We start from the raw sequence: 288,358 nt of genomic DNA, 5'->3' as shown, positions 1-288,358 counted from the left end.
GTAATGTCACTGTGTTATTATATGTTTTGTGGGCTTCTTTTTTGAACACCACCCAGTAGTTATAAACATTTCCATTTTTGGATCACCTATTCACGTATCTGTCTATTTTATGAGTTTTTTTAAATGCAGAATTTTAGTTAGTCTGAGATTATCTTGACAGCAAAAGGTGCAAGTAAAGAACCAACCCTGATTTGGGTCATCCATCTGTGACAGAAAAGATTTACACACCAGCTCACGTTTGCATATATTGTTACAATTTTAGTGTGGGCAACTAACAAGCATGAATGGGATACAGAATGAAACATGAGTGGAGGATTGGCAGACTCCAAGCTGATGGAGACCAGACATCATTATTAGCCACTGTGCTACCAGGACTACCTGTAGTGACCGTGCTTTGTGAATCAAAATATGAATCAAAAAGTGTAATGCAGTAGAAAATAACATTAGATTTCCACTGTCACACAAAATGTAGAGGAGCTTTTTTAATAATGAAAGGCCTTTACTCAGAACTACTGATCTGATCTCATTGTTAAGCCTTCTAACATTTGGTAATAACACTGCAAGCTTGACTCCGTAATCCTACTGTTAATTTACTGTATGACTGCATTATGTGAATATTACCAATGATCTCTTTAAATACTTGGGATCAACAGTACAGAGTAACAGGTATTGTCGAAGAGAGGTGAAGAAGAGAATACAGGAAGGAAGGAATGGGTGGAGAAGAGTGTCAGGAGTGATTTGTGACAGGCGGGTATCACCAAGAGTGAAAGGGAAGGTCTACAGGACAGTAGTGAGACCAGCTATGTTATATGGATTGGAGATGGTGGCACTGACCAGAAAGAAGGAGACAGAGCTGGAGGTGGCACAGTTAAAGATGCTAAGATTTGCATTGGGTGTGACGAGGATGGATAGGATTAGAAAGGAGTACATTAGAGGGTCAGTTCAAGTTGGACAGTTGGGAGACAAAGTCAGAGAGGCGAGATTGCATTGGTTTGGATATGTGCAGAGGAGAGATGCTGAGTATATTGGTAGAAGGATGCTAAAGATAGAGCTGCCAGACATGAGAAAAAGAGGAAGGCCTAAGAGAAGGTTTATGCATGTGATGAGAGAGGACATACAGGTGATGGGTGTAACAGAACAAGATACAGAGGACAGAAAGATATGGAAGAAGATGATCCACTGTGGCAACCCTTAATGGGAGTAGCCAAAAGAAGAAGAAGAAGGTATGGATGGTGGCAGAGCATGGGGTCATCCAACAGGAGACAGACTGTACAGTTGTAGAAGTGACCAGAGAGAAGAGTACATGAGAGGAAAGGCCAAAAAAGAGCAACATGTTGTGAAATTGTATTCTTTTTGAATTTGGGGGAAAATCTTACTTTATTACAATCTTAATAAGAAAAATGAAAAGCTACTGTGTTTGTCAAATGTGCGTGTATCATGCAAGAACTGAACCCTGGCCACTGAATTAACATCGGTGCTCCCTTTCCACTATGTTATTTAAACTGATTTGTTTGTGAACATGGAGTTGTGAAAGTAATCACTGAATAAATCAAAATCATGCAGTGGAGGATGGAAGAAGGTTATAAGAATACTATTTCTTGATCAACTACTGAAATAGTGTCTTCTAATATATGACAATTAAATAAACCTGTAATGTTTACCAAGTTGTACTGCAATACAACATGGATTCCAGCAGCTTGACACTTAACGTCACAGGTGTTTCATCTGAACATATTGTACTTTGCTGTGCTTTTTCAACTATGAGAGATGTTGGTGATGATTTGTTCTTGTGGCTTCTCAATGTGAATATCAGGAGTGTACACATACATGTGGATTGGTGAAGCCTTGAATGAGGTAATGAAGAACATATTTTGTGTGTGGAATTGACTAAGCCTCGACTGGAAAACAAAGCATAATCAAATGAGACACAGAAAACATAAAAAGGAGTGTCATGGAGGAATGATAAATATAGATGGGTTTTTTTATTTTGTTTAATTCAAGGTAAAAAACGTTTTTGGTCATCTGTGGGCACTGAAATCAGAATTGTTGGTTCATAGATGGTTTTCCTATCCACTATGCTACCTCTTTCTCAGGTGATACTGTACATTATATTGTATTATTAGAACAAAGAGCATTAGATTGAGATGGAAGGAAATAATGTAATGTTACCTTATATATATATATAATAAATTGTAAAAGTCACTTTAATTATTTTTTGGGGGCAGGTGGAGGGCACCATGTGATTGTCAAGAAATAGTACAGTTTTATCTGTGCCAAAAATTCACTACCAATTTGTGGTGTAGTGATTGGAATATCAGCCCTTAAATGAAACACTATGTGCTCAAATCTTGCCCACGAAAGATTTTTATTTTAAAATCTGTCATTGGTTGTTTTGTATGTGGGTGGGGTCACAGTTTCTCAGGCATTACCTCTTGTTACTTGGGAAGCAGGTACAAGGAAGCAGTTTGAAAAAATATCTTTTTGCACTCATGAACTATGAGAGATGTAAGCTGACAAGCAGTGGCAAGCAATAATGACAGGTATATGGAAATAATTGTTGATCATTAAAGGAAAAAGTATAGGTGATAAATGGGAACTGAACTGTAATGTATTGGCTGAGATGCATGCTTGCTAACCTCTACACCACCAGTAAGACTGGTCCACAGTACTTTCTCAGCTGATACTGTATATCAGACTGTATTATCTGAACAAAGAGCAACAGATAGAGGTGAAAGGAAATAATGGAACTGTGCCTCATATGTGGATTGAGTTCTAAAACTCACTTCTACTCTGTTTTGAAGGTAGAAGGAGGACATTGTTTGACTTAGAATAATTAGAAAGGTGTGAACTGCTTCCAAAGAAACTGTGGTGTAGTAGTTAGCATAATTGCCCTGAAAGAAAATGTTTTGGGTTCAAATCCTGGCCTTGATGTATTCATTTTTATCATTATGAAATATTTCATAATGCATAATTGCATAATTATATTTTCTCAGGTATTGCCCATTGTTATTTGGGGAGCAGCTACAAGGTGTCAGCATGAAAACATTTAAATATTCTGGGCCTTAAAAATTGGAAATTTTGAAACTGGAATGTGTCTATTGCTCTATGGTGTGTTTCTGTGAAAATAACCCTATGGGTTACTGAGTCATGGCGGAGTAGTAAATTGAGGTAACCACACATATCAAATGCTTCTTCATGAAAGTCCAAAAAGGATCATTTTATGCATTGCTCTGACATCACTAGACCCAGGTATGCTATGCAATCAAACTCAACAGCATGGAAAAAATAAAAATCTTTTTTTTTCTGCATAGGTAAAATGTGCCACCTTGTTATGAAATCTGCAATTGTATGCAGGAAGAAGTGAAATTTCCACATGCTTTAGTGTTGTGCCTGTTTGGTAACAGCAGCAGTGAATGAGCAAGTCTATAGGGGAAAACCAAACAAACTGAATGTTTGAGTTTGAGAGAGGTGAGTACCAGCTAACAAATCTGTCGAGGGTATAACTTAGTGAATTAATTCTTCCTGCCCTCATGAACTGTTCCTCTTCTGAAATGAAATTCTATCAATTTTAGGGGTGCCTGGTGGCGCAGTAGTAGTTTACACTGCAGCCTCACAACTCAGGTCACATTTTTGGACACAATTTTTGGTCCAGAATAATTTGCAAACACTTTCATAGATGTCAGAATCTCTTAAAAGACTATTGCACCTTCATAATCCACTCAAGTTCAATTTCTTCTTGCCCACTGAATTCAAAGCATTTGGCAGAATTCTGCAAAGTTCCCGAACATTTCCCCAACTTCACCGAACTTAGGAAAAAAACAATTCAGCCAGGTTTGCTAATCACTAGTGAGCACAAACAACACATTGCCGATGCCGATGCCAAACAAACAGAATGAATACAAACATATTGTACTAAAAATGCAATATGAGATGTATATAAGAAGGATTTGGTTCCAAAAACAGATTAGTAAAGAAACATTAGTCTGAGTGAATCTGCCATTCTGAGGAGATTTTCAGGAGCTACTAATTTTCTTGAGACTCCTTTTGAGGAACAATGGGCACAATGACATCACACTTTTCATACCCACTCTATCTGGATGGCATGTCCAGTCATGGTCATTGGAGCCTGCAAGATAATAGGAGATCACCAGACAGACAGGAAAATGTGAAAAACAATGGTAATAAATGATCAAATGTGTAAAAATTGATCTCAATTGTTTTTAGAACCAGATTATTTTTAAAGCAGAGAAAACTAGGACTCAATTTTGTGCCAGAAGTAAGTTTGATTTCTTAATTTAGCACGGATGAGGAGGTCCCACGTGGAGTGTGGAGCATTGTGATATTCTTACATTATATTGGGGTGGCGGTTTCTCCCCCTTAAAGTTTTTAGCACAAACATATTTGTAGTTTTTTATGTATGGTGTTGTATATTGTATCGGGTTTGACTCTGTGTTTGGGTTTGTGTGTATCTGCCCTGTGATGGACAGGCTCCTTATCCTGCTTTGTGCCATTTGCTTTCTGCAACAGGCTGCAGCTGCCCCATGACCCTGCCCTGGAAAAGCTTAGGAAGCTTAGGTTTGGAAGAGGAATGGATGGGTAAATGGAGGGATGGATGTTATGGTAATACGAGGTCCCACTCACATAGTAAATGTGATCTCTTAACCTATGAACAGAGTAGACAAAAACTTCAGTTAACAGAAGTGAACAGGATTCATGGAGAAAATAAACCTATTGGGATTCCATGATTGGTTATATTAGGGGAAATGCTCTGTAAATAAAGAATAGTCATGAGCCGCTGTTAAAAATGAATCCAAAGATGAATGTTCTTGTGTTACTTCAAAAAGTGGTGCCACTTTGTGGTCTTGTTTAGTGCAGCATGGCAGACTCACTTTCTCAACAGAGCAGCCTCTTTTACAAGTTGGATTCATTTACATTGCACAGCTATAAAGCATTTTCATTACAGTAATCAAAGAACAGATAAATGGTATGGTCTTCAAACAGACCTGTCTCTTGAGTATTATCTCAAAGTTACAAACAGTTACATAGAATAAAACTCTAGTAAATATCTGGTTCATAGAATAAGATTTCTTATTTGTAAACTAGCTCTATTTTGTAGCTTTGCCTGGGATGTTTGATAAGAGAGTGTGGGTGTTAGTTGTAGTGCTGTTAATCTGATGCATCAGAAGTGCTGTGTAAGTAAGAAATTTTCTTTATACAATGTTTATAGATTTTGTTTTTTATTTTTACCATTAGGCAAGTATTATTGTTTCTGCATCTACTTTTCTCTTCCTCCCTTTTTTGCTTTTAGTTCTACACTCACAACCACAGCACCTGGCACCATCACTGGAGCTTTACAGTGAGTACTAAACATTTCACACCTCACTGTACATGCCAATCATGATCCTGTCTCTTTATTCCTGTCCAGAGAACCGCCCCCTTCTTAGTTTTCATTCCAAACAATTGGTTAGTGGTGCTATTTATGTGGCCTATCTATCCTTTCATTTGCATGGATAGACCTTTTCTGAGCTCTGCACAAAGCATGTACATTAAGACCATAATAATAAATATTAAAATAAAAATGACATTTGAATTTAAGAGGTGGAATCTGCATGGTCACCCTTAGTGTTCATTGGTGAAATTTAGCAAAGCATTTTTCAAATGAATATGCAGCATTTTCCGGAAACCTTGTTCATCTATACTAATAAAAGGCAAAGCCCTCACTGACTGACTGACTGACTGACTGACTGACTGACTGACTGACTGACTCACTCACTCACTCACTCACTCACTCATCACTAATTCTCCAACTTCCCTCACATAGAAAATGTAATTTCTATACCACAGCCGTCGTGTAGCACCTTTCAAAAGGGATCTACTACCGAGAGATCATCCATATACATTTTGGCTGCTGTTAGTACTACTTACCTGTTGTGTTATACCGTAATTAAAATGTAGTTTACCCGAAACCACTCCAGTAGTGCTCAATGTATCTTTACTTCTTAAAATGTTAATGTTTTACCATTTAATAACTTATAGACTACATTTTAAAATATATATATTTGTGTGTGTGTATGTATGTATGTATGTGTGTGTATATATAATGTAGATATGTATAGCCTATATATATAATGTAGATAGGTGTATATATATATGTATATAGATATATGTATATATGTAGATATGTATATAGATATATGTATATATATGAAGATATGTATGTGTGTATATATATATATATATATATATATATATATATATATATATATATATATACTATATCGCTCGACTTTCACGGCTTCACTCTATTGTGGATTTTAAATGTAAGCATATCTAAATATATATCAGGGATTTTTCACTGTTTCACGGATTTCTGCGGACAATGGGTCTTTTAATTTATGGTACATGCTTCCTCAGTTTGTTTGCCCAGTTGATTTCATACAAAGGACGCTATTGGCGGATGGCTTAGAAGCTACCCAATCAAAACATGTATTACATATTAAGTAAAACTCCTCAATGATTTAAGATATGCTTCCAGCGCGGTGCTTGATTGTTTGCTTTTCTCTCTCTCTCACCCTCTCTGACATTCTCTGCGCCTGACGGAGGGTGTGAGCAGAGGGGCTGTTTGCACAGAGGCTGTTTGCTTAGAAGATATGGACACTCCTCTACAAAATGCCGCTTTGTCGCGGTGCTTCGGCATACTTAAAAGCACATATTGATTTTTTGATTGTTTGCTTTTATCTCGCTCTCTCTCTCTGACATTCTCTGCTCCTGACGGCACTCCTTTGAAGAGGAAGATGTGTTTGCATTCTTTTAATTGTGAGAAAGAACTGGCATCTCTGTCTTGTCATGGAGCACAGTTTAAACTTTTGACTAAAGGGTGTTATTTCATGTCTAGAGGGCTCTAATAATGTTAACAGTGTGGGAGAGTTTATAAGGGCTTAAAATATATAAAAATAACCATACAAACATATGGTTTCTACTTTGCGGATTTTCATCTATTGCGGGGGGTTCTGGAATGCAACCCCCGCAATCGAGGAGGGATTACTGTATTGACTTTTTTTTTAATTGCAATAGTAGCTTTAAAAAACAAAACTGTAACAAACAAGAAGTCTTTACCAAGGTTACTTGGGAAATGAAATATTGAAATAAGTAAATGGAGGAACATGGAGAAAATGCCAATGTAAAGTAGGATGTGTTAGCTGCATAAAATTTTTGGAACATTTTCAATATTCAATAGAATTGGCAATGAGGCTGGGAATGTTTGTATGCTGATTGTTAATTATTAGTTAGTCATTACAGTATCTAGGAGCCTCCTGACCGTGTTAAAAAAAGGAGCAATAGATTTCCAATTTGTTGTTAGCTCACAGCGCACATGTCTTCTGAGCATGACTGACAACCCTTGCAGGAACCATTTTTGCACAAAATAATAATATAGACCACATAAAGTGTATGTCTATATGTTTTTTAGGAATTATTTATAAAATAAGGTGGTCAATCAACAGTAAATGGTGCTTCACAAAATAAAATAATAGTACTTCAGTTCAGACTTAGATGTCAGAACACTTTCATAAGTGTGAATAAATTGATGTATTTGAACGCAACCCCCGCGATCGAGGAGGGATTACTGTATTTGTATATGTATATATATATATATATATATATACATGTTGTGGAACTGGACCCGGACACAGAGAGACGGACATCGTTTGTTCACCCAACACACTCGTTTTATTTACAAATATATTTACAATTGTTTTAGTGCACGTCCCAGTGCCTCCAGCACCGATCCCCCAAAGTCCAGGCCTCACAGTCTTTAGTGCCTTTTCTGGCCGTCTCCACTCCTCTCTCCGAGCTCCATCCACTTCCACCCGACTCTTGCTGCTGATGGAAGGGAGGCGGCCCCTTAAATAGCAACCCGGATGGGCTCCAGCTGCTTTCCCGGCAATCACCCACGGACACACCCCCTTGTGGTGGAAATGCCGGCTGCGCACCCGGAAGCCCTCCGGGTTTCCCCAGTCTTCTTCGTCCCAGCACTTCCTGGTGTGGCAGAAGTACTGAGGTCCAGGGTTCTTCAGGCACAGGGGCGCCGCCTGGCAGTGGCCACGGGCCCCTACAGGGTTGGGCTTCCATGCCCTCTGCCCATGGCCCCCAACACAACCAGGGCGGTCACCCTCTCGTGGTCTGGAGGAGGCACAAGCCCTCCTCCGGTCCTCCTAGGCATCCCGGCTGGGCTCCACCCCCAAGCGCATTCAACAATGTGTAGACTCAAACCGATTATGACAGCAGCAATCCAAGCTGTAGGAAAACACTAAAAAGGAGGCGTTTCAGACGTCGTGGTACATTTTCTGATGCAGCTAGACGATAACAACTTTGTGACGCTGCCGCCAAATACTCGCAGAAAAATCCACAAGTTAATAGACACGCTGTCGCTAAAAACACGCAGGCAAATTAACAACTTGATCAAGATGCTGCCGCTAAATACTCGCATAGCGATTTGGGTAGTGAACACTTCGATGAATGAAACCTGTTATCTTTACAACAATTGACAAACACGGAATGTAACTTGAACACAACACGTCCTCCAAATACGAACCTTATTGAAAGAAATAATGATAATCAAATCCTTCATGACAGCAACACTCATAAAACTGACAAAACAATTACTTTGACAATCATGTTACGTTATTTTTAAAATGTTTCCTTTTCTTTTTCATAACTTCTTTAACACATGACTTCTTCGCTGCGAAGTGTGGATATTTTGCTAGTTGAATATATTCCTGGAAATGCATCATGTGGCCGGTTTAGGCAAACATTTTTTTCTAAGTGGTCTTGGTGTAGTTGATGGCAGTTGTTTTATGAGGATGCCTTGATGATGGGCCATTAGTGAGAACAGATGCCATTTGCTGTTGGTTTGGCAGTTATTGTACTGGAGAATTGTGTGGTGGTTCTAGTGGTAAAGAGGGACAACTGCACACTTCAATAATGAAATGCGTTCAAGTTCATTATTATTTTGTAATAGTACATATAGCTATGTTTTGTCACTAAATATGATCTATTTTGTAATTGAGGATTTGCCTGTAAAACTGAAGATCTTATTCCAAAATAGGGAAGTGTGGTCTGGTACTGGCAGAGGTGACTTTCATACAGATGGCTCTGGTTAGTTAAAATGCATAGCAAATCACATTGATGTTGAGAGCCTTGTAGGATTGTGCATGGTCTACCCATTTCTTGAAAATCCTTGAGGAACCTTAGACTGTCCTTCAGAAGTATTGTTACAGTCATGGAAAATCCTAGAAGAAGTGGCATGGAGTAATGACAGGTATATGTAAGGTAATTTTCTATTTACGAAAAATTTGTCAGTTGTGGATGGGAATTGAACTTACACTGCCTGGTTGAAAGACATGTAACCTACTCCCTACACTACCATATCTGGTCTGGGTTACTGTCTTAGTTGATACTGTGGTATTTGAATAAAGATCAAGAAGAGATTGAGGTGAATGTTAATTGTTGAACTTTACCTCATATTTGTGTTAAGTGCTTACTCAACTCTCTTTCAGTCTGTTTGTGGGCAGACGGAGGCTTTTCTATGTTTGATAGAAAACAGAAATGTGTGAAATGTTCCAACCCAACCCAGCATTGAAATATGGTGTAGTGGGTAGAATACCTGCCCTTAAAGTAGTGGTAATGGGGTCAATTCCCAGCCATGATGTTAAAATGTATATTTGTTTAAGAAGTTTTCATGACTGTCTATATTATAAGTGAGTAAGGCCATATTCTATCAGGAATTGCATATTGTTATTTGTGGAGCAGGTATAACATTTCTTCATATCATTGTAGTCTTTTGGACACTAGGTAACTAAAGACTAAATTTGTATCACTTGGATTTTCAATAGAATCTCCTGGACTATTATCAAAATGTGACATGAAAACTGTGACATGTACTGTGTGCTTTCATGTGTGGTGTGCTTCTCTTCAAATGACATTAAATATTAAATAGTGAAAAATCATGGTGTCCAGGTCAGGTGGTGTACAGGGAAGTGGTCGTTGATTCTCAGTGATTCATGCAATCTCATCCCACAGGTTCAAGTCCAGGAGGAGTCATTCCTTGAGGCCTGGAAGAGCAGAGGAGGATAAGCAGAGACAAAAGACTCATTCCACAGTTGTGTTTGACAATGAAAGTTTTTTTTAATAGGTTGTACCATCAGAGTACGCATATATATATGCAGATCATTTCTCCACACTTCTCTACCAGTAATATCCAATGTGAAAATGGTATCATATTTACAGTTAGAGCCATGAGACTGAATTAAAGAAAAAAATATGTTAAAGTGATGAGAGGCGGGACTGAGCCCATAACCTCCAGGCTTACAATATATACAGTATATCCAAATATTGAAAGTGATGTGACTGCTAAGCTACCACTAGTGCACTACACACTATAGATTCTACTGTCAGAGTATGCATACATATATATGGGGGATGGATGAATTAGACAAGCCTTTCAATGTAATTTTTCATGGGGTGGCAGACGTTGAGGTTTGGTTTCTGGAACACCCAACCTTCTCTGTTGTAGATGTTCCACCATATTCTCCTTTTCTGAATCTCATTGAGGAGTTCTTTTCCTGATATCAATCAAATACAGTAAGAGGCATTAGACCAAGTGGTTCTCAAACTGTGGGGCGAGCCCCCCTAGGGGGGCACGAAGTAACAAAAAGGGGGGCGCAAAGATGTGAAAACAAGAAAACAAGAATCAAAAATATGAAAAATACATCTACTGAAACCAAAACAAATGAACTTAAATTACATTATGATACTAGAAAAATAAAAATAGGGTTAGATAAATGTCAATAAAAGTTAAGTAGGTATAATAAAATATGCATCTATGATATATCATTAATTAAAAAAGAACAAATTGGTATTAGTGGGCTCCTTTCAAAAAAACGTTAGGGCGTGAGATTTTGTTATGAAAACTCGGGTCGCAAATACTAAAAGGTTGAGGAGACGCTGCATTAGACTGAAGTAAAAAAAAAAGAATTGACCATAAGGTGTCAGAATAGGGGACAGAACCCATGACTTCCAGGGTCATAATGTACATGGCCAATTATTTACAGTTACTTGACCACTAGGCTACAGCAACTGCTGCTACATGCCCACTATTGCAACAGATTGTACCTATGGAGTGTAAATATACAGTATAAGGGGAAAAGGCATATGATAGATGAATTAGACACGTTTGTCAATTCAACTTTTTATGGGGCGGCAGATGTTGAGGTGTGCATCCTGGAACACCCAACCTTCTCCCTTCTTTGTTGGTGACATTCCACCATATTCTCCCTTTCTGAACCTCATTGAGGAGTTCTTTTCATGATATCAGTCAAATACAGTAAGAGGCATTCGACTGAAATAAAAAAGAACTATCAAGTGTCAGAATAGGGGACTGAACCCATGACTTCCAGGGTCACAATGTACATGACCAACCATTTTTACAGTATTTTGACAACAAAGCTTCAGGAACTGCTGCAACAACCCCCTATCTCTACAGAGTGTATCTTTGGAGTGTACATATACAGTATAAGGGGAAAAGGCACACAATGGATGAATGAGACAAGCTTGTCAGATAGGGTCCAACAAATAAGTTTCCACATTGTTACTCTACTTGAGCAGTCAACTGAATATAAAGAAAACTGAAGAGGCTTTTTTATATTTAGTTTGCTACACAATGGAGCACCATTGAGGCAACCGAAGGTGTTGGAAGAGGAAGGGGAGAGGAGAGAGGCAGAGAGGAAAAGGAAAGGCAATTTTGTTAACATAGGGATTTTTGAAATCCATTCAGTGGTGAGATTCTAATACTGGTTGTGTCCTTTGTGGAGTTTGCATGTTTTCCCTGTGTCGGTTATCTCCAGATTCTCTGGTTTCTTCTCACAGTCCATACACATGCAGGTTCGTTGAACTGTTGATGCTAAATTGTACTTTGATGTGTGTGTCCTCATTGGGAATGGCTGGTGCCTTTTTCAGTAATTGTTCCTTGTTCCCATTACTTGTGTGGATACACTCCACCTTCTCTGAATCCTTGTTTCTGGATAAGTAGGGTTAGAAGAAGGATTTCTAATTTATGACAATTAAACTGTAAACCCTTTCAAGTTCTACTGTAGTACATCAGTGATCCCATCAGCTTCATACTTAACATCTCAAGTACTCCATCTGCATGTATTGTGGTCTACTCTGCTTTTTGAACTATAAGAGATATTCTTGATGATTGGTTCTGGTGGCTGCTTACTGTGAATATCATGATTGTGCTGATAAATGTTGATGGTCTACTTTTGCTTTGAGCTAACGATATTCACATTGCGATTATGGAAGTCATTGAGCCGTAAGTGTAGAATAAGGCTTATTCAAGTAATATTTACACAGCTAAGTGTGTATCATGGGAAAAAGTACCAGACTTGGTGTGGACTAATGGAAGGTACATTTATGGACATTTGTTATTAAAGAGAAATTTGTCTGTCTTACATTGAGATTTATCTCCTGGTTTATAACCATTTATGCTAACCACTACACTATCATAACTGGCCTGGGTTTCTGTCCGAGTTGATACAGTACATCAGAATATCATAATTGAATAAAGAACAAGAGATTGAAGTGGCACCTAATTGTTTAACTTTACCTCATATTTGTGTTGAGTTCTTTCCTCACTTTTAGTCTATTTGGGTGCAGATGGAGGCCATTTTATGATTGACAAAATTTTGAAAGTTGTAAAGTTGGTGTAGTGAGTAGGGTACCTGCCCTTAAAGCAGTGGTAATGGGTTCAGTTCCTGGCCATGTAAAACTTGTTTCTGTTTATATTTATTATTGTCTATATTTTCAGTGGATGGAGACTAATCTATCAGCAGGTATGAGGTGTCAGTGTGAAAGTATCATTGTAATCCTTTGGACACCAAGTTACAGGTAGATTTGTATCACTTGGATTTTAAATAGATTGGCTGTGATCCTGGACTGTTCCCAAACTGTAAAAGGGAATGTGTGCTCTCATGTGTGGTGTGCTTACTGTATATAGAAATGACATTAAATATATTTAATGCAGAAATAGTGAAAAACCATACATTGCCAAGTATTTGTATACTTTTTTACCACTAGGGTACAGGAACTGCTGCTACAACCCTGCTATCACAACAGATTGTATCTTTGAAGTGTACATGTATGGTATAAGGGGAAAAGGCACACAATGGATGAATTAGACACGCTGCTCAGATAGGGTTCAACCAGTTAGTTTCCACATTGTTACTATACGTGAGTAGTCAGCTTAATATAAAGGAATTGAAGAGGCTTCAGTGACTACCTGCTACCCTGTGTAGCCACCATAGAGGCAAGTGGGGTGGGTTCATAGAAAGAGCAAGATAAAAGGGCTCTTTGAAGAAGAAACAGTGTAAAATGAGATACAGGCAACGCTAGTTGGCCATGTCATCAACCATGACCTGAACATGACTGAAGCAGGTGAACATGTGTGGCCCCATGTGTCACATTTCACAGTGGCTGGTATAATCTAATGTTTTGAAAATTAAAATGGGTACAGTAACGGTAGAGCAAAACCTAAAGTAAATGTAGATGAAGATATGGCACATTTCACAAGAGATACAATAAGATGAGTACATTTGTGTATTTTAAGAATTCCAAAAAGACCCTGATAGAGGGAGAGGCAGCCTGTACTTGCTCATGACCAACAGATTGCAATAGTATGTATGGTACTGGCCAACAATGCCACTGCACACTGAAATAGAAATATGGATTGCAGTGTTTATCATTTATCCTATCAATGTGTAGTTGATCTTTAGGATGAGCTATTCCTGTAATGGTTTGCATGTACAGTCGTAATGCAAAAATAACCTTTTTTTAAGAAGAGATGGTTTTGAATGCAGTGTACTTTGTTGTCAGGTGTGTGACATGTTATGGTTTGTGTGAGTGTTTGTGGCTATTGTGTATAGTTTGTATAAGATAAGCTGTAGTTTCAGAAAATACAGTGATCCCTCCTTTATCGTGGGGGTTGCATTCCAGATCCCCCCGCGAAAGGTGAAGTAAGAAGTAAAAAACATATGTTCATATGGTTATTTTTATATATTTTAAGCCCTTATAAACTCTCCCACACTCTTATAAACATTTCCGGCACAGTTATACAGCATAAGCCTTTTGTATTCTCTTAGATATTAGGTAAGATTCGTTGAAATTATGTATGTAAACAGACTGTTTATATACAGTAACACCTAAATATTATTTTAAAGATATCAAGCGTCTCCAGTATCACATATGTTACAGCCATTACGATAGACAGATCGTTTTGGAGCCATAACGAAGGGCTTGACTATGCACAAAGATAAACACAAAAGAGCACAAAAGTTAACTCTTTACACAGTGAAACATGTTGATGCTGAATGAGCGAAACGAGACTTCCTGGTTAACACAGCGCAATCAAATTCGGCGCTCCGTCGCTGAGCCAATCAGCACACAGGAACTTAACTGTGTGCTTTGATTGGGTAGCTTCTCAGCCATCTGCCAATAGTCTCCCTTGTATAAAATCAACTGGGCAAACCAACTGAGGAAGCATGTACCAGAAGTAAAAAGACCTATTGTCCACAGAAACCCGCGAAGCAGAGAAAAATCTGTGTTATATATTTAGATATGCTTACATATAAAATCTGCGATAGATTGAAGCCGCGAAAGATGATGCGCGACATAGCGAGGTATTACTGTATATGTAAAAAATGAGAAAGAACTGTAAACAAATGTGAATGGAGCCACACTGCAGAATAATACATAGAGCCACTGTACTGTATGTATTATCACACACATGCATTTCATCCTGGAAACTGTAACAATGCAAGTGCAAGTATGAGCTTTTAAAATACTGTGAAAACATAATGACATGAATTTAACAGACCCTGTTTGGTGACTACTGTCTTCCTTCTTCTATCGGCTCAAGAGGTTTCTAGTTTATAGAATTCTTAGTGAGAGATGTTATAGAGAATGCGTTTCTTTAGCCTACGTTGAATATTTAAGTCTTTAGTGAAATAATTAGAATCACTTTGTTGTTGACTCAAGTAAAGCATATGTAGCAAAGTGTGCATCATTGAAAACCTGACGAGCAGCAGCGTACAATATTGACAAATATATAACTTTATTTTTCTTAGAGGAAACATTTAAGATCATAAATTGGAATTGAACCTAGGCTTCTTGGTTGATGGGCATGTATTCTATTCACTATAATACCTCCAAGCCTGGTCAGGAGGTCTTTCTCAGTTGATACTGTACATCATAGTGTATAATTTGAACAAGATCAAGGGATTGAGGTGGAAGATAAATGTAGACGTGGACCTCATAGGTGGAACAACTTTACAAACTATGGTATATTTTTTTTGCCCAGTGTGTAACTCTGAAGAAATGGAAAGGTGTAATATTTTTCCAAAAAATATAACAAGTGGTGGTCTAGTGGTTAGCATATCTGCCCTTAAAGGAGAAGTTGTGGGTTCAGTTCCTGGGCATGACGTATGTATATTCTATTTTGTTTAAGAAGTATCAAGCAATTTCTATAGTAAATTTGTATTGTTCTTTGTTATCAGGCATTGCCTATTATTCTAGCATGAGCATCTAAAAGGTGTTTGTTTGGAAAAAATAGGAATGCTAAGAGACAAAGTAAAATATTTAGGTATATATTAACAGCTGGAATGCAATCAGGTTTGGGTGTGATGCTGGGTTATAAAAAAAATGTAAATGTGTGAAATGGAATGTGTCCATTGATGTACAGTGTACTTGTACTGAAATTTACAGTACAGTACACTGAGTGATCTATAGAAAACCTGAAAAATGATTTGGGTTTGCAACACCAGCTCCAATGGTGTAGAGGTAAGTACAAGATGTGTCTTAATAAATCATGTCATCTCATTGTAAAGGTTCAAATTCAGGAGGAGGAAGTCCCTGAAACATGGAAGAGAGGAGGAGGTGACCAGAGGAGGAAGAAGGTAAAGTACAACAAAAGGTAGATAAGAGAATGGGTAATGAGTGCACCTGCATGAGCGATTGGGCAAGGCTGTAGACATTTTGTGAGAGTGACAGTCAAGGTGGCCCATGGAAGATAATGACATAAGGAAAGGAGCAGATGGTGACCTTAGAGTGGAACTTGTTAAAAAAGGAAAGCAGAAAACATTTCAAAGACTTTCAAAAGGCTGCTTTTCAACACTTATGGGGTTTTTTTGCTCAGAAGATTTCAGAGATAAGAGGCAGGTAACATTTTTTGAACTGCATGAAGACAACTCTAGCTATTCATTTATATTGATTTTTTGTCAAGAATCCATTTGGTATTGAGACAGTTATGATTTTACCTGTAGTGACACTTTTTGAAAGCAAAGAGCATGAATGTGATCTGTGAAGAATAAATTGTGAAGCAATCATCACCCTTTGTACATTTTGTGCAAAACAGAAACAGAAGCCAGAGTGCAAGGCCAGGGTTTTCCAGCCAGTCTTCTGAACTCTCTCTCCATCTCTGCTCGCAGCTTCACATCAAGTTCATCTTACTTATGGACAGTGCATGCCCTCTGCCTCAGTTCTGTACCGTCTTACAGGGATTAAACTCCAGAGATGTGATTTCATTATTTAGTTACCATACACCACTTGATAAAGAGTCTTAAATGTAAAAAAAAACAAACACATGAGCTAATTGTGTCGATGAAATTGGGAAGTGATATTAGGTTTTCTATCTCTTGTGATGAAAAAGAAAAAAGATCATCTATGTATGACTATAATTACACCTCCTGGGTTCAACTCCAAGCCCAGTAACAATATATGTAGAAATTACACATTTCCTTTTGTATCTACTTTCATTTTCCCCTGGTATTCCAGTTTTCTCCCATAATCCAAAGACATGTGTGTATTGAAGAAAAGTCAGCCATAATACTAATTTACCCTAAACAATTCTAACCTGCAAGGGTTCAGCTATAAATGTAAGCAGTATGAATACAATTATGAAATATACACATACTTTGATAGGAATTGATACACCTCATCCATGTGACTGTCCAGCATGTCTAAGAATACTGAGTCCACATATCCAGTTTTACAGTTATTTTAGACAATAGCTATTGTTTTAGTTTTTTTCAGTATAGAACAAAAGACAGAAAAGAATCTTCTGTTTTTCTCACTTCTTGCAAATTAAGTTACGAGGGAGAGTCAGGCTAAAGTTAGAAAATGAGATTTATCAGAAAATGGAATGAACCTTAACAAAACTGATCATCCATCCATCCATTATCCAACCCGCTATATCCTAACTACAGGGTCACGGGGGTCTACTGGAGCCAATACCAGCCAACACAGGGCGCAAGCCAGGAAACAAACCCCAGGCAGGGCGCACACACACACACAAATAAATAATATTTTACATAATAAACTTTGATGGATTAAATATTTAATATACAGTAAAAAAGAATATTGTAGCAAATATAGTAAAAATAATATTGTAGCAATACTTGCATAATTAACTATGTTGTAGTGATGAACTGAATGAAACTGAAAGATTAACATTAAAATTATCAGACCCTATGAGAAAACTTATAAATCCAGCCCACCTTAAATCTGTTTGCACCTCTCTGTCAGCGTCTTTTGTCCTGTAAATGTGCCGATTCAGACAAGTAGCAAGCAGCTGGCTATTCCATCCCTGTCACAGAAAGTTCACAAAATTCTCCCAGCTCATGCCTTGTTTGATTATCTGGGAGTGAGTGAACTGCTGGAGTTTTAGAGTGGAAATAATAGATCGTTATTTGGAACGGATTTAAGGTGGGCCGGATTTACAAGTTTTCTTGTAGGCTCTGGTAATTCTAGTGTTAAAGCACTCAGCCTGGGCTCCCTGTTTAGGTTTAGGTTGTGGTAAATACAAAGTCATTGCCATTAGCGATTAAGGCACAATCAATATTGACAATAAGTTGTATTGTTTGCCACTCTGTCTCTGTCTTTATCTCTGACATTCTAGATCTTTAGACTTCCTTTATGGGTTTGAAGGATTCTTATTTGGAGTCAGACTGTATATCCCGGTTCTTTTTCTGACTCGTATATAATGGGCTTGAATTCAGTGTTTTAAAGAAAAGACAAAATTCCTGGAAAATTCTGCTACAGGTTATTGTTAATAGCTTATCTACAGGACATAAATATTTACCTGTGTTGCAAAAGAGTTACCTGCTTTGAGTAGTCAGACTGCTTTGATTAGCATGTCATCCACACACAATGTGGTGATACAGAACTGCCTGCATCCTTCCAAAATTAACAAGTTCTGGGAACATTGCTTTCTATTCAGGTACTTTTTGATAGCTGACCACAATACTATTGCTGAACCAAAGTAAATGTGTTTACACTGTTGTTCTGCAGAGGAAAATGGGATGTGCCATTGTTTAACCATGTTGATCTATGCAGAGATTGAAACATTCATATTTTTCTGGGTAAACAAGAATAAAGTAGAACCGAGAAGTATGGTCTGAGATTTGTGACTGCTGCCTGCTTCTTTTAAGCTTTTCACCATATCGATGTGGCCACACCCTGCAGCAACAGTGGCTTGTACCTGGTTCAGGTTCCCCTAGGCCTGAGTTTAACACATATGTATGTAATCTGTATCCAGCTCTTGCTATACATCAGTCAGTTATTCATTTTCAAATCCATTTAATCCAAGGTTGGGTCACAGGGGCTTACCCCAGTAACACTGGCCTCAATGCAAGAAACAGCCCTGGACAAGGTGCCAGTTGCAGTTTTAATGTCATTCAAAAACTGGGTTCAGTCTGTTCTGCCAAATTACTATTAAACAGATGGCTACTTGTCATAGTCAGGGGTTAAAATGTGAAAAAAGAACTGGTAGTATTTCTAATTTCAGATAACAGTCGGTGTTGTCCCTCATGGAGGTCAGATGCTGTCATAAACAGAAACTGGTGCGGTGGGGGGAGTGCAAAAGCTTAGTGAACTTATAGATTCTTTTTCTAAATAAATGTTACTTGTGGGACTAAGTGGTGCGCATACATTAACTTGTGATACTCATAAAGGCAACACCTATGGAGTACTGGTGTGTATTTTAAGCACTGATCATAATAAGTAAGACACTCACATCTTATTTTTTTTTTTAAAACTTGTGTACTGACACTTCTTGCTCCATGGTATCCATCAGATCTGAATATTCATAATCATTTCTGTATGGTACTGGGTTCTGAGGTCCACGATGTGTCTTTGTAGCATCAGGCACAAGGCTGTAAACCAGTTTATTACACAAGTACACACACACACACACACACACACAACACTGAGTGCCTTTGGAGGAAAATTAGAACACAAGTCTAAGGGACATGAGATGAAAATAAGAACACTTGACAGACAGCTGCTTTTATTTAAATGTATTCTTAACCAAAGCAAATTTCCTAAAAATTCAACTCTTTACAATTTTCATATTCAATTAAAGGATATAAAACTGGGGATACTGTATCTATTTTAGGCCTCTCCAAATGATGCTCACAATGGGCTCTGCAAAATACACACAATTGCAGATGCACTTAAATAAAGAGCACATTATTATTAAGGTCTGCTTTGTTTTTCATTGAATAATCAAATCACTATAGTTTGTCTGTTTGGTTGCAACTCATCTCTTATGCACTAACTAAGTCAAGCATGTCGATTCATTAGTAGCTTAATACAAATCATTAAACTTAAAAATCTGTTAGCTGCATGTGTGCATACCGTGTTCCATTAAAGTGTGCATTTTAAGAAAAGGTCAGAGAAAGGCCATTAAACAAACATTAACGGTGTGACAAGCAAGCCAGCACACCATTCTCTATTAAAGCAGAGTGTGTGAGATTCTGAGAGGTGTGAGAACTGACTACTCATTTGCCAAGGAGAAATTAGCGTGCAGTGCAAAAAGGGAATTGCTTTTAACTCACAAACATGTGAATGAAGGTCATTTGCTTTTTCCTTCTGATTGTTTCTAATAAAAATACTGTCAGTTCAAACAAATATATTTAGCTTATGAGAAAGGGCCTTTCCTTTTACTTTGCACATCACAAATTATTCAAAACAAGGTAAAGATCAAACAGTTTTTGGTAACACAAATGGGAAATTGAAAATTGTTTCATCAACAAGCAAACACAAAAGAAGAACAAAAATGGATGGCAGTGATGCTTGCTTCTCTATTTGACTGGTAATGTGTTGGGTGAAATTTGCTTTGCTTCAGTCTTGTGTGGAGCATTGCACATTAAGTTTTTATGGCTATAGTTAGAGAAAAGCCAAGAAAAATGACACCTTTTATTGGCTAACTAAAAAGTTAGTTTTTAGTTAGCCAATAAAAGGTGTCATTTTGCTTGGCTTTTCTCTGCATTCATAATAGCTAACATGGTACAACACCCTAGTACTAAGGCTATAGTTAGAAAATATCCATGTAATATGTCATATTATCGATTAATGTAAAATGTTGTGTGATTTTTAACAGTGATCTTTTCCCATTATGTTAGTAACTAGTTTTACTTAGCAATTAGCTCTGCAGCAGACTACTTACCTTCTGTTCAATAGCAAGTCAAGTTGGGGAGCATGCACTGGTACAGTGCGTTGCCGCACCCACTACACGGCGAAACAACTCAGGATCCCAGTTTGCAACCCCCTAGTCAGACGCACGGTCCAGTCCTACCCTCCAGAAATGACTCTCTATCTGCCACAGCCAGGTGTTACGTGGGTGACCCCTTGGGCTGGTCCAGCCACTTGGGTCCCCAACAATGAGGATCTTATGAGCCGGATCACCCTCAGGAAAACACGCCACATCACTATAGTGCCGTAACTGACGCTCCCTCACAATGCAGGTAATGTGCCTCATTCAGGAGTCCATGAGCAACTGCTCATTAGACACAAAGTCAAACCAATGGTACCCAAGGATTTTTCGGAGAGACAGAGTACCAAAGGAGTCCAGTCTTTGTCTCAGGTCACTGGATAGAATCCATGTCTCACAACCATATAGCAAGAGAGGAAGCACCACGAAGACTTGGACCTTCATCCTTTTACATAGATATCGGGAGTGCCACACACCACTTTCCAGCGACCTCATGACCCCCCATGCTCTCCCAATCTGTCTACTGACTTCATAGGAAGAGTCACCAGAGAAATGAATGTCACTGTCAAGGTAAGTAAACCTCTCAACAAAGTCAACACTCTCTTCATAAATAGACACACTGCTAAAAGCTGTTCCCAAGAGGTCATTAAAGGCCTGTATCTTGGTTTTTATCCAGGACACTTGCAAGCCAAACACTCAGACTCCTCACTCAGTTTCACGAGCGCCCCGAGCAGAGCCTCCATTGACTCTGTGAAGATCACAGCATCGTCAGCAAAGTCAAGATCCGTGAATCTTTCTTTACCAACAGATGCCCCACAGCTGGTGGACCCCACGACCTTGCCCAACACCCAGTCCTTACAAGCATTGAACAGAGTAGGAGCAAGAACACACCCTTGACGAACCCCAGAATCAACTGGGAAACATGAAGAGGTCCTGCCTCCACTCTGCACAGCACTCACAGTACCAGCGTACAGGCCAGCCATGATATCCAGCAACCCTGAGGGGATCCCGTGAGTCGAACGCTTTGTGAAAATCGACAAAGGCTGCAAAGAAACTCTGCCGATATGCTCATTTGCGCTCTATGAGAACCCTTAGTGCCAGGATGTGGTTGATAGTAGACTTCTTACGCGTAAAACCAGACTGTTCCGGTCACTGATAGGTGAGCAAGTGATCACGGATCCTATTGAAGAAGACCCTAGCAAGGACCTTACCCGGCACAGAGAGCAGTGTTATCCTCCTGGAGTTGCTGCAATCCAGGCGATCACCCTTCCCTTTCTAGATAGGGACGACAAGTCCCGCTTCCATTCAGTTGGGATAATGCCAGTCTCCCAAATGGAAGCAAAGATTGTTTGCAATGCCAGGAGGACAGCCTTACCACCAGCCTGGAGAAGTTCACCCCAGATACCACAGATCCCTGCAGCCTTTCTCCCCCTCAGCTGATTCACCACCTGTGCAATCTCAGTGAGATTGGGTGGTTCACAGCTAATTAGAGGATCAGCCTCAAGAACTGTGGACCCAGAGATATCCAACGTCCTAGATGGAGGATCAGCTTTGAACAACTGCTCAAAGTAGCCAGCCCAGTGGGTCACAACTGCAGTGTCATCCGTAAGGACCATTCCATCAGCTGCCCTGACTGTGACTCTCAGGGGAACAGATTCAGATGTGAGTAATGCTTTGATTCCTCTGTAAGCAGGATGTGGGTCGCTAGACCACAGATGGTGTATCACTTGCTCACAGATTCCTCTAACAATGCCACTTTATCTGCCCTCAGAGCCTTTGCAGCCATCCTTCTCAGTTCCCGGTATAGACCAGAGTTGCCATTGAGCCATGCACTGCGACTCCTCTCAATGATATCCAGGGTGCCTTGCAAGATGAAACACCTCCTTCTGGAAACACCGGTAACACCAACACAACCCTCAGCAACCTTCAGGGTCTTGTCATGGAATGTCTCCCACATCACATTAAGATCGTCAGTTGTACCTAAATCTGAAAGTTCCTCACACAAACTGTGTACAAACTCATTAAAAACAGCCTGATCTTGGAGTCTGGCCAAGTCCAGGCTCATTTTCCTAGTAGGTTGTAACCTACTGGACCTAAGCTGGATCCTAAGAGTAGCAACAACAAGTCTATGGTCAGAATTCACAAACTGGGCACTTCTGTAGACCCTGCAGTTTGCAAGAGCCTCCAGCGTCTGCCCACGAGGATGTGGTTGATCTCCTTCACTACACCACCAGTATTGGAGTACCAAGTCCAACGATGCAGTTCAGGGCGCTGGAACTAGGATCCAGCGATTCACAGCCCCTGACCTTTTGCAAAGTCAAGGAACATGGAGCCACTTTCACCGCGGTCACCAGACCCATGGGGACTGAGACAATCCTCATAGCCAGCCCTGTCAGTGTCAGTGGCTGCATTGGTCGCCCATTACCAGAGGAGTGTCACCTCATGTGCACCCATCAACCAGCTGCGAATAAAATCTGGTCACTCACCGCGGTCGGAGCATACACTGAGATGAAGAAGTTGGAGGACAACTTGCAGGCCCAGATGCAGTTTAACTTCATACCCAGGACAAGTTCATTAGCAATCAGCTATATAAGTTTGTTGTAGATGGAGCTCTTCAATCCATCCTGATGTTTTGCACATGTTTATGACCTTCAATATATTATTAATTACTAAATCATATACTTTTTATTGTTTTCTTGTGTACTAATGTGTACTAATATTTGCTTTGCTTCCCTGTTATTTCTGGCATTGTGAATTTTGTGTGCTGTTATTGGATCTATCCTGCTCCGTGCTTCAGTTGCTTCTTTTTTCTTCACTTACAGTTAAGCCCTGGAAGTAACCTCATGCTAGAGGCTTTAATAATAATGCAGGTCATTGGTGTCAGGTCAATGTATTTTGCAAGACTGTAGGCAACACTGCCCATTCATCCATTCAGTTTTTCAGCCAGTGTTTTCCTACACAGACTCCTAGTAATGTATTACTTCAATGTTATAATGAGCCATCTCAAGAGTCTGGCCAAAATGTGTTTTCTAATCATGGTAACTTAAGGTAGGTGGGTTTGGATTAATGAACTGTTGTATCAACCAAGTTTATCCCATTTTGTAAAATAGGCATACGGTTTTCAATTGTCAATTTTACACTGTCTCAGGGAATTAATTGTTGTTTAAGGGGTTAATCTATAACACAGCACACCTTCATTTGTTGTGGTGTTTCTTCACTCTGTGTGATTCATGGGATCAAAAACAGACAACCTCAATTAAATTGTTCATTTAGCAGTTTCATACTGTAGCATAAGCAAGAATATTGTTTAAAAGTAATAAAAATTCACAAGTAGAACTTTGCATATAAGTCACTAAAAAAATAATCAAATCAGAGCAAATAATACAAAATAATAAATGAAATATTGTTCAGTGGTTTACAAAGTCATCCTGACTTTGAATCCAAACCCCAGTCAACATGTAGGTGGAGTCTGCAAGTGCTACTTGGGTTTGTGTGGATTTCCTTTGGATATTCTGATATTCCTCTCTTATCCTCAATGATCTGCATGTTATAATAGGTTGACCGGTGTTTTAAAATTAGCCCTGTTTGAAAGTGAGTCTGGGTTTGTGTATGAGTGGATCTGGTCTGAGATCCATTCAATCCTTGCCAATGATTCTGAAGGATTAGTTTATGGTGACTTGTGGTGCAAAATTGGATTAAACAGGTTTAAGAATTTATTGTCCTCACACAACACACACGCATACTCACACAAAGACATTCATATATATCGTGATCGTTCAGGCTGCTCCTCATCCCCTTGTACAACATCATCCACTGGAAAAGCACTCTTTTATACAGAATTCTAATGCAAAAGAAACACAGCCTCAGACTGTCAAATGCTCCATCAGCTGCCACCATACCACTGTCACAATAACAGATTGAAGACATTGAAAAGGTTTGGGGCAGCCACCCGTATATTGTGCCCTGCCTGAAGCACAAGTGATGTCGTCTGGACCAGAAGTGACATCATCAGTGGAGCTGGTACAGGGAGTGACGGCATCAATGGCCCCCGGTTCTGGAAGTGACATCATCAACGTCAGTGAAGCTCACCACCCCCTGGTCTGGAATGGTACTACTATTATTCAGGCCCTCTAGCTGCCTCCCAATCGCACGTGTAAAACATGGATTGTACGTTGCTACAAGTCTTTAAAGCCAGTTTACTCATCTGTTGTTCTGTCCTTTCTCTATCCTGTGCAAACTGCATCCGAATCTGTCCTGGCCACCACTGAGCCCCTCTCTCTACAGTTAAATTCTATCGAGGAAGAAATCTACAGGTTCTTTTAAACTCAAGAAGTGGAGCTGGAGTAGCAGAGACAACTAGGGAATAAAGCTTGTTCAATTAACAATTTCAATTAACCTGAACAACTCGTTTACAAAAATATGCATATATGAAGAAAGCCTTTCATAGCTCTTTCTTCCCTTATTAACTACAATGAAGCTGAATTTTAATGGTTATTAGGGCCGTCTGAAAGGATTTTCAAACATGCTGGTGATGCTAACACCCAGTCACCTTAAGGAATCATTCCAAACACACCTCATTACGGCCTGCAGAACTGAGTGATTCAGTGATGAGCATTTGGTGATGCATTATATCTGTCTGAGTCATTCTCATAGCTCTCGCTGTGTTTAGAGATGGCACCTTGCCAAACGGGTCGAGCTGAATCCTCAGCCTGCAATGAGGTATCCTTGTGCGTTACTGCACTGAGGTTCAGTCACCTTCTTGTGTGTGTTGCTTATACATCTTCTTACATTATCCTGAGCATCATGGCTCCAAAATAGACCATAAAGTAGTTGGAAAAAGCATCATTCACTTGAAGGTTTTGAAGCGATAAAGTGCAAGGAAAACAGTTTTATTAAAAATCGAAAGACCATTCTCATGAATGTGTTGAAACAATAGAGTGTAGCTAAACAGCTTTATTACATAGTTTTTAATAAAGAAATGACTTATTAGACTTTGTTATGATGTCGAATGTTATTAAATTAATTCCATATTTTAGTGTTATTTGACCAAAATGGGTGTCATTTATGGGGATGGAAACGTTTTCAGTTTAAATCAAAGATAGTTAGATGTTCATGTTAAGAAAATTCACCTTACTAAGTGGTTTTCAGGAATGGTTTACCTTCATAAAGTGAAAGAAGCCTGTATATGTAAGGTCAAAGATGATATTTCATCACATTCTGGCAGAAAGCAGACTGCTGTAAAGCATAATCCATTTGAACAACAGAGCCCTTTTCCCATAATTTAGAAAAGAGAATCATTAACTTTAAAGAAAAAAATCATCATCCATCCAGCTATATCCTAACTACAGGGTCACAGGGGTCTACTGGAGCCAATCCCAGCCAACACAGTGTGCAAGGCAGGAAACAAACCCTGGGCAAGGTGCCAGCTCACCACAGGGCATGCACACACAAACACACACACACACCAAGGACAATTTAGGATCGCCAATATACCTAACCTGCATGTCTTTGGACTGTGGGAGGAAACCGGAGTACCCGGAGGAAACCTACGCAGACACAGGGAGAACATGCAAACTCCATGGAGGGAAGACCCAGGAAGGGAACCTGGGTCTCCTAACTGCAAGGCAGCAGCGCTACCACTGCACCACAGTGCCACCCGAAAATCATCATTAACAAACAATAACATTTTCTGGTGTTTGAAACCGTTCATCTTTTCATTATCAAACCTGTTTATTTGATGGTTTCATGTCAGACACCACACATTCAGCATATGGGGGAAATGTGAAATCTGCATTCTGACAGTACCATAAAACTTCCAAATAAGAAGAAATGGAACACAATTATTGGTTTCATAGGTATTGTATTTACAAAAACAAAATAAGGGCGGCACGGTGGCGCTGCTGCCTCGCAGTTGGGAGACTCGGGTTCGATTCCTGTGTCCTCCCTGCGTGGAGTTTGCATGTTCTCCCCGTGTCTGCGTGGGTTTCCTCCGGGTGCTCCGGTTTCCTCCCACAGTCCAAAGACATGCAGGCTAGATGGAGTGCCGATTCTAAATTGGCCCTTGTGTGTGGGTGTGTTTGTGTGTGTCCTGCGGTGGGTTGGCACCCTGCCTGGGATTGGTTCCTGCCTTGTGCCCTGTGTTGGCTGGGATTGGTTCCAGCAGACCCCCGTGACCCTGTATTCGGATTCAGCGGGTTGGAAAATGGATGGATGGAAAACAAAATAATAAAACTTATCATTTAGACCAGCATGTCTTAAACTCTGGTCACAAGACAGCTCTAATTGGGTTGCACTGAGCTGTGAATTACAATAAAAGTGAATGAGAAGGGTTTGCGGTAACTTTGTTGATGAATTTTGAAGCAAGATGAAATGACATTTGTTGGCAATTCTACAATGGGGACTCTCAGTCACCAGATGACAAATGGAGGCGATTCTACCGGGGAAACCCACGGGACAACAATCAGTGGCGATCCCCACCCCTGGGATCACGAGAAAAAAAAGTTTAAAAACTAAAGATTTAGACAATAGCCATTTGAAATGCACTTGGCCACTCTAGATCCATTATAAATCCTGTGCCCATCAGGATATTCTAATATAAGTATAATTCAGAATCTGTTTTTTTTTTGTTGGATTTAAAGTATGCTCATAAATGTGACCATTGGTGAACTCCCATGAGGGCAGAATGGACATGTTTTTTATTTTGACAAAAAAGAAATAAGACTCTGAATAAGAATTCTGCTTTGTAATTTGGCTTATATAATGCAGCTTATGATTATTTTTTGCATAAAAATGTAATAGGGTGATTTATTGATTTTATATATAAATGTAATAATTTTTTATTTTTGTACACATTCATATATATGAACTCTTTATTTGTCCTCACAATGCCTTCTGTTAGAATTGCACATACATCCTATTACAGTATTTTCAATCAAATAATCCAGTGCCATAAAGGTACTAATGAAAAGAAAGGTGTTAATGTGTATTGTTATACATCCAGACCTGCTATTTCAAGTAAAGGATCACAGAGAGGGGGGGTCTTTACTGACAGCTTCAAGCACAAGGACAGGATGCCATTTTTTTTTTTTTTGCTAAATACGCAGCTAAACATTCATTCGTATTAATCCAAGTTATAAGCCTATACAAATGTGAAATGTCATAAAGACAAAGCCAAAAAACTAAAGCCAGAGCTTGGTGCTGCAAGGCATTTAGGTGTACCATCGCACTGCTGTTCCTACAATTTATACTTCCTTTTTCTATTTGATTTATTTTAGTGTGGCCTTACAGATTCAGTCTCAGATTCCATGACCTGTCCCAATCTCTGAGAAGACCTTTTTCACCAGGTAGTCCAGTTTTCCTCCCACAACCCCAAAGATGTGCATGTTAGATTTACTGTTGTAAGTGCCAGGCAGGTTTATCTGGTGTCATGTCCAGGAGAAAAGGGGGACCCTTGCCAAGAAGGGAAGCTGGAATGGAAGGACAGCAATGGACTGTCATTCATTTCGGAATGGTTAAGGTACCCTAGACCTGGGCGGAACGATAAAACAAAGGAGCAGTAGGGGAAGTTCATATTTCGGAATATGTTTAGCCCCCATCCATTAGATAGCAATATCTCAGGACCTCAGTAACCATGTGGACACCTGCAAGACATGATGGGAGTTGTGGTACCATGAGTCAGTCCTGCTGGGTGTCACCAGGGGCCACTGTGAAGATTTATGAACCCTGTTGTTTCAGGGCTTTGGTTTGTCCCAGAACTGTTTCCATTGGCTATGCCCTTTCACCAGAAAAAAAAGCCATCCAGCCTCCTTCAGTTGAGTCAGAGCTGGGAAGAAGGAAAGCAATACTCACTGAAGCAAGGCGGATGAAGTGAAAAGAGAAGGAAGGAAAAAGAATGTGCTTGTGCAACCTTAATAGAAACCATTGTGAAGTATTTTGATTATAAACAACAACATTTATTTATATAGCACATTTTCATACAAAAAAAATGTAGCTCAAAGTGCTTTACAAAATGAAGAATAGAAAAATAGAAGACACAATAAAAAATAAAAATAAGTCAACATTAATTAACATAGAATTAGTAAGGCCCGATGGCCAGGGTGGACAGAAAAAATAAAAAAAAACTCCAGAGGCTGGAGAAAAAAAATAAAATCTGCAGGGATTCCAGATCAAGAGACCGCCCAGTCCCCTCTGGGCAATCTACCTAACATAAATCAAACAGTCCTCTTTGTATTTAGGGTTTTCATGGAAGGACCTGATGATGATGGTCACGTAGACTTCTGGCTTTCAGTCCATCAATGTTGGTGCATCATGATGCTTTGAGTAGGTGGTGGTGGTGCAGGCCGCCACCACAAAGAGACCGGAAAAAGAAACAGAAGAGAGAGCAGGGGTCAGTACGGATTTTAGAGCCACTATAAATAGTTATTATGATGAATTGAACATATAGAGTATCAGTGTTAAGTTAAATTGAAGTTATGAGAAAGCCATGTTAAACTAATGTGTTTTCAGCAGTGTTTTAAAGTGCTCTACTGTATCAGCCTGGTGAATTCCTATTGGCAGGCTATTCCAGATTTTAGGTGCATAGCAGCAGAAGGCCACCTCACCACTTCTTTTAAGTTTTGTTCTTGGAATTGTAAGGAGACACTCATTTGAGGATCTAAGGTTACAATTTGGAATATAGGGTGTCAGACATTCCGATATATAAGATGGGGCGAGATTATTTAAGGCTTTATAAACCATAAGCAGAATTTTAAAGTCAATCCTGAATGACACAGGTAACCAGTGTAGTGACATCAAAACTGGAGAAATGTGTTTGGATTTTCTTTTCCTAGTTAGGATTCTAGCAGCTGCATTCTGCACTCGTTGCAAGTGATTTATGTCTTTTTTGGGTAGTCTTGAGAGGAGTGCATTACAGTAATCTAGTCGACTGAAAACAAAAGCGTGAATTAATTTCTCAGCATCTTTCAATAATATAAGAGGTCTAACTTTTAGTATGTTTCTTAAGTGAAAAAATGCTGTCCTAGTGATCTGATGAATATGCGATTTAAAATTCAGATTACAGTCAACAGTTACCCCTAAGTTTTTTACTTCCGTCTTAACTTTTAATCCTAATGCATCAAGCTTATTTCTGATAACCTCATTGAATTGTCTGTCATACTGGTGTGGTGTTATGGGTCCACAGCTCGCTGAGCAAAGGCCGTTTCTTTTTAAATAAATAATCACCGCACTCGAGGCAGCTTCATGAAGGGGCGTAGTGGTCGTAGCAAGCCGCGGGGCGATCTGCGGTGTGGGCATTTCTCACCGTGTGCACAGGTGAGGAACTGCCCACATCCGTGATTGTTCCCGTGGCTAATGTGCTGTAGCTGCTATGGCCTAACGCTGTATAAAAGAAGCGTGAGTTGGTTGGGAACAGATCAGGAAAAAAGAACGAGAGAGAAAAGGAGAAGAAGACGGAGGTTATAGGGAAGCATGTCGGTGTAAGAGGGAGAGCCATGAAGAGCGCGTGGGTGAGCGAGCGAACGAGCGCTCGCAGGCAGCTGCGAGGTCCTGGGTGTTAGGCCTACACCCAGGGGTTGGAGATGTTGTTGCTCCTGCTGAGCGACCAGGTAGCGGGAGTGACTAGGGAAAGGCGACTGGCCGCAGAAGGCCGGAAAGGCAGCGGGAGTCGGGAGGCTTGGTCAGGGAATGTCCAATGTGAGCATCCTGGTCGTTGGATTGAACCAAGTCTCAAGGCTGGGATGAGTGCCAGACCGAAGCCAAGGATCGGGAGGTCTCCAGTCTCGTGTGTGTGAATGGAAAAGGGCAGCTGCAGAGAGATCGTCTCGCCTGCTGCAGAGCCTAGTCGGGAGAAGCAGGTAAGACGGCAGCATAGAAGAAGCACCAAACTTGTTGTTTTTAAAAACTGCTTCCACATGTTTTAACCTCATTTTAAAGGATTGCTTTTTTTGTAGTATTTTTTAACTTCCACGATTTTCTTTTATTGGATTATTTATTTATAAGACTTTGAACTGCACAGCACTATTTATTTGAACACTTTGTTTTTGTTAGATATTTTTAATAAAAGCACTTTGCACCTTTTTAAACCGTCCACTTGCTCAATTGTTGTCTCACTGTCTAGCTCAACTCGGTGACATTATCGACGGTGTTGGGTTCAAGGGCTCCCGAACAGCAATGGGAGCATGGAGCCGAACCCACATCGTCACTACTGGCAATTCTATTTACAAACTGGCTATGTGTAGGAGGTTGGGCAACAGGGCCCTGCCATGGTCTGGCACCCCATACTGGGTTGGTAACTGCCTATTTCCTGATTCTGCCCATGAGCCTGGTGTGTAATGTTAAAATTTATTTTAGGTATACTACATAACATAATAATTAAGAGGGCAGAACCTTTTCCTGTATCACTCACTAAAAAGAAGGAGACAGGGTCACCAAAATGAGACAAGGCACCAGTCCATCTCACGGACCACTCATACATACAGCAACACTCACCCAGAATCACCAGTTAGCCCTAACCAGTATGTTTTTATGGCTATCGAAAAGAAACCAGACTAACCAGAAGAAAATCCACATAGACATGGGAAGAAAATGTACACACATGGCCACAGAATTCAAACTCAAAACACTAGATCTGAGAAGCACCAATACAAATGATTATGCATTTTAGGTATTCATTTTATTTAATTACTTGTGTAAATTAATTGTAATACTAAAAACACTATGTATTTCAGTTCTTCATTTTATTTAGTTATCTGTGTAAACTGTATTGTATATGCAGTACTTGCCTACATTACGTTATTAAAAGATCATATGAAGCAAATTTCAAATTTTTCGTTTGGTCAGGTTGGTCAAGCTTGCTACATTTCTCAAGTATAAAGTAAGTATGGCTGACACTTTAATGTACTCATTAGCCATCATTTACACTGTGCATGGACAATTAGTTTAAAATATCTGTTAGATATCATAATGAGATGAGCATCACATAACACATTAAGATGAAATATGCTTCTATAAACAAAAAATAAAGAAGCTTTGAATAAAAAGCACTGTTAAAGTTATTTAAAAGTGTCAGTTTCTGGCATCCTAAAAAAAAGCTACGCTTCTCACAAAAAAAACAAAGACAACAGAGAATGCGAGGCCTTAATATAATGAACATAAAGGGATACGTTTTTTAATTGCAGCTCCAGGGTTTTGGCAACAGATCCATTTTAATTGGACTATTATCAAACACCCACAGAATGATAATCACAAACACTTAATTTACAGATGTGCACACGATATACCTTTGCTGAGACCTTTTTACAAGATCACCTGGTCAGACAGTTGACATTGTGGACAGAGTAGCTTTAGTACACCCACCACTGATATTTGTAAGAGAATCATTTTAAAAGCTTTTGTTTGTTTTTAGCTGCAGTTTTATATATGTGAAGGGGAGTTGTGGTATTTACCAGATGGCCTATTTAAATAAAAATGAATAAATCAAACATCTCTGCAATTTCTCTATCCAGAATACACGGAATGACTCAAATTTAAAATCAACAATTTCTTGGCGGCAGTTTATGTTATATAAAATTGCAAAATATGAAGAATACATTCATCAGTTAATAGTTTAATCTTACTTCTTCTGGTATAGGCACATATTTCAATATTTGTCTATACTTTGTATAAAAAAAGCATATAGCATCTCCACTCGCAGCTTCCTTCAGAAAAACTTCACAAAGTTTTAAAGAATACTCACGTTTTTCAGAAAGAGAATTAGAAAACAAGCATCTGTTTCACCATATGCAACTATCATAGCAGCAGCCTATAAAGCAGAAGCATCCTGCACAAAATGTAGTTTTGTTGCCTAACTATGGAAGTAAGCTTTAGATGGTCAGTAAATCCCATAATAAAAATATAGCTGAAAATGGCCATGACTGGCAGCCAAGCTACCAAAGATGTAACTGAGGCTTCTGTCCTCATAACTCATTTTATGCTCTTTGCACTCCTTTCTGTCTACTGACGTCTCCTGACTACTTAGGCACTATTTGTAAAAGTCTACTTCAGTCTTCTGAACATCCTGCCATCTTTAAAAGTTATACTATTAGAAAAACTGGTAAGACTTTAGTTTAGGTACTACGAAAATGCATCTATTATTATGTAACATGACCTTAACAAATACTTCTTTGGTTCTTAATAACTCTTACATAGCATCAGTGTTTAGTCATCTCTGCAATGTGTCCTACTAACAGAACTTCACTTTGGAGTGATCTGAGGTGGCTTAACTAAAACACATTTATCTTGATGTTACATATTTAGTATAAAACTTATGAATCCTTCATATTAATAAGTGATATTACGATATCATGTCAACATGTTACACTGCACAGAGATGAATAACCTATCTACTGATGTTTTATAAGTGCTATGAAGTAGACACAAAGAAGCCTTTGCTAAGGTCTTGTTACATAAGAGTAAATGAGTAACAGATGCATTTTTGTAGTATCTAAATCTAAAGTGTTACCAAAAAATGAAATCCAACGCACATTGTTGGAGTAAAATTTCAATCTTTAGTGCAAAATGATATGGACTCTATGAAACTGATCTAAAGCACCTCAAGAAAAGGCAAGTCTCATAAAACACAAAGATGGCAGTTTTCTAATCCATTGAAGTACCCATCTTAACATATGGTTATGAAGTTTGTTCTCCCACTTTTAAACTTAAGAGTAGATTATAAGCACAAGACATGATGTACCTTCATACAGAGGAGAGGAAGACCTGACGGGACCAAGTGAGGAACCACATTATTACATCAAACCTTAACACTGACACCTTGAGTTGTAGAATACAGGCTGTGCAACTCAGATAGTCTGGGCATGTGCAGCAAATGGGTGGTGAATGTTGTAACAGACTATTTCCTGAAGCAAGATTTGAGGGTCCCTACCCTAGCGAAATATGATGAACCATCTGTAGATTATGTTGGGAAGCTACTCAGTGGCTGAAAAAGTATGTGGACCCAAACTATAACCATGGCTAGGGACAAAATTGCCTGAAATTCATTCCCTATGTTATATAGTAGAAAAGGGCTGGAATAAGTAACACAGGAAGTAACAATAAATGAGAATAATAGGAAAACAAAACAATTAAACTAATCAAAAGCAACATTAACAGCAGTTGCATTGAAGTCCTTTAGTATCTTGTGTGACCACCTCATTCCATTGCCATCGACTGAATCTTCTTGTGCAAGAGTAAATGAGCCTCTGAATTTGCAGAACAGCCTGAAAAAGTTGCTGTCCATCTGTAGTCACAGAGTTATGTCTGTGCAGTAGTATAGGGGGGCCTGAAAACCAGATGCACTAAAAGTAAAATAAATAATAAAGGGTATTTTTTCCTCAATGTTTTGAGACCGCAGTTCATGTAAATATGCAAATCAACAAATAGGGCACATGGTGATGCAGTGGTAGCATTGTTGTCTTATACTGTAGTAAGAAGTCTGGAGGTTATTTTAACTTGTGTATATTGTATACAGTATCTTCCTCTTTTACACATCCGATAGATAGATCCTTGGCATTTAGCACTTGTGATTGAAAAAACTTGTCCTGGGATATGTTCCCTTCGTCCAGAGTATGGTCAATGGTGTTTGCCAAAGCTTCTCACTTTTGTGTGACGCAAACTTAAAAAAGCATGCATGGTGAAAGCTAAAAGCATGTGGGAATTCCCAAAAAAACTCTTCTAGTGTTATACAATTCTTTGTCGTTGACAGTTGAACAATGATGCAGTCTGTTCAGAGAAAGTTTATACAGTGGATCCTTGGGTCACAACCGTAATTTGTTCCAAAACTCTGGTCGTAACCCGATTTGGTCGTGACCCGAAATAATTTCCCCCATAGGATTGTATGTAAATAAAATGAATCCGCTCCAGACCATACGAACTGTATGTACATATATTTTCTTTAAAGATTTTTAGGCACAGAAATAGTTAATAATACCATAGAATGCACAGTGTAATGGTAAACTAAATGTAAAAACATTAAACAACACTGAGATAAACACTCGCTCGCTCTCTCTCTCTCACACTTGCTCACTCTCTCTCTCTCTCGTGCTCGCTCGCTCTCTCTCTCTCACACTTGCTCACTCTCTCTCTCTCTCGTGCTCTCTCGCACTCTCTCTCTCCTGCACCGGCTTTCTCCTCCTGCTTCCTGCCTTCTCCTGCAATCTCCCGTTCTTTTCTGTTCTCTTCTTTTTCCCTTTAGCCGACTTGCGCTTCTATTTATGAAGAGGATGTGGTAGTTGTGGCAATCAGCAGCTCCTGGGAACAATTACGAATGCAGACCTCTTCTCACCTGTGCACTTAGGTGAGATACACTCACATCACAAACTCCTCAGGAACCGCTTCAGCCACACACCACCACGCCCCCTAGCTAAGCCGCAAGTGTGGTGACTATTTATTAAAACTGGCCTTTTTGACGGGAGCTGTGGACCCGCTATACCACAGGAGGAAGCTGGGTTGAGAGGAGGTTACAGTTTTGAGGGAGAGTCCCTCTGTGTGATGCACCGGGAACAATGTACAGTACCGGGAGAGACTGAATACGTACAGAAATCATCAGTGCGTACGAACCGGAAGGGAAACGACATAGAGCCCAAAGAATTCACAGCGAATGCACAGAGAGAGACTAAACGCATCCGGAAATCATTGACGCATATGAACCGGAAGGGAAACTGGCTTGTTCTGTATTCTGTTTATCACCCGAGTGTGTGGCCGTAAACAGATGCAAAAGTTTGGCAAACTTTTTATTTATAGGCACAGTCACATAGTGGGGCAAAAAAGAATGGTATCCCCACAACTGAACTGGCCAGCCCCTTGTGTTTTGGGACAATAGCATTTTAAACACTTTACTTAGTTTAATTGGGACCTAAAAATATTTGTACTTTATTAGTGGTCAGTTATCACCTCTTTCAATTAACACCAAAAGCAACATGTCGGAGCAGCGCTTCTTTCTTCAATGCACACAAATTCTACTTCAAAGCTGTAAATGGGAAAAGAAATTGCAGCTTTCATAGTTTTAGAATATACGTTTGCAGTATCAGTGCATCAGTTAAGTGGTGAAATGCATTACTTGCAATTTTATTTAAGTTTTGAGTATGTATTGTTTATTTAGTAAGGTGGTTGAGCTTCCTAACGTAAAAGTGGTGGATATTCCATATATGGGATGTTTATCTTGAATTAGAATTTATAAATATTTTGTCTTGAACATTTATTAATCTAAGTGATGATCCATGAGAAAGTTTAATGTGTTTTTTATAAATTTACTTTTTAAACATACAGCTTTTATTTTAAAAGACAAGAATGTTTTATGTAAAAGGAAGCAGTTTTACTAGCACACATTCCCCCAAAATATGGCTGGAGTTTTGACTGGTAGCGGTTCTTGGCTCAGATCTTTCTAGAGATGTTCGATTGGGTTCAAGCCTGGGGTCTGGCTGGACCACTCATAGACATTCCCAGCGTTGTCCTTGGGCTTGTGTATTCTTTGTTTTGTGCTTAGGATCATTGTCTGCTTAGAAGGTGAACCTTTGACCCAGAGAGCTCTGAAGGAAGTTTTCATTAAGGATATCTCTACTTTGCTCTATTCAGGTTTCCCTCAGGCTTCAATAGTCTCCTAGTTCCTGCCACTGATAAACAACTCTGCATCATGATTCTGCCACCAACATGCTTCAATGTTGGAATGGTATTACACATTATTATTATTGATGAGTGGTGCCTTGTTTCCACCAGATATAACACTTAAGGTATTTTCAAACGTAGTTCATTCGGAACTGTTTTTTCAGACTCTGGTGCAATTTTCCCTGAAAGTCTGGTTAATTTAGGTAGATATGAACATGCCAATTGCACTCTGATGTGGACCAAAACAACCATATTGAGACTTACTGGAAAGGGTGGTCTCAGTGCAGTACCAAGCAAACACTGATGCAGTTCACATGAGGTCTGAATGTGATCCAGCTTGGGACTGACTAAATTACATTAAATGCTGTGGATTAAGCGTGCCATTTTATGAGCTGGGGTAGACACGCTGAGTGTCTGCTGTCAGTAATTGGGGAATCTCATTTACAGCATAATGAGTCAAGGATTAACATGAAACATTAACAACAGTAAATATATATATATATATATATATATATATATATATATGGGCAAAGTTGCATAGAACGACTTAGAGCAGCATATGATCAGTCTGAGAGCCTGTTGCATGTGCGATTGGACAGCAGTTGACCATGTTAAAAAAAAAAAAGATTGGTGTAAGCTTATTTGTACTTAGGTCGATCAGAACACATACAGAGGTGACAAGAAATGAACAGTAGTGCCCTGTGAGACCACAGATGAAATATCCTGCTTTTACACTATGAGTGCAGGAGTGATGTCCTCTCAATGCACACACCAATATTGACATGTTAGTCAATGTTAATCAAGTCAAATTCCAAAATAAACATTAATAACAAATAAGTACAAGAGTTTAAACATTAGACATGTGAGATCAACTCAATTGAATTGTTATGTTCATATTGTGGCTACTGGAGAATAAATGCATTAAATGAAACATGCCTGATAAGTCCACTATTGTAAAACTGAAGCACATCAATTTATGTCATCTGCTGTACACTTGGCTATTTGAAACGTGTCCTTCAGTGCATAAACTTAGTAGCGCATAATTTTCTTACAGTAAATAGTTATGGAAAATGTGCCAGTGGGCAAATACCAGACATGATTTTTTTTTCCCCAGGGAAGAAATGTTTCCACCCAATTAAAGAAGTCTACAACACACCCAGCATGATGATGTTCATTGATATGTTTAGCTCGCTTGAAATATTACAATGTGAAATGCAACCCAACTAATTGGAAATTTAAACAAAGTAATGAAGGTCGGCACGGTGATGCAGTGGTAGCACTGCTGCCTCACAGTAAGCAGACATTGGTTTGCTTCCTGGGTCCTCCTTTTGTGGAATTTGTATGTTCTCCCCGTGTCTGTGTGGGTTTCCTCCGGGTGCTCCGGTTTCCTCCCACAGTCCAAAGACATGCAGGTTAGGTGCATTGGCGATCCTAAATTGTCCCTAATGTGTGCTTGGTGCGTGGATGTATGTGTGTGTGTGTCCTGCGGTGGGCTGGCGCTCTGCCCAGGATTTGTTCCTGCCTTGCACCCTGTGTTGGCTGGGATAGGCTCCAGCAGAACCCCGTGACCGTGTGTTAGGATATAGCGGGTTGGAAAATGACTGACTGACTTACTGACAAATTAATGAAACATCCCCTGATTCAGAAAAAGCAAATGGACCAAACAGTTCAATCCTGGTTTCATCAGACCAGAGAATCCTGTTTCTAATAGTCCAAGACTCCTTTGGGAGGCCTTTTGGCAAACTCCAAGCAAGCTTTTATGTGTTGTCTGGTTACTCTGTCATAAAGCCCAGAATAATGGAGTGCTGCAGTGGTGTTTGTCCTTACAAAAGTTTTTCCAATCTTCACATAGGTTCTCTGGAGCGTAGATCTTTGGGCTCCTGGTCACCACTCTCACCATGGTCCTTCTCCTCTAATTGTTGTTCCAAATTTATTCCATTTAACAATCATGGAAGCCACTGTGCTCTTAGGAACCTTCATGCTGCAGGACTTTTTTTATACCCTTCCCCAGATCTGTGCCTCAAATTAGTGCTGTCTTTAAGCACTGCAGGCAATTTGCTTAACCTCATGACTTGTTTTTTTTGCTCTGACACACCACGTTATCAACTGTGTGACCTTCTATAGACAGGTGTATGCCCTTCCTTATCACATCCAATCAATTGAATTGACCACAGGTGGACTCCAAATGAGGCACTGAAACATCTCAATGATGATCAATAGAATTGCATGCACCTGAGCTAAATTGCAAGCATCATAGCAAAGGGTCTAAATATTCATGTCATGTGATATTTCAGTTTTTTATTTTTAATACATATGCAAAAATTCCTAAAATCCTTTTTTTTGTTTTGTCATTCTGTGATACTGACTGTTGCCTGATGCGGGAAAACATGAATTTAAATGATTTTAGCACAAAGCTGCAACATAACAAGCTGTGTAAGAAGTGTAGGGGTCAGAGTGCATTCTGAAGGCCACTGTAGCAACTTTTTAATAGCAGTCTAAACTTCCACAATGTTTATTAATTCACAAAGCATGAGTTCATGTGTGCAAATGGTGAATTTGTATGAACTGCAGCTGTTCATGGTCACTCATTTCCTTATTGATTTCTGTCACTGATTGTGATCCCATACTTGTCTGAGTCTGCTGTTATTTGGAGTGTATGTGTAAAAAAATCTGTTTCTTTATGACCATCCACCTTTAATATGTGGCCTCCCAGAGTGGAGACATCACATCAGCATGATTGCTAAGCTGGTGCTACTCATCAAAAGATCTGAAAAAAATAAAGAAAAAGAAAAAAAGAGGTAGGGCAATAATTGCTGTCATTTTGCCAGTAGAGCCTGGGAAGTTGAGTATGATGAAATAATACCTTAGAGATTTACTGTCCACTCACCCTCAAGAGATTCATTCTCAATACTTTTTTTTTTTTTAATTTACCTCGTGGGGCAGCAGTTTATGGCTTAGCTGTCGTATTGAATGCACTGAGGCATCAAACTCCTTGGGGAAAAAGAAAAAAAAAAACACTCCAAACCTTTTAGCTGCCAAGATAAAGTTATCTGTAAGACTGCTTGATGTAGGCAAAGAGAGAAAAGGAAATTTCATAGACCTTAAACCTTTCTCACAGTAAAAGATACCGACTGTTCTGCTGTTCTTGTAAGCTGTTGTGTGGCTCTGCTTTAAAAAGCTAAATTATAAGAGCTTAAAAAAGCTGAATTTGCAAAGTTTATTATATAACATATTAAAGAGCTGAATAGCAGCAGAAATGGGGTTGCAGATACTTTACAAATGGTATACAGTAGTGTTTTGTTTGTAGGCTCTCTAGCTTGGTAATTAAAAGGATACATTGAACTCTAAAGGAGGCAGATTGGTTTTCCAGGCCTGACACACTGTGTGGCACCAAACTTGCCACGTTACTTACCTGAACATCTTTAGTAATTTCACTCTTTTGTGATTAGAGCAGAGGAACTGAACATAGCATGGAAGGATGACCACTATTTTACAAAATAATATTTTATTGTGTTCTCTGATCTCCATATCAGATGTTCCTAACTCAAAAGGTACCAGCTAACCTCTTTGGTTCTTTTCTCAGCATGGGATAAGAAAGAAAAAAAAAACGTGAAAACCAGCTCTACAACTGTTACCCATTTCTGTATTTTACCCTCCATATTCAACCTTAGGGGCCTCTGATAGGAGGCTACTTCACTGGCTGGGACTGTCTTTACTTTCAAATTTTTACTTCATCCCAGTTTTACCACAGGTAGAGGCCTTCACAAACGTGTCCTCTGTACCTTTAAGAGGCAACAGCTAGACAAGGGATGAACAATCAAAATTAATAGTAGACAATGCAAACAATTCAAAGAATTATACAACCTGGGTGGGTCCATGCAGTCTTCATTCACTCCCACTTAAAAATTCCCAGATGACTTCCTTTCTTTAGTTACATTTTGTAGATTATTGGTACTGACTGGGCAATTTGGCTTTTTACAGGGGTTCATTAAATAAATAAAATATGCTCACCAACAATATGGTATGATCACACACCAAAATGACAAAAATGAACAAACAAAAAAAAAAGGAAACAAAACTTCTGACTTGGCAGTCACAGTTATATTGGGGCATTACAGAGACATAAACAGGAGCCCCATTAGTATTTCTTGACACACTTCAGCTGAATGATTTATTGGCTGAAAGTTTTCAGTTTTAGTTTGTCAAAGAGAAGATGTGCATCATTGATCATTATTGCACTCAATTTTCTTTTTATTCTCTCTGTGGTTTGTTCAGTTGTCCACTCTTGAAGTGATGTTGCTGGCTTAGCACACCACAGTGTTAAAAAACTACATTGGCCATCACAGAGTTGTAGAATATATGAAGAATGTCACTATCCACGTTAAAGGAGAGCACTCTCTTTAGAAAAAAGGAGTCTGCTCTGCCCTTTGTTATGAGACCAGATCAGCCTGTTATTGATGTGGACACTCAGGCATATCCATTCTCTCTACATCCATTCTCTGAATAGTGACCAGACAGAGAGGCACTTTGGTGCCACAAACATCTATAATCTGTTCCTTGGTTTTGCTGATATTAAGTGCCAGACAATTCTTTCAACAACAGGATACAAAATTCTCTACACACATACTCTGTCTTATCCCCTTATCGATACACACCATACGTGCAGAATCATCTAAGAATTTGTGCAAATGATATAACCTGTTTTTATAATCATAGTCTGTATATAGTGAAGAGAAAAGGAGACTTGACTGTTCCTTGTGCTGCTCCAGTGTTGCACATATCCACATCAAAGACAGAGTTCTTGAGTCTTACAAATTGTGGTCGGATGAACAAATAGTCCATTATCCAGGACACTGTATGCTCGTCCATCCATCCTCTTCCACTTATCCGAGACCGGGTCACGGGGGCAGCAACTTGAGCAGAGATATCCAGACTTCCCTCTCCCCGGCCACTTCTTCTAGCTCCACCTACATATTCCTGAGCTTACCCCTTAACAGGGATGGCTGGATGGTATTCAAGGCACTGAAAAAACTGATAAACATAATAATATACTCTTGGAAAAATGAAAAGAAAAAGATTTCTTGCTGGACACAGAGCTCCTTGAAAAGTGTCCAGCAGATAAACAATAACAGATAGAAAGCTCCATGAAAGTTCCTATATACAGTAATCCCTCCTCGATCGCGGGGGTTGCGTTCCCTGCACAGTTATACAGCATAAACCCGTTGTATTCTCTTAAATATTAGGTAAGATTCATTGAAATTATGTATGTAAACACACTGTTTATATACAGTAAAACCTAAATATTATTTTAAAGATATTGAGTGTCTCCAATATCACATACAGTATGTTACAGCCATTACGATAGACAGGCCACCAGCAATAAATACGTACAATGCAAGAAAAATTGTATACAGTAAATGTGTGTACAGTGACACTAAACGTACGTACATGTACTAAGTACTGTAAGTAGAAAATTAATTATGGTTACTCACCAACAATGACACAATGACTTGTCCGATAACGATGAGTTTCATTTTACTGCACAACAAAGGAGAGCATTACAGCCCTTCTAAAGGAGCCACTTCAGGCAACTGTGTAGCACCGCCGTTACTCTTCTTCAATCAAAATCCCTAAAGCAGATTTCATCCAGACTACTGCCTTATTACATCCACTTACAACTCATTTTGCACCCTGGTTAAAAGGACACTGCGGCCGTAGATGTTATATTCCTTTCTTACTTTTTAAATAAAAAGAATCGTAGCCTCATTGATGCTGTAATGGCCTCCTACAGCGGTGTAGCTTTTCCCTTCCTTCAACAAATCCAAAACATTTACCTTTTCGGCAATCGTTAACATCTTCCGTGGCGCTTGGGCAGAGACACTGAAGCAGTAGCAGGAGCAGATCGTTTTGGAGCCTTAATGAAGGGCTTGACTATGCACAACGATAAACTCAAAAGAGCACTAAAGTTAACTCTTTACACAGCGAAACACGTTGATGCTGAATGAGCAAGACGAGACTTCCTGGTTAACACCGCATTCAGCACACAGGAACTTAACTGCGTGCTCTGATTGGTTAGCTTTTCAGCCATCCGCCAATAGCGTCCCTTGTATGAAATCAATTAGGGCAAACCAACTGAGGAAGCATGTACAGGAAGTAAAAAGACCCGTTGTCCGCAGAACCCGCGAAGCAGCGAAAAATCCATGTTATATATTTAGTTATGCTTACATATAAAATCTGCGATAGAGTGAAGCCGCGAAAGTCGAAGCGCGATATAGCGAGGGATTACTGTATTTCCCTAAACATCAACTGAACAGAGAAAAAGTTAAATGTTTGCAACAAGTAGCAACTAAAAGAGAGAAAAGTTTTCTTGAAAAAAGTCTAATAAAACACGTTCACTCTTTCTCTCTTACACACATGAAACACCTGACTTATTTGTTTTCATTTCAACTCATAGTTGTCTCAAAACATACAGAAAATGATACTTAATCATTATCACAAACTCAAGGTTAATTTCACATGGGACTCAAAAACTGCACTTTTAACTAAACAAAATACTTGAAATCCTGCTTTGCCTTCCAGCTGTCTAATACTTTTAGGCTTAAGGCCTATTGCCTGAGATCTGTCAGACACGCAGAGTCTGTAACTGAGATGTCAAGAAATAAGTGAACACAGAAAAAACATAAACAAGATCCAAAGGCAAATTTAATGACCAGCAAATGTCCTATATGTATATTTTAGCTATATTTAATGCTTGCAGGAAGTGTCATAGATTTATGAAGTGAGAGATCTTCAATCCAGTGAACAAACATGCAGATTACTGCACCACCATCTTAAACAGGGACCTCAAGATGACAATTTGCACTGCAACAATTTGTGAACACATAAACAGCAATGGATGCCTTGGCTTTTAAAAATAGCATTGCAGCAGCCACAAGAAACATCACAAAATATCAGTGCTACGTCGTAACCAGAGTTTCGACCTTGGTTTAAATGTAGTATCTTGCGTTGTGTTCCTTTTTGTTAATCTTTAAATATCATTATTTTGTATATTATGCTTTAGTTATGTTTTTAATATTATTTTAGTTATTAATTATTATGCATATATTTTGCTTATTTATGTGTTAATGTGTTTAGTTATGTGCCCCTTCCCCTTTATGTGGAGTTTCAGGGAGACTAGGGAGAGCTACCATGATGTTTCAGTTGGAGGACTGCCCTCTGCCTAAATATTGCAGTCAAAGGGTCACGTTGCCCAGATCAGCATTGACAGTGGTTTAGTAAACATTTTTTGAATTTTCTGGTTTCCTGAGATTTCTAGCTCTGTTTTTTTTTTTTGTAAATATATTTTCTTGTTACAAATCTTCATAATTTTAAAAAACTAGATCTGCTATGGTTTCTTTTTTTTGTTCATTTTTAGCTCATTGGTGATTTGAAGATTTCTTGGATGCTGAGCTTCACCCTTTTTAGCCTGTGTAGCTATTTAACATTTTAGGGAGAGGCCATGCTGATATTCAGACCTCACTCCGGCGTGGGGCTAGGTTTAGGAGGCAAAATCTGACATACTGGTATTCTGTGGCTGGAAAAGACAGCAGGTGTAAACCACAGTGAAGTCCCTGTCATAGAATATAAAAACATTAGAAATTTGACAAATTAAAGGACATTCAGTCCATCAAGATCAGTTGTTTAACTAATAGCTAAGCTGTCCAAGCAGCTCATCCAGATACTTTTTAAAGGTTCTCAAGGTTTCTGCTTCAACTACAGCATGTGTCTCAGTAGTTTGTTGCAAATTCCCACAACTCTTTGAATAAAGAAATACTTCCTGGCTTCATTTCCCCATAGTGTCCATTGGTCTGCTTGTGTGTGTGATTCACCATTTAGGTGTAAGAATTCTGCTAGACCTACTTTATTGATGCCTTTAAGAAGTTTGAAGACCTGGATTAGGTCCCCATGCAGTCTCCTCTGCCTGAGACTAAACAGGTTTAATTCTCTAAGTCTGTCAGAGAGGACATGTCCTTAAAACCATGGATTCACCAGGTTGTTCTCACATCTTCTGCACAGCTTCAAGTGCTGCTTTGTCTTTCTTGTAGTGTGTTGACCAGAACTGTACACAATGCTCTTGATGTGGTCTAACTAGTCTTTTGATTGATATGTAACAGCTTTACAATATAACCTAATATTTTATTTGGCTTTTTGATTGCTACTGAACATTGCTTAGATGATTAAAATATAGTATCATCACAATTGTTAAATTATTCAATAATACCACAGCACAAACAGTGCAGAAACCAATATTCTAGAAAGAAAACAATCAACCTATTTTTTTACAGTAAAACTGTAGGTGAGCCATTTTAATTAAATTGCAGTAAATAATTAGAATGCATGACTATTCTAAAAATTACTCCTCAAAGTAGGTTCAATAATGTTCTGCAGATTTGGTCTATTGAACACCTTAGTTCGATCAAGACCAGGACTACCTAAATTTATAACTGTGCTTGTCCACAAGCTGTCAGTGTATAATGATATGATAAGTCTTTTGAATTGGTTGTTTTGAAGCTTATGGAGAATGCTGTTTATGGATGCCCTTATGTTGTATGTTGCTGTTGATATTTTATTTATTTGAACTTCACCAGATCAAATTCAATGTAAATGACATTGTTATGACAATACAGTGTTTACTTATTATAAGTTGGGACATTTTCACCACGAAATATACAATATAAAATTAGCATGTTAGAGATAAAGTATATCAGAAGCTATTCCAAACACAATGACTGCAATGAAAAATAAGACAATTATTTTTGAAAGCTGTGGTATTTGGTTGTACAGGAAATTCACATACTGATTCACTTGATGGTGAATGATATATATATTTTTTTGCTATATCTTGTTCAGTGTTAGGTTAAGGTGACATTAATTTATTTGAATTCTGATGCTACTGTCTCTTTGGCTGAACTGAAGAGGTTCAAATAGGAGCAATGGGGGAAGACTGGGATTCTTTACACTGCTGATAACTTTGGTAGAGTAACAATTCTAGTTAATACCTTCAGTAGATGGCAGGACCACTTCAGTGATTTTTCTCTGCCATTTTATGTCCTTGCTGTTATGTGCTGACAATTTTAGTATTGTTCATTACCATTCTATTTATAAACCCCATGATAAACTCAATTAGAAATGGTTAAAGACAATGAATAAATTACACAGTTTAAGGTCCGTTGTGGTGAATTCCCAAACTCCCCTGTGCAGCACTTTACGTTAATTTGTAAATCAAAGTCAAGTTTGAAACTCTGTTTAAAAATCAGAGGTACTGGCATCCATCCCAAGACATACTCGCTCGCTCGCTCTCATTTCCATGCATAAAGCAGAAAGGAAAACTCTTAGTGCCTTCACTTGCACATTTTTAAAAAAAAAAACTCTTCTCTGGGTGGCACAAAATATTATTTTAATGTCCATTTACATGACTAATCTATTCATCTGTGATGGAGCCTCCTGGCTCATCACACAATTTTAGTGAGGTTCTGGCAGCATTGTTCAGTATTCAAAAACCTGGACAGCAGCCCAGAAGCAAGCTCACGAGGATGAAAACCTCATAACAGATGAAAGGAAGTTTGTCTAGCCAAGCCAGCCAAGCAGGGCTCTTTTTTGCAGGTGTGTGCTTTTCTGATTTTTTTTATTTTTTAATAAAGAGATGCTCAATCCTAACGAAAGACTTCTTGATAGATATATGATATGAGGGGGTTCATCAATTTTATATTTATTTACTTATTCACTGTAAGATTTTCTTTTTACAAAGAGGGATACTATTCCCTCATTCTAATGCCTTTTGGGCATCAACATTGGTTCATCTTGTGTAACTCATTGTTAGGAATACAATGTATTAACTCCAATATGTTGTTTAAGTTGTGTTGACAAAATTGATAAATCTCTGTGATAATTACACCGCACGGTCTGTTCTTATCATATTTGTGTGGGTTTTCCCTGCCCTATGGGCTGGTGTTGGAACTTCAGATTTGTGTGTAACCGTGAACTTTCAACTTTTACTTTGATGAAATTTCAGGAATATGCAAAAACTGACTATTTTAAGATATACATAAAAAACCAACTGAGATAATCTAGGCAAGTGAAGTTCATCTATTGATGACCTGACAGACTACATGAACTAGTCACTGTCATGTGTGGTACAAGGCCTTCTGCTTCTTTCAGTGAGCATGAGTGTGACTGCTTTTGAGCTGCCTGCTAATGATTTCCAATTTTTTTTTTTTTTTCTAGCACCTTTTCTTGAGGTGTTTTCTAAAATATTTATGTTTAGTTATTCATTTTTGAACCCTATGATTCTGGATCTCATCATTGCTTAAACTAACTGAGTTTATGGAAAAATAACAAAAGAATTGGAGTTGGTGCTAATGATAGACAACTGATCTAAGTGTTTTCTACTACAATTTAGGGTTTTTAATTTTAGGCTTAATGATAGTGTTTACCGACTTCCTAGTTATTAGTGATGAGACAACCCCACTGTATTTGCTTCACCTCAGTTTGAAGAAATCACGGAAATGTTCACAAATATTGCTGAATTTGGCAAAAAGCATTGAAGTCAGTGGAGACGGACTAACTAAACTAGATTTGACCAGATTATAATGGTGCAATCATCTTTAAAGTGTCCCTGAGGGCTTCAGTAATGTTTGCCAACTACACTGGACTGAGTATTTTGGCCAAAAAGGTGACATGAACTGTGCAGCACCGTGCTAACAAAGAAGGAAGAATGAAGTCATATATTTCATGAAAACAAAGCAGAAATGCCAAAATCTTAGTCAAAAGTCAGAAATAGTACGTAGGTCTTTTAACGGCAGACTATTCAAAGTGGCGTGCCATGATTGAAACCTCTGGTTCATTCTATTTTTTGAAGTTGTACTGAAAACTCTCCAAACTGCCTGTGTTGGTGCTTTGTACTTTTTCTTCTGTCAAAAAGATAAAAAAACATCTTGTAAATAGTTATAAATATTTCATTATTACAGTATTATAATTATTTAATAGAGTCTCCTGCATTTGTTTTTATGAGGCTTCTTCAAGGTATGTTTTTTATTTGTTCTTCTGCCTTCTCTTATACTGACATGGAAAAACATCAAGCTGCATATCTGGCGTCAAGCAGAGCTAACTTGTTATTTCTGCTGTATATGTTTCATAAAAATAAACTTTTGAGAAGCTGCATCATTTACTTATCTGTTCTACCACTAAATAAGTTCCACAGAGTCTATAATGCAAATGATCAGCATTATATATCTGGAGGGGAAGCGGCCCCGTTTAATATTGGCTGTTAAAGTTCCGGGAGATGTCGTGCTGGCCTCGCAAAGCATTATGGGGCGCTGGGGAAAAAAGTTAACCTAAACCAGCACCAAATTATCAGTAATAATTTGATGAACAAGAGCGAACACGAATGCTGCAAATTCGCTGCAAATAAATATTTGGAAAAATTTGCTGATCAACACTACTGGTTATGAATATTTGTTTTGTTTTTTCTGATCATGTCTTTGCTTTTCTCCTTTATTTAAAAATTCTCTGTCACCTTCATGGTGTCAAAACACCTATCATGGGCTTCCCTCAGCTGCTGAAAATTGGAAGTGCTTGCAATACTTGGTATCTGCCTAGTCGATATTCTGTCTCTTTAGATGCTTGCCCAAGGGGGAAGAGGGGTCATCTGAAACAGAGATTATAAGATTAGGACTGAGCAACACCAGCATACAGAAGTGTAATTTTGAAAGGCCCAGTAGAAATTAGGGTGTGCACATGAGCAGGCTCTGTTATTGACCAGAACCCCATCCTGGTTTGGTTACTGCCTAACACCCTGTGCTTTTGAGATACGTCTTGGCTTTTTGAATAAGAAAGAGTGGGTTACTGTGGTGAGTTGGTGCCCTGCCCGGGATTTGTTCCTGCCTTGTGGCCTGTGTTGGCTGGGATTGGCTCCAGCAGACCCCCGTGATCCTGTGTTGGGATATAGCAGGTTGGATAATGACTGACTAACTGACTGATAAGTGGGTTAAGAAAAAGCATAAGTAGACAGACTATTATGATGCTTCCATATGCTGTACTATTTTCCTTATAGGTTTATAGTATTACTGTTGTCATCCCTGGCGTTATATTGAAATATGAATGTAACTAAAACTATGAGCTTGCATCACTGATAGCCTCAGCAAACATGTTCCACAGCTTTTGTTATTGAAGAGTCAAAGATGCTTTCATAATTCATTTTCATTAGGTCTTCGCCTAAGCCAGTCTTGTAAACATTTACATATTGAGCACATGTGATGGTCAGATGGTTCCCTTTGTGTTTTTATCAGATTTATTCAGCATTTGTTTATATCACACAAACAGAACCATCACACTTTTATCCTAACTGGCATTGGGTTTATGATGCACAGGGTCCACAAAGAAGAACAGCCATGTTACTAAAAATGTAAAAGTTTATTGGCAGTTTAATTAATAGAAATTCATTCACCTATATTCTTACCTTTTTTCCATTGCAGGGTCATAGTAAGCCACTTTCTATTCTGCCAACATTGACTATAAGGCAAAACATAAGCCTAAATGGGAAGCCAATCCCAGGGCATATTCACAACTGTAGCCAAACTCACAGCAGGTCTTTGGGATATGGGTGGACTCCCCAGAGAATATTCACACGGGCATGGATAGAACATTTAGATTCCACAAAAGCAGTGGGCTGAAATCAGGTAACTCACTACCATGTCAGTTTGCCCCTCTCCCCACAAGTGAAATTTTTGCTGTGCCTTTATAATACAATTGGAATGTATGTGGAAGGCACAGCTGGGCTCAGACCGTCTGTTGAACTGCTACTTTGTTGAGGCCATATGCATAAAAAATCACACAAATGTGGCATTCCAGAACATGAAGGCGCCTGTGGTTTAGATGTAAGTCATTTAGACTGGACTGGCACCATCTGTTTCAAAAAGATTGCTGATGACTCAAAAACTACACAAATCTGTCAGGCAAGTGTTTTATTTTTTGATTAAAGATTTTTGTGTTTCTAAATCATGTCCACAAGCGTGTCTGAAGCTTTGCAACAGTTATACTGCCAAATGTGTTTCTTACTTTTTTTTGCTAATATTTACTCCTGCCTTTCAGCTCATGTAGTTGATGCTGAAGGAATTCCTTTGTGTGCAATGTAGTGCTTGTGACTCTCCACCCATTGCCTCTCACATCATCCTCAGAGGAGTCACAATTGCTCCTGAGCATGCTGGATTTTCTTGACAATTCCACTACCTTAATGACTGCCTTGTGTTACTTGCACACAGGAGTGTGGCTGCTGTAAATCCAGTACAGATGGTGCCTTATTGCTTAAATGTTAAAGGTCCCATAAAGCTCCTAGTAAATCAACTTTAAGATAAACCACACAATTGCCCCTTCCTTCTGGTGAGTCGATTTGTCTGGAGGGACAAACGTGTCTCTCCTTCCCTCAGCTGGCATCTTATCTTACTTCACCATTCAATCTGGGCGCTGCATGTTTAAGCTGCTTCATTGATTCCCCTTTGAAAATACATTGGGGTTTTTAACATGGCCAGATGGTTTGTTTAATGCAAGTCACAACAGAACACACCCTTAAAATAAGTATGGTTTATTTTAAATGGCTTATACTTTAGCTTGTCTTTGCCACATTTTCGTCCTGTGAATTTCCCCTTGGGATTAATAAAATATCTATATATTTATCTATCTATCTATCTATCTATCTATCTATCTATCTATCTATCTATCTATCTATCTAAGCAATTCAAAAATAAAAGGTATGACCTGATAAATACTTTAGACTACTTATGAAATCATAACTCATTACTAGCAATTACTGAGGATATCTATCAAAATTTCATGCAAAAACAAAATCATATAAAACAAATTTCTTTGGCTTTTAATTGGGGAACCACCTTTGGCAATCACATTGTTGTGCCCATGTGTTAAGAATTATCAAGTTTAACATTAGGCATCATCTGTTTTTGCCTTTGTGTTAGAGTTTGGGAATTGTTTTCAGTTTGTTAGTTTTTTTTATTTTTATTTACTGTATGCACCAGATTTTTGTGCTTGTTTGTAGTTGTACTGAGCCACGAGAGGTAGTTAGTTTTGATTAAGATGACCGGGAGATATGTGTAGTCAGAGAATAGAGAGACAAACTGTCTCAGCAAAAATACTGACTGAAAATCAAAGTCAAAAGAAAGCGCAAAAGAAATTTGTTACCTGAGAATTAAAAAAACATTTTCGTATTTGGTATTTATTCTACAAATTTGAATACTCCATAAACACCAAGGCCGACCTTTACAGCATCAAAAAAAGGTGATTTCCTTCAGAAAATAAAGATTGGTGAAATCTCAGATTCAGGAGGAACAGTGTGGTTTTCATCCTGGTCGCGGAACAGTGGACCAGCTCTAAACCCTTAGCAGGGTCCTGGAGGGTGCATAGGAGTTTGCCCAACCAGTCTACATGTGTTTTGTGGACTTGGAAAAGGCGTTCGACCATTTCCCTTGGGGAATCCTGTGGGGGAGTATGGGGTACTGGACCCCCTGATAAGGTCCCTGTACAACTGGTGTCAGAGCTTGGTCCGCATTGCCGGCAGTAAGTTAAACCCGTTTCCAGTGAGAATTGGAATCCGCCAGGGCTGCCCTTTGTCACCGATTCTGTTTATAACTTTTATGGACAGAATTTCTAAGCGCAGCCAGGGTGTTAAGGGGGTCCGGTTTAGTGGAATGGTTCACTGCTTTTTGAAGATGATGTTGTTCTGTTTGCTTCATCGGGCCATGATCTTCAGCTCTCTCTGAATCGGTTCGCAGCTAAGTGTAAAGTGGCTGGGATGGGAATCAGCACCTCCAAATCCGAGACCATGGTCCTCGGCCGGAAAAGGGTGGAGTGCCCTCTCAGGGTTGGGACTAGGGACTAGGCCAAAATGGGGCTTACGGTTTTAAAGCTCAAAATACTGAAAAAAGTCTTTCAGGGCAGATTATTATTGTGATTGGAGTCACAGACATGATAACAAAGGTGTGAGGCTTCCTGAAAGCTCCACAAGAAGGTCCATAACTTGATAGACCTACCCTGAAATGACCTTACCCAAGGCTGATAAATCCCAACTACTACTTGCAGGCTTTGGCATGTTTAGGCCCAAAATGAGATAAAAAATACTGTAAGTACACAAAAATACCTTACTGGATTGAAGGAAGCCACAAACCTCTGGCTTGTTGAGAAAACCCGAAACAAATGATTTTTCTAAATGTATTTACAAAAAGCAAAAAGGACCAATAAAAATAGAAGAATATATAAAATGGGTTAAAAGGGTCACCAAAACAGGCAACCAAAGGCTAACAAGCCCCAATATGAAGCCCACAAGCAAAATTCAAAAACAGAAGCAAAAAATAAGAATAAGAAAAATCAAAGAAAAGCAATACTCATGAAACTCCAATGTAAACTCTAAATGACCCTCTGTCTAACAACAGTATAAAGACAGGGGGGCAACTCAAAAGCAATGATGTCAGGGTGGCCCTGCCTCCCAGGGTTTCACCTATAAAATATAAGGAATGATGGAACATATAAAGACGTAGTCCACAAGTAACAAATAAAAAGCAAATGTAAGAGAAATTACATTAAGTCATCAAAAACAACAAAATCAATAACCAAACAGGGAATAAACCCTCACTGAAACATAACAAGGATGACTGTAAACTTCTGATCAAAGTATAAAACCAAACAAATTTTCTTTATATATATATATATATATATATATATAGAGGCAGCTGTTCTTACCTCTAACCCACCCATGCAATTGATAAATGAGCTTCATTTTTTACATATTGACAACAACATGTAAATTGAATAATTTCATTTTCTTCGGTTATATTCTTGAATAAAGGCACACTTGTTTTGTTAAACCTTTTGTGAAAGTATTTGATATTTGAACTTCAGTCTTCACACATTATACATTTCATGTCAACATTTTATTAGTATTTTTACTATAACATTGAAAAAAGTTTCTGTTTTAGTTATGTGTTTAACATTTCCTGTCATCCTACATTTATCCAGATCGTTGTAGACATGGAACACACATGAAATGTATGTATTCTCAATAATGATATACAGGGTGAGTCAAAATTATGCTAACATTTGAATGGTGGAAATGATTTATTCACAAACCATACTTCATACGCGCAAGATGATTTACAGGAATGTCTCAACCTGTTCACCATCATGTTCAACACATGTACCATATGTGGCACATAAATTGTCTACAAAAATTGCGTAGAAGTATATACATAGCAGTATCATTAATGTTAACATAATTTTGACTTACCCTGTATTATTTACCCTCTACAATTCCAGGCACCTCACACCCAGATAAACAGACTTGAGCTGAGAGAGCTTCAGCAGCGTCGGTGGAAGATGCGATAGCGGGCTGCTTGGCTGATTGACATATTTGCAAAACAAAGATGCTGATGGTGAGGTGCAGAGGAATTTAAGGTGGCCCAGTGCTACAGATTTTTTAATAGGTTTATTTGAAACTAGTGTTAAGTAACCAGAATGGAAGCACAAAGGACAAGGCATGGGAATAAGAGCTACAATAAGGTAAGTAAGCCAAAAAAATCAGAAATCCAAATACAGTATCTCAAAACCAGAGCAAAAATGGTCAGAAACCAGAAAACATCTAAATATCTACAAACATGCTTGTATACTTCACAAAACTCAATGACCATGTTGCTATGATCTCTTGGTTTTGCAGATTGCCTCAATTCAATATCTGTAAGATCAAACCATATCTGACAGAGTATGCAGCACACTCCTGGTGTAGGGTTTGGCTTTGGCACGTCTAGACAAGTGCACCTTTTGGCTGGCAGGAGTACTGGCAGGTGTCATCAAGCTGCTGCAGATGATTTGAAATGCTGCAGCACATCTGGTATTCAATTGGCCGAGGTGGGTACATGTCACTCCTCTTTTCAGATCACTACATTGGCGCCCAAGGTCACAGCCGGAATAAATAAACTCATGGCGGACCTGCCTCTTGGGGTTCCACCTACAGAACACAAGGGATGTAGCAAAGAAACATATATATATATATATATATATATATATATATATATATATATATATATATATATATATATATATATACAATACATAAATACTAAATAATATTAAATCCAAAAATTACAAAATAACAAAAACACATGTAAAATAATAATAGAAATGACCAAAAAATGAGGAAAACATACTTAAGTCAAGAATCAGACCTTGGATAAAAAATAGCAGATTATTGGCATCAGAACTCAGCTAATCTTCGACTATAATTTTTGCTTAATGTTTTTGAGTTTGGTGTTTGGAAATTGTTGTTTTTTTCCTGGTTTTGACCTGTTTCATATTTTGAATCTGTCATCTGTCTGTCTCTTTACTTAATATTCTGCCACCATTTTAACATTTTAAAGATAATTTTCTTCCATTTTTTTTCAGTCTTTCATTTTTTTCATTATAGTTGATGCATTTTTCTTATTATGTGACCTTGGGGTTTCAGATGAAATAATAAGCACCCATAAAGGACAGTAAGGCACAGACAAGCATAACATGAACAGATAGATGTGACAAAGCATCATATATGTTCATAAAATAAAAAGAGAAGAGTTAGGCCTAGAGTGGCATTCTATTGCCTCTTGGCTCCAGGGATGTTTCTATGTTTATTTTAAACATTCTCCTTGAACTTGCATACAAGTGCTGTAATTTTCTTCCATAACTTACATGAGTATGCACTGTGGTGGACTGGAGCTGATTGCTACCGTCCTGCCATTGAGGATGGATTTGCTTCCTCCTGTTTGGGAAGAACAGCTTTAAGAAACTGATAGATGGGTAGGTAGAATTGTTTAGGAAGAATGAGTCAGCATCTGCATGCAGCAATAATTAAATGTAAAAAACAGACAATTTACTGGTTTATGTTGAATTGCTGTTACAGACAGCAGAAGGATGCTTGACCCTGTTTTTATTAAATCCTTTAACAGTTATTCAAATGCAGATTTCACTTGAAACATGTTTTATTATATAAAATCATTATTAATCTGGATCTTGTTGCCACTGTGCAAATCTTACATTTCTATCAATGAAAACATCACACAGTTAATATTTTCATTACACACTGCACAGTCTGCATTTATGGTTCCATTCTAATAAAAAGCTGATCGCTTTAATTGTTTTATAAATACATATTACCACAGTTTGCTTTGCCTCCTTAGGTTAAGTTTGTTTTTCTCTAATTAGGAGAAGAGTGCAGGGCCACACCTTGACCTAAGATGGCCAAAGATGAGTTGAAACATTCACTTTTTTCTATAACATGGACCCCAGAACATGCAACAGATTCCCACGCCAGATACCTGCCAGCTAATAATAAAGACACAAACATGACTGAATTAAAAATATGATTGTATTTTTTTGCTTACCCAGTGCTACTAGAAGTCACTGTCTATCTACCTCTCTATCCCCCTACAACTCTTAACTGAGCACAGCAGGTACAGAAAATTGATGTGTTAATAATTATATGCAATATATTATTTTTCGACAAGGTCTAGCACCATTTGACTATATAATTGGATTTTGACAATGGATGGATGGATGTTTATTGGAACTTTTATTCGTAGGATCACACACATGTATTTAGATGTAGTGAGTCATATTATCATAGTTTGCTCATTTTTTAAGTTGACATTTTTGATAATAAAAATCAATAATGGCTATAGAGACGGAGCTTAGACTGCAATCTTTGTGTAGGGTACAAAAGCAATTAAACAAAATAATGTTAATTTGACTTTCGCAATGCAACAGACTTTTAGTGTATGCTTTTGTTGGCTGTAGTGACAACCCCATCTGTGCTGACACAGGGAATCAGCTTGTATGTGGGAGCAGAGAATTAGTCAACTGAAGCAGGATTTGCATTAGATGACTGAAGCCACAAACTGGTAGATACTCAAAGCAAATCTTCTTTTGTCAGAAAGTAAAATAAATCTGATGAAGAGGTTGAAGATCTTCCCATCACTTATACACTGTGAGCATACAGGCTCAAGTTGTCCATATGTGCCTAGACGTGAGAAAAGCATTACTTGTTTTGGCTGCTTTGCCAAAAATCACACTTTGGTTATTGCATAAGGAATGTGCTCTGTACAACATAAGTAAGATCATTATTCACATGAACTCTGCCTGAGAGACAGCTACAGGCAATCAAATGGGAGAATAAATAGTCATATAGGTGTTTATTTGACATGGTTATGCTCTACTGTGTTGACTCAGCACTGGAAAGAACCAGCATGTCCACACTAAAATTATAAATGTGTGGTTTGCCATATCTTGTCTTCTTATATAACATGCTACCATATCTGTTCGTTTGTCTGTCCAGGATTTTAAATCACCTGTAGCTCGCAAACCGTTTGACCTATTGACCTGAAATTTGGTACACATCTACTACGTGACATCTGCTATCTGCTTTCGGGGTGATGATTTTTATTACTTTTTTTATTTTAATTTTATTGTAGAATGTGTATGGCTAAATCATTCTTGAGGCAGACTGAAGTTAAGAAAAACATACTAAGTAATTGCAACACAAAAACTGACTTAATCAGTTTTAATGTGGAAAAAAATAGAAGAAGAGAAGAAGCAGGTTGCTTATTCACTGCATGTTATCGCGCAGTCTGCCCTTACTGGTAAAGTATATTATATATACACACACACACACACATATGTACATATATATATATATGTATATATGTATAAATATTGTCATACACCTCTGCTTAGTGGGCATCTTCAGAGCTTTCATACCATCTGTAAATTCACCCCAATCTATGACTTGGTCCTATCACTCACACCTCACTGTCTTGTGATCTCAGATCCAATGACTGTAGGCTGGAGGACTGCTGACATCACTTTTCCCAGTCAGTCCTCTGGAAATCCCATCACTTCCACCCAGGGACCTAACTTAAATCCACAACCCACTGGAAGTAGGCTGTCATAACTGACTCATGCCTGCTCAAGAATCTTTGCTCCTGACAGTGCACTACCATTACTCTTTTGTTTTCTTGTTTTGTATGAGGCAAATAATCTACCATTGAACACCACCCTGTGGTGCCCCAGGCCTTCCTCTCTCTATATATATATTGTAAGGAGGAGGCAAAACATTGTCAAAGTCCTCTGGCACCACCCTGGTGACCCTGTGTAATTTAAATACAGCAACAATGAAAAAACATGCAGTAAGATGCGGATAACATCCTTTCATATGGGAGCTCAGAATTGAACTGACTCAAAATGGCAGAACGTCTGGCCAGGCAGGGAGGGACAGGTCCAGGAGGGTGGATAACAGAAGTGGTGGAACAGCCATCAATCTTCCGTTCTACAGAGGGAGGAAGAGAGAAGGCATCAGAACACAGTGCCAACCCCTGGTTTGGTTTGTAATTTCTATCACCAGAGCCATTAAACAGTCTCCCATGCACATGTCTATATATAAATTCAAATATATATATACTGTATATATATCCTTATATATAATTTGATACTATCCGTATGTATGGCGTTCGCATCAATACCCCATATGTATGGCGTTCGCATCAATACCCCATATGTATGGTGTTCGCGTCAATACCCCGTATGTATGGTGTTCGCGTCAATACCTCGACTCAATACAAGTTAGAAATATGCAATGGGACTCTGCCTCTGTAGTTAGAACATAACGTGGCAAACGCGGACACAGTATTGCATGATTAGCTATGAATGTTCGAATGCTTTAGTGACGCCACTGGACGGCCGAATATAGTAAGTCGGTGTTGGTTCGAGCAGATAACAGTAAGTTCGGTTGGTTTTTGGAATGTTGGTTTGGTGGGGTGTACTTTCCAGGACTAACATCATCGACTGACTTAAACCCTTCAACAGCTCCGGAACCATAAGTAATCTATAACGTATCGGCATTTGCTTGATACATCGAAATCTATACTTGGGCAGTTCGGTTTTGGCATCCGTCATCTATTGGCAAACTGAGTAATGACAGCTGGGTATTAACAACGGTCATTGTTTAAATTTTAGCCGATCTCAGATCTAAAATGACCACGCCAACATAATAATTACTCTGACTCTGATTTGAGTCGTAAAAAATACGGTTTGTTTTGAAAATTTGTTTGCCGGAAAAAATCAAATGAAGTGTGCCGAAGAGCTGAGTTCACGCCTCGCAGCCCCGTTTAAACAGGAAGCTCTTCATTACATTGGCCGAAAAGGTCTATTTTAAGCACACATTAGTGCCATGATAACAAAATCATTTCAAGGACTTAAAAAAACAAATAATTCTTTGCAGAGAAAGTATGGATTTCACAAACGTAGAATTTGTAGCCCGATTCGATCGGGCTCCCAGTCGCTAGTATATACAGTATATATACAGTATATGTAAAGGCAGTACAATCCCAATTATCTCAGGTAATGTGGACCAATGCTACCTCGGAAAAATGAAGCTCAGATAAAACAGATAATAACTGCAATTTTGGACTGAATGTTATGGATTTAAAAGATTTTTATAATTTATATGGTTATGTTTCACTTTTAACTTGGCCTCTTTTTATACCGTAGTGAATTTAATGTCCATCACATATTTTCCACAATTTTCCAGTCACCTCAGCTTAAAAATGTTGCCAGGTGTAGTTTTTTCAACTGTTCAATATAAAAAAGTGCTGTTTCATTTGTATTTAGATGGTTTGCATGAGAAGTTTCGTAAAGACTTTCTGTCCAGTCCTTATCGTCATATAAACATAAAAATCCTAAGTGAATGAAAGACCAGAGCATATGTACATGGTCAAAACTATTGACACACTGAAGGTTTCAGTTAGGGAGGAGTGATTGAGTCACTCCCACAATGCTTGAGTCACAAGGTCCTTGACTTCTCACTTGTTACATTTGAGTTTAAAAGTATATTATTTAAACACTCAGTACATTATTCATGGCAAAGCTTTTATGAATTATAAAGTAGCATATTATACATATAGGTTCACTTTGGGTAATGCAGAACCTCGATTTTATATACAGTGCATCCGGAAAGTATTCATAGCGCATCACTTTTTCCACATTTTGTTATGTTACAGCCTTATTCCAAAATGGATAAAATAAAATTTTTTCCTCAGAATTCTACACACAACACTCCATAATGACAATGTGAAAAAAGTTTACTTGAGATTTTTGCAAATCTATTAAAAATAAAAAATTGAGAAATCACAGTACATAAGTATTCACAGCCTTTGCCATGAAGCTCAAAATTGAGCTCAGGTGCATCCTGTTTCCCCAATCATCCTTGAGATCTTTCTGCAGCTTAATTGGAGTCCACCTGTGGTAAATTCAGTTGATTGGACATGATTTGGAAAGGTGCACACCTGTCTACATAAGGTCCCACAGTTGGCAGTTCATGTCAGAGCACAAACCAAGCATGAAGTCAAAGGAATTGTTTGTAGACCTCAGAGACAGGATTGTCTCGAGACACAAATCTTGGGAAGGTTACAGAAAAATTTCTGCTGCTTTGAAGGTCCCAGTGAGCACAGTGGCCTCCATTATCCGTAAGTGGAAGAAGTTCGAAACCACCAGGACTCTTCCTAGAGCTGGCCGGCCATCTAAACCGAGCGATCGGAGGAGAAGGGCCTTAGTCAGGGAGGTGACTAAGAACCTGATGGTCACTCTATCAGAGCTCCAGAGGTCCTCTGTGGAGAGAGGAGAACCTTCCAGAAGGACAACCATCTCTGTAGCAATCCACCAATCAGGCCTGTATGGTAGAGTGGCCAGACGGAAGCCACTCCTTAGTAAAAGGCACATGGCAGCCCGCCTGGAGTTTGCCAAAAAGCACCTGAAGGACTCTCAGACCATGAGAAACAAAATTCTCTGGTCTGATGAGACAAAGATTGAACTCTTTGGTGTGAATGCCAGGCGTCACGTTTGGAGGAAACCAGGCACCACAACATCACCAGGCCAATACTATCCCTACAGTGAAGCATGGTGGTGGCAGTATCATGTTGTGGGGATGTTTTTCAGCGGCAGGAACTGGGAGACTAGTCAAGATAAAGGGAAAGATGACTGCAGCAATTTACAGAGACATCCTGGATGAAAACCTGCTCCAGAGCACTCTTGATCTCAAACTTGGGTGACGGTTCATCTTTCAGCAGGACAACGACCCTAAGCACACAGCCAAGATATCAAAGGAGTGGCTTCAGGACAACTCTGTGAATGTCCTTGAGTAGCCCAGTCAGAGCCCAGACTTGAATCCGATTGAACATCTCTGGAGAGATCCTAAAATAGCTGTGCACCGACGTTTCCCATCCAACCTGATGGAGCTTGAGAGGTGCTGCAAAGAGGAATGGGCGAAACTGGCCAAGGATAGGTGTGCCAAGCTTGTGGTATCATATTTAAAAAGACTTGAGGCTGTAGTTGCTGCCAAAGGTGCATCGACAAAGTATTGGGCAAAGGCTGTGAATACTTATGTACATGTGATTTATCAGTTTTTTAATTTTTAATAAAGTTGCAAAAACCCCAAGTAAACTTTTTTCATGTTTTCATTATTGGGTATTGCGTGTAGAATTCTGAGGAAAAAAATGAATTTAATCCATTTTGGAAAAAGGCTGTAACATAACAAAATTTGAAAAAAGTGATGCGCTGTGAATACTTTCCGGATGCACTGTATCTATACTAATAAAAGGCAAAGCCCTCACTGACTGACTGACTCACTGACTGACTCACTCACTCACTGACTCATCACTAATTCTCCAACTTCCCGTTTAGGTAGAAGGCTGAAATTTGGCAGGCTCATTCCTTACAGCTTACTTACAAAAGTTGGGCAGGTTTCATTTCGAAATTCTACGCGTAATGGTCATAACTGGAAGCTATTTTTCTCCATATAATGTAATGGAGTTGAGCTGGATGGCCGTGGGGGGCGGAGTTTCGTGTGACATCATCACGCCTCCTACGTAAGTACGTAGAGAACAAGAAAGACCTCCAAACAGCGCTGAACAAAAACGCCATTTCACAATTGAGAAGGCAGAAAAAGATTATGAAGCAAGTGATGCATATAAACGTATCCATAAATACAAGCATATTCATAAGTACAGCTACTGCGGAAACAAAGCATGGCGTGAACCATAATTTTATATTAAATTAAGTTTATAGACAGGCTGCCGCTGGCGTTTGTAATTTAGTCCCTGCCCATATAAGGCTGTCCGTCAGTGGCAATCCAATAGAAACACTGCCGCTAAATACTCATGGGTGAAGGACTGTGCTTATGCAGAGGAAGATGAGATGGTCAGGGTGGTTTTGGCACAAACTCAGCGAAACTGCGAGAGAAAGTTTTTCGAAGGCAGCAAAAAAATATGAAGCGTCTGATACATACAAGCATATTCATAAGTGCAGCTACTGCGGAAACAAAGCACACGGTACAAAAAGTCAATGTCCCGCTAAAGGAAGACAGTGTAAAAAAAAACCCGTGCATGCAGTGTGTCACATCTCAGATAAAGAGAAAGACGAGCTGTTTATTGATGCAGTAAGAAACGAATCGATGAATAAAACCTGTTATCTTTACAACGATTGACAAACACGGAATGTAACTTGAACACAACACATCCTACAAATACGACCCTGATTGAAACAAATAATGATAATCAAATCCTTGATGACAGCAACACTCAATAACACTCACAAAACAATGACTGTATATTGACAATCATGTTACGTTATTTTTAAAATGTTACCATTTCTTTTTCATAACTTCTTTAACACACTACTTCTCCACTGCGAAGTGTGGGTATATATATATATACTAGCAAAATACCCTCGCTTCACAGCGGCGACGTACTGCATAAAATTTTTTTATTAAGAAGAAAATTAAACCTTTTTAAACCGAGGGAAAATATGCCAATAAGTATTTGTTAAGGATCTCTTTGTATACCATGTTGTCAGTTCGGCCCTCCGGTTGTAACATGACCAAGCTGTGCGCTGAGCTTACTCTTTAATCGGTTTCAGTTTCATGTTTTTTTTCATTTACAACAGTATTTGCAGGATTTGTTTGTTGAAGTGACATTCGGCATCTGTCAAGCGTTGTAAGCACACAACCGGTTTCATCGATAAAATCACATCCAGCTTTTGAGACTTTAAAAATTCATAAACATCAAAGTGTCCACTACTGAAATCGTCACCTGTGAATCTATGATGTTTAAGAGGCATTGGCGGTTGTCGAAAGGTGTAAAATATTTGGCCATTTCGCTACACTTGAAAGCGACAACCGAGCAAATCAGCGGTAGCCATGAACTCACATGCAGAACCATAGGTGAAGGGCTTAAGCATTTCACTCATAGTGCTCCTGTATAGTATAATTATCTCCTGTACTGTCATCAGTCCACACCTTGAACCTGTCCCAGTCATTCAATACATAAGACACAATGTTCCTCCGGATATCAATAGTGAGCCTGATATGGCCGTGCAATATGTAACAAAGAGAATGGAAAAGGTAGGTGCCATCTCCGGGCATGGAAACCACTCGGTAAGTGACATTTCTTTGATCGATAGTGATCACCTCGATAGACATGGTAATGGGGGTTGGAATGATAAAGGAAATGGGTACCTGAGAAATGTAAAGCAAGTCTAAAATACCTATACAATAACTATAATTGTAATAAACAAACAATAAAACAGCGGAGAAGCCGTGGATTAAACAAAAAGGCTGTAGTTATCAGTAGGGAGACGTGAATAACGTGGTGAAGCAAGGAAGGGAATGTAGAGACCGGAGCGACGGACGGTCTTATATAGGCAGGCAGCCAACAACGTGGGAGGCGTTGGGATGGGGGACCCAACGCCACCTCACATGGTGGTCGAGCTGCAGGCTATGGACGTATATATGTACGTAAGTAGGATTCAGTTAGCGTTGGGAACCCGTGTACCAAATTTCTTGAAGATGGGCCCATAAGTAGCAAAGACTGTTGAAAAGTTCAATATGGCGGCCAACAGTGGCATCATACCACCGAAATAAGTACGTACATTGGTTTCGGTTAGTGCAGAGAAGCCGCCTACCAAATTTCGAGAAGATGGGGCCATAAATAAGAAAGTTCAACATGGCGGATGTTGTTGACCGTAATGACCATTACGCGCAGAATTTCGAAATGAAACCTGCTTAACTTTTGTAAGTAAGCTGTAAGGAATGAGCCTGCCAAATTTCAGCCTTCTACCTACACGGGAAGTTGGAGAATTAGTGACGTTGGAAAGTTCAATATGGCGGCCGACAGTGGCGTCATACCACAGAAATAAGTATGTAGATTGGTTTCGGTTAGAGAAGGGAAGCTGCCTACCAAATTTCATGAAGATGGGGCCATGAATAAGAAAGTTCAATATGGCGGACGTTGTTGACCGTTATGACTGTTATGCGTAGAATTTCAAAACGAAACCTGCTTAACTTTTGTAAGTAAGCTGTAAGGAATGGGCCTGCCAAATTTTAGCCTTTCACCTACACGGGAAGTTGGAGAATTAGTGACGTTTGGAAAATTCAATATGGCGGCCAACAGTGGCGTCATACCACCGAAATAAGTACGTACATCGGTTTTGGTTAGCGCAGGGAAGCCGCCTACCAAATTTTGTGAAGATGGGGCCATAAATAAGAAAGTTCAACATGGCGGACATTGTCAATCCTTATCGACCGTTATGACCGTTACGTATAGAATTTCGAAATGAAACCTGCTTAACTTTTGTAAGTAAGCTGTAAGGAATAAGCCTGCCAAATTTCAGCCTTCTACCCACACGGGAACTTGGAGAATTAGTGATGAGTCGGTGAGTCAGTCAGTCAGTGAGTCAGTCAGTCAGGCAGTCAGTGAGGGCTTTGCCTTTTATTAGTATAGATATACATATATATTTTACAGATTAGAATTAGAACAATCTAGACGAGAACAGGCCATTCAGCCCAACAAAGCTTGCCAGTCCTATCCACTTGTTTCCTCCAAGAAAACATCAAGTCGAGTTTTAAAAGTCCCTAACGTCTTACTGTCTACCACACTACTTGGTAGCTTATTCCAAGTGTCTATCGTTCTTTGTGTAAAGAAAAACTTCCTAATGTTTGTGCGAAATTTACCCTTAACAAGTTTCCAACTGTGTCCCCGTGTTCTTGATGAGCTCATTTTAAAATACAAGTCTCGATCCACTGTACTAATTCCCTTCATAATTTTAAACACTTCAATCATGTCACCTCTTAATCTTCTTTTGTTTAAACTGTATAGGCTCAGCTCTTTTAATCTTTCCTCATAATTCAACCCCTGTAGACCTGGAATCAGCCTAGTCGCTCTTCTCTGGACCTTTTCTAGTGCTGCTATGTTCTTTTTGTAGCCTGGAGACCAAAACTGCACACAGTACTCAAGATGAGGCCTCACCAGTGCATTATAAAGGTTGAGCATAACCTCCTTGGACTTGTACTCCACAGATCGTGCTATATAACCTAACATTCTGTTAGCCTTCTTAATGGCTTCTGAACACTGTTTGGAAGTTGATAGCTTGGAGTCCACTATGACTCCTAAATCCTTCTCATAAGGTGTACTCTCGATTTTCCGACCGCCCATTGTGTATTCAAACCTAATATTTTTACTTCCTATGTGTAATACTTTACATTTACTGACATTAAATTTCATCTGCCACAAATCTGCCCAAGCCTGTATGCTATCCAAGTCCTTCTGTAATGATATAACGGATTCCAAATTATCTGCTAATCCACCTATCTTGGTATCATCTGCAAACTTAACCAGCTTGTTACTTATATTCCTATCTAAATCATTTATATATATTAAAAATAGCAGTGGCCCTAGCACTGACCCCTGTGGAACACCACTCTTAACATCGGCCAGTTCTGATGAGGTTCCTTGCACCATCACCCTCTGCTTCCTGTGTCTGAGCCAATTCTGCACCCATCTAAAAACATCACCCTGAACTCCCACTTCTTTTAACTTGATGCCCAACCTCTCATGTGGCACCTTATCAAATGCTTTCTGAAAGTCCAGATAAATAATATCATAAGCTCCACTTTGATCGTATCCTTTTGTTGCCTCCTCATAGAATTCCAACATGTTAGTAAAACACGACCTCCCTCTTCTGAACCCATGTGTTGCTCAATCTTATCCTTAATAATTCCTTCCATTAATTTTCCTGTGATGCTTGTTAAGCTTACTGGCCTATAGTTGCTTGGATCTGCCCTGTCACCCTTTTTATATAATATATATATATACCCCGATCTACATACGCTCAAATACATATACCCCGATCTACATACACTCAAATAGATAAACCACATGCTGTGGTGCAATGGTAGAGCCTTTGCCTCTAGCGCTGACGACCGAGGTTCAATTCCCGAGAGGGGGTGCACTGAGCATGTACGCATGCATTTTTATTCATTTTACCTTCGCATCCCGTTGGTTTGAGATGTATGAAAAAATATGCGGTTAACGCAGAAAGACAGATCACCAATTGAAGCTTTATGAATAATGGATACTTTATTCGCCTTCAATGATCGTTTTGGTAAAGCCATACTCAGTGTATTCATTAGATGAACGGTAAAAAAGTAAGAGCAAGGGGAGGGTAACTTATTGAGGCACACAGGCAAAACCACAATAGAACGCGGTCTTGATGTACTGTAGTGCGCGGCAACTCGATCTGAATTGCGCAATCACATTTGAAAAAATATATCTTTTCAAGTTCTATTTAGTCCATATGTGTCAAACTCAAGGCCCGCGAGATCATTTTATATACTGTATTATTGTTATTAATGGCCCGGGGATATGAAGCGCTGGTAACACAATAAACTACAGATCCCATAATGCAGCGCTTCAGCTGCCTTGCCGAACACTTACTGCGTTAATCAAGTCTAGCTTATGATGCTGCAAGTTATTGAGAAGCTAGCCCACATGATGCCGAAGAGAAAAGTTGATTCTGAAAATAGAGCCTTTAAAAACCGATGGGAGGCTGAGTATATGTTTACTGACATTGCCGGTAAACCCGTGTGTCTCATTTGTGGAGCTAATGTGGCTGTAATTACAGAATTTAATCTAAGACGGCACTATGAGACAAAACATCAGGATAACCTGAAAGACCTGAATGCAATGCAGAAGATACAGAAAGCAGAAGAGTTAAAGAAGAATCTGACACTTCAGCAGACGTTTTACCGTGCAAAATCACAAAGTGATTTCAAGTGAAGCTACTTTTATGGGAGACACAAATGCACCAGTGCAACTTGCCCCACTTTCCCTGTTGCCAAGTAATGTTGAACCAAGTCGGCACAACGGTGTTCCCAAATACGCACTTTGCTGATAAACTGAGTGCACTGCGCACTGAGTTCGCACGGCGCTTTGGTGACTTTGAAGAACAAAAAAAGAATTTTGAGTTGTTTCGCAACCCATTTGCCGTCGATGTGGAAACTGCACCTGTGCAGATTCAGATGGAGGTGATTGAGCTGCAGTGTAATGGCACACTGAAGGCAAAGTACGATACTGCAGGGCCCGCACAGTTTATTCACTCCATTCCCGCAGAAATGCTCCAGCTCCGTCTACATGCGGCTCGAACCTTGTGCATGTTTGGTAGCACATATCTGTGTGAGAAGCTCTTCTCAGTGATGAAGACTAACAAAACAGCACACAGGAGTCGCCTCACTGATGAGCACCTGCAGTCCATCCTGAGAATCTCCACAACACAGAACCTCACACCAAACAGAAACGAACTTGTTGCCAAAAAAAGATGCCAGGCGTCCAGCTCTGATAAAATGACATATGAGCAAAGACAACTGAATGATTTGATTTGTTATTGCTGAAAAGAACACATTTTATTTATATTTCCAGGTTTTGTTATGCAGCATGTTCATATTTGAATTTGTATAATTTTGACAGGATATATTTTTATGGAGAGCAAAATCTTTTGGGATATTTAAAATTTAAGTTTATTTTTATATAAAATTACATAAGAGTAAAGAAATTTGAATGTTTGTTCTTTTAACGTTTACTTTATTTCTAACTTGTATAATTTAGACAGGATATATTTTTATGGAGAGCAAAATATTATAAGTTATTTAAGGTTTGAGTTGATTTATTCGAATAATATTCCTGTCTGTTTTATTCATATTTATGTTCAAAAAGTTAAGTTTTAAAAGTTTTAAGTTTTAAAAGTTTAGTTTTAGTGTGTTCAATAAATGTTTATCCTGTTCGGCCTGCGACCTAAAGTGTGTTTTGGATTTTGGCCCCCTGTGCAATTGAGTTTGACACCCCTGATTTAGTCGACACAAATATCTTTGGTTGGAATGTAAGGCAATTTACTCTTTACATTTGTATGGTGAAGAAAAATTTATGCAATGATGCCTACATTTAACTTACATTCCTACCAAAGATATTTCTGTCGACTAAATAAAAATTCCTTCTATTTAAAATTTAAATAGAACTTGAACATATACGATAGTTCATAATATCCACGCAGACTTGCACGTAAGAGCGGGAGTCATCCGTTTTAACAAACAGCGTATTGCACTGATATGAAATAGCCTGCCCATTTAATTATTTAGGAATGGATAAATAAATTAAGATTTTGTACAAATAATGTTTTTCATTTTTCTTCCTGGATGGATTCTGCCACCCCCAGCAACAGTTCCTCGCACCCCAAAGAGTGTATGTATGTGTGTATATATATATATATATATATATATATATATATATATATATATATATGTGTGTGTATCTGTGTGTGTGTATGTATATATGTATGTATATGTATATATACACTTCCTGCCAACCATTTCCTTTCCCATGATACCTTCTGCTATATAAACGCCATTTTGTTACCATTGATTCATTCTGTACTGAAAAGTCATTTTGAATCGCTTTATTTTGTAATTGTCTGGGAGACAATATATGGGGACAATCCCCAAACCTTTTTCTTTTTGTGGAAGCTTTATTCTTATCACAATTGCCTTTAGTCGGCAGGATCCTGTTCATTTATCATGTCAGAAGAACAGGACCTCAACACCATATTAAATATGATCATGGACGATCTCCAGACACTGAAGATCCAGATGGGAGAAACCAGGACCCAAGTGGCAGAAGCTCAGGCTCGTTCTCTTGCTGGTGTTCGGACAGAGGTAGCTCGGTGACGGCCAATACAGTTGACTACTTTAACTGAATCAGACGACCTGATTCCGAGATGGGGCCGGGAGCGGCCCGGATGAGTAGCCGCTCCCTCTTCCTCTTTCGCACCGCACGTTCGTGGGGAACCCGATGCTAAATCATTCGTAGACGACCTGAGTTGGGAGGCAGGGTGTCTAAGCGTCTGGGAGTGGAGGATTGGTTTATTGATTATTGTTATTGTTTTATTGGAGAATTGTGGAGAGGAGCGTGCTTTGTGCACTTTATTATTATAATAAATAATTATTTGGGCTTTTATCTGGTGTCTGACGAGTGGTCCGAGGGTACAAGGGTGCGAGAAAGCCCTAATCTGTCACAATATATATACAGTATGTGTATATATCTATATGTATATATGTATGGATATATATATATATATAGTCACGCACGCGCGAGTGGGAAACCATGGAAGGATCTTAACGCACCTGGGAAGACATTCGCCGGCAGGGAATGGCGGGGTACTAAGTTTCTCCCTCTTCTTTCTCATAGGAAAAAAGACGCTCCACCACCATAAGCCGGGTTTTGCCCGCACTACGTTACTTCCGCCCTTCCTCCTCCATCTTTTCCTGACGTCATCGATCCCATCCTCCCTCACGGTTCCTTCCCAGCATTCCTCCACTTCCGGCTCCTCCTCCATAAAATGGCCGCCGACGCCATGATTTTTTCGTTGTGGATCATCTACAATATACGGGGCCGGAAAACCCCAATCCTTTATGCTGTCTCCTCTTAAGTCTTTTACAATATATATATATATGACAGCAACACTCATCACTCACAACAGTGACAAAACAATTACATTGACAATCATGTTACGTTATTTTCAAAATGTTTCCTTTTCATTACTTCTTTAACACACTACTTCTCCGCTGCGAAGCGCGGGTATTTTGCTAGTATATATATATAGTGACAAAAGCGCGTGAACATATACGTGTCGACCCAACATAGACTGACATCGGAGGCACATGAAAACTAAACAAAAAGTTTTTATTTTCTTCAGCCGTGGGGCACGTCTTCCCCGTGTCCCACAGGCCCTACACAGTCCCCAAAAAGACTTATGAGAAAACTGAATATTTTTTGTTCTAAACATCTGGAGAACTTGCCGCCATTCTTATGCAGACTTTGGCTGTCCTGCTTGCTTCTTCCTCTCCAGGTAATCCAAGTCAGCCTTGATGATGTTGAGATCAGTGCTCCGTGAATGCCATACCATCTGTTCCAAACCATTTTTGTTCTCCTTTTTGCCATAGACAGTTATTTTTCATGTGTTTGGGGTCATTGAAGAATGAAATTAGGACCAATAAGGCACCTTCATGATGGTATTCTGTGAAGGATGAGATTGTGCTTGTACTTCTCAGCATCAATGATTCCAATGATTCTGACCAGATCGCAAACTTAATTTGAAGAAATACAGCTCCAAACCTGCGGACAACCTCCACCATGTTTCATGTTTGATTGCAGATCTCATCCATGTAGTGCTTTCCAGGTCTTTTACATACAATATACCTCCTGTTTGGGACCAGCATATTTACATGTTGTCTTTTTGGTGCAGAACACTTGCTGCCATTGTTCAACACCACAGTCCTTGTGGTTTTCTGTGCAGGTGAGACTCTTTTGTTTTCATTTTGGAGGAATGATTTTTTAGAATCTATGGAAGGGTATACTTGTGTTCTTGTGTTTTGGAAAGCACATATTGAAACTTCTGTCTGCTGTGAAATTTCTTCTTGGGAGAGACCTTGCCAACACAGGATGACCAACTTATGACTTGTTATTGTGCTCATTCTTGCCCTGGAGTTAGAATTAACAATTTAAAGGTTAAAAGTTTACATATGTCACCTTGCCTAATCTGATTCTTTCTACATTTATTTCTGTTTTAGTTATTTAGTTTGGTTCAATCACCTCATTATGTCAACTGATCATGAATGGTGCATTTTGCCGAGCATTTGAGCGTTTGATTATGCTTTCTCAAAGAATATACAACAACCATGGGAGGCACAGACACCCAGAATGACTCAGGAATATAGTCTGTTTAATTACTCTCTGTCCTTCTGGCTCTTGGTTGGGCATCTCACAGTCTTGGAGACTGTACACAAGGTGTATTGGCAATATAAGCATGTCTCTGTTGCAGCAAGTGTCTCTGCATAGGCGAAAAAAATATTTACAATAATTGTTAATGGTTAAAATGTTGTGTATATTGGTTAAAATATTGTTAACATTAATCAAAAATCAATCATCCATTACCTCCATTTGGTGTCTGGACATTGTCTCCGTTTCTAGTTTATAATTTATTCTTCCCAAGGATGGTGTAATTTGATATTTTGCCATCTCAAGGATGGAATGGTTGGTTCTGTCTGTATAAAGTCCATCAAGTGTATCTTTCAAGTTACCTCTTGGGTCTCCTGTATGTCATATTCCACTTGAAGTGCTATGCAAAGCAACAAGGCCAGATGGTTTTGCTTGTTTCACTACAATACACATGCCCAGATTGAAAAAGTAAGCTGTGATTTTGGTCTCGTCCGTTGCGAGAGATGGACATCTGAAGTAGAGCTCCGTTAGCAGCGGTGTTATTTCTTATATTATTTCCTTATTATCCTGAAATATCCTGTATTTATCCAACCCAAGGGTTCTACTACAGTATACGCAAGCATATATAAACATGATCAGCAAAAAAGGGGCTCAGAAAGAAATGGAGAAGAAAACTAAAGCTACATCTAAGCATATAATTAAGTTTAAGCGTTCCCTTTTATGAATCTTTGAACATACCTCAGCTTCTCTTGCCTAGAATTTCTGGACAGGCAGGAGACATTGGGAATGCAAACTCTTTCTCTGAATTTAAAAGAAAAGTTATGGTGCAGCTTCATAGCTTCCCATGTTGATGCTACTTTCAATTCATTCTCCTATTGAGTGCTCTGTTAAATTCTGATTGAGAGAACGCACTCCGAACCCACTTTCTTGACTGCTTTTCCCCAGACATGACAACATGAATATGGATGCTATTATGCAGACACTGTGAACAGCTGGCTTCTGTGGAATATTTAACTCCTGGTAAACAATACTGCATCTTTAAAGAGACATTTTAAAGATTTAAGGAAAAATAAAAGCAAAACAATATCCAACAAAAGTGTATATGCTGCCAGCCAACATCACAGCTGCCTTCCATATTAAAATGATCAACTTCTAATCCAAACAGGCATGTTGTAGTAGGCGGTGTTTATTGAAAGTGCAATGCACTTGTCAGCCAGCCCTCCCTCATGTTTTACTTTTCAGATACTCTGGAAGGGTGGCCCCTTGATGCCACCATCCACCCACACTTGACTGGCTGAGAGAAAGAGAAACAAGGAGACATTGTTCATAAAGGTGAATGTAAGGGTGCAGTGTGCACACAATGCACAGCAAACAAAACAAAACACACTGAAAGGCACTTTCCATTTTAAGTATCTCGCATTAAGCGGCTGAACTCCTGACATGAGCTAAGACTTAATCAACCTTTTAATAACATTTTAGCACATTAACCACTCGTGAAGTACCTCACAAATACAATATAACACAAGGTGGGATGAGTACACTTATGCTGACATATTGAGTATATAAAGAATATAAAATACTGTCTGTAATGAAAAATATATATATATATACAGTATATATATATATATATATATATATATATATATATATATATATATATATATATACTCTATGTAAATATCTACAGTACTAGCAAACACTTGGACCTCTACTTCTTAAAGAAAGGTGGATCATTCTCCTCTTTTCCTGCCTACTATCACAGTATCACAGACTTCTTCTGAAAGGTGCTCTTTAAATTCATGCCATGCACTCTGTACTGTGGGGTTTGTATGGCAAGGTGATGGGCCACAGTGTTAGCGAGCTGCTCAGTGTCTCTTTATTCAGGTTGACATCTCACTTTGGTATGTGTGGCATTGTCTTGGCATCTCATAGTTACTTATTCATTATTAGTGAAACGGCTTGACGCTGAGCTAAGGTCTTGGATCTTGTTGTTTTTCGTGGCATAATGACTTACAGTAGCTATGTGATCGGAATGTATAACTTTTGGTTGCAATGAAAACAACTAGTCTGCTGTAAAGACCAGAGCAGCTGTCAGTTTATACAGGAGGTTGTTCATGTTTGTCCTTCCCACATTGTGTATCCCGCAGCTGGTGCACGTCTCATGGGCCTGTGCAAAGTATTTCACTCTCAGGAGATGTTGTCATGGTGTGTGCCAACACAGGTGTTCTTTTCCTGTCAGCCATGGTATGTGCCCAAACCACCATTTGCTACGGGAAAGATTATAGGACCGATTATGTTGTCAGGGTAGCCTACACCTCCCATTTTTTTGGTGTGGGAGTGTGTATCAAGTCATCAGCTTCTAAGACCAAGATCAAAGTTCACCACCCAATGGTTCGTAAATTTAGGTGTGATAGAGAGACAACTCTTAGCAGATAGATAGATAGATAGATAGATAGATAGATAGATAGAACACACTAGTCATCCCGCACGCACGATCAAACGCGTGAGCTACTGAAAAACTCCGGCTATCTAAGTGATCTAGTTAGCCTTCCAATTTATATCGACTAAAGAAGGGATTTAAAAAAAAAAAAATTGTTATATGGGCTGGATGTGGAATTAGAAGATGAATGTCTCAATCGAAGTGCATCTATCTGATCTGTCAATCTATCATTGCTATTCCAAAGAAGGAAAATGTGGAAAGGCACTTTCAAATTGTTCATAAAAACTACAAAACTGGCTTCCTTCCGAAAAGTGATCTGAGAAAGAGAAAGGAGAGGGAACTAAAATCGCAGTTAATCGGACAGCCGTCATTTTTCACTCGGCTGAATTCAAAAGCAAAGGTAGACACACCGAAGCATTGTTCCGGGTGATTCACTCGATCATTAAGCATAAGAAGTACTTCCAAGATGGAGAGATGATAAAATATGCCTTTGTTGAGGCAGATGGCTAGGGAGAAATTCCTGCTGAGATTTCAAGACCTCTGGCCGGAGAAAAAGGAGTTTCTCCTTGTTATTAAACACACAGAATACAAGCAACTTAATAACGAACAATGGCTGCTAGACTTGGCATTTTTTTTCCGATCTGACCAACATGTTGAATAAACTTAATTTACTGCTGCAAGGAAAAGAGAAAACCATGGTCAATATGATTAGCTCAGTTAATGCTTTCAAACAAAAAATGCAGCATCTGCCCTCAAAGCTGCAGCGCCTTGATTTGAGGAACATCCAAAACCTTACGTCAGAGCTGGACACGCAATGGAAGGCGTGTGCACAACTTGACAGCACACGCTACACAGAGAAGATTGAAAATTTTCTGTCTGACTTTGACAGACGGTTTCAAGACTCAGCTTTATTTGACTTTATATATTCTGACGCTGACTTTATATAATCAGATTTTGGTGTTATATATTCCGAAAACTGACTTTATATATTCCGAAAATCATTATATTTGCTTGTTTGGCACCCCATATAAAGTATACTCAGTATATATATACAGTATTTTTCAGACCATAAGGCGCACCGGATTTTAAAGCGCAATATCAATGAATGGGTCTACTTTCATACATAAGGTGCATTGGATTATGTAGCGCATTCAGCGAAACAGTCAGATAAGTCAAACTTTATTCAAGTCATTCACAATAACTCTCAACATTGTTCAGTTGTAACATAAAATACAAAACAATACACTCACTTTTTCAGTTCATTCCTCTTCCACAAATCCATCAAATTCTTCATCCTCAGTGTCTGAGGTAAACAGTTGGGCGATTTCAGCATCAAGCATGACCGGATCTCTCTCGTCATTATCCGAGTCAGTCTCATTGCTGTTACTTAGCTGTTTAGTGATGATTCTGCCCTTCATGAAAGCTCGGACGATACTTGAGACTGATACCTTAGCCCAGGCATCCACGATCCATTGGCAGATAGTGGTGTAACTCGCCTGCCGTTGCCTTCCTGTCTTGATGAATGTGTGTTCGCCTTCCGTCATCCAATGCTCCCATGCTGCTCGCAATTTAACTTTGAACGACCTGTTGACACCGATATCTAACGGTTGGAGTTCTTTTGTTAATCCACCTGGAATGATGGCAAGCTCCGAATTAGTTTGCTTCACTTGGATTTTGACAGTATCGATGAGATGGGCGTGCATGGAGTCGCAGATCAATAGAGACGGAGATTTGTGGAAAAAGCCATCCGGTCTCCTGACGTAAACTTCCTGACTACGGATGCTCCAACAATCCATCAAGCGGTGCAGCTTTGTAGCTTACCAAAGTCATTCTAAAACATTTTGACAGATTTTTGAGCACCATGTACCACATAAAATCGGTTTGAGGTCAGTAAGCACAACCAGAATTAATACATAAGGTGCACCGGATTATAAGGCGAACTGTCGATTTTTGATAAAATGAAAGGATTTTAAGTGCTCCTTATGGTCCGAAAAATACTGTATATATATATATATATTGCATAGTTTTACTGTCAAATAATGCAAAGAGTATGCGACACGTGTTTCACCCTAATTCTGGGCTCATCAGGCTTACACACTAACTGCACCCCCTCTCGGGGATCGAACCTTGGACGTTATCATCAGAGGCAAAGCCTCTTTACGTTGCGCCACAGCGCGTGGTTCATTTATTTGACAGCATGTAGATTGGGGTAATTACATTCATGGCATTCGTCGTCACAATCACAATCTAATTGTTTGGGTGGCTACCTACTTGCCGACTTGCAGATCAACCATAAGCGTTACCTGGTAGGTAACCACCCATACAATCAGATTGTGATTCAGGTTACGAATGCCATGAATATAGATAGATAGATAGATTTCCAAACTTGTTATTCCATTACATGGCAAGAGGGTCAAACCATATCCTGGTAGCAAGAAATTAACTGGGGTGGTAGTCTTTCACAGAGCACAGTCACGCATGACCTTCACTCACTTAGAGCCAGTCGGGGTTGCCAGATGTACCTGTTTTAAACATGACTGCCCAGAGTCCAACAGACAAATCCTGTGTCCCGAATTGCCTCTGAAAATCCTGATTGAACAAAAATTGTATGCGGAATAAAAATCTTAATTCAGTTTTTATATTGAATCTCTAGTTAAAGAGGCTTGCTAAATTTTTGAAAACAGCCTGCCGTACCACCTTTCATGAATACAATTTATAACTGTCAGCTGAATCTAAATGTTTGAATTGTGTGTGTTCGTGTATGTTGTGTGCGCGTGTTGTTGTACGTTTCTCGTGCTTATAATGGCTACTAATGCTCGTGTGTAATTCGTCTTGAATGTGAAGTGATACTGATAAAGACTTTTGGACTAACAAGGTAGGGCATATCTGCATATCTGCATTCGATTTACATATATTGTGTCGTATTATGTAAAACATAAAACATGTTACAAGTTATATCAAACATACCTGTACTTCTCTGACTATGTTATATATGTTCTCTTTTATACTGTATATGTACTTATTTACATATATTTAGATTATACATGTTGTGGCCTGCACAGGGTGCTCCTGCCACTCAAATCCAACACAGATGGACGCAGGACACAAGTTCAGCACACACATTTTATTCTAATTCTCTTTTTCCACATGGGGAACTCCTTCCCCTGTTTCCCACCTTCACATAATAGTCAAAGCACAAGCACAACCACTCTTTCTTTCTCACCTTTTGCCTACACTCTTCCTCCAGAAACTTTGTCCACCTCCTCCCGACTCTGTATCCCGGAGTAGTGGTGACTGGTTCTTTTTATAGAGCAGCCAAAGGTGCTCCAGGTGCTTGAGGACCTTCTTCTGGCAGCACTTCCAGGTGTTGTGAATGTACTGCAACCAAGGAGTCCGCAATTTTCCAGGCATGCCGTGACAGTGGCCACGGGCCCCAGCAAGGTTAAGCTTCCATGCTCCAAACCTGTGGCACTGTTGCAAGCCATGGGGACTGCCCTCGAATGTTCCGGGAGAGGTAATGTCCTGGATAAGCTCTAACCCCCAGTCCTTCCAGGAAAGAGGCATCACGATGTTTACATATAACATTGATTAAAATTTTATTAAAATAATCTGTTTTTTGTTTTCCTTAGTTCCTTAACATTCTTTTATTGGTCGCTCAAAATGGTGTCTGTTACAATCTGTGATTTTGGAAATCTAAACTCTATGTTGTAGGAGAAAATAAGGAGCAAAGAAAGAAACCCCGAAAAACATGGAGAGAGTATAAGGTGCAAATGTATCTCAAAACCTAATGACTGAGCTGGGATTTGAACCCAGATCACTAGACATGTAAACACTATACTACTCTATCACCTTGCATGGAAACACTCCTATCAAACAAATATTCATTTATTTTATTGCTCACTTAATGTGCTCATCCAAAATGTCAATGTAATGTACAGCATCTTTGGAAACCAACAGTAACTTAAAATAATTGCATATCACTAAATTATTGACAGCACATGTGTTTCTCAAACTTGTCTAATCCAATTCAGCATCATGGGGACTGAAGCCTATCCTAGCAGCATCTAATATAAAGTAGGATACAGTCTTGCTTGGGGTGTCATTTTATCACAGAGTCCATTTCAAGTCATTAATGAACCTAACTGGCACATCTTTGGTGACATGGGAGTAAAGTGGGAGCTTCAGGGGGAAAATTCAGACAGACACATAGAGGCCAGACAAACAGATCACGGCCAGGCTGAGAAAATTTAAATCTAAGACACTCTGTCGCCATGCTGCACTATAATTAAAAACTATTTTTAAAAATTTGTAAAAGATTTGTTGTAATACAATAAAAATTAATTACATTTGGGTTTTATTTCTGCTTAACTCTAAAATAAACAGTGTTTTCTCTGTAATTCAGTATAGAGTTTTGGAAAACTCTGTTTTCTGGGCAAGTTTATGAGGAACAGTCATTTATCCTTGTAACAATACCTACAAGGCAGAAAGCTGACGTGAATAAGACAGTATTTTAGTAAATATCACCATATAGTGTACATGCAGTTTCACTAACTGTGAATCTCTAGATTGTGAGAAATTACATTTTAAGGAGGTTAGCCGTATGACCACAGGGAGAACATGCAAACTATACAAAGTCTTGACACACTTAAAGTTCAAGCACCATGAGATCTGAACACCACTTAGTATAGGAGTATTTGAAACTATATTTTAAAATATCGCAACCAGTTTACTATTTTTTGAGGAGTTGTGAAAGTAATGTGATCACTTTGCATAGTTTATATAGCTGCTCAACAAATATCACATTACTTAGCAAAAGATGCTTTTCTACTATAATATAAAGAGAAAAAAATAAAAATGGAAAGAATGTCGTTAGTATGAAAAAAAGCCTTTTGGCTGTTTTTTGATTTATAAGTCACTTTTTTGATTTCTTTTGTTTCTATGTCATTTTAAATACAACCTCACTATTACATATTTATTATATACTACAGTGACAGTGTGTAAGATATGCTGTAAATGGTCATTCTTTCAAGACACATATGCCACATATGTAATGCAAAAGCCTTGGAATATATTTTTTTTTTAGAAATGAGCACTGTTTTGATATGGGAATAACAGAGTAATTGCATGTTGCTATAGTGATCTTTAATGTATGCAATGAAGAAGGAGGATAACATTTGAATTCTGAGGTTATCTGTCTTCCTCTTCTGTGAATTGTACCAAATCTTTATTCCCTGAAAAAAATCCTTATTAGAAAGCAGACTTAAAGGCAAAGAACGAAAAAGTGTTATTGAACACTGAAAAATGTCTGGACATGACTAGACTGCCCTTGCGTTTCAGTTCTATTCATCTCAGGAAGTACAATTTGATTGTTGTCCTCTGGGCTCCCTGTCAATTTGTTTGGGTTCATTAGTTAACATAATTAGCCTTTGGGATTAATGATTACCTTTAAAAATAAATGTATTGAACATGTAATGCATTTTATTTCAGCCTGATGGCTTTTCCTTGAACAGTTTAAATTTCTACATATGTGGCATAGTACATTAAAAGCCCTTTATAATATTTTGAAATATAATAAAACATATTTTGCAAACAACATGAATTTTCATAAGAAAAAACCTGACAAATTTATTTTTTAAGAACATCCATTCATTCTTTCATTTTCTGAAGTGGCTGAATGTAATGCGCCATTGGAAGCAGACCTGGATAGTTCCATTGTAGGTCAACCATTTTAATACATTTTTTTTTTTTTTATAATGTGGGAAGAAACAGTCTTAGAGAAAGGGAACTACATAGTGGAAGTATAGGGGAGAACATTCCAACTCCCCAAAGTGACCAGGCCCACATTCAACCTAGTTTTCCAATGCTCTGAATGAGAAATTCAAACACTGAGTTATTACACCTTGCTGTTTGAAATTGTACATCTATTTTTTTAACCCATATAGTCAAATTTGTCAGTTGCTTATCTTAGCCTCATCAAAAATCAACCACAGAAGTCTGTCCATTACAGTACACTCCCGGACATTCTCATGGACCAGATTTGTATAAAGTTACATATTTTCATGTATTTAATTTACATATTCTCAACATTGATCAAAAATACATCAAGTTTTCTTATATTTGTATATTTTGCATGCAAATTATCTTGAAACCTTTACACAAAAATTATGTATAAATGAAGTGTAATGGAATACACATGTGCACGTTGATGATTCAGAAATGCAAATAAAGCTGCACCATCTAAAATCAATATAAGCAGCTGGTGTTGCATGCCTCTGCAGCAGGAATGGTAATTTTACATTGCCAAAAGCCATAAAAAACTGAAGGGCTTCCCATGGTACCTGAAAATTTTGAATTTTTTTTTAACCTTGAAAATGGGATTAAATAAATAAAACAGCATAAACAGCCATACATACAAATATCAATATCTCCTCTGGTTCTTTGACTCATCGTGTACAATTACAGTTTAAATTAACTGCCATTCAATTGGTCTTTGTTTTTCTGGCACAACGTGATTGTTTTCTGAGGTGGTTTACAGTTGGGGTGCTAAAGCCTAACCGTTCAGCCTGAGATTTAAGACAGGGATCAACATCATGAACGTTTTTCAATCAAAGGTTTAAAAGGTGAGATATAAGCCGCTCTTCTTACTGATCAGTTTGGGGGAAAGATGTCACCTTATCCTGACTAACAGTGCTTTCATCTCATGGGGGGAGCAATTAAATTGCGAGATATTGGTGTGCATGTAACATGCCTAATTAGATGTCTTTATCCAGCAGAGGGTGGTATATCCCTCAAAGGGAATTTAATTTGTATGTCTAACATTAAGTAGCTAAGCCACTCCCCTAGTTCACTGTGAAAGGAGAAATACATGCCCATGGTTTGTTGTTTTTATAATGTTGATCACTTGCACGCAACAGTATGATCAGGCAAAAAAAAAAGCCCACTGGACAAAATTCTAATAATATTTTTCATTTGACTGAATTATAACTGAACAGGCACTGCAGGAAGAGAGTAGGATGTAGGAAAGTGAAGCAAGTTAACACGATATCTCTCTTTGTGCAGTATTGAATTGGTCATCTTCTTTCCTTCAAGTGGGCAAGATGACAGAGGACTTCTAGAATTTCTATGAAATTCATCTATTATTAATAATATTTTTATTATATTCTGCATCCTAGAAAAAGCCAATTAATGTATACAGTATGTTGTTATTTTTGATTAATGTGTCTTTTTACCAGTTTGTTTAGCCTGTTTGCACAATTCTGGTTGTTCTAGAATGTCTAAGTGTTCACTCATCAAGCAATTTTTTTGTATTCAGTGACAGTTATATTCATAATTCCTAATGACATTCTGTATTTAAATAAAAGATTACTACTACTTATACAAGGTTGTTTGCATCATTGTAACACAATAAACCTGTTTCAACACCCTTTTAATGCACATGTTCATATTCTCAGATCACAAAAAACATATTAAGACATACTATAACATATTAAAAGGAGACTAACAAAATCCCAGGAAGAGGAACAGAACAGAGGAGGGTTTATAATTGGTTATAAATACTATATCACTTACAGTTTTGTTTTTTTTTACAAATGACTAACAAACAAAAATGCAGTATGTACAATTAATCAGCAGCTCTATTCAGGGTATGCTAGACTAAAGCAGTGAGTCTTCAGCCTGAATTTAAAAGCTGAGACTGAAGGGGTAGGCAGATAATTTCACACCTTTTGGGGCCCTGTAATTAAAAGCTCAACCTCCCATTGTTATTTTATTAATCTTGGAATTGTGAAGTAGACCAGCACCTTGAGATCTTAATGTGCACTCTAGTTTGTAAGTAATGATAAGTTCTTATAGGTAAACAGAGTCTTGGCTATTTAATGCTTTTTATGTTAAAAGGAGGATTTTGAAATAAGTCCCAAGTTTAACTGAAAGCCACTGTAAGAACTAGAGTTATGTGGTTGTAGTTTCTGATTCTTGTATTTAGCATTTAGTTCTTTAGTATTTTGAACTAAATGAAAGCTTATAAAAAAATATTCAAACAGCCTGTGAATAGTATATTGCAGTAGTCAGTCCTGCTAGAATTAATGCATTAAATAATTAATAACTAGTGCCTTAGTAAAAAATTATGAGTTGTCATATACTATTGTAACTCTGTTACAAATCAAACATTGTATCAATTGTCACAAAAATGGTCAAGTTTACAGATCACAGAAATACTTCAAATGCTGTACCAACTGCTATGTACTGTAGTTTCAGAGACAATAGCATTACACAAAACATTAATTGACACCAGATCCTTGACACAAATACTCAAAAAATAAAGACTTCTTTGTACTTTCATGTGGATTGCTTCTAGGTTGTGAGCTGTGCAGTGGTCATCTTGTGCTGAGTGAGGTACAGATTTGGGATTTGCTGACTGTTAGCTGAACTAAAGATCTGCTTTGCTGAGCTAAGAAAAAAATGGCCTGGAACATGATAGTAAATAATACAATATAAAAAAATAAATCAAACAGAGTCACATAAACAAAACACTTTAATTCAAGGAAATAATAATAATAAAATAAGCAATGGAGTACAATATATTGTGAAAATATGGCTTAAAGCTACTCAAAGGTGAAGACTTTTTATTTGTAGATTGAGGCAGTTAGTCCACAAAATTTGACACTTAGCAACTGAAGGTGGATCATCCGCTGTGCATTTACAGATCACAGAACCAATACACAGACAAAGAATATTCAATATACTTGTTCTGCCAGCAAGGTGGAATTGGGCAAGTCACTAGGGCAGGATTAATAAGACAAGGAGATGTGCTGTGAATGAATACTCCTTTACACCACAAAAAGGCTTGGAGCAGCTACCTGTATACCTGGATAAGGCTGCAAAAAGTAGACAATTAGATACAAGTTCTTTAAAGATTCGAGTCCAAAATAGAACTGGGTAACAGCAGGAAGATGGCAGGTTTTAAGGTCAGTCAGGGGAAGTAATGTCATTGGGATCAGAACTGGAAGTGATGTTACTGGGCCCAGAAACGGAGGTGATGTCATTGGGTCCAGAAATGGAAGTGACATCATTGGGCCCGCAAGTGACATCATTGAATCTGGAACCACAAATGGTGTCATCAGACCCAGGCAGAATTTCCCGTGCTTGGTCTGCAGGGATAAAAGAGAAAGGATTATTGCACTCTGCCACCCCCTGGCCTGGCATAGAATTGCCTTCTTTTCAGCCCTTCAGCTGCTTCCCATACGCACGTGTGTCAACATATACTCAGATAACAGTTATATTGATCAGAATGTACTGAAATATTAAGCTGTTAATGTTAATAAAAGCAGATTTTCTAGAAGTTGATGACCAAAAGATGTACTCTTTGTAAAATCTAAGCTGTTAAAAAAGTCAAAAGGAAAATTTCTAGAAGTCAATAACCAAAAGACATTTATTACGGGAAGCACACAGGGAAGTTCATTGAGATTTAAATCTGTAATCTCACATGCTGCAATGAATACAGTGTGGGTTTATAAGACATAGTGTCAGTGCCATGATGCAGTGTGTCTTCTGCGAGATGAGCCTCTAGCAATATTGTTCATTTTTTAATGTTACAGGCAACTGTTACAGTTTAGCTAGAAAGGAGGTGATACATGACTGTCCTAAATAAGTCATATTAAAAGAATTTATTTGGCAGAAAATTACAAAAATTTCACCTTGCCTATGGTAGTAACTTTAGTTGCATTAACCACATGATAAAAAACCTGGTGTTGATGTAAAAACCTTTTATTCTGAGAAGTAGCAAACAAATTCAAACGGTTCAAATCTCACATAATTACTTTCTTGGAGTGTAAAAGAAGTCCATCATTCTTAAAACAATAAAGGTGCAAGCCATCCATATAAGCCATGATGAAGACTAGAAATGAATATCATCAGTCTAGAATTTATGAGAAACAGTTTATTGCCTTATATTTTGGCTTATTAAGTAGAAGACAAATAAGAGAAGTATTAGAATTGAATCTGGAGGCAATCCACAACTAGCAGATGACAGAAAGGATGAAAGGACACCAAATACAATGTTTAAAGTGTATTTTCTGTCTTGTCTTACTCCCTAACTCCCAAATTTACAACAACATATATAAGGACTAAGAAGAGTGTAAAACTGAGTCAGGAGTGCCTCTTAACCTACCATGATGGAACGAGTAAGCATCTAATGCTGCTCCAGGTTAACATGCTGTGGTGAGAATGGGCAGCATTACATACGTGGGCCTTTAGTTTTGCCATCATCCACCTTTCTGCCACTGTCTCTATTAAGGCAAGGGTCAGTTCTGTAATATGGTCATCCTTCCTGGTCAATTTATTCAGGTGTCCAGCACCCCTTTAAGTTATGTTACCCCCTACAGTAGACTGTAACAAGATAGAATGGTACAGTGTGCCCAGTAGAGGAGTGCAAAATCCAAGAAGGTTGTTGCACCCAATTAAAGGACCCAAGTTTCAATTAACTCTTTGAGGGCTGAATATTTTTTCTGAAAAGCAATGGCTTCACACAGAAATATGTAATATAACACAACATAAAACGTTGTTGTTGCATGCTGTGGCTGCCAGTTAGCCAGGAATGTGTGGCAGGCTTGCTGCCAGACTGTCTCCCTGTGGCTGGGGCAGCAGCAGCGGTCACTGTCGCATTGCATTGCAATGTGGATTCTACTTCTTATCATTGTTAAGTGGCAGTCCCCCCAGGCGAACAGTGCCATGGGCATGTCAACTACTTCAACCTGTGCCGGCACTACAAATAGCTGGGGATAAATCAACTGAAGCCGGAGCTTCACATTCAAAATTGGAGTCCGACAAGTCATAGTCCAGTTCAGAGAGAATAGGCAAAACGTTGTCGCCGAAATGTTCTGCTTTACGCATCCGCTTTGATCTCTCACCAGTTGTCAAGGCCATTTTTGCCGTTGTTTGTGCATTGCTACACATGGGAGTGAAGGAAATTTAAAATATAACAGTTAAGTTTTGTCACAGATTACAGCTGATTACTATCGTCAACTCCTCCCTTTGACAAAAGTCGAGATCAGCCGTGAAAGAGTTAAATAACTTTCTAAGATCTTTCACATGTTATCTGATGCCATGTTAAAAGCCCTCTGGTATATAAATTTACCTTTAATATGATGTCTCAGTACAGTAACAATAATAATAACCATAACAACAAAAATGATAATTATGCAATTGAGTAGAAATATGCAGTAGCTGGTAAATGGTATCACAAATTGCTAATTCAGTGTTTGGACTTACATTCAATATGTCCAAATTGTTATAGGAAGGCACTTTCACTGGAATATGCCTGCATGTAAATCATAATAATAAGTTAAATGTTTTACTGGACACACATTTATTCATTTTCTTTTTCAAACTTAAATACTACTTATAGGGTCACACAGGGATGAAGCCTACCCCAGCAACACTGGACACAAGGTCAGGGAATGGTAGTCTCCTTTTAGGGACTCTTTAGCTTTCAGCTTTTCAACAATAAGTTCAGCATAGGGGGAAAAACTGTTGTATAGGACACGTGATTTGGAGAAGTTGGGCTTAAATTAAGGCAATTACAGAAAAGATGGTGGGCGTAAAAATATCAATAAAAATGCTTCTTCATCTACTTTATATATATATATAAAATCCTAAGCCTAAAAGTGCAACGATTTTGTGGAACGATTTTATGTGGCTTTTTATGTCAAGCTTTAAATCGGGCTTATTTTAAAACCTACATACTGTATGTATGTCCCGTGAGATGAGACAACCAAGAATGCCAAGAGATTTAACCACACCAGGGGCTGGAAATAAAATACAAACAGTCGGACAGCTGCTGTGCAGGCTTTTAAATGTCTGAAGCACTGCACGAGATGTACATGAAGCAGCAGCAGCAAGCCAGCAGCTGATCGAGCAAAGAGCAGGTTAAAAAAACTGTATTTGCTTCTCATTGTATCACCATTTAAGAGGGGGTTTCAGAGGTGCGTTCAGCCCCCCCCCCTTCACAACGCAAACAGTAGAGACGTGAAGTGGGGGGGAGGGTTTGGGAGAGCGAAGCAAGCAGGGGGGACCCCCTAGTACAATATTAAATATTTCACAAATGATAAGTGGGCTTATTTAGTATCATGTTTCTTTTCAGCCATACCTGAATAAAATATCTACCAAGTAGGCATCAGATCTTCAAACACCTATTTTACCAAATATTTAATTGTTATGGTCCAGGTTTGGGAAAAGTAATATCACCACAAAAGAACAAGCATGGTGGTGTTGTTAAACATTGCATTGGAGAAAATGAGATGTACAGGTGAAGGATGCAGAGATATTGTGCAACTGACAAAACATCAATAACAAATCTGTCAAAAAGACATGGCTGGATGCATTCCAGAATGGACAAAAAACCCATTAACAAAGGGGATGAGATGAATATTAGAAGGAATTGAAGAACACTGTCTAAAATAAGAAAGACAATTCAGTGACCAAGCAATGAAAAAGTGCCAAATCAATTAGACCTAAACAAATCTGAGAAAATTATCAATTAATTGTTGTCACCAAGTATTGACATATAGGAATCACCGTGAACAGCATGGATGGACAAGGCACACCTCCATCTATGTATCCATATAGTTCATGCTGAAAATAAAAAAGCCAGCTGTTATATTTTAGAAATGGATGCTAGGATGGAAATTCAATGGAATTATTTTTTTTCTTATACACTATATGAAGACAGACACTATAAATGTAAAGCATTAATAAAAAAGTGCATAACAATAAAACATTTACATACATAAGCTTGCAAAACTGTTGGAGTGAATAGTCCAAGAGAGATTCATAATATTCACTGAATTGCTCTTAGAAAAAAAATTAAATAGAAATTGTCCTAACAGAGCACTTGATAACAGAGGAGAGGAAAATAAAAATTCCAATTAAAACCTTTCCAGGAGAAAACAAAACCTCCACGGGATCAGTGGTCCTTTGGAATAAGTCACCGTAATACAGTCCAGCCCTGTGGTTCTAAATTACAGTCTTTCCAAGCCCCTGTGGCTGCAGGTTTTAATTTCAAACAACCTTTGCTCTTAACTGGATTCCCAACCTAATTAAACATGCTGTTTCTTCCCTGTCTGTAAATGTTTTGGGTCCATATAAAAATAATAAACTGGGTTTGAAACATTTTTATAGTAATGTATCAAAAAAGCATGTGTAACAAAAATAGATGCATTTGGCCACCTTTACCTTGTTTTCAAGATTAAACTTTCATATTTTTTTAATGTTCTGATCATTTATGCTATGTCTTACTAATAAGCACAGAAGTGAGTATGACACTGAAGTAGCTGCTACATCCTTAGCCTTCAATATCTTTTGAACCTGTGTCTGCTCCTTTCTGTGAATTAAAAAGAAAAAGGACAAAATATTTAAAACAATACAGTAATCCCTCCTTGATCGCGGGGGTTGCGTTCCAGAACCCCGCAATAGATGAAAATCCGCGAAGTAGAAACCATATGTTTGTATGGTTATTTTTATATATTTTAAGCCCTAATAAACTCTCCCACACTGTTAACATTATTAGAGCCCTCTAGACATGAAATAACACCCTTTAGTCAAAAGTTTAAACTGTGCTCCATGACAAGACAGAGATGACAGTTCTTTCTCACAATTAAAAGAATGAAAACATATCTTCTCTTCAAAGGAGCGCCGTCAGGAGCAGAGAATGTCAGAGAGAGAGAGCGAGATAAAAGCAAACAATCAAAAAATCAATACGTGCTTTTGGGCTTTTAAGTATGCCGAAGCACCGCGATAAAGCGGCATTTTGTAGAGGAGCATCCGTATCCTCTAGGCAAACAGCCCCTCTGCTCCCACCCCCTCCGTCAGGCGCAGAGAATGTCAGAGAGGGTCAGAGAGAGAGAAAAGGAAACAATCAAGCACTGCGCGGGAAGCATATCTTATATCATTGAGGAGTTTTAGTTAATATATAATACATGCTCTGATTGGGTAGCTTCTAAGCCATCCGCCAATAGCATCCCTTGTATGAAATCAACTGGGCAAACAAACTGAGGAAGCATGTATCATAAATTAAAAGACACATTGTCCGCAGAAATCCGCGAACCAGCGAAAAATCCATGATATATATTTAGATATGCTTACATTTAAAATCTGCGCTAGAGTGAAGCCGCGAAAGTCGAAGCGTGATATAGCGAGGGATTACTGTATAAAAAAGGATATCCTTTAAAATTCTTATACTTTCTTGCTTCTACAGGTCTACAATGGCTGTTGCTGCTACTCCTTTTCCTCCGCCATTTCTGCCATGTCTGGGTAGACTCCCCTATACCTGTCGAAATGTGGCTGAAAATGTTCAGTAACTACATGCTGGTTCTTGGTGCCTCATGAGATGAATGGCACTTCTCCTTCATTGTCTGGGAACAGAAGGTCAGAGATTGTTTTACACGCTTCCAAATCAAGGTATGTCAATGGAGGATGCCATTACAGCTTTACGAGCTCACTTTGCTCCATGGAGAAATGTTGTTGCTGAGCTGCATGCTTTTAGAAAATGCACTCAGGCTGCTAATGAAACTATTTCACAGTATGTAGTTGCACTATGTGACTTGGCAGTTAAATGTGAGTTTGACACTAAACTGGATGAAATGTTACAAGATCAGTTGGTGGAACACGTGATTAGTCATCGCAAACCAGAACGATTACTTTTAGAAGCTGACTTGACTTTGGATAAAGCTATTACGATTGCTATGCAAATTGAAGCTGCTGGTGAGCAGGCAAAGTTTATTTCGGGAGACAGACCAGTGCCAGTACAAACTTTACACAATAAACCTGCGTCTGCTGCTGGCCGCTGCTGCAACAGACCTTTCAAGCCCCCGCCAGTTACACAACCCAAAGATGCTGCGCCTCCTGCAGCCTCTATTCGTACTTGCTATCGCTGCGGATCTGAAAAGCATCTTGCAAATTATAAAAACTGTCCTGCTGCTTCTGCCAAATGTAAAAACTGTCAAAAGACTGGTCATTTTGCATGGGTTTACCATTCTCTGCAAATATGCTCTGTACAAGAAGTTGCCTTACCTGAGCTTCACATCCTTTACTTAAGTGACCATTCAGTGGCCGACAGACTGCATTGCAGTGTCACAATGAAAACGTCAACTGCTACTGCACTCGTGGATCTATCGGTGGATTCTGGATCATTTGTATCCATTTTGTCTAAATGTATATATGATGCAAACTTTCAAGGAGAACCTTTACTGCCACCTTCAGTTAAGCTAGTGACTTATTCACGTTCTCCACTCCCTGTGCTTGGTTGCTTGCCTGTTACTGTGTCCAAAGATGATGTTACATGCTCTACGTCAGTCTTCATAGTGGAGTCTGGGACTGCTTTGTTGGGAATGGATTTAATAAAGGGTCTACATTTGTGTTTTAATGGCAGTACTGTCTTACCATGTGCTACCACAAACTCTATTCCTGTCATGCATCTTTCTACAGCTTTGTTGTTTTCCAAAAGAGGACTGGGGGTATCCATATGTGTGTTGACTTGCGAGAACCAAATAAAGCTATTATTACAGACAGCTTTCCTCTTCCTCACATTGATGAAATGCTCTCATTGCTGAGAGGAGCAACAGTGTTCTCCACTATTGACTTAGAAAATGCATACTTTTAGCTTTTGATTCACGAAGAGAGCCGTGATCTGACTGCCTTTTTAATTCATGAAGGACTGTTCAGGTTCTGCCGGGTCCCATATGGGTTAGCATCTGTTCCATCTGCTTTTCAAAAGATGCTCGCTACAATCTTTGCAGTGCTTGCCAAATGTTGCAAACTACTTAGATGATATAATTTTGTGGGGACGAACACAAGCCGACCATGATCAGACACTTCAAGCAGTTCCTAAATGCATAAAAGATACAGGATTGCAGTTAAATGAATCAAAATGACATTTTAATCAGTCCAGTCTGCGTTTTCTGGGTCATACTATTACAGCACAAGGGATACAACCTGATCAGGAGTATCTTGCTGCTCTTCTGCATGCTCCAACTCCAATTGATGTTACCAAGTTACATTCATTCCTTGGATTTGCAGCTTGGTATAATAAGTTTATCCCAAATTTTGCCACTATTGTAGAACCCTTATGCGCCTTATGCAGTTTTCTTGGTCTGAGGAAGCTCAACATAGCTTTCTGTCAGTGAAACAGTTGCTAATTGACAGTCCAGCTTTGGTCTTATTTGACCCTGATTTGCCTATTATAGTTTCCACTGACTCGTCTGATTATGGGCTTGGAGCTGTCCTAGCTCAAGTCCAACCTGGCCATACGAAGCGGACTGTTGCCTTTGTGTCTAGGACTCTTACTGCTGCTGAAAGGAAATATTCTACAGTTGAAAAAGAAGCTCTTGGATGTGTGTAGGCTGTTGAAAAATGGAGGACAGACTTGTGGGGTCGTAAATTTATCCTCCGTACTGATCAAGCGTTGACCATTCTACTGTCCTCAAAAGGGTCTGATCGTGCAGGCATGCGAATTGCACGCTGGGAAGCACGACTGTTGTGTTTCAAGTATACTGTTGCTTACCGTCCTGGGTCACAGAATTACATTGCTGATTGTCTCTCTCACTTGCCCTTACCTGCTGCTGCTGAGGACATTTCTACAACTGAGCCTGAGTTTATGGCAATGCTGTCTCATTCTCTGGCTGCCCTCTCATCTGGTGAGTTTGCATCTGCCTCTTGCAGTAAGTTGTCTGCTCTGCGAAATCAGATTACCTGTGGTTGGCCTTCTTCTCTTAATGCAGTTGACACAGTTCTGCGTCCATATTTCAGATTACAAGACGAATTTAGTGCACAAAACGAGTTTGTGTTCCGTGGTGCCCGTCTCATTGCTCCTGTTTCTCTGTGCCATCCCTTGATAGTGCTTGCTCATGAAGGTCACCAAGACATTGTGAGAACTAAACAGCACCTGTGTGAGCTATATTGGTGGCCAGGTATAGATGATATGGTTGCTGCTCAAGTTAAAAACTGTCAACTGTGCCAGTCATCGGACAAGACAGCTAATCCTTCTGCTGCACCTTTACAACCTGTTCCATTTCCATTTGAACCCTGGCAAAAATTGGCCATAGATATAGTGGGTCCATTTGAAACAGCTGTCTGGAATTGTTGTTATGCTATAACCCTTATTGATTATCATAGCAAGTGGCCAGAAGTCGCCTTCACTGCTTCTGTCACTGCTCAGAATGTTATAGATTTCATCACTTCAGTCTTTAGCAGATTTGGAAATCCACATTCCATAGTGTCAGATAATGGATGTCAATTCACATGAACAGACTTTGCAGCATTTCTGAAAGAAACATACAACACATACGCACTTCACTAAACCATCCAGCCGCAAATGGTGCCATTGAAAGATTTCATCGTATTCTCAAAGGCTCCATTCAGTCTGCTACCTTACAAGCCAAACCCTGGAAACCTGTCATCTCAGAATTCCTTCAGGTATATCGTGCAACACCACATTCTACTCCTGGAGTTTCTCCTTTTGAATTGCTTCATAGCCAGAAAATGCGAACACACCTCAATGTCCTTCCTCCTCCTATTGCTTGCAAAGCCGATAATGACACTGTTGGTAAGAGAGTTTCTTCCCTTCAACAGAAAATGAAAAACTATACAGATACCTGACGTGGTGCACGGATTCCTGTTTTTCAAAAAGGGGACAAGGTGCGTATTCGGAATCCAATACATGTTCCAAAAGCACACCCAAGATTTTCACAGCCTGTGGAAATTAAAAAAGAAATTGGTCCATGTACTTACCTGTTGGCAGATGGGAAAAAATGGCATTCTTCCCATTTATCTAAGTCAAATACATCTGTGCCAAGTGACGCTTCAGGGAATGCTACAGTGGAATTACCACCCCGTCTACATCGACATCAATACCTGTGGTTTCTAACATTCCTCCAGCTCGTATGAGAAGATCCCCTAGTTGGCTTGAGGACTTTGTTACATAATTTGAATGTTTGATGCAATTCAGTGATCATTAGAATGCTAGTGATGTTTACCTACTGTAATTGTACTATTCTTAAATAAAGGGGGAATCTGTTATGTTCTTTACTTTGGCCACTAGGTGGTGATAGTGAAGAGGGATAAAGGGAGTGTTACGAAAATGAGAGAGTTCGGAGGACTAATTGTTTTTCCTGTTTTTGCTTCCAGTTCTTGAATTAAAGCTTTAACTTTTGGCACTGAGTCTCTTCATTTATCCTGTTGACAACTTAACAGTATGTTGCGTATCAAAAATTTAATTGGACGGAAGGTTAATGAGGGGCAACTCAAAACTGTGCAATATTCCAAAACTGCTGTACTGTATAATAACGCTGAAATCCAGGCTACACAGCATTTAAAAAGTGCAACTGGGAAGAGTGGTTGTAATGGGGGTGTGTGGGGGCAAAAATGCTTCACTCCAAAACAGCTGTGTTAAAGTTCATGAAATCTTCATGCTGTTACAATTCATACAACTTAAAATCAAGACTTTATGGCCTTTTGTAAATTCCATTGAGAAATTCAGTTGTCATTGGGATGGGGAGGAAAACGTAAACTGTATTATCATGCCAAATGGTTCCTTACAATGAAGGCTGCATGTCCTGTCAGTGAAGCAATAGTAATAACAACAGTTGTGTTGTGAGAGGGGAGCAACACAGAATGAAACACAGCATTCAAAAATGTCAATTTCTTCATTCACATCATTTTATATTTACTTTATTGTTCAGGCAATTTTAAATATACACTTTAAGAAGTTTCAAAAATTTCACTGGACAGTCATAATGGGAGGGATTGTACCAGAAAAGTCAAGCATTAATCCAGAATAGATCAGTGGATGTCAAAGAAAATTTTGCTTCTATACAACTCAACATATGCAGTTTATATAGTTGCAAAAGTTTCATCGTAAACAGGAATTCAACAGAGAGAGCAACACAAAATCTACTAGTTTTCCTAGTTTACATGCAGTTTCAATGATTCAGTTATTCAAAAAGCTGTCCAGCTTTTTAATGTGGGGCTAAACATTTATTCATCAAACCACAGTAAACCGGGAAATACAAAGAAGTACCATTCAATGGTTACAACACAGCAAAACATGGCAGCAATCATGGATTTAATTCATACACAAAAAGAACAAATTATTGACTCATGCAGAGGTAGTGTACATGACAGATGGGACACTTGCATATCAGCCAACAATGACAAATGTGTCATCCTTCCTTGCTTTTTTACCTTAATTCATTATACAAATATACCCAGCAATGCCAGCTACTTCATCTACTATTAGATACACGTGTTTCATTTTAACTTGCTTTGATGACATGTTGTCAAATAATAGTGGCCTTATCCTTAGTTCAGTCACATTGTCTATGCGCATTTTTCAGCTTCTTCCTGTTTCTGTGCGGGTTTTCTTTTGGCTTTCTCAAAGAAAGAAAACAAGAATGGAGCTATCTGGGTTTGATATCTGACCAATTAATAAGCCCTCATACTGGATGCTTCTGCACCACAGTTGAAAAGCTTACGACCACCCTCCAGAACTGTACCCATTTTTCTAGTTTTAGTTTTCCTTCCACACCCCAAAGCTGTTTCTGCCAGCCTAACCCTAACCCTAAGCAGTGGCGTAGCTAGAGTTTGTGCTGCTCGGGGCAGGGAGGTGCTTCAATTTGCAACCCTCCAGCATATCTGAATATGTTAACCTATTTGAATAGAAAATTAAAATGATGTATAGAGAAAAAAATAAGAATGATTTTGAATAGATTTATTCATATATAGAGAAACAGCAATACTTTTTTACATATAATTATTTATAAGCATCAACTAGACAAGAATATAGTATAGATGCACTGATTAGCTGTGTTCTAATTATTAGTTTAATATAAATACGTTGCGATAACCAGAACCAGTGTAGTGTACATGTGATAGGTGGGGATGTTTTCTATTATAAATTGTAAATTAGTTGTTTATCTTCCTAGAAATTATTATCGGTGTAATGTTTATGTTTATTTTTGCTATTGTCTCATAAATTTCAACTTCTGTGTCTGATGCCATCACAGAAGGACAGTCTGAAAATTTTTTTTGAAACATTTGTGGATAAAAATCAGAGAATTTTACTTTTTTCATTAATGAGTGATATTTTTCCGAACCCTGCTGCTTACGCACGAATTGTACTGAGCCTTTTGGCCAATAATGTTGTGCCCAAAAATGTGCCACCCGGGGCAGATCACCCCCTCCGCCTGCCACTAGAATGCCACTGACCCTATGCCTAACCCTGAACCCTGACCTTTCCCTAAATCCTAACCCTAAATTGGCCTGGTAACAGAGATTGTTACCTGTGATGGGCTTGTGCTCTAACCAGGCATGACTTTGGCTTTGTGTCTGATGCTATTCAGATGGGCTCCAACATCCTGTAACAGTGCGTTGGAATAACTGAGTTTGGGAAAAATAATTGAATGCACTGATGGAGTGTAATTAGTTATTAGCAAAGACAACAATTACATAAAGCTCAAACTTAAAGCATATACAAATTAACTGCAACAATATCATAAAGTCTGACACATTTTAATAGAACTTATCACTTGTAAAAAAAAAAATAAATAAAAATATTTTTTTCTTTTATGTATTTTATATTTTACAAAGTCTACCAATGCCCAAAAAAATAATTTCTTATGAGAATGTCCCTCATTGCAGGAGAACCATTTATATGACTGCATAGTCACAGCTTGATTTCAGTCTGTAATGGCTAGTGGTATAATGTTAAATTAATTTAAGCAGCATGACAATCACTGCTTTTTATCATGATATGCCAGTGCTTTTATTCTCGATGCATTCTATTCCATCTCCTGTCTTCAAAAGTTACAAGTTATAGTTTTCTACAGCTAAAAATACCCCATTTAAAAGTCTAATAGAGAAAAAACTAAATGACCTTTAACATAAATGCAAATATCGCAGAAAATGACTATTACATATTATCATTCTAAAGATTCAGAAATGGGAAGCAGGTTCACATGCAGAGTATTCATTAGCAGGAGACTAGTTCAAAAACTACTTTTCAAAGCAGTGTGACTGCATATATCTACAGTGAAGACATTGTGACAATTTTAAATATGTATTTTACAACAAATATAAAACATAAAAAAAGAAAAGGATTTCAGAAAGCAAATGCAGAGAGCTTTTTAGGAGAAGGTGGACAGAGTATATAAGAAGGAGAACATCAATACCACCCATCCTGTCCATTTAAGTGTCCCTTTTATCACCTAATCACTGGATCATCAAAATGCACTTTTAGATTTTAAAAACTTTTTTTTTTAGTTATTAAGAATGTAAAGTTAAGTTATTAAGAATGTCACAGTGAATTTTAATTAAACAGTAGGATGGCATAAAGAGCAGATGATAAAGAAAGAATTAAGAGCTAAAAAAGGGATGGTGTCTGTTTAAAGAAGTGTCCAGTGTTTAGTGTGGGGTCTTGTTAAAAAAATGTAAGCTATTTTTTACACTTCAGAAAAGGTGCTACCTCGGTGCATCAATTATTAGTGCTGTTTAAAAAGACCCTAACAAATGCCTGGTTTGGTTTTAATACGGCTTACAAGGAACCAATGACAACATTTAAGAGTAGCGGCTACCAATGAGGCATCTAGTAGTCCCTTAGTGCTGTGATAGAAAAAATAAATAAGTGCTTATAAAAATAAATAAATAATTAAATAAATACCCATTACATAAAATGGTCTAATGCTTAAATTTAAGTGCAGAAACATCATCTACAGTAATTGAAATAAATTCAACATGGTATAACTGTAGTTCACAATACCGATGATGTAACTCACAACATGCTTGCTCGAGGACAATATTCTCAATACACCAGTTTCAAGAGATTAATTGTGTTTACTAATTGAATAAGTTGCTATTGTAAAATGCAGCATGTGCAAGTGACACTATAACCAAATAAAGGAAATGTTAAACAGAAAAAAGTGATAGGAAATAAAAAAGTATGATATGGGAAATACTAATTCCGTTGGTGCCCATTGATGGTCATACAGAAGGAAGCTGCTAATGGTATGACTGCTGGGGTCTCAAACTTACGTCCTGGGAGGCCAGTGTGCCCACCTTTAGCTGAAAGGAATTTATTATTTCACTACACAATTTATTCCTGAGAGCTGAAAATGACCAACAGATTGTTACTGTATCATGGGCAAAAAATGGCTTACACAGATAAATTATAAATAAATAAATGTTTGTGTTATATAGGAATAAGAAACAGATACAATATCATAATCTTGTAAAGCCCCTTTTTGAAAGCGTTACTGAGATACTTAACAAAAAATTAACCAAGTCTAGATCATCATTATTTAATAGAGGACTATAAATCAATTACTTAATGATAAAGTGGATTATTTTTGTTATAATGTGGTGATGCTTATGAATGTACTATATACAGTATACAGCTTTTACATGTTTATATTAATTAATTGGCTGTTGATGGTGAAGTGTATCAGTGATTGTTAATGATCAAGGAGTTGAGCTTGACTGAGCCAATAAAGAACATTATATATACAGTATATTGTGTCAGACGGCTGGGGTCCTTGACTGGCCAGGAGGCTAATATATTGGAAGGACCGAGGAAGCAGATGTGCTAGAGGGCTAGATGGCAGCTCCCCTGAGTTTCAGAGGCACCACGGATTCCCGCAGGGCTCCATGGGAGTTACAGTTTGGCACAGAGGGGACCTGCAGAGCCCTACTTTGGGCTCCCGGGTGCTGCTTAAAAGGAGCCGTCTCACTTAACTCGGGGACCTAGAGTCAGAACGAAGAGGACGAAGCTTGCCAGAAGAGGACTGGAGGCGGAAAGAGGAAGAAAGAAGAAAAGAATGCGCTGTGTGCTGTACCCATTGTGCTGTGCTGCTTGTGCAAACAGTTTGGGAAGTGTTCCCACTAAAAATAAAGTGTCATGTGGTTGAACTTGTGCCTGGTGTCTGCTTGTGTTGGCTTTGGGGGGCTGGGGTGCCACCGTGTGGTAAATATACACACACATGTTTGTTATAAGAATTGGCTCTTCTAGTGTTCTCTATCTAAGCAGACAAATCTGTTGATTGAGACAAGTTTTAGTGTGATTATTTATTCGGTGTGGTTGGCTTTTTCCATCACAAAAATTGAAATCGCTTTCAACTGGGATAGCACGTGTAGTTATTCAAGTGATAAGAATAAGGGATTGTTGGAAAGTGAGCTAAATGAAAGCAATCATTATTGCAGCAATTTGGATTCATTTGCACATACTGTAATTAAGAAGATGTATGTTAATCATAAATGCAATTATATTTTTAAAATACATTTTTAGTTGATTGTCGTTGGAAATCTGTGGCTTTGTGTGTATCCATTATGTAATTAGTAATTTGTAAAATCTGTAATTGCATTTTACCTGTGAACTTCTTATAGTGTTCTGAGTCTGCACTTAGTGAATGCTATACAAAAATTTAACTAAGTAAACTGAACTAAAACTAAATCTGTTTATGCGATGACCACTGACAGCATCAGCTTCTCCAATGTTCTATAACTAAGCTGACAACAGCCAGGTTTGTTGACTTGGATGACTTTTAGTGTGCATCTCCTTTCGTTTACTATTAAAATATTGTTTTGTTCGATTTGCAAACAATATTTCCCCAGAAACATAAGAAAATATACAATGAAAAATGTACTGTTATCAATTTCTGTAAGATGGACATCTAAATGGTATTTACATTAGTTGATGTTTGTGTGTGGTTCTTGTATGAATGGATTTCTTAAATTGAAATTAGTAAACTACCTCTTGTTGAACTCACCACACTAAGGATCAGTGGGTCATCCAGCAAAAATGCAAATACGTGTGTGTCTGCTGTATATCTAATTTACATCTAGATGCCTGAAGACCGCTAATAAGAAATTTCTATCTTCCCAGACTAACTCTGTTACTTCATACTTAACCTTTAATCTGGCATAGAGCCGACATCTGTTCCCATGACAGGCCAGTTACTGTTCCCTATCTTATCTTTTAGGGAAAGGGTGCTTGGGTGTGAGTGTGTGTTGGCTGTGTTGCCGGTTTCATATATAGTCTCTGAATTGTAAACGTCTTTAATTACTTAACAAAAATTTGATCATAGAAAAAAATAATTACACTAGTGAATAGTACTGCACATATACATGCACCGTAGCATATTTGGTTTGCAGTTTGCTTAAGGAAGATCATTTTACAATGTAAAATCCATTAATCCACCCATTTTACAAACCCTTTCTTCTATTAAGTGGAACCAATCATTTGTAGGGCATCCCTGCATAAAACCACACTCATTAATATCTGAACTGGCAAACTGCCTAACATGCATGTCTTCAAAATGCGGGATAAAAATGCACTCAGTGCCCAGGCAGGCAGAGAATTGAACCCAGTCTCATGGAGCTTGGAAGCAGCAATGAGAGCATCCGTACCCCTCTGCCTCTCCCACTGTACTTTTTCAAACCAATGTGCATCCTCTATTCTGAAACCTGAGATCTTTAGTTTGAAATTGTTTGAATGTGCCCCATATGGTAGATAATTATAGAAAGCACAAGAATGACACAGTTTCTTTCAAATACAACTGAAAGGTTTCTGACTGGCCTCTTTTCTGTTAGTATTAAAAAGTCACAGTTGTGTTCCTACTTATTTAGCATTAATTAATTAAGCCTATTTGTTATTCAGAATGTTTTGTAACTATTCTCATTACATCAAAGTTCCTTTAAATAACATCTTTTATTGAGGTCTCTCTCTTCTTACTTATTCATTCATTTATGCAACACTCAAATATGACTATAGATCACAGAAACAGCATGCATTTTATCCACAGCTTATCGAAGCATTTTAGTTACACATTGTGTAACCAGTCATTACACATTGTGTATACTTGATGTTTTGGCTAAAAATAGGTCTCAAGAGATCTTTCAAATCTTAAGCAGTTATTCTAAAAGTTAATTTTTTAGAATATTGCCTGAATGTCAGATTTGACACAATTGGGGATTCCATGGGCTAAGCTGATATTTTATGTGTGGTATTACATACACTGAACATTAATGGGGAAGTTTGTATTTCTTCAACATTTTACTAACTTTATAATATATATTGTTCCTGTAGTTCTTTGTAACAGCTCAGGCAAAAGAAGCATGACTTTATTATTTAATATTGAATAGCAACATTTTCTGTTTTAGAAAAGTACAAGATGGTAGCAAGTGAAGCAGCTGACAGTAACCCCAAAGTTGTAAAAAGGTTTAAATCTCTGGCTCTTGACGCCTCTAATTTTATTTTGGGAGATTGGTCATCAAAGAAAATGCGGAATAGATTTCACCAGTGTGGTCTTGCCACAATGCTTTGGGAACATATGAATCTATGGTTGGTTATTTTAAAAAAATCTAATTCTGGGATGAGGAATCTGTTGTATGCCTATGTAGCTGTTATGAATATACTAAGTGGACTGGATCTGAAATATCCTGATGAATTGACAAGAGATCATAAAAAGTGTTGTAAGATCTGCTAAACAGAAGAATTCAACATGTAAAGTGACCAGGATTTGCATCCCAGGGTCTCCCCGTGTGGAGTTTGCATTTTCTCCCCATGTCTTTGTGGGTTTCCTCCAGTTTCTTCCCATGGTTCAAAGATATGCAGGTTCAGTGAAATGGTCATGCATTTATTTGGTTTTTGGTTGTGTGTGTTTGCATCTTATGATAGCTGGGATAATAAGCTCCTAAACCCAATGTGACCCTGGTTTGGATTAAGCAGGTTACAATATTACATGCCATGACTATAATTGAATAGAAAGAATTACAGAAAGAGCTGGACTGAGAATGAATTGTGGACTGACAACCTGGGTTCATTGTGAAATGTATGTGTTGTGATCTGACTTATGTTTTCCATTTTTATAGTCATTATTCCTTGGCTTTAAGAAAACTCGTCAAGTCTTTTTTTTGGGAGTTTGTGAAGCCAAGAATTTCAGAGACTATATTTGATTTTTAAGGGTCATTTCTGACAATGGTAAAAACGAAATACATTCTTCCACATGCCATATTATGCATTTTGCTTGGTCTGCTTGCAAAACCATTGCTAGGTAAGGTCAATAGGAATTGTGCAATACATGACATCATCAAGTGAAAACTTTCCTTCAAAAATTGTTCAATACCTTCTCAGACTTAGGACTTGTTCTAGTAGTCAGCCCTTCTTATCAAAATGATGTTAAAAGGTCCTTCAGCAAACCAGGATCAAACAAAGCTAACATCCAGACAAATTAAGTATAAACACCTGCTTCTGTCCCATGTTCTGCACAGTATTCCACTTCATATTTCAAATGTCTCTGGAAACTGTTATTCTAATAGCCAAAACTACACATCCAGAAACCTTACATGATCCCAGACCAGTGGCTTTACCTTCTGGAATGATGAAATCCTTTGAGAAGATGATTAAGCGAAAGCTGCTAAAGAAAACACAGGCTACATTTCAGAATCTGCTGTGTGAGCACTTTTGAAGGATCACAACCCATGCAAGAGTGTTGTTGATTGATTTTGTTATCTTCTTTTAATACAACCCAGTCTCATATTTTAGTTGAGAAACAGAGTGTCCTTTTTGAACTCTAATTTGGTGGACTGGATTCTGAACTTTTTAACTTCCAGAGAACAAAGAGTGAGTGCTGATGGCTGTTTTTCTGATAACATTGCCTCATTTGCCTCAAGGCTGCTGTCTCACTTCTCTGCTGTTTATTTATATACAAAGGCCACAAGTGATTACATAAGGACAGGTATGTCCTAAAACATGCAGATAACTCTATTATGGTGAGTTGTTTATGAGAGGGCAGTCATTGATTTGTTGTTGTTTTTTCAAAGTTGTGATCATTTCTTTTTACAGCTAAATATCTCAAAGACCACTAAGTAATATGGCTGTGGATTCCTTTTTTCCTCCTTCTTCGACAAAATTAAAAACAGGAGACACTGATAACAGTCTGACCTTTGATCTCAATACAGAACAAATTTGTATGGGACAAAAGTGGCTGTTTTGTCTAAGGGAATTTAATAGACTAAACTCTATTGAAACCTTTTTGTAAGTCTTTTGTCAAATCTATTCTCATGTTTGCTTTTGTATGCTGCTTTGGGCACTTTAGTGTTAGAAACAAAATGAGCAGTAAAATTATTGGTTTGCTGCAGTCTTCTCTCACTCTGCTTTGTCACACACAATATAGAAAAAAAAGCCAATTTGATTCTCTCAGACTGCAGCCATCCTCAGCTTCCCAAGCTTCATTTGTTGACATCAGGCTGCAGATTTCTGTTCCCAGGGGTCAAGAGCAGATTTAAGAACTTGTTTTTATTCTCAGAGCAATAAGCATTTTAAATTTTAATAGCTGTATAAATCCTGCTGAATTCCAGAATAGTGCATTATTATGCAGTATTAAACTTAATTATTCCTATTTATAGAAATCGTATGGGTCTGTGTATTGGTTGTTAAATGTTATCTTTTCGATTATGTTCTTGTTTCTGTGAACAATGTGTTATGTTTTGTATCCTGCTGCAACCAAATTTCCTCTGAGAAAATAAAGTCTACCTAACCTTGCCTAGATACTTTCTTCTAGTCTATTCAAATTCTATAAGAAGTTAGTCTTACTTGAATTTACTTTAGCAACAGTAAAATCTAGGACAATTCCGTTCAATATACAGTATATTGTTGATATCGCTGTTATACTTCACTTTCTTTTAGTAATATACTAAGGGGTTATACATTTTTTGTTCTGTTTTGCTTTGAAATTAACAAGCAAATGCCTTTTAAACTTACACTTTTACTGTAAAACTTCAGGAAAAATAATATTTGGAATTAACTTTTCTTCAATATCACATTGAATTTTGATTCCATGTTTCGACTTACATCGTGACAACACAATGTATAACTGCCCGTGAAGTGAATATCGTTTCTTTCTCTCTAATAAATAAACCGGCTTTTTCTAATATTTGTCCCTGTGATTTGTTAATTGTCATAGGAAAAGCTATTCTAATGGTAAACTGTAAACATTTTAGTATGAATAACATATCAAGATCTCCTTTGGTGTGTAAATGTTATAAGAGTGCAGGAACTATGTTTGACAAAAGCATTCACACGAAAGAGAGGTGAGAGGACTGTGAGCATAGGCCGTTAACCGTAAATGATTGAGAGGAGGGGGGGACTTGAAAATAGTCTCATCTCACGGAACTTGAACAAATCTCTTGGCAATAGTCTCGTCTCAAGATTTTTTTTCATAATAGAGAGATGTTATGTTAGCTCATATTCAAATATTTTTATTTTTGTATCTGACATTGTCATAGAATTCTTTATGGATGATGCAGGTTTTAGCATCTCAGGTTGCCATCTGTGTGGTTTCACCAGTCTGAATGGGTTATGGATAATGTGGTATACATGTCAGTAGTGGTGGCTCTGAGGCTAGGGATCTGCACTGGCAATCAGAAGGTTGCCGGTTCGAATCCCGTAAATGCCAAAAAGGGACTCTGCTCTGTTGGGCCCCTGAGCAAGGCCCTTAACCTGCAATTGCTGAGTGCTTTGAGTAGTGAGAAAAGTGCTATATAAATGCAAAGACTTTATTTACAACACTTTTCTGAAGGCATGAGTGCATAATACAATTTCCAACAGGTACTTGTCGTACTTTCTTCAGAAGAAGTACAGGATAAGTGAGGCATTAATTGAACAGAGGTGTGGGAAATCACAGAAGAAATAGATGAACAGTACAACCCAGATCATGATGAGTCAGCTTCAGCTGAAGAATTCCCTGAAGACCATCAAGCTGAAAGACACACATTTGTATCCAAAAATAAACTAGAATAGTCCTCATTACCCTATGATAATCAGGGCAGTATGGCAGCACACACAGATTCCACATTTTCATTTCATCAGTCATTGAAAAAAATGATTGTGGAAATAACAAACATGGAGGGATTCCTTTCAATAAACTACATTGAAATGTTTATATTTGTCAATGTGTTTCTCTATATGCAAAAGGAATCAAATAATTTTTTATAAATGTAGTATATTTAGAAATGTCAATAATAATAAAAATAATCACAATATCAAGACAATGATAACAATAATAACTACAGCAAAAATCACTTACTGTATTATGTTATAAAAATGAGTAATATATATTGAATAAGAACAGTCCCATTGTACTGTAAAACAGAAAAAAACAATTTTTCAATAAGTTCTTAATGTGGGGCAGATATTTGTTTTAATAAGAAATTGATTAAAAAATTAAAATTGAGTTAGGAGATCTTTTCTAAAAGGAATGTAATGAAGGTGGGTCATTTTTGACCACAAGAACAAGGCGATTATGCAGAATATTAACACATCACAAGGATTAAGCATATTTTATTTTAATTTGTTTTCCACAAATTCAAAATTTTCCACTGCCACCACTGCTGCTACAAAAGCAAATGTGTGGACAATCATCCGCTTTCTAGGCAAATTAGGTGAGAAAGGTTACGCACAACCTCAGATTTACAATGTGCTATGTATCTTTTTATTCATTTTTTAAACAGAATCCTGCTTCAGCTTTATTTTACTGTTCCATGTTAGCATTCCTCTCGTGATGACCATTAAACTATCGGGGTGCATTTTTTGTGAATGATGTATGTTCATAACAGGGAAGAAAAAAAGGCACTGAGATGTATTACTACAGTGTACAGGGTGTTATTAAACTGGCAATTTAGCCTACTTCACCTCAGCTTTGCAACGTGAATGTTTTGGTTTCATTAACATGACAGTTTGAAAAGTAAATTTGGGTTTGCAAACCTGCTCAAGTACAAAGAACAAAGTCTTTTTAATGTGGACCCACATGCAGCATTTTAGCTATAATTTTACAGTGGTTTTAGCCAGACCAAACTAAGGTTCTTATGCAATACACCTCAACAATTTCCCATTTGATTTCTGAGCTGGATAAACATTATTAGAAACAAACAGGGCTGGCTCTTTCATTTACGTGAACTATGTAGTCACCTAGGGTGGCTTAATATTGGGGTGGTGGGGAGTTACTTTTTTAAACAATAAAAGCTCTAACTTAAGAACACAGACTCATTATTGATCATATTGTTTTGTATTATTTTCGCATACTAGAAAGGTTTCATCTTAATGTCTAATGACCTATACGTGGTCTTCCAAATTACACGATGCACAGTATTTAGCTTCTGTATGGTTCTGTATTTTCTTCAGGTGCAAGTTTGTACTTTCAGTTATTTTTCATGTGCACTGACTTATCATAAACCATGGGGTTTGGGGAGGTTACAAGTTCGATAGTAATCTACCAATAATACAATCCACAGTAATAATAATAATAATCCTCAAACTGGCATAGCAAAGAAGGCACAAACACAGCAAAATAAACAATAAAAAAAGAAATAGGATTAACAGTTCTTGAATGCATTGCTAAAGTTGATTTAATTCAAACTATAATAATCTCCCAAATAGGGTTACATTAAAACTGGAGCTAAAACTTTGCAAATATTGTTCTCTGTTGTTTACCACCAATGTCATTTACTCTTGGCATGTTGAAAAAGTACTCTGTAGTCCATTCTCACTGGAAAAACTCTCTGAAGTTGTGCACTGATTGGATCGTTAAATTCCATTCTTTACAATATGTGAAGTTATGGTAAATAGGAATTATGGGTAAATATTTAGAGATAACTATTATACTTCTATTTCATTGAATTTTGTGATTAAATTAAGTTTTTCAGGTTGCTTAATTAAATGAAATGTATATATTTATAAAATTGTCTTACTGAGAATATAACAAGACTGTCTATAATCATAAGTTACTTGTTAAGCTTGTAGTTTAAATGGAGATCTACAAGATTTTTGACTATGTAAAACAAATGTTTTTTTTTTCTTTAGAGAAATGTTAAATACAACACATTAATAAATAAGTAACAAACTAAAGCCTGCTAATACAGCCCAATTCCTATATGTTTTCTGAAATGACACCTTTCATGAGTGAATTTTTCTGACACAGTTTTGTAAACCGACATTGCCGTAAAGTGACAAATGCCCTGTTCAATATTTTCAAATTGTAAATTCACTGTTTTGGATCCTAACCTTCCATATTCCATTCAACTCCCTCCCTGGCCCTTCTCTTGTGTCTCCATATTTCAATGTACAGGTCTTGCAGTGATGATCCCACTCAAAGCAAAAAAGGGTTAGTGGGGCACCATTTATGGCTTCACCTAGGGCAGGGAAAATGCTAGAGATGGAACTAGTAACAAAAAAACATTTTCTACGTGATAATTTGAAGTTGCAAATTAGCATTTCCCATGAAATGCAATAATTGTTAATTTGTTCATCTGTTAAGGGTCATATAAAAAATTATTTCATCTTTGTTTAGAGAAAGTATTATTTTAATTGAAAAGTTTATTAATGTTATTAAAACTCACATACTCAGATTAGTACAAAATACAACAGTAATCACCATTTAAGCAACTGTCTGAATTAACTGAAAAAAAAATGCAATTATTAAATATTTATTTAGTGGAAACAGTCACATACACACACTGGACGCAGGGTCGCCTTAAAAGCATCATTGGCCCCTGGGCAAAGTTGTGTGCTGGGGCCCCTGTTCTGATAGCAAAACAGAAATATACAAAGGTATCAGAAACATCGTGGGCCCATTGTGCTCATACGTTAAGACAGCCCTGACTGGACGTGAAGCAGGCCATCCACATTTCCCTAATAGATTTTAATAGCTAAAACAGAATTATACATTTACCTATCCAACTCAGAGAGACATAGTTTTCTCTTGTTCCCCTTTATTTGTCTATTGTCTGTTCTTCCTGCCAAAAAGTGCCATACAAATCTAGGATGAATGTCAACATTGCTGACTGAAATTAGCACAAAAAATAGTACAATCTGGTGATTTATGATTAAAACCAGTGACCATCCCTGTAGTACTGAGGCTAGCACTATACTGCATATGCCAAAACTACTTGTACTGCACTGTACATGTGAAAGGCACCCACTTTCAACTTGTAATGACACTCTTGACTGAACAATGGCAGAAATAAACTTGATAGTCTGGTTTAAAACTCTTGTAAAAATAATCTACTTGCATTTTATCAGGTAAGTAGGTTATCCTACACATAAAGGCAGAGCAAAAGTAGTTGTACTGTACATCTCTATAAGCAAAAATGAATTCTGATAGATAGAAAGATCAATAGATAAACAGATAGATAGACAGACATAAAGACAATTACACCTTTATTTATCCCCAAGGGGAACTTTTCCTTTTTACAGAAGATAAGTAAATAAATAAAAAAAAAACACAGGTCTGAACACACACCAGAATGGCTATAAAGCAAGAAAATTAGAAAGAAATATACATCACAAGATTTAAATAATCCCAAAGTTTCCCCGACTCCTGGTGTTTTTTTCCCATTTTTCTCCAAAGCACCACCTAATATATACCCAATGCTTTCCTCTGTTTTTTTTTTTATTTAAAAACAAATAAGAGTCACTAAAAACTTCGGTATCAGCATTTTTTCTATTCCTTGTCTCTTGTCAGCTTCTGTTTTAGGCAAGAATTTCTATCTATTCAAATTCAGATTCACTGATGTCATATCTCTGCCATTCCATTCGTGCAGGTTTATTATCACTACTTACACCACAACCTTTTCATAGTTTGTCACAGACAAAAAAATTCATTCCTTTCTTTCCTCCAGTCATACCCCATCATATTCATGTTCCTTCTTCCTTTTTGTTCTCCATAACTATTTCAAAGGCCTTATCTATACATTCTCATAGACCATGCTTTACATTTTTCCTTCTTTTTGTTTGATATTCAGGGCAAATAACATTTTTTCTCATTTCTTGATTATTATCCTCAGTCTTTTTTCAGGTGTATAATGGAAAATTATTTTTGGCATATATAAATTTTATTCCTTTTTTGAAGTCTTTCTTTGTCACGCTTTTCAGCTTTACTTGTTTCATTATTCTCTTCTCTTTTGCTGTGAATTATATTATTTCCTATAACACTTGCTGCTTTCTCTGTTTCTGTTTAGCACTTTTTAAATATGATACACACAAAAACTTCCACCTCTTCTTTTACACAAAAAACAATCACTGAATGTTTTGTAACTTTTTCTTTTAATTTTAAGGATATGATGACTTAAAAATTTTACTTAAAACTTGGACAAGCTTTTCTTGCCTTTCCTTCATTTAGGAGTAGCTTGTCATTTCTGTCAAATTAATGACATTTTTTATACTTTTAATTGTGTTCATGCAGTCTCCAAGATTTTTTTCTGTGTCACAACATAATACCCAGTCCTTCTTTTACATGTTTCTATAATTTCTTGTCATACTTTCCCTAATTATTTTGGTTTCAATTTCTTCTTCGCATTGTGTTCCAAACTTCTTCCTTTAGATTATATTAGATTAGATGAACTTTATTAATCCCAAGAGGAAATTCATATGCATACAACGGCAGAAACATAAAAGACAAGGATAAAGACTCACAGGACGAATAATACAGCCAATCGATCGATAAGTAAATAAATAAATGTATACTGTGTAGAAGTTTCTTTCTTTTTTATTGATTTTATTAATAGCAAGTAACATTCCATACAATCAAGTCAAGCTTAACAAGACTAAATTCAATTCAGCCCCCACCCAAGAGACAGAGAGGAAGGCCAACAGACCTAATAAAACTTTTAACGAGTAGAAAAAAGAGAATCCTTTACCCTAGTATAAATGCCTATTCTACAATGTTATTATTTAGATCCCACCAGATTTTCAAAAAGGTTTTTAACAGATCCTCTAAGTAAGAATTATATTTTTTTTCCAATTTCAAATAGTAAATAATGTCAGTTATCCACTGACTTAAAGAGGTGTGCTAGGATTCTTCCAGTTGAGCAAGATAAATCTACAAACCAATATTGATGTAAAGCCACTTTATGCCCGTCTGGGAGTACACCATACAGAGCAGTTTAAGAGTGTTTGTGACAGCAAGGCTCTCTGATATGCATTTAAAGATTTTGGTCCAAAATTAGGGTTAGGATTAATTTGGTGCAGGCCCAAAACATGTGGCCTAGTGAGGCTGGAGATTGATTGCAACTTTCGCTGGTTGGATTTTGCCCTGAAAACATGTTGGATGATTTTAAATGAGATAGATGTGCTCAATAAAATAATTTAAGTTTAATAATTGTATGCTTTGTGCATATGGAACTCCTAGTGAATTATGTGTGTGGCTGCCTTCTACACCTTTTCTGAAATGATGAAAACAGATCCTTTCCCCACTGTACTCTGGGATCTTTGAAAGGGAGAGACTTTAAAATATTTTTTATATATTATAGAAATGCCGTCTGAGTCTTCAAGACTGATCAATATTTCTTCTGATATAGAATTAGGTCGGAAGTGAGGAAAATTGGTTAGATTTCATTTAGCAAAGTTTCTAATTTGGAGATTGTGGAAAAATTGTGTTAAAGGGAGTGGGGATTGGAGTGCAATTGTTCATAGGATGTGAAGTCGTAATCTATATACAAATCTCTAAGTGAATTAATCCCATACATTTTCCAAACATTAAAAACTGTCTAAGCTAAGTATGAGAGGGTGAAAAAATGTGGTTATTGTGTAGACATGCCACAGATAATAGCATTTTTATTTTGAAGTGCTTCCTACATTGGTTCCATATTCTGAGTGAACGAGGAAGAACAATTGTGTTGGTAGTATATTGACAATAACTTCTATTTACTGGAGTACAATGCATGCAATATAACAAATAACTGCAGGGTTTTATTTCTACTGCGGACCGAGCTTGTATGTGTTAATCTATTTGTGTCAATGGTTTTTATATTTGCTGACCAGTAATAAAATTGAAAGTTGAGTAGAGCCAGGGCACCTTTTGCTTTAGGTTGTTGTAGGGTTGCTTTTTGGATGTGTGCAGGTTTTGAATTCCATGTAAATGAGGTTATAATTGAATCTAATTTCTTAAAAAAAAATGTATTTATGTATATGCTTTGAAAAATTAAAAGAAGATTAGAAAGGATAGTCTTTGACCTTGACAGTGTTAATTCTGCCTGCTAAAGTGAGATGGAGAGTAGACCATCTATGCACGTCTTAGGTTTTTCATTGCAGACAGAAAATGTTTGTTGAAAAACAGCTTTATATTTTCTTGTGATGTTTACCCCTAGGTATTTAAAGTGATAAAAGGGAAGGTGTCCAATCTAATGTTGTGTGTCAGAGTGCTGGAAAAAGCACACTTTTATTCAAATTCATTTTGAATCTAGATACCTTTTGAAATTAGTGCTATAACGACTGCACACACACAATTTTGTGTGTCTGCCATATATATTACCATATCATCTTCATATACTGATATTTTCTGTTTATATACTTCTCTGGTAATCCCCTTTATCTCAGGTGCACTTCAAAACTGAACAGCCAGTGATTCAATGGCAATTGCAATGGAGACAGGAGGGCACCCTTGTCTAGTACCACATTCTAGTTTGAAGTAGTCTGAAGTTATGTTGTTAATACAAACTGAACCTTCTGGACTGTTATATAGTAGTTTGATTCATGCACATATATTTGGGGCAAATCCAAATTTGTGCAATGTAGTGAATAGGTAGTTCCATTCAATCATATAAAATGCTTCTTCTGCATCCAAAGATATAAGATCTCTGGGGTGTTAGACTTTATGGGTGAACATATTACATTAAACAGGCATTGAAGATTGGAAGCTAAGTGTCTACCTTTTATAAATCTGACTTGGTCTTGTGATATTACTGAAGGAAGCACTTTCTCAATACTTCTAGCTAGAACTTTGGAGAGTATCTTAACATCATTATTCAGAAGTGAGATTGGTCTATATGATGTACATTGTAATAAGTACTTATTTTTCTTAGGAAAGATAGCAATTAATGCCTGGCAAAAAGTTTGAGGCAGAATTTTATTGTCTCTTAATTGCGATTTTTTTATAACATTCAGCAGGGTAGCCATCAGGGTTACCTACTCTGAAGTGAGTTTATAGCATCTAGTAATTCTGAGAGTGACAGAGGTTTATCCAGTTTTTCTGCACTTAAGAGTATCTAGCAGTGGTATCTGTAATGCATCAAAATGTGTTAAATTGTGTCTTGTCTTCTTTATATTGAGTAAAATATAAAGACTTATAGTAGTCTCTAAATGTGTGCATATTTTTATGGTCAATGATTTCATCTCCATCTGTGTTGGTAATTACTGATATTGCATTCTTTACTAACAATGATGTACTGGTGAGAAGAAGGAATGTGCCCTTACGTTTGGATTTAGAAATCTCCATGGGTCTGATAAGTTATAATCAATTACAAACTCTGTAATTGTTTTTGAAGTGTTCAATGTTATCGTCCATGTAGCTGAAGACCTAAACAGGTCTGGATTTAAAACAATTAAAGTCTCCATCCATTATAATTTTAGGCTATTTTATTTGAGTGTTCACATTAGTAATGGATGCAAATATGTTTTGGATTAAGTCTCTCTCATCTGCATTGGGTGCATAGATATTTGTTAAAATCACTTTACTATTAAATAAACTACCCATCACAATCACATATCACCCTTCAGGGTCAGATACTACATATTGTATTACAAACGAAATTGTCCCACAGTATGTATTAAGATTCCTACACCTCTAGTTTTCTTTGTATAGCTGGAGTGGAATATTTGGCCAGTCCAATCTCTTTGCAACCGAAACTGATCCTCCTGTAAAAATACTATCTTGGTGTTTAGACCTGTTAGGTGAGAGAATATTCTCTTCCTCTTTAATTTGTGCTTAAGACCTTTGATGTTCCAGCTCACAAAGTTCACTGTTTGATCATAGAGACATTGCTTCTGAACTTTTGTTGCCATTTTATAGTCTTAAATTTTGTATCATTTTATTATCTTTCTGCGTGACTGGAACACACTCAGTTAACCGTGAATGCATTCAATAAGCAGTTTTAAAATGGTAGTTTAAAAGTTATTATTTGCATAACAACAACAGCTCTCAGTTGTCTATCCATTTACATTCTATAACAGGAGTTAGTGAACTTTTTTAGCTGTCACCCCAAAATTTATTTGGTTTTTCTAACATTACCTCTGGGATTTGCAAGGGAAAATCAAAATCTGTTCAAAATGAAAATAGTTTATTGCACCAATATGAAATACTAGCCATGTGCGCCCAACTACGTTGTGCGTGTTACAGTTGTCTGTGAAGGGCTCCCTGTTTAAACGCGGCTGCGAGTTGTGAACTGGGCCCTTCGTCGGACAACATTATGATTTTTTATAAGGGAAACAAAATTACAAAAGAAAACCCTTGGACATTGATTTGATAGGAATAGCCTATTCGGAATCACTGTCCAAATAGTAATTATGTGGTGGTGTAGGAGCATTTCTGCTTCTGTCCGTTCACAGTCCATCTCGTTTTCATGATGCTATTGTTTCCTCTCACGATGTCTTCTCAACCTTTCTCCAATCTCGCAGGTTGCTTTGAAGCAATCCAAAGAGTAAGGCAATATACACGGAGCAATGGTTATAAAATGGGGACACATAGGTATCCAGGCTCTTTAAAGCATAAATAGGGATCACTTCACTGACATGTGAGCAAGCCACGGTACAACTGTGACACGTGCAGCACTCACCGGCTACAACAAAAAATAATAATTTCCGGAATGTGCTGTTACGTTGTCATTCATTTTACCCACTGTCTTTCTTTCAGTAATATGTAGGCACGTACTTTTATCTTCGGCAATCTCATTCTCTAACCAGGCCTCAGGAGCTAACCAGCGTAACACTGTCCACCACCCCTTTCGTTATTCCGGTACATTGTTGACATCCGTGAGTAACAACAACGTACTAAACTGGAAGGTGGTCTATGCATGCGTGGAATTCGCAGACAAACAAAGATCAAGATCTAAATGAAGATTATATATAAAGATTAGTTAATTTAAAGCACAATAATTTGTTTGGTTTGAATGTCTGTGTTTTGAGGTGTGACTGGAGTACTACAGTCTTCAGTAGTATAAGCCTGGAGGAGATTCTTAACACTAGAATTACCAGAGCCTACGAAAAAACTCGTAATTCCGTCCCACCTTAAATCGCTTCTTAAAATCGTTCACAGCTCTCCACCAGCGTCTTTTGTCATCTAAATGTGCTGATAAAAATCAGGCTGCAAGCAGCCGGCTATTCCATCCCCCCACCGACTTAGAATGTGCACAAACTTCTCCCAGCTCATGCCTTGATTGATTATCTGGGAGTGAAGTGGAGTTTTAGAGTGGAAATAATAGATCATTATTTGGAACACACGCATTTCACGTTTGTTCCGTTTCTACAGTAATCCGTGTAAACACATTTTTAAAACAGAAACGTTTTTCATATTGTAGTAGTAAATGACAAAACGTAAGCATAAACTATATAATGTATGACGCCTGAAGTCCAAATATCAAACACTTCCACAAAAGGTACAAATATAGTAGAACAAGTATGCTTTTATTCAAAAATATAACTGCAGAAAAAAGCCACCTTAGCATGCCATATTGACACATACTTACTATAGCTACCACGGTAGCATAATGGTATCAACTGCTGACTAGTATCCAAAAGGTCATGAGTTCGATCCCACATGGTTCAGTTTTGAGAAGTAAACTGCTCTTATTCTTACTATTTTAGAATAAAAACATGCATTTGATTTCAGTGTGTAACAGCCAGTAATTTATGATACTTGTAAAAGTTAGTTTTTTTTTTTTTTATTCACTTTTCATTCTCAGTCTCAGTCGTGTTCAGGATCCTTCCCTACCCCCATCTGAGAATGCTGTTTTCACATAAAGATGCGCTGTAGCTCTGCAGCGTACTTGTGACTGCATTCTCGTACCAATGCTTGCGAACTGAAGTGCCTGCGTGCACTTTTCGTGGCATTACACGTCTATTTTTTTGAGCATGCCCGTGTCGCTCAAACACAGGAACATATGTTGGTGTACAAGAATAAAAAACAAGTGCACTTTTATTCTAGACTATAAGTGAAGAAAAATAAAGCAAGTTACAGTAGACGGTTGATACGACAGCTTGCGTGGTGCAATGCTAAGAACTGCTGATTTCCAATCCGTGCTATATAAAATCATCACATTCAAATATTAACAATTTCCACACACCCTTCCTACATTCACGACATGTGTACTTGTTGCAGTGTACACATCTCTCTGTGCTATGGTTCCTATTACACTGAATGAGCACCTGACATTGTACTTTCTTCCCTATATAAATAACATTCGAGTATAGCGTCTCCAAATAAATCACATTTGAGTTATAGCGCATCTTTATGTGAAAACAGCATTGTCAGATTTTTGGGGAATCGTGAAGCGACTGAGAGAATGGAACTGAATAAAAAAAAAAGACTGAAATCAAATGTATGTTTTTATTCTAAAATAGTTAAGTACATGCAATATTATTTGAAAACGAACAGCATCAGATCGGGTTTGAATACACGCTGCGACGCTGAACACCGTCTATCTACATAGTAATAACAGTAATTTTATTATTATATAGGAGCTTCCCTGTCTGCCTATCATATAGTGCCTTTCCTTCCTACCTATCTATATATCTATCCCCTTAGCTGTTTTTTATATATCTATTATACAGTGCCTTCCCTGTTTATTTATATATCTAGTGCCTTCTCTGCCTGTTTGTCTGTCTGATTGCATATAGCGCTGAACTTACTGCTCTGTACTATTCTGTCCTCTGCATGTCCTGGAGTACAAAGAAACAGCACCATACAGCAACATGTGCGAACTGGCAAGATCGGGGAAAAAACACGTGGTCAGATAGGTGTGCCAAGCTTGTGGCATCATATTCAAAAAGACTTGAGGGTGTAATTGCTGCCAAAGGTGCATCGACAAAGTATTGAGCAAAGGCTGTGAATACTTATGTACATGTGCTTGCTCCATTTTTTTTATTTTTAATAAATTTGCAAAAATCTCAAGTAAACTTTTTTCACTTTGTCATTATGGAGTGTTGTGTGTAGAATTCTGAGGAAAAAAATTAATTTAAACCATTTTGGAATAAGGCTGTAACATAACAAAATGTGGAAAAAGTGATGCGCTGTGAATACTTTCCGGATGCACTGTACCATTAGCTGTGCATTGTTACTGACATTTGTTGTTTCATCAAGCTGAATAGCAAAATATTTTATCTCTTTTATTGAAGAACTAACTTGTTCCCTCACATTTTTTGCTAAAATAGAAATTCTTTCTTTTACTACTTTTGCAGACAAGGGCACTAAATTCAGTTTCACAGCCTCTCTCTGACCACACATGATCTCTGCCATTTTCAAAGCTGCTGGTTTAAAATAATTCCTGACCAATTGTATGTGGTTTCTTGTTTCGAGCAATCAACCAGGCTACTTCAAAGCTAGCCTTTGCTGCTGAATAAATGTGCCTCTCAAGTTACTGACCAATCTTTGTCTTTTGGCAGACTTTTCTAAATTTGCAAAAATTCCCCTGGCTTGGAAGATAGATGTGAATGTAAATTATCCAAGAGCTTCTTTAACTGACTCTTTTTGAAAGATTCTGCAGTGAGTACTTTCAAACATACAACACACTGTGGTTTCGTTATTCCCTTGTCTTCTATTTGTGTGAACCCATAATTGAGGAACTCTTCATGGTATACTTTCTTCCTGTTTGAAGCCATCTGAAAGGTAAAAATCATCTGTGCTATTTGATGAGCATACATCAGTTAAATTAAGGCTTTTTCATTTATTAATAGTTTAACTTTTGTTAATAAAACATTATGTTACCTTGTTTCTCAAAATTTTAACCACAAATATTACATAAGTGTGCAAAACGACTAGGTTAGAATGGCGTACATATATCAGCAACACGTGTGACCATATCAGTACTCGACCACCTCGCTACGCTCCTGTAAGCTGTTCATCCAGTTACAAAATCGGACACCAGAATACGCAAATGTAGCATACGTGTATGCTGGCGCCGCGCTGTGATGGATGACTGTACTAAGCTAGTTTCAGTGATCGTGTAGAAGTTTAAATTACTAAAATAATGTTTTCACATTTCATTTAATTTTTTATAATGTATATCATTTTTATTCAGGTTAAATGAGTCTCCGTTACCCTGAGATTTTTGTTTTTACCCCATTTGGGGTAATTTATCCCAGTTCGCCAACCACTGCTCTATAAGATTGGCAGGTCTCAGAACAGCTCTCTTTTAATTTGATGGGAAATTTAATGAAAGAGGTACATCGATGCATTACTTACAGGGTAAGTACTGTACATAGAGATACATCCTATTGAGGGTTCATAGATGAATCTCTTCCTTTTGTGTTCTTCTTTCTCCTGAAAATCTTATGTTATTGGGTTGTCAAGCCATTTTGAAAGGTTTAGATATTTCAGTGTGCAGTGTTGGGTCCCTCATCCATTTCCAGGTCAGTTAAAATGTATTGAAATATGTTTAGACAAGCATTATCACTTGCAAAGTTTGAAACACCAACAGTGGTGATGTCACCTCTAGGTTGATCCCCACAAACGTATTGTAGCTAAATGGTCAACAAACAGATTATTCAATAGAAACATGTCAAGAAATGCTACTCGTACTCCTGCAGTACACCTTTATAATGCCTCACTGTGACTATATTTTATCTTTATCCTTGTCAGAAATTTTCTTCCTTTTTGTAATCTTTTTGTGCATTGGAAAGGGTTGTTGCTATTGTTTAACATTTCTTAAGATTCTGCAAAAAAATCTAAATTTGCCTCTTGGGACAACTAAAGTTCTATACAGTGACATGCATGCGCATCAGTGGATAATCCTTTGGACTCCTCTGAGATTTGTACTTCCATTCCGGGCAGAGAGGGATGCTGGCTATAACCTTATCTTCTGTTTTTCCCTCCAAAGTGGTGAGAAGATGCTCAGTCATGGCAACTGACTCCTTACCTTCTGGTTCCCCCACTACATATCCCGTGGTTCCCAAAAGGTGGCATCACTCAATACGTGAACGGACTGCAGGATGGAACTCCTTCTAAGCTTTTTCTAGGCTTACTAGCTGAGAAAAGTTTCCTTGCGCTAGCACCCTGACTTTTGTTTTTTTTTTTTGTTGTTTGGAGTGTTTTAAAAATTAAACAGGAATGACCGGGTTGAGTCTCTAACATTTTCTTTTTGTGGACCTACAGTTCCTTCCAGCGACTACAATATATATCTAACTGTGATGAACCATTTATCTTGCTTTTGATACACAAGCAACTAGAGATTCTCTAAATTTCTTTTTTATCTCATTGCTGAAATGGGCTTTGCTTGTAATACTAACTGTTGTAAATGCATGGACGCTAGGGGTCACTGTTGCCCCTTTTAATCCCCAAAGACAGACACAGGAGACAGGCTAAAAACACCAAGAAGTTATTTAATTTTTTTCCTTTTTTCTGCATAAGTGCCCACAAGCACCATAGCCACAATGACAAGTAATCACTAAATAGCACAATATAACTCTCTCTTTCTTCCACCACACCTCCCAGCAATGTCTGTCCTCCACCGCCCGACTCTGGCTCCTTGCTAGGTTCCCAACAGTCCTTTACCCAGAAGTGCTTCCGTTCTTCCAATCACGCGACTTGTCCACACTTCCGGGTCGGATGGAAAACTCAAGATTCTTCTTCAGTCTGGAAGTACTTCGGGATTTCCGTCCTCATGACTCGACAGTACTTCTGAGCTATAAAGGAAGCATGACTGCCCCGGTTCTTCCATAACAGCCCCTGGTGGCACCCAGCAGGGCTGGGATAGCAAACTCCAAGTCCCAAGGGAATCTGGGGGACCTCTATACTCCAGGGGAGCTGCCATCTAGCATCTTGGGGGAGGCAGTGTCCAAAAGTAGCCGGACGTCCATAACACTGTAAATACTTCATTCTCTATAAGCTCATCAGCAGCTTCTCTAATAAATCTCTGCAAGCTTTAGAGTGTGAAAGTTTGCATATGCCAAAAAAATGGGAAAATGCATATGCAAAAAAACCTGGTTTATAAAACCTGGCATAGGCAAATTTATATGCAATTTACTCTTTATAAATTATAACCATCTTGTACATATGGATACTTGAACAAGCCTCAAATTTTTTCCGGTTGTCCTATTCAAGCAACCATTTATGGAACATGTCAATCAACCTTATACATATGCAATCACAATGCTGCAGAAATTCATTGACTGGCAGAATGGCCTCTCATTGAATTAATCTAACCATCAGATACAGCATCATCAACTAGTCTTGTGTCAACACTACTTTATCTCAAAATCCAACGAATCATAGATTGACCCAGGTGGCCAAGTCATGATGTTTATCAGGCTTATTTTAGCATAGATGACTTGTGCTTCAGTGGAATGTAACTGCTTATGGTAAACAAAAGTAGTGTTATCTCACTAGTCACACTTATTGCAATATAAGTTCAGACAATTGCCCTAATAACGTTAGGAAAATATGCTTCAAATTTCCTTTTTATGTTGGCATGTGCGGTTACACCATACATAAGCTGAATGTAGTGCTTTGTCATTCGATTTATGGCTTCTAGTACAGTGGATATGATGGAGCTGAAGCTTGGGTGAGATTGTCATGAACTTTTAGCCATGTCCCTCTGGTAGGTGACTTTGCCAGAAAGGCAACCATTGTTAAAACCTGGGTTTGAAAAGGTATAGGCTAATTTTGGACAGAATGTGTTTCTAATGCCTGGCCCAACGGCCAACTCATCATATACTTTCAAGAGAATGGTTCTTGGGAGCCCTTATAGGTTCATACAGGTAAGCCAGTTATCATCATGGCAAAAGAAATTGGACCTGTCCCTTTAAGCAGCACCAAACAAACCATGTTCTGTCTAATCGTTAGGCTATAAATATGCTATTAGGCAAGATATTTATAGCTTTCTGTTTGCAAGGAGTTAAGTTTTTACTGTGCTTTGGTTTTTAATCCTTATAAGTGGCAAAGGTAGGCTATGTAAAGTGACAAAAAAAAAGTTTGTCACTGCAAATATGCAATATTGACCCACTTAAAAGGGAACTAAAATAATCTACATGTCTTATTCATTATTTTTAAGGTTTAATGTTATTTCCTTCAAAGCATATTAAAATAACTACTTGGTGATTTGAATTATTATGCTTGTGAGTTATCATTTAGCAGGTTTGGCTGCATTTCCCTACTTGATCAAGATGGTTTACATATACCATTTTCTGAAAGATTTGCCACAAATATACAGTAATTCTCCAATCGAGTTTTCATTGATAAATCTTGAGTATTGCATGGAAAGTTGTGCACTTACATTTTAGGCCTCATTTTTTGTCCATACACAGGTTTTATGAATCTGATCCATTGACAGTAGGTTTGACAAATTTGGAAAGCTTACCCATTTCACATTTCTTGCAAAAAGCACATTTAATTTTTCACATTTTACTTATCTTATCGAGTTATCTTCAAGTATTCTAGTTTCCACTTCCGACTGTGATCATGTCAGGGTAATTCAGAACTGTTAACTGGATGTCAGGTTTGTACAACTTTCTCATTTTCTTTGCCCTTTTATAATACAAAGTTCACTCACTCACTCACTCATCAACAAAAACACTTTTTCATTTATTTAAAAAGCAGAAATTTGGCAGGATGTGTCTAGGGCAATAGGTATTTGCTAAGTTGGGGCAATTCTTTACAGTAATATTTAGAGGAAAACCCCACAATAGAAAAACTCAAAACCCAAAAGTGTCTTGACAGATTTGATTGAAACTGGGTGATGTTATACAAAAAAAGAAAATTGGCCAAAACACATTTTTATATGTCAGTAAATCATTTATTTCTTCATATTTATTAATATTATGCTAACTTACATTGTCTGCACTGTGCTGAAAGCATGCTTACTTTCTGCAACTGAAAGACACAGAAGAGCTGATTGAAGACAGCTCAAAGACAGACAAAATGTGATCATGTCTCTTATTTCCTGTCCAGAACACTGCCCTAATTTGGCTTGCCATAGGGCAGTGTTCTGGACAGGAAATAAGAGACATGATCACATTTTGAAATGGAAGGAGAAAGTTCAATGAAGCTGAAAGATGATGCAACACTCAATGGTTACCATTATTAAAGGGTGAAAGGCATGTTAACAGCTGCAAATCTCTTCCAAATTGCTACACGGAAGGAGGGGTAAGTGATGTGATAACTTGTGTATGGCAGTTCAAAACTGGTGCATGGCACTCAGAAAAACGTATACAGCCATGCACCCACACATCTTATAGGGATCATAGCTGATTACCCATTTCTTATTAAAAGAATACATTTTCCTGTGAAATGGTGTTTTGCAATGACCATCATCAAAAGCCAAGTCACCAGGAAAAGGAGAAACAGATAGGAATTGACCTGTAGCAGGAATGTTTTACTCATGAGCAATTGTGCATATTCAAGAGAAATTAACTCCACTGACTTAAAAATATGAATACTCATTATTTGACTGATGCCTTTATCCAAGGCATCTTACAACATTTGAGATGCATTTGATTACATTTTTGTGTATTTCCAATTGGATTCCAATGGATTTGAACCCATAACCTACTACTGACACTGTGTGTCCATAAGCTCACTTTGTCTACCTGTGCTCATGGTTACACAGTGTCAGTAGTAGGATTTTAACCCATAACCTCATATTTTGAAGTACTGGGTGCAAAGACTTAACCACTGCACCACACTACCTGTCAATAATATCAGCTCTTTGTAAAACAAACCTACAGATATTGAGTACAAAAAAGCACTTGGTTAAATTGTACTTCTGATGGCACTATAATCGAGGCCCATTGTCTTATGAAAATTTCTGGGTGAAATCAGATAACTCAGCTATTTTATTTATAATTTTGCCACTGTGGGAGTGACAGCACCACTGTTTTGTTTCTCACAGTCAGTGCCATTTGTTTTTTTTGATCTCTGTCATGTTGCCTGTTGCTAGCACATAGTGCACACGCAACATTACACATAAACTCATGGCACTCATCTTAGATGAGATGTCCTATTGATCTTAAGTGTTCCTGAGTGTTTTAAGATCAAGGCCTGGATGACAGAGAGCTTACTTCAGCTTAATGAAAAGAAAAGTGAACTAATTGTGACAATATTGATAAAGGCAAGAATTTGAATTTGCACTTCAGAAGTATTATACTCAATGTGATTATTAAGAGTTTGGGTTTTTTTATCACATCAAACTAACTTCTGAGCTCAAGTCTTTTCTCTCTTTGAAGCACTTTATTACCTCATAATTAGATTACCGCAATGCACTTTATTAGGATGTTAATCATTCAGTGTTATCTCGACAATTGGTGCAGAGCGCAGCTACTAGGCTTCTCAATGGTACTAAGAAAAGGCATTGTATTTTAACAAGCTTATCTCAGCATTTGCTTTTGAATTGCAGTAGCTTATTTTTATGATTTTGAGTTTATTGTTGCCTTGTGAACTTTGCTTCTTGAGCACTGCCCCAAGACTACTGGTGCTTCATAATTCAAATGATATGCCCTTAAAAATTCAATCAAAATATACCTCTGCCACTCTCCTGAAAACCTTTCTGTGAAGACTTGTATGGAAAGCTCAACATTTGTGACTTTGTCCTATTGTGTGTGACTGTGCCTAGTGATAGACTCACATTTTATCTAAAATTTGCTTTGTATGTAGTTCTATCAAGGTAAGTTCCAGCTTCCAGTAACTTTGCAACAGAAAAAGGACATGGCCACTAAGGATGTTTGAGCTGGGGTTTCTGCACATGAATTGCAGTTTCATGCTCACTCTTTAACCAAAGTACAATATGCACCTTTTTCAAGTGTGTGTTTTAATTGAAAAACTGCATAAAAGTCCCAGTTGAAATATGGTATATTTAAGGAAGACAAGGTTTACGGTCCTGTCTAAATTATATTTTCCTACAGCTTTTATTGAATCCCTTTTCTCTTTCATAAATATATAAAATAACAGGAGATCACAATCACCCTGCAGTAATGTTTTTCTTACTTCAAAAATGTCACACATGAGCACTCTCTCTCTCTCTATATATATATATATATAAAACATACATTTATATATATTCATATATATATTGTTTGTTTTTTTAATAGTGTAATATATTGTAATGCGTAAATAGCTTCAGCTGAAAAACTCAGCTCCTGGGATAAAATAAAATACAAGCAAGCTGTTTTTCTATCAAATAGCCTCCTCCAGGCAAGAAAAGAAAATTATAGCTCTTCTATTGTAACAAAAAAAGCTTTATTTAAGAACCACTTTTTGCTGTAGTTTTAAAATACAATTTGAATAGCCGAGGGCAAGACAAAAAATTGATGTGTGTCTCATGCATGTAAAGCAAAATGGCTGGTGCTTGACCCATGGATACATTTTTTTATATATATACTAGCAAAATACCCGCACTTCGCAGCGGAGAAGTAGTGTGTTAAAGAAGTAATGAAAAAAAATTTTGGTGGTATGATGCCACTGTCGGACGCCATATTGAACTTTTCAACGGTCTTTGTCACTTATGGGCCCTTCTTCAAGAAATTTCGTACGCGGGTTCCTAACTGAATCCTACTTATGTACATATATATATCCATAGCCTGCAGCTCAGTCACCGTGTGAGGCGGCGTTGGGTCTCCCATTCCAACGCCTCAACACATTGTTGGCTGCCTGCCTATATAAGGCCGTCCGTCGCTCGGCTTCACCACGGTATTCACGTCTCCCTGCTGATAACTACAGCCTTTTTATTTAATCCACGGCTTCTCCGCTGTTTTATTGTTCGTTTATTAAAATTATAGTAATTGTGTAGGTATTTTAGACTTACTTTACATTGTTCAGGTACCCATTTCCTTTATCATTCCAACCGTACCCCCATTAACATGTCTGTCGAGGTGATCACCATCGATCAAAGAACTGTCACTTACCAAGTGGTTTCCATGCCCGCAGATGGCACCTACCTTTTCCATTCTCTTTGTTACATATTGCATGACCATATCAGGCTCACTCTTGATATCTGCAGGAACATTGTGTCTTATGTATTGAATGACTGGGACAGGTTCAAGGTGTGGACTGATGATGGTACAGGAGATAATTATACTACACAGGAGCACTATAAGAGTGAAATGCTTAAGCCCTTCACCTATGGTTTTGCATGTGAGTTGATGGCTGCCGCTGAATTGTTCGGTTGTCACTTTCAAGTGTACCGAAATGGCCAAATATTTTACACCTTTGGACAACCGCCAATGCCTCTTAAACATCTTAGATTCACAGGTGACGATTTCAGTAGTAGACACTTTGATGTTTCATCTTCTTTTGCCATATCTCAGTGTTGTAATTACACTTCGACGTGGGCTCTAGCATGAGGAGACATCAAACGCCACAGATCTCTGTCTTTGATAAACTTTGATGTTTATGAATGTTTAAACTCTCAAAAGCTGGATGTGAAGTTATTGATGAAATTGGTTGTATGCTTACAACACTTGACAGATGCCGAATGTCACTTCAACACAAGTCCTGCAAATACTGTCGTAATTGAAACAAACCATGAAACTCAAACCGATTATGACAGCAGCAATCCAAGCTGTGAGATTTGAAACAAGATTACTGTTCACATGGCCAACTGTACGTTGCATGCTCAAGAGTAAGCTCAGCGCACAGCTTGGTCATATTATAACCGGAGGGCCGAACTCACAATGTGGTATACAAAGAGATCCTTAACAAATAATTATTGGTATATTTTTCCCTCAGTTTAAAAAGGTTTAATTTTCTTCTTAATAAAAATTTTAAAGCAGTACTTAGCTAAGCTGGTATTTTGTTGGTATTTTATATATATATATATATATATATATATATATATATATATATATATATACTGTATATACACATACACACATTATATCTATATATATCTATCTATATATATATATATATATATATATATATATATATATATATATATATATATATATATATATATACACTGCTCACAAAAATTAAAGGAACACTTTAAAGAAACACATTAGATACATCAGATCTCAATATGAAGTTGGATATCTATACAAATAACGACAGGGCAATGTCTTAGGAACAAAAGGATGCCAAGTCTTTTAATGGAAATAAAAGTTTTCTGCCTACAGAGGGCTCAATTGTGTAGACACCCTAAAATCAGAGTGAAATGAAGATGTGGCAGGCTAGTCCATTTTTCAAAAACTTAATTTCTGCTACTCAAAATGCTTTTCAGTATCTTGTGTGGCCCCACGAGCTTGTATGCATGCTTGACAACGTCGGGGCATGCTCCTAATGAGACGACGGATGGTGTCTTGTGGCATTTCCTCCCAGATCTGTATGAGGGCATCCCTGAGCTGTTGTACAGTCTGAGGAGCAACCTGGCGGCGCCTAATGGACCGAAACATAATGTCCCACAGATGTTCTATTGGGTTTAAGTCAGGGGATCGTGAAGGCCATTCAATTGTTTCAATTCCTTCATCCTCCAGGTACTGCCTGCATACTCTTGCCACATGAGGCCGGGCATTGTCGTGCATTAGGAGGAAACCAGGACCTACTGCACCAGCGTAGGGTCTGACAATGGGTCCAAGGATTTCATCCTGATACCTAATGGCAGTCAAGATGCCGTTGTCTAGCCTGTAGAGGTCTGTGAGTCGCTCCATGGATATGCCTCCAAGATCATCACTGACCCACCACCAAACCAGTCATGCTAAACGATGTTACAGGCAGCATAATATTCTCCACGGCTTCTCCTGACCCTTTCACGTCTTTCACATATACTCAGGGTGAACCTGCTCTCATCTGTGAAAAGCACAGGACGCCAGTGGTGGACCTGCCAATTCTGGTATTCTATGGCAAATGCCAATTGAGCTCCCCAGTGCTGTGCAGTGAGCACAGGGCGCAGTAGACATTTGGGCCCTCAGGCAACCCTCATGAAGTCTGTTTCTGATTGTTTGGTCAGAGACATTCACACCAGTGGCCTGCTGGAGGTCATTTTGTAGGGCTCTGGCAGTGCTCATCCTGTTCCTCCTTGCCCAAAGGAGCAGATACTGGTCCTGCTGATGGGTTATGGACCTTCTATGGCCCTCTCCAGCTCTCCTAGAGTAACTGCTTGTCTCCTAGAATCTCCTCCATGCCCTTGAGACTGTGCAGGGAGACACAGCAAACCTTCTGGCAATGACACGTATTGATGTGCCATCCTGGAGAAGTTGGACTACCTGTGCAACCTCTGTAGGGTCCAGGTATCACCTCGTGCTACCAGTAGTGACACTGACTGTAGCCAAATGCAAAACTAGTGAAGAAACAGTCAGAAAAGATGAGGAGGGAAAAATGTCAGTGGCCTCCACCTGTTAAACCATTCCTGTTTTGGGGGTCATCTCATTGTTGCCCCTCTAGTGCATCTGTTGTTAATTTCATTAACACCACAGCAGCTGAAACTGATTAACAACCCCCTCTGCTACTTAACTGACCAGATTAATATCCCATAAGTTTCATTGACTTAATGCTATACTCTGATTAAAAAGTGTTCCTTTAATTCTTTTGAGCTGTATATATATCTATATACAGTGGAACCTCTAGATACGAGTTTAATTCGTTCCAGCACTGAGCTTGTATAGCGAATTTCTTGTATCTAGAACAAAACTTCCCCATTGAAAATAATGGAAATCCAGTTAATCCGTTCCGCACCCCCGAAAATATCAACATAAAAATCAATTTTCCTAACAATAACACTGATAAATAAGTGTGGATACACTTTGTCTGCTTAACGTCATGTGATCATAACTGAGCTGATGGTTCTTTTCTCTCGTGCGCGTCTCCCTCTCCTTATCTCTCTTGCTCACTCGCACGCGCCTCTCTCTCTCTCTCTCACTCTCATTTCCCTTGCCCTTAAATGGGCAGGCTATTTTGTATCAGTGCAATACGCTGCTTGTTAAAACGGATGACTCCTGCTCTTATGTGCACTTAGTGCTGCGTGGGTATTATGATCTATCGTATCTGTTCAAGTTCTATTTAAATTTTAAATATAAGTAATTTTTATTTAGTCGACAGAAATATGTTTGGTAGGAATGTAAGTTAAATTTAGTCATCATTGCATAAACTTTTCTTCACCATAGAAATTTAAAGACTAAATTCAACTTACATTCCTACCAAAGATATTTCTGTGGACTAAATAGAACGTACTTATATCCAAATAGAACTTGAAAAGATATATTTTTTCGAATCTGATCGCGCATTGTAGAGCGACTTGACGCGCACCACATCGAGCCTGCAAGCTATTGAGCTGTCGCCTGCCTGCCTCAATGAGTGACTCTCGCTTTGCTCTTACTTTTTTACCGTTCATTTAATCATGGGTAGTCGCGAAAAAATTAGAAAATGGAAGGAGGATTATACTGAGTAAGGCTTTACCAAAACAATTATTGATGAATAATAAAGTATCCATTATTCATAAAGCTTCAATTGGTGATATGTTTTTCTGCGTTAACATCATATTTTTTCATACTTCTCAAACTAAGGGGGTGCGAGAGTAAAATGAATCGGGAAGCGCTGTTTTATATATATTGAATATATTGAAATAGTTTTACTGTCAAATAATGCAAACAATACACGACACGTGTTTCGCCCTAATTCTGGGCTCATCAGGCGTACACACTCACTGCACCCCCTGTCGGGAATCGAACATCGGACGTCAGCGCTAGAGACGAAGCCTCTCGTGTTGTGCCACGGCGTGTGGTTCGTTTATTTGACAGTATGTAGATCGGGAGATTATATATATATATATATATATATATATATATATATATACATATATATATATATATATATATATATATATATATATATATATATATATATATATATATATATATATATAGATAGATACATATATATGTATATAAGATAACTCCTGTAGCCACAATAAATGCCTTTATTGAATAGACAAACCGGGGTGAACAAGTTCCTTTCTACTGCAGCCACAGCCGCGACATCACATAAAAAACATCATTAATAACTCATAAACTTGCAATATTATTTAGGAAAATCGCAACATTTTACTCACCAAAAATTAGGATCATTTGTAAACAAAATCCATCCTCCTCTCTTTCCTCAAAAACAGTTTAATTACTCTGTTGTTATTATCCGTGCGTTTCAGTTCCATCAAAACATCCTTTTCTATTGCATTTGAAGCTAATGCTGAAAGGCGAACCTGCCTTATGGTATTTCTGGCATAAGTTTGAATTCGCTTTAGGGCTGAAAATGTCCGCTCGACAGAAGCAGTGTACATGGGAATGCTCACCGCCAAATATACCAATGTGAACAGCTGCCCCATGCTCTCATTCAGATTTTATGGATGAAGAAAGTCAAGGAGATCAGTAGGAGATTTTCCTAAAAAATCATCCATGGCATACATTACAGTCAGTTCTGTTTTTAGCCAAGACAGATCAAAAAGTGCTCCGTGGCTCTTGTGTTAAACTGGAGAAGGCTCCATGCGTGAAATTTTTCTTGTATTCCCGAAACTTCTGGGGCTCGAGGAGCATTACAAACATCAAGTTTTTGTGGTCTTGAAATCTTGCATGGAGTTGGCTGTAGTGCACGTGACAATCTTTCGCTCGGAGCATTTGTGGTGCGTTCAGTGGCCTCATAGAGTTCCTCATATCGGCGTCTATCCAATCAATGGGTCTGAATATGGTGACATTGCCACATGCCTGCTAGAGGGCCCGACTGACACCAACTCAAAATCTGATTGGTTGAAGCAACAGGTTAATCGATATTTATTCTGTGTTAGAGTGCCTGCACAATGGATTGTGAAAGCCTCTCCGCCTGGCAACAAATGATGGCTGAAATGTGATTGGTTAAATGCTTTAATACGAAACTCCGCCTCCCACGACTATCCAGCTGCAGTCTATTACAGTACAGTATATGGACGAAAATATATTCCAGTTATGACCATTACGCGTAGAATTTCGAAATGAAACCTGCCCAACTTTTGTAAGTAAGCTGTAAGGAATGAGCCTGCCAAATTTCAGCCTTCTACCTACACGGGAAGTTGCTGAATTAGTGATGGGTGAGTGAGTGAGTCAGTGACGGCTTTGCCTTTTATTAGTATAGATATATATATATATATATATATATATATATATATATATATATATCCATCCCTGCCAATACCCACAAGCCGCCAGATGGAGCACTCCCTGCGACATGGAGATGCCCAGAATTCCAGCAGGGCATCATGGTATGTGGGATTTTAATGCACAGAGACTTATATTTTCAATAAAACCCAGAAGTACATCACAGTCACGGGGATAGAAGAAACAACGTACTTCTGGGTTGAAGAAAAGGAGTTTTCACCTGACCCGGAAGTGCTGGATAATCACATGAACTGAGGGATCAGAAGCACTTCCGGGTCAAGGACTATAAAGGACTGTGGGAGATCCCAGATGGGCAAGCTGAGTTGGGAAGGAAGGGAACAACGCATCTGGGAATGGAGAATTATAGTGTATTGATTGGTGTGATTTATATGAGTATTGTGGAGTGGAGGGTGTTTTGTTCACATTATTGACTATTATTGATTATATATAGACTCATCTCTCTTGAACATCCATAATGTGAAAGCACAGATTCTCATTTGTATTAAGAATGCCCATTCAAACAGAACCCAATGTAAATGTAAATAAAGTTCCACCTTTGCTTTCAAGTTTGGTTAAAATAAGTGATTCATTGTAAGTGATTTAATAAAAAGGCTTAAAGGGTTGTTCTCATTTGCTGTAGGCAGACTTGCCACACACTTAATCATGACATTAAATTAGATATTTTTTTCTGTGCATCTTTTGAATTCAGCACTACCAACTGCAGGTTTCAGGACAGCTAATAAATGACCGGTGACAGTAATTATATATGTTTTACAATAGGCAATTTTCTTTTAGTGCTATATAAATATTCCTTTAAAAAAACTACTGTGTGGATCAAAAACATTTGTTTTAATATTAAGAAGTACTTAGGAAATGCAGGCTGAAACTATTTTTGCCCTTGTTATTACAGGGTCAATATTTTTTCAACCTTGGTGGAGTAGGACTCTCTCATATAATACTGGCATGACTTAAACAAAACAATAATAATTAATTTAGGACAAATCTAAATCTTTTCACACAAACACACACACACACACACACAGCTGGTATTTCTAGGCCCTATTTTCTACTTTGAGTAAATTGCTTTTTTACTGTCACTCGCCATGTGAAATCTGCAGCACAAGGTCTCGTTTTCACATAAGAAAGTGAGATTAGCTTAACAGCAGTTGAAAAAGCAATGCTTGAAGCTGTTGTGCTGCTGGCAAGCTGGTGACCCTCAGAAACTTGTCTTCTGATTGGGTTGTGACATTGGGTCTGCCAAATATCTTCCTATCAGAGTTTCTTCCAGTTTCCAATTGCTTTGGGATTGTGTTGGACAACATACTCACTGATAGTGATTATTTATTTTGTAAGGATTAGGGGGCTCTGCCCCCTGTTCGCTTCGTTTGGTTAACTGGATATACAATTTAAAGAGATTGTTATTTTCATTTCATTCATTTTTTATTTCTTGATATTTGCCAATAATAAAGCTGTAGTGAATGAGTTATTCCCCCCCTAGAGGTGCGCTAAAAGCCAGCCACTTCACGTCTCTGCTTCTCGCGTTGTGAATAGGGGGGCTGCACGCTAAGGGGTAGATGTGGTCACTCCTTGGAAACTTCCTCTTAAACAGTGATACAATGGGAAATACCTTTTTTTACCTCCTCTATGCTCGATCAGCTGGCTTGCAGCTGCTGCTTGTGCTGTGCTGCGTGTCAATCATTTAAAAGCCTGTACAGCAGCTGTCCTTTTGTCTCACTTCTTTATCTCGCAGGACGTTAAAGTGTTTCCAAGAAAATCATGTCTTGACCCAAGATTTTTTTATTATAACAGAGAGATAAAACTTGTAAGGGTAATAATGCTCTGCCTCAATTTATTTGCAAATTGCTGTTTTCTTGCCATTATCACTGGAATATGGTCCAAGTAGTACTTCAGAGTGTGAAGTAGCACAGTCTGCTCCAACTCCGCTTTAAGATACAGGGCTTTTAAGTAATCAACAGAAGTTAGGACACCTGTGCAAATTGTTTGCTTTAACTTGGAAGGCTTAATTTACTTTAATTGCTGCAGAATATATGTAGGTTGTAGCCTATTAGATGCCTCCTGAAGAAGGCCCATTTATATAATTCTGAAATTTCCTTTTTTTCAGTTTTTGCTAACCTAAACTTTAAATTTAGTGCTTACCTTTTCACTATTGTAGGTCATTCATTGCATTTCAGCTGATTAAATTTGAAGACAAACTGGAAAAACTGAGGTGTTGTGTATACAGTATGTCTATATATATATATATATATATATATATATATATATATATATATATATATATATATATATATAGTGGTCCCCGGCCGGGACGCCCAGGAGGACCAGAGGAGGGCTTGTGCCTCCTCCAGACTGAGAGGGGGCGTCCGTCCTGGTTATGTTGGGGGCCTCGGGTAAAAGGCTTGGAAGCCCAGCCCTGTAGGGACCCGCGGCCACCGCCAGGCGGCGCCCCGATGCTGGTATATCCCATGTGGTCCCCAGCCGGGACGCCCAGGAGGACCAGAGGAGGGCTTGTGCCTCCTCCAGACCGCGAGGGGGCGTCCGTCCTGGTTAGGTTACCGGCCTCGGGTACAGGGCTTGGAAGTATATACTGTATATATGCAAAGGTCTAGTCACAATGTGATATTTGGGTGGTTACCTACCATGTAACACTTGTTATTAGTCAGCCAGTCACATCCCCCGCCACATCTTCTCTGTTGCAAGAAGCAGATCATAGACATGACATTGATAGACATGATACTGTATATACAGTAGTACCTGCTGAATAATACAAAGAGTACATGATATGTGTTTTGCCCTAATTGGGGCTCATCATGTGTACACAGTTTTTGCTTCCCCTTGTGGGGATCGAACCTTGGATGTGAAAACATGCGTGAAATCCCAAAGACACCATCTCTTAGATTTTATATACATTTAAGACTATGTGAGGCAAAGAGAGTTAAGACCCTGATACCTAGAAATCCTAGAAATGCCCCTGGACCAATGCCATCAGTTTCATCTCAATGGGTCCCCACATGCTACTCAATTGTAATACAGTATATATTTTCATCTGTGAACTTTAAAAGAAGATCCCACCCACAATATTTTACATTTACATGCAGTATGAAGTACTGTATGTGCGGCTGCTTACTTTGAATGAAGGGTACCTCACCCCTCTGCTCTCCAATATTCTTTGAATATTGTCACTGTTTTGCTCCCGAGAGAAGACGCTGAATCCACAGGCTTCAGAAAAACTTTTTTTTTTTTTCAGGACAGGCACAGTCAGGGTCTTTATTCAAATGGGATCTACCATTTTAATGCACACAGACACAGCAAATAAGCAGTGGCTGTGTTAGACAGTTTCCTGCATCAGTCATCGGCTGACCGGCACATTACTAGGGTCAGCATGATTCATTCATTATAGTTGGTAACAGAAAGAAACATGTTGCTGATTTATTCAATGTTAAATGTAACTAATCTGTCAAGGCAGTAACATAGATGCGTTTGGTCGGTTCAATGTCTGGATAGCACATTTTAGCTTTAATTACATTGTGCTCACTTTTTTTTACTATTAGTTACATAAATCTTCAGTCCCCCACCGGCCATTTCCATTTTGTTTGACTGTATAAGATGAAACCTGTCCAGCATTATAATAGCGTCTGAAATAGGGCTGCAACTAATGATTATTTTGCTAGTCAACTGTTCGTTCAATTTTTTTTTTCCAATTAGTCACGATTATTTCATGCCAGACTATTCTGATGCCTGCGACCTGTGGTTGCATATCCTATTCTGGGCTCCAGTGCATGTTTTACCTCATCAGCTCACATCTGTCCATCTGTGAATGTCACCCTGATGTCCCTGCAATAACACGATTAAAATTAATAAATTAAAATAACAACCAGTGAAACGTATGAATTTGAAAATAATCAGATGTTTTTATATTCGTGTGACCATCACAATAAACAAGAAATAGATTAAACAATACAAACTAAAGTGCACATAGTCTTTAAACAAAAAAAGTGTTTTTAACTTTTTAACCAAAAATGGCCACTGGTGTGTCTTAAAGTCCAAAACTTTAAATAAAAAAAGCAGATCATAACCTGGTTCCGCTTCAGCCTCACTACAATCCAAGAGTGAGGGAGCTACCTACAACCACACGCTCATTCAGGAAATGGTCCCCTGAGGCAGAGCAGGCTCTGAGAGACTGCTTTGGAACTATGGACTGGGATATCCTGCAGGGGTCACATAGTGAGAATATTGAAGAGGTTGTTGACTGCACTACTGACTACATCAACTTCTGTATGGACATTGTAGTTCCAGTAAGAACAGTACGCTGCTATGCTAACAACAAGCCATGGATTACAAGTGACATCAAGGGACTTTTGAACCAGAAGAAATGGGCTTTTAAAGGCTGGGATCAGCATGAGCTCAAGCGCGTGCAGAAGGAACTCCGAGTCCAGCTCAGGAGCAGTACAGGAGAAAGCTGGAGCAGAAGTTGCAGAATAACAGCATGAAGGAAGTGCGGGATGGGATGAAGATCATCACTGGCTGCAGCTCGAAGCAGGGTGCCACCATCAAGAGAGACGTGGAGAGAGCAAACCAAATGAACAACTTCTTTAACAGGTTTGATCACCCTGACCCACTCTCATCTTGGAGTACTGCACCCTCCTCCCATCCTTCTGCTGATACCAGCGTAGGAGAGACATCCCCACCCGCAATTACAGCAGCCCAGGTGAGCAGAGAGCTCAGGAGACTTCGTGCCAGCAAAGCAGTGGGTCCAGATGGAGTATCGCCACGACTGCTAAAGGCATGTGTGCTGGAACTGGGGAGTCCTCTACAGTGCATCTTCAACCTGAGCCTGGAACAGGGGAGAGTCCCGAGGCTTTGGAAAACATCTTGCATCACCCCAGTCCCAAAGGTATCACATCCTAGTGAGCTGAATGACTCACCCTAACGTCACATGTGATGAAGACCATGGAGCGGCTGATGCTTCACCACCTGAGGCCACAGGTCCGCAATGCCCTCGACCCTCTGCAGTTCACATACCAGGAGAAGGTGGGAGCGGAGGATGCCATCATCTATATGCTACACCGATCCCTCTCCCACTTGGTCAGAGGCAGTGGTGCTGTAAGAATTATGTTTCTGGACTTCTATAGCGCCTTCAACAATATCCAACCTCTGCTCCTTTGGGACAAGCTGACAGAAATAGGAGTAGATTCATACCTGGTGGTATGGATCGTGGACTGTCTTACAGACAGACCTCAGTATGTGCGTCTTGGGAACTGCAGGTCTGACATTGTGGTCAGCAGCACAGGAGCGCCGCAGGGGACTGTTCTTTCTCTGGTTCTGTTCGGCCTATATACTGTACATCAGACTTCCAATACAACTTGGAGTCCTGCCACGTGCAAAAGTTTGCTGACAACACTGCTATCGTGGGCTGCATCAGGAGTGGGCAGAAGGAGTATAGGAACCTAATCAAGGACTTTGTTAAATGGTGCGATTCAAACCACTTACACCTGAACACCAGCAAAACCAAGGAGCTGATGGTGGATTTTAGGAGACCCAGGCCCCTCCTGGACCCCGTGATTATCAGAGGCGATTGTGTGCAGAGGGTTGAGACCTATAAATACCTGGTAGTGTAGCTGGTTGATAAATTGGACTGGACTGCCAATACCGATGCTCTGTGCAAGAGAGGACAGAGCCGACTATACTTCTTTAGAAAACTGGTGTCCTTCAACATCTGCAATAAGATGCTGCAGATGTTCTATCAGACGGTTGTGGCGAGTGCCCTCTTCTACGTGGTGGTATGCTGGGGAGGCAGCATAAAGAAGAGGGACGCCTAACACCTGGACAATCTGGTGAGGAAGGCAGACTCTATTCTAGGCATGGAGCTGGACAGTTTGACATCCGTGGCAGGGCAACAAGCGCTGAGCAGGCTCCTGTTAATCATGGAGAATCCACTGCATCCACTGAACAGTATTATCTCCAGACAGAGGAGCAGCTTTAGCGACAGACTGCTGTCACTGTCCTGCTCCACTGACAGACTAAGGAGATCGTCCCTCCCCCATACTATGCGACTCTTCAATTCCACCCGGGGGGGTTAAACATTAACATTATACAATGTTATTGTCTTTTTTACCTGCATTTTTATCACTCTTTTTATAATATTGTTTTTTGTCAGTATGCTGCTGCTGGAGTACAGTGCATCCGGAAAGTATTCACAGTGCATCACTTTTTCCACATTTTGTTATGTTACAGCCTTATTCCAAAATTGATTAAATTAATTTTTTTCCTCAGAATTCTACACACAACACCCCATAATGACAACGTGAAAAAAGTTTACTTGAAGTTTTTGCAAATTTATTAAAAATAAAAAAATTGAGAAAGCACATGTACATAAGTATTCACAGCCTTTGCCATGAAGCTCAAAATTGAGCTCAGGTGCATCCTGTTTTCCCTGATCATCCTTGAGATGTTTCTGCAGGTTAATTGGAGTCCACCTGTGGTAAATTCAGTTGATTGGACATGATTTGGAAAGGCACATACATACCTGTCTATATAAGGTCCCACAGTTGACAGTTCATGTCAGAGCACAAACCAAGCATGAAGTCAAAGGAATTGTCTGTAGACCTCTGAGACAGGACTGTCTTGATGCACAAATCTGGGGAAGGTTACAGAAAAAATTCTGCTGCTTTGAAGGCCCCAGTGAGCACAGTGGCCTCCATCATCCGTAAGTGGAAGAAGTTCGAAACCACCAGGACTCTTCCTAGAGCTGGCCAGCCATCTAAACTGAGCGATCGGGGGAGAAGGGCCTTAGTCAGGGAGGTGACCAAGAACCTGATGGTCACTCTGTCAGAGCTCCAGAGGTCGTCTGTGGAGAGAGGAGAACCTTCCAGAAGGACAACCATCTCTGCAGCAATCCACCAATCAGGCCTGTATAGCACAGTGGCCAGACGTAAGCCATCCCTTAGTAAAAGGCACATGGCAGCCCGCCTGGAGTTTGCCAAAAGGCATCTAAAGGACTCTCAGACCATGAGAAACAAAATTCTCTGGTCTGATAAGACAAAGATTGAACTCTTTGGTGTGAATGCCAGGCGTCACGTTTGGAGGAAACCAGGCACCGCTCATCACCAGGTCAATACCATCCCTACAGTAAAGCATGGTGGTGGCAGCATCATGCTGTGGGGATGTTTTTCAGCGGCAGAAACTGGGAGACTAGTCAGGATAAAGGGAAAGATGACTGCAGCAATGTACAGACACATCCTGGATGAAAACCTGCTCCAGAGCACTCTTGTCCTCAGACTGGGACGACAGTTCATCTTTCAGCAGGACAACGACCCTAAGCACACAGCCAAGATATCAAAGGAGTGGCTTCAGGACAACTTTGTGAATGTCCTTGAGTGGCCCAGCCAGAGCCCAGACTTGAATCCAATTGAACTTCTCTGGAGAGATCTTAAAATGGCTGTGCACTGATGCTTCCCATCCAACCTGATGGAGCTTGAGAGGTGCTGCAAAGAGAAATGGGCAAAACTGGCCAAGGATAGATGTGCCAAGCTTGTGGCATCATACTTAAAAACTTGAGGCTGTAATTGCTGCCAAAGGTGCATCGATAAAGTATTGAGCAAAGGCTGTGAATACTTACAGTATGTAAATGTGATTTCTCAGTTTTTTTATTTTTAATAAATTTGCAAAAACCTCAATTAAACTTTTTTCACGTTGTCATTATGGGTGTTGTGTGTAGAATTCTGAGAAAAAAAATGAATTTAATCCATTTTGGAATAAGGCTGTAACATAACAAAATGTGGAAAAATTGATGCTCTGTGAATACTTTCATGCACTGTATATGAATTTCCCATTGGGATTAATAAAATATCTATCTATCTAAAGCTTCAATTCAGATAAAATTAAACAATAATGTATAGCCTGTATTTTGGTTTGAACACTGAATTTCTCTTCAAGAATTTCAACTTTCGAAAATGTGGGTCTAGTGTAGTTGTAATGATCAGTTTGTTTGGATCATCATCTTTTAAGGTGACCTCTCTTGACCAACGTGCAGTAATCTCCTCTGGAGCAGCTGCCTGGAAGGCCTGCACAGCAGCTGTATCATAAGCAGTGTGGGTGGATTTCAGAAGCCCTTTGACCAATGGAGGCAGAGCAGAGACATACCTTTCCCCACTCAAGTAGATTGTAGCACATTCAAAGTCCTGGAGAGCTTTAGCCAGCTCCTCTAAAATGATCCACTGATCAGCTTTGAGATCTAGGTGTTGTTTCCCTCTTTGTTTTACTGTTGGGTCAGACAGAGTTGCAGTCAGTGGCCATCTTTGTTCCAGGATGCGAGTTGTCAAATAATAAGTGCTGTTCCACCTGGTAGGGACATCTTGGACAAGTTTGTGCTCCTGGGTCCCCATCTGTTTCTGCTTGGTCTTCAGCTTGCTTGAAGCCAGTTCACTTCGTTTAAAGTGTTCTACAAGACACCTTGCTGCTACAAGTGCTTTACCGATCTGAGGGTGTTTCAGTGCATTATTGATCACCAACTGCAAAGTGTTGCCTGCACAGCGGACAGACATCCACCCATGTTTTTCCTGCAACATGTTAGCAGCCAGGACGACATTGGAGCCATTGTCATGAACAACTGCCACAATTTTGCTTGGAGGGCTCTCAAACTTTTCTACAGCCTGCTCAATCCATGCGGCAATGTTTGTCCCAGTGTGTTGTTCTTCTAATGGCATGGTTGTGAGGCTGAGGCTAATGAGCTTCCAATCATCACTTATAAAGTGGCAAGTGATACCAAGATAAACCTCTGTGGCAACACTGGTCCAGGCATCAGCTGTTAGGGCAATCTTGTTCTTGGCTGATTTAAGAACAGTTTTCATCTGAGTAATAGCAGATTCATACTTTCCCTCAATGAGCTTTGTAAAATGAGTTCTGGAGGGTAAGGTGTAGCCTGGATGAAATGTGTTGATCATCTGCTTGAAGCCCTGATCTTCAACCATTTATATAGGTCGCATGTCATTGACGATCATGTTCAGGATGTTTTCTGTAAACACTTCAGCTATTTCAGCAGTGCAATAGCCTTTCTTCAGGATAAACTCGTCTAAATGCCTTTGCTTAGTACCACTGAAACATAAAGGGCAACAGAGAAAGATGTTTTAATCATCACATTCTGAAGAAAAAGTGTTGTAGTTTATAACATCATGTACTATTTTATGCCAAAATAAAAAATAATGGACTAAAATATGTAACAAGCTAATTACAGGTATGCTCCAAAACACAAGTTACCTAACAGTTAGAGATGGTTTACTATTCATATGAACTCTAATATTATAATGAAAAAAGAAAAAGAAAAAAAAAACTAGGATGGCTCAGCTACTGCTATTCACTCGTTTACTATAGTTCCAAACACGTTAGCAAACATAATTGAAATTACACTCACCTAAAGGATTATTAGGAACACCATACTAATACGGTGTTTGACCCCCTTTCGCCTTCAGAACTGCCTTAATTCTACGTGGCATTGATTCAACAAGGTGCTGAAAGCATTCTTTAGAAATGTTGGCCCATATTGATAGGATAGCATCTTGCAGTTGGAGATTTGTGGGATGCACATCCAGGGCACGAAGCTCCCGTTCCACCACATCCCAAAGATGCTCTATTGGGTTGAGATCTGGTGACTGTGGGGGCCATTTTAGTACAGTGAACTCATTGTCATGTTCAAGAAACCAATTAGAAATGATTCGAGCTGTGTGACATGGTGCATTATCCTGCTGGAAGTAGCCATCAGAGGATGGGTACATGGTGTTCATGAAGGGATGGTCAAAAACAATGCTCAGGTAGCCCATGGCATTTAAACGATGCCCAATTGGCACTAAGGGGCCTAAAGTTTGCCAAGAAAACATCCCCCACACCATTACACCACCACCACCAGCCTGCACAGTGGTAACAAGGCATGATGGATCCATGTTCTCATTCTGTTTACGCCAAATTCTGACTCTACCATTTGAATGTCTCAACAGAAATCGAGACTCATCAGACCAGGCAACATTTTTCCAGTCTTCAACTGTCCAATTTTGGTGAGCTCGTGCAAATTGTAGCCTCTTTTTCCTATTTGTAGTGGAGATGAGTAGTACCTGGTGGGGTCTTCTGCTGTTATAGCCCATCCGCCTCAAGGTTTTGCGTGTTGTGGCTTCACAAATGCTTTGCTGCATACCTCGGTTGTAATGAGTGGTTATTTCGGTCAAAGTTGCTCTTCTATCAGCTTGAATCAGTCGGCCCATTCTCCTCTGACCTCTAGCATCAACAAGGCATTTTCGCCCACAGGACTGCCGCATACTGGATGTTTTTCCCTTTTCACACCATTCTTTGTAAACCTTAGAAATGGTTGTGCGTGAAAATCCCAGTAACTGAGCAGATTGTGAAATACTCAGACCGGCCCGTCTGGCACCATCAACCATGCCACGCTCAAAATTGCTTAAATCACCTTTCTTTCCCATTCTGACATTCAGTTTGGAGTTCAGGAGATTGTCTTGACCAGGACCACAACCCTAAATCCATTGAAGCAACTGCCATGTGATTGGTTGATTAGATAATTGCATTAATGAGAAATTGAACAGGTGTTCCTAATAATCCTTTAGGTGAGTGTATATTCACTAAATCCTTAAACCACTGGAACCGGCTGTAGTAGTGCAATTTGGAAGCCTGCCAAAGCCGAATATATGCGGCGACATACATTCGGCAACGTACATTCATTGAACCACGCAACTGGCTATATTTGCTTCACAGAGTAATTTGGCAGCACGCCGGAGCTGATTAGTCAGTGCCGTATATTCATTGAGCAGCCAGCTAATGACCACTGCTGGCCTAGGCAGAACTGCAGCAGCACAGTCTTTGGGATTCGGCTGCTGCACTAGATGAGCCTGCAATCATCAGCATTTACCTCTGTGTTTTTGCATGGAGTGAATTCATGCAGCTTGGTTGGCTCGGTGATTTACTGAATCAATGGTGTCAGCTGCATCTTAAACATATAATAACAGATTGTTGCAGAAGTTTTTTTAATAGTTTTTACAGTTCATGTAAAATGATCAGTGTTGCAGTAATTGTGATGCTCTTTGCATGAAAAAAATATGTGTTCCCTTAAAATTTCACATTTTCTTTGTGAATTGTGATGTTTACTTAAAAAGTACAACTAAAAAGTATTTGGCGCCCAGGGATGCATTAACTCTCAAGTATGTGGCGGTTTAAGGGTTAACTATCATTGTTGAAACTTTGATATACACATTATAGAACAAACATCAACGTTAACACGTGACACTAACTTTACTCGCTAAAACTTATCTCTCAAGAGACGATAGTATCACAGCTCCAGGATGCTTGTGTTTCAGATGCTCATGCATCGCGGTGGCACTGCCATGAAAACAAAGCTCTGCTTTGCATAATCTGCATTCAACTTTTTTTCTTTTTCAGTGAAGTGCTCCCACACTTTAGAAAGTTTCTGTCTCAATTTTTTTCCCGCTTCTCTATCCGACTCGCCATTGCAACCACGTTTATTTTCCCCTTCATTCTTCTTCTCCTCAGATGTTCTTCATTGGTAGGACTGTGTGCAGTCTTGACAAACAATAACAAACGATACTGCTCCCAGACGTTGCTGTAGTGCATTACAAAAACCAATGTGGTTCTTTGTGACTGGAGCTTCTTTTGAAGGTTCTGTTTATGATGCATCGACAATAAAAAATCTGCTGTGTTGACTAATCGTTTAAGCCTTAAATAAGATGTTTAAGCCGGTTCTCTGCAGTAGACAAAATGCCACACTACCTGAACTCGCCGTGTCTCACTATGAGATGTAGATGTTCATCCAGATTATTTAAAAGTAATCGAACATTCCACATTTATGGAGGCAGACCAGTTTTGAATCCTTTACACCTTACACTGAATGTTTGTCTTTTGCACCCTCAGATGTGCTGCTCTTGCAATGAGGTGTAACAGATCTCCATAGGCGTTGATGATAATAATTGCAAAAAATAAAGACTATCCAAAAACTAAGAAAACACATAAAAAGAACAACAACAACATTTATTTATATAGCACATTTTCATACAAAAAAGTAGCTCAAAGTGCTTTACATAATGAAGAAAAATAAAAGACAAAATAAGAAATTAAAATAAGACAACATTAGTTAACATAGAAAAAGAGTAAGGTCCGATGGCCAGGGAGGACAGAAAAAAAATTTAATTATACAATAGTTTAGTTGTACAGTTATTGAAACAAAGAAGGAAAAGCCTCAAAAGAAATTCTACTAAAAATATGCCATGTTAAAAAATGTTTAGGTTCTTTACATGAATATATATATATTGTAAAGCCACAATAACAGTTTTAAGTCCTTTGAGGTATGTATCTGTCAGTTTTTCTGTCTGATAAGAGTTATTTTTACTCATTCCCCTTGGCAGATACAGTACGCTGCAGCTCATTAAGGTTCTTGGAAGTTAAACTTTTTTATTGATAGCACAGGTTCTTGTAGGGGATGCGTCTGGGAGCTGAGTCACTCACTTTCACCTGAGTCGTTCTCATTACCACTTATTGCTGATCAAAAACATCCCAACAGCATAATATAATGTAGAGACACACTGACCTGGTATATGGTCAACATTAGGCCCGTTTCACACATACCACCTTGAATTTTAGCCTAAATGCTCAATGTTGGCCTCATTTGACAAGTTCTTTTCCCAGCACCTACACAGGTCATTCTTGTGGTTTTTACAAAAGTGCAGATGGTACTTAAAGTAATTTTTCCACATTAAGTTTTCCCCCTATGTGCTGTTTCAGTTTAAGATAGCAAATATTGAAGTTAAAAAAAATGAAACAATAAAATAAAAGTATACAGGAATATCTTATTTTTATTTACAAAAACTCATTGATACTGCCCAGATTTATATACAGTAATCCCTCCTCGATCGCGGGGGTTGCGTTCCAGACCCCCCCGCGATAGGTGAAAATCCGCGAAGTAGAAACCATATGTTTGTATGGTTATTTTTATATATTTTAAGCCCTTATAAGCTCTCCCACACTGTTTATAAATATTCCTCAAAGAGTTATACAGCATAATCCCTTTGTATTCTCTTAGATATTAGGCAAGATTCATTGAAATTATGTATATAAACACACTGTTTATATACAGTAAAACCTAAATATTATTTTAAAGATATCGAGTGTCTCCGATATCGCATATGTTACAGCCATTACGATAGACAGGCCACCAGCAATAAATACGTATAATGCAAGAAAAATAGTATACAGTAAATGTGTGTACAGTGACACTAAACGTATGTACATGTACTAAGTACTGTAAGTAGAAAATTAATTATGGCTACTCACCAACAATGACACGATCACTTGTCCGATAACAATGAGTTTAATTTTACTGCACAACAAAGGAGAGCGTTACAGCCCTTAAAGGAGCCACTTCAGGAGATTGTGTAGCACTGCTGTTGTTCTTCTTCTTGCAGTCTTCAATCCAAATCCCTAAAGCAGATTCCATCCAGACTACGGCCTTATTACATCCACTTACAACTCGTTTTGCACCCTGGTTAAAAGGACACTGCGGCCGTAGATCTTATATTCCTTTTCTACTTTTTAAATAAAAAGAATCGTAGCCTTCAACAAATCCAAAATGTTTACCTTCCGTTTGCGCTTGGGCACGGCCACTGAAGCAGTAGCAGATCGTTTTGGAGCCATAATGAAGGGCTTGACTATGCACAAAGTTAAACACAAAAGAGCACAACTCTTTACACAGCGAAACACGTTGATGCTGAATGATCGAGACGAGGCTTCCTGGTTAACACTGCATTCAGCAGGCAGGAACTTAACTGCGTGCTCTGATTGGTTAGCTTCTCAGTCAGGAGAACTTAACTGCGTGCTCTGATTGGTTAGCTTCTCAGTCATTTGCCAATAGCGTCCCTTGTATGAAATCAACTGGGCACACAAACTGAGGAAGTAAAAAAGACACATTGTTTGCAGAACCCGCGAAGCAGCGAAAAATCCGCGTTATATATTTAGTTATGTTTTCATATAAAATCCGCGATAGAGTGAAGCCGCGAAAGTCGAAGAGCGATATAGCGAGAAATTACTGTACAGTTAATCAACGTCTGTGAAATATTCTGTTAGCTGATTTCATCCAGCTCACCACAAATATATATATATATATATTTATTTAATCATTACTCTTTTTCAAAAATGTCAACCAGCAGCAAAACACTATTAACTTTTCCAGTCAAGTGTTAATATTTTTGCTACATTATATGTTGTTCCTTATCACACTCACAAATCTTCTACATTGGAAATTCTTAAATATGCTTAACACAGATTATGATTTCTTATGAGGTTATGCCTTTATTCTTAACACAGTTTCTAAAAGACTAAAATAGTGAAAATCAGCATTTACTGCATTTTATAAAATATATATATTTATTGTATTTGAAAATTCTGGCCAAAAAAAATTCTTAACATTATTTTTAAAACAAAATATTTGGAGGCAGGAAACAGTTCTGGGCAGTAGTTCAGTCCATTATACAGCACAGTCACAGTGGGAAAAAAAGAACTAGATATTTATTTGTTGTTTTTCCCACTCTAGAATGTGCTAAATTTAATGACACACTGTTTTCTCTTGCATCAGAATGGGCATCTGTTGCAGTATGCTTGTTTATATGAATTTAAAAAAATGAGCATCGATGTATTATTTGTCATTCTTATGGTTACATAATGATTTTGAAAACAAAACTGAAAAAATCAATAGACTTTCAGTTTTCTGAGTTTCACACTAGGGCCAATTTAGTATCGCCAATGTGCCTAACCTGGATGTATTTGGACTGAGGGAGGAAACCAGACCACCCAGAGGAAACCTATCCAGACACGACGAAGACATACAAACTCCACGCAGGGAGGACCCGGGATGTGAACCCAAGCCTCTTTACTGTGAATCAGCTGCACCACCATACAGCACCACTGGCACTCGCACCAGCAGATTCAGGGGTTGTTTCAATCCACAGATGAGGATATTGAACAGCCATTCATAACAACAACTATTGTAACTTTAAAAAATGCAGTGTATCTCTGTACTGTATGTGTAAACAATTACTTGCAAATATATATTGTATATAATTGTATATACAGTAAATAATAAACTTTGAATGGGACTTTTGTGTGTTTTTGTTTGTATTATTGTTAACTGTTCTGTGGAGATGTGCAACTAAGAATTTCATTATACCACTTTACCTATACTGTACTAGGAAAACAAGACAATAAACATAAACTTGAACTTATAAGCTCATTGTGATTTCCATTACTACAGTTTTAGCGCATCAACTTATTTTGCCTAACTGGAATAACTCTAACCTGCCTTCCATAACTGGTATAAAATGTTTTATGTTAGTATGAGATAGGAAAACATTTTTTTCCAGAATTTGGCAAACATTTTTATTATTACTTTAAAATAACTCTGTGGGGCTTCTGCCAACTTTTTCTGCATTAATTAATATGAGGAACTATAATATAATGGGCTTTTTGGTAGGAAATAGTACTCCACACTGGATTTGTGTTGGGTTTTCAACCTTGGATTGTATTGTAACTCTTGGATTGTTTGTTTTTTCAAATAACAGTGTGTGTTTGATGGTTTTGTCATAACATTAAATACATTTTAAAAATGTAGCAACTAAACACAAATTCATTGGGCAATGAAAGGGAAATAAATCAGGTGTCCTAACCCTTTTTCCTGTTCTTTGTGTTTCTTTCACACGATAAGAACACTGGGAATGGAATTTCTCAATTAAAATTACAGCACAATACTGGAACACACTAATTCATAAAACTGACTCTAGTTCAATGTGCACTAAACACCCTATTTCAATTAAGAATTTTAAATTATTCATATACTGCACAGTATACCTTGTTTAAAATCATCTAAAATGTACTCGGGGGAAATATCCAATCTTTAAGCAATATCGTCAATTGGCCACATTGCTAAGTTATATGTTTTGAGAATGTCCTACTCGACCAATTTGGAGAAAAATATTTCCACGTGTTGAATTACCTTAGATTAACATCTCACCTTAACAGCAATATCTTGAGTAATATAAATTGGGTAACACTTTATCTTGGATTATTCATTCATCACTGAGAAATGAAGCTTACTAAAATAACCACTTTGGAATAGTCAGAGGTGGCTTAAGTAAAAAATGTTTCTCTTATTATGGCAAACTTCAGTATAAGACCTATGAATCCTTCATTTTTAGAAAACATTTCACCATTGTATCACAGCTTCTCAAAATATGCCACTTTGGTATTATATTATATTTGGTAATTTCATATTTAGTATAAAACCTGTGAATCCTTCATTTTAATAAGTGGTTTGATGATTACGTCAACATGCCACACTGCACAGAGATGAATAACCTATTTGCTGATTCTTTATAAGTATAATTAGGACCAGAAGAAGCCTTTGATAAGAGTAAATGAGTAATCGATGCATATTTGCAGTACCTAAACTAAAGCGTTACCAGAAATTATTTGTAATATCTTTCACCACACTACTTGCATGAAGACTTTTTTTGCTCAACTGGAAGAATCTCAGTCCATCTTCTATAAATCCGTGGAACAGTTGGGTTCTACATAATATAAAAGTTAAAAAAACAGAATTCTCCTTATGAGGATCAAACATGCAGAAGGTGAAGTCCCCACCTCACAACCCTCATTTGCATAAAGATTCCAATTAAAGTAAGTAACAATTCCAGGACATTTGATTGATTAAAAATGTTTGAAAAATGTCAGTTAAAGTAAATGTGCACATGAGTGATGAACGGTCGAAAGCCAAAAACTGTTCCAAAACTTTATTTCTGCATCGACAGAAACAAATCAATTATTTTCAACTCAATTGTACTAGACACTATTGTAATTTTTAATACAGCTCTATTTGGACTATGACACATACTGTCATGACAAAATCCAAAATCAAAGCAAACAGTAATAGCAACAGCACCTTGACAAATCTATGAGCCATAAAACATACAAATGTGAATTGCAAATTACTACTGCACTGTTTCAAACCTTTGTGCAGTAAATTTGTTTTGGCTGAGTGCAAAGCCATTTAAGAGTCACTTTTTTCACCTCATCATCACCTGTAAATCAATGAGCTCCTCTTACTGTAAAGCAATTTTCTCTATCATTACTTATCTGTTAGTAATAGATGATGACATTAGGAACATTCTGAGTATCATTAGTTGTTGAAGTTGATAGCCTTCCCAAGTGCTCTGCATCTATCCACTTACGCTTTAGTGATGTGAAGCATCGACTCCATAATGGGTCCATAAACAAGTGTGAATTTCAGCTTCTTTAACATCTCCTGCTTACAGAAAGCGCAATAACACCTTCCTTCTTTCCTTTAGTACAAATTGATAGATATGCAGCCATGATGATGACCCTATAGTCATTTGTGCACTAAGAGCAAGATCAACAGCAAAAGGTTACTGAACCACTAATCCTAAGTTTAGTGAATCCTATATCAAATGGCATTTATGTTTTCCCTCTTGCTGACTGTGATAGCTTTTTCAGGAAAAGACTGACAATATTAGGTCTAAAATTCTGTGCCCTTTGCCCTGGGGGGCCTACCCTCTCCAAGTTTTTTTTTTTTTTTTATTACTTATTACTTTTACCTCTGCTTCAATGTGGGAACTCCTAGGTATCATAATATGGCTTTTGTTTTTAATTTTTTGTAGTTTCTACTTGCCCTCTAAAATTTAATTAATTATTTTTGGGTTTGAGATGTCAAGGAAAACAGTCATCACATTTGTTTTTTGACAGCTTGTGTCCAATCACTTTTTAAGGGAGTGATTCTATCTGGCAGTTCTGAAAAACTATAGACCTATTTTTAAGGTATTATGTATTCCTCATATATTTGAGAAAGTGATTATAAAACAACTTTTACTTGCTTTGGAAAATAGGAGATATAACTATTTGAAATATAGTGAATATTTTATCTTTTTTATCTTTTGGTAACACAGAAAAGATCATGAGTGTATTGATTTTGTTTCATTTTAATTATTGTAATGATTTGTTTTGTTGTTTAAACTTCTAACATTGAAGTTGGTACAAAATTCTGCTGCCAGATTGCATACTAAAACAACATCTTCATCTCATATTACACCTGTTCTTGCCAACCAGCCTTGGTCGCCTTTGAGTTTTAAGACTGATTTTAACAACTTTCTATAAGGTTTACATGATTATTCTCAACATTTTAATGAGATGTTGACCGATTATGGAAGTCAAACATAATAAAATCAGCCCTGCTGGTTTTCCCTATGTCAGAGGTATAATCTAGGATAATACAGCATTTGTTGTTAAGGTGCCTTGAAATGAGGAAGTCCGAGAAGCAGGCTTTAAAGAAAAGTGCTTGAGAAAGACACAAGAATTCCATGGAAAGGGGCTGAAGGTATACAGTACATATGGCAAGAAATATCACATATTTTTATAGTAATTATATTACCTGTCATCGACAGGTAATAGGGCTAGTAATTAAATAAATACAAAAAGAAATAACTAACAAAAAACATATTTCATGACACATTTAATAATATGTGCTAACATGTCATTGTGTTTTTATTTATATGTTGTCAAATTTCAGAATACATGTATGAATGTTGTCACAAGAACGAGACATAAACTGATAAAGGTTTGGGGCAGCCATCCGTATAATATGGTATCCTGGCTGCAAAGTCGTTTTTATCAAATACACAGCACTAATGTGCATCCAACTGAGTCCAGAACAAGACTGAGGGAAAAGGGAAAAGGGTAGGCTTTTAAAGGGGAAGACAGAAAGTGAGGTCATAAGGATCGGGCATGTGTTCTTCATTCATTGGATCGAGCCCGGACGTAACGTCAGAGGGGCCAGAGCTGGTAAGGTCTACTTCCATTGGCTCGGTCCCGGAAGTGATGTCAAGAGAGCCAGGTGGAATATCCCGGGAATGGTCTACAGGGAAGGGAGAAAAAGAGTCAGTGCACTCTGCCACATCCCGGCATGCCTCAGAACTGCCCTCACTCAAGCCCTTTAGCTGCCTCCCATGCGCACGTGTGTGACAATGTATAAATGTATTTATTTTGAAAAATATTCCTCCACAGGCATCTACTGTATGTCACTGTATGCTATGATCCTTAAATTTCAATCAGATTTATTGGATGCTCTTGCTTTTGCTGTTTGTTTTGAGTTAATTATTACGTGAGATTTTGTCATGGAGCTTTGCCTTTTCATTTGTTATTTTAGAGGTAATTTTAGTCTATATGCTTTTTCTCAGTTAATAATCTTAAATGCTCAGTTATTTCACTCCCAATATATTTAAGCTATATAACTAAATCTGCAAAGATACACCTATAAATATACTATTCCTCATGGACCCATGACAATGTGAGTCTAATTAAGCACCCTTAGAAAGAGCAATCCTTATAATGATTTCTTTGCTAAAACCAACACTAATGACTTATTTTCAAAATGACAGTTCTGCAATGAGAACACTGCTGTTATTGTTTTAATTACATTTGTGAAACTAATATATTTCATAGACTTTCTAATATACTGTCAAATTCTCCTGGAGGGTGTCACAGTGATAGCAGTACCTAAAAAGAGCTGACCAGATTTATCTGCAGAAACAGTCTTCTGCTGCCACTGGAAAAAGCAAGTCTTGACTCTCCTCCAGACGGCTGTATCCATAAACCTCTTGCTGGGAGTGCCCAGAGGGCATTCACACTAGATACTCAAGAATAACGCTACACAACTGGCTCCTGTCAATCTCCTGCCTATAGATTGTACTAGGTACTGAGTTGACCCCACAGCTCTAAGAAGGAATGTGATTTCAGTCATTTGAAATTGTAGTCTTTTTTCACATTTAAAATGGAGATACAGAATGACAATTTAGCTGAAGTTTGTAATTATTTAATTTTTTTTGTACCATAACCAGATTCCACACCAGACATTATAATATGACCTTGAGAGATGCTCTGGTCGCATTGGCTCCCCTTAAAACAAGAGTGATCAAAGCACATAGAAACTCTCTCTGGTTTAATGAGAACACTCAAGCTCTTAAATTAGAGTGTCAAAAACTGGAGTGCAGATGGAGAACAACAAAGCTGCATGTGTTTCAAATGGTATGGACAGAGAGTGTTAAAAAATATAAAAGATCTCTTTAAAGCTTGCTCAGATTACTATTCTAAAATAATAGAAAGCAATTATAAAAATCCTTGAGTACTGTTTAGAACAGTGGCTAAATTAACTAATGGGAATTCAGATCTACAGTGCAAAATACCAACATATATTAGCAGTACAGACTTTATGAGAAAATTAAAAATATAAGATCTCAGCATCACAGTGCAAACCACATACTAGCTTGGCAGACCCTGTCTCACATTGCTTTCAACACTTTAGAAATTTTAATCCTGTCACTGAGCAGGGAGCCTTGACTTTAATTTCTAAAATGATACACACTACTTGTTCCCTAGTTCCAGTGCCAACAAAACTTGCAAAAAATGCAATGGATGTTTTGCAGTACCTTTTTTTATCATTAGTAATAATTCATTATTGCATGACACAGTACCTGATGCACTAAAAGTGTCCACATATACTTAATAATTATGGACCCACTTCAGATTTACCCTTTCTCTCTAAAATACTTGAAAAAGTAGTCGCCAATCAGCCTCAGTCACACCTTATGCATCACAATCTACTTGAGAAATTCCAGTCTGGTTTCCACACTGGTCATAGTACAGAAACGGCACAGACGCGTGTTGTAAATGACATTCTGATATCCTCTGATGAAGGAAACTCCACTGTAATCATGTTGTTAGACTTAAACACAGAATTTGGCACCATTGATCATTCTATTTTATTGCACAGCCTGGAAAATGACGTTGAGCTTACAGGCACTGTCCTTACCTGGTTTACCTCTTATTTATAAAATCAATTCCAATACATACAGAAATGTGCTGACAGTACTCCATTATAATACAGTGATCCCTCGCTATATCGCGCTTCGACTTTCGCAGCTTCACTCCATCGCGGATTTTATATGTAAGCATAACTAAATATATATCATGGATTTTTCGCTGGTTCACGGATTTCTGCGGACAATGGGTCTTTTAATTTATGGTACATGCTTCCTCAGTTGGTTTGCCCAGTTGATTTCATACAAGGGACGCTATTGGCGGATGGCTGAGAAGCTGCCCAATCAGAGCACGTATTACGTATTAAATAAAACTCCTCAATGATATACAATATGCTTCCCGTGCGGTGCTTCGCATACTTAAAAACCCGAACAGCACCTATTGATTTTTGATTGTTTGCTTTTCTCTCTCTCTCTGACATTCTCTGCTCCTGACGTGCACTCCTTTGAAGAGGAAGATATGTTTGCATTCTTTTAATTGTGAGATGGAACTGTCATCTCTGTCTCAGCCACTGTGGCTCACCCAGACCAGGGTTGGACACCCCTGTTTTAGATCAAATGATGTCTTTAATTAGTTGTGTTAGTGAATTAAAGGAATGGTTGGATGAGAACTACTTGTCTTTAAACACTAATAAAACAGAGATGTTAATTATTGGAGGAAATGATGCTGATTGCAGCAACATTTTATCATCATTTAACTCAGTTCGAATCACCATTAATTTTACTGAATCAGCCTGCAATCTAGGAGTTATCTTTGATTTTAGCATGTCATTTAAAGCGCACATTTCAAAGTTGCCTAAATCATTTTTGTTCCATCTTAAAAATGTTGGGAAATTAAGGTGTTTTCTAAATAAGCAGGATTCTGAGAAATTAATTAATGCATTTATTTCTAGTAGGATTGACTACTGCAATGCTGTGTTCACTGGATGTTCAAACTGTTCTTTATACAGCTACCAGTTAATCCAAAATGCTGCTGCAAGAATTATTACAAGAACAAGAAAATACAAACACGTTCTTAAATCCTTACACTGGCTCCCCGTTAAGTTTATGGCAGATTTCAAAATCTTCCTTTTAACATATAAACCTTTAAATGGTCAAGGTCCGGCTTACTTGTCTGAACTTATCATGACTTACAAACCAGAACTTGCATTAAGATCTCAAGATGCCAGTCTGCTTATGATTCCAAGGATTAATAAAATAACAGTGGGAGGTCGAGCTTTAAATTACAGGGCCCCTAAGCTGTGGAATGGTCTGCCTGCTACTATAAGAGATGGCCCTTCGGTCTCAGCTTTCAAATCCTGGCTGAAGACTCGCTACTTCAGTTTAGCATATCCTGACTAGAGCTTCTGATTAACTGTACAGACTGCATTTCTGTTGTTAATCATTACTACTAAAACATAAATAATATCATATAATAAGTTATAATTTGCTACTAACCCTTACCTATTCTGTTTCTCTTCTTGGTACTCAAATGTGGCACTTGGTGCAACTGCTCACAAGCCAAGTTGTTTTACCTGCCTAAGGTAAAGTCATCTCTGATGGAGGATCGCAGGGGTCCTTTAATTGGATTGGCTGGCTCAGCTGTGGAATGGCCAATAGGGAGAGGCAACTTGATGTCTCCAGGTCCAAATTGTATTATGTAATATCATCTACTATTGAATTCTGCTCTGTACTTGTAATATTTCTATTGCACTATTATACTGTATTGAGGATTACTTGTGTTCTGTTCTGTGTATTGTATTGTATTGACCCCCTTTCTTGACACCCACTGCACACCCAACCTACCTGGATAGGGGTCTCACTATGACCTGCCTTTCCCAAGATTTCTTCAAGTTTTTTGGGGAGTTTTTCCTTGTCTTCTTAGAGAGACAGCTAAGGGGCTGTTAAAGCCCATTGCGGCACTTATTGTGTGATTTTGGGCTATACAAAAATAAATTGTATTGTATTGTAAATTGTACAGTACAGGTAGAGATAGGTGGGTCACTATCACAAGGCATAAGGTAAAGGGTGCACACTGTCTGGGGGTATCAACCCCAGAACTGGAAGTGGCAATTCATTTTCAGGTCCTTGTGGGGCTGAATGGTGTTTCTGCAGATTCCAAGGTGGTAGGCAGGGATGAAGAACCCAAACGGGCCACCCCAAAATGAGTTCCCAGAAAGAGAAAGGTAGTAATAGTTGGGGACTCAATCATTATGGAGATTGAAGCACAATTTTGCTCCAGAGATAGAGAATCTCACATAATTGCCTTCTGGGTGCACAGGTGGGAGACATCCCCGTAAGGGTGGGTAGGCTGTTGGCATGAGCAGGGTTGGATCCAGTCGTCATTGTCCATGTTGGAACAAATGACACATGTAAGGGTAGTCTGTCAGTTCTGCAATCCAAACTTAAAGTATTAGGTGCCAGGCTGAGCACCAAAACTGACAAGGTAGTCTTCTCTTAAGTTTTGCCTGTGCCCCACGCCAGACCAGGTAAGACTGAGGAGATTAGAAAGCTTAACACGTAGCTCAGATCTTGGTGTAGGGAAGAAGGGTATAGGTTTATGGGACATTGGGACACCTTTTGGAACAGATAGGACCTGTTCTGCTATGAAGGGTTACAACTGAACCAGGCAGGCAAGAATGTGTTGGGGAGGCATAGGAGTAGGTTAGTCAAGGATCGTTTAAAGTAGGGAATGGGGGAGGGGCAGGGAGTTTAGAAAATGGCAGGTTTTGAACTGTACATGGAGAAATAAACAAAAATATAAAAATGCATGGTAAAGTAACACTTTAAAAAGAACTTGCCTTAATGCAATAAGTATCAAAAATAAAACAAGCAAACTGTATGTAGTAGAGCATAATTATGATATTATAGCAATAACAGAAACCTGGCTAAACAATAATGATGGGGATAAGTATAACATGTAGAGGGATATACATTTTTAGGGAAGGATATACAAAACAGAAAAGGTGGTGGGGTTGCTGTTTCTGTCAAACAGAATTTAAACACAAGTCCTCTTCAGTTGGATGATGAGCCCCATCTTAGTGAGGACATATGGCTTCCCTTGGGAAGCATTAGGGAAAGAGGTCTTACTTTAGCAGTGTGTTATAGACTGCCTAATGAAGACAGTAATTTCAACACACATCTTTTTAGTAATATTAAAAAGGCAAATTTACAGGGGATATTATAGTCAAGTGTGACTTTAACTTGAATATTAAATGGGATAACCTTGCAAATAGTGGAGCACAAGAGCAAGAGATTTTAGAAGTAATCAGTGGCTGTTTTTTACCTCAGTATGTTAAAGCATCAACATGGGGTGAAGCTTGGCTAGATTTAGCTTTTTGTTATAATCAAGTGACCATAATGTAATCCAGTTGTCAGTATTTTGTAAGAGTGCAAATGCAAAGACTAAAACTGGTAACTTTGGCAGGGCAAATTTTGAAATGTGGCAATGTCTAAGGAGGATAAACTGGGATAAGCTTTTGAGTATGAAGACAGTTGAGGAGCAGTGGAACAGGTTAAAAAATGTTTTATATGTAATGCATGGCAGGTACATACCTAAATTTGGAATAAATAGGAAATTAAACAAACTCTGCAGTGGGCTAATAAACAGTTAAAAAATGAGCTGAAAAGGAAAGAAAACACAGTGTTAAGGTGTATGAGAACATGAGGGCAACCATTACGAAGGATATTAGGGGGGCTAAAAGACAGTTTAAGAGGAATATAGCAGATAGGGTGAAAGACAACCCAAAGAGATTCTTTCCGTATTTTAGTTGTAAAAGAAGAGTCAAGGAGGAGGTGAAGTGCATCAGGAATAGTAAAGAGGAATTTAAAAATACTGACAGTGAAATAGCAGATGCTCTAAATAAGCATTTTTCTGAGGTCTTTAAAAGTGAGGAAGTGGAAAACCTCCCAGCGGTAAATGGGACTACTAAGGAGGTACTGAAGGATTTGGAAATTGGAGAAGTACTACTCAGATTAAATAGGCTGAAATTAAACAAATCTTCTGGACCAGATAATATTTACCCTTGAGTTCTTAAGGAGGTTAGTAAGTACATATATAAACCCTTCACACATAGGAAGTCACTGCACACTGGGGAAATTCCAGGACTGGAAAATGACAAATATTATCCCATTTTATAAAAATGGTGACCTGGCAGATCCAAGCAACTATAGGCCAGTAAGATTAACATGCATTACAGGAAAATTAATGGAAGGAATTATTAAGGATTAGGTTGAGCAGCACATGGGAAGTACAGGAGTTTTTCTGGACAGTCAGCATGGGTTTAAAAGAGGTAGGTCATGTTTTCCTAACATGCAGGAATTCTATGAGAAAGCAACAAAAGGGGTACAATCAAAGTGCAGCTTATGATATTATTTATCTGGACTTTCAGAAGGCATTTGATAAAGTGCTCCAAGAGAGGTTGGGCATTAAACTAAAAGAAGTGGTAGTTCAGGGTGATGTTTTTAATTGTGTGCATAATTGGCTCAAACACAGAAAGCAGAGGGTAATGGTGTGAAGAACCTCATCAGAACTGGCTGATGTTAAGAGTGGTGATCCAGGCAATAAACTTTAAACTCGAACTTGAACAGAGGGGTCAATGCTATTTTTAATATATATGAATGATTTGGATAGGACTATAAGTAACATGCTGGTTAAGCTTACAGATGATACCAAGATAGGTGGATTGGCAGATAATCTGGAATCCATAATATCACTACAGAGGGACTAAGCATACAGGCTTGGGCAGATTTGTGGCAGGTGAAATTTAATGTCAGTAAATGTAAAGTATTACAGATAGGAAGGAAAAATGTTAGATTTGAATACACAGTGGGAAGTCTGAAAATCGAGAGTAAACCTTAAAGGAAGGATTTAGGAGTTGTAGTGGAATCTATGCTATCAACTTCCAGACAGTGTTCAGAAGCCATTAAAAAGGCTAACAGAATGTTAGGTTATATACGTAGCACAGTGTGTAGCATACAAGTCCAAGGAGATTAATCTCCAGCTTTATTATTCACTAGTGAGGCCTCTTCTGGAGTACTGTGTGCAGTTTTGGTCTCCGGCTACAAAAATGACATACCAGTGCTGGAAAACATCCAGTGAGGAGCAAATAGGCTGATTCTAGGGGATGAGTTATGAGGAAAAATTAAAACATCTGAGTCTTTTCAGTTTAAGCAAAAGGAGGTTTAAAGGAGACATAACTGAAGTGTTTAAAATTATGAAGGGAATTAGTACAGTGAGTTGAGACTGTTATTCTAAAATGAGTTCATCAAGAACACGTGGACACAGTTGGAAACTTGTAAAGGGTAAATTTTGTAAAAACATTAGGAAGTTTTTATTTACACAGAAAACCATACACACTTGGATAAACTACCAAAAGGTGTGGTAGACAGTAAGACTTTAGGGACTTTTTAGAAGAATTAAGTGGATAGGACTGGTGAGCGTTGTTGATCTGTATGGCCTGCTCTAATGTTCTAAATACCTTTATGTAAAAAATGCTCTCTGAAAATAAAATGAAGAAATGATCAACTGTTATGAGCTGGTATGGATCTAGAAAGGAACACCAAGGTGAAACTAGATTGGAATTGGAGTAGCAGACAGAAACAAAGCCAGGGATTTCAAGAAATTTCAAGAAAGCAAAATGGAGAAATGAAAAAGCAAAACTAAAGTCACAAAGTGTGATGCACCACAATGACAACCAGGAAAATAAAATAGTATACAAAAAATAAACAAAAGAACTTAAATTTAAAAGACTCAATACAAACATTACTCCAGAATCTAAAACGTTAATGCGAAATGACTAGAGATCATGATGGACACACTCTACCCTGCCTTTCCACTAGATTCAGGTCTTCAAAAAAGTGTTACTCTCACCTCTTAACAACATCTTTAGTTAACCTCTTAAAATGTATTTAAGTGCAGACTGATTACTTTGCATTATACTGTACGTCATTTTTGACTTCATTTGGGCATCCCATTTTTAGGTGTTCTGGATGGTTTTTCATGTTTTTTGTTCACCTAAACCTATTTTATAATGATTGACTATGTTAACCTACAGTACTGATAGCCGTACATTTTACAGTAAAACATATGCAGTGAAAAATCAAGAGTCAAAACTGAACAGAAATACATGCCAAGGTAAAAAAGTTGTATAAACTATGGAATGTTTTATTTATTTATTGGGGAAGTGTAGGAAAATAATCACAAAGTTTCATCCTGAATAGATATAATTTAAGGTGGTTTTACTGAATTCAAACACATCACCAGTTTCTACAAACTCAACTACACAGCTTCAAGCTGGGCTTAATGAGTATCCCTAAGCCTGCCAGGGACATCTGTCTTAAGACAGCTCCAGAATATGAGAAAAACCTCAGTAAATTTCAAAAACTGTAAATTAGCCTTCTTAATGTTAGACCCGAGTGTCACGCAGGCTGTAAAAACAGTCTAAAAGCATTAGACCCAACACGTCAACTGTATAGACACGTCTTGTGTAAGTATTAGACCTGAGGATTACTCGGGCTGAAAAAGTGCTAACAGCGTTAGTGCTGAACATTGCTCAGGAAATGATATAGGTGAGTCTTGCGTAAGTGACAGGCCCAAGCGTTACCCAGGGGACAGTGCAGACATGTCTTCTCCTTTTTCCTAGCCTCATAATGGCATCTTGTAAGAAATGTATTTCAGCAGCCCAGCTTTTGCATGCTTTTGACAGTGATATGAGCAGTGATGACAAAGTGAATCAGTCTTCAGGCAGTGAAATTGAGATGGACAATGAAATCGAAAGTGATCCTGTTGAATCTGAACGTGATGCTCCTGTCAGTCGTAGATGTGCAGTGTGCTATTCAAAAGCTGATCAGTCTGGAAAGAAAACTGCCAATAAATCACACTACTATTGTCCCGACTGTGATGTTGGTTTGTGTCTTTCACCATGGTTCAAGATATACCACACAAATGACGCATACTGACAGTATATACTGTGTTAGCATTATTTTTACTATTATTATTATTCATTATTATTATTTGTATCATTATTATACTTTCTATACTTTTAGTATTTTTCACATTTTACAGCAGAAAGACCAGATTTAATAAATATGTCATTTTTCAAGCCAAAAAATGCAAAGCTTTTTACATAATTTTTCAAGAAAAAATATAACGCTAAGGAGGTTAAATCAAGTATGAATATCACAGGCACTGGATCTTTTCTAGCCAGTGAAATGATATTCCAACTCCGACTGCTAGGAATTATTTAGCTGTATTTTTCCACACATATACTGGCATCATCTTATGGGTTGGTGAGCCTAGGCTACATGAGTCACCCAGCTCTCGGGTGCATGCTGGTTAACACTATGCTTAGGTCGTGATCCAGGAGTGGGCATCCTTTTTCTCAAAAAGGTCAACTGAAAATATGTCCATTACTTTTTTAATTAAGGTTTGGATAAAGTGCATTTTCTGTTTTGACTAAACATTTTACATTGACCATAATTAAAATAAACAGACTCCAGCAAGGAGCAGAAAAAAATCTTGAAGTGAAAATTATTTAATTTAGGAAAAAAGGAAGCATCTTAATGATATTGTTAGCAAACAATAGTGTGGAATATCATGTCACAACCCAAAGGCAACAGCAATTAATCTATATGAGAAACATTTAAATTAAACCAATGTGATTTAATATATTTATTATTTCTGTACAGTAGCAAGCCTAGCTATTATACAACTGAATGTAAATATAATTTATTTTCAGTTTATAATGATGACAATCAGAAGATGGTAATGTCATGTTTAAGAATACCGCAATACTAAAATAATACGGTTGCTTTTTAATCCTTTGTCATTTAAAGCTAATGTGTACATTCATTAACAACTGTTTAAAAACAAAAAAAAATAATTGTACTATATTTCTTAATGTTGGCCTTGATATTGGCCAGAGATCACGCATTGTACATGGGGCCTGTGGGGGAGGCGGTTTGCAGACAGTTCCTCCCACAACCCTAATCTTCACCATAGCAGGCATATTGTATATAATGACTGACATATAATGCAAAACGACTTGACTCTATTGCTTGACTCTTTTGGGGTTGTTGCTGTTTCATGAATCGTCAAATTAACGTCTGTGACAATCACCTTTTAAGATATTTTTTCATTAACAAGAAGAGAGGTGGCTTCAAGTCAACACCAGTCAGGAGTTCAGAAAAGAAAATTCCAGTTTCTGTATTAAATCTTTCCTGAAGAAGTGGCTAAGTTATCTCGAAAGCTTGCATATTGTAATCTTTTTAGTTAGCCAATAAAAGAAGTCATTTAGCTCGACTTCTCACTACATTAAAGAAGCCAAAAAAGAAGCACAAAGGGAAAGGTAGGGAAAAGATTAAAAATGTAAAAAGGGGTCTGCCTAAAAAGGCCACCCAAAACAAACACAATCCAGAATCCAAAGACAAACCAAACAAAAGAGAAACAAAAAAGTATAATATTAGGACTTTTAAACAGTAATTATCCCCTGTCCACAACACTTGCTGCTTTTCTGCTGGACCCAAGCAATAGGCTGAGGTTGGTCCTACAGCAATGATTTCATGGTGGCTTCAGCTCTTGGGCTTCCACCTACCGAAAAAAAGGAATGTAGCAAAGAATCGTGAATATACACAATACATACAGTCTAAATAATATTAAGAAAAACTATCAAGTACAAAAATTATAAAATCAAAAAAAGCATGTGTAATTGATAATAATAAAAAAACAGGAAAACATAATTAAGCCAGGGATCATACCCTTTGTAAGTATAGGAAGATATATATCATCAGGATATAAGAAAAAACTGAAATACGTGATAAAAACCCACACAGACATGGGAAAAAATATAATTCAGTATCAAATAGACTAAATGAAAAGCCAGATCTCTGTAGCTGTGAAAGGAGCACTAACCACTGTGTGCCATACCTGCAAATAGCATTGAACCTATTATAAACATGTTCGAACAAGTAAAACAAATGAGAACCATGGATAAATGGTCATGTGGAACTTTTGCAGGTCACAATTGCCCCTGTGTGCATTGTACCTGTCTGATATTACCTTTTATCAAAACCGTTCTGACACATACCTTGTCAGGAAACTTACACAGCAACTGCTAAAAACCAGCTCTACCTATTAGTATGTCAGTTTTACTCCAGCTCATTACCTTTACTCTCGCCCAATGAAATTCACATTAAGATACATCAGAGCACAGAAAGCTTCATTTACAATGACTTACTGCCAATTAGGACCTGGGCATGCATGGCTAGCAGTACAGGGGTCCTTCCAGATTGATGATGTACCAATTAGCACTGTTCTATAGGCCACAGTTGTCAATATAAAACAAAAGTTTCTGAATCTAGTTGCTATTTCCAGATAACCTGCAGACATTGAAGTGAAGACCCCATATGGAGAAACATTCCACACACCTTCATGATGTTAAAGCTTAAGGGTGCAGTTATTCAAAATTTTGCATAAAAGCTTCTGCTCTTACTTATATATCATAAAGACCATGTGAAATTTCTACTGTTCAGATGACTTTAGTTCATCAAAAAAAAAACATGAGGCTTTAGCATCTGAAGGCATTTGCATTAATTTAATCACACAGTTTTCATATGTCATATTGTTAATAAATACAAATTTTCTCAAAAAAAAACACATACAATATATATTTATATCCTCATCCAGAATTAAATCTTACCAAACATGTACAAAGCCTGTAGCCACCTGGGCTACTCTTGACTGTCTGATTACCATATAATAAAGCTTTATTTTAAAGAATTGGTTTCGTTGAGTGTAACTTTTTAAAAATAATATTTATTGCATTTATCCTGTAACAACAAGGTTAAAGCACTGGTGTTTCGGAGGTGCAATGTAAAATATCAGGATAATTCACTTCTCTTTGGTAGTCAAATCACAGTAGGTCTGTATAAAGCTGCTAAAACATGAATGGAAATGTATTGAATACCACTACCGCCTACAGTAAAGGCCAAATCAGTGGCATGCTAATATGTTATTTTGTTTGCATGGCAAAAATTATATATATATATATATATATATATAATATAACCTAAATCTCCAGTCTCACTCCTTTTTACAATCGGTCTGATGAAACCTTTCTAGCAGTAAATTAGCATCTGAAATTAGTGGCTTAAAACCAGTCCTCTGCAGTACCTAAAATGTCACATTACTTTAATTCGCCATAACTCACTATATGATGTATGAAATATGATATTACAATTCATACAACTTATATGAAAACATGGAGTCAGCCCCAGTCTGAATCCTTTCCACCCTGCCTTTATCCTTGCTCTATGTAGATCTTTGCCTCTTTGATCCTCCGATGAGCTTGTAACTTTTATCTTCACTCCAGATCTTTGACCTTTCGCCTTTTTCATTTTTGGATGAGCATCTTCCCTGACATGCCATAATGGAGCTTTTTAGGCAGAGGTAATCTTTTACCTGAAAGTATGTATAGTGGTTTGTGGAGAAATGGCATGTATCACATTTTGAAATTAAAGAGTACATTTGAACATGTTGGTCAGGGATACACAGTATTTAAAATTTTGTAAGCTATGTTATAAGTATGGTATAGATTCTTGACCAGTGATGTTTGAAAACCAGCAGTTGTAAAAATTCAAATGTGCTATCTGTTTTTTTTATTTTGTGATGAAATTTTTCAATTTTAAGTTATTCAAAATTCTGAGAGGCTGCTATAACCCAAGTTAAATCAATCAAAATATATCCTAACAACAAAACATGGATTACCAAATATAAAACTGTAAATGAAAATAAAGTATTACAGAAGGAGGTGAAATGTGAAATCAAGTGGGAAAAATTAAATATTTGGACTGGACTTCAAATCAGCTAGAAAATGGCAACCCAGGTTTATGTTAGAATGGTAGTAATAATAACAATTAATTACAGATATACAGTCAAATATTTTCAGCCACTTAAATGTTACATAGGTAATGGGGAACCATCAGCCACCACCAATGCACAGCATCAACTGGATAATACAACGGAGGTCATTCATTTTACACCAGTACACTCACCACACAGAGAGATAGCCAATTAGAGACAAAGGATGACTGGTGGACCAGAATGGACAAGGCATTGAGAAAAGATGTTCTTTCTAAAGAAAGTCAGTAGCTGTAAAATATAGAAAAGTTTCATTATAGTTTAGTTTTGTCTAAGTATTTTACTGAATGTTTTTCACATTTGCTTTTATATGTGAGTTTTGGAATCTTAGTATTAAGAACAAAACACATGTCTGAATAACAACTGTTGAAATTAGCAGTAAAATGCTGATTTTATGATTTCCCTGGCACATAAAACACAAACAATACACAAAAGTATAGAATATAAGGCCTAACCTCATAAACAGAGCCTCAGCCCTTCCTGCTTACAAGCTCTGAACTCAAAGAAGGTCAGAATAAGGCATTGCCACCAAATCTAGGCCCAGGCTTGACTGGGGCCTATATTTCTAAATGGGCTTCTCTTCAAATAAAGGCACAAAAAGGACAAACCCTAACTTAACATGATCCTTAATAATCTTCAGGAAATATTTTCAGAATAATGAGAATCCATAAAGCCTGGTTTATACTTGATGAGTCAGAGCAAATTTAGAAACATAACCGTGCAGGCTCTTTTTTTTTTGTAACTTTGTGGCGAAGCTGGTGATAGAAGAGTGGTTATACAGGCACCTCCATGATTTCTCATTTTGAGACCACAAACATTCATATAACAGACAATTTGTGGAAGGAAATTGCAAACAACACAGTGTGCATGAAAATTTGGAAAAACTTGCGGGATAAATACATGAATGCCAAAAGAAAATAAATGGGGCAAAGTCGAGGTCATTGGGGTAAGAAAAATATTCCAGCTATTTTAAATGAGTTGGGCTGGATATTGCAATTTGTCAAACACAGAAAAACAAAGTCATATTTAATTGACGATGAGGATATCGTCTTTAATGGCCAATCGTTCCATGTTTCTTTATCTATGTTGCATGGTGATGTGCATTCCAATCTGCAAAGTTAGAAGTAAGGTTTTGCTACCTTACACCGAGTTGGTTGACGTAATTTGTGTTTGAACTGAAAAACATGACTTATTAATGAGACAATGTTGGTTGATTAATATCAATATCCATAATAATTATTATTAATTACTATTAAAGTGCAGACAGGTGAATTGACTTGGTCCAACAGTATCAATAGCAGGATTTGAACCCACAACCTCAGGCTTCAAAGTCCAAGCCTTAACCAGTATGCCGCAGTGCCTGCGTATTTGATAAAATAGTGGTTATTATAAAGATAATTTGTTTCAGTAACTACAGTAAATTCATATTTTTATTTAGAGTGTGTAGTAACTCAATGGCAGCCAAACTTTAGAAATGAACAGTTTCATCCATCAATCCTGCAACATAACAATAATATACCCATCCATGTTTTATAGCCAGTGTCCTAACTCCAGCCAGGGTGCAACAAACCACCACAGTTCAGCAACAATAATCTCCCACCATATCAATTTGCTCATTTCTATCCACACCTCCCTCAAATGCCAGAACCGTAAGCTGGTGCACTTTCATGAACAAACCTCAGCTGACAAAAAGCAGAATGAATAGAAGAATAATAGAAGGACACATCTTGAAGAGATTAGGAAGAATTGATAAAAATGAAGAAAATTTCCCTGAACAAAGTAATGAGGATGTTAGGTATGGACTGGTTGTGGTGGTTAAGTTTTCCAAAATACAGGCAGCAGAAAAAGAATGCAGTGAAACTTCAGATTTATCACAATCTGTACAAGGCCAGTCAAAGATAAACTCATGAGCAAGGAGATACTCACAAATATTAAGAATCCATGTTTGTTACCTGGCCAATTGCTGTTTTTTTGCACTAGCAGTTTCATTAATGATTAGAATTTTATAAATGACCACGTGTTAATTAGTTCTTGTTCAAAATAAGTACAGACCACTGAATTTGAACTTTTGAACTTTATATTTCTTTTGAAAAAGGTACATTTCACAAAACTCTAGATGTGTATTATGTGTACTATCATAATTGCTATATTTGCATATTGCATATTGTCTAATAATGAGTGATACTTACAGCATATGCACCTTCCACTCTTTGCTTAATAGGAAAGAGTTCAATCACATTATAGCTAGTAGTATGAACTGCAGCTTAAAATTGAAAAGTGCTATATTAATGCATTTCTTTAGCATTGTCATATTTATAGCAATATAGGATTTTAAGCATTTGTTAAATCACTAAATTTCAAACAAGGCAGTTTATAGAAAATAGACATTTTTATTAAGAAAAAAATAAATATTTTAAAAAGAGAGAAAACCAAAAGAAATGCTTAGAGAAGGAAACCAAATGCCAACAAACCCCAGTGTACAATCCAAAAATCAAAATCACAGTGCCAGAAAGACGATTAAAAAAAAAAATCTAAATATTCACAAAAAAGATCACAGTACAACTAGTAATTCCAGTCCAGAGAACTTTCCCCTCTGTGTTGAATATATTGGCAGAAGACAGATGTAACCTAATGATGGTCCCTGAGCATCTACATAGAGCAAAAAGGGCCAATAAATATATTAAAATGTAAATAAAAATATATATACATAAAATATTCAAAACAAAACATACTAGGAGCCCATAAACATAATATAGAAAATAATATTCAAATAACAATAAAACTGTAAAACAGAAGAAAACATACAGTGTGGTCTATGGCCGGCTTGATACCCCAGGGGCCACTAGATAGAGCTGCAGGGATGAGCAAAGAATATTATTTGCCCTACACCCCGGAAGTACGTCCGAGTCAAATGGACAAGGGGAATGACGTGCTTCCGGGGTGAAGAAAAAGAAGAGTTTTGATCTGACCCGGAAGTGCTAAGAAGTCACATGGGCTGAGGGTTCAGAAGCACTTCCGGGTCACGGACTATAAAAGGACTGTGGCAACTCCCAGATGGGGAGCTGAGCTGAGTGGAAGGGTGGCAACGTGTCTGGGAGTGGAGGATTGTTTATTGATTAGTAATTGTGCATTTGAATGAGTATTGTGGAGGAGAAGGTGCATTGTGCACTGTGCTATATTAATAAAGTCTACTTTTGGACTTTTATCTGGTGTCTGATGTCTTGGACAAGGGTTCAAGGGAGCGATAGCGTCCCTATCTGTCACAACAGGTACTTGATGTATGGATGAGATCCTGGCTTAACCATAATATTTGGTATGCAGTGGCCCTCTAACACGGTGCTGTATCACAAAAAGTTAGAAGGAATCTCAGTTTGTCTCCTCTGTTTACTAAATTTCATTTGCTGCATTGTTTCCAACAGTGGTGACAAGCAACAAATTTAAGAACTCTTTTATCCCTAGAGTAATAAGCATGTTGAATTCTAGTAGTTGTAGGGATCCTGCTGAGTCCTGAATTATTACTGTGTACAATTAGGGATCATTATTCTTATTTGTAGATAAGAAATTTTATGGGTGTATGCACTAGTTTCACCAATGATGGTCTTATGCTGTCTCTTGGTTTATTTTTTGTATTTGTTTAATAATTTCCTGTCTTTTGTAAATTTCTGCTGAAAACAAATTTCCCTCTGGCATAATAAAAGATTCCCTACCTAAGTGTCATCCAAAGTTGGTCATCTTGAAATTAGTAGGAGATCTTTATTTATGTCATCCATTCCTGATGCATGTATATTTTAGTCATACGCTATACTAATAAAAGGTAAAGCCCTCACTGACTCACTCACTCATCACTAATTCTCCAACTTCCCGTGTAGGTAGGAGGCTGAAATTTGGCAGGATCATTCCTTACAGCTTACTTACAAAAGTTGGGCAGGTTTCATTTTGAAACTCTACACGTAATGGTCATAACTGGAACCTATTTTTATCCATATACTGTAATAGACTGCAGCTCGATGGCCGTGGGAGGCGGAGTTGCGTGTCACATCATCACGCCTCCCACGTAATCACGTGAACTGACTGTGAACGCAGTATGTTGAAAACAAGGAAGAGCTCCAAAGAGCACTGAAGAAAAATGCATACAAGTTTATTCAGAAGTGCAGCAACTGCGGAAACAAAGCACGGTGTAAACTGTAAGTTTAAATGAAGTTTATAGACACTCTACCGCTGTTGTTTTTCATGCCTTTGTCGAATTCTTTATTCGCGAGATACAAGATTAATGAGAAGACATGAGGTATAAACGAGACTTTGGATCACTTTGTAACAGAGTTAAAATTGCTGTAGCGAAAAACTTTTAAGTGCCGGGTCTTAGCTAACATTAAATAAAGCCGTGGACATTGCAACATCACACAAGAGAGCAGCTCACGTGAACTGACTGACGCGCATGCAGTGATCACATCCATGCATCAAACCTGTTCAAAAAACGCATTACACAGTTGACAAGGTAGGAAAAGAATATGCTCCAAGCTGAGTTCCACAGCTAACGTGGTCTTGCGGAAGCAACTTCGTCACACTGCCACCAAATACTCACAGAAAAATCCACAAGTTAATACACACGCTGTTTCTAGAGTTTCTCCACACTCAATGTATTCCTCGCATCCTTGTTATACCCTCTGATCTCCCATTTCAATTCAAATGCCTCCAATTTCCAGTAAGGCTCTGCTTCGCGATGAGAAGTAATAAGTCTCAGGGACAGACCCAACAAAAGGTTGCCATTGATTTCAGGCAAGATTGCTTTTCTCCTGGACAACTATACGTTGCATTCTCAAGAGTGAGCTCGCGCAGCTTCGTCATATTACAACCGGAGTGCTGAACTGACAATGTGCTATATAAAGAGAACTATAACAATCGTAATAAACAAAAAATAAAACAGCGGAGAACCCGTGGATTAAATAAAAAGGCAGCTTCCTTGGCGATGCAAGGAAAAAGGATGGCCTTATATGTCGTTCGTTTATAAAACAGCGGAGAAGCTGTGTAAAGGCTGCTTCACAAAAAACCAGCGGAGCGCCTTATATGAGCAGGCAGTCAGCTAAAGAAGGGAATCAATAAATATCTATAATCGTAATAAACGAACAAAAAATAGCGTACAAGCCGCGGATTAAATAAAGCAAATGGATACCTGAACAGTAAAGTAAGTCTCAAATAGCTACACAATAACTATAACAATCGTAATAAACAAACAATAAAACAGTACAGAACCGCGAAGCAAGGAGAAACGACGGCCTTATATGGCGTTCGTTTATAAAGAAGTGGATAAGCTGTGTGAAGGCAGCTACACAAAAAAACAGCAGAGCGCCACACTTTGAATTTATTCCTCACATCACCATTATACCCTCTGATCTCCCATTTCAATTCAAATGCCTCAAATTTCCAGTAAGGCTCTGCTTCGCAATGACAATTAATAAGTCTCAGGGACAGACGCTACAAAAGGTTGCCATTGATTTGAAGCAACATTGCTTTTCTCCTGGACAACTATACGTTGCATTCTCAAGAGTAAGCTCAGTGCACAGCTTGGTCATATTACAACCGGAGTGCTGAACTGACAACGTGGTATACAAAGAGATCCTTAACAGATAGTTATTGGTATATTTTCCCTCAGTTTAAAAAGGTTTCTTTTCTTCTTAATAAAAATTTAAAAGCAGTACTTCGTCGCTCTGAAGTGTGGGGATTTTGCTATATACAGCATATATATATGTAGATATGTATATATATGTAGATCTGTACATATACAGTATGTGTATATATATATATATATGTGGATATGTATATATATATATGTGTGTATATGTGTAGTTATGTATATATATGTCGATCTGTATATATATGTATATATATGTGTCTGTGTAAATATATATATATATATATATATACACAGTATATATATCTTTTGGGGTGCGAGCAGCTGTTGCTGGGGGTGCCAGAATCCATTGAGGAACAAAAATTAAAAACATTATTTGTACAAAATCTTAATTTATCTATCCATTCCTAAATAATTAAATGGGCAGGCTATTTTGTATCAGTGCAATACGCTGCTTGTTAAAACGGATGACTCCTAATCTTACGTGCACTTAGTGCTGCATGGGTTTTATGAACTATCATATTTGTTCAAGTTCTATTTAAATTTTAAATATAAGTAATTTTTATTTGGTCAACAGAAATATGTTTAGTAGGAATGAAAGTTAAATTTAATCATCATTGCATAAATTTTTCTTCACCATAGAAATTTAAAAACTAAATCCAACTGCCTGGATGGGCTCATCAGGCAGTACACACTCACTGTACCCACTCTCGCGAACCTCAGACGTCAGCGCTAAAGGCGAAGCCTCTCATGTTGCGCTAGGGTGTGTGGTTCGTTTATTTGACAGTATGTAGATCGGGGTGTGTATATATTACTTTTGAGAATACAACGTATAGTTTTGTCCAGGAGGAACGCAATGTTGCCTCAAATCAATGACAACCTTTTGTAGGGTGTGTCCCTGAGACTTATTAATTGTCATCGCGAAGCAGAGCCTTACTGGAAATTTTAGGCATTTCAATTGAAATGGGAGATCAGAGGGTATAACGGTGATGCCAGGAATACATTCAGAGTGTGGCGCTCTGCTGATTTTTTGTGTAGCTGCCTTCACACAGCCTCTCCGCTGCTTTATAAACGAACGCCATATAAAGCCATCACCTTGTCAATTGTGTAATGCGTTTTTTAAACAGTTTTGATGCATGGAAGTGATCACTCGTACTGCGTTCAGTAAGTTCACGTGAGCTGCTCTCTTGTGTGATGTTGCGATGTCCACGGCTTAATTTAATGTTAAGTAAGACCCGGCACTTTGGAGCTCTTCCTGGTTTTCTATGTACTGCGTTGATGGTCAGTTCACGTGATTACGTGGGAGGCGTGATGATGTCACACGAAACTCCGCCCCCCACGGCCATCCAGCTCAACTCCATTACAGTATATGGAGAAAAATAGCTTCCAGTTATGACCATTATGCGTAGAATTTCGAAATGAAACCTGCCCAGCTTTTGTAAGTAAGCTGTAAGGAATGATCCTGCCAAATTTCAGCCTTCTACCCACACGGGAACTTGGAGAATTAGTGATGAGTCAGTCAGTGAGGGCTTTGCCTTTTATTAGTATAGATAATCAAAATCATTAAGTAAAACTTTTTTTTTAGTATGTTTGAGTGATTTGTGCAAAGAACTATGGCAGCCTTTGTGATAACATACACAAAATAACTAAACCTACTTAATACATTCTTTTAAATTTGTCTTTAAAAAAATAATGCTTTACCCCTTCAACATAGTGTTTTTAGAGTTTACTTCGAAGAGCAGCACGGACACAGAGAAATATAAATGGATTTTTCCAAAGAATGGTGAGAAAGTAAGTGTCAAAATCAAGTAGAGAGACAAAAGGCAAATTACCAAAGCCAAAATGACCACCAACAAATGAAACGTTTTAAGAGTTTTCTTTTAATAGATTTAAAGTTTGGACAGCTCTTTGAACAGGTTTATTTCTGGTAATTGTTTCATTATTAAATATTGACTCTCAGTAACTTTTTTGTTAGTTATGTTCCTCTCTGTTTCTTGCAAATTATATTATGTGTCTTATTCTATTTGATGTAGACAGTGCAAGACATGTACAGTAATCCCTCGCTATATCGCGCTTTGACTTTCGCAGTTTCGCTCTATCGTGGATTTTATATGAAAGCATAACTAAATATATAACGCGGATTTTTCGCTGCTTCGCGGGCTCTGCAGACAATGTGTCTTTTTACTTCCTGTACATGCTTCCTCAGTTGGTTTGCCCAGTTGATTTCATACAAGGGACGCTATTGGCGGATGACTGAGAAGCTAACCAATCAGAGCACGCAGTTAATTCTCCTGACTGAGAAGCTATCCAATCAGAGCACGCAGTTAAGTTCCTGCTTGCTGAATGCAGTGTTAACCAGGAAGTCTCGTCTCGCTCATTCAGCATCAACGTGTTTCTCTGTGTAAAGAGTTGTGCTCTTTTGTGTTTATCTTTGTGCATAGTCAAGCCCTTCATTATGGCTCCAAAACGATCTGCTACTGCTTCAGGGGCCGTGCCCAAGCGCAAACAGAAGATGTTAACGATTGCGAAAAGGTAAACGCGTTTTGGATTTGTTGAAGGCTACGATTCTTTTTATTTAAAAAGTAGGAAAGGAATATAAGATCTACGGCAGCAGTGTCCTTTTAACCAGGGTGCAAAGCGAGTTGTAAGTGGATGTAATAAGGCAGTAGTCTGGATGGAATCTGCTTTAGGGATTTGGATTGAAGACTGCCAGAAGAAGAACAACGGCAGTGCTACACAATCGCCTGAAGTGGCTCCTTTAAGGGCTGTAACGCTCTCCTTTGTTGTGCAGTAAAATAAAACTCATTGTTATCGACAAGTCATCATGTCATTGAAGGTGAGTAACCATAATTAATTTTCTACTTACAGTACTTAGTACATGTACGTACGTTTAGTGTCACTGTACACACACATTTACTGTATACTATTTTTGTTGCATTGTACGTATTTATTGCTGGTGGCCTGTCTATCGTAATGGCTGTAACATATGTGCTATTGGAGACACTCAATATCTTTAAAATAATATTTAGGTTTTACTGTATATAAACAGTGTGTTTATATACATAATTTCAATGAATCTTACCTAATATCTAAGAGAATACAAAGGGATTATGCTGTATAACTCTGCGGGGAATATTTATGAACAGTGTGGGAGAGTTTATAAGGGCTTAAAATATATAAAAATAACCATAGAAACATATGGTTTCTACTTCGCGGATTTTCACCTATCGCGGGGGGGTCTGGAACGCAACCCCCGCGATTGAGGAGGGATTACTGTAATTAGATCACTGCTGTACACCAGGTGTATTAATATACATCACTTAACTACTTGGGGGCTTATGTAAGATTGTTACAGCTGTATAGTGGCATTTACCTTGTGTTTTCCTCTTCTTCTTCATTGCCCATTTAATATTTTTAGCTTTCAGGGATTTAAAAAGGGTTTTTTTTATTTTGTCTTACTGTTGATATTTTGATTACACATTAGGTATGGTTCAGACTAGTTTCTTATTTGTTATTGATGTTTTTAATAATAATTTACAAGAAATGTTGGTCTGGTTGCTAAGTGTGTCGCTAAGTGAAGCGTATGGGGTTCCATTGCCCCTTATTTACTTTAGTTGTGGATTTTTCCATTTTTTAGTTGTTTGGATTAAAAAGAAGCAAGGATATTGGCTGTGAAGCAAGGTCCAAAAGTACTTCTGGGTTGAAAACAAAGTAAGAGGTTAGTTAGGTTTGCGACTAGCACGGTGCTCACTCATACTGAAACAGCTGAGCTCTTGGGAAGCAACGTGGAGCAGGCTGACTGAGCTGAGTAGCAGATGGATACTGCAATCTATTGAGGGGGCTTGGGTCTTCAAATATCTGTAGTGTTTAGTTAACATTATCGATTGTTTTTTAACTTGTAAAGAGTAAAGAGGCCCACATAGTTTTTACCAAAGGAAATGTTTAGTCTGGTCAGTTTGTGGGGAGAAATGATCGATTGTAATTACAGTAGATTATTACTTCTTTGAATTTAACTTTAGTTATCTTGTACTATGAGTTATTTTTCTAGTTTTCAATTGATTCTTAGAAAAACTGTTATCATACTGCCTTTTCTCTGATTGGAAAGGGCCATCTAAATTTAGACTAGAAGATGAGGCAGTTAAGCTCTTTGGGAAGTTCCCAAGCAGTGTGTTCAAGTGACTGAAATAGCTGTCACAACTCATTTTGCTCCCTGCTTGTTATTTTGACTTCACTGGTGTGTTTAATAAGCAGAAAGCATGCAAAAGTCCACCACACAGATTCTCTAATTGTCCAATTGATTTATTACTAGGTTCTTCCTCATTACAGGCCCACATTTATGGTTTCTTTGAAGAAGGAAGTCTATGTACATGATAACATAAACAAAGGTTTTATAAGACTATCTTAATCTCCTGCAGAGAGGACTCCTTTCTTATGAGAAAGGCAGACATTTCTGGCTATATTCTGACTATAGAATTTTTAGTAAGTTCAAAATAAACTGTTATTTAATTTCAAAAATTCTCTGCAGGATTATAGTTGGACCAGCCAGGCCAAAAAAAATATCACTCTCACAATAAGGTCAAGAAGTAATAGGATGGCTAAAAAAAAGCAATAAACAGCACAAAATCAGTAAAGAAAAGAGGTTCAGGTTGAAGCATATTTTGGACATCATAGACTACTGTTTTTTTAATAAGGCAAATTAGGAAGTACAGCGACGGCAGCTTCCACCTGCAGCTATAGACTATTCAGTACGCAAGTGACTCTCCACTCTAGTGTTTAGATCTGGACAGTTTTCAAGTATTATTTTAGAGATCTGTTAAAGTAATGAATGTATGACCCTCAAGCTAAATAATTCATAATTATGTGGAGTTTCTAATACCATAATTATATTTGAATACACTTGTCTTATGAGAAAAGAATGCATATAAATACAAATTTGTAGTGCCCAAAAACATTGTGAAATAACTGTTCTCACATAAACTTTAGAAGCATCCACATCTTATTCTAATTTGAGAGAGATCGCAGAGTAAAATAAATGTTATAGCTAATTTTTTATTTAAAAAAAATAAGTTTTTGGCCACAAAACATCACCTGTGGAGCAACAGAGTGGCTAATATATTTAATATTTTCATCTGCTTTACAGATGTTGGAATTGGCTCCTCAATTTGGAAACAATATGGAAGGCTGCTTTTGACTCATCAACTTCTCTAACAATCAGGATCAATACGCTATAAAGGTTGGGTGTAGTAAAACTCAAGATTTAATTGTTTTCTAATAAACCTCTCTATTATAATAAAATAATCTTGGGAAGAGAGACGAAACGTGACTTTCTCAGAGAGACACTTTCATGTCCTGCGAGACAAGACTTTGTGCCAAGAGATTTAACCATACCCGGGGCCGGAAATAAAAGACAAAGAGTAGTTGACAAAGTAGAAAATCGTAAAGAATTCAAAAATGTTGGCACGATACACATGCAGACCAGGATAGAGATAATGGAAGTATGAAAATTTTAATTTCTCAAAAAAATGATAGTAAAGATCCCATTAGTGCAAACAAATGGAAATTATTACTCATTGAAATAACGGAACAGCAAAAAGAGATTGAATATATTGTTTCGGATTTAAACTTTAAGTCAGAGACTTGTAAATCGCCTAATTCGTGTTGCCATCAGGGAAAAGTAGTGTTTCTTATCAATGAAGAAGTGTATCCACTAGAATTAAAAGATTTGTTGTTTGGTGAAAGTGAAATTCTGCAAATGAAAATTTCAAGCCCCGCAAGACAAGACTTTATGCAAAGAGATTTGGAAAAGTCCTGCCCACATCTAAAACATTTACAACCATGCACTCGGTTCAATCATTTCTCATTTGTGGGAATTTTTTTGTCAGACACAGTTCGTGTAGAGAGAAAAAAACAATATTCACTCGTGGGCAGTTATAAGTTGTGTTGTCACAATGTAATTCCAAACACTGAATCAAAATCGGAGACTTGTAGATCATCTAATTCATGTTGCCATCAGGGAAAAGTAGTGTTTCTTCCCAATGAAGAGGCCTATCTGCGAAAATTAAAAGCTTTATTGTTTGGTGAAAGTTAAATCCATATACACAAGCGGCAGAGACGGAAAGTTGCTGGCGCGTAGCGCAGGCAGGGGAGTTGGCGAGCGAAGTGAGCCCCTAGTACAAAATTAAGGACATATGATAACTCTTTTGATCTTTCCATAATGGTTGTATTAGAAAGATAAAAAGAACATAAATGAGGTGGAGATAATTTAGGGCAGAAATCTGAACAACAGTCTTTATAGAACTGAGATCAAAACACAGCAAGACAAAAGACTGGCAACCAAATTGAAAGGAACATACAGGCTAAAAGTTAAGATAAACATTGGTCGAAACCAAAAGTCAAAAACTCTCAGAACAAAAACAGCCAGACAAACTGGCTTTCCCTGGCTGAAACAAAAGGTATTTCCTTTATTGAAACAAATTGCAGGTATTTGTTGAGCATTCGCTTAAAACTGGCCACCCTATGTTAACAGCTCATGACATCACATTCACAATTTCATGTAGGATATGCCCACAGCAACATGTCATCATAACAACTGATGTACAGTAGATGAAAGTTTGGCCTGATGTTTCCTAAAGTCTATGACCAGCTTCTTGGTTTTGAAGACATGAAGGGAGGCATTGTTGTTCTGGCACTAAAACTATTCTGTGAAAATATCTCATCATTGGACTGGAGAGAGACGTGCTGATGTCTGCTTATGAGATGAATTGGAATTGGAACTGTGTATAGTGTATTGTGTTACAGCTGTGTGAGAGTTAATTAAAATACAAAATTTACTATTAAAAACTTTGGTTTTGGTTGCCAGTAAGGAATCATATGGGAATTTGTAAAGCTGTTTTTCCTTTAGAAGTTTGTTTTGCTTTTTTTTTCCCCACACAGGCACAAATGTAGCTGAGTGTTTAGGGAAGCACTTCGAAAAGGTACTTGTTACTTGTACTTGTTCTTCTTATATCAAAAAACTAGTGCTAGCGAAGCAAAAAGTGGTAGCTAAAACCAGTAGGTCTGAAAGTAAATAACTGATATGGTAGCGTCAAAATTGTTTAACACTAGAATCCCTGAAGCTTACGTTTTTTTTTGTTGTCTCTGACCTCTTTAAAGATTCCTGACATATGCCAAGAAGCTTGTATCTCCTTTTCACTGTGCTAATACATAGAACACAGCCTGCTACACCCCCACACCCCCCATTCAGCCAGATGAAGGCATCGCCCTGCTGCAATCTTCACATTTCATGTCTGTGTTGAAATGTTTATCTGGTAATGCATTTGTAAGGAATTATATAAGTAATGAAATACTGTGATTTGAAATACATAAATTTCATGAGTGTTCCGTGTATACAATGATATATATAAGTATACAATGACAGAGGAAATGTGAAGCAAGAAATGCTGAACATATGCTAAAACAAAAAATATTTGCACATTTTTTAGTAATAATGACATACTTTTGATGTGAAGTGTAGGGTGTGTGGAGCCTGATGCCCAAATATTCCCAATAGGTGTAACAAAACAGGTATGCTTTTATTCAAGAATAAAACTGAAGAAAAACAAAATTGCTCAATTAACATGCTGCTGAAGCATTAGCCTCAAAAGCATTTCTGTTTTAAGAGACAATCCTACAACTACTGCTGTAATGTTACATCCATGGTTCATCTCTAGGCTCATGTGCATTTTCCTGTTTAATGTTGTTTTTGTTCTATCCTAAGTTTCCTAAGTTTTGTTCTTTCCTAAGTTCCTACTGAATTGTCATGTGTCTATAGTAATTACTGTGAATAATTTTTGTGTATCAATCCATCCATCCTCTAAACCTTCAGCCTATGCCAGCAATCATTTTTGCACCAGGAAATAAAAAAACCTGGATAGGGTGACTGTACCCTGTACCGTATGAACAAACACAGACACAGCTACAAGGGGGAACAATTTCACAATGCTAATTCACCTAATCCGTATGTGTTCGAACTGTGGGAGGACACTGGAGCACCTGAAGGAAACCCACACAGATATGGTGAGAACATGAAAACTCTACACAAGACGTACCCAGGATGTAATCCTCGGTCTTCCTTTTGTGATGTCACAATGTTGCCACTGTGCTGCTGAATTTTTCATTAAAATGTGTTTAATTGTTGGTGTTATGAGCTCAGACTCTCAAAAACATACATGTCCTGAACACTTCTAAAAATACCCACTACAGTGGAAATCCCATCAAATACTTTGGTTAGATACAAAAGGGTCACATATTATCAAAAGCTCTGTTACAACACAATAGGACAAAAGTGAGTTGCAATCATGGCAATCCAAGGTGAACAAAAGTACTAATACACAATTCCAAGAATAGTCCAAACAAAAAGCGAAAGGTCAAAAATCCAGAAATTCACAAAAATGTTAAGCAGAGCAAATAAATAAAGAACTCACACACTCCAGAACACATTCACAATGAACTGCTATGAACTGAGGGAGATCCTCTGGTTTTATGGAATTGAGAGCAGTTCCTGGCAGTGATTATCAGGTGGTTCTGCCTCTTGGGGGGCCACCCACAAAAACACACGGAGCATAACAAAGGCAGCTTGCATACATAGACAAGATACAAAATAAAGAACGATGCACATAATCAACATACAGTAAACAATCAAGAATGAAGAAAAGAGACTGGAAACATGACTTTGAACCACAGCCAAGGGAGTAATCCTCACTGAAACATAAATTCTTTAATATTTATGTATTGTGAATGTAAACTCTTTGCTTACATTCGTTATGTTTTATGGGTGGTACCCAAAGAGCCTTGGCAATCCTGATGTCACTGCTGCTGAAACCACCCTTAGGTTTTACACAGGGATGAAACAGATGGTCTCAGCAGCGGTTCATTGATTTAGTGTGCAAAGGTGTATTTCAATTTTTTGGTTCTGGATTCTTTTCCTTCTTATGTTTGGATTTTTGTTTTTTTGTTATCATTTTGGTCATGTTCACCTTGAATTGCCTTTTTATGCAAGTCATTTTAGCCTCTTTTATTTGCCTTATTTATATGCTTTCTTTTGTTTATTTCAATTAATTATTTATTTATAAAGATTCTTTGGTGGCTTTGTCATTCACCCCAGAGGTTACACAGTTCCACTGTCTTGAAAGGCATTTTTCATATATTCTGAAAGACATTGTAAAGTGCTTTGAACTTTTAAATTCCAGGGCACCATTTTAGGCCTGAGAAGTTTGGGGACTGGCTGCCTGGGGTAAGACTCCTCTAGGAAGGTCATTGAAGGTTTTGGCCTGCTTGGTAGGACTTTTCAGGTGCCTCACTCCCCTTTTAGCATTGTGTTAGGGAATCTTACAACAGTAGTTGTGTTATAAATACAGTCATGCACCAATTTGCAGCCAACTGAGCTGAGGCCATTCATACTTACGGCCAAGTGCCTAGTGAAACAATATTGTAATGTAGAAATTGCCAAAACGAGCCACTACAGGCTTGCCAAGGCTGTATGCGTTTTGTTTATCACATTCTTGCAGCCGTGCTTTGCAATGTTCCCTCTAATTTTGTTTTTTTTCTGGTGAGTGGGTGTGCAGATTCGCTGGTACTCTTCGTTTATGACTGATGATTTTTTTCTTCAGTTTCCACTTAGAATTACAAGAAGGCACTCAGCAACATTACATGAGCTTGATGAAGCACACAGCACCCTGAAAAAATGTGTGTGGCCATTCAGCCATGCAACACAGAAAAAATATAGGCTGCCAGCCATAGAATGATACATTCTGCACAGAAGCAGTAAGAGAAGCAGTGGCGGAGATGCAGATCCAGTCTTGTGGCTGTGTGGCTTCCTGTACTAATGCTGCAATTAAGAAATGGCCACGAACTATCAATAAATAAAATAATAAAAATAATTAAAAAAAATATGGCGGCTCTGATGGCCATGGCGCACAACATTGAAGTCTGGTGTCAGGTCGCTGGCAAAAAAAAATTACACATTTTCTTCCATCAAAATGATAGAAACGCATTGTAAATAGTAATACATCTTTTGTTATTATCATTATTATTATTAATTATTTCACGGGGTGTCATATGTTTTCCAACTCTTGGAGGGCCCTTGAAGGTTTGTTTTGATCAGATCCACTCCCCGTGGCTCATTCTTATGCATTCAGCTCCCATCACCTTTCCTTAGTTTGTACAACTCAGGACCGACAGTTCAAGTATGTGCACCACTGAACTACACCAAACTCACAATGCCTCAACTGCAGTGACCTGTATACACTTTGTGACTGACATGTGGCCAATTTGACACACGGCCCCACAGTTGTTCCCAAATGAAGCCGTAAGTCAGGTACATGACTGCAGAAAGCTGGAAAAATAAAAACTAACTTATACAGTAAATGCTACAAAGCCATTTGACAGAATTTAAATATGACAGTTACCAAAGTTGAAAGAAGATAATGAGTCTTTAATGTCATTGGATTAATCATAAAGTTATGGCTATTCCAATGATATGGTATACCAATTATAGCTTAACTATTTCTAATTAAATCACCTACTGACCAGAAAACAAGAATTATATATAAGGGAAACACTTGGAGTTTTTTTTAGGAAGCAAAATATAAAAATTGGAGCTGTAACATTTATACATGTTAAGACACTACAGCAAACTTCCTTATTCTTTAATGCTTATTTTACCATCATCACCTTCACTTTATTACAAAGTTCACCGCAACTGGTGCCATATTATGGTGCAAAATAGGACTTTGAGAAGCTGACCTTTCTACTTGGTAGCAATGAGCACTGGCAGTGATGAACCATTATTACCCTGACTTGTGTTTTCTGGCTCAAGTTTATTACGGGGTCATCATTAGGTGTCAACTGCGTCCTTCATTTTATACCTCTGGAATCTACCTATGTCTAACAATATAGCTTAGTATACTGTAACTAGATATGTCAAGGACACCAAAATCTTGAATATAGAGTCTGCCAGAAAAACTTGTTAGATTGGATACATAAGGATTTTTGCTATTACAGTTATTCAGAGTCACACTCTACTGCACACCATTCCTTGCTTAGACTAATTTAATTAGATAGCCATCTGTTTCCAGTCACTGGCTATATTTTATTTGGGTGAAAGCCACTTCTGTAAATACTTGTCTTATATTTCCAAATATCTTTCATCACTTCTGGCCACTCCACTTGTGTTATCATATTTTCCTTTTCATAGATCCTTCTTTTCTCCTCCTGTATCCTCTCCAGCAAAAAATTGTATGTCTGGGTACCATTGCAGTTAAACCTTGCTCTAGCTCTGGGCTCTGATGGAAGGGTGTCTGATCTTCTCTCTGCGACCTAATGGAAATCTTCCTTGTATAATCAAATGTTTGACAAACATTAAAAAGTGGTTATTAGAGGTGTTCTGGATGCACAAATGGTTGAAGCTCAAGACATATTTGGCCTATGGTAAACACAGCGTTTCCTGCCTATTTCCTCTCCCCTCATGAGGAGCAATCTGCATTTTTCCTTCCCCTTATATCTCATACTCTCACAGGAAATGGGGATTTATTTTTCTGTGTTTCTTTTTTACTTATTTCTAAATATCTAAGTTATTGGCACTTTTAAAAGTTTCATGTGATCATAACTGAGCAATCAATTTGGCAATAAGGACGTCTTTACGGACCTGTAAAAGTGCGCTCAGTGGATGAAATTAACTCCTGGGAATTATAAAGGCATTATACAGATGTGGCTTTGTCAGTGAGTGGCATTACAAAGTTCTACACAAAAATCAAAGTAACAAGGTAGTTTATATTTGACAAAATCAATATGAACTGAATCGAAATGCATGATTCATGGTTCATGGGTAAATAAACATAAAAATGAACAATTATTAACTTTAAGTGATCTTTTACATGCCAAGTGAACCAGTCAATTGGCTTTTCTTTATCTCTGTATTAGACATTCTGATCTTTGCTTAAACTAGTTTAAATTGTTTTTTTAATGTTTAAATCTATATTTTATACTAATTGGAAAGCAGTATATCCATTCATTTCTTTCATAATTGAACTTTAAGTTTAGGATTTGGCATTATTGAAATATGAATGATATATTGGCAACATTACAATTGGAGACACTATTCTTATTATCTAAAAACCACTGTCTTATAAATATGACTTCATTTCAAATTCATAAACATTTGCCTACATGTAATAAGCTATCCAATTAATTAAGAGCCCCTAGGTTAATGTCTATGCTATGAATTAATATGATTTTATTTCAGCACGCCAGCTTTTTTTTATTTGCTCATTGTATTTGTCTCAATGAATTTGTCTAGTAATAAATTAGATCTGTAAGTTTTAATTTGTTTTTAACTATCAATGTAAATGATGTTCCTTTATTTTTCAAAGTTGAAATATTACATACTTAAATAAAGGCTTTTAATAAATGAAGCTGAAAAATATTTTCCCAAGATTTATATTGGATACAATAATTAACTTCTAAATCTGTGTATGGTGTACATTAATTTCAGAATGTTTAATTTAATCGATATTAGACGCTATATCATTTTACAGTATGCATTAATGTTTCACTGTGCTTACCAAAACCCAAAAAAAGGTTTTGAATTCATGTAATATAAATTTATTGTGAACACTACATATTAATTACTCATACATTTATGATAGGTCATGCAAATATAGCAATACCTGATCTGGGGATTATTGAATATTTCTGTAAATTCCCTGCAGAAATCCTGTCTCAGCCAATGTCTCGATGAATGACTTTCAACATCTAACATAATCTCCTTGTGCCCTTTTCTTCAGATTAAATGTATTAGTGCCTTTGGGTACTAGAAGTGTACAATATAAATTTAAACATGATTAGAAGAAATAAGAGGTTGTAATTATAACTCTCTATGACATATAAAATTGATTGCTATTTCATAATTGTGTTATAGTACTGCTAGTGGGATGAACCACAGGAACTGTGAGTATAATCTTCAGTAGGATCAAAAAATCAAAAAGTACCTGTAATTGTTGAATGCCTACAACTTTCGGGTTTGTGAATACATGACATGCAGAAATAGATGTGCTAATCTTCATGTTTCTTTTTTAATGATATCTGCTCCCTAACAGTTAATTTACTTTACCCTTGGAAAGTTTAAAAAACTTAACACAATTAGCTGAATATCTCACAGAGTACCTGGCTGAAAGCACAGAGTATGAAATGCTCTTCTGATATTTGGAATGAGGTCTCCAAGACTCTAAACAAATCCAAATCATATTACTGTATGTGATATCATCTACTGTTAAATTCTACTCCGTACTTATAAAAATTTTTTATTTTTATACTGTACTGTTCTGTGTATTGTTTTGTATTATATTGTATTGAGCCACTTCTTTTTGACACCCACTGAATGCCCAACCTACCTGGAAAAGGGCCTCTCTTTGAACTGCCTTTCCCAAGGTTTCATCCATTTTTTCCCTCCAAGGGTTTTTTTTTTGGAGTTTTTTCTTGTCTTCTTAGAGAGTCAAGGCTGGGGGGCTGTCAAGATGCAGGGCCTGTTAAAGCCTATTGCGGCACTTCTTGTGTGATTTTGGGCTATACAAAAAATAAATTGTATTATATTGTATATTTCAGAAATTATAATATTGTAATGACCTGGGGGTGCAAGAGATAGAGGAATGGACCCTACAAAATGCTAGTGACAATTGGGTTTTAGAAGGACTATTGGTTTCTTCTGCGACCAGGCTGTTCTGCTTGCACTTGTCTCAGTCTGAGGTGGTGAAGCAGGAGCTGTGTCTAAAGACAAAACTCTTAGTTTATCATCTATGTTGCTATCCTCACCTACAGTTATGAGCTGTGCGTATGTAACATTCCAACATCCAATCGTAATAATTTCCAAGTTATGAATTTATTTCAAACTTTATTTAAATATCAGGTGCTATACACAGTTACTCCGGCAACTATGAGTTGACCAGGGCACCTTCCTGCACCTAACCACCAGGACCCCTGCTGCATGGTCTGCCTGCATAGCTGCCTTATTAATAACCCAACAGGGTAAAATAGAAAGAATGAGATTGTGAATACATGTGGAAGAAATTAGATTTCTTGGCAGTTGGGTTGGGCTGAAACTCCGTGATATGGTGAGAAGCTCAGCAATTCAGGAGTTACTGCTCCTCTGGATTGAGAGGAGCTAGTTGAAGTGGTTTGTGCATGTTATAAGGATGCAGCTCCCTCTAAAGTTGCTCCAACTACATTCTACTGGGCAGAGACCATGTGGCAGACCCAGGATATGCTGGAAGAATTATATCTCTTGGCTGGATTGGGAACACCTGGAAATTCCTCAGGAAGAGCTGTAAGCTGTAGCTTGGGAAAGGAAAAGTATGGGCTGACCCCTTTGGCCTGCTCACACCAAAACTTTCACCAAGAAGAAAGCAGTTTCAGAAAATGAGAACTGAACCAGCTTTTGTCTACATTTTTTATGTACATTTTGCTTTTGTATCTACTCTACTTATGTTAAATTGCAGTAAGTTGATGATTTGGCAAAGGATTGTCAAGAGCAAAGGTATCACTACAGACATCAGAGAGCACAGAATCCACAATGGCACTCACAGCACATCATCTGGATACTGTTATAGGGTGTTAATCCCTTAGCTCTGAGGGCACACTGGATATGAATTTTGCAAGGACATTAAATCAAAAGAGAGGTCAACACAACAAGAGATTCCACTTGGCATAGCTAGAACTGTGTTGCCAAAAGAAGAGGAGGTAGTAAAAAAGGGAACTACTGTCTGTAAAGTTACATTGAGTTCAGAGATGTAACCAGTTACCCCATGGAGCCATTAAATGACACTGAAAACTAGTGATCTGGAGCTGTATGTGACACCCTTCAACTTTAATAGTTCCTTGACTTAGTCCAGAGGCAACCTCATACTAGTTTTTAAAGTCAGTTCTCCCTACCTCCATGCAGTCTAGAGGTGGCAGTGAGTTTCATGAAGGCTTAATGATAAAGACAGGATGGCCATGGTCTAAAGAAAGATGGCAAGAAAAAAGAGGTGTTAATGCATTTTCTCATTTTGAAAGCAGGAAATTGGTAAAGCAACTCTACCAGTTGGGTAGCATGTAAAGGATAGATAGAGCAACTGAATGATTTGCTTTGGTTCTTTGTACCTTTTGTAAACATATGATTTGATATGATAATCTATTTGTTTATATTCAACAAGCATTAAATCTTTGGTAAAACTTTAATCCTCTTCGTTTTTTCTTCTTATGCTTGGGGACTCACTTCACTTATCTATGGTACTACCTATCATTTCTTGTTGGCTCTCAGTTATTGGACTCTCGTGTTTTCTTTGTATTACATTCCCTGAAGCTTTTTTTACTGGTATTACCTAATAATTAATTTTATTACAGTATTGCTTTGTAAAGTCTGTCCATCTATTTTCTGCCCTATTTAATAAAAGGTAATAGGGAACAAGAGTTAATTCTGTCAACAGACCAGCAAGTGGCACCAGAAAGATTGTGTAACACATATTCATGCTGACTCCCACGCTCTCTAACCATAGACAAATTTAATGGGTCGAAAAACTGTGTACAAATTCACATGAAGAATGTGCAGAATCTACATTCAAACACTGGACAACAGCACTAAGTTTGTACTACCATGCTACCCAATAAGTCAAATGAGCTATACAAATAAAAGTCTGAAGTATTGTTTGAAAAAAGGTAAATTAAAGTTTCTGTTCCATTTGTCTATGACTAACTTAATTTCTTAGTTTTGAGATGCTGTATTTGAGGCCCAGGATTTTTTGGTAAGGATTTCCATATGAAAGATAAACGTTGTACGTGCTTCACAACGTGGATAACTTATTATGGGATCAACCTGCATAAACATACAAAGATGTATTGGTAAAACTGAAATTCTAAAAAAGTGCTAAATTGCCAGGGACCTCATGTCCAAAACCTTGTTTCGATTCTATACTGAAATTTAGCTTATGCTGAAAACGCAAAAACGATATACACACACAAATAAATAGTATTTCTAAAACAACCATAAGCCACTCCCGTCTCTGCATGTCAGTAACCATATATGGTGTAAAAATTCCTTTTTGAATATTTAAATTATGTATTTTTATTATATTCATTATATAATATTAAAAATATTATACATTTTGATTATACATCTAATCACCATATAAATTTGCCCATGTTCCTATTCAGTCTCTTTACTACAAACCATTGAACAGTGTACAAAAAGAAAGAAAATAAAACTTAAGTGAATGTGAAGTTTAGGTATTACTAATTATTGTGAAGAATCGCAACACTGCTCTTTACGATTAATAAAAAAAAAACCAAAAAAAAAACAGCAACAGCAATCATGTGCCATCATGCAGTGCCCAAACTGCCACCAGTGCACAGCATAAACAGATGTTGCAATACCAGTCTCTTTACATTCGAATTACAATATTCAAATGCCTTTCAATTCTATAACTGATCATGTGCACGAGTACCTTTAATTAAGTAAAGGAATCTTGGGTTGAGACACACAACAAAGTCAGGCACATTTGAGAATCACGTACTAGTTGTATATTAATTGAATGAAACTGCTTGAGCATGGGAAAGGTGCTATATAAATAAAATTAATAACAATTATTATTATGTGTACAAATGCAAATTTATTCTGGGATGGTGCCTTTATTACATACAATATATCCTGATGGCAAAGCTGCAGTCTGTAGGTAGCAAAGTCTGACTGAGTTGTCTTCTCTTTGACAGTTGTTTCTCTCTCCACTCCCAGTTTTGGCAGTACTTTTTTAAAATCTCTTGAATTCCTTGCTGACTGCCCCTTTTCACAATAAAACCCTGCCTTATGTAAGATATTGCATCAGTCAAAGTTTATGACAACCAATAAGTTCCCATGGTCTAGTTGATTGTTAATTAAGTCATGTTAGACACAAAACATGTTCATCTTAAAGTCCCAAGCCTCCACTTTACATATTCTTACAAGCATACACACACTGGTCATTTTATCTGAGCTTAAGCATACACATTCTAATAAACCAAGACACTCTTTAACAATTTATACTTATTTTCCCAGAATTCCTGTCAATGTCTGTTTTTCATATATTCCTAGAATTGTATCAACTTCTAAAATGTGATAGTCTTCGGGAACTACCTCATAAATGCTTAATGCTTTAATGAGGTCATTTGTACCTGCCTACCTCTCCACTTATAGAACATTTCCCACATGAGCTCTGATCCCACAACTTAAGAATCATTATCTAAATACGTGTAAAATACAGACAGACCAAAATAAAACACACAAAATAAATATTATGAGTACTATTACCACACTATAAAAGGTCAATTTTCCAACAACGTTACATCTGGGTGCAATCTTAAGTATATCATTCCATACAGTTGGCGTGACATGGCTCAGGAATGACTGTAAGACTTCTGACCAGTTAGCCAATTAACACTGAAAAGCATCCATTGTTTAAAACTCTGTGGTTGTTAAAACCAGTAATGAAATAAGGATTGTGTGATTTTTACATGATGATCTCTGTAATGTAGGCTACAACTCAGAACACAACTAGAGAATGGCTTTACAAAGTCTAAACTGGTTTATAAGCCAGTCATCTTAATGTCCCAAAAAAATCACCACTTTCACTGAAAACTTGCTTTAGCTTGTTATTGGTGATATCCTCCATTAGAGCTAATACTGCTATTGCCAGTTACGTTATACAACAGGCAATCCTTTTAACAGACATAACAGTAAGGCTACACAGTAGAAACATTAAGCATATGCTTTACATGTTTTTACCAAAACTGAAGACAGCTGGAAGGCATGGTGGCGCAGTGGTAGCGCTGCTGCCTCGCAGTAAGGAGACCTGGGTTCGCTTCTCAGGTCCTCCCTGCGTCGAGTTTGCATGTTCTGCGTGGGTTTCCTCCGGGTGCTCCCGTTTCCTCTCACAATACAAAGACATGCAGGTTAGGTGCATTGGCGATTCTAAATCGTCCTGTGTGTGTGTGCCCTGTGGTTAACTGACGCCCTGCCCGGGGATTTGTTGCTGCCTTGCGCCGTGTGCTGGCTAGGATTGGCTCCCGTGACCCTGTGTTAGGATATAGTGGGTTGGATAATGACTGACTGAAGACAGCTGTATTGAGACAACACATCAGTGACTTGTGACATAATTAGTTCAAGAACATCAGAATTTGGCTGATGCGTCATTGAAATGTGCTATGAAATGATATTTTCTGTTCACTTCATTGTCCTGCAACCTGGATTAGCTAAAATGCCAACACCAAAAAAGTTTTCAAAGGACTTACAGATGGTTGAAACTTGACGTAACTTTAATTCAGTTTCCACAGCAACTTGATGTTTTCTAAAACCCAATTTTTGCTTAAGAAATGGCTTATACATGTTTCTGAGTATAAGCAAGTTTTATACATGAGGTCCTAGAAATTAAGTAATGCATTTAGGAAATGCTATTAAAATCTCACAGAAACAAAAAAAGATTTGTCTCTTTACTTGGTTTAATTGAACAAATGTAAAATGTGCAAATTGTTTATGGTATTGTTTTGAATAGTTTTTAAATCCACTGGTGCCAGGGCCCAGAAATGATTTCCTTAATGAAAAATATAGCTAGCAAGGAAAAACAAGCTAATATAAACTTAGAGTGGGAACACATCTACAAATTTTAATTAGTGACATAGTTTTGCACATTGATAATGTTGCCTCTTTGTTTATATACAGTAACTCTTAATTCTTGGCTACACACAGAATGTTATTAATTATAGAATTCCTTAACTGTGACACTGCTGTTCATACAGAGTTGTTTGTTCATGTTCCTTAATGCTTGCTAAACCTTATAATATCCAATTGCAGTAACAACTAGTTACTAATGGTTTTGTAGTTGTTAAATGGATAGCATACTATACATACTGATATGGGTGCCTGGCTAGCAACATGTTGCCAGGAGTGAGCTGAGAATTCTATCAGGTTAGCAAGAAAGGGGAGCCATGCCTCACAGACAGGCTTCAATGAAAACAGAGAGCTACACTGCCAGGAGTGGTCCTGTGGACTCAGGGTCTGTTTGGTGTGATATGCCCTCTATGATTGCTGCAAACTCCAGAATACACTGGTCAAGAGCACCAATGTGGGTGCATGAAGAAGAGAGAGAGAGAGAAATTGAGATATCCTGGGTGGAAGCCTACTATGCTCCCTCAAGATGCTTTGTTCCGTAGTTGACCTGGCATGGGCAAGCTGGAAACACTAGATGTAGTAACACTTAGACATGTGGTTCCAGAAGGGAATATTTAATTATGCTGTTCCACTGAAACACTGGGAAACCGTCCTGGAGGACTGGCTCCTTTACTTCATCTGAAAGGACACTTGAGCCGGTACAGGGATTTCTATCCTGGAGATGCTGGAGCAAACCCCAGAAATGATGTTAGAGTTTGGGTAGAGTTTAAAGCTGATTCACTGACCAAGTCCACTTAAAGAGTAGAGCAAGGAGGTAAGTGGGATAAATGCTAGAGATAGACCAGATGGGGCCAGTGTGTATATAGAGAGAGAATGATAAAGTGAAGGACAAGGAGGTGAGGCCTCCCTCCTCATAAATGGGGATTCAAAACCCATTTAAGCCGACACAGAGAGACCGCAGAGTTTTATTCTATTTGTATACAGAGTGATCCTTGTGATCGCCACCTTGAGGTCATTTGTGATGAATAAAGTTGCTGTAATTTTGTAATTTCTCCCTACCTATTGTGTTTTTAGGTATGCAAGGTTGCACCTTACTTTCAAAATAAATTTTGTTTTTACCAGATCTTTTAACATATATTGTTTTACATAAGACTAATAAGTAACTGAATACTGATACTGATACCCTGTAGGGTTGAGTGGATTAAGAAAGTGTTTATGGTAGTCAGACATGTATATTCACTTAGTTCCACACAGTTTTTGACCAGAATCCTTGAATTTTCCCTTAGGTCACAATTCTGTATGGCTTCATCTTTACTGAACATGGTCAACTACTGATTAAAAATGTAACCTAAAGGTTTTAGGTTTGCCACTGTGATCTGTGAGTTTTGTTCTACATTACATTATTTTTTATTAAGGCCTAAGGGCTGGTAACTGAGGCCATGAATAGACACAGCTGAAACATTTAAGCAACATGATTGAGCTGAGAGGAAGAGGGCGACACGGAGATAAGGAGAGACAAATGGAGCAGCTCGAGAAATCTGTTAAAAGGGTGCTAGTGTTCTTCCTGTTTGGTTATGGTCAGTGGTTACTGTGTGCTAATAAAAGTTGAACTGTGCTAGGAAAGAATAAATCCCATGTTTGGCAATTGTATGTTCTTATTTTGTAACCAAAGACTGTGAAAATAGTCATAAATCCCTGACAAATGGAACTGAATGTTTAAACTCACCTGATGGAAGACATCTCTGCTGCCCATGCTTAGCCCCATGCCTCCAGCAGGGTCAAAGTGGTCAGAGACAATTACCAGGAACCCCACTACTGCGTGGTTCTTTGCCAGGAGCTTCCTTTGACAGATTACTTATTGGTGCATAAACTAATATTAAAATAAGCTAAGTGTATCCTATTTTTAGTGTTATTTTCATTCATTCTTCCTCTGAAATTTGTCGACATATCGCTTGGGAAGGATATATTTATTTTATTTTATAATAATAATATATATATATTTGGTTTAGTAAAGCTTCAGTCTTTAAAAGAACATATTCTCAGGGAGCTTTTGATCTCTGCTGGATACACATGTGCACCAGTACAGTGGGAATACATGAGAAATGCAGTTGTAAAATTTACTTGACAATCAAAGCCTCAAGTTAACACTCTTCTTCAAAACCTGTTCACAGTGCAGCTCTGGGATACTTGACAAATCTGGGGGAAAGGCATTTCTTCTATATTTGATCATTTTGACAGTCAGGATTGGCTGCCTCTGCCTTAACATTCTTGAACCCAAGACCACTGATAACATGACTGGGATGAGTTGTGCAATGAGTAAATAAACAGTCAAGAGTAAGGTGCTTTTATTTTTTATTAATTCATAGTGCAAATAGTGCAGTGCTCTTCCAAATAAATAAATAATCCAGGATAAAAGCAGTGTCTTCCGTGGAGGTTAAAATTAACAAGGAATATTTCAATGAAAACAAGGTTAAAACACACAGGATCAGTTCATTAAAAACCAAAGCTTGCCTCGGATCTCCATTTTTAAACTAATGTCTCCTCAGTTCGAGGAGACTTCCTCCGGCAGGTATAGTCAACCAACTTATGAACTTGTGCCCCAGCAACCTTATTTGATCATTTTTGGGGCATTTATGTCCGACATGTGTCCCTTGCTGCCTTCCCTCAGCAATTTTATGAGCCCACAAGCCCTACTCCAACTCTCGTCCGCATCTATTGCACAGCTTTAAGACAGGAGCCTCCTCAAAGTGGCAGGTCGCTCCCACTCTCTAATCACTCAGCAGCACCAACTCTGCCCTTGAATGTCAACCACACACCTCTTGGGGCCTTAACCAGACCACTTGCCATCATTCAGAGCACCAGTATCACAGTGATATTGCCTCTCCCTTCCTCTTCTTCCTTCCATTTAACCTCCATCTTATTTTACTATCATTATATAATCTTTCTTGTTTTCCTTCTGCTTTCTTTATATTGCTAGACATGCAGGTGCAATGATTACTGACTCTGGAGTGCTAACAAAGTAATCGACTGAACTGTACGCGTCTACATTTGAATGCATGATTAGCCGTTGCCACACTATCGCTCACACCTGCACTCCCCAAAGCTTTAGCACTCCATATTTCTTTACTGTTTTTTAAAATACTCAATGCCATGGTCGCCTATTATGACAATCATATGCAAGTCATTCTTTTCAGAATTGCTTCTTCAGGGGAAGAATTATTACTAGCACTAGAAAGAATAAATTATCGAGTCCAGGTAAAATGACAGAAAAGTGCTCAAAGAAGCCAAAGATTAAAGACACAAACCCTTAATGTTTATTATTCAAAGGTCACTAAATACCACAGTGTGTAAAAGGCTGGGGTTTAGCAAACGTAAATCTGTTTTAAGCCAGGAGTTGGGTCACGACAAAATATGTTCAACACCAAATGTTTAGGATTTTTTATCTACAATACTTGTTTTGAATTTTTTACAGCTTTGGATTTAGTATATTTTAGTATCTTTTTTTGGAGGTTTTGACGGCGAAGGATTCCAGAGGTAAAGTTTTTTGTTTTGTTGTTGCTAACAGTGTCAAAATTGAACTACAATATATAGGAGCTGCTAGTTTGTGGCACATTTTGTCAATTTCGGCAAAGCAGTTGCTTGGACAGGTCAACCTGAAGAGTGAAACATCACTTGTTTCAAGGTATAATGGTCAGCATCATGCACTTCCTGGTTAATGAAGTTTGTGAATTCATTCAAAAACCTACAGACATATAGTTTGTTAAAAAAAAAAAACTCTTTCCAAATTCTTCTTATTTTGACTACAATTTTCATTTTATGATTTGACTCTGGATACGTCAGCTTCTGGTCATTGGCCCTCTCACTCCTTTTCTTTACTGTGATGTCTGTTTCACATTCTGGGTTTTGTTTTTTTCTGCTTTTGTCTCTCAGTTACAAACTTTCCTAATTTATACCTCACCACAATCTGTCTCCTAATTACATTTTCATTTATTAACTGCAGTCATCCAGGGCAATTTAGTACTAGTATAAGGAAAATTTAATCGGAAGTAAGACAAATGTTGCACTTAAAGTGCTGCAGCTGACTTTACAGGGAATAAAAAGACAAGACAGTTGTGGACTTAATGGCTGCCCATTATAAACAAAAAACTCAGTAGCTGCTTAAGCTGGTCGGTTTAGAGTAATGATTAACGAAAAGGGTCTGGCTATAGACGTCCACCGTAAGGCCAAATCCAGTGTCAGACCGGAAGTCTACTATGGGAAAGAAGTAGTTTTACAAATTATATTGTTAAATCAGTTTTTATCATTTTGTTTGACATCTTATTTTAATGACTGTTTAATAAACCACAGATCTGTCTGGTTCATTTTACACGGTGCGTCAGGTTAATGGCTAAAACTGTTTCTTATTGTTAACTGAACTAAGCTCAGAATAGTTTGGCTCATGTCACCATATTTAGCTTCTTTGTCTTTTACATAAAAGACTCCATTAGTATTTGTGCTGCGGTTCTTACTGATTTAGTCACCAGCTCAGTAAAGAAGCTAAATGAGACAGACAGTGAGTACAACTTTGGGGTAATGATTTAAAATTTTATTTTAATCTTATTTGAATAAAGCTCTCAATGGTGTGGTTCATTTTGCCATTTTCCAAATGGTTTATTTTTCAATTGTATATTGAAACTAATACAAGAAATACAACATAGAATTTACAAATAATGATATAGTACTAAGGTGTTGTACATGTTAGTCATTATGAATGTAGAGAAAAGCCAAGCAAAATGACACCTTTTATTGGCTAACTAAAAAGATTACAATATGCAAGCTTTCGAGGCAACTCAGGCCCCTACAAATAAATATACATAATTTTCAATGATAAAGGGTCAAGTAAAAACATTAGTAAGGTGAATAAGATACAAAAATTCAAACAACATACTCATAATTTAAAGTAGAATAGAAATAAAAGACAGATTAATAGTAAGACTATAAAGTGGAGATTCACTTCAATATTATTCGAAGGGCTTTATGAAATTGTAATGTTTTCCAATTCTAGGGATTTACAATAAATAACACCTTCTAAAACAAAATAATTAAATAAATGTTTACATTTTCACCATTTACATTTGTGAATAAAATATTTACCAATATGATAAAAGGTTAATAGGAAATAAAATCGAGTTGTCCATGTCTACATTTTTATAAAAGGAAAATGACATCTAAATTATAAGAAAATGTTAGGGTCATTGAAAGTAATTATTTTGCATTGCTTTAGGTTCTGCCTTAAAGAACCTTACAGATTTGGATCCAAGCCTTAACATAAGTCTCATGTAACATTTTATAATGAATCTGTAAGTCTTTGGGCTCAATGGGTAATTTTGATTGATAACAATAATTTAATAGCAGCAGATGAGCAAACCTTACAGAAAATTACAATGGCAACTGAGGCAAACCCGCAGATCAGTGTGGAGGGAAGCAAGCTTGTAGCAGTTTAGCAATTTAACTGCCTCAGTAGTTATATCATCTGTGATGCTAGATGTGATGCCTATATATATATATATACTCGCAAAATACCCGCGCTTCGCAGCGGCAAAGTACTGCCTTAAAATTTTTATTAAGAAGAAAATTAAACCTTTTTAAACTGAGGGAAAACATACCAATAATTATTTGTTAAGGATCTCTTTGTGTACCACATTGTGAGTTCGGTTGTAATATGACCAAGCTGCGTGCTAAGCTTACTCTTAAGCATGCAACGTACAGTTGGCCATGTGAACAGTAATCTTGTTTCAAATCTCACAGCTTGGATTGCTGCTGCCATAATCAGTTTGAGTTTCATGGTTTGTTTCAGTTACGGCAGTATTTGTAGGACTTGTGTTGAAGAGACATTCGGCATCTGTCAAGCGTTGTAAGTATACAACCAGTTTCATCGATAACTTCACATCCAGCTTTTGAGAGTTTAAACATTCATAAACATCAAAGTTTATCAAAGACAGAAATCTGTGGCGTTTGATGTCTCCTCATGCTAGAGCCCACGTCGAAGTGTAATTACAACACTGAGATATGGCAAAAGAAGAAGAAGAAGAAACATCAAAGTGTCTACTACTGAAATCGTCACCTGTGAATCTAAGATGTTTAAGAGGCATTGGCGGTTGTCCAAAGGTATAAAATATTTGGCCATTTTGGTACACTTGAAAGCGACAACCGAACAATTCAGCGGCAGCCATCAACTCACATGCAGAACCATAGGTGAAGGGCTTAAGCATTTCACTCTTATAGTGCTCCTGTGTAGTATAATTATCTCCTGTACCGTCATCAGTCCACACCTTGAGCCTGTCCCAGTCATTCAATACATAAGACACAATGTTCCTCCGGATATCAAGAGTGAGTCTGATATGGCCGTGCAATATGTAACAAAGAGAATGGAAAAGGCAGGTGCCATCTCTGGGCATGGAAACCACTCGATAAAGTGACAGTTCTTTGATTGATGGTGATCACTTCGATGGACATGTTAATGCGGGTACGGTTGGAATGATAAAGGAAATGGGTGCAGGGAGACGTGAATCCCGTGGCGAAGCAAGGAAGGGAATGTAGAGACTGGAAGAAAAGACGGCCTTATATAGGCAGGCAGTCAACAACGTGGGAGGCGTTGGGATGGGGGACCCAACGCTGCCTCACACGGTGACCGAGCTGCAGGCTATGGACGTATATATGTACGTAAGTAGGATTCAGTTAGCGTTGGGAACCCGCGTACCAAATTTCTTGAAGATGGGCCCATATGTAACAAAGACTGTTAAAAAGTTGAATATGGCGGCCGACAGTGGCATCATACCACCGAAATAAGTACCAAATTTCAGCCTTCTACCTACACGGGAAGTTGGAGAATTAGTGAAGTTGTAAAGTTCAATATGGCGGCTGACAGTGGTGTCATACCATCGAAATAAGTAGGTACATTGGTTTCGGTTAGCGCAGGGATGCTGCCTACCAAATTTCGTGAAGATGGGGCCATGAATAAGAAAGTTCAACATGGCAGACGTTGTTGACCGTTATGACTGTTACGTGTAGAATTTCGAAATAAAACCTGCTTAACTTTTGTAAGTAAGCTGTAATGAATAAGCCTGCCAAATTTCAGCCTTCTACCTACACGGGAAGTTGGAGAATTAGTGATGAGTGAGTGAGTGAGTGAGTGAGTGAGTGAGTGAGTGAGTCAGACACCACCCTGATATATATATCTATACTAATAAAAGGCAAAGCCCTCACTGACTGACTGACTCACTGACTGATTACAACTGACTGTTGAAATTTTGGTTATTATTATTTAAAAACAATACCATTCTGAAAATGTACTTAAAGTACTTAAACTACCACTTTATTTTTAAGTCTGCCCAATTTTAACCAGGGATGATATTTTTGTTTCTGTTTTGAATTCAAATGCAGTTTAAAAGCATTTTTTTTTTCAGAAATGAAAACAGCTTGAGTTTACAATATTCATGTCCATGTCTATTATTTGATTCTGTCGCCCACTAAAACCCTTTTAAATTAAAAAAAAAATTTGCAATTTGGGGCAAATTTACGTGTGCGATTACATACGATTAATCAAGATTAATTCTTACACAGCCTCTAATTAATTGGATTAATTAAAAGCGCTGAACAAAACATGCATTATATAATTGAGAAGGCAGCGAAACAATAAGAAGCGAGCGACTGACATATACAACCAAAATAATTTTGGCTGAGGTTACTCAGAGTTTAAAGATTAAGGTGGTCAAATTACCTTTTATGTTTCTGACTTATTTTTTTAAGAAGAAAAACTGCACTTTATGTTGAAATTTTGGTTATTATTATTTAAAAACAATACCATTCTGAAAATGTACTTAAAGTACTTAAACTACCACTTTATTTTTAAGTCTGCCCAATTTTAACCAGGGATGATATTTTTGTTTCTGTTTTGAATTCAAATGCAGTTTAAAAGCATTTTTTTTCAGAAATTAAAACAGCTTGAGCTTACAATATTCATTTATATATATATATATTTATTTAGTTTAAATTACTTGCTCTTTGTCATTTAAAGTACAGTAATATTGCTTCAATATCATTTTATTAATAAGTAGTAAAGCATTATGTACTTATGCTGATATTTCCACTCAATTTAAATACAAATCAAGTTATAAACATTAGAAGGAAAGAAACTTTTTCATAACCTAAGGCAGTCCATGTACAGTATATTACTTAAACAATGCTATGAATGAAGCAAACTGTATTATTTAACAAAAACTGGCAATCTAAAGGGTGCCTCAGTGGCACAGTGGGCAGTGCTGCAGACTCAGAGAACCAGTATTCTAAATTTAAACCCCACGGCTGGAAAATTTTTTTGGGGGAGTTTTTCATTCTCTTTATGTATTTTCCACCAAGTACTCTGGTTTTCCTCCCAAATCCCCAAGGATATGTCAGTTATATTTAATTGGTGAATCTAAAACAGCTTTGTGTAGATGTAAGTGTGGGTGGTTGTTTGTTCAAGTGGCCCCTGCAATGGAATCATTATCTGTCTGAGAGAATGAACTGCCACAGCACTGCATACTACTGGGATAGGCTATGGCCTTCAATGTCTCTGAAATGGAGTAAGTAAGTATGAGAATGTACAATAGTTGAATTCCATTATTGGCATTTTGCATGGCCACCATAGTGGCTGACAAAAACCAGCTCTTTGGATGCAACAGGTTAACTTACAGACTAATATATCTGCTTCTGCATGCCAGAACAAAAGGTCAGCAACTGTCTAGGAGATTGCACTCCTTGGAGAATTAATAAAGTAAAAACAGAATGCAGTTTACATTAGAAAAAGCTTCACACAATACACTTTATTCTTGGTAACGAATGCAGCAATTAATAAAATGAAATGCCTAGTTTGACTGCAACTTCAAAATATATTGCAATTAAATCATTAATTAAAATTCTTCTAATAATAATTATTTTGTGTACAGATTGTCCTATTAATGCTAGGTGTCATGAATCTAAAAAGAAAAAAAGTATTTTTGCTTAGTAATATGTATAAAGAGAAGAAAAATGTTAATAACATTGTTCTTACATAATTTAGTCAAATAGTACACTGTGGACTGGGAATAACGATGACATGCAGATTTTATAAAATTGATATATGCTTGCTGATTGGTAACTCAAATCCATGCACCCACTTTCTTAACCTACTTAATCCAGTTTTACTCTCCAAATAGACAGTTACCAACTTAGAATTCAAAGTCATTGTCCTTGTGACATTGCACCACCAGCCTTTGCAATACCATGTAGCACTTCCCCAGGGCATATGGTGAATATGAAATACTGTATATGAAAAGCTGCATTTTATACAATTCATCAAAAATTGTATTTTAAATAGTAAACCTAGGCTGTTAGATATAATCAGGAATCCTGCAATACATCTTATAAGAAGAACAGAAATGTCAGCAGTCATACACAGCATCAAACAATTCAAAGAATGTCAGTATCATTATACCTTGCCATGTTTTAACAAGCTAATACACACAAAACATGTGTGCCCTCTAATGGGCATAAGGTGTTGCCAAATCAAGTCTTCCTGAACCACATTCTCTCTTTTAGAAAACAGTCACCTTTAGCTCATTTGCCTGCCCCCTAGCATCCTAAGGATATGTTGTGTGGTCCTGCCCAGGTCACCAGCAGCCCATGTTTGTGTTAGTGCCCTTAAACAACATAAACAAATGGGCAGAGCTTACAGCCTTTTACTGGCCCCTGTACTCTAGCATTGGCATGCTCTTCCCAAGTGGACACCTATTCAAGAGTAATGGATAATTCAGTCTAGCATTCAGTCCCAATTCACCTAAGCATTTGCAGAAAATTATCCAAGGTTTATATGGTCACAATGGGACAATGGTGGCGTGCTTAGACGCTGTGGCTGTGTGCTCTCTGACTCAGAGTTTGGTTTTTCCACCCTGCCTGGATAAATACACGTATAGCCGGCAGGATATTTTATCTATCAGCTTACAAAGCGAGAGTTGCTTGACATCTGAGTTTCTCTGCATCCACAACATTCCGGATGACATCGCACGGACACAGGGCTCTCCGTGGATTACAATCCCAGCTTCGAGGAGCTGGCGGCGTAGCAAAAAACGTAAACAAAAGAGGGGGTGCCAAGGCGGCGTGCTACCGAAGCTAAGGAAGCAGCCACACAAACCACTGCTTCCAAGCATTTTCTCCTCAAATGTGAGGTCTCTGGCGAACAAACTGGACGAGTGGAAGCTTTGGATTGCAACGGAAAAGATCATCAGGGACTGCTGCATCCTGCTGATCACGGAGACGTGGCTTAATCCACTCATCCCGGACACGGTTATCGAGATAACAGGCTACACAGCACACCGGCAAGACAGGTCAGAGAGCTCCGGTAAGAAAAGAGGAGGGGAACTGTGCATTTATGTGAACAATAGCTGGTGCACAAATTCCACTATAGTCACCAAACACTGCTCTCCAGACGTGGAGTTTATGACAATTAAATGCAGACCCATATACCTACCCCATGAATTCAACGCTATACTGCTAACTGCTGTGTACATAGCACCAGATGCTAATGCTAACTCAGCTCTGGGGCTTTTGCATGACACCATCAGCAGTAAACAGAGCAAGTATCCTGAGGATGCACATCATTTCTGGGGACTTTAATTATGCAGATCTGAAAGCAGTTCTCCCCAAATTCTATCAACATATAAAGTGGGCAACCAGGGGATTAAAATCACTGGACAAGCTGTACACAAACATCAGACAGGCCTATAGAGCTAAAACCCCTAGCACACCTTGGCCAGTCTGATCACACGTCCCTGCTTCTGATCCCTGCAAATATCCCCTTCAGGAAACAAGCTCCCACTATGACCAGGACTGTTACCATATGGCCCGAGGAGGCCTCCCAACAGTTGCAGGAATGCTTCCAGAGAACCGATTGGGAGGTTTTTGATCACTAAGACTTGGAGAACCACACTTCAGCAGTCCAGGACAACGTCACCAGGGACAGACACATAAATATTTATCCTAATAGGAAGTCCTGGATGACAAGGGATGTAACTATTTTTATTTTTATTTTGTATGGATTATTTGCTTTTAACTTTCACTAAATATTTTAAAATGAACTTTTGGAGTGAGAGATTTTTTTGACATGCTTCTTACCCGTGCCTGACTTCACCTTATACATCGGCGGCTACATGCACCATTAGTATAAAATCCCCCTGTAAGCTTGTTTTTTATATTGTGAAAGAGTTGCATATTAACACTGTGTGTGTTGGGTGTTTATAATACATTAACAATGTAGGGCCTTTATCCTTACTGTTTTCTGGTCAAAACCCATATATCCACACTAAAATGTGACTCCTCTCCTGTTTAAAGAAGACTCATTTTTAGGCTGTTTTGAAAATGGCCACACACCCCAAAAATGTTTCTATTTTGCCTGTATTATACCTATTACGTGTTCTAGCACTTAACTATGATTCTGTTATACACAGACACATATATCTTCAACTGGTTTATTTTATGTTTAATACTTCTACCATTAAGGCAAGCAACTGTTAGCCAAGAACTTTTTTTACTTTAATCTTTCATAAAACAATTGCATAGCAATACTATAATCTTGATGGAAAGTATGCCAACATTAATTCCATTCAGACTTTTCACCTTCCAGTTAAAAAGTAAGTTTTGAAAGCTGTCAGTTTGACAGGATTTTATGACTTGCTTCATTTTCATTCTTGCCTCACTCAACAAGACTGCTCCTGCTTAATGTTTTATCTTCTACCCTAAAAGACATTCTGCTTAAAATGAGTTTTTGTATACTTCACAGATTGCAGTTTTTGCTTTTTTTTTTTCTTTTCCTATTGTGCTTCAGATTGTTTAACATTTAAAAACAAAAATGTTGAGAATATTTGTAAGAACAAATTCCTTTCTAGGCATGAAAAAAAATAAAGAAATAAATTAACATATTTATAAATATGTACAGCAAGCTTAAAGAAACTCAAGTGCTTATTAGCTATTGTTTACAATAAAAGTGTAAAACAATGAGGTTTACTTCAGTTAGACAATACATGTCAGTCAGATATAAAATTATTAGATAAATGTAAACCCTTGTTTTTTCCAAGTTGTACATGTTAGTGAGAGAACAGTTTATTGTATGGATATATTTATTTTTAATTTAGATTGTTTTCTATAATACAGTGTTATCCCTAATGGTTATTGTCAAGGTTTCTCATGGAACTCACTCTGGAGTTTGGTTTTATTGGTCTTTTTTATTTCTTTTCTTGTTATTTCATGTGGGTTATATTTCTGTTAATTATTCTTTATTTGTTAATTATATAAGTCTTTGTTAATTTAGTGAGCTCTGTTAATTTCATTTTGCATTTTTTCTGTTAGGGTATTATTATTAGGGTACTGATGTAGATGGAGATATCAACTTTTTAAATGGAAAGGAATCAGAAGATGAAATGTTATCAAAAGAAAACAGGCAAGGATCAAAACCAAAAAAGTCAAAAAGCATTGACAACAAATCTAAACAAGGTCCTAAATAAAAACAAAAGACAAAGCTAAAGTTCTAATATCAGGAAATATTAACCAACACTAGTTACACATCATACACATTTTGAGGACGTTTACCTGAAAACTCAGATACCAGGAAGTGAATTGTGTAGACCTTTAAACTGTGCCCTCTGAGGTCATTGCATCACAGCAACAAAGTAACTAAATGGTGGCATCCATGAAAAACAAAATGGCAACAAGATAAACATCAAATAAAATAAAAAAATATTTCTTTAAACAGAAAACTAACTTCAGATTAAATTTAGAAAAAAATGAAAGCAAATCCACATTATAACAGGTATTATCTCAGTTACTTAGTTCTGCTCTCATCATTAAGCAACTTCTCCATGTATTTCTTTCAGGTATCTCAAATACCACTGCTATCAATCATGATGTTCCTTTCTGTATTTTTCTAGCAAATCATACCTACTACAGGCTTGTTTTTCAAATCTGAATTCTATACTCATTTTACTATACTTCCTCATTCTGCAGCTCACATTCTGCAATCTCCCATTTTCTATGTTCTTGCAGCCTTGGTTTTCTAGCTTTTCTCTTTACCTCCTCATAGAAGATTCTTGCGCTTTAAGTTTTTTGCCACCTCCTACAGCATCTCCTCTTTCCCTTAATTGCCATCTTTACCTTAACATTCCAACATGTTTTCTTGTGTCTCAGTGGTCATTTTGTCCAATCTTACACTTCTACTGTTGTTTTAAGCCAGACATTCTTCATTTCTTCCCACTTACAATTTGCACCTGATGATTCTGGAACCTCATTTGCTCTTGCTACCACGATAACAATGTTTCAGCAAGTCTACTTTTCACAGTTGAAGGAACTGTCCTTTACTTTTCAGACCTTCAATATAAAAGCTATGTATTTTTATACAGTATAAGTACACATATTGTGTATGTAAGTACAACCAAGCAATCATTATGTCACATTCACTCCCTTTCAAACTTCCCACAAACTAAGTGTACTCTCACTACACCTCATCTCTTACCTCTAAACTCAGTGTGCCTCGTGTCATTAGGTAGATTCAAATCCCATTTTGTAGACCAAAGAGAAACAATGTTTTTGCTCAGCAAACTCTAGGAATCAACTCTAGCAACCCTAAGTATTCCTCAACTCCAGAGCTTTTGTTTGCCCTTAAACAACCAGATCTATCATGCAAAGTCTCATGCCCATTCCTTATAATGATTTATTCAGTGCTGGACAGTGCTTATGAGTTTAAAGTTGAATGAGCAACAGAGCATCTCAACTAGGGGTCATATGACACCACTACTGAGTTTAGAGATCCTACCAAGTCTTTCCTGTCCTTCCTTGCCTGGCTCTCTCCTCTGAACAGAAATAATTTCACTTGTCATTTACCTGCCAAGTAGACCTTAGATGGAATATGGCATGCCCCCACCAGAACACAGTTCTCTTCATCTCACTTGCATTGCTGTTCTTGTCTTCTAAGGGCATTCAGTGCATGTGCATGGTATACAAAATTTCAAACACTACTATTTTGAGTTGATAATAAGAGTCTGGAAGACTGTTCTATGTTTTCAAAATCACTTAGTCCTCCTTTCGACAGTTGGAAAGTTCCGTCCATTTGTAATTCATGGTTAAAATTGCCTTTTATCTTTCCAGGTTTTCTATTCCCAATTGTATGTAAATTTTGAAGACCACAAATTTTTGCTTTTAAAGTGTGTTAGTAGTCGTTCAGACTAAGCTTTGTCAACTGTTGGAAATGGTAAAAAAATTATTTGATTGGCATTTGGTACAAGTGGTTTTGTCAAGAGCGAAAGAGTGGACTTTTTATCTCGCTTTGAAGCCACCAATAAATGAATCATTCATTTTTGCAAATGAACTTGCCAGAAAGTACTTGCTATCAATGACATTTCCAGTTGTTTCCAGATGGCTTTTTAAAGTTTTAAAATGAAACAGATTTCCACTTTTCAAGTCTTCTGCAAACAAAAGTAGTTTTGTTTGAAAAGGGTAACAAAGCCTTTATTTTTACCCATCATTACTGGGTGCTCCATCTGTAGTGATAGAGACCAATTTATTGATGTCAATTTCTCTAACAGTTGAAACTTCCAAAATTGCTGCAGAGATATCTTCACCTCAAGTTTGTCCTTTAAGAGATATCAAAGCCAGTAATTCTTCATGGATACCTTTATTGGAAACATACCATCCCAGAAGGCTATTTTGTGCGATTTCCTTCATGTCACAAGCCAAAGAAAATAAAGATGCCAATTTTATATCATTAATCTGTTTATCTGTCACATTCGTATCCATCTTAATGTTTCTCTCATGAACAGTATTTTGTGGATAGTTGAGTGTCTGTAATTTTTTAATAATTTCTTTATTTTTGAAGTCAAAGAAGAGATGCTCGGCCAAATTTAAATGAAATTAATGATTTTTTGTTATTGAATAACTTTTAAGACCCATAGAGTCTTTCCGTCTCATTTTTAAATCACTTGGACGTGTAATATCACAAATGTGACTAATATTACAATATCGTTCAGGTCTGTAGTGATAGTCTTTACCCTCTCGACCCCTTTCTTGAGTAAAGTTTCTTCAGCTCAGCAGTCATCTGCCCTTCATTTTCCAATTCACTACTTTAACTGAGCGAGCCATGCAAAACATACTCACCAGTCCAAACTCAACTGGCTATAATATGTAAATAGCAGGAAAAATAATGTTTACGAAGACCTGGGAAAGCATGTGACGATTAACCACAGAAAGTATATGAAAGAATTAGGAATCCCAAAAAACACTGAAGCGCATATCCAATCTCAGGTACTGAAGAAAACTCTGGAGAGCATATGATTTGACCAAAGACGTAATCTCATTCAACAGAATGACTTTGAGGAAGATGTAGATTATGCTGTTAAGAGACTAAACACAATGAAGATGTTTGACATACCACCTGATTCACATAGAGCTAAAGAAATATTTAAATGAAAAATAATATTAATTCATAAATAAAATATTTATCTTTATGAAAGTATTATCAAATACTATGTTAAGACATGAAAATGTGAATACGTCTATCGCTCTGGGAAGAGCCGCAGCCATGCAGTCAAAGAGGTGCAGGTTGCCAAACCCTGATTTAAACCAATGTACTCACTCTCTCTCCTCTCTCTCTCTGTCTCTTTTCTGTGTGACGGTACTGAAGTTAACTATGTCACCAAAGGAGCCTTTTCAGTTTAAATGGGTAAAGGGACTAACTAAGGTCCATCCATCTACATATACTGGCATGAGTACAATGAGTCGATTGTGTGGAAACACAGTCTTAGTGCAAAAAGTAAAAGAAATGAAGATATTCATTAAACTGCATGGTTGGCCATCCACTTTGACAGTTACCATGATACAAAGACAATGTGGAGATGGCCAGATTAGCACATCCACTAATAGCACTGTCCATTTTACTTTAACAATTCATATAATATGAATAATTGGCCATTTTAATTGTTAATTTCTTAATTTGAAAATAATTATTAAATGAGAGCAGTGAAGTGTTCTGTAGTGGTTGATAGAGCGCTTATTCTTACCTTTCATTTAAATTTTAAAAGAAATCCATGAAAACAAAGAATCCTTCTGTTCTGTGACTCCAGTAGTTAGTTGCATTTTGAGTTCAGTCACACAGCATAAGTCAGAGCTGCTACACCCCCTCTACTGCTGCACATGCCCTCCTTATTCCACAGTAGTCCCACTCTTCGTCCTCACGACCAAGCCCAGAAAGAGAACTGGAAATGTTTACATAAAAAAACAATCTTTCCAGGCATAGCAAGGAGAACAGAGTTTAAAGAGTGCTATTTCTTTAAGGCTTATTTTTCTCTCTTTGTCACTGAGAATGTGTTCGCCATCACTTAATAGGCAAACACGTTTTGTCCTGTTGGTCTGTTTTATGTCAATCAAGTAAAGTGTTTAATACTTCTTCTCACAATAACATAAATTCTTCAATCTCTATACCTCCTGATTCTGGCGAATATTAAATAAGGCTTATGATAGGACTGGAAGAATAAAATCTTTTAGGATGTGAACCAAGATGGGAAGTCAGAAACCTGAAGTCAAAAGAAACCTGCAGCCAATATCCAAAGCCAGTAGGTAATGGAGATGTCACAAAGGTCCTAACCGTAACTAATAAGCCTTTCCGTAACTAATTGTAGTTCAGAAACATTTATTTTAATTTTTTATAGCAATCCAATAGCATGTGCATAATGACATCATATTTGCCCCCAATAACATGTGACATCCCGTGCCCATATGACCACCAATAGGCTTTTTTTGTATTTGATTTTTTCTGTCCTCCCAACTTTTTGACCATAGTATTGGAATTGTTCGAGAGTTCAGACTCTGCTTTCTCTATGACTTGTATATCTGTGTTATAATCATTACATCTTGCCTGAAGAAGTGGCCTGAGTTGCCTCAAAAGCTTGCATATTGCAATCTATTTAGTTAGCCAATAAAAGGTGTAATTTTACTTGACTTTTCACTATATCTGTGTTATGTAAGTGTATATTGATGTTTTCTCATTTACTAATTATGGTATGCCATTTATGTATTCCTATTCTTTTCTATTTTTATTAGTTTTTCTTTTCAAAAATTTTTTTATAACATCTTGCAAAGCACTTTCAGTTGTATTCTTTGTGTGAAAATGTGCTACATAAATAAATGCTGTAACTTTAAATATGGGCTCTGCCATATTCTTTAAGCATTTCAAAATTTAATTCCTGGCAAGATTTGTAGTTTTGACCTGCACCAATTTCAGTTCTGCAGTTATTTTTTGCACATTTGTTCATTTTCACCAAAGTGTTATTCACTACTTTTATTAAATAAATAACTCACCATATGATATTTTTGTTTTTATCACAGATGCTGCATTCTTCTTAGTTTGTGCATAGCTGCAGCCTCATTACTAACAGTTACCCATTGCTATCATCTGACATGAGGAAGAGGTGATGTATTATGTCAGCATAATACTGTCAATGTCCAAATTTCACCACTTTGTAGCTTGTTTAGCACTTCAAAATTATTTTTAGGAAGATAGGACTTTGCATGTCTTTTATAATTCTAATTTTTGTTTGCTTATTGGGTTTTGGAATTTTGGTGTAAGGGAGTTCTTGGTTTTGACTTTAGCCTATTTCAGGAAATGAGTTCCTCTCTTTTCTCCTGGCCCTTGTGCAAAAATATTTAGTGTCTATCATTTTTCATCTGTGCCTGAACAGTCACAGTCAAGTATCAGAGTCAAAAAAGTAATTTTTCAAAATGTTCTTAAAGAAATAAATAACCAGAATATAAGAAGTACCATCTGTTTTTAACATACCTTATCTTCCAAAACACCTTACAACAGTGTTCTCTTTAATTCAATTCAGTTTTATTGTTCCAAAAGGGAATTTTGGTTTCCATCTATTATATTACTTTCTTTTTAGATGACCTATTGAAATGCACATAATCAAAAATGTACAGATTTATTATTGGTCAGATTACCTACAAAGGTTCCTGGTTTCTTAAGAATGTTCTAAATTTTTATTTCTGAACATTCTCACTGGGAGATTTATTTCAGGGTTGGATTATCCACCTTGCAGCCTTGACTAAAATGCAGGCTCCTCACTGTTTTGGAGTTTGGAGTCCATTGCTGTTTTTTAATAATACAGTATCAATTTTCCTCACCCTTACCACATTTTTTTTGCATTCTGTATACCTCAGCATATCCCCAAAGTTATTTCTTCACAAAACATTGTATATATGTATTTGCCAAGCAAAATTGTGTTCTACAGTTAAACACTTTTTAAAAATTAAAAAAAAAAAAAAACATAGTCTATCCTACCATTTATTATTGGACCTCATGGGGCACGGGGTCCATCCAGAAAATAAAAGTGTAAAATGTTACTGAATATTAAAGCAGCGATAGTTTTACTGTAATGAAATTTAAAATGTACCTTTGATCTGTACTTCATTAAAAAGAAAAATCAAAACAGTGATGACATATACAGGTAATTTTATTTTTGCATATTTTCTCATTTTCTGTTGCAGTTTTCATAATTCTGGTATTGAAATGCACACCAAACTCTTTCACTCATGTTAACACATTTCCCTCATATGACAACTCCACAGAATTGGCAGGAGAATTCATAGAGAAACTTAGATCATATACAGTATATCAAAAATATACTCCTGAAAATAAATGATTTTTCTGATGTTGTGCTGTGCCTGGCCAATTTGTTGAAGTTTGGGGTAAACTGCAATGGCATTAACTTAATAATAATGAAACATTTTGAGACTCTAATGTTTTAATCCACCTATTTTCTTTAAAATACTGCAATTCATTATTTCTGCCTTTTATTAATGAGTTACTGATCGGTCTGTGAACCATCCTGAGGTAATCAGGAGAGTCCCATTTGCTGAACAGTGAAATCTTACCCTGGTGCTACAGAATACACAATAAATTTAATATGCAGAATGTAAAATGTTTAGATGTACAAATTCTAGGCTAACACATTGAATTATACTTAGATACACAGTCTGTAAACAGCATTAAGCTGCTTTCATCTATATATATATATATAAAGGAGAGTTGGGATCTGAGAGACTGTGTTTGTGGAGGGATGGAGAGTTAAGGCGGGTGGTGGAGTCACGTGATCATCTCCCCTCCCATTCATGTCATTTCATTCATTTCATTTCGCTCCGAGCTGAGTTCCGCAGCTGATGCGGTCTTGCCGTTCTTTTTCTTTAGTGTTTAGTCCTCCCTCCTTTACTGATTTACTGTTTACTAGACTCAGTACTTACTAAATAGTATTTTTTCCTTTAGTGTTTCTACTTAGTGTTTTTCTTAGTGTTTAGTAGACACGGTGTGCCAGTGTTCCTGGCGGTTTTGTGGTTTACTGTTACTTTCTACTTCATTTTTGTATTTTAATGTTTAGTAGTTTACTTTATCTCATTTACTTTTTTTTTTTTACTGTTGTTCCCGGCGGTGTTTCCCTTTTTTACTTTATCCCATTTAGTGTTGTTCCCGGCGGTGTTGCCGTTTTTCCCGTTTCTATTTTTTTATGTAGCATGTTCACGAATTAGTCATAGAGAAAATTTATATATTTTGGCTCCAGGAGGACAAACCAAAAATGTTGTATATAAAGAAGCTCTCTATAAGTCGCGTGTAGATACATAATTATTCCAACTACAGCGACTGCAGCGAAGTGCACAAGGTCTGCTAGTTATATATATAACTGAACTGATATTGTCAAAGACTACCGTAGCTTTGTGCAGACTGCTTTGTTTCTTGTTGCAGTCTGAAGTTGTAGCTTACAGACTTCACAATTACTAGATTCCCCAGTACAGTGGAACCTCGGTTCACAACCATAATTCTTTCCAAAACTCTGGTCATAAACCGATTTTGTCATGAACCGAAGTAATTTCCCCCATAGGATTGTATGTAAATATATTTTTTTAAAGATTTTTAATCACAGATATAATTAATTATACCATAGAATGCACAGCGTAATAGTAAACTGAATGTAAAAACATTGAATAACACTGAGAACACCTTGAACAGAGAAAACTAACATTATAAGAGTTTGCGCTATAGCGCTACGAACCGCTTGCTAAAAACACTTTTCTTAATGAGTTTTAAGCACAGGGAAAAAATGAACACTTGAAAAAACAGTAATTTAATAAACCACCAATAAAAGTAACATTGCAACATTGCATGCTACGAACTGATGGCTGTAAACAGAAGTTAAGTGGAGGTTAAAAATCCAACAGAAAAAAGTCTTCATTAAATACAACGAGGTTAAAACAATGCTCGGATCTGTCTCTTTAAAAGCAAGCCCGGTGCATTCTTTAAGTGCCTTCTCGGTCTTATGCGTCTAGCCGTCTCTCTCTCTCTCTCTCGTGTGTGTGTGTATGTGTGTGTGTGTGTATGTATGTGTCTCTCTCTAGCTGCACAGGGAGAGACTGAACACATGCGGAAATCATCGGCGTGCACAAACTGAAAGGGAAACTGGCTTGTTTGTATACCGAGTGTGTGGTCATGAATGGATGCAAAAGTTTGGCGAACTTTTTGGTCGTAAACCGATTTGTACGCGTTCCGAGATGTGTACTCTGTATACATGACAATAACAACTAGGGTCTTAATCAAGTCTTGAACAGCTAATTTTGAGTTATCTACCTTAAAAAATCATAACACAAAAAAATACAGATTTTCACATTGTTAAATCAGATTACAAAATGCCTTATATTATTAACCCTTCCTGGTTATTATACATGCATAGGTATGCTAACTGAAGTACTCAGCATTGTCTGGGTATATATAAACGGGGGAAAATATGTCTTTTGGAAATTCATCATGGCCAAACTCAAACCCTGATGAGAAAACTAATCCAGCAAGGCAATGAAACTGTTACCCAGTGAGAAATTAGAAAAAAATGTAAAAATGCTGTGCGTACTAGTGGTCTTTTGCTGCTACATAACTTTGTTCATTCCAATTTTCTCCAATTAGCACCAGCACATGCCTACTGTCTCTAGGGAATTGTAATCCCCATGAAAGCTCTGATTATTTTTGGTTGTTCTCTGTCCCTAATAGCCTATTTTTTAAGTGGGACCAATGGCAACACACATGCAAAATTTCATGAAAATTTGTTAAGCTATTTTTGCATGATTGGTGAACAAAATAGGTAGGTAAAATGAATGCGATACACCAAGGGAGATAAGTAAAATGCTTATTATTAGGTCAACATTAAACAATCAACAGAATGTTAAAGATTTTTTAAATTAGATTGGAACTGCAGTCATCATTTCTTTATTCAAATAGTAACTGAAAATAAGTATGCAAAATATTTCAGAGCTTGAAATTATGTATTGTTTTTTAACTGCACACATTTAAGCATATCACTATTCATCAGTAAATGATAATTTACATTAACTTGTAGTTCTGCCTTCATTTTATATAAGTAATCTATTTCTGTTATTGCTTTAGGCATAATTACACTGTGAAAATACATGCTCTGCTAAAGCATTTGAAGATTGAATTGAATCTACAAATTTGTTTACTTTGAGAAAGTTTTTTAAACCCTCGTTCTGGCCACAAAGATTAGGCCATATTCCATGCACATTTTTATATGTTGGTTTTCAGGGTTTTTTTTCAGGTGTAATTTAGTCAATGATTCACAACGTTCTTCAAAACTAAACATTGGTTTTAGGGAAACAATTGGCATTTTGGAGAATATGCTATCTTCAGAAAAATCTAAAATTTTTTAATATACCTCAAAGCATTTTTGTACCATATTATTAAGTGACTTTTAGTAAATGTTTGCTCAGATATTGGCAATCGTTTCAAAGTAGTTTAAGCTATAAAGTCAACAAATTCATCGACAATCATTCGTGTCAATTAGGTCTTTAAAACTCAAATATTTCAGAACAATGAGTACCAGCCTGAAGTGACTCAGTTCCCATTTTTCTGCCTTAATGTGACACAAATCTGATGTTTTCAGGGCTGTGGACACAGAAATCTGATCTTTGAAATTAGATATGAGCCATTTTGATAAGATCCAATACAAATCTGATTTTTGGCCATATCGTCATTAACCAGCACTGGCCACGTGGCAAAACAACAATGGAGGAGAGCTACAGCTGTGACAACAGTCACAGTCTCACACTATTTCCTTGTACCCACACATCTCTTGGTGTAACAGTGCCAGCAATAGCTCAGAAAACAGAAAAAGCACCCTGCCTGCCTATTTTTCGCCTTCTCGACACAATCATATACAGTTGACAAGCTCTTTGCCATCCTCTTGACCAAAATAGGATGCATACACAAGCTACTAGCATGTTCATTTAGGCAGTTTTAAAACTACGAGTAGTTCCACAAATGCAATGTTTTTGTTGTTAGTGATGCAAATGACTCATTCACAAATGTATCAATGTGTGCATGCATGTCATTTAGGAGGACAGATGTATTCACAGTACAGTTAGATACGGGTCAATTGTACTTACGAATGTGAACCGTCAAGATAAGTAAATCCAATCTGAGCAAAAAATTGGAATTGGGCAATGAGGCTTGTAATGTTAATGTAGTTTTAGAAAATCATCCTTTTCTAGTAATATTACAGTTTAAAGAAACACTTTCAAATATTGTGTCGGATGCCTAGATAACATTCAGGTTCTTCCATTTTTGTAAACTGTTTCACCAAAGCAATTTGACAGTTTTCTCTGAGTAATATAAAGTAAAATATAAATTTAAAATGTTTCGATTGCTGATAAACAGAATGATGAATTCCAGAATTTACTGTATTATTAGCTGAATAGTATGGAATGTTCTATAAATCTGGACCAAGTTTTTACAAGGAATTTTTTTTTAATTTAAACATATTACTGTGGTGGTTTCATGAGAATCTTCATAGAAACACAAAATACAAAATTTTAATCCTTGACCTGGCAAATAATAACTTTCTAAAATTGGAAAAACATTGACACATTAATGATTTGTTGCATTAGATTATATCCTAAAATATACACCATTTCTCAAGCAGCTAATATACTGTTCTAAAGAACCTAGACCTAATATGTTGTGTGCAATAGCTGCTACTTTGGTTCTTCCAATAATAGTTTTCAAAGCAATCTGTAAATCCGAGAAAAAAACAGATGATAAATTTGTATGATAGCGAAAAGATCTGTAAGAAATTTTATGTTTCAGAGCTTGATAAACCTGGACAATTTCAGCAACTACTACTGTTTTTTTTCAGAAGTTAAAATATCTTTCTTCAAAAATTGTATTGTCTGATTTTTTTTCAAACTCTGCTCATAGTGTTAATGCTCCAATCTTGCACAGTTGTCTGTAACATCATTAATTTCATCATGAGAGATAGTAAATGATTTTCTGCATAAATTTCAGTCTGTTGTGTAATACAAGAAATTATCTTTCTTTCTGCTGCCATTTTTGTCCATACACACAAATTCTTTTCATTTTCTTTTTATCTTCACTGCTGGCAGACATGTTTTTCAACTGAAGCAAATAATCAAGTAAGTCAAAATAGTAATTAAGTTAAATTTATCTACATTTTATAACATAAAACAAAGAAATAGCCTTTAATTGTGTTTTTTGTTTTTAGGGGAAGGTTCTTATTAAGTATTTGGACTTAGGTCTCTCTAATGCCTCACTCATTAAGACTATGATGCGGACTTGTGCAAACCGCTAAGGGGGAGCTGTGTTCCTAGGATGCTTAGGTGGCTGTGGTGTTTGGCCAGTTTTTGACTTTTTGTTTAGGATGTTTCTGTTTATCAAGGTTTTGACCTTTTGAATTTCACCATTGGCTTTTTATCAACTACTGTATCTGTTTTGTTTTATTTTTTGATGTCGTTCTTTGAATATTTTTTCTGTACTATATTGCTTTTATTTCTTAGTTTATTACTTGATGATTATTTCTTTATTTTCTTTAATTATGGTATTTAGATTTTTGTTTAAAATTTGTATTTAACAAATTTATTAGTTTAAGTAATAGGTTTTTGAATGTTTAATTGTTTTGTTATTCCTTCTTGGGTGAAATCATAACGGAACCGTTCTGGGAAATAAGAAACATCTCACTAAACTGTTTTTAGTACATTAGCTTATTCTGTTCTTCCCTTATATTTATCTATTTGTTAATTGGCTTCTGTGATGGTGCAAGTCGGCTCCACTCTTCTCTTCCATTTTTGGAGTCTCTTGAACCCACCACCGCCAGTTTGAGGCTTGCTAGATGAGGACAAACACATCCCAAGCAAGGAGATGGTGAAAAAGTGCTCTAGTGTTTTTAATAAACAATTCAAAAATCAAAATAGTTAATGTCCATTAAAGTGCAGTGCTCTAAGTAAAATCAATAAATAAATAATCCATAAAACAGTGGAAATCTGTAAGATAAAAACAAGAAGACTAGAAGACTAAAATCAAAGCTACAGCCCAACACAACTCCCTGTTTGTCTTCTAAGCTCACCCTTAGCTCACTCAGCTGGCAGAGACACTAGCAGCCATGATCCTCTCCTCTCGACCCCCATCTTAGCTGCCTCGAGTAGCATCAGCCAGACCTCTCGGGGTCAGTTGTCCTTCCATCTTCCTTCACACTCCCATAGTTGTCCCTTGGAGCCCTGGGGAGGATGCTACCTTGATCGCTCCTCAAGTAGAGTCAGTGGGCACGATTTGCCCCTAGAGCACCAAACCTTTGGTCCTTCATAGGACAAACGACCACACTATCTTTCTCCACACTGGCTGGCTGGCTTGACCCTGCCTCTCCACCTGCTGCAGTTCTCACGGTTCTTCTGCTCTTTGTTCTCTGTGTCCCCATTTCTCCCTTGCGTTCCTCTTTTATATACTAGTAGTTGTAGGCGCAATCGCCTTGATCCTCGCCCCAGTCTGAGAATGAGACAATCAGTCCACCCACACGTGTCAGCAAGGAAACGCAAAGACGGCTGCCATCTTTTCTGCAAATTGCTCACACTTGCTCCACTAACCAGTGCAAGAGCGTCCAATTATTTTTTTAAACCGCCACTTTTTCTGAGCTGTGGACCTGCTATACCACAGTTTCCCATACCTTTTTTTGGTAATTGTGCCCTTGGGGCTCTAATTATAGTACAAGTCCTCAGGTTGTTTGCCATATACCACGATTCATGAGTCTGTATGAAAGCCCTTTGCTGAGGTTCTGATTGGTTCTACCATGTCAGCAGCGGCTTTTTGATTATTTTAAGGATTTGTTTTGTTGGGTTTTTTGAAATTTAGTAAAAACAATTTTCAACTATGTCTTTTGTATTTTCTTAATTCATTTGTGCATACATTTTCTAGTTTGGGCTTTAAGTATGTTTAATTATATTTCTTTTGTTGATTGTTACATTTTTGAGTTTTCTTTCTTAAAGATTTTCTTGAGTTTTATTGTTCCTGACCCTTTTTTTTGTTTATTTATTTTGGTTTATTACTTAGATGTATAGATAGCACTTTATTATTATACTTCATTAATATTTGGGGACAGTAGTTTATGTCATCCTGTTTTGTGTTGTTTTTATTCAGGGTTTTTTTTAGTCTATTTTTAGTATGAAACATTGGATTCGGTTCACAGCACTATAGACCATGCAAGCTTTTGGTGATCAGTGGTCAGAAGACTTTATCATGTGGTATGGAAATTTTCATTTACCTGTAATTACAATGGCTCTGAAATACTATAAAAAGAATGATCTGAAAAGATATCAGTTGAGACAGTGTAATACTACATTTTTCTTTATGTCACTGTATCTGGACAATACTGTTATGAGTTTTATTCACATGTGCATGTTAACTGTGGCACACAGAGGCTCAGCAGTTAGAATTGCTGACCAAGCATTGGATTAGATAGCCAAAGACAACTGGAGGCTTGTGTAGTCAGCTTAAACACAGGTTAGGGTATTTCTGTCCTCTATCAGCACAAACCTTCTTTCCTTCTTGGGAGAATGAGAATCGACATGTAAGCACTATGATATTTCTGTATTTTGTGGGAGAGGAATTCAGCCCTTGTTTGGAAACGAGAAGACCAGCAAATGAAGCAAGAACCATATAAAAGGTCTGGACAGTGGCCAGACCCTTCGAGGCTGTGTCGACACCAGGTGTGTTGAAAAACCTCCCAGCGTAGGGACGGAGAAAATGGCTGACTGTGTTGATCCAGATTCCCACCTGGATAAAGTCTGTCCATATGCCTCCCCGTCTGGAACTGCGTAAAACGTCAGTAAATGTAAGCTAAAAGATATTTTGTCTCATGTGATTCTTGTACGCCGTAATCACTATGGGAGGGATATCGCCTTTTCTGGTATATTATGATATTGTTTAATTATTTAATAAGCCACAATATTAAAAGAACACATTTCCAAGAGAGCTAATGCCTCTGCAGGAAACATAATGGCGTAGTCGGCAGGATTGTGGCTACATTAATAATTATATTATTATATATTAATTATAATATTTTATATATATATTAAACATATGCTTACACTGATGAATGGGAGGCTCGGTAATAATATTTGATATATATATTTCGGATTGGTTGCGCGCACGGTCATGGACTCCGGCCGAGAATTAAAACTGCCTTAACATGCCTGGCCTGATTAATTTATCCCATCAAAAGACAAGAGGCGGACTTGTCAAACTCGGCACAGTGCATGAGGCTGGAAAGAAAGCCCGACATCTGTCGGCGAATCGTGGTAGCGTCTGCTACCTACGGTATGAGTGAACTTTAAGGTTGGACTTTTAAGTTTAACGCATAAGTGGGACTAAAATTGGACAAAATAAATGGAATACAACAAGATTGAAACTGATGGCACGAGACTGGCTGTCCAGTAAAATGAAACGGCACTCACAGGGGCAGCACAGATTAATTAATGGCCGTACGAAGCCCAAAATCTACCTAGAAAAGTAAATGCCGTGTTGGGAAACACGTATTTACAATAAATTACATCGCTAGCCTTTAGAAAACAATATTGAAGGCTATAAAGAACGGCGCGTTATTGTATATTAGTTGCGGCAGGCAGACAAGACATGCAGGCATTGCACTCACCTTGCCGTTTGCGTGGTAATCAGCGGAGCTGAAAAAACTTAAAGATGAAATCAAAGCAACAGCGATAGAATCCATAACGTCTCAATCACGATCGCTAAAATAATTTGTAGAAATCTTTAATGGCATCCAAGCAGCTCGATGCAAAAATACAAGCTTCGTCCACGTGTTACAAGCAGTCTAAAAGACGCCAGCTGTTTCTATCAGTCTACCTACAAGGGTAAAGGTTACAGGTTAAAGGTTTTGGCAAAACCCCCACCTATTTTGGTACTTTTAAGAAATTGCCGTGTGTTTAAACACACAGAAATAATTAAATTACCTTTTAAATATAGCTTAAATAACGAACATACTTTATAAGCTAATGTTTAAAAAGAATTTGTAAAACGGTGTACACATATAGCGCTAAAATGCAAAAGAGCTCGAACAACAAAGTGGAAAAAGAATAAATACATTTGGGGTTAAAACTTACAATAAGAACAATTGGTTTAAAGCAAATCAAAAAAGAATGTCTCCACTTTTGTTTAAAACTTATAAACGTGCAAAACATTTTTTCTTTTAAACCCTGATCAAGTTTAAAGGAAAAATACTCTTTTAATAATACTAAATAATAAGGGAGACAAGTTCTCACGGATATGTAGCATGTGCCCGATTGTGCATGAATGGAGGTTATGTATTTTGGGAACTCTTAAGGGAATGTATGGTGGCGCAGTGGTTAGCACACTTGCCCGGTGATATGAGATAAAGGTTCAAGCATGTATGTTTTCCTTGTTAAGTCAGAATATTCTTTGTGACCGCATAACTTTTCTGGGAACACTTTCTTGTTGTGGAATTGTGCTGCGTGATTTCCTCGCGTGGATTTTCTTGTTGTCGCAGAATTTACGGATCGCCACGGGTAATACGTTACCCTCGTTTGACGCTGAGTCGTGATGTTCGCCACGAAAATTCCATGATCTGGAAAATAGCGTATGAAACTGAGGTAAGAAGCATTCCTAATATTTTCAGTAATATCAGCTTGCGGCCTGAGATGTTGTTTGATTAATAATAAGCATGAAGGAAAAGACGTGCTTAAGTATGTTGCATGGTGAAACCCTATAGATAAACAAAAAAGCACAACCTCGAGTGAGTTTATAGCACGTGTGCTAGAAATCGAGAACTTTATTCTGTGAATGAAGTATTGTTGTAAAAGAGAACGTGAGTATGTGAATACATGTGAAAGAATGAAGCAATTGCCAAATACTGTGTGTAGAAATGACTGAAACGAGTGAAGGTTGATTGTCTGTTCTCTAGTGAACGAATTTCTGCTTTAGCTAAGTAATTCTACTTGGACATGAAGCAGAGTTTAGAATCTAGAAAAGAAAATAAAAGACGAATAAATTATTTTTATTCAGAGTCTGGGGTGGCAGATGCGTGTTTATGTCATTTGTACGTCTGTCTTTCTATGTTCGTCAGCTGACTAAGAATGTTAAACTGTAGAAATGGGAGACGTCCCATATAATAATATTCAAAGTTAAATGTAATACATGTGAATATCAATAGTGATCATGACTGGTGATTGATAACACAATCTGTGCCTGGTCTGTGTTTTTGAAGCCTGCAAACAGATGCAGAGTTTAAATAACGCCATGACTTATTGACCTCGACGAATCTCAGAATAGCTTGTAACATGGTCAGTTAAAGAGAAGAATTTTCAAATCTGAATTTCATGAAAAGTGTTATAAGCATAAAAGTTGCATTTAAAATCTATAGATGTTCTTTTCTCCAGATTCAGCAAATCCAGTGACCAACGGATGAAAAACACAAACTATGTTTCTATACAAGTTGCAAAAAATAGCTTAATAGCAAGTTTGGGCATAGCAATTAGAAATAATCTAATCGTAGGATAGTGAATATTTATCAATCATAAATTAATGAATAGCAGCTATTAGAATAATTTTCTTGCATGCTGATTTAGTGCAAGTGTTAAATGTTTTAATGACAATATGCAAACGAATGAACACTAGACTGATTTCATTCTTTGAAAGAACAGTATAGAGGGTTTACATATTTTGATGTATGACAAATGATTATTATTATTATCACTTCAGTAATTACAAAATGTATTAGAAATACATGTATTGATTTGTTTCTGTAAGTGATTAATTTTAAGAAGAGTTGTTATTGCATCAATGTATTAAGTTAATGCTCAGTGATAATGCACACAGCTCAATGGATTATGCAGTTATACATTAGAAGCATTAGTCTATATGAACTGTTATAAAATCTTACAGATTTTGTCTTTTAATAAGATGAGCTATATGATATGGATGTTATAAGATATTTTTGTTTAACACTTAAATTCAGATATGTAACATCCTGTTATAATGTAGGCAATGTGTGAATTTTGTGTAATGTATGATGATCCTACTGAAGAAACATTGTCACTAGCATAGTTTAAATGTATTACTCTATTTCTTGCTGTTATTTTATGAGACTGAACTGCGGGTCTAGAATTGTCATTTATAATGCTGCATTTGTATGATACATATGATTGGGAAATAATTGCTTTATGTTATGTATTTGCTCTACCTTCCACCCTTCTCTAGTTAGCATAACAAGTAGCTTACGGTTAGCCACTAAATTTAGTGGTTAAAGCCTCTCCATTCAGTGGTAAAGTTTCATGAATGAAGTAACAGGTGGTGTATACACAAACGAAGATTTACAGAGACTGTACTGCACTAATGACTTTTAATCTGTTGCACATACCTGAGAATAGCTGGTGAAGAAACACTTGCTTTCCAGAGGAACGGAGTAAAGAACTAAAGAAAGATTGCAAGTCCAGCTACTCAGATTTGATGCCATGAACTAAGACAAGTTTTATGGACTGTGGCAGGGACAGGCTGTAGCCACTGAGGTGATGTGACAGCTGTTGAAGGCTCCCATGAATGACCACTGAATACAGTGCAAGCTTAGAGGGAAGTGAACCTCTGCTAAAAGGGACAGTCACCATGTGTTCATCTTATGAGCTCCCTAATGAAAAGGACTGTTTACTTTCTGTTCCAGTAACAACAAACTTTAGTGCCTTGAAGCAGTCACACTTTGTTCAGACGGATCTGCAAAGTTACCAATCTGCAAAGCCACCAAGAAAGAGACTTTGTTAACAAACCACTGGGTTGGACAAGGCATATATATATATATAGCAAGTCTAGGAAAATACTTGAAACTATTATCAGAAGGGCTCAAAGGTATGAGGATATGCATGATTTATCAATGATGTGAACTTGTAAATTGGTAACTTGGAATAGAACATCTGATAGTGAAGTTGGGGAGGATAACAGATAGTGAATGAACAATTATGCAATAATACTAGTTAAGAACAATTAATAATCATAGCAATGAAGCTAGAATAGCATCTGAGTTATGTTACAACTATTGTAACTCATAAAGGGATCAGACATCAAAGGGTGGGCACATCTAGCAACATATTGAAGCTAGAAATGATAGAAGTGCCAAAGAATAGTGTAATCCATCAAGATGCTATATAGGATTGTAATATAATCTGATGCTATGACACCCACTGCATGAATTCAGTAATATGTAGACACAACACAGACTATGTAAGAAATAACAGGGCAAAAATCTCCACTAACACCATTGATGAGATATCACTACTTGATAACAGCATGTTAAATGTAACTGTTTGTCCATGTTTACGCTGGTTTTAGATGAATGGTACAGAAGCTATAGTGATACTACATCTCACATGTCCGCAAATGACTTGAAATATTGACACTGTGATGGGGGATCAAGTACCTTTTGTTTTGTGGATATGACTTTCAAATATTGTTTTTTGTCACAGATCCAGTGACAAAGGGTGGCTTGTAATACTACATTTTTCTTTATGTCACTGTATCTGGACAATACTGTTATGAGTTTTATTCACATGTGCATGTTAACTGTGGCACACAGAGGCTCAGCAGTTAGAATTGCTGACCAAGCATTGGATTAGATAGCCAAAGACAACTGGAGGCTTGTATAGTCAGCTTAAACACAGGTTAGGGTATTTCTGTCCTCTATCAGCACAAACCTTCTTTCCTTCTTGGGAGAATGAGAATCGACATGTAAGCACTATGATATTTCTGTATTTTGTGGGAGAGGAATTCAGCCCTTGTTTGGAAACGAGAAGACCAGCAAATGAAGCAAGAACCATATAAAAGGTCTGGACAGTGGCCAGACCCTTCGAGGCTGTGTCGACACCAGGTGTGTTGAAAAACCTCCCAGCGTAGGGACGGAGAAAATGGCTGACTGTGTTGATCCAGATTCCCACCTGGATAAAGTCTGTCCATATGCCTCCCCGTCTGGAACTGCGTAAAACGTCAGTAAATGTAAGCTAAAAGATATTTTGTCTCATGTGATTCTTGTACCGCCGTAATCACTATGGGAGGGATATCGCCTTTTCTGGTATATTATGATATTGTTTAATTATTTAATAAGCCACAATATTAAAAGAACACATTTCCAAGAGAGCTAATGCCTCTGCAGGAAACAGACAGCATGTTTATACCTGTGTCGCAGTTGGGGGCAGTATCACTCCCTCGAACCCTCAGGTACCACGCCAGACACCAGGTAAAAGTCCAACAATTATTATTTATTATAATAATCAAGTGCACAAAGCACTACCACTCCACTGTTCTCAATAAACCAACAACTACAATAATAAATCAGTAATTAACAATCCTCCACTCCCTGACGCGTTGCCCTCCTACCACCCAGCTCAGCTCGCCACCTGGGAGCTCCCACAGTCCTTTTATACTCCCTGACCCGGAAGTGTTCCTGCCCAACAGTCCACAAGTCCTTATTACTTCCGGGTCAGGGTAAATAGTACTTTTCTTCACCCCGGAAGCCCGTCGCTCTTCCTGTGACGAACTTCCGGGTCATAGTGCACAAATGAGTCATGTGGTATGGAAATGTTCATTTACCTGTAGTTACAATGGCTCTGAAATACTATAAAAAGAATGATCTGAAAAGATATTAGTTGAGACAGTATGTTTATACCTGGTATTTTGTAGTTGAATTAACCAGCAGTTAATATATTCAGTCTGACAAAATTAACTTATGAAAAACAATGCACTGGAATGCTCTTTGAAATTCATATTTCACTAGACTAAATTATTCTTTAGAATATTTATGTCAAATTATATGCACCTGACCATTTTCGAAAGCAAGATATAACATATAAGGGAAGGTGATCAGAGAAAAAGGTAGTTTCTGTAAGTTCTGAAAAGAGTAAATAATATTAAAAGACAAATAAACATCACTGGTAATAGAGAGAGAAACTGCTGAACAGCCCATTACTCAATTATACCTTCTAGAATATAGCAACAATTGATGAAGGCTGTCGTCACATAAGGTCACCCACTATTGCACTGCTTAAGTGATTAACAGTGAGTAAATAGCCATATATTTCTGTGAACACCTAATACATTGCAACATCAAAAGAGACATGAGTTATCAAAGTTATATTTATTTGGCAAATTACTTATGATACATGGTGTACATTATTAGAAGTACAGCTTGGTCATGTGTGCAGAGCGCACAATCATCAGTATTTAAATTATCCACCATGAATGGAAATAACTGCCTGTGCATAGACTGTTGTGGACAGAACGAGATGTTGGATGTGTGTTTGTGGAATGGCTTACCATGGCTGGTAATGGCTGGTGATTTTTGGCACACCAGATGTCATCTCACCACTTGCTGATTTAAGTGGAAAAATCCTGCGAAAGCGTTTGCTAGATAAAAAGTGACACATGGTGGTCATCCAGGAACATTAGGATATTTTGTACATGTTCTTCTTCTTTCGGCTGCTCCCATTAGGGATTGCCACAGCAGATCATCTTTTTCCCTATTTTCCCGTCTTCTGCATCTTGCTCTGTCACAACCATCACCTGCATGTCCTCTCTCACCACATCCATAAACCTTCTCTTAGGCCTTCCTCTTTTCCTCTTGCCTGGCAGCTCTAGTTTTAACATCCTTTTCTCAATATACCCAGCATCTCCCCTCTGTACATGTCCAAACCAACAAGCTTTTGCCTCTCTGACTTTGTCTCTCAAATGTCCAACCTTAGCCGACCCTCTAATGTACTCATTACTAATCCTGTCCATCCTCGTCACACAAATCTTCGCATCTTTAACTCTGCCACCTCCAGCTCTGTCTCCTGCTTTCTGGTCAGTGCCACTGTTTCTAACCCATATAACATAGCTGGTCTCACTACTGTCCTGTAGTTCTTCCCTTTCACTCTTGCTGATAACCGTCTGTCACAAATTACTCCTGACAATCTTCTCCATCCATTCCACCATGTCTGCACCTATCTTTCACAATCCCCATTACTCTGTACTGTTGATCCCAAGTATTTTAACTCATACGCCTTCACCAACTCCCTGCATCCTCACCATTCCACTGACCTTCCTCACATTCACACACATATTCTGTCTTGTTCTTACTGACCTGCATTCCTCTCCTCTCTGGAACATATTTCCACCTCTCCACGGTCTCTTCAGCCTGCTCCCTACTCTCGCTACAGATCACAATGTCAAATGTCATCAGCAAACATCACAGTTCAAGGGGACTCCTGTCTAATTTCATCTGCCAACCTGTCCATCACCATTGCAAATAAGAAAGGGCTCAGAGATGATCCCTGATGTAATCCCACCTCCACATTGAATGCATCTGTCACTCCTACTGCAGACCTTACCACTGTCACACTTCCCTCATACATATCCTGTACAACTCTTACATACTTCTCTGCCACTCCTGACTTCCTCATACAATACCATAACTCCTCTCGAGGCACCCTATCATATGCTTTCTCCAGGTCCACAAAGACGCAATGCAACTCCTTCTGGCCTTCTCTGTACTTCTCCATCAACATCCTCAGAGCAAATATTTCATCTGTTGTGGTCTTTCTTGGCATGGAATCATACTGCTGCTTACTAATCATCTTAAAAATCAGTACCAGTACACTTCTTCTCCACTCCTCAGACATCCTCTCACTTTCCAAGATTCCATTAAACAGTCTGGTTAAAATTCCACTGCCATCTCTCTTAAACACCTCCATGCTTCCACAGGTATGTCATCTGGACCAATGGCCTTTCCATCCTTTATCCTCTTCATAGCTGTCCTTACTTTCTCCTTGCTAATCTGTTGCACTTCCTGATTCACTATCTCCACATCATCCAACCTTATCTCTCTCATTCTCTTCATTCATCAGCCTCTCAAAGTACTCTTTCCATCTTTTCAACAAAAGATTGGTTGGGATACAGCATCTAGCACACACTGCCTCAGCCATGGCAAAATGCTTCAGAGACTTTCCTGTACAGACCTTGCGGTTCAGAAACAGTTTCATCCCAAGAACTTTAATACAGTCAATCAGTCCATCAAGTGCTCCTTGTAGAACTGTTTGTACTTATAAGTACAATCACCTCACTGTAAACTTGCACTACAGTTATAATATTGCACAACCTGTGCCACTTCATAAAGCGCATATTTACATATGGTGACAATATCATTTTTAAGATGAAATGAAGCAAAATATGTTGATTATATTATACAGATAAAACTTTAACTTCATTTAAATAATCTGTATTGTTAATAATTAATCATGTGAGGACACTGTGCTGTAGTGCTAGCTAGTTCACAGATTGATCCTACCTCGTGCTGAATCTATTTTTGCTGGGCTGGCGCGACACTGGAAGGACAGATGGATAGAATAATTAAACACATACTACGAAGATATTTCAGTGTTCCTTAAAAGTTTTGAAGAATCATCGTCGTAAGCTTACAGATGGCTTAACGTCTATTACAGAGTTGATTGTGTGGCGATTGAGTATTTGGACAAAGAAAAGTAAGGACAGGAATTGGAGGTTAGTACGTTTGAAAGAGACAGTACTGCTGCAATAATTTCATCGAAGGTCACGCACAATCACTGCACCACCGTTTTCCCATGTTTAATAACATGCTTTCATTTCTATCATCATGAAAAAGATATCATGTATACATCTCAGTATTTTAATTATTCAGAGAGCTGTAATATCATGAATGTAATTGATTCTGTGTCCTGTTGGAGGAAGAGAAATCCTGTTTAAGAAGCACGTACTGATTCACACACATAGAGCACATAAAAAACATACAAAACAAAGCATTTAATGTGCTACTTTAGTTACGATGGGACTTGAGAAACTAGTAAATTAAACGATTTTAAGATGAAGTTTATGATGTTCTACTTTAATGACAAAATAAACTGTGATTAAAGTGGAAATTTCAAGATTAAAGTTGACATTTCGAGCTTTTTTTTTCCAATGTGTGCCTATTTGTTTTTTCTCTGTACCCTAATAAGCTTCCATATGACTCTCAGACAAGGGGCTACGACTCGCCTTTTCTCGCTGACTTTGATATCTGACAACTTATTACTTATTTCGGGCACTGTGCGACTTTGTGAGTTTGAGCTTTCAAGTTTCTCCAACACTCTATGTCACTCGATCAACATCCTTTTGTTGTTTACACCACTGTTTAAACCAACAAATAGTATTGTTTCCTTGCCTCCACTTGGTATTTGCTGAAATTCTTCTATTTTCCCCCATGCTTTTGCCATTGTCTTTTCACAGAATGCTGAGCATAAGGGCTATTTATATTGATTTGCATATTCAAAAAGGCGTAATTCTGGGAGGAGTTGGGAAGTGGCAGCAGGCGCATGCACGTGCGTTACTTTTCACGCACTTTTCTGTCGCCGAAGAATATGGAAGTTAGTGTGCGCACAGATTTATGCATCTGGATTTTGTTGTGCGTACGCCATGTTTTAGTGTGAATTCTACGCACGCTGTTATGCATGAGGCCCCAGGTCAAGGGCTGAATGATGGCAAGCCAAAGAAGAAAGGGTTTGGGGGGAGAAAGGAAAGGTGGCAGTAGTGAGAAAGTGAGAAATGAAAAGTTTAGCTAGCATAAAAGAGTCTCACAAGCAGGAAACTCGATTCAGAAGTAATAATGAACATAGCAGCAAGATTTTAATTGCAGTCTCTTTGTTCAGCTGTGACAAATAAAATGAATGACAAAAACATATAAGTAGAAAAAGGATGTTAGTTTAAACTGAAATTGCATAAGGAGGAGCTATTCTTGTTCTTTAGCCTCCCACTTTATTTCTTAAAGAAGCTATTTAAGGAATGGTTCACCTGCAATATTTAACTGGTGATATTTTCATATGTTACTTATCTTGGGTTATCTGCAATAAAGTCTGAAAAAGCCTTTGATCTCATGACAAGAGACTGAGTTTCCAGAGATTCTTGTGAGCAGAAAGAAAATGATAATACAGGGAGATAAGTGAGAGACAGGATTATTCACACGTCCTCTTACCTGAATTTTACAATTAGCCTAACTTAAATCTACTCTGTGATATCCCGATTCTTGGACCGGGTCTGTTTCACATCTTTTTAACTGCCACATCTAAAAAGGGTCCCTTAGAGATTTTATTAGTCCACTTTGCAGTCAAACTGTTGAGTAAACATGCCACAGTTTAACCATATTTCATCTTAATCCTCTGTCTTCCACATCTGTCTTTGCTTGGTCTGTCTTGGTTCTTCCTATCTCTCATATTCATGCAGCTCACTGATCTTCTTTCCAGGGGCTATGTCAATCAGAACTCAAGTCTTCTTCTCCTCTGTTTGAATTAGTATTGACCACCAGACTCTGTTTCGATTTCAAGAACAGATATTTTTTATTATTCAGATAACTCTTGACCACATGGTCACAAACCAAAACTCAATAGATGCGTTGCCTTTGTCAGGTTCTGCCACTGAGCATATATGCCCAGTTGAAGACTTATTCTCCCTACTTATTGTCTCTTCATTTGGCATGTCTAATCTTTGTGTTTTATTTTCAGTTTTCACTTACAACATTCTGCACTATTGCATTCTGTGAAACTTGCGGTTTGGGCACTTTTTCATGTAGATCAACTCTTGCTTACTACTCTGAAACTTCAAGTTGTTACTCTGATTATACACATATTCTTCCCTTTAACCCTTTCTTGTTCAGCCATTGCCAGGTTAACTAATATTCTGACAAAATACAATTCTAACATTCTAACAAAATACATCAGTATTTTGTTGTCACTGGCTATAAGACATTGATTTGCATCAGTCTAGATTTCTACAGTTCCATCAGTGAAGCTCATTTCCACTTTATCTGCCTTTTTCCTACACCTGACACTGTCCCAACTCATTTATTGTTTTATATCTCTTTTAAATTTTGGTAGGTGGTGCCGTCAAATTTAAAAGTGGAAAGGAGAGAAGAATGGTTCTCAGACAATATCAAGGTTTAATGTTCTCCTCTTTTATTTTGAACTAGCAAAATACCCGCGCTTCGCAGCGGAGAAGTAGTGTGTTAAAGAAGTAATGAAAAAGAAAAGGAAACATTTTGAAAATAACATAACATGATTGTCAATGTAATTGTTTTGTCACTGTTGTGAGTGATGAGTGTTGCTTTATATATATATATATATATATATATATATATATATATATATATATATATATATGTCAGCCCGAATCTGTACTGCTAAAGACGGAGTTTCATGCACTAAATAAGCCATAGATGAGAATAAGCAAGCACCATCTCCCCTGATGGCATTTGTACTCCATCAACATTAGTTATTTCCAGAGACATAATTTTGTCTATTTTTCCAGCGCATCGCGCTCAAAAGCAAGGGAACGATGAGAGCACTAGAACTCTGCTCACATCGCGTCGCTTCATACCTCAAGCCGCAAGTAGTAAGTCTGTAATAAGCGGAATACCGCTACGCTTTGCACTCACGGGACGGAAGGGCAATCCCTACTTTTATATAGTAGATTATTGTACTGTACATTTAATTGCACACAACCACTAACCTATGAAGGCACGACCTCAGTAGGAGAGTTTTCAGAGGTGGTGCAGTATCTTCAGCAGGTGCGTTGTTGTCTTCAGTGAAGAAGTACTAGGAGTAGGCAGTGGGTGTCTGGGTGCACGGCTGAAGAACATCTTGATAGGCAATTGCTGGCGCTGTCTTTTCATATGCGTGAGGAGGCTTTTGTACAGTATTGCCTTTAATCATATCCAAGAGTTTCACCTTCTCCTGGATAGTAAGCATCTTCCTCCGGCGCTTAGTTTTATTGTCAGAGGGCTTAGAAAAAGCAGCACGTTTAGGAGCTATCGTCAAATAGGCTGAGATAAAAGTTCTCAGAAAGCGCATGCGTAGTGACGTAAGCGTGTATGAGAAAAAAATCGCGATAGAGTGAAGCCGCGAAAGTTGAAGCGTGATATAGAAAGGGATCACTGTATATATATATATACACACACACATATAAACATATATATATACATATCCATACATATATACATATACACACATATATATATATACACACACACACATATATACATATATATATATATATACATACACACACATATATAAACATATATACATATACATACATATCTACATATATACATATACACACACACACACACACACACACATATATACACAGTATATATATATATATATATATATATATATATATATATATATATATATATTGTCACACGTGCGCATGGGAGGCTGCTAAAGGGCTTGGGTAAGGACAGTTCTGAGACATACCAGGATGTGGCAGAGTGCACTGACTATTTTTCTTCCTTGCCTGCAGGCCATTCCGGGAGATTACGCCTGGCTCTTCTGACGTCACTTCCGGGACCGAGCCTATCGAAGGAGACCTTTTGTGACTACCTGTTGAAGCTCATCGAGAGAATGCCAAGAGTGTGCAAAGCAGTAATCAGAGCAAAGGGTGGCTATTTTGAAGAAACTAGAATATAAAACATGTTTTCAGTTATTTCACCTTTTTTTGTTAAGTACATAACTCCACATGTGTTCATTCATAGTTTTGATGCCTTCAGTGAGAATCTACCAATCTAAATGGTCATGAAAATAAAGAAAACACATTGAATGAGGAGGTGTGTCCAAACTTTTGGCCTGTACTGTATATATATACACTCTTTGGGGTGCAAGCAACTGTTGCTGGGGGAGCCAGAATCCATCAAGGAAGAAAAATGAAAAACATTATTTGTACAAAATCTTAATTTATTTATACATTCCTAAATAATTAAATGGGCAGGCTATTTCGTATCAGTGCAATACACTGCTTGTTAAAACGGATGACTCCCGCTCTTACGTGCAAGTCTGCGTGGATATTATGAACTATCGTATATGTTCAAGTTCTATTTAAATTTTAAATAGAAGGAATTTTTATTTAGTCGACAGAAATATCTTTGGTAGGAATGTAAGTTAAATGTAGGCATTATTGCATACATTTTTCTTCAATATAGAAATGTAAAGAGTAAATTCGCCTTACACTCCAACCAAAGATATTTGTGTCGACCAAATAGAATTTGAAAAGATATAGTTTTTCGAATGTGATCGCGCAATTCAGATCGAGTTGACGCGCACTACATCGAGCCCGCATGCTATTGTGGTTTCGCCTGCGTGCCTCAATAAGTCACCCTCCCCTCGCTCTTACTTTTTTACCGTTCATCTAATGATTACACTGAGTATGGCTTTACCAAAACAATCATTGATGGCGAATAAAGTATCCATTATTCATAAAGCTTCATTTGGTGATCTGTCTTTCTGTGTTAACCGCATATTTTTTCATACTTCTCAAACCAAGGGGATGCAAGGGTAAAATGAATTGGGAAGCGCTGATATATATGTATGTGTGTGTCTATATATGTATGTATATATATATTGAAATAGTTTTACTGTGAAATAATGCAAAGAGTACAAGACACATGTTTCGCCCTAATTTTCGGGTCATCAGGCGTGAATACTCAGTGCATCCTCTCTCGGGAATCGAACCTCGGTGCTAGAGGCAAAGCCTCTTCCATTGCGCCACAGCGTGTGGTTTGTCTATTTGAGAGTATGTAGATCGGGGTATACATATATATATACACTAGAAGTAGTGTGTTAAAGAATTTATGAAAAAGAAAAGGGAACATTTAAAAATAACGTAACATGATTGTCAATATACAGTAATTGTTTTGTGAGTGTTATGAGTGTTGCTGTCATCAAGGATTTGATTATCATTATTTCTTTCAATCAGGTTTGTATTTGTAGGATGTGTTCAAGTTACATTCCGTGTTTGTCAATCGTTGTAAAGATAACAGGTTTCATTCATCGATTTGTTTCTTACTGCATCAATAAACAGCTCGTCTTCCTCTTTATCTGAGACGTGACACACTGCATGCACTATTTTTTTTTTACACTGTCTTCCTTTAGCGGGACATTGACTTTTTCCACCATGTGCTTTGTTTCCGCAGTAGTTGCACTTATGAATATCCTTGTATGTGTCACACGCTTCATATTTTTTTGCTGCCTTCTCAATTGTGTAATTCGGTTTTTGTTCAGCACTCTTTGGAACTGCTGCTTTTTGTCTGTGCACTGCGTGAGTTCACGTGAGCCGCTTGGTGTTCTTGCATCAAAGGTTCCCAGCTGTGCTGGTGCCATCTCGTGCGATGTCCACGGCTGTATTTAATGTTAGCTAAGACCCTGCACTTAAAAGTTTCTCTCGCAGTATTGCTGAGTTTGTGCCAAACACCACCCTGACCATCTCATCTTCGTCTGCATAAGCACAGTCCTTCACCCGTGAATATTTAGCGGCAGTGTTTCTATTGGATTGCCGCTGATGGACGGCCTTATATGGGCAGGCACTAAATTACGTGGGAGGCGTAACTCCGCCTCCCACGGCCATCGAGCAGAAGTCTATTATAGTATATGGACGAAAAAATAGGTTCCAGTTATGACCATTACGCGTAGAATTTCAAAATGAAACCTGCCCAACTTTTGTAAGTAAGCTGTAAGGAATGAGCCGGCCAAATTTCAGCCTTCTACCTACACGGGAAGTTGGAGAATTAGTGATGAGTCAGTGAGTAAGTCAGTCATCAGTGAGTCAGTCAGTCAGTCAGTGAGTGAGTGAGTGAGTGAGTCAGTGAGAGCTTTGCCTTTTATTAATATAGATTACGGTGGTATTTAGCATGATCAAAGTTTTCTTTGTTGTCCTGAAATATTTTTCTTTGTTGTCCTGCAGTCCTAATTTATTTGATTCTTTATCTAAATAACGTTATTATTCACTTAATTCCTCATGTACTCATTAATTTGTTAACGTTGGCCCTATTTTCTCTAATTCAGACAAATTTCATTCCTTACTGTACAGTAAAGACCCTTGGATCAGGGTCTTAAATACATTGATGTAGATAGACTAGCAAAGGATACCTATGTATTATTGTTCTTGTTCATGATAGCTTACTATGGTTTGTTAATATTGTTTCTGTAACAGCATCACTTTGGTGGATAGAATGGAATTTGTTCTTTTATAGTTTTTTTTACACTTTCTTGTACTTCCCTCCACAGATACCGCTCTCTCACTTTTTACAGGACACTGACTTTCAAAATTCTGCATGTCAGTTATTTTAAAATAACGGACAGTATAAACATTTCCCCTTGAAATTGGGGTTTGATTGTGTAAGGTCACATTTTAGCTGTCCATACATATTTTCATAAATTCTAAAATTTCTTTAATGTCTTCTGTACCCTAAATTAAGTACCTTGGCAAAAAAGGTAAGTATATTCCATAGATGGTTTTCCATTAATACTCCTTAGTTAGGTTACAAATGATGGTACTGAAACCCTTTCTCCCATTCATTTCAAGAATTCAGATGTCTAATTTTTACAGTGGATCCACACTCTCGTCAAAGAGAAAATTTCACAATTTCATGTTTCAGTGAGTCAGACATTTTAGTGGTTTTCTTCTGCATTTCAAAATTACTCCTTTAGTTTAGGCCAAAATATTGTATCTTCAATTATCTTCTCATATCCCATTAAATAGCAAATTTTCATTTGTCTGTTTTTTTTTGCATCCAACTTCAGCAAGCCTGTGTTCCTAGATAAAAATGGATAACTCAAGCATGTTTGCTATTTTTGGTCTATTCTTTAAACAGTCGGCACATTAGTAAAATTATTTTCAAGTTATTAATTTAGTTCTGAAATGGAGCACCACAACAATTATAAAAAGAAAACCCCAACAATATCATTCAAAATTTCAGGAATACAAAAAAGCTATCATCAAGTATAGTTAAATTGATCTACAGCATGTTGCATCAGTATTATCAGTTTCTGGGAGTTGCTCCCATTACCCCCACTTGTTCAAGAGAGTATCCATCAAATTAAATCCTGTTCCATGTACAGTATATCTTCTTTTAGAGCTATGCAGTCTATTCGAATGATTGTTTTAAAAGAAGGTTCAGGAGGAGGGCATTTCTTCTTCAATCAATATTCAATCAATCTATTATGCTTATTAAGATAATATTGTTTAAATCAAGGAAAACATGTTTTTAATGGCCTTAGCAAACCAACAACCTTATTTCTTTTTCAATCTTCATGTTTTAATTTTTGGTTGAATGAACTGTTGCATAATCTTAAAAACTACTTTGCGACATATTTAACAGTCAAAGTATATTAAGGCTCACTGAACAAATTTTCAAAACAGTTACCTGTTCTTTATATGTAAAAATAACATATGGCAGAAACAGCATGAATCATATTTACAGTGTACATACGTGAACCTCCTTGAAAACAACAACTTGATCTTTTGTTTAACACCTTAATTTTGTTGCCATTTAATGTCAGCTATATCTTATTAAATTAAGGTGATGTCTTAGTAATGCACATCTTCATTCTCAGATACGCTTTTAGATTTTGTGTTTTTACATCTGAAATTAGTATGCACATATATAAACCGTAAAATCTTCCTGACCATGATTTTAAAACTGCTGCTTTATTTAATTAGGAAGTATGTGCGGAGTTTTACAAACTAGTACATTGACAGCTTTATTTATGCTTGTTCAGTTTCTGAGATCTTCTGGCAGCAATAAATTAGACCTTGTGAATCTTTTTTTTAACATGCCTAATGTAATCTTTCTCTTGGTATCCCAGGGGTGCTTTCAGGTTATTGAGTGTTTTGCAACAGTTTATATTGTTCATGCGTATTTTCTTACTGTTCTCTGCCCAGCTGAATTAGAACTGACTTTCTAATGGTATTATGCTGTTCGTTTATTGCTGTTCAACCAATACAATGTGAAAAAGATGACATGTATTGTATTAAAAAAAAGCAAGATACCCAAGCCCTTTACTAATCTGTAATTATCACAACATGATTTTGTATGTATGCTTTAATGGTAATTTTCTTTTTTATATTTTCATAAATCCTTCAGAGCAAAATAATAGGACTAAATCAACAAGTCCAAGTTAATAAACAATTTCTGAATATATATATGGCCACACAAATGCTGTCTATAAATTAGAATATTAGATCTTGGAAGGATCTTTATACTGAAATATTTTTAAAAATCAATCTTAACCACAGTGGTTCCTTCTGATGCATTACATCTCCAGAAGAGATTTAAGAGATGCTCTCACAGCTCCAAAACATGGAGGTCAAGTTGACTTCCACCACTAAAATGGCTAAGTGTATGCATTTGTGTGCTGCTACTATCAGCTACACCCAAAATAGCATTTAATGTTACTGGGATATACTTCAGCTCTCCACAACCATGAAACCGAACAAAGAACTCCAGAAAATATGTGAAAGCTAAATTTATAGAATCCTTAATCCATGTAGTATGGGCTTTACGGATTCCCTTATATTAACATCAGCAAGATAATATAGGTCACCAAGAAAAGTACTGTGGACAAGAAACCTTGTGCATATTTTGAAGACACTTCCAATATCTTACAGTTAAACAAAGGACAGGAAAATAAATGCAGAAGTTTACAGATGCAAATGAACTGATAAAAGAGGTGTAGTATTTAAACAGTACTGAGGAAGGCACACCGATTAATTGGACTTTTGGGCTGAATTACTGTACATATTCTGAAAATCACAAAACCCTTTTTAGATGCATTTGCATATAATGTATAAAAAACCTATTTTGATAGCCCATGTCTGCTATTCCATTCATCTTGCTGTTCTGTATGAAACAACTCGGCCCCCCCAATTTTGTTGAAATGTGGCACACTTATTCTTTTATTATTATTCTATTATTATTGTCGAGACATTTCAATTTCTGTTGAGATATCTTGAATAGATCACTATATGCAAAGTTTTGAAATTTCAAACTCTCATTAAAAGGCAATCTGCTTTTTAAACTTGTTTTTCTTAAAACAGAGAAACATTCTATGGGACTTAAACTACAAATTAGTTTCCTGTTTCAGATTTACTTTGACAGCAGTAACACTAACTTGCATATCTTGTATATTTTCCCCTTTTCACTTCTGAAGTCCGCAACTGAAAGTGAACAAATCCATAATATAAATTAATGGCACACCAGCAGGCACAAGGTAAAAAGTTACCGCACTGTCACTGGCTGTTTATGTGGGTTGCTGGGCAGGTGGTCAGTCTGGCATCTGCAAGTTCAGCTGGGTGGGCACAGAAACCTTTCCATCAGCACGTTGTTCCTGCTTTATGGAGTCTTCCCAGTGACTTGACTGCAAATGGAAGAGAGCCAATGCACCAGCATTTCACTCCCCCTTATGCATTAAGCTATTGTTTCCCATTGACTGACACAGTCTGTAGACATTTTGTGAATTGTTGCAGGTCCACAGTGCTCCACAGCTAGTAAACTTCAAAGCAACTGGCTACTTTCTCTATCGTTTATTCAATGGGCCACTCAAAACCACATTAATTAATCAAGCCACTCGAAACTCCATGGAGAGCAGAAACCTGTCCACGAACATACTCTCTATCTGAAAACAGTCCCATTATCAAAAGGGTCGAAAAACCACTGTAACTAAATTGATCCTCCTAAACGTATAATTATGAACTACAAAAAAAAAACAAAACATCTTGATATGAATAAAGTAACCAGTGGCATGACTATTTCACTAACACTATAATTTACTAGGGTGATCACACGTTCTGCTGACAGGCTGTGCATCCCGATAAATCAATGAAAGATGTCAAAATGTTCTGGTTTTAGCAGGATGACTATCTAATACATTTTTCTAATGGCGTAAACACTGGCTTCACTGAAATAAACATTGTTAAAATGTACATATTTATACCAGCATGCAAGAAATTCCAAGACAGAAACCTGCTTGATTAATAGCTTGCACAATATTTAAACAGCATCACAAGGAGGAACAAGCTGCAGACCTAAAGAGAGCATTGGCATTTATTTGTGTTTACTTCAAACACTGTGTGCAGTCCTATCTGTTCATTTGTGAAAGTGTTTCTTCCCGTTCTTTGATCCCTCTGTGATGATGATGAGTTAAAGGGGGAATTAAACAAATGATGGTGGGATTTTTGTGTGGTCATACATGCTACCCAAGTGTCCCGGTTTGGGACTTTGAAAATCTGGTCATCCTATATTTACCATTGGAGTGCCACATTTACCTGATATCTATAATGGTCAGTCACTGTAATGAAGTTTTTCTGTTATTCTTTACATTTGTCATAATTGGACAGCTTTACAAAACCCAATTCAAGAAAATTACTACAGCCAGACATGCTCAAGTACAAAAGGAATTAATTATGAAAGCTTTTATTTATTTAGTTTGGTTATGTTAATTGGCACTTGCAGATCACTGTATATGAATATGAGGTGTGTTTGCGGGTGTGTGAGTAAGAGTGGTCCCTGTGATGAAATAAAATCCTGCTGTAACAAGAAGAGACACGAGGCATGGCAAGGTTTGGGGCAGCCACCCGTTTAATGCGGTTTCCTGGCTGCAAAAGCAAATGATTCGTGTGAGTCAAGTTTACATGACAGAGTCCAAAACAGAACTGCCTTCCAGAAAAAAGGCGGGCGGCTTTATAGGGCATTGGGCGGAAGTGCGGAAGTGACATCGTCCTCGGGCCCGGGACCAGAAGTGACGTCGTCCTCGGGCCCGGGACCAGAAGTGATGTCGTCCTCAGGGCCGGGACCGGAAGTGATGTTTGCCTCGGGGCCGATACCAGAAGTGATGTGTCCCGATTCGAGGTGGTGGCTCCTGGTGGGATTTCCCGGGAAAGACCTGCAGGGAACTTAGAAAGAGCGTCAGTGTTAGGGCAGATATATAATCAGTCCTCTCTAAGCCCTTCAGCTGCCTCCTATGCACACGTGTGTCTCACTGCCCAGGCCTGTTTTCAGTGTTCTGCCCAGTCCTGGTTGGGTAGTCTTTGGTCCCCACAGCCCTGAAATGGACTGAGAAGGTTCTAGAACTCACCTACTGAACTCAGTCCATTGAAGGTTACAGTGCCTGCACAGCCCTCAAATTTACCTGAATGTTGTGCCTCGCATGCATTTTGTAACTTGTGTCTTTTGACAAAAGCATCTGCTACATAAATAAATGTAAATCCAAATGTCTCTCTGCAGGATGCATTTAGTGATCAAAGAAGTAGCATGGCTGGATTAGAGAGGCCCTCCTACAACAAGCCAAACATGACAAAGATTGCCAGAGGCCTTGTGGTAAACAGCCCAGAAGTGGTAACATTTTTGTTTCCATGGAGATGGCACCATGGTTCCCACACACTATGTTTTCATTGATGGGACTGTTATTTTCTGCATATGTTAAAATCTCTTGTTTGGTTATTTTTTTTAATGATAACATTATGGCCAAACTGAATGCTAAATGCATTTCTATAATGAACATACCAATTTCTGGAAAGCTTTCAGGCCCTAGAATTTCAGGATGGCTCGTCATAAGCTTCCAGTCTCACTTGAAATTTTATGCAACCTTATATGTTCACAACACTTATGAATCAAATCTACCATTTTCATGAGCCTGCTTGAACCTGAGGAGAGTTGCAGGAAAATATTTGGTAACATAACATAAAAATCTTAAACCCACTTTTTCCAGTTCTTGGTCACAATCCTGGACAGAGCAACACTCAATCGCATTTGTGCACATTGAGCCCATTTAGAACTATCAGTTATTTATATTTATAGTTTATATATTTATATAGTATTTATATAGTATATAGTATAGTATCTATACTAATAAAAGGCAAAGCCCTCACTCACTCACTCACTCACTAATTCTCCAACTTCTAGTGCAGGTAGAAGGCTGAAATTTGGCAGGCTCATTCCTTACAGCTTACTTACAAAAGTTGGGCAGGTTTCATTTAGAAATTCTACGCGTAATGGTCATAACTGGAACCTATTTTTTCGTCCATATACTATAATAGACTTCTGCTCGATGCCCGTGGTAGTGCCTGCCCATATAAGGCCATCTGTCAGCGGCAACCCAATAGAAACACTGCTGCTAAATATTCACGGGTGAAGGACTGTGCTTATGCAGAGGAAGATGAGATGGTCAGGGTGGTGTTTGGCACAAACTCAGCGAAACTGCAAGAGAAACTTTTAAGTGCCGGGTCTTAGCTAACATTAAATACAACCTTCGACATCAAACGAGATGGCACCAGCACAGCTGGGAAACTGCGATGCATGTACACCGAGCAGCTCACGTGAACTAACGCAGTGCACAGACAAAAAGCAACAGTTCCAAAGAGTGCTGAACAAAAACCGAATTACACAACTGAGAAGGCAGCAAAAAAATATGAAGCGTCTGATACATACAAGCATATTCATAAGTGCAGCTACTGCGGAAACAAAGCACACGGTGGAAAAAGTCAATGTCCCGCTAAAGGAAGACAGTGTAAAAAAAAAAACCTGTGCATGCAGTGTGTCAGGTCTCAGATAAAGAAGAAGACGAGCTGTTTATTGATGCAGTAAGAAACGAATCGATGAATGAAACCTGTCATCTTTACAACGATTGACAAACACGGAATATAACTAGAACACAACACATCCTACAAATACGAACCTGACTGAAAGAAATAATGATAATCAAATCCTTGATGACAGCAACACTCATAACACTCAGAAAACAATCACTGTATATTGACAATCATGTTATGTTATTTTTATAATGTTCCCTTTTCTTTTTCATAACTTCTTTAACACACTACTTCTCCGCTGCGAAACGCGGGTATATATATATGTATATATATACCCCGATCTACATACGCTCAAATAGATAAACCACATGCCGTGGCGCAATTGTAGAGGCTTCGCCTCTAGTGCCGAGGTTCGATTCCTGAGAGGGGTGCACTGAGTATGTACGCGCGCTTCTCGATTCATTTTACCTTCGCATCCCCTTGGTTTGAGACGTATGAAAAAATATGCGGTTAACGCAGAAAGACAGATCACCAATTGAAGCTTTATGAATAATGGATACTTTATTTGTCATCAATGATTGTTTTGGTAAAGCCATACTCAGTGTATTCATTAGATGAACGGTAAAAAAGTAAGAGCGAGGGGAGGGTGACTTATTGAGGCATGCAGGCAAAACCACAATAGCACGCGGGCTCGATGTACTGTAGTGTGCGTCAACTCAAACTGAATTGCGCGATCACATTCGAAAAAATATATCTTTTCAAGTTCTATTTAGTCCATATGTGTCAAACTCAAGGCCTGCTGGCCACATCCGGCCTGGTGTGTAATTATATCCGGCCCACGAGATCATTTTATATACTGTATTATTGTTATTAATGGCCTGGGGATATGAAGCGCTGGTAACACAATAAACTACAGATCCCATAATGCAGCGCTTCAGCTGCCTTGCCAAACACCACGTTAATCAAGTCTAGCTTATGATGCTGCAAGTTATTGCGAAGGTAGCCCACACGATGCCGAAGAGAAAAGTTGATTCTGAAAATAGAGCCTTTAAAAACCGATGGGAGGCTGAGTATATGTTTACTGACATTGCCGGTAAACCTGTGTGTCTCATTTGTGGAGCTAATGTGGCTGTAATTACAGAATTTAATCTAAGATGGCACTATGAGACAAAACATCAGGATAACCTGAAAGACCTGAATGCAATGCAGAAGATACAGAAAGCAGAAGAGTTAAAGAAGAATCTGACACTTCAGCAGACGTTTTAGCCGTGCAAAATCACAAAGTGATTTCAAGTGAAGCTGCTTTTATGGGAGACACAAATGCACCACTGCAACTTGCCCCACTTTCCCTGTTGGCAAGTAATGTTGAACCAAGTCGGCACAAAGGTGTTCCCAAATACGCACTTTGCTGATAAACTGAGCGCACTGCGAACTGAGTTCGCACGGCGCTTTGGTGACTTTGAAGAACAAAAAAAGAATTTTGAGTTGTTTCGCAACCCATTTGCCGTCGATTTGGAAACTGCACCTGTGCAGATTCAGATGGAGGTGATTGAGCTGCAGTGTAATTGCACACTGAAGGCAAAGTACGATACTGCAGGGCCCGCACAGTTTATTCACTCCATTCCCAGAAATGCTCCAGCTCCGTCTACATGCGGCTCGAACCTTGTGCATGTTTGGTAGCACATATCTGTGTGAGAAGCTCTTCTCAGTGATAAAGACTAACAAAACAGCACACAGGAGTCGCCTCACTGATGAGCACCTGCAGTCCATCCTGAGAATCTCCACAACACAGAACCTCACACCAAACATAAATGAAATTGTTGCCAAAAAAAGATGCCAGGCATCCAGCTCTGATAAAATGACATATGAGCAAAGACAACTGAATGATTTGATTTGTTATTGCTGAAAAGAACAAATTTTATTTATATTTCCAGGTTTTGTTATGCAGCATGTTCATATTTGAATTTGTATAATTTTGACAGGATATATTTTTATGGAGAGCAAAATCTCTTGGGATATTTAAAATTTAACTTTATTTTTTATATAAAATTACATAAGAGTAAAGAAATTTGAATGTTTGTTCTTTTAACGTTTACTTTATTTCTAACTTGTATAATTTAGACAGGATATATTTTTATGGAGAGCAAAATATTATTATTATTTAAGGTTTGAGTTGATTTATTCCGGAATAATATTCCTGTCTGTTTTTATTCATATTTATGTTCAAAAAAGTTAAGCTTTAAAAGTTTTAAAGTTTTAAAAGTTTAGTTTTAGTGTGTTCAATAAATGTTTATCCTGTTCGGCCCGTGACCTAAAGTGTGTTTTGGATTTTGGCCCCCTGTGCAATTGAGTTTGACACCCCTGATTTAGTCGACACAAATATCTTTGGTTAGAATGTAAGGCGAATTTACTCTTTACATTTGTATGGTGAAGAAAAATTTATGCAGTGATGCCTACATTTAACTTACATTCCTACCAAAGATATTTCTGTCGAATAAATAAAAATTCCTTCTATTTAAAATTTAAATAGAACTTGAACAGATATGATAGTTCATAATATCCACGCAGACTTGCACGTAAGAGCGTATATATATATATGTGTGTGTGTATATGTATATATGTATAAATATATGTATATATATGTGGATGTATGTTCATATGTATATGTGGCAGAAAAGTAATGAGACTGGCAACACTGCAAGCAATCTGGCAACGCTGCGCTGTTGTCCTTGATAGAGCACGTGTATCAGTACCCTCCCATAGCTCAGTGCGAGTTTCAACTCCTTCCGTTAACTACGTGATTTTTGTGACTTCTATTAGCGAAGTTGTGTTTTTGGTTGTGCGTCACGCAAAATGGAACAGCGGAATTTGGAGCAACGTTGTGCCATTAAATTTTGTGTTAAGCTTGGAGAATCAGCAAGTGTGACATTTGAAAAGTTAAAACAGGCCTATGGGGAACATTCTTTATCCCGAGCTCAAGTTTTTCGCTGGCACAAATCAATTTTGGAAGGCAGAAAACACGTTGAAGATGAACACCGTTCAGGGAGGCCTTCAACTTCGAAAACCAATGAAAACATCAAACGTGTGAACACTCTTGTGAGATCAGACCGTCGTTTAACATTAAGAATGTTGAGTGAACAATTAAATTTGAACAGATTTACCATTCATCAAATTTTGACTGAACATTTGCACATGCGAAAGGTCTGTGCCAAAATGGTGCAGAAAAACCTCACAATTGAGCAGAAGGACAATAGAAAAAACAAGTTTCTTGATCTTCTTGACAGAATCGCTAATGAGCAAGATTTCTTTAGTCGTGTGATCACAGGTGATGAATCATGGATTTTTGAATACGATCCTGAGACCAAGAGGCAAAGTCAGGAGTGGCACACTGCAAACTCTCCTCGACCAAAGAAAGCTCAAATGAGCAAATCGAAGATCAAATCAATGCTGATTTGTTTTTTTGACAAAAGGGGAATCGTCCACAAAGAATTTGTTCCTCCAGGACAAACTGTCAACCAAGTTTTTTATAAAGACGTCCTTGAAAGGCTCAGAAAAAGGGTCATTCGCGTGAGACCAGACATTGCAGACAAATGGATGCTCCATCATGACAACGCCCCATGTCACACTGCCCTCTCCATAACAGAATTTTTGACCTCAAAAGGCATTCCTGTGGTTCCCCAGCCCCCTTATTCACCTGACCTCAGTCCATGTGACTTTTTCCTTTTTCCTAAACTGAAAAATGTCCTCAAAGGACGTCATTTCAGGACTTTAGAAAACATCCAAAAGAGTGTAACAGACATGCTGAAGACCATAACGGTTGAAGGCTGCTACCAACAGTGGGAACAACGTCTCCATCAGTGTGTAACTGCCCAAGGGAACTACTTTGAAGGGGATAACGTTGATGTTTGAAAAAAATAAAAATTTTGGTAAATAAAAAATCAGTCTCAGTATTGTCTTCTGTAATCAGGAAAACATTAACCATATATTTATTTCCATCTTACTTTTTCTCCTTCTAGTTTTATAACCTTGTCAATACATTTGTTGAAGATACAATACATTTAATACTGTATTGTTCTTTGTTACATTTGCAGTATTTAGACTACCAGTGTATTTTTGCTATGATTCTGTTTGTGAATTTTAGCCTGTCACAATATGCAATTTTTGAAGCAATTTTCAATCATCGCATTCATTTACATAATCTTAGCAAGTAAGCAGTAGTTGGTGGCATACTCCCAAGAAACTATCACTTAATGTGACATACCAAACAACTCATTCCAAGAAAATCAAATAGTCTTTTGGGGCAGAGGCAGGCTCTGTTTGCATTGGAGCTGCCAATGCAAAGTACAATGCATTTAATGTAACGATGAGGAATAAAGAACACAGGTGGATTGGACCTCGCAAACAGAAGGAGATCTTCTCTGTCTGATATTTCATGTTTTACATGCCACAACAGAATGGAAAAATAAAAAATGGCTGGACTTCCCATAGCTGTTAAGTATTCTTACAGCATTAGTTCTGTCAAGCAGCACGCTATTGGCTGCCATAAGAAGAGGTAAGCACGACTGTTCAAAATGCTGCCACTCAGTTGGTAAATAGATATGACATGGGCAGCAATTTTTTTGCCATTTAAATCGAGATGACCCATCAACAAAATCAGCAGCTGTCATACCCCACGTCTAATAGTCACGTATTGTGACATTAACTTACTACAATCATACCAGAGCTTTTCCATAGCAATCTCTTCAATAGGAGCTTGAACAATGTTACATGTCTTTAGTTCTCCGACATTCAATTGAACAGATGCCGGACAATGAAGTTCAACAAATATTAGGCATAAACCGAGACACTGAGTACAAGTTCCCCTCTGAAGTTTGTCCTGTCCCCTTCCCTTTCTTATTTTACACCACCACTTGCAATTCTAGTGCTCAATTTGTAAAAGTGCTCAGATTTGTTGATGACATTACTGTGATTGGCCTGTTGTATCAGACAGAGGTGGGTTGACTGGCAGATTGGTGTGCGCACCTCAATCTGGATTTGATTCTGCAAAAAAGGTGGAAATAGTTTGTTTATTTTAGGAAACAGCATACTGCCTTCTACACCTCATAAAGGGTCATACATGTTTTAAATTGCTATGCATCGCAGTTACTCACCATGTGAGCACTGATGAAATCATTAATCGCTGATAGTCTCTGAAAACATTCTCACTTCTTTCATGAAGAAAAATTATTCTCTGAACCTTCACTTAGTTTATAAGTTACTTAGCAGATTATTTAGCAGCCACTCTTGTCAAACAAAAGGCTTATTCACCTCCATATCCTTCAGATTTACTAGGATGGTTACTTGTATGGACTTTTAGAGTTTGGGTCATCAATGCAATTGTATATGCAACGTTTTATGTATCCATTGTGTAATGTGCATTATTATGTGTTATGTTGATGCAATGTACTGTATTATACTGTCTATTGTATGTTACTATTGTTATATTTATGGTTGTAACATTAAAACTCATTCTTACCGGCTGTGTTGCTTGACAATAAAATTTCATTCATTCACTAATGTATGGTGGTAAAACAAAGATATCACACTTTGATTATTTAGTTTGAACCCTTTTAACAACAAAACAAAAAAAAAATAGAGATGAATGAAAGACTACCCTAATGAGCATGCAATATGATAATTGATCCAATACCTGTTACTGTTTTTCTTGCCCCTCAAACACACCTCTAGCCCCTGACATTAGAAGCAGAAATGTATTATCTGAGGAGAGGCTGTCTTTTAGGTTCCTTCTGATCTGCCACCCCAGTTCATTTTACAGGAGGTAAGCACATCCTCCATTACATGCAGTACATTTTGTCTCTGACTTAATGTGAATTTTATTAAACAGCAAAACATCAGGCAAATAAAGGGAGAGACTAGAAAATGTTACTGTTTGTTGTACTGTATTTTTTAACACCTATTTTGCCTGCTTCCACCATATTACCACTGACGTTCTTTCATCACGAAATAATATTTAAATTTAGTCTTTTTTTCTTATTCTGTCTGCAATGGATATTGGGTTAGATGAGTGGTGGGTGCACGTGTCAGGATAGTCAAGGTCTTTTAGCTTCTGCTTTTCTTTATGTGAACTCTAATAATACAATCTAAAAAATAGCAATCTTACACATTTTATTTGGAACAAGGCTGAGTGTCTTTGTCATCAACCTGACAGCTGGCACTTCTGGCAAAACAGGTGGAAAGTAAGGCAATCCATCTGTGCTGGTGTGGGTGGAAATTGTGGATGGGAGTTGGTTAACCACTTAATTCAAATATAACTCAATTATTAACAAGTGAAACTGTATGTAATGTACCCATTTAAACTGCTCATGCTGTTTATGATAAAAAAGTGCATTTAAGTTCCTAATTTATAATAAATAATAAAAACAATAATATAATGCATTCTATTTATAGGGCACTTTACATTTGTAGTAAATCTCATCAGTATATTTCTGATGCATATTAAATATCAACTTATTCTTTTGTAAGTTTTCATGCAATTTAATTCATGTATTAATCAGAATATATTAGTATTTCAGGTATGTTTTTGAAATATAATTACATATTGCAAGTTTATATGTTTATACAGTCCTTATTGTTACAGCTCATTAATAATGTTGTCTTACGTTAATCTGTCATGTAAGCAATTGTTTGTAAATACATATGTAGTACAATAAATGTAAAACAGAAAAAGCAATGCTTTTTGTCAAGCATGTAGTATTTACTTTCAGCAACAACTTCAATAGGTAGGTTGCAATTAAAACAAAATAAACTATGTAAATAGTTTAACTAGAGCACGTGCAGTTTAAATTTTAACACAAAGCATCAAATCCAATACTCTGCTTTTAATATATACATATAAAATAAGGAAACAAACATAACTCCAAAACACAAATAAACAAATCAAAAATTGTTATAAATACAGTATACCATCGCTTGTCGAGGGCAACACATGAGTCAAGATGAAATGTTAGGGTGCCAACTGGGCCACCCTATTTACTGAAAATAATAAACTGACCTAAAATCACAAGCACTCGGTAAAGAAACAAAAGCAAAATGTAGCCGCTGCCTTTATCTTATGGCTCTGGAGAGCAGTCAGGCTTTAGGGTTGTCACTCCGTAGTGCAGGTGGCTCATCTCCCGATTGAGACCCCACCATTCTAGAAGTGCCTTGCTTTTAGAGCTCATTTGGGTCAGATGCCTTCAATGGCATCAGAGCTGTATGTGACAAAAGGAAAGGGTCAGCGATCCCACCCCCTAGAGTCCTGGGGTGGTAGTTCTTACTTCTGGCAAGTCAGGAAAGTGAACCTCTGATGTGCATATGTGACAATACATACTGCAAGTATAAATCTCATGTGCATAAACTCCAAACAAGTTATGAACATTTAATGTAATGTAGAAAATTCAAAAGAAAGTGATCTGATATGGTTCAAACAGTAGTGTACACTTAAACAAGGAGGTTACAGTGCAGATTTCCAATGGAACAAAACTAAATGAAAAAACGTGATTTTATTTATGTGTCATTGTTATCTACACATTTTTGATTTATTCATTTCAGTTTATTTATGTATAGTGGGAGCACTTACACTTATTTACAGGTAAAATGAATTAGCAGTAAATGAACAAATGATGCAGTCTTTACACACAAATTATGTTAAAAACACATTAAACAATAATCGATCTTAGTGATTACCACAAACAAATCGCAGCAATATAAAGGACAGTTCTTTTATAAATTAAGCTCTTGGTGAAAATAAACCTCTGAAAAGGTGCACAAACTGATATAAAAAGCAAAGTCAGAGCTTTGAAAATCTCATTTTGACTAGTTGTCTTCCCCTCCTGGGGATTCTAAAATATCCCAAACTATAAAACAGAGGGATTAATAAGGAACAGACTAAATCCTATTGAATCCCAAGGCTTTCAATATTTCTTTTAACACTAAAATACTTATCAAATGAGTCTGCTTCTTAAAAGAGTTTTTAAAATAATTAGCTTAAGGCTTATAAAAACAAGTAGATTTAATGTCAAGAATTATTAATCAGGGACAGGATGGTGTGCTGGTGCAGGGATTGTCACTATTACCATACAGTTTCAAGCTCCTGGGCCCCACTATTTGAAGGTTCACACATTCAACTACCTGATTTTCTCTTTAAGTAGTAAGAAGTGCAGATAGGTTCATTTGGAAGAGTATTTTGGACTGGTATGAGTATTCCTGGTCTTCCACCCTGAACTCACTTGGGATTTGTTTTGATATGAAGGTAACCTACAACTCCCTTTGACCTTGAAATAGATAAAACAGGACAGGTACTGAAAATGAAATAATATCAGAAGTTAAGTGCATGAGCTATTGGAGATCATCTATCAGTGAAGCTGCTTGCTGAATTATGAACTTTTAAAAACTTCTTCACAAGTCATGTTTTGATAAATTGGAATAATGACATAGAGAGATCAGAGTTCTTTGAAAAATGATTTATTCAACCATAAATTACAAGAGACAGATATTACAGGGAGAACCCAAAAGAATTGATAAACCAAAGGAAAAGTTGCTGAAACTACTGCGTTGATTTGATGACATACTGTAGATTGTGCTGTTCTTTTAGTCAAATATTGCTTTGTTGGAGTTATCTGTAGAAATTGTTACCTTTGCTTAAAATCTGCTCTTAAAATTTTAATTTTGATTACCATTAAAGGAACATTCAGCACTTTATGTAACTTTTTTCCATCTATAGGATATTCTATTATTTTTTCACCTAAACAAGAGCAAGGTTTATAAGCATTCTAAATATGTGTGTGCATTTTGTTTGCTGGCCAGTGCTTGTGTAAACTGCATTATTAAGAACTGACCCACAGCAGAGGTGTAAAGGCAAAACGGAATTCACTGATAGTGTTTGGAAATAGTGTTACAAAATAACATATATTTTTGTTTCTTTTCTGAACTGAAAAAATGTGGATAATTTTTGCTGATTGCCTTCTGATTTCCCATAATTCAGTATACGCTCTGTGTGTTTCATTCTGTATAAATATTTCATATATTAAATTAAATTCAATATTTTCTTTCTGAATATCTACAGTTCTGCGGTGGGCTGGCGCCCTGCCCGGGGTTTGTTTCCTGCCTTGCGCCCTGTGTTGGCTAGGATTGGCTCCAGCAGACCCCCATTATCCTGTTGTTAGGATATAGAGGGTTGAATAATGGATTGATGGATATCTACAGTTCATTTAGAAAGTATTCAGACTCACATTTTGATAAGTTACTGCCGTGCAATGTTTCAGTGCTAAAATTATTTAACCTCATTTTTTCCTGTAACTCAACACCACAGAATGACAAAGCAACAATAGGATTTTAGAAATCATTGCACATGTATTAAAAATAAAAAAAATTAAATATCTCATTGACACAAGGATTCAGACCCTTTATTTGCTACTAGTTGAAGTACCTTAGGCAGTGATTCCAGCCTGGCATCTTCTACGGGTTTGGCACAAGTTTTGTACACCTGGATCTAGGGATGTTCTGCCATTCTTCCTCAGAGATCCTTTCAAGCTCTGTCAGGTTGGACTGGGATTGTCAATAGATAGCTATTCTCAGGTCTCCCTAGAGACGTTTTTTTGAGGTCAAGTCATGTCTCTGGCTGGGCTACTCAAGGACAGTCACAGAGTTGTCTCTAAGCCACTGCAGCGTTGATTTTGCTTTGTACTCAGGGTGAGTGTCCAGTTGAAAGGTGAATCTTCAGGTAGGTCTGAGGTCCTTGGTGCTCTGAGGCAAGTTTTCATTTAGGATATCTTAGCACTTTTCTCTGTTCAGATTTCCCTTGACCTTGACTAGTCTTTTTGTCCTAGACACTGGAAAACAACCCCAAAATTTTAAGGTGCTGCCACTATGTTACACAGTTTGAATGGTATTTTGCATGTGCTGAGTGGTGTCTGGTTTCCATCAGACATGACACTTAGAAGTGAGGCCAGAAGGTTCAATCTTGGTTTCAGCAGACTAGACAATCTTATTACTCACAGTCCTTTAGGTGCTTTTTTTGCCCAAATGGATTTTTATGCCTCTTTTACTGAGGAGAGGCTTCCATCTGGCCACCCTGCAATAAAGTCAAGATGGGTGGACTGTTGCAGTAATGGTTTTCCTTCTAGAAGTTTCACCAATTTTCACACAGGTATTCAATAAAATAAGTTCAGGCTCGGTAAAACTGTCCATTGGATTCTTGGTAATTTCTCTTAACAAGGCCCTTCTCCATAGATTGCTCAGTTTGGCCAAGTGGCCAGCTCAAGGAAGTGTTGTTGTTTCAAACTTTTTCCAGAGTTATTCAAGTGCACTTTTTCCATCGCCTTTTCCTGTAAGAAGCAGTGTACACACACTTCTCTCTATGCTGTGGTTTCTATTACACACCTGAAAGAAAGAGACAATATATGTGAAAATATAATCGCACTAATGCAATATTATTTGAAAACGAACAGCGTCAGATCGGGTGTGAATTTATGCAGGAACTGGAAATTCTCTGATGCGGGACCTTCCCCCAGGGAAGAAAGTACAGTGTCAGGTGCTCATTCAGTGTAATAGAAACCATAGCACAGAGAGGTGTGTACACTGCAACAAGTACACGTGTCGTAAATGTAGGAAGTACGGTCCTTGGGTGTGTGGGAACTGTTAATATTTGAATGTGATGATTTCATATAGCACGGAATGAAAATCTGCACTTCTTAGCATTGCACCATGCAAGATGTCGTATCAATCGCCTGCTGTAACTTGCTTTCTTTTTTCTTCGGTTATACAGGTAGTTTTGAATAAAAGTGCACTTGTTTTGTTTGCGAAATGAAGTGTCTGCGTGCACTTTTCGTGGCATTACACGTGTATTTTTTGAGCATGCCCATTTGAGCAGTATAAAAAGTATTGAAAAGTATAACAAAACAACGGGCAGATGGGGAGTGTCTGATGATTGCATATAGCGCCGAACTTACTGCTCTTTACTATTCTCTCCTCTGCGTGCCCTGGAGTACAAAAGAAACAGAATACAGACGCGCTATAGCTCTGCGTTGTACCACGATGCATACTAACGCAAAAAGGGTTCTGACACACAGACGCTGGCGAAGCTGCCTTCTTCGTATCTCACCGTCACTTGATTTTCTTTTATTCAGTTTTATTGAGTGTTCCTGCCAGTCCCCGCATGTTGCTGTATGCTGGATAGAGAGAAGTGTGTACACTGCTTCTTACAGGAAAAGGCGATGGAAAAAGTGCACTTGAATAAAAGTGCACTTTTGTTATACTTTTACACCAATATATGTCCCTGTGCTTGAACGACACGGGCAGATGGGGAGTGTCTGATGATTGCATATAGCGCCGAAGTTACTGGTCTTTACCATTCTTTCCTCTGCATGTCCTGTAGTACAAAAGAAAAAGCATACAGCAACATGCGGGACTGGCAGGAACACTCAATAAAACGAAAAGCAAGTGACGGTGAGATACGAAGAAGGCAGCTTCGCCAGCGTTTGTGTGTCAGAACCGGGGTGATTGTGCGTTAGTATGCATCGTGGTACACTGCAGAGCTATAGCGCGTCTTTAGTGAAAACAGCCGTGTCAGATGGGGTTGTATGGATTGATTCTGAACGCGACTGAGAGAGTGAAAAGTGAATAAAAAAAAAAAAGCTAACCTTTACAAGGATCATAAACTGCACCGGCTGTTACAGACTGAAATCTAATGTATGCTTTTATTCTAAAACAGTAAGACAAGAGCAGTTTACTTATCAAAACGGAGGGCGAGGATCGAACCCGCGACCCCTTGATTCCCAAGCGGGGCTGAGTCTATTGAGCCACGGTGTCAGTTACAGTAAACTGGTGTCAATGTCACATATTTAGGCGGCTTTTTGTTTCTGCAGTTATATGTTTGAATAAAAGTGCAATTGTGTTATTCTTGTGAAAATGTTTCTTTGCTATTTGGACTTCAGGCTTCATACATTATATAGTTTATGCCTACATTTTGTCATCTACTACTAGAATATAAAAAAGTTTCTGTTTTAACAATGTGTTGACACAGATTACTGTAGAAACGGAACAGACATGAAATGCGTGTGTTCCAAACAACGATCTATTATTTCCACTCTAAAACTCCACTTCACTCCCAGATACTCAATCAAGGCATGAGCTGAGAGAAGTTCGTGCACGTTCTAAATTGGTGGGGGGATGGAATAGCCGACTTCTCTTTATCAGCACATTTAGAAGACAAAGGGCGCTGGCGGAGAGGTGTGAAGGGATTTAAGAAGCAGTTTAAGGTGGGACGGAATTACGAGTTTTTTCGTAGGCTCTGGTAATTCTAGTGTTAAAGCAGGTGATATTGCAAAAGGAGTTACAGCGTTAACCAGGCAGAGGCTTCAAGTGCTGGAAGAGGTGGAAAAACTGTTTACCAGTTTACTCATTTACCAATTTGAGAACCCTCGTGCTTTCAAGCAGCACAATGTAAACAAAGCCAGACTGCCAGTGATGTGGAGGGCAAACATGAAGGGTTGGGTCACAAGGACTTTGTTTTTGGAATGGCTGCCTGAGGCTTTCGCTCCCACCAGCTAAACAGCTAAAACCACTAGAAACCCAAGAAAGATAGAAAACACCTGAAGGAAAACATCCCTTCATTGTGGAGCCAGACTCTTCCTCCTCACTTCATGCCAGAACTTGACTAATGCAAGGTTAGTTTTCTAGGTGGTTTTTGTATTACGGATTTTTCAAAAGTTAATTTTTCAGTTTATAGCGTGAATTGTTGCAATGTTACTTTTCTCTTTTTTCAAATGTTCCTTTTTTTCCGCTGGGCTTAAAACTCATTTTAAAAAGTGTTTACAGCGATTGGGCTGTAAGGCTAAAATAGCATGATCTTGTTACTTTTTTGGTTGCTTGTGGTTGGTTTTTAAATAAATTTCGGATTTGTTCTAATGTTCCTTTTTTTCCGCTGTGCTTAAAACTCATTTTAAAAAAAGTGTTTACAGCGATCAGGCTTTAAGGTTAATAGCGTGATCTCCTGCAATGTTACTTTTTTGGTTGCTTGTGGTTGGTTTTTAAATTAAAGTTCGGATTTGTTCAAATGTTCCCCTCTGTTCAGAGAGAGAGAGAGCGAGCCTGCTCCTGTAGCTGAGCAGGGAGCCTGGGTGTTTTGTGTCAGTGTTATTCAATGTTTTTACATTAGTTTACTATTACACTGTGCATTCTATGGTGTAATTAACTATATTTGTGCTTAATCTTTACATATATTTACATATTTACGTACAGTTCGTACAGTCTGGAACGGATTAACGGTATTTACATACAATCCTATGGGGGAAATTGCTTCGGTTCACGACCAACTCGGTTTACAACCAGAGTTTTGGAACGAATTATGGTCGTGAACCGAGGTTACACTGTATTAGTTAAACATATTCCAATCCAAATGTGTTACCTATTGACCAGTTTAACACAGGCTTTGATTTTAGAAGCTGTATGGACTATTCACTCTTGCTGTCTTTTCTCTTAAGATGCTAGGTTCCTCTAATAAACAATGACAGAAATATTAACATAATGTTAGTTTTTCAGTTCATAAATGACTTTGGCTTACCGAGACTCAGCTCACTTCGAGAGTTTCCTGATAAAGTAAACCCTACAGTGAGTCTGATATTATCTTGGTACTAGAGAGGCTTTTTATTCTGTGAAAGTGAAATAATTCAAACCAAATTCTCAGTAACAATGTGTAACTATAGTGGTGTGTTGTTGTACTGTGTTAGTCATGATGTGTACAATGAGAAGTCAATCAAAATGACTCCTTTTATTGGCTAACTGAACAGATTACATCATGCAAGCTTTTAAGACAACTCAGGCTACCTGAGGAAGGGGCCTAAGTTGCCTTGAATGCTTGCATGTTGTAATCTGTTCAGTTAGCAAATAAAAGGAGTCATTTTGTTTGACCTCTCAGTGCATATGTAACTATTAATCACAAAAAGTTGTATTTTATTTCTGTGACACCTGACATTAAAGATGACCTCTTTAAGTTTTGTTTTGTTAAGCTAAAGATTCTTCTGTAAGGTCCAGCACATCAAGACAATGACCTTCTTCCTGTTTGTTTTATACCTTGTTAGTAATCCTGCCAAAATAATGTCATCTGCATACGCAATAACTTCTGAAAAATAAGGCAATAGACGATATATAGTCATTCAGATACAGGAAAGGCTAAACTGAAGACAGAAAGCAGCCTGGAGAGACACATGTGTCTTAGACAGTGCCTGATGTAGTTTAACCATCTGCTTCATGTCTAATAAAAAATGTAATATACAGAATCTCACTGATTGATTTAAGCCAGTGATAATTAGCTTTTCATAGGTCCTCTGAGAACAACTTTATTATGGACAGAGTTACAGTATAAACCACAGTACATACAGTACTTGGAGTCTCACGGTAATTTAGATGGAGAGGAGGCACAGACTAGCAGCATCCTGTCAGCTCTGCACACAGACTCATTTATGTCTAGCAGTATGTTGTACAGACATTTGCATATGTTCCTCTCAAATATTCTCAAAACAAGTTGTGTAAGAGCTATTAGTCTTTAATCAATTTAGATGTGTTCCTTTTCTTTCTCCAGTGTTCTCGTAATAATGGCTAGTTTGAAGAGAACAGGTTCATAAGACTGCTGTAATGACATTGGTGAAAACAGTTTCCACTTGTTCAGCCTAAACTAGCTTTAGAAACATAACCTGGGCTATCCAGACAAGATTCACGTAGAGTAGGCACTGAATTGGTGGGTGGCATAGTGGCTAGCACTGCTGCTTCATAGCTCTAGCATCTTCGGCTCAAAACCCAAACTTGGTTGCTGGCTGTGTAGAATTTCTATCTTTGCCTCATATACGGTTCTACTCCACATCCCTAGTAGGTGGATATACACTGGACCCAGTGTGAGTATGTGCCCAGTCCAGGACTGGTTCTTGCTTTGTGTCCTGAGCTACCGGAAATCAGCTCCAACTCCTTCATCCCTATTTCTTTAAATAGGTTTGAGAAGGTACACATTAATAAGTACATTATAATATGTAATATTTTTCTCTTTATTAGTTGAACATGTAAGTCTAAATTCCACATGTTAATTGAATTGCTGACCTTAAGAGGGAAGCAGTGTACCAAACTTGTGTCTGCTTTTTTTTCTCTCTGCTTGCTCTTTCTCTTTCACTTTCTTTCTGCTATTTTCTCTTTTTTGTAATCAGATTAAATTTGTTATAGCTCCTCTTTTTCTTCATCTTTGCTAAACAGATTTTATCTTGAGCAAACTCTCACCTATTGAATGCTATAATGTACATACTTAATGTATTTAAATATTTAAATTTTAGCAATAATTAAATCTATTCTTAGTTTCACCTCAAAAAGAATCTTTGTTTTTGTATTATCTGGTCTCTTGGCAGATTGATTTATGCACTTTGAATTTTTAATAGAAATGAATGCCAAGAACACTACTTTGCCACAGGCTAACCAATATTCTACATTTGGAAGAAAAATCCTTATGTAACACAACATAAAGTCTCAAACCAAATGAGTTCAATTTATGAGCCGGAGCCTATCCAGGAAACATCAGGTACAAATCAAGAAGCAGCAACAGACAAGGCAACAGTCTATCACACTCACATTGACAGTGGGAAAATCTAGAATTGATAACCAGCCAAACATGTATGTCTATGGGTATGGGAGGAATATTAGTGCACTCAGAGAAGAAAGCCATGAAGATATGGGAGAATATGCAAAGTCCAAAAAATCGGCACAGGATTAAAATAAATAAATAAATAAATAAAATCATAGATTTGTGAGGCAGCACCCCTAACCAATAATCCAACCAGGCAGCCCATGAAAACTTTTGTGGTAATTCATTTTATAAAGCCATAGTCTGGAAAATGATGGGAGGTAACGTTCTTAGAGAAATAAAGCCAGTACTGGTTTTGAATGACCTTTAAAACTGTGAGAAGAAATTCTGACAAAGTTCCACTACATCTGTATTTCCTGGTTAATCCCTGGATGCAACCAGTTTTTCCCCAAAAGCAAGGATTTTGAGGAAAAACTAGTCCAGTAGCCAGCTGTTAGTCTGTGATACTGCTGCAAATAAAAATCAAGATTCTGTCAGCACTTAAAGGTTCTACAGCTTTGCTGTTTGGTAACCTGAACATGCGTCACAGATTCTATCATTCAGTTTAAAGGTCAACATATACAGTATACAGTACTTTGTACTTGCAAGCAGAAATGCATCTGTCAGTTATTCGTATGCATGGAGAAAGTCAAAGGAAATCTGTTAAGATTAAAAGGTTTTAAATTCTACTGATTTGCGATGTTTTTATTTGATTAATGATGCTTGGTTTACAAGGCAAATTTGTACTAAGTTCTTTGGTGTCAGTGATTACCATTATTATTGCAGTATTGCATATTTGCTTGATGGCAGGCAGCTTACAAGATACATTAAAGTTGTTATAAACATGTTTTTTTCAGTATGGGCACAGGGAGGTTGAGTGAATTACTCAGAATCACTCAGTGAGACAGAGGCATAAAATAAAGCAAGAACCTTGATTTTTCAAGTCCAGTGCCTTAACAACTACACTACTCCGCCTCATTTGCCAAAGAAAATTTTTTTGGAAAGGTGTATTCCATAAAAGGACAGTTCCACCTTGAGTTATGAGTCTGTATGACATACTGTAACATAAGAATGTGTGTGGTAAATATTAACTGGCTGCACTAAGATTCTGAGTTATAAACACTATGATAGGCCAGGGGTCGGCAACCTGCAGCTCGCGAGCCACATGCGGCTCTTTGGATGTGAAGCTGCGGCTCTTTAGTTCCATATGCAAATATTATTTATTTTATCAAAAAAAAAAAACATTTCAAAATCGTTCTGAATCGATTAACGAGGATTAGGCACCAATTCTATCTCTCAGCCACTTGTACTCGCTTTTCACCGCACCCCTCCCCCGTGACACGCATCGTCACTGTTGTCAGTCCGTCGGAAGCTCTCGAATGACGCCGTCGTCGGATGTTTCTATGTAGGTTTTAATTCGCTTTCGACGCACGACAATTTGGCGTCTTCACCAGTGCTTTGGCTGTGATGTTTAGTTTGTTGTTTCAAGTAAAAGAGTTAGAAGCAAATTATCTTCTCAAAGTTATGTATGTACATATATATATATAATAATAATAATAAAAAAACCGAAGTAAATGTAGGTAACATAATAAGTATTATATTTTTAAAATACATATTATACATATTTTTTTCCAAATAAGATACCTAACTACTTTTTTGAAGTCAGTAAGAATTGTCAAATAAGAAACAAAGTACTACTGTTGGATATTACCGCGAAAGTGTTTTTATTAAAATATATATTTAATAAATTACCTATTTTATTATCTATTTTATAGCTTTTATTATTTAAAAATTAGCGTTAAAATAATAATTATAAGTGTAAGTACCTATAAATTGTTATTTAATAAACCTATTTTCGAACTCTGAGGATCAAAGTAGGTAGGTATTTGCAGTTTTAGATTGTTTATATGTTTGGCAATTTTCATTGATTTTGGCGTAGCTGGGCATAACACCTTTACTCATAAACTAAGTATCTAATATTTGCCAAAATTAAAAAAAATTGGGTTGTGTGGTTTTATGAAACCACGATGCAAGTGAAACTTTTGTTCTGATTGTAGGCACTTGACTCACTAGCTGTATCGTTGTTCATCACAATCAGGTGAACAACAACATTTACATCAAAACACTGATCAAAACACACAAATACCGCGGAGCACTTGCACGAATGAGTGAGAATATTAATTCTACACGTTTAGCTGTTGCGAGCCATGTACGCTGCCATATTGGCCTTGGCTGCGTACACTTTACCCCTACTCCGGCTGCTTCACTTTACCCCTACTCCGCGGCGTTGATGCGAGCCATTGGCACCGGCACATTGGCCTTGGCTGCTCGACCGAGCGTCTTTCACTTTACCCCTACTCCGCGACCGGCTGTAATGCGACATGCGATAGATGGATGGAAAAATTGGAGGCGATGTAAAAAAAGTTTCACTTTAAAAAAAAAAACTAAAATGTGCAGACTGCGCCGTGATAAACACGTTCTGACAAGTCCGTTCGTGCCAGTCGGCGATCACCGCACACGGGAGGCGACCACAGATGCGACGAAACTATGTACTTATAGTGAATCAGTACGTGAGAGAGTAAGACAAACAGTGTTTCGTGTCTAAATTATTTATTTTAATAATTAAATTATTAGAGAATTGTTTATTTTATTTAGGTAAGTATTTTTAATTGGGAAATATTGTTGTAAAATGTTTTTTGATAAATTATATTTCATTATGCCCAGCTTCTCGTATGTATTTACTTAGGTATACGTTGACATAGTAAATAATTGCAAAACTTGTCATCTACTGTTTTGGATACCTAAATAATAATTTTAAAAATTCTTTACTACAGCTTCACCGCAAGCATGGCATCCACAAAAAAAAAGAGAAGAACTGAAGAAGAGCATCGAGAATTCAATCGGGATTGGACGGAGTCGTTCGCTTTCATATGCAACTCAGATGGCCTTCCGACTTGTCTCATTTGCCACGAAAAACTCGCACACAATAAGAAATCAAATTTAGAGAGACACTTCACTAAAAAACATAATCAGTTTGCTAGTAAATATCCAGCCGGTGAAGAACGAAAAAAAGCTGTTGACGAGCTCCAAAAACAAAAACAGCAATCAAGTTCCATGTTAAGTAACTGGACGCAATCTACAAGTAATGTTAATCTGGCAAGCTTCGCGGTATCACAAGAAATTGCAAAAAAAGGCAAACCATTCACAGATGGTGAGTATGTCAAAGATTGCTTCATACGTGCATCTGAAGAACTGTTTCGTGATTTAAAAAACAAACCAGAAATCTTGAAAAAAATCAAAGATTTGCCACTATCCGCTAAAACAGTACAAGACAGAATAGCTAAAATGTCTTCAAATGTAACATATTTGCAGGTGGAAGATATTCAACTTTCTTCTGCCTTATCACTTGCTATAGATGAGTCTTGCGACATAAAAGACACGGCACAAGTTGCCCTTTTTGTCAGGTATATGTCTTCCTAAGGTCCAAAAGAAGAACTTCTAGGATTGCTACCGCTCTCGGGACAAACTAGAGGGGAAGATATAGCGAATGCCGTGCAAAAATGCCTCGAAGACAATAAGATCGATTTAAATAAAATCGTTTCAATAGCAACTGATGGAGCCAGAAGTATGACAGGAAAAAATAACGGGGCAACAACGATTCTTCAGAGCAAAATAAACCACGAAATTCTTACGTTTCACTGCATAATACACCAAGAAGCGCTTTGTGCCCAAACATTTCCGGCCGAAATAGTTGAGGTCATGAATTTGGTAATCAAGATTGTTAACAGCATCTTGTCAAAAGCACTCTACCATCGTCAGTTTAAAGAATTCTTAAACGAAATGGAGACTCAGTATTCCGACCTCCTTCTTCACAATAAAGTTGTATGGCTTTCCAAAGGTAAGGTGTTGAAACGTTTTGCTTTGTGCTTGAATGAAATAAATACATTCCTAAATGAAAAAGGCATTAATCACCCTGAATTAGAGAATGACAAATGGTTGCAAAAATTTTACTTTATGGTGGATATCACAGCGAAATTAAATGAGCTGAATCTAAAACTGCAAGGAAAGGGAAACCCAGCCTATGTTTTGGTAGAAGAATTGGTTTGTTTTGAAGAAAAATTAATTCTTTTTGCAGAAGATATTCAGAGCGGTAAATTACTTCATTTTTAATTTCTAAAGCAATATCGCGATAAAACCAGTGCAACTTTTGACACGAATTACTTCAGCACAGTTATAAAAAAAATTAAAGATGAATTTGCTGACAGATTTGAGCAATTCAAAACCAACAAAACCACTCTAGCATTCATAGTAAATCCTCTCAACACAAATAGTAACGAAATCCACATTGAGCCATTTGGAATTGATACTGGTTCTCTAGAAATGCAATTGATCGATTTAAAAAGTAAAGCTTTGTGGAGTGGAAAATTTACAGAGTTGAAAAGCAAGCTGGAAGAGTTGGAGGTCCAGAAATGTATGTACGTAACGCAACAAAAGTGGACAGCTTTAAAAGAAATGCCGCGAGTTGAGGCACTTATATTCGACGCATGGAATAGTCTTCCAGATTGCTACAGTGAGGTGAAGAAGTTGGCATTTGGAGTGCTGACTATCTTCGGATCGACATATTCGTGCGAACAAACGTTCTCTTGCATGAATATAATTAAAAGTAAAGTAAGAAGCCAACTAACAAATGAAAATTTAGAGTCGTGTTTGAAACTTAAAACAACAAGTTATGAGCCAAATTTATCCAAACTTTCTAAAACCATGCAAAGCCAACGCTCCCATTGAATTTGTTTGCTCAAATGTATGTTATTGTTTTTTTTATTTTAAGTACAAGTTACATTGTTTAGTAAAGTTTAAATTTTCTACTTGAATAACCATGCAAAGCCATCGCTCCCATTGAATTTGTTTGCTCAATTGTTTGTTATTGAAGTACAAGTTAGTGTTGTAAGTAAATGTTTAATTGTTTTAATTTTTTACTTAAATAATAAGTAATTATCTAATAATGCCACATATATATTATCTAATTTGTTGTGAAAAACACTACTTATATATGAATAAATAGATATTTTTTCTTATGAATAAATAGATTAGTTTTTTTTATCAAAAAACTTTATTTATGCGAGTACTATTTATTGTTGGCAAGAAAAAATTTTGTGGCACTTTAAAAACTTTGAAATTTTGTAAATTGTAATTTTTGACTCTTCCGACTCAAAAGGTTGGCGACCCCTGTGATAGGCAGATAAGGAGTGATCAGTAGATCGATAGATAGATATGAATGGCAATATACAACAGATTAGACAGATAGACAGATAGATAGATAGATAGACAGATAGATAGATAGATAGATAGATAGATAGATAGATAGATAGATATGAAAAGATGGTATATCACACACATTAACACTGCTTTTACAAATTGCAAACCAAATGACACATAAAAGAGACGCATGGATTTTGTTGTGTACTGCACACGTTAATGCTGAGGTCTAAGTTAATCACTTAGATTTTAACTCATTGTTGATGGGTAGCACAGCTAGCTTTTTAATACATTTGCAAGAATTCCTAAAATCCCATCTTTGCCTTGTCATTATGGGGTGCTGAGTGTTGTTTGATGGGGGATAAAATGATTTAAACAAGTTTAGCACAAGGCTGCAACTTAGACAGATTTACTTTTTGAACATTTGTGTTGTAGATTTAATTTTAAAAAAATATTCAGACCCTTTGTTAGTCAGGTCAGGTCATGTTGGGGAGCATGCACTGGTACAGCGCATTTCCGCACCCACCACACGACGAAACAGCTCTGGATCCTGTTTGACAAACCCCAGGCCGACAAGCGGTCCAGTCCCACCCTCCAGAAATGACCCTCTATCTGCCACAGCCAGGTGTTACGTGGTCATCCCCTTGGCCTGGTCCAAACCCTCAAGCCCTCAACAATGAGGATTCTGCAAGCTGGATCCTCCTCGGGGAATTGCGCCACATGGCCGTAGTGCTGTAACTGACACTGCCTCACAATGCAGATAATGTACCTCATTTGGGACTCCATGAGCGACTGCTCATTCGACACAAAATCAAACCAGTGGTATCCAATGATTCTCCAAAGAGACACAGTACCAAAGAAGTCTGGTTTGCACACCATACTGTGATCAGGTACTTCCTGCTGTTTCTATTGCTCTTGAGATGTGTCTAGGACTTGATTGGAGCCCATCTATGACAAACTGAATTAGTTGGACAGAGTTTAGAAAGGCACACACTTGTGTATATATGGTTCCAACAGTTCAGACTGCATGCCAGGAAAAAAAAAACAAGCCATGAGGCCAAGGAACTCTCTGTAGATCTCTGTGATGAAACTGTGGTAAGTCATGGTTCAGGAAAAGGATATTAAACCATTTTTAGAGCTATGAGTTTTCCCAGGAGCACTTAAATAACTCTTTGTTAACCTCTACGATCAAATATTGGAGAGGTGCAGAAAACCAGGAGTATAAACCTATTTGTAAAGCATCGAGTCTTCCCAGGAGCACAGTGGCCTCAAAAATTGTGATAAGAAAGAAGTTTGGAACCACCAGAAATCTTCATAGAGAAACCAGTCTGGAAAAACTGAGAAACCAGACAAGAAGAGCCTTGGTCAGGGAGGTGATCAAGAACACAATGGATGGTCACAGAAACAACGCTTCAGACGTTCTCTGCTGAGATATGAGAACCAGTTGGAAGGATGCCCATGTCAACAACACACCATCAATTAGGTGCTCATAGCAGAGTGGCTTAACGGAAGCTATTAAGGAGTAAAAGGCCTATGACAGCCAGCTGGCACCCTGAGAGCATAAGGAATAAGATTCTCTAATCTGATGGAACAAAAACTGTTTTTCTATAGTCCAATGAGACAAAAACTGAACTCTTTGAGCACAACTCAAAGTACTATATATGGTGAAGACCAGACACTGCTCTTCATCTATGGTGAAGCATAATTCATGCTATGGGTTTATGAGCTTGGGATTTGGGCTTTCCAGCAGCAGGGACAAAAAAGACTAATCAAAATTGAAAGAGAGATGAATGTAGCCAAATAAAGAGAGTTCCTTGAAGAAAGTCGGCTCCAGGGTGCAAATGGACTCAGACTGGGGCAATGGTTCACCTATGAGCATGAAAATGAACCAAAGCATTCAGCTAAAACAATGCTGGAGTGGACAAGTCTCTCACTGTCCTTGAGTGGCAAAGCCAAAGCCCATAATTAAACTCCATTGAACATCTGTGGAGAAACCTGAAGATGGCAGTTTACAAACATTTTCCATCCAGTCTAACTGAGCTTGAGAGGATCTGTCAGGAAAAATGAAAGAAACGGCCTAAGTCCAGGTGTACAAAGCTTGCAGAGACTTACCCAAGAACAGTTCAAGTTATAATTGCTGCCAAAGGGGCTTTTACAATGTGCTGAGTTAAGGGTCTGAATACTTATATCAGGAGTCGGGAACCTTTTTGGCTGAGAGAGCCATGAACGCCACATATTTTAAAATGTAATTCCGTGAGAGCCATACAATATGTTTAAAACTAAATACAAGTAAATGTGTGCATTTAATGTAAGACCAACACTTTTAAAGTACAATAAGTCTCTGAATTCTTTTTAATAACGTTGTTATGCAGTTGCTAATCAATGATGAAAAAAGTACTTCTTACCATTAATGCGGCTTCTGGTGCCGCATGGTTTTGCTGATGGCTTTGTAGTCTGCTTGATACGTGGTGAGGTTAAGCTTCAAGCAGACGTTGAGACTTCCATCCGTTAAACGTGATCGTAGGTTGGTCTTAATGTTCTTTAGATGTGAGAAAGACTGTTCACATGCATACGTAGAGCCAAACATTGTCAGTACAGCAATACTTGCACGCAGCAGTGTGTGTTATGTGATGGGAAGCGCGTTCCAAGTTTTGACAATCAGCTGGTCCGCGGGTTGAAGTTTTTTAATTTCTCCCCACTTGTGTTTGCTCGCCAACTCTGCTTGCTGTCGTGCAAGTCTTTCCAAATCTTTATTCGGTGACTTGAACTTATTCACTCACATGTCTGAGGCCTTCAGGTCAGCAGCTTGTAGCTCAAAATCTCTGACGGAGACACCGGGGATGTAACTCAGGTTGGCACTGTCCACTGCACACTCGTGTGGATAGGTGATGAACTTAAAAAGACGAGTGCGCTCACAAAATTCTCCAAAGCGCCTTTGAATGACTTCAGGAGATTAGATGTGAAGCCCGCTAGCTGCTGAAGATCAAGCTGTTGAGCAGGGTCACTTGCTGTGCATGCATCTTTAAACTCTCCCAGTTTTTCAAAGTGTAGTAAACGACCCGTTTCAATGTCGGCGATGAAGAGTTCTAGCTTGTTTTCAAATGCAAACACTGCTTGCTGATGGGATCACTGTATTTCCAACGCCTTGCATTTTCACATTGAGCTGGTTCAGATGTTCAGTCATGTCCACGAGATAGCAGAACTTCAGGAGCCACTCAGTGTTAGCTAACTCAGGATGCTCGACGTTTTTAATTTCAAGAAAAGTCTGGATTTCGCTCAGACATGCAATTTTATCATTGCATATTAGACACACTGCAGAGCCTGCTCCCTCCGCAAAGGCGAATTCCTCTGTCCATTCCTGCTGAAAAGTACGATACTCCTCATCTTTTTTTCTTTTAGCCATCTTCTTCGATAAAAGGGTTTCTGCAATTAGTTAGCTGACTACTTTATTAAAAGGAGGGAAGTTTACTTCCTGACCTCACAATGACCCGTGTACATTACACATTATCCAATAAAAATTTGGTGTTGTCCCGGAGGACAGCTGTGATCGGCTCCAGCCACCTGCAACCATGAACATGAGCGGTAGGAAATGAATTGATTGAAATACATGAGAGTGTTTTATATTTTTAACGTTATTATTTTTTTATTAAAGATTTGTCTGCGAGCCAGATGCAGCCATCAAAAGAGGCACTTATATGAATGCAAAATTCAAGTCTGATTTCTTATAGCAAATTTCTGAACACATTTTCAGTTTTTCATTATTAATAGGTGTAGAATGGTGGTCAAAAATAGGAAAATTATCTGTTCAAAATTAAATCTAAAACACAATAACGAATGCAGAAAGTAATGGGATTGGAATACTTTCTGAATCCATTGCTGATGCTTTATTGATCCCACTAGGAAATCACAGTGTTAAAGCATTCAGTTTAAAAAACTACAGTCAAGATGAAAACAGTAAAATAAATAATTAAATACAGTATGTCCATAATCTAATTAAAATTAACATATAAAGATGGCAGGGAAAACATAGTCCTGCCAGAGGTTATGTTGTAGCATCTAATGGCAGCTGGTAAAAAGATCTCTGGGGCACCGTGACAAAAGAAGTCCTGTGATGAGGGTATTCCACAGACTGATCAAGGCATCATGCAGAGCATATAAATTATAACAATAAGAAATGCCAAATTGTGTCCAAGAAGAGCTAAAAAGAATTCAGTTGTTACTGCATGATGTTATTATATTGTTATTATATGGCACTTGAAAAAAATCAATGGCCAGGAAAAAAGAAAACTGCCTTGCACTCTTATATCTCATACAAGGGATATTTTATTAGTCTGATAGAGATCCTGTGAAATACAGTTTATAGGGTATAGCATAAAGCACAGAGTGGAAAATAATGGGAGCATTTAGTTAAATTTACTGTGAGTTCCTCATGAGGTGTAAATGGTGCTTCAATGTGGTGTTTATTTTAAGGTTTTCCTGCGTGTTAAAATTGTCTTTTCCAGTTAAATGGATTGTTGGCAGCTATTTCATTTGCAGCAGTTTTCACCTCTTTGCTATTAAGTTTTACTTGCACTCTTGTTAGAGGCAATTGGCAATTGGCCTCTAATAGTCTGTTGTGCAGTAGTAGATCAGTAGGTGAAGCCGAATCATGTGACTGCCATAATAAACATAGCTCCGTGAGCGTGGTAAACTCCATGTAATACCAGCTGTTAACAACTTAATGAACCTTTACCACATCTTGAATGAACACAAGACGCTTTGAGCAGAAGTTACACTCCTAAAATTCATCTTAATCCAGCCCCCACAACCCATTTTCTTGCAATAAATGCTGTGCTAATTTGTCTACTGTCAATGGGCTCAGTTCCTTCCTTCTGCTCTAATGTTACCAGCTTGCACATTCATTAAATAAAAATGTCAGCAGTTTTCATGTTATTTCCCTTGTTTCTCTGAGAACTATGGGAAAATCCCATTTGACTTGTTGATTTATTAATTTTACTGTCCCCAGTTCCTAAAGGATTTGATCTTTCCAAATTTTGATATTGACTGCCCTGTATTAGTAATCAGCCTCTATATCTCAGCACTACTTTTTTCAGAATAATACTGCAAAGTGCAATTGTTAAATTTTCAGCTTTGTTTTTTTTTCCATTTTGTCATTTTGTTTTATTTAAATACATTTATTGTAAAAATAATGCTGAAAGAAATACATACTGCATATTATAAATGTGCTAGCTGACATTTACAGAGGATTTACACTAATAAAAGTTTGAGCTGTCAGAAAATCCTTAATGTCCATCCAGCCATCCATTTTATAACCTGCCAAATTCAGTCAACTCAAGGGGCTCAAGTTCTTCTTCTCCACAGCACTGGATGCAAAGCAGAACCTGGCCCTGGAAATGGTGATGGCATATTTCATGGCACAGCTATGCACAAACAGACACACATTCACTCATACCAAGATGTATTACAATTTTTGTTAACATTTGTTCATAAAATGGCAGAACACAAATATACCCTACCGACTGAGACTGTTAATCTCAGGGTTGTGGGTTCGAGCCCCACGTTGGGCACCAAAAACTGTGGTAGAAAATTTAACATCTTATTAAAGAAAGAAACATCCTCTAATACGACAATTCAGTAATCAGGCAGGAGAAAAGTTGTTTATTGTATCTTTTAATTACTCTTTGGCAAAATGCTTTGGAGGGAGCATTCGTCAAAAGTTGTCTATTACAGCATGGTCAGAATGGTCAGAGAATCAAAGGATAGAAGTTCATTTTATAAACTGCTGAATTTACATACAGTTTCAATCAATGCATACATTTTACTCTGGTTGGTTCGTTGGTTTACACCTAAATATTTATGTAGAATAAAAGTCTATTATATTAAAATCTGGTTCTTCTTATACCTTTTGAGATGAGACACCACCCTTGACATTTCTGTGCATATAACAATTGTCCATTCTTGTTGCTTATAGTACATCTGCTGATTTCTTAGTTATCTATCAGTATATTTTGTATATTACATCAACCTTTCTTCTGGTACATTCTTTATTTACTTGACCATCTCAATATTTTTCCTAAACCAAATCTTATATTTCAGTGTATATTTTGCTGTTCACTTGACCTTTATGTGGTTTCCCACATTTATTAACCCTTTAAGCTATTTCTTTAAGATGAATTTTATGTTAGTTATCTTAAAATTATTTTTCCACAGTAACAGAAAGAGAGTACTTGAGGTAAAGCTAAACATCTAGAATACGTTCAAGCTGCACACGTAATACTCAACCAGTAATCAAACCGAAGCTCAAAAGCTGTGAACTAGCAGCACCAACCACTGCACCAGCGTACATGAATTATGTAATTTAAAAATACTGTAATTTAATAGCCATAATTTTTCCATTATGTGTATTTTAATATATATGTAAATTAATCAAAATCTTTAATAAATTCACATTTCAAAAAATAGTTAATACAATGTCAGGTGGCACCTTTTTCTGCAGCACCTCATAGCAGTTGCCTTCTATACTATTTGCCATTTGCATAACTTGTTTTTTCCCAGGATTTCAGTTTCCTATCAATTTACAGAATTATACTTTTTGAGAGTGCAGCCCCTGCTGTTATTTTTTCCTGGTCTGCACTCTCATGAGGTGGAATTTTAAACAACATGAGTCTAAAAAAAATACCAAGGGTGAGGACAGGGCAGACATTGTAGGAAAACACTGGAATTACCCATTTTGATCTGTGTAAATCTTTTGCTTATAATGCAGCTGCCAGACCCACATTCCCTGATACTTAACTTTTAACCACAAAGTCGTATATGAAAAGGCTCATCAATCACATGCAAATGATATTCAGAGTAGTCTCCATCTTGCACCATTTAGAACTTGGTCAGTGAACAAACACCCATAACTCGCCCACTGGCAACTTCGATGAACAAAATTTTGCATTATTTATCGCACTTACAGTACATATGCCCAAGGAGCCAATGGCAAATGATCATTCCTGCTTTGTAATCCAATTACTGTTATGATTTGGTCTGTTTTAAATTATTTTCTGGCCTAATTATACACCTTTTCTATAAGTTCTTTTTAATTCTATGGGATTTAAATTATGCTGAATCCAGTTCAGCACCTTTAAAATATGCCTGTAATGTATTTAGAGATATTTTTTAATTTTCACTTCTTTTTTCAATGCCATTTTGTTTTGCAAGGCATCAACATGATGTGTCATCTGGTCACCATGGTTACCAAAAGGTAGCATGCGGTGTGTGTCGTCCACAACACAAAGGTATAATAGGCTGACATCATGCACTCCCAGGTCATCCGTGTATTGGTTATAAATTCATTTTGTGTGGTGTGCTCTTTGCTTTATCTTTCTTTTGTTCTTCTGTATTAAGACTGTATTAAGGCTTTTTCTCACTATGGTAAAAGACTTGATGTATTTCTTGACTATGAACTTTTGCTTACATTTTATTTCCCTTGTCCCTTTTACAATAACATTTTTCTACAGGCATAACAAGTACTAGCACCAACTGTCTGCTGGTTTAGCTTTTGCTCTATTCAGGACCCATACTGCCTAGGGTGTGGCCACAAAAAAGACTGTAGCAAACCTTCCTACTCCAGTGGGAAACCTAGTGCTGGACTATAAGAGTGGAAGCCCACCTGTCCCACATGCAGTCCAGCCTTGCTAAAGAAAAGCAAGGTGCAAAAGCAAGAGAGGTCTATTTACAGCAACATATTTGTCAAGCTGAAGAAGGCATTCAACTGATCACCAATTTCCCACTGTCTGTGAAAACTGAAGCACAGCGTATAAACACATGGTGTAACCAAAGCCAAAGCTGAAACCAAAGCTGAAATAAAAAGACAAAGCACACTCAGCCTCCTTACACATGTGTTTGAGAAACTCTGGACAGATCCTGCAGCAATCAGGACAAAGCTTCACCTTCATCTCCTCAGATGACACTATACTTTTGATCCCAAAAGCTGTATTGTTTGTAAGTTTATAGTTGGGGCAAAGCCAGCTAATATATTCTGGTTGTATTACTTAAAAACTAATAATCTGTATGAAGGATATGGTTTTAGGTGTTAAAATACTCTCAGTATATTACAGTAAGAATAATTAAGAGCAGCATCTCACACACACACACACAGAGACACACTCACATGGTGGTAACTGAGTTCAATCAATCTATGAAAAAATCAACACCAACACAAAGGTTCAAAATGTTAAGAACCAGCTAAGAACTTACAGCTTTATCCAGCTAAAAGCACAAAATGAGGCAGCAAATGTTTGTAGCCAGATTCCCATGCAAACGTTGGGATTTATAAAAGAAAACTTGACAGGAGAACATTCACATATTTATGGCAACGCTGACCCATCTGTATGCAACATTTTGGAGAAACTGGGAGATGATGACACCCTTGATGAAGCAAGGACATGCAGCGAAACCACCTAAATGACGACACACATGTCTAATTATTTATATCACCAAGAGGTTATTTAAATGTGTGTTGATGTGACAAATATATTACACCTCAAAAGTGATCATTATGATGTTGAGACTCTATTTTAGGTCCATTTTAAGATTTTCAGTGGTGAATATTTGCAGTGAAGAACTTTTTTCATTTTTTGTCAGTAAAGGCTACCTGTTCTTACTTCTCAGGGGTCTGGTTTAACTCCATCATGAGCACTGGGCTTGAAATCATTAACCAACCATCCATCCATCCATTATCCAACACGCTATATCCTAACTACAGGGTCACGGGGGTCTGCTGGAACCACTCCCAGCAAGGTGCTATATCCTTACATTACATTACATTACATACATAAAACATAACCTGTTTTTGACCACATAAAAATGTAATTAAGTAACCAGAACATTTCACTGCAATCTTATTCATTTTCACAAGAATGAAGCTGCTTTTTTATTAACCAAAGTAGTTGGTTCATTAACACAGAAGCAATTAGTGATGCCAAGATGAGACTAACAGATATCATGGCTTTGGCATACGTGATGGCTCTGTACTTGGTAGCTGGCTTGTTGGTAAGGTAACTGTCTGGACTGTCGGTTTTTCATATGGCCTGTATTATTCATTGTAACAGCAATCATCTCTTTACATGTGCCAGGTAATAGCAGCTACCTGCTCAGACAATGGTGCCCTTTGCCTTTCCTTAGTCCCCAGAACACAGAGGAGCTATAATACTGCACACGATCTTGCATGTTCAGTTGTGAAGAACATCCAGATACTTTGAATGCAGGTGGAGGAGTCTGAGTGTTCCACATGGGATGCTGATCAACCAGTCAATGAATTTCTGCAGCATTGTGATTTCATAGGCATGAAGTTGATTAAAATAGTCCACGTTTTGCTGTATCTGGACAGCAATCATGCTAAATTTGATGTGCATAAGGTATGCACCTTTAAGCAATGACTATAATTTTAAAGGTAAATTGTGTAGAAACTTGCATATACCAGATTTTATAAATCAGATTTTTTTTTCTTTTGGCATGCGCATTTTCCTGTTTTTTTGGGCATTCACGTATTTTCATGCTACAATTTAAGCAAAGTTTTATAGATGGGAGCCCAGGGCTGTTACAAGAACATTAAAAAGCCAGTGCTGAATAAGTGATGTTTATACGTTAATATTTTAGATAGCAATTAAGGAAATGGTATTCAAATATTTTGTGCCTTTTCTATAAGGGAGAAAAAAATCAAATCAAGGTAACCTAGATTTATGCTTTGTGTTTGTTATTGTCTTGTGTCTTTAAAAACTTACACATACTGTATCTATATTCTACTGTATTATCCTTATCCTATGATTAAAATTGCAGCAAGCATGTTTGAGTTATTTGATGAAAACTAGTTTATCACCACATCAAAACCATTAATAGAGAAAGTTAAAGCTGATTTGTGCAGACCTTTACCAGGATACAAAATTGAACAGATCACTTTACAGTACTGGTGTCTTGGCTGGACAACCAAGATCTCCTACAATCTGTTTTGGATGTAGTTTTTAAGAAACATATCAAAAATAAAGTCTGCTTAAAGTCAAATTGTTTACTCATACAATATACCTTCCATTATTGAATTATCAGGGAGGGAAAATTTAATGGATGACCCAAAGTTGCACTGATACTAGATTTGAAAATGGAAATAAGAAGAGCTTGTTTCTTCACAGTGATTTAATTGCCACTAAAATTAACAGTCATGCCCATGTCCATTCAAATGTATGCATTTTTGGATAGTCATATTTGTGCTAACACAATATCACCCTGTAACCTGAGCAGTGCCCATGCTCTGATGAAAGGTGTAGTTATAAATTACATGTACAGTGGAACCTCTAGATACGATCACCTCTGTATACGAGAAATTCAAGATAAGAGGAAAGTATGAGCGAAAAATTCGGATCTAAATACGAGCATTGGTTCGCGTAACGAGCCACGAGCCAGGCTGTGGTTATGCGTGACGCATTTCCCGATCCGCCTCGACTCGGGGATTCACCCAAGCTGACGCTGCCAGCCCGTCAGCTCACTGAGTGTTCCTTGTTCTCCCGTAGCGTGAGGATCGATGCGTTTGTGCGCTTGTGATTTCATTGTTTCGCTGTAGCAGTTCACTGTATAAGCGTATCCAAAAATATTGCGGACATGTAGACGGAGAATAGGAGACAATTGCCCTCAAGAGGAGATAGAGAGAGAGAGAGGCACGCAAGCGAGCGAGATAAGGAGAGAGAAAGGCGTGAGCGAGAGAGATAAGGAGAGAGAGAGACGCGTGCGCAAGCGAGAGAGATGAGAGCGAGAGAGATAAGGAGAGAGAGAGAGAGACGCGAGCGAGAGAGATGAGAGAGAGAGAGAGCGGCGAGAGATAAGGAGAGAGATGCGCACGAGAGAGAAGAACCATCAGCTCAGTTATGCTCACATGACGCTCAGCAGACAAAGTGTATTGTATTGCAAGACATCGCTCGTTTTATCAAGTCAAAATGAATTAAAAAATTTAGCTCGTCTTGCAAAACACTCGTAAACCAAGTTACTTACAAACTGAGGTTCCACTTGTATATACAGTATTATTTATCAGTGTTATTTGTTAGGAAAATTGATTTTTATGTTGATATTTTTGGGGGTGCGGAACGGATTAACTGGATCCCAATTATTTTCAATGGGGAAGTTTGTTCTAGATACGAGAAATTCGCTATACAAGCTCTGGAATGAATTAAACTCGTATCTCGAGGTTCCACTGTATATGATATTACATATGCCTGACTATACCATTTTCCATTCTGTTTTCCTACCCCTTCTCTGTTTAGCTTGGAGTCATGATGTAAGTCATGGCAAGTAGTGGCTGGACAAACAAACTCTGGAGGACTATAGAAAGAGAAGTGGGAGGTGAACATGGAGGGCTGCAGTTAGTATTGGGCTTGGAAGTGGACCATCCACTCACCTAATAGATATTGCAATTCACCTGAGTAGGTAGAGTAGAGGGTTTTGTTTTGCTTATTTTGATGCTTGTTCTGTACATTACCTTTCTTCTGTGCTTTACTGATCATATATAAAATTAGAATGTTGACCTTATTGTCATTCATTCTGGGTTCACCCCATGTCTTCCACAATGCCTAAAGAGCGCTCAGATGTACTTGTTTCTGTTTAAGAAAACCTACCTACAACAGGAAAAAAATCTGTAATTTTGTTTTGTTCATAATTAGGAGTGAAAGGTTAGACATATTTTTGTGAAAAATGAAAACAAAACTTGTTGTGTAGTAGCTGCCTGTTTTACCATAATAAACAACATTAATAATTATAATCTCCGCAGTAAATGCTTAATTGAGACAGTCACACATTTTCCACATGCAAAGTATGTGATTAATATCTGCTGAGCTGAGATTAAAATATTAATGTGAGTGATCATCATAATTATTTTTTTTTAACTTTCCTAAACTAATTACAACTTAAAACCCTTTTAAGCTAGAGCTTAATGGCATAAGCGCCACAAATAAATGACAGCATGCAAATGTTGCAGTTGAAATACAGCTACCTTTGTTTTTTGGCTGATTGAATCATTTTAATATTATAAAATATTTTTAATTTTGCAAAAAGCCTAATTATTGATTAAAACAAACTCACTGTCCATGGATTTCACACACGTGCTGTTCAAAGTTTGCTTTTGGAAAATCATTAACAAAAATCACCATAATGCAGCTTTAGTAGAGGAAAGTGTTATTAAGCATAACAAATAGGAATCACACCATAAAGAAAAGTAAAAAACACTTTGTTACCCATGTTCCCTCTTTTATACTTGCTGTTGTATACATTATAATTAATATAATTCAGTAATAATCATTTTATTTTCATACCTCTATATCCTAATTACTGGAACTTCTCTGCCTGTTCATTTTAACTATTTGATAGCAAACTGCTGTTAATTGTATAAATTCTAATTATAGTGAAGCTCAAGACAGAAGAAAAATCTTCTCTGAGCTGCAAGATTTTAAAGAGGGGATTTCTTTGACAGCACTCTAAAAATACAGGGCTTCATGATGAGCTGACTAATCCCAGAGTTAATAATTCATTTCTCCAGTGTAACCAGGCTGTTGTACTCCATCTGTCCGATTTGTTGCAATAAATGATAGAATTTGCACCATCCTGCACCCAGCATACCCCATTTCTGTAATATATTATTTAATTCCTTGACATGAAAATATGGCAGGGTGGTATATCTCAATCAGAAACAAAAAATGGACTACATAAAAAGCACATGCACACTAAAACTTTTCCTTTAATAGCAAAGCCTCTGGCTGCCATAGGACTTATTGGCTGTCTCAACTGGGACCACACAGTAGATCAGATTTATTGTTTAAAAAGTATTTAGAACTCCCTCTGTGCTGCCTTTGTAAAATTTTGATAAGTCTTGCCTTTGTGCTTATTGGTTGTTAGTCATTACTCTATCTAAACTTGAGTATATCAGAGATTCATTCAAAACTTACTTCTAAGAACACATTTACATAAAATTATTGCTTTCTGCCAATGGCTCTTGCAGTGGGTTTCTCACCAGCATGGAACATACATTCCTCTTTAAATGGTCATCATAATCTTGGAAATTATTGGCTATAAAAAGAAATATGGCTTTGATTAAAGAACCTATAAACTGCCTAAAATGTTAATATCTGAACAAAACTTTAAATGATTCTCAGACTGATTAGAGTTGATAGTATTTACCTTTGTTGTATGATAAATACTCAAGTTTATATTAAATTTATTTTCAGCATAGGAAAATAAATTAGTATTGGACATTTGGTTCACTTTACTGATTCAATTCTTTTAAACTACCCATTGAAGTGAACCATCTTTTTGATTAATTATTTTTGTGTGATTGTGGTACATGTGTAAAGTTTGGGGGTTATTATACAAAGCATAATTAATATACGACATTACATTACAGAATCACAAGTAAATGAGAATTGTGTGACTTGTTTGTGGGTAATGATTCATTCATGAATCAAATAAATAAGAATCATGCAACATTCTAAGGTAATAATTTGTTCACGCATCAAATAAACAAGAATCATGTGATTTGTTATCGGGTAATGATTCAGTTCCAACTCAAAAAAATCAATCAATGATGTATATCCAGTGCAGTTAATGAGCTGTAAAAATGTCTGCGCTAAAGTAAAGTTAAAAGCAAATGAATTGTTAAACATTAGACTGATATTTTATAAGGTTCAGTTTTGTGTGACATAAATGTGTTCATTTTAATATTGTTTATATATTCAATTTAAAACAGTTCCTAAACTGAATTTTACAAAACTAAGCATTCAATATAGTCTAAGTGTTTTGTTACTGCATTGTCGTTGTGAGATGAATAAGAGAATTATCAATGGCAAAGTTTTCATTTACCAATATTTATATAGTTTGGACTCAAAAGAATCATAAATTAAGAGAGACAAGACTCGTAGTTCTTGCACATACATCTATCAAATTCAGAGCAACAAACAATGTTGATAGCATCAAACAGGACATGCATGCACTTTAGCACTCCCATTGAGCTCCACAGAATCAATTTGTTTATGCTCGCAAATCAATTTTTATGATTCACTGAAAAGAACTGGTTAAAAAGAGCACATTGTTCTTATCTCTAGTGCTTGCTCTGACGCAAACAAGTTGAAGATAAATTCATCATTGTGTCATCATTGCCATTCATGCAAGAATGAGGCTCATATTGACCGGGGGCTTTAACTGCAAAGTGGAAGTGTACAAATGTTTCAACCTCGCAATGTGACATTTCCCATGCTGCTTGTTGACGTTTAACATTCTTTGTTTTTGCAGCAAACTTTTTTTTTATTAATGGTTTTCCTCTACTTTGTTCTTTTTTATGTTCAGGAATATATTTGCCATTCCTTTACTTTCAGAATTGTACTTTTCTTTCACTCTCCCTAGGAGCAAGTTACTATAGGCATTCACCCATGACTATCTTGCGACATTAGGGGGATGAGGCAAGCTCTTGTGGCTTAATAATATTAACTCAGAATTAGCTTGTCTGTCTGGGGTAATATCAGGGTCAGATAGTGTAGTACAGTGTGCTGCTATTTCAAAGCATCTTGTCACAATACCCTCTAGTAAACAATACAGTCATTTTTTTTTTGTGAAAACAGTTATAACGCAATATAATATAAACATAAAAGAGGCCTGACAAAAATTGAAAATCACTAGTAAACAAGAATAAATTTGAAAAGCAGTGTTTACTGAAGAGAAAATAGTGATCACAGCATATGTTATGTTTAGTTCTTTGGTACTAATACAGGTATTTTCACAGATAGGCTACTATATTGAGGCTAGAAAGGGCTTAGTGCGTAACTAGACAACCCAGCAGGAACCACCCTGGGACAAGACACCACATCTTTGTCTGTAATCTTTCATTCTGGACAAAGTTGTAGTTCCCTGAATCCAGCAGAGGGTGCTAGCTCCCTGGTTGGAATAAGTTCTTTTGTAATTGCGGCATGTTACATAACCCAAAACTATATACTGTAGCTATGATATTGATACAACGGTAAGAAATCACATAGGAGAAATAACTTAGCTTTCTTTAATGACGGTTTATGCGGCATAACAGATGAGAAAGCCATGACAAAACCATTACTGAAGTGGGAGCTTGATGCATACAGTCTGACATTTTTGTCCCTGTGCTGGAAGGATTTTCAAGATCGGATGAAGTTATCTTCCATCTGTCCGTCGGCTTCAAAGGTGTGCCGGGCAATGTTCCAAGGCCTTATACTCTTTCTTCATGTGCAGGCCCCCATTTAGGTAAACAAGGAGAAGAAGATCCAATGTCATGCTGACTCCGACACACAGAAATAGTACAGTGCCCATTTTGCAGTTGTCATTTCTTGTCTTCTAATGCTTGCCTAGCAGTTCTAAATGATGAGTCATGTGTGCTAAATCTGGCTTTGTGTTAGCTGTATATGTGAGAAGAAGAGAAAAGCAGATTTAAAATATTTGCACAGAGCACAGTGACATATTAAACTTATATTCTGATTACATTCCCATTCCTTCCATTTTTTAGGCCTTTGTAGAACACCCACATTTAATGGAAAATTTTAAAAGTGCACTTTAATGCAAAGTCTCTGGCACAGAGAAGCAGAATTGTTAATTTTGCTAAAGAGACTTAAAACTATACAATATAGAAGGGCAAAATTTAAGCAGAAAACTCTCTATACATCTCTAAATTTTCAAACTATTCTTAAAAACTGAGTAGTTTTAAAATATCATACATATGTGTCATTTACTTGGGGTAGAGATAGCAGCAGGATGCACTATGGAAAGAAGGCAAGCTGGTGGAGTCAGTGTGATATTCTGCTGAGAAACCTAGGGTCATTGCATTAATGTGTATTGTCACAGACGGCTGGGGTACTTACCCGGCCGGGACACCTAGAAGGTCTGGAAGGTGGCAGTGAAAGCTTCCCTGTCAGGAGGACACAACCGCCCTGGAGCAGGAGAGGGCAATGGGAGAGGAGGAGAGACTTTACAACTCGTTGGGACCCGTGGCCACCGCCAGGGGGCATCTTAAGCCTCCTAGAACCTGGGAGAACATTACTTCCGCCACACCAGGAAGTGCTGCCAGAAGATCGTCATCAGCCACTTGGAGCACATCCGGGCGGGAATAAAAGGCGCCGCCTCCCAGCAATCTGGGAGCTAGAGTCGGGAGTGGGAGCAGGATAAAGCTCCTAGGAGGAGATTGGCGGCCAAGGACAGAGTTATTGAAGAGTTCATTGTGGGTGATTATTGCTTTGTGCTTTGTGTCGTGTTTGGGACTGTGTTTATTAATGTTTAATAAACGTGTGACTTTTATAAAGATGTGGTCTCCGACAGGTGGTGTCCGGGCAAGTCTCACAGTATGTTACTTTGACACGCACCACCTACCTCAAGATTGTTGCCAACCCTTCATCACCACTTCATGGCAACGGTATTCCCTGACATCAATGGCCTGTTTCAGCAGGAAAATGTGCCCTGCCACACTGCAAAAATTGTTCAGAAATGATTTGAGGAACATGACAAAGAGTTCAGGGTGTTGACTTGGCCTTCAGATTCCCTTGATCTCAATCTGATTCAAGCATCTGTAGAATATGCTGGGAAAACAAATCTGATTCATGGAGGCCCCAACTTGTAACTTACAGATTTAAAAAAAATATGCTGCTAATGTCTTAGTGCCAGATACCACAGGACACCTTCCAAGGTCTTGTGGAATCCATGCCATGACTGGTGCGGGCTGTTTTGGTGCCAAGAGGAGGACCTACCCAGTATTACGCAGGTAGTTTTAATGCTGTGCCGATCTGTGTATATTACAATATTCTTTAACACCGCTTGCTTTCTCAGTACAGCATATTATTTATCTTTCTGTTGTGTTTATTTTATTAGTATTTCTTGCTTGCTGCTAAGGCGTTTATGATTTTGGTGTTATCATTATTTCATTCAATGTTTTGTTTCAAGAGAGCCCTTGTTGACAAGATTTTGAATGTCCATATTACATTAATGTAAAGTAATAATTTGTGTATCAATATACTGCTGCTGGATCATTTGAATTTCCCCTTGGGATTAATAAAGTATCTATCTATCTATCTATCTATCTATCTATCTATCTATCTATCTATCTATCTATCTATCTAATAATATGTTAATAATGACCTTGTACTTGAGACAGACCTGGACAAATGTCAGTTTTAGATTAAATGGAAATATATACTGTATATAAGTGTTAGATGGATGTTTTAGATATAGGAGTGAAAAAATATGGCAGATATTTACACAGAATCACACAGCTGTAGGTTAAAAAAAGTGCACTTCATGAAATAAACAGGATAGTGTTAGTGATCACCTATTCCTCAGTTAATGCAAAGAATAAGTTAAAATCAAAAACTTAACAGGATGCTATGTTATATAACAAATTATGTGGCACACATGTCAAAATATGTTATGCTTAAACTTTATAATGCAGGGTGCAGTTTTGTCTCCATAGTGCAAGAAAAGAATAAGAGAATGTAAGAATATCCAAGAGAAAGCTGTTAAGATGAATTCCAAAATGTCTGCATATGAACTACAAGGTAAGACTAAAAGAGTTTAATCTCTTCAGCATAAGAAAGCACTAAATGGAAGAAGCCATATTAGCATGTATAAAATTATAAGAATGAGGAGGTACAACCATGGGCTCAGATTTTCTACTTATCATTATCTTCCCATGTTTTTAAAATGTATAGGTTTGGATAATTATGGAGTCCAAACTGGCCCAGTTTGAGTATGTATATGTGCATTATTTTGTACTGAAGGGTCAATTTCTGCCTTGTAGTCCAAACTGCCAGGTTAAACTTTGGAAATCATGACTCTGTATTGAAACTCACAGGTTCATAGCATTTTGGGAAAACAGCAAAAAGAACAGCATGATGCCAAAAATTGATACAAGACTTCTCCACTTTTTCCTTTTTATTTTCTTGTCTGAATATCTCATTTACTAATTTCAGATTTCACCAGGATGGTGATGGTCTTACATGCATGTAGTTTTACAGTACATCCCATGCCATTTTGGGATACTTGGACATTAATTGCATCAAACTTACAATAAGTGACACATGCAGTATTTGTGTATGTATTCGCAGGGAAAGCACTGTGGTGCTTTTTTTGCTCCTTGTTTTGTGTTTTAGCTCCACACAATGTGCGTGACTTCACAACTCTTGAACTTTCTTACACTTTTTCTTATACTTTCAAAGATTCCAAGTAACCTTGAACACTCCCATCACCATAAACCACATTAAATGTGCGAACCTCTTTTGTAGTCTTGTCCATATATGAGTTCATAGTTTAATTTTGAATAAAAAGCAGGCACTGCACAAAACAAAACAGCGCAGAAGAAATTCAAGAAATCATAAGGCACTAATCACACCTTGACAAAACAATAAAATATACAAGTCTTGATCCAGTTGTTTGTTTCCTTCAAGCCAACAACAGGTTTTAGTTTATCATTCTTTTTAGATCAGACATTTTTTTTCAGTATTTACTCAGAGCTCTAAACACCATGACAACAGGGAAATTATTTTTGAAAATGGTAGCAAGACACCATGAATACTGGCTTATGAATTATAAATCTTTTATCTGTACTATGTGATTCTCAGGAGGATTGATCCTGCCCCCTTTAATGCAGTATAACAACACACATCTGACTCAATTTGGCAGTTATCATTTGTGTTTTTCTACATAACTATTTTTAACTGCATAATAAATAAACATACAAACATTTGCATATGCCTCATTTTTATTGAACTTATTACTAATCAGTTTAAAGTGTTTAGAAATGCGCTTACTACTTAACATTTAAGGGGTATTAATTTGTGATACAATGCTGTCTTGTAAAATTAAATCATTAATTCAAAATACTGTTTCCAATTTTCTACTGTCCTTATTTTATTACAAATGTATATAAAGTAACACACAAAATAATAATTATTAATAATTGCACATATTTGTTTAAAATTCAAAAAAGAATACATACAAGAGTATTTAAGGAATAATTGAATCATCTAGATGAGGTTGTACATTACATTTCAAATATGTAAAGTATAAAGTATAATTTTTCAGCTCATTGTGTTAATTGTTTTTTTTTTTCCTGGTTGTTCCAACATGAGAGGATTTCTGGAATGGTTTATATAGATAGATAGATAGATAGATAGATAGATAGATAGATAGATAGATAGATAGATAGATAGATAGATAGATAGATAGATAGATAGATACTTTATTAATCCCAAGGGGAAATTCACATAATGGTTTAATTATTCAATCTGTTTTAATGCTCGGTTGAAACCAAATAACTGAAAACTGTATTGTTTGAAAGTGAAGTTTAAAACAAATATGAAATCTTTTTATAATAATAGCACACTTTAAGGGCTGAAGTAATATGTACCATGCCCCTTAATCAGATGATTGCATTGTAGCCTCAGTGAATAAACGCATCACATTTACTATCATTAATTACTTATTTTCTTGTTGTGTTAGATTCTTATTTTTGTGCATTAATTTTCATTTTACATACCAAGCAATAAAGCCATGATCTTGAACAGTTAAATACTGAAGTTGGACCTGCTGTTGTGTGATACATTTCAAAGCATTATTGTAGTATTAAGTTAGGGGATAAGATTTTATCACGCTTAACTTAAACACTATACACTTTCTCATTCTGTCTGAAGGACTTTTAGGCATCTCTGTTGACCATAGAAGGTGGAAGTCAAGCTGCACCAATTTATTATTTATTGAGCTAAACAGTGCCACTTACTGTGAAATATCACTACTGATAAATGAATCTGAAGGAATGATGAATCAACTAGGCTGCCAAGAGTTCACTGACAAAAACAGGCAACAGCGCCTTTGAACCAGGAGTGTACTTATTCAGATGTAATCGGCCTTTCTCGCTTGCTGTTGTAATGCTTTCTCTTGACACAGAAAGAATAGGCAAAAACTAGAGGGCATTTCACCACATTTCACTGCCAAATTATTATTGCTGATTACAGAAAAATACTTTTTATTTAAATAGCCAACTAAAAAGTCATTGAAATTTAAACTGTTAGTTTTCAGAAAACTGAACCTTTTTTCACTGCACTTTTACTTTACAGTATTTGAAAATAAGAAACTGACCAGTGTTTATTCTTTACTTACATCTAATAAACATTGACAATTTAATTTTGCTAAAGTATAGATAATAAACCTTAACACCATAATGTATGATTATTGCCACACCACAGTAAATGCATAACTGATATGTGAATATTATAACATAAAAATTTCATATATAGTACTCAGGATCCATATTAAACAAAAAAAAAAATCTCCATTTCTTTACATATCGTTTACAAATGTAAAAAGGCCTTGAAAACTATTGAATTCATTAACAGCCTTTGCTAATCCTCAAATTAACAAGTTCTGTACATTCTGCATTTTGGTCAGAACAAAAATAAGCCTGAGAACAATATATGAGCTCTTTTAAATCTAATGATAGTTTACACATAAGAAGATAGTGTTTTGTATTGAATGATAGAGATAGGATTGGAATATTATAGAAAAAAATATTTTAATATCACTCATGACACCACCCACCAAAGGATACACTTCCTGCTGATGAGGACATGGAGGATGAACATGGCATAGAACTAATGTATTACCCTGAAATAACACAGTGATATCAACAAAATAATTACAGCATACTGTATGCCAATCCTACAATGGATGAGAGCCAAACAAGCAATGGTATGCTGAGTTTTTTTCAGTTGCAATCTGAAAATGAGTTAAGCCTGAAAACAATTTAGGAACTCTTTAAATTCTTTATTTTCTTTTATGATTTTATGCATTTCAGTTTTGCTATGATACATCATCTGAAACAAGTTTGGGCACATCATCAGTAATGTTACCTGAGGTCATTGGGTGTTTTGGGTCCTTTGAACATCTGAGCCCCCCGCCCATGTTGATGAAGCCTCAGCTTGTGCCCTAGCGGCCTTCTCCTGGATTGAGCCATCTCCTGGCTTTCTCTGCTGCCTCAGTGCTATTGTAGGTGGCTCTCCTACTCCCCTTGCCTGAGATACCTAAACAGTATAAGCCTTCCAGAGATGTTGTCCTGCAAAACCTCTACACCCTACCTTCACAGGTAAGCACCTTGCCTTCCAGCCTCGCTTGCTGCAGTCACTGCCCTCTTACTTCTGTCTCTTTTGCTCAGAAGCCTCTACTATTCGGTCTTCTGAAGGCACAAGGAATTCCAGCATAACTGCACTCTTTGTAATTTCTGACACCAGAACATCTTGTCTAAGGGTAGTCTTGGTGATATGCTCAGGTAACGTGAATTGCCTGCCCAAGTCTACTGTCAGCTGCCAGTCCCTGTGTATGAAAGCCCTGAGCTAGCCTTAGTTGTTCCTCTTGTTTTCTTTCCAGATCTAAGAAAGAGCTGCTTTAAGGGCTTCATCCCCTGGCAGCTGCTGATGGCACTACCGGTCCTTTTTGCAATGGTCTTATGTACCTGGTCGTGCCGCCAGTGATATCGGCCTTCTCCCAGAGCCTTTGGGCAACAACTCAACATACCGTATCAATGCAGATTGGATAGGCTAGGAAGTACATCATAGACCGACTAGACCAAAAATCCAATATGGTGTAGCTCTAACTGCCAGAGGTCTTCTCACAAGATCTTCCTTTCCACTATTCCTGTCTAGTCCAGGCACCTTGCTGCCTCATCCCTACCACTTTACTGGACCTCTCCTCCTCTACTGCTGCTCTCACCTCATTCAGGACCACACACCTCCACTCTTACCTCCAAGCCTTGTCATAATAGGGCATTGTGACTGATCCTAGCCCCGCCCTTCCTGTGGTTACTGCTCCCACGAGGGCTCTATGGCATAGCTGTGACTCTGCCTTCCCCACTGCATCATCTGCTATCCACTGCCTATCGGTCCTGACTGACACACATGCCCCAGAACATTTAGGGTCATTAGACTCGGAACTGCAGCACCTCCCTTGCTCGGAAAACCTTGAATTCCTCCTTGATAGTTTTGAGGGGGAATATCAGTTTGCAGGTGTTCCCATAGCGGGCAATGCTTCTCAAGCTCCTCAGTAGACCTAGCCATCTCCTCATCTCCTCCGCAGCTAACACTCCTTTCTAGGTCTGAAATTGTCGATATAGGAAATACATTGAGGAGAAAAGGCCACAGGATCGTTGGCAAAATCCCATGCTCATATATATGCTCCTTGAATTTTCTCAGAAGGCCAGTCTTGCCAACATCTTTCAGCCACCCCTCCAATACCTCACATGTAATATAGCATACAATGAAACAAATAAAATTTGCGGAACTTATACATCAAACAACTAAAAATATTTGTGGGTCTGATATATAAAGTACCATATCATCTGCATATAATGCTCTTTTCTGTTTGTATACTTCCCTGATAATCCCACTTTTCTCTGATGTACTACAAAAATGAATGGCTAATGGGCTCAATAACTATTGCATAAGAAACAATGGTGATAAAGGACACCCTTGTTGAGCACCATATTCTAGTCTCAAGCAGTCTGATATGTTGCTAATACAAACTGAAGCTTCTCGACTGGTATACAGTAATTTTATCCAAGCAGTTAAATTTGGGGAAATCCAAATTTGTGCAGTGTGATGAATAGATATTCCCATTAAATGCTTTTATGGCATTCATAGATAATAGGATTTCTGGTGTGTTAGATTTTGTAGGTGAGCATATTACATTAAAAGACAGCAATGGTTTGAAGCTAAGTGTCTGCCTTTAATAAATCTGGTTTGGTCATGTGACTTTACGGAAGGAAACATTTCCTCTATCCTTTCAGCTAAAACTTTGGAGAGTATGTTAATCATTATTCAAAAGTAAAATTGGTCTGTTTGATGCACATTGTAGTAAGTCCTAATTTTTGTTTGGAAAAATGGTAATTAATTCTTGCTAAAAAGCCTGAGGTAAAATTTTGTTTCTAGCTTCTATGCATGTTGCTAACAATAATTGACCTAACTTACTGTAGTTGAAATATTTTTCATAAAATTCCACTGGGTAGCATTCAGGGCCTGCTGCTTTCTGCTTTGAAAACTAACTGATTAACTCTGACACCGTCCTCGATCTTCAGTTTATTTTTATGAGAGAGATATGAAATAATGTGTCCCCTTAAAAACACCTTTAAAGTTTTCCAACATGTTTCTGCAGAGACCACTGAGGATTTTTTACTCTCTAAAAAAATAATCAATTTGCTTGGAGATTAATTTTATGAAGTTGTAGCGGTCAGAAGCCGCTAAGATTCACACCGTCGTGAGAGACAGTGATTTATTTATTTTATATGAGGATTACCAGGGACAACCCCAGCCTTGGCACGACACACACACACACACACTACAGAGACAAAGAAAACGCACTGGGAACTTAAACGATAAAAAAGTATAATGAAATTAAATTAACTAAATGAAAACAATAATACCACCCCTGATCCCTTCGGCGATATTACAATTAACAGATAAACACAACAAACACGCAGTAAAGTCCATGTATGAAATGATCAGCGGTGAAGTTATGTCCAATGATTTGTATGAAGTGAGGGAACTGGAAAAACACAGTCCTACCGGTAATTGCTGAAGTATGATGACCGATGAATGGTTCAGGAGCTCTCCTTCTTCCGTGAAAGCCAATGAATCCAGACAACGTCCTCAGTAACAGTAAACAGGTAGACAAATGATTCCAGACCCCAACAAACAATACAATCCAGGACACGAAGATGTAAAGCAGGGAAACGATAGGCAGTTCAACAGATAGTACAAGCACCAAACAAACAAGAAGAAAACTTTTCCTCTCTTTGACCCCTGCCCTCCTTTTAAACCCCTCTGGCCACCTTTGCCCCCAACAGCCCCTGCAAGGACTGCTGGGAGATGCAGTTCTAACCAATGGTAGCACTGCTACAATCCCCCTCCCCAGGCTGTGGTGTATAGCCGAACCAAGACTTGAGGTTAGCGATGTTAACAGTGTCTACTTTCTTTGTCCCCGGCAATCCCCACTCTACTGCATAGGTCACTGGTCCTTTCTTTTGGACTATAGTTGCCGGCGAACCACTTGAGCCAGTTTAGCTGTGAATTTATCGGAGGCTTTGGAGAGGGGATGAGTCCTGATCCAGACTTTCTCCCCAACTGAGAATTGCACAGGCTTATGTCTCCGGTTGTACGATTGAGATTGTCTGGACTGGGACCTCACCATCCTCTCCTTTACCCGTTGTGTGATAAGTTGTAGTGTTTGCAAATGATCATGTATTGAGGTGTCTGGATTGGGTGGTTTATGATTAATTATCCTCTCTAGTGGACCGTTTAGCTGTCTGCCTAAAGCTAACAATGCAGGGGTCTCACCCGTAACCTCGTGCACCGCCGTGTTCAATGCGAACCGCAGCTCAGGCAGCCACTTTGTCCAATCCTGATGATGGTCTCCGACGAAGGATGCAATCATTGTCTTCAGGGTCCGGTTCACCCGCTCAGTGCGATTAGATTGGGGATGGTACGCTGTTGTCTTCAGGTGAACCACCCCCCATTGCTTCCAAAATTCTTCGGCCTCTGAGCTGGTAAACTGCGGACCCCGGTCTGAGATGATGTTCTTTGGCACCCCCCATCGGGTAAAGATCTCATCCTTCAGGGTGGAACATATCTTCTTGGCTGTGGCATTAGCCATGGGAATAGCTCCACCCATCGGGTAAAATAGTCCACAACCACCATCAGGTAGGTCTTCCGGTCCTTACTAGTGGGTAATGGTCCCATTAGGTCCACGCCTAGGCTCTCCCACTGGGTAGTGATGGTTACTGGCTGGAGCTGTCCTGAGGGGAGACCAGGTGGGGTTTTGTATTGCTGACAGGTGGTACAAGTCTGGACATGGGACCAGACGTCTTTGCGTATCGTCGGCCACCATGCCACCTCCAAGATTTTAAACAGTGTCTTAGTACATCCAAGGTGACCACCGATCGGGCTGTCATGGTAATACTGTAGGAACTTGGGCACGTATGTCTCGGGCACTACCAACTGATAATGGTAACCCCGGTCTTTTGTTGGAACACAGCGATAGAGTGCCCCTTGAAGTTCCCTATAATGTATGCGGTCAGACCTCCCCCCTGAGCCCTCTCTCAACCCCTGACACACAGGACTGGCTGCTTGAGAGTGAACAATTTCCTGCATGTTCAGGGGAAGATCAGGCCAAGGGTTAGAGACCGATACCGCACATACCATCGGTGCGGGCTCGTGCACCCGGGATAAGGCATCGGGCACCACATTAGCACAACCCTTCCGATAGCACACCCTGAACGTGAACTGTTGGAGGCGCAAAACCCACCTTGTTAGCCTAGGCGTGGTCTTGGGCAATTGAATGCCCAGGTCAGAGCCCTATGGTCGGTGTAGACTTCAAAGGATGTCCCTCCAGGAAGTGACGCCACTTTTCCACGGCCCACGACAGCAGGCATTCCTTCTCGGTGGTGGAATAATTATACTCGGAGCCCTTCAGTGACCGTGAAGCATAGGCCACCCCTCTCTCTTCTCCTTGATTAGTTTGAGCAAGAACGGTGCCGAGTCCGAGGTCACTTGCCTCTGTGTGGACCTGAAAGGTTAATTTGGGATCAGGCTGTGCCAGGACTGGAGGTGATATCAATGCCTGTTTAAGTCTTTCAAAGGAGTCCTGGCACGTTGGTGACCACTCCCAGGGGGATCCCTTCCTCAGCAGCTGGAACAAAGGGGCAGCGATGTCGGCAAACCCATGCACAAATTTGTGGAACCACCCAGCCATCCCCAGGAAGCGCTGGAGACTTTTACCTCCTGGGGCTGGGTAGTCCAAGATGGACTTAATTTTCTTTGGGTCTACCGGACCCGTCTGCCGACACCAAATGGCCGAGAAAGTTCAGATGGTCCTGTAGAAATCTACACTTCGCTGTGTTGAGTGTCAGATGAGCCTTCTGCAGTCGCTGGAAGATGTGATCAAGGTCCTTCAGATGTTGTGAGACAGATGGGGAGAATACGATGATGTCATCAATATACACGAAACAGGTCTTTCCAATGAGTCCCCGGAGGACCTGCTCCATTAGCCGTTGGAATGACGCCCCAGCGTTTTTAAGTCCAAAGGGCATCACCCGAAACTGGAACAACCCCTCCGGGGTGATGGCGGTCTTCTCCATACTACTCTTCCCCATCCTCACCTGCCAATACCGGACTTCAGATCAAGGGAGCTGAAAACCACTGCCCCATGCAAAGACTCCAAGATGTCATGAATGAGGGGCATGGGGTAAGCATCATCTAAGGTCTTCTTGTTCAGCTCCCGATAGTCCACACAGAATCGGTAGGTCCCGTCGGCCTTCTGAACGAGCACCACAGGGCTAGCCCAAGGTGAGGTGGAAGGCTCAATGACCCCTCCCGCCAACATCTGGTCGACCCACTCCTTGATTATTCCTCTTTTCAGAGGCGACACTCTGTAAGCTCTGTGCCGAACAGGGACAGGGTCGACTGTGTGAATGTGATGACAAACCAACTCAGTCCACCCAATTTGTCCGTCCACACAGAGTGCCACCTCCTAAGCAGCGGCTGAACAGCTCCGGCTGTTCAAGAATAGCCTTCTCTACTGGGCTGGGCTCGTCCACCAACTGCGCGAGGTAATAACACAAGTTAGGCCAAACCAGATTACCTTGAGCCTTCGTCCCAAACCGATGGACTCCACCCCCGGCAACTCATACTCCAGCCGGGACAGATGGATGGTAAGACCTACCGACACCAGAGAGTCCATTCCCAGTAACAAGGGCATTGACAGGTGGTCATCTTCCAGGATGTAAACTTCTGTCTCCCAGTGTGTCTCATGTAAGCAGAACCTCATGGGAACCCTGCCCTTTGCCCCGTGCGCCCTTCCATCCGCAAGAAAGAATTTTACTTTTGCACTTTCCCTTAACTGCTCATGAGGCACTTTAAGCTTTTCCCACAAGCTGTATTTCATAAGGGTATAAGTGCTCCCTGTATCTACGACTGCCTCTCCAGTGACACCCCGCACTTGTATGGGCACCACTAAGAGGGCAAGGTGGCTTGCACCAGGGTGAGATCGGCCCGGGGATCCACTGGAGCTTTCCCTCGTGGTTTCGGACAGGGGACATCTCGAGATGCGGGACCCTAAACCCGATAGCCGCCCAATCCTTTTCCACTTGGGACCCCACCTTCACCAACTCATTGACCGATTTCACGACCCCCCTCAGAGTAGCAGCCACCCGAGGGTCACATGCATCAAGGACACGTCGCAATATCTCTTCCTCACGCATGTCAGATCGCCACTTCAGACACAACGCACGGAATTCAAAGACAAAGTCCCGGAGGCTCTGCGATGGTTTTTGCACAAAGGTCCGGAGCTTTTCTTCCAACAGCGCCTGGTATTCGTCAGAGAGGAATGCATTCAGGAAAGCAGCGCGAAACTCCGCCCAGGAGTTGTACTTGTGCCGCTCAGCAAACCACCAAGAGCGTGCCGGCCCGCTGAGTGCCGTGTTCAGGAATCCCCGCAGCTCGGCTCCACTCAGAGGATGCAGCTCCACGAACATGTCGACCTCCTCTACAAAGTCGACAATGCCCGTGGGTGCACACTGAGGGGCCAGCTTTGGAAACTCCATCCGCGGTACCGCAACGGACAAGGCCGACTGTCCCCAGTCGTTCCTCACTCCCGCTACAGGAGTCGACTGCCCCAGTGGCTGCGTGACGGCACGCCAGCTCTCTTGCACCTGCCTCCTGATCTCCTCTCTCATATTGGCTTCCAGGGCTGCACACACCGAAGGACTGCTCCAGCGCTGCACCCTCACAACCGCCTCTCCGGAAACTTCGGGCGCTGTGGCATCGATCAGGTCATGGACAGTTTCATCACGATTGAGAAAACTGCGGGTGATGTCATCAACCCGCGTCTCTAGCTGTTCTAGGCGCAGTGTCAGGTCTTGCAGAAGCTGTCCCTCACCGATCTCGGGCTGCTCCGGACTGGAGACACACAGGGTATCCAGCAGGCTCAACTCCTCCTCGAGAGGGGCTCTGACCGTAACATGACGCGGCCTAGGCAGCGGACGCACATCAACCAGCGGTTCACTAAGTTCAAGTTCCTCGCCCTGCACTGCGCTTACAACAGACATGCTTCTGAAAGGGTGTAAGTGAAGTTGCACTAGAATGTGTCGTAAATAACCCTGGCTCCTACCCGGCTCGCCAAAATCTGTAGCAGTCAGAAGCCACTAAGATTCACACCGTCGTGAGAGACAGTGATTTATTTATTTTATATGAGGATTACCAGGGACAACCCCAGCCTTGGCACGACACATACACACACACTACAGAGACAAAGAAAACGCACTGGGAACTTAAACGATAAAAAAGTATAATGAAATTAAATTAACTAAATGAAAACAATAATACCACCCTGATCCCTTCGATATTACAATTAACAGATAAACACGACAAACATGCAGTAAAGTCCATGTATGAAATGATCAGCGGTGAAGTTATGTCCAGTGATTTGCATGAACCGAGGGAAATGGAACACAGTCCTACCGGTAATTGCTGAAGTATGATGACCGATGAATGGTTCAGGAGCTCTCCTTCTTCCGTGAAAGCCAATGAATCCAGACAAAGTCCTCAGTAACAGTAAACAGGTAGACAAATGATTCCAGACCCCAACAAACAATACAATCCAGGACACGAAGATGTAAAGCAGGGAAACGACAGGCAGTTCAACAGATAGTACAAGCACCAAACAAACAAGAAGAAAATTTTTCCTCTCTTCAACCCCTGCCCTCCTTTTAAACCCCTCTGGCCACCTTTGCCCCCAACAGCCCCTGCAAGGACTGCTGGGAGATGCAGTTCTAACCAATGGTAGCACTGCTACAAAGTTCTCATCTGCTAACTATAGGAGGTTAAGACTCCAGTTACGAGATGATTGTGTGAGGTATGATGATTCACATTCCAAGATCAGAGGAGCACAATAAGAGATAACAATAACATCATACTTAGAAGTTGTGATAATGGCCAATAAATTAGTATCAATGAAGAAATAACTAATAATGTGACTATAATATACTGGTGAGAAAAAGGAATAGTCTCTTGAATTTGGATATAAGAATATCCATGGGTATAATACAGTACATTATGATTCCTTACAAACATTGTGATTGTCTTTGCATTATTCAATGTTAGTGCCACTAAAGTTGATGATTTCTCAAGGTCTGGATTTAAAAAGCATTTAAAATCTCTAGCCATTATAACTTTATGAGCTGTTATAACTTTACATATTGGGAACTAATGCAAAAACATTTTGGATACAATCTCTATTATCCATATTAGGTGCATATAAATTTATCAGATTTAATTTAGAGGTAAATAAATTACCAATGACAATTACATAGTGCGTTTCAGGATCATATACTACATCTGATGCCACAAATGGAATTGCTTTATGTATTAAAATCCCCACACCTGATTTTCTTTATATAGCTGGAGCAATAAATTTTACTGATCCAATGTATTTGCAATTAAAACTGGTCCCTACTTATGAAGTAAGTCTTTTATAAAAATATTGTTTTAACTTTTAGGCCTGTGAGGTGGGAGAATACTTTTTTTCCCTTTAGTTCATGATTGAAGCCTTTGACATTCAAACTTACAAAGTTCAATGTTTGGTCAGAGAGATACTGCTTCTGAACATTTGGGGATATTTTGTAATCTTAAGTAAAAGAAGCGTGTTATTTCAAAATTTAATTGTAACACTGATTTCATATTGTTATTGCTGAGTAACACGGCAAAGGAGCTTGGTATGATGCTGGCACTTACAATTGTAGGGGTAAAAATAATAGAACATTAGAACAGAACACTGTACACGAGAACAGGCCATTCAGCCCAACAAAGCTCACCAGTCCTATCCACTTATTTCTTTCAAAAATACATCAAGTTCAGTTTTGAAAGTCCCTAACGTCTTACTGTCTACCACACTACTTGGTAGCTTATTCCAAGTGTCTATCATTCTTTGTGTAAAGAAAAACTTCCTAATGTTTGTGTGAAATTTACACTTAACAAGTTTCCAACTGTGTCCCTGTGTTCTTAATTAACTCATTTTAAAATAACAGTCTCGATCCACTGTACTAATTCCCTTCATAATTTTAAACACTTCAATCATGTCACCTCTTAATCTTCTTTTGCTTAAACTGTATAGGCTCAGCTCTTTTAATCTTTCCTCATAATTCAACCCCTGCAGCCCTGGAATCGGCCTAGTCGCTCTTCTCTTTTCTAGCACTGCTATGTCCTTTTTGTAGCCTGGAGACCAAAACTGCACACATTACTCAAGATGAGGTCTCACCAGTGCATTTTAAAGGTTGAGCATAACCTCCTCAGACTTGTACTCCACCCATCGTGCTATATAACCTAACATTCTGTTAGCCTTCTTAATGGCTTCTGAACACTGTCGAGAAGTCGATAGCTTAGAGTCCACTATGACTCCTAAATCCTTCTCATAAGGTGTACTCTCGATTTTCCAACCGCCTATTGTGTATTCAAACGTAACATTTTTACTTTCTATGTGTAATACTTTACATTTACTGACATTAAACATCATCTGCCACAAATCTGCCCAAGCCTGTATGCTATCCAAGTCCTTCTGTAATGATATAATGGATTCCAAATTATTTGCTAATCCACCTATCTTGGTATAATCTGCAAACTTAACCAGCTTGTTGCTTATATTCCTATCTAAATCATTTATATATATATTAAAAATAGCAGGGGCCCTAGCACTGACCCCTGTGGAACACCACTCTTAACACCACTCTTAACATCGGTCAGTTCTGATGAGGTTCCTCGCACCATCACCATCATGCTTCCTGTGTCTGAGCCAATTCTGCACCCATCTAAACACATCACCCTGAACTCCCATCCATCCATCCATCAATCCTCTTCCGCTTATCCGAGGTCGGGTCGCGGGGGTATTAGCTTAAGCAGAGAAGCTCAGACTTCCCTCTCCCCGGCCACTTCTTCCAGCTCTTCCGGGTGCAGAGCCCGCATCACTGCGGATGCCGCACCGATCCGCCTTTCAATCTCACGATTCATTCTTCCCTCACTCGTGAACAAGACCCCGAGATACTTAAACTCCTCCACTTGGGGCAGGATCTCGCCCCCAACCCTGAGAGGGCACTCCACCCTTTTCCGACTGAGGACAATGGTCTCGGATTGGGAGGTGCTGATTCTCATCCCATGCTGCTTCTCACTCAGCTGCGAACCGCTCCAGAGAGAGCTGAAGATTATGGCCTGATGAAGCAAACAGGACAACATCATCTGCAAAAAGCAGTGACCCAATCCTGAGTCCACCAAACCGGACCTTTTCAACACCCTGGCTGCACCTAGAAATTCTGTCCATAAAAGTTATGAACAGAATCGGTGACAAAGGGCAGCCCTGGCGGAGTCTAACTCTCACTGGAAACGGGCTCGACTTACTGCCGGCAATGCGGACCAAGCTCTGACACCGTTGTACAGGGACCGAACAGCTCTTATCAGGGGGTCCGGTACCCCATACTCCCGGAGCACCGCCCACAGGATTCCCCGAGGGACACGGTTGAACGCCTTTTCCAAGTCCACAAAGCACATGTAGACTGGTTGGGCAAACTCCCATGCACCCTCCAGGATCCTGCTAAGGGTGTAGAGCTGGTCCACTGTTCCGCGACCAGGACGAAAACCACACTGTTCCTCCTGAATCCGAGGTTCGACTATCCGACGGACCATCCTCTCCAGAACCCCCGAATAGACTTTTCCAGGGAGGCTGAGTAGTGTGATCCCTCTATAGTTGGAACACACCCTCCGGTCCCCCTTTTTAAAGAGGGGGATCACCACCCCGGTCTGCCAATCCAGAGGCACTGTCCCCGATGTCCATGCGATGTTGTTGAGATGTGTCAACCAAGACAGTCTTACAACATCCAGAGCCTTAAGGAACTCCGGTATCTCATCCACCCCGGGCCCTGCCACCAAGGAGTTTTTGACCACCTTGGTGACTTCAGTCCCAGAGATGGGAGAGCCCACCGAAGAGTCCCCAGGCTCTGCTTCCTCATTGGAAGGCATGTTAGTGGGATTGAGGAGGTCTTCGAAGTACTCCCCACCGACCCACAACGTCCCGAGTCGAGGTCAGCAGCGCACCATCCCCACCATATACATTGTTGACACTGCACTACTTCCCCTTCCTGAGACGCCAGACGGTGGACCAGAATCTCCTCGAAGCCGTGCCAAAAGTCGTTCTCCATGGCCTCCCCAAACTCCTCCCATGCCTGAGTTTTTGCCTCAGCAACAACGAAGCCGCATTCGCTTGGCCTGCCAGTACCTATCAGCTGCCTCCAGAGACCCACAGGACAAAAAGGTCCTATAGGACTCCTTCTTCAGCTTGACGGCATCCCTCACCGCCGGTGTCCACCAACGGGTTTGGGGATTGCCGCCCAACAGGCACCGACCACCTTATGGCCACAACTCCGGTCAGCCACCTCTCTCGGGACGTCGTCGAAGTTCTGCTGAAGGTGGGAGTTGAAGCTACTTCTGACAGGTGACTCTGCCAGCCGTTCCCAGCAGACCCTCACAACACGTTTGGGCCTACCAGGTCTGACCGGCATCTTCCCCCACCATCAAAGCCAACTCACCACCAGGTGGTGATCAGTTGACAGCTCCGCCCCTCTCTTCACCCGAGTGTCCAAGACATATGGCCGCAAGTCCGACGACACAACCACAAAGTCGATCATCGAACTGAGGCCTAGGGTGTCCTGGTGCCAAGTGCACATATGAACACCCTTATGCTTGAACATGTTGTTCGTTATGGACAATCCGTGGCGAGCACAGAAGTCCAATAACAAAACACCGCTCGGGTTCAGATCGGGGGTGCCATTCCTCCCAATCACGCCCTTCCAGGTCTCATTGTCATTGCCCACGTGGGCATTGAAGTCTCCCAGCAAAACGAGGGAATCCCCCGAAGGTATGCCCTCTAGCACCCCCAGAGACTCCAAAAGGGTGGATACTCCAAACTGCTGTTCGGGCGATACGCACAAACAACAGTCAGGACCCTTCCCCCCACCCGAAGGCGGAGGGAAGCCACCCTCTCGTCCACCGGGGTAAACCCCAACGCACAGGCTCCAAGTCGGGGGGCAATAAGTATGCCCACACCTGCTCGGCGCCTCTCACCGGGGGCAACTCCAGAGTGGTAGAGAGTCCAGCCCCTCTCAAGGAGATTGGTTCCAGAGTCCAAGCTGTGCGTTGAGGTGAGTCCGACGATATCTAGCCGGAACCTCTCAACCTCGCACACTAGCTCAGGCTCCTTCCCCTTCAGAGAGGTGACATTCCACGTCCCAAGAGCCAGTTTCTGTAGCCTAGGATCAGACCGCCAAGGTCCCCGCCTCCGGCTACCACCCAACACACTGCACCTGACCTCCTTGGCCCCTTCCATAGGTGGTGAGCCCATGGGAAGGAGGACCCACATTACCTCTTCGGGCTGTGCCCGGCCGAGCCCCATGGGTGCAGACCCGGCCACCAGGCGCTCGCCATCAAGCCCCAGCCCCAGGCCTGGCTCCAAAGGGGGGCCCCGGTGACCCGCGTCCGGGCAAGGGAAAATGTCGTCCACAGTTTTTATTCTTCATTGGAGGTGTTGAACCGTTCTTTGTCCCTGAACTCCCACTTGTTTTAATTTGATGCCCAACCGCTCATGTGGCACCTTATCAAATGCTTTCTGAAAGTCCAGATAAATAATATCATATGCTCCACTTCGATCGTATCCTTTTGTTGCCTCCTCATAGAATTCCAGCATGCTAGTAAAACATGACCTCCCTCTTCTGAACCCATGCTGACTGTTCTTAATAACTCCTGTCCTTGCCATGTGTTGCTCAATCTTATCCTTAATAATTCCTTCCATTAATTTTCCTGTGATGCATGTTAAGCTAACTGGTCTATAGTTGCTTGGATCTTCCCTGTCACCCTTTTTATATAATGGGATGATATTTGCCATTTTCCAGTCCTTCGGAATTTCTCCAGTGTGCAGTGACTTTCTAAAAATATTTGTCAAGGGTTTATATATGTACTCACTAGCCTCCTTAAAAACACGAGGATAAATATTATTTGGTCCTGGTGATTTGTTTGATTCCATCTTATTTAATCTGAGCAGCACTTCTCCCTCTACAATTTTCAAATCCCTCAGTACCTCCTTAGTAGTCGCGTTTACCACTGGGAGATTATCCACTTGCTCACTTGTACACCTCAGAAAAATGTAAGTTTAGGGCATCCGCTATTTCACTGTCTGTATCTTTTAATTCTCCTTTACTATTTCTGATGGACCTTGACTGTTCTAGGTAAGAAGTTACTTGCTCTTTTTTCCTTCATCAACCACACTTCAAAGAGTCCCAGTTCTCTGACATGCCAAGAGACAGGGCACACCCAAAACAAAGACAAAACCTGGCACTGGTGTAGTAAGGATTAAATTGAGATATGTCATAATAGTACAGTCCAGATACAGTAAAACTAGGGTAAGATGTTAAACAGACTCAAAACAGGAAAAAAATCTACTAATCAATATTATCTACTAATTGTTCCCCTTCTGTGGTGTAACCAGACTTAAAGTAGTTTCATACACTTATATATGAAAGACATGAACATTATAAATGTGCAAATGAACACAAAAACTCCCCTACTGATAAATCTACCCTAACTTTCATTTATTTAATGGCTATGCATATACTTGAACATTTAATAAAATAAACAATATAGTAACTGAAAAAGAATCCAAAAAGGAATAAAGAATATAGTTGCAGCAAATGTGTTATGTTTAAAATAAATCAAGTTGTATGCAGGTTATTCTATGTACAGTATTGGGAAGACATGATATGACTCCTGTACATGTTTAAAAGGATATCGGAATCAAGCTTTTTTAGCTCTTTTTCTGCTCATCGGGAGAGTTAAAGATATAGAATTGGCCATCAACTATTACTTTCCGTTTAGCTAGAAACAAAAGGCTGTACCTGATTTCAGCTTTGCATTTGATGCTGCAGATTGCAGCTCATTTTGCAGTGGTTTGAGGGAGAGAAAACTAGGAAAATACAAATTTGTCTGTTTTTGAAAATAATTTTTGTCTGAGAATCAAGATCAATCTTTCTTTATCGGATAGTTTGTCAATTCTGACAATCAGGCTTCTAGCATTTGAGACATACGATCTACACATGTGACAAGCTGCTGAGACATCAGTGTCAGATTTAAAGTCCTTTTCTATTAATTTGGAAAACAATTCAGATACAAATTTCACAGGGTTAGGAAATTTGTGTTTTTCAGGAAGACCTTTGATTTTTATGTTGTTCCTTCTATGTCTATCTTCATCCAGAACTAGTTTATCACAAAACACTTTGCATTCATATCCATATCAATGCAAGTTATAAACATTTGCACAAGGTACTCTTATTTTATTCTCAATTTTCCTTGCATTTTCCTTTATTTTTCCATGTAGTTTTGCTAGATTTTGCTGAAACATGTGCCCTGATCTTTGATGCTTTGGTTCAGCTTATCTGTTCTATTGTGTGTTCTCTTTATCTTTCATTATATCTAACCAATACCTTAAACCAAGATATTATTATATCATAAATGCACTTCAAATTCAGTTCAATCTGAGATATTTTAAAATGAGCTGTTTCTTATTTTGAGGTATTGTAACTTAAGTACATTATATGATTATTTCTTCCATTTTCCCCCAAATAGGGCAAGGGCAGGTGAACTGACCAGCTAATGGTCACACAGGGTCAACAGCACGCAAACTCAGGGTTTGAAGTCCTAACTGCTATGCCACAATGCCTACTTGACATGCATTTTTACTATTGTAAAAGGATAAGGGTCTGTGTGTCTGTCTGTTTGTCTGGTTGCTTTGTCTCTGCCATTCCAATATTTGGCACATCACAAATATTAACACTACTTTTACGAACCCCCTACCAAATGGCATATAACAGAGACATTTGTACTGCATGGTACAAGGCAAATGTTAATGCTGAAATCTGTGTTGATTACTTAGATTTCAACCCATTTTAGATGGGTAGCACACTAGTCACAATATAATATCTTATAACATACATATCTCTAATGAATTTAATAATATCATAGAATAATATCCCATTCATCTTGATCTCAAATGATCTCCATTCCACAATGACTAATGCTTTTTATATTTGTCTGAAAACAGACAGGAAAACAATAGGGGAATTTTACATATTTAAGAAATATTTTCATATATCCTAAATGCATTGGACAGACCTTATTTTAATAAAATGCTGCACATGGGAATTAACATTAAGGTGCTGTAAAACATGGTAATTCTGACTCAGAGGTGTCATTTTGCTGATGGATGTGAAAGAGTTAATCAGCCCGCTTTGCTGTTATGAATCAGTTGAACTGGTGGACAGCTGCAAAATCAGTGTTAAAAGTCCACTCATGTATGTGTCATAAAATAAATTTTTAATTAGCAAGACAGAAGGCATCCTGACAACAGAGCAATAAATGACATGAAGGTCTTGCAACTATTTCTCTTTTCTGCCCAGATAGTTATTAATTGATATCACTAAAATATGTAGACAACATTGACCCTTATATATTTGGAACTATCGAAAGTGTTACACTTGAGATAACTTTTCTGTACAATGATACAAATACTGCAGTGGGCTGGCACCCTACCCGGGGTTTGTTTCCTGCCCTGCACCCTGTGTTGGCTGGGATTGGCTCGTGATCCTGTAGTTTGGATATAGCGGGTTGGATAATGGATGGATGGATGGATGGATGGGTGGATACAAATAATGACCCTGTGTTCGGATTCAACGGGTTGGAAAATGGATGGATGGATTAATATTATTAATAATAATTAATATTAACTTTATTTATATAGCACCTTATCATACATTTACATGCAACTCAGTGCTTTCCACAGGTTAATCAAGAAAAACAAAGATATATCACATTAATTGGAATATTATCATTAATTAATACTATGATAATTTCTAGTAAATGTAAGTATACTAAATACAAAATCAACCAGGTATTGTTAAGCAAAAGTTAACCATTATAGTGCAAAATAAACCTTAACTCTTATCAGTAAAAAGTTTTCTAATTAAAATATTTATACATTCTATGTTAAAGATGACAATAGAAGAGTCAGATCTAATATATATAAAAACAAATATAGCCATTTACTAGAAACAGTCTGATGTTATTAAAGTTAATGAAAAAATACAAAAGCAAATAAAACTGCAGTTTCAGTTGATTTAGGATATAGATGAAGTTCTTGATTCCTGAATGTGAATGTTTGACCAGCTGACACGGAGTTGAGGAAGACAAAAATCTCCTACGATGTCCATAGGAGAAAAATGCACCTCTGGAGGGCCACAGTATGAGGACAGAAATGAACTAATCAAATAGAAAGTCTGATGGTAGTCAAGTTTCTGCATCATGAAAGTCAAGTTGACAGCTGGTCAACCTTTGTCCTCCTCATTTCCTCCAGTACCCAAGGTTACTGCAGAATAGAGGACTTTGAGCAGGTTTGTGCAGGATTGGAGATAAAAAACATAAAAAAAGCAATGGATTAATGCTGGGTTACTTATGTACACATCAAAGAGACACACTTATAAGTCAGATCGTTATATTATGATACAATTACTGAAAGCCAGATTAAAACAAAGGGTTTTTAGAAGTTTTTTTAAATGTTCCACAGATTTAGCTTGGCATATTTCTATTGGTAAATAATTCCAGATTTTAGATGCATAATAACAGAATGCTGCCTCACCAATTCTTGTATTCTTTGATCCTGGAGTAACAAGCAAACCAGAATTTGTAGATCTAAGATTGTGATTTGGTACATAAGGAAACAGGAAACAAGAATTCCAAATTGTGGTCATGTACATCCTATTTGCTTTAATTATCCTTAAGGTGTGTTTAGAACTTGACTGGAGCATATAAAATTGAAAGAAACAGACACCTGTGTATATAAGGTCCCACAATTAACACTGCATGTCCAGATATAAAACAAGCCATGAAGCCAAGGAACTCTCCACAAATCTCTGTGATGAAACTGTTATGAGGCATAGTTCAGGAAAAGGATATTAAACCATTTCTACAGCTATGAGTGTTCCCTGAAGCACAGTGGCCTAAATAATTGTGAAATGGAAGACATTTGGAACTACAAAGACTCTTCCTAGAGATGGTTTTATGGAAAAACTTACTAACTGGGCAAGAAGGGGCTTGGTCAGGGCGGTGACTGAAAACCCAATGGTCACTTAAACAGAGCTTCAGAAGTCCTCTTCTGAGATGTGAGCAACTGTTGGAAGACAACCGTTTTAGCATCACTCAGTAATGTGCATATG

Source organism: Polypterus senegalus, chromosome 3, assembly GCF_016835505.1.
Source record: "Polypterus senegalus isolate Bchr_013 chromosome 3, ASM1683550v1, whole genome shotgun sequence".
Lineage (NCBI taxonomy): Eukaryota > Metazoa > Chordata > Cladistia > Polypteriformes > Polypteridae > Polypterus > Polypterus senegalus.
This window is presented reverse-complemented; position numbering follows the sequence as displayed.